Source organism: Megalopta genalis, chromosome 5 (genome assembly GCF_051020955.1).
Source record: "Megalopta genalis isolate 19385.01 chromosome 5, iyMegGena1_principal, whole genome shotgun sequence".
In the NCBI taxonomy this organism is placed as follows: domain Eukaryota; kingdom Metazoa; phylum Arthropoda; class Insecta; order Hymenoptera; family Halictidae; genus Megalopta; species Megalopta genalis.
The window spans coordinates 22,920,303-23,208,660 of NC_135017.1; the positions used below are offsets into that span (position 1 = coordinate 22,920,303).

General features: G+C 47.9%; 1 protein-coding gene across 3 annotated transcripts; it reads right to left on the reverse strand.

Moving 5' to 3' along the window:
* Window positions 1-233: 233 nt before the first annotated feature.
* Window positions 234-213,108, reverse strand: Ubx (ultrabithorax). Of its 3 annotated transcripts, none has more exons than XM_076521689.1 (4): window positions 211,072-213,108; window positions 138,950-138,991; window positions 44,848-45,256; window positions 234-309 (listed from the first exon to the last, which is right to left on the reverse strand). In XM_076521689.1, the coding sequence occupies exons 1-3, from the start codon at window positions 211,745-211,747 to the stop codon at window positions 44,940-44,942; spliced, it is 1,035 nt and encodes a 344-aa protein (XP_076377804.1). In that variant the 5' UTR covers window positions 211,748-213,108; the 3' UTR covers window positions 234-309; window positions 44,848-44,939. The 3 variants fall into 3 exon arrangements, with proteins under 3 accessions (XP_076377804.1, XP_076377803.1, XP_076377805.1); XM_076521688.1 differs by lacking the exon at window positions 234-309 and adding an exon at window positions 15,876-18,338; XM_076521690.1 differs by lacking the exons at window positions 234-309; window positions 138,950-138,991 and adding an exon at window positions 15,876-18,338 and having other exon boundaries at window positions 211,072-213,107.
* Between the last annotated feature and the right edge of the window lie 75,250 nt (window positions 213,109-288,358).

Genomic DNA, 288,358 nt, shown 5'->3' on the forward strand with positions numbered 1-288,358 from the left:
AATTAGGTATGTGGAACATTCAAATAATGCCTCTGTTTAGCTGAACATTTTCCGCTGTCTCCAAAGTACCAAAACGTATTGTAGAGCAAACGTCAGAGACGATCGTCGACGAGAAAAATCGATGGTTATCAAAAATTGTCTCGCCGTGAAAAAAAAGCCTCCGCCGATCACGCACCGCGCGGAATAGATTAATCGAATAAATCGAGATGTTGGTTCAGCTCACCTATGTTTCGCCGATCGCTTGGGGGTTTAGCGCTTGGTGGAGCCGGGTGAAAAACGGGCCCGAGCATAGTATCCTCCGGCGCCATTCTGCAAATATGGTGGATAAGTTAGGCGGGCGAGCGGTTAGCCCGAAAAAAAAAACGCCGACTGACACAGCCATCTCGCTTCGTTTCTCTCCTTTTCGGCTCGTTCGTCATCTCCGTCCGCGTGTTCGGTGCACGTGCAACACGCGCAAGAAACGCTTTGCGACACTGCGTCCCGCAAAAAATAAAAAAACGCGACGTCGCCGAGCCGAAAAACTGTTTCGCGTCTGTTCGGAGACTCGCGGCCAAAACTCTTGCCTTCCGATCGAGCCCGCGGCGTTCGCGCTGCGCCTAGTAATTAAAAATCAATGATTCAGAGCCGGCATCAATTTTTCAGCGATCCCTTGAACCATTCCTGCGCTCCGTTCAGCCGAAACTTTTGTAATACCTCACTGCAGTCTCTTCTTGCGATTTAATGCATGTTAAAATGATCTATGCAGCTCACGGGGCAAGAGAAGACGGGAAAGATGTTTCATAGTTTTTGGATGCTCTTTCCAAGGTTCCTCTTATTGTTCGGGCTCGAAGTTTCAGGATCGATGTTGGGAAATTTTTAATTGTCACTTGGTACGTTTGTATATTGAATGTATGCAGAATAAACAATCCTGGTGTGACCAAGTCGATTAATTTTAATAAGAATCAATTTTAAAAAAATCATCAAAATGCCTCGTTGAGAGTAGGGTTCTCAATTTCGCTGACACTTATGCTAACGACATTGACTTCTTCATTAATGATTTTAATAAATTTAAGGATCAACTACATACTGTGTTATCAAAAGTTGTGTCGTTTACTTTTAGTATGCTTTGTACATTCTAATCATATTGTTTTCGTTTTTAATATTATTCTACTATTATTACTATCATTAGTAGTATTGCGTTAAATTTTATAGAAAAATTAATAATACAACCAGTTAATTTATGCTGCATAAATAAATTGAATTAAATATTGTTAACAAAGAACGATTTTATCAAGCAACACATTACCTATTTTTGTGAACAAAACGACTACTCCAATCGACGAAGAAATTAAATACATTCCATGAACACTGTGCACGAGTCAGGAATTGAAGAAACCACGACTCGAGGCTCGGATCGAGAGCGTAGGTTATTTTTTCACACCGTGAAAAACGCCACAATTCGCACTGGGAAGACCAAGAGACAGATATACCGGAACGGAAGAAGATATCGAGGACTAGGAGACGAGCGAGACGAATCGATGAATGCGATCGTTAGCGCGATAAACATAGTTGCGGGCTCGCGACGTACTGACGTCAGCCCCGAAAAATCCGCAGTTAAAAATGGCCGTGGGGTGGGAATGCCTCTACATAGGGAAAACTTGCTCCGACCTATTCCCTCGCCGCTCCGAACAAAGTGCGATTCACCATAGGACAACAGCTGTTCCGAGCAGCTATTGCTCCGAAGACGAGGGGACGAAACGACGCGGACCGTTTCCCCTCCGATGCCCCGTCTCAACGGCGAAACACGGCCCTCCCGATGTTTGTCGTCGGAACGGAAAAGATATTTCCAGTCGAATTTTCCCGGTGACGACTGGCGACGACGTACCGGCGACGACGTCGGCAAGTTTCCCGCATCGAGCGAAATATTTCCCTCGGCTAATGACAGGATTCGTTCACGGTTTCACGCCGCTGAGTGCCATTTTGTGTTCGACCGTGGCCGCCATGCTGGCTGTGCCGATGCAGCTGCATTTTCTGGCTCTCGGTCGCCGAAGGGAATATTTTTAAAATTACGCGATGCTCATCGTTGTTTATGCGCGCGATCGATCGGAAACACGTGGACACGGAGACACGGAAGAATGGTTATTCCATCATCTTGCTGTCGCATCTCGGCAACATAAACTCGATCATTTCTTTCGAATTCTGGGTCACACGGGATTCGTGTGATCCATCTTAACACCTTGACGTATCATTTTCTTCGCTGTTACTGCGACTAGAAATTTTGCGTTTGCAATAATTTCTTTAGAAGGGAATGAAAATTGATGCTTATCGTGTGCCTAAATTTACTTGAATGCTTAAATATCGATAACGAGAGATATTAGAATTTTATTCCAATTGTAACACTAAATTCAAGGAGTACAAAAAAATAGCTGTTTTATACTAGTTTATAAAAGTAACAATGAGAGATTTATTTTGATTTTTAACAAGTGTTATTGTTATATTTGCTACAAGTAACATATAGATTGAATAAATAACTCATAAATGTATCTCTACGATATGAATGATAAATTACGTAAATTAAAAAATTAGTGACTCGTCATTTTGACGGGTTCCGTAAATCTAGTGTTAAAGAACAGAATAACATCTATATTATTTTAGACTACTAGAAATTTTCATGGCGAGTCGGGCTCGTCAAAGTACGGCAAAGGGTTAACCAGCCTGCACCATCTAACAATATTAGGTTACCGAAATATTTTATCTTACAAATCGGATGAAAGGCAACAACCTATTCTACCAAAATAGGCTACAATGATAGTGACTTCATACGCCATCGTACCAGCAGTCCAAAGGTTAATAGGTTGCTGCCATAAAAAAATAAATAGCTAAATAAACAGCAAGATTTTAATGTATCTGTAGAAAAAAGCGTTTTTAAAATCCTGTCGAACGACGCGATCAACCGACTCCGAATTTCGTCTAGAATTGCGGGTGCTTCAGAACCGTCGAAGTTGCCGCGAGAAAATCCAAAATCAATTTCGACGGCGTGGCTTGCGGATTTCCAGGCAATACAATCGAACGTCCGCGCGGGCGTAGGTGGTCTGGGGTGGTTGGCTCGCAAATAAAGAAAATGAGCCCGCGAAAGAGGGTGGCAACGGGCTAGGTATCAAAGATACACAAGGAGCGGGCGAGCGTCGGTCCTCGTACCGGAACTTCCTTCCTTCCGGCGGCTGATCGACGAGCCAAGTTTTCTCGTCTCTCGGATTTGGGTCGGGATCCACCTCCCCTTTCTTCCCCGCCCTTTACCCTTCGGCCCTCCGCGCCGGTCCCTTCCGGCCCGCGTTTCTTCGTCCTGATTTTCGAGTCTCTCGGTCGCGGAGACCACGGTAATTTCGAGGCAAGTTTTTCTCCCCACTTCTCCCCGACGTATCATTCGGAACCTCATGAAAGTTTGATGACGAAAGCAGAAGTTAAGAAGCGGTAGGAAGCCGGCCCCCGGCATTCGGAGGTGTACCGGTGCCACGTTTCCGTAGGACGAAAAAGAAGCTGGACTTCTGCACGAAGAAATCTTCTCCGTTCGGGAACTCCGTATAACTTATCAGCCCGGCAAGAAACAGGGATTTCGTATTCCCGTATAAAGCTCGCGGTTTACCGTTTCCCCCTCCCCCTTTGCCGAGTCTCTCGCCGGCAGTCCTCTCTAAATGTAATTTGAAGCTGCACTTACAAATGATTCATCGCCGGGCATTTGCATCGCGTTTAAGCACGACTTAGATGGTCGGAAACCGAACGAAACCGGCCGCGTTTCGATTTCTTGCTTCCGTCCTTCCGCGAATCACCAACGGAGACGGTTTCTACTAAATCGATCGCCGTCATTTTTGGTAAGACCGATCAATCTTTCGTTGGCCGGCTACGCCGGACTCTCTTACGTCAATTTAACGCGTTAACTGCCCCGTTACCCTTATACGGGACGCTGCGACAAGCAGCACGATTGATATTAATGGCCGCTTCGTTACGGAATTTAGTAAAAACGATGAATTATCGGCGTGGACACAGCGAATTATTAAAATCGGAATCGCGTAGCAGGGATTCTTCGATGCGATCGTTCGCAGCTGCACCGTGCCGCTGTTCGATTTCGCGTTTGTGCGCCGGGCGCGATACTGCGAATGCAACTTCAGTGCATTTTTTGCCATAGAAATTAAGAGCATTTAATACTCAAAGATCTTTTTTCTAAATAATACAGTAAATTCTCCACAATTCTCCTTCAGCTTGTAGACGAAAATGGATAATTTGGGAAGAGGGGATACGATTATTCGAGCCTCGTGGCTCGTTTCTACAGTTTCCAGTTGCCAACAATTGTAAAAATAAAGTGCAAAACTCGAACAATCGTATCTCCTCTTCCCAAATTGTCCTCCTTTTTGTTTACAAGTTGAAGAAAAATTAGGGAGAATTTATTGCAGTTCCACAAGACACGATGAAGAAGTTCTACCATTAAAACATTGTCCACAGACGAGATGAAAATTAAAAAATGAACATATTTTTCTTGTTATCGTTGTCGTTGTAAACACGTCTGCCCAGCCGTGAAAATAAATAGATTAAAATAATATCGGTAAAAGGAGACGACAAAGCTATCGTAAAATCTCGGAGCGAACCGACCCGGTTCAGTTTGAACATCCAGCGGCAATTTACTAAAGAATCACGTTCCTCATGCTCAGCTTCTCGGTTCCCGGAGTGATCCAGGTGTTGGTGGGCAGGTCTCGCGGCGAATGCGGCGATGTTCCCGGCCTCGTATATCCCTTACCGACGCGACTTGGATCGGGGAAGTCGGCATAAAGAATCCGTGGCGCGATACGTCGTCGCTTTTCGGGGTGCGCGTTAAATCATTTTCCGTGACAGTTTCGTGGTCGCCGGGGTTCCAGGAACGCGTTCGGGGGCGAAGGTCGGCGCGTCTCGGTCGGGCCTCGGACGGTCGGACGGTGTTTGGGCGTCGGTGTCGTATCTGTTGGCGGCCATCAGCATTTTCCAACTTGTCTCACGAATTCCCTACCGCGTGCTCCCTGACGTAAGTAACAACATATATAAAAGTAAGTGACTCGGGTCTCTCGCGAGGCGGTGATGCAGGGTCCTCCTATCTGCGGAGTCTATCGGGCAGTAAACAGCGAGCGGCAGATAAGGCGGGAGATATATTATAGACACGGTGGCCGTCGTACACGACGGAACGGAACGGAACGGAACGGGACGGGACGGGACGAGGACGAGGACGAGGACGAGGACGAGGACCGGTGAGCGGAGAATCGGAGCTAGCAGCGAGAGCTAGAGAGAGCTTGAGAGCTCTAGGAGCCGCGACCTAGCGCCGGGCTAGCAGCTTCTATACGTAGTTCTGCGCCCTATATATCTCGGCTCTCTCTCCCTCTCTCTCTTTTTCTCTCTTCTCTCCCGCTTCTACCCGTCCGTTCTTTCTTTCTTTCTTTTCGCCCGTTTTTTGTCGGGCTTCGCCCCGGGGTAAAAACGCCAACGGCGTCTGAATAGTCGCGCGGAGGACGGAAGTCAGTTTGCAAGCCAAGCATGGGGCGGCGGCGCCGAGCTACCCCTTATTTTCCTCCTTCTTCGTGCGGCAGAGCGCGAGTAGCTGCGCCCCAGCTCGATCTCTCGCCCACCCTTCGCCTCTTCCTTCTTCCTTCGACCGAGCAACCCCTTCTTTCCTTTTTTTCCCGGCTTTTCCTCTGTCCTGCTCGCCCGCAGCCCCCGGCCAAGGTAGCGTTTCTTTCTCTCCGCACCGCCGCTGCCGCCGCCGCCACCGCCGACGCCGCGCCACGCCGCTGCTCGAAGTCGCCTCCTCTCGATGCTCGAATGCTCGACGCTACAATACATCACGTACACGTTGTTGCCGGGTTCACCTTTTTTCCTCCTTTTGCTCGCCCCCGCTTCGCTCTCCGCCGCGCTTCCCTCCTTCCGGCCCGCGCACCCTTCCGTCCCCCCGGCGCGCCCTCTCGTTCGCTCGACCAATATCGCTTCCTCTTCGTCTCGTCTCGTCCCTTCCATCGTTCTTCCCGCGGCGCGTTGTATTCGCGGCGCGTTCATCCCTTCGGACGCGGAGCGGAAACGCGCGAGCAGCCGACGCCGGAAAATTTCTTCTGCCGCCGATTTTTGGCCGCCTGCCTGCTTGCCTCGCGGATAAGTCTACTCGCTTCTGGATTATGCTGCTTCGGGGGCAGAGAAAAAATTTGTCGAGCGATAGAGAGAGAGTGAGAGGAAGAGAGAAAGAGAGAGGGGCAAGGGCGTGCTGGAGCCGCGGAATCGAATTTCGTCACGGGGCCGGCCGCAGCCAGCGTGGAAATTATTTAACGCCCAGCGAGCGCGGAAAAGGGTTGCCGGCCTTTATTCCGGCGTTAGCTCGGAACGAGTTATTATTCCGTTGTCAGATACCGTACCAACCCTTCGTCGATCTGCATAACCATCGCGCGTAGGGTTACGAACGTTCAGCCCTTTTCCACCGCTCGAAACCACTCAATAGAGGCGCGACCATCAGCCAACCGCAAAAGCGATTACAAATTAACGTGCCGCTTCTTCGGGTTTATTACGAACGAGCATGGCGGTCGTTTCTACGCCACTCAACCACCCTCCCCCCCCGTTCCCCGCCCCTCTGCCACCTCGTCCTCCTCTTTCCCGTCGTCCTATCCTCTGCTCTTCGCGTAGCCTTTTACGCCCTCGATCTCCCCCGGGGCCGACTACAATTATCGTGCCTTTTGTTTCGCAATCGCCGCGGCTTCTCTTTTTCCCTGTCCCGGGGGCGAGTGAAATTCCGCTTATTTTTCAACCTGCTCCCCTGTGTCGAGTTTGCCGAGAGATTGGCTGCGACCGAGGCTCCGTGCCCCGTCTCATCTGCCATTTTCGTCCCGTGAATCATGCGCCGCGAGTGTCCGCTGAATGGGAACGAGCTCTTAATCATCGGCCGCCCTGATTGCCTCTGGCCTCATTGATACCAGCGCCGCTCGCTCATTGGCTTCTTGTCCCGCGACTTTGAACCACCGCTATTCGGTTGCCGTATTTTCATCCATTGTATGTACATAGCTTCGCGATTTAACCCTTAACCGAATTATGGCACCGTTAGTATACGTTAATGTAATTATTTAGAAATTTATGCGATCCTCTGCTAACTCGTCAAGCTTGCAATGGAAATATGCAATGTTTAGTGAAACAATAACTGGCATTAATTAACAATAGTTGGCAGTTTGGTAGAGAGTTAAAAGATTTGAAATCTGATTCGTCCGTGATACTTTCTGTTGCAGTCCGAAGAACGCCTTTTGGAAATTATTTCCACGGCAGCGTTTCGTCGAACAATTTCGCGAGAAAGCGAATTGGTCGCCGGAAATCGGATTCCGAACATCGAGGAGCCTTTCTGCGTGGGCGTCGATGCCCGCAGAAGCATCGCGGCGGAGGTTCGAGGAAGAAGCCGGAAAAAAAGCGAGCGCAAACCGAGAAATAAGCCGGCAAAAAGCTACCACCCGGGTTCCTCTAGATTTACGATGCCCTTCATTGGTTCCACGCAACACTGGAAATAGAGCGATGGACCCCGGGGCCCCCATTTCGCCTTTATTTCCCGGGGACAATGGGGTACCGTTTTTTTCCTGGCCAGCAAGATAAAGCAGCTAACGCGTGACGGGCCGATCGGCGACGTTTCCGCAAACATCCTCGACCGACGCGTCCCGTTAGGTCCCGGATTGTTATAGTTTCGGAAACACTGTGCGCGCCTCCGTTTTTCTGACCTCGGTTTTTAAGGCGGCCCGAGCTAGATTATTCGGCTTTCGGCACGGTGGAGGGTCGAGTCAGGTAAAATACACCTCATTGCCGCGACGGTTGTTTCGCAGGTAAACTGGAATTTTTCGGAGGTCTCGACTTGTGTCGCCTTGCGGATCAACGGGGACTAATTTATACAGACTCTATGAAAGAACGTATTCTGGGTCGGCAGGTTTTAAAAAAATTGTCTGCAGATAGTTCATCATTCCAGAAAAGTTAGCGGCATTTTAAATGTAAATTTATAACATTTTTTTTTATTATAACTTTCATATCGAATGGACCATAAAATTGATTTTTTTTCCAGATGAAAGGGAATTCTTTGGCTTGCTGAATTTACGAGCATTGGTTGCCCGGGCAATGCGTCAAGAGATCGGTATCGATAAGCGAGAGGACGTTTTGAATTTTTTGATACAAATACGCAAACAAAGGAATGCATGAATTCATGCGGTTCCCTCGCGGCGCGAACGTCGAAGCTTACAAGCGTTCCCTCGAAGAAAAGCCGTGGCCATTCAAAATTCAAGGTTCCCGGTGAACAAGCCCAATCGCCCCAATGAATCTCGGCGAGATAAAAACAGAGCCATACTCGACAAAATACAAGACAGCTCGAGGTCAGCTTTTACTGCCAGGTAAATCGCGGAGTTGCTCTATTTTCTCTTTGTTAAGGCCGGAGGTCCCGCCGGCGGTTCTGAAGGACCGTTTTACAATCTTCCAAACACCGTGGCCGTGACTCTCTTTGGAAATAATTTCAACGTCTGAAGCAACGACGACACGATGCCATCTGCGATCACTTCTGCAGGCTCAATAAAAAAAATAATAATAAAAATTTCTTAACGCTAGAAGTACCGAGCCTCGAACACGACTAACGTATATTGTTTTATAACAGTGGCAAGACATTGGATTTATTTGACACTAGATTTACGAATCCCGTCAAAATCCCGGCGGGTCATCAATTTTTTAATTTACGATTATTCGTATCGTAAAGATACATTCATGAGTTATTATATAGATCAGAATAAATGTCTTATTGTTTCTTTAATAAACGAATATAAAACAGCTGTTTCCTTGTGCTCCGTAAATCTAGTGTTAAACTTCGTACGATTTCTATTATAACAAATGCTCGAATAAAGAAGTTCGTATTTTCTCGCAGGAGCATTTCTATAACATAATTTTATATATAATTTTATAATATAATTGCAAAAGAAAAGATTAGAAACCAGTCATTTTTGTTCACCTTGTTTGCTGGTTCTAGCGTAGAACTCGTGTCCAGTAATGAACGACGACTAGATCGCATTTATTTCGGTCGCAGAAATGTAATGCTGCAACGACACGTCTTGTACACCGTTCAAATGATCTAATTAAGGAAGGGGGTGAGTTTTCCGTCGAAGGAATCGCCACGAACAAGAATATCCGGGCGATCCTTCGGTGCAATCGTTTCGATCAGATCCCAGAAGAAGATCGTAAGCTAAGTAGTTAAAGCCACCCCCTTGTTGGCCGCTCGTGCCGCGTCCGAGGAACAATACATCTCGCGGGTTCCGCCGGCCGATAACTTAATTCATAATTGAGTTCTGGCGGTGTAACGGACACACTGCGGCCAATATAATGTCTAATAATTCTAATAATTCGCCGGGTTGGATGCGAAGCCAGAGGTTCAGGGTTGTACGGGGTTGGTGTACGAGTCGTAGGGTGAGAACGTTTCCTGGAGCCGTGCCCGGCCTGTAGAGTGGGACGTGGAACCAACCAAGATGAGACGGGTGAAAGAGGAGAAACGTTCGAGCCGGAGCAGGAGGAGGAACCGAGAGCCGGAGTAGGTGGAGGGTTGGGAAGAGAGAACGAAGGGAAAGGAAGAGACGGATGCGGAGGGAAGCGGAGGAGGAGCGAAGAGAAGAGAAGAGAAGAGAAGAGAAGAAGGAATAGGTCGAGCGAGGGTATGGGACGAGGAAATGGAGGGAAGGCCAATTAGAGGGCGGGAAGATTTATCTGCGGACGACGGGTGTGCGGATAGTAAGGGGTAGGTCGGTCTCCTCTGCCTAGCCCGCTTGTATTATTCCTTAGTTGGACAACCCCGTCCAAGACAACGACGTGGTCCAGCTGCTATTGACTACATCGGTTTCCATCCGGATTAATAGGCGCTAATTTTTCAGACGACCGCGCTCTGACCCCCACGGGAAATTGGACTGACCGTGGGGGGTGGAAAACGCCATGGCCTTTTAATAAGCCCCGCCGCACTCGCGCTTCCGCTCCAATGACAATTTTCTGTGGACAACCTGGGAACTAGTTGCGATTCTTCTTTTGGCTTGTATCGTCGCTTCGGCGCGTTACTTTAGGTCCCCGTTATTTAGATTTTATAAAAATGACAAGACTGAATTTATTTTTGTTTATTCTTTCAGACCGTTCACATTTGACCGGCTTGGCAGGTTTAGTGTGAATAAATCCTCTCTAATGTTAATGTTTCTTTTTTATATTATCTTTTCAGACTCTGTTATTTATATTTCTATAAAATAAAATACTTGTACGATACACATTGAATATTGTAGATCCGGTAAGAATTCGTTTAGTCTAATTTTTGGAAATTGTGTGCCAAAGTGTCGATATTGTTTTGATTTTCTTTCATCTTCATATGAATACGTCATATATAGACTGAAGATTTTTATAGAGTGCGTCGCGTATAACTCTTTATAGGGGCCCAATAAAAATGCGACTTTGAGGATCGTCCGAACGATATATCAAAACACGACACGCCGAATAATAAAAACGCGAACGACCGGATAAATCGCCGATAATTGTTGCTGCGGCGCGAAGTTTGCGTCGATGTCCATAAGCAGAGTGAAATCAGCGAGGCGTTGTGTGCCGCGCTGGAAATTGAAGGCCGGCCCGCAAAAATAACGAGGTCCCCGCGGAAGAAAGCTTTCGAGAGGAGTCGAGAGTTTCTCGGCCGTTAACTAACCGGCCGTGGCGGCCATTCTTCATCCTCGATTTTATTCCAGGGAGCGGGGGACGCGGAACGGGAATATTTCGTGGAAGGGTGCCGTCGCCGCGGGGCTTAAATTATTTTAATAAGAAGCCCTGACATCTTAACTGGCCGGATGGCCAGATCAAAGCGTCTGCCAGGTGATGTCAGTTTCTTTCACTATTTACATGGAAAACTGCGGGGCAAGGGGGCAGGAGGGCGAAGGCGTGAACGAGCGAGAAACCGCGTTATCTTGGAACGGTACTCGGAAACCGTGGACCGTGCGTCAGTCGCGACATTTTTATAGTCAGCGGCACGGAATTAGAGGACCCGTTAAAAATACACGCGCGACACGGGGGACAAACGCTCTGCCGATCGCTCCGCCGAAACGCGGAAAAGAACGGCGACAAGTGTCAACGAACGCAATTACGCGTTTCGTCGACCGGAAATTGGGACAAGAAGAACAGTCCGAGACGAGGCGCTCGAATAATGAGGCTCTCTCGTGGGGTTGGTAGCCTCGGGACGACGCCGTACCCTCAAGAAACGTGTCGACAACATGCTCGTACATTTCCCGTTCCAGGAACCGGGAGGAGGGGAAAATCGAGCGTGGGTGGAACGACCGAGAAGCCTATGGCGTACAAATCATGCCGGGTAAACAATGAACTACATACATTCTTCGGAATCGTTCGTTAGCGGGATCAAGATTTCGCAGATGTACATTCGGGGGCGATATTAATCGCTGGGGGCCCCGAGCTATACACCTTTTGCAATTGGGGTAACTGCGATTTGCAACTATGCTCCAGCAAAAGAACGATTCGTCAGATTATTCGATCCAACTGGAGAGAATTCTGCGAGCAGACAGCATTCTTAAAATGTTCTATAAAAGATATTAATTTTTCAAGATCAAGCCGGGGAAGAAGTAGAAGAGATACTGAAGGTACTAGGATAGAGACTTGCAGAAGAATCAGCTCTAGAGCATCTTCAAGATCTACATTATTCTTCAGACGTTCAGTAAAGAAGCGTTGCACTGAAAATTGAAGCTGGACAGATCAAAGGAAGACAATCAAATCGATACAATATGCGTAAAAAAACGATGAAGAAATCGACGATAGAAAATCCTGAAGAACCACAGCATCCTTTTAACACCGAGCAAAAGTCCATTATCCTGAAAATTGAAGCTAAACAGAGCAAAGAAAGACAACCCCCTGCATCGATGCAACCATAACAGTAATCGGATATCGGACTAGAAGACAGTGATCCTCAGCTACGAGTAAAAGAACGACGAAGAAATCGACGGTGTAAGATCCAGACGACCCACAGGATCCTTTAGGCACCCAGTAAGAGCTCGCGATCACCAAAAATCAAGCTAGACAGCCTAGGAAAGGCAGCTGGCTCGGAATGAGGAACGCGGGACTAAAAATGGCCGAATCAGTGCAGTTTCTACAGATGTACCGAAGCGAAGCGAGAGTTAGGTGCAACGGACACTTATTCGTGGAGCGTGGTGCACGGTTGTTAGCTCGCCGTGTAATATCCGCGGCGGCAGCAGGGGCAACAACAGCAGCAACAACGGCGAGAGGTCGTATCCCTGCGCGTCTCGGCGGGTCTCGGCGACCGACCGGCCCGGCCCGCAGTTCGTTTCCGTGTTGTTACATAATACACGCTGCGGTGCGGTTACGCGGATGAGGGATGAGGTGCTGCGTTGCCTAATAACCCCCCTTCCGCAACGATCCCCCCGCGCCGCCGCCGGCCCGGCAGCAACCTATTCTCACACCCTTTCGCCTCGCCTCGCTCCGACCCGCTCGGCTCCGCAACGCCGAGGAAGACACGCGCGCAACACGCACACGAAACCAGCCGGGGCAAGAACACGCGGGTGTACGCCGTCGGAATACGGTCCGCGTTGCGGGAAAGGGGATGGAAATCCGCTCCGGTGTGCGAGGAGGACGCGCTCTTCTGCGCTTCAGACCGCCGGGCTACGGAGAACGGAGCGCGAAGTAATTATATGAGGGCGGAGCACGCTACCTAGGACTCTCGTCGGCAACGTCTACACCTTGCACATCCGTATCGCCGGGCCCGGAACGTGAGAATCCCGCCTCGGGAGCTTCCTTCAACGGCAGGCTTCTTCCACCCCCGCGGCGTTTGTTCTACGAGCGCGGGAACCTCTTCGAGCCTGTCCGATTTCGCACGGATTTGACTCGAGCTGATTTCACCAGCTCGGAACAGCCGTCGTTTCCAGCCATTCGCCTAGATCTGGCCTAAGAAAATCGTTCACTTCTAGGTGCAAGCTACATCTTTGCGCACGTAAGAAAAATCGGCAATTATCCGAAGAAAGAATTCGGGAACGAAAGAATACGCTTAGGGTGTTCGCCCCCCTAGGATCATCGGGCCTCGCAGCAGGACCGGAATGGTATTAGCGGATGAATACAATGTCGGCAGGGGTGTACAGGCGCCGTTTCTAGCGATGACTTCGCCGAAACTACCCCCGAAGTTGCCGAGGTCGCCGGTTGCTCGAGGCTCCTTCGCAACTACCCGCTGGCCAGCTGTTGTCTCGAACTTTGCCGCAGTTGCCGAGATATTTTCGGGAAATGTCTTTCCGGAATTATTCATGATATCCTCGGGAGCGGTCGCTATCAATCGAGGCAGGCTGGAAGGCTCCCGGCGAGATAGGAAGAAGACGACGACGCCGACGACGACGAAGAAGACGAAGAAGCGAACGGACGGAGAGAGAGAGAGAGAGAGTGAAGCAGGGGAAGAGAGATGGTATATATTGAAGCGTGTAGCGGGGGAAGTTACCGGGATTCAATTACCGCAACGTTTGCGAGGCACGCTATTCCCACACCCCCGTGGGTCCCGCCCCTTCGGGTTCTACCCGGCCGCCACCTTTCCATTTCTTCAAGAACGAACAGGTGCTCTCGCGTCTGCTGTAAATTGCACCCCTGTAATCCGAAGTAAAGCGGTCGTTTTATCCGCGCCAGCCCGGGATGGATGCCCGCTACGTCTTTCGGTAATGGGTCGCGCTTACGCAGACGGGGGCTTTCCATCTTTGATGGAAATCTCGAGGGTTCCCGCTGCCACGGGGATCGCCTTCTCCGTCGCGAAACTCGGGAACGATCGCCGCCACGTGTGGATTAGCCTTGATGTGTTTCTTCGGCTTAGCCGGCCCGGCGACTCTTCCTGTTTCACCGGAAACCGCTTCCGGGGATCTCGCCGGGTCAAGCGTGAACGATACTGAAACGCTGGGGAAGAACCTGCTCTTTCCTGGTCAAGGTCAGTTCCCGCAGGTTGCGTCGGCCGCGGGTCGAGATGAAATACTCTAGGCTATAGAAACGTTTCTTGCTTTTGAACGGTTTTATTTCGGCGGATTGTTCCTAGTTTAGTTAACATCGAGAATAAGAATTATGCGAATTCACCTTCACTCTGATCTCAGAAAGCCTGAATTAAAACTGCTTGCAGCGCGGTAAAAGATAAGAAGACGGGAGCGTGGAAATAAAAAAAGACTAAATCACTGAGTAACAAAGAATCGTTTATTGATCTCGTGCTATATTTTCCGAGACGATAATTTTCGGTCGATAATTTTGTACGAAGATCCTTCGGCTGCACAGCGTTCGAAAAAAACGGGCGTCGCGAAGTAAAAGGATTAAAAGGGCGAATCTGGACGGATGTGGAAGGACGGAGAAGGGATCCGGGGGGTGAAGACGGGCGGGGGTGTCCGGTAAAGAGGACAAGCTGCGTGAGGTCACTGGCAAAGTAGAAGCCGAGCGGATCGGCGGACGGCGTTTCGTTCGGGTTCGAACCAAGGTACATAATTCATCGAGCGTGCACCATTGTCGGGAGCTTCATTAATACAAATGGCGTCTGGTGAATTCTGGCCCGACCACACCCCGCGCCGTGCACGATAGTAACAAGAGCGCGGGGGTGTGTAAGGCCGGCGGCGAGCGAGCAAGCTAGCAAGCTGCGCCGGCATCATCCCTTCGGTATAGGCGAGCCGGCCACCCCCCGCACGACGACGACGTCGTCGTCGGCGGCGGCGTCGGCGTCGAGACGCGCGAGACATATTTTTCCAGTCCTTGTCGACTTTCATGAGGGCGTCTTTCCGCAATAACATATTAATATCCCGGAGCATCGCGAGACTTATGGCAGCCGGGTTCGCGGAGGAACCTCGACCCTGGATCAACGCAGCGCCCGTTAAGGCGGATCCGCACCACCGGGACACACGAAGGACGCCTAACGCGCGGCTTAACCGTCGTAAAGCAACCGTTGCACGTCCACCCGCCCCCGGGCAACGGGGTTATCGGCCAGGAATTGACAACGATGCCGCCGCGAAATATCTTCCCCTCGTTTTACCAACTACCCTTAAGTCCGACCGAACCGGATTTATCGCCGCGAGCCGGCCTCCACCCGCCGAGATCTTACGTAACCGAACGCTCGTTGCGTAATCGAATGACGGAGCCGCGAGCGTAACGCCGGCGGAATTCGCTGATGAAAATAGGACGCGAGAGATTGAATAATGCTAAACGCGAGCTGCGCCGCTTCTATTCGAATCGTTCACAAACAGATCCAATTGTTTCTTTGTGGCGTCGCGCGGCGTTCGTCTATTTTCGAACGAGAAACCGTAAGATACTCCCTGCCCTGGAATCACCTTCGATGATTAATTTATAATCGGTCGCGGAAAAATCGGAACGTTCTATTTTCCAGCAGGCGTATCAATTTGTTGCACGATCAAAGAGAAAGAAAACGTTTCGTAACATCCAGCGATAGAAAATGGGTGAAGGGTCGAAGCAAGGACTGCAAGGTCCGGCCAACGAAGGAGTTCGAAAGCACTGTGGATTCTCGAATTTTCGGGGGATCGGCTTGCAACCCTTTCCGCTCGATCAGCCCGGAAAGTCGGTCTATAAATCGGGTGTGGCGACTGTGCATGTTTTGCATTCAATCTACTGGTGCGAGTTCGAAAAGTAAGCCGAGCGAAAAGCTGCTGGTTTTCTCGCGTGAACAATCATAGCAGCTTGCATACGGTTTGGTAGGAGGAATTATCACGGGAAGCACGGATTCGCCGGAAGCGTGGAAGGGGTGGTTGATGGTGGCCGGTGGTGGTGGTGGTGGTGGTGGTTCACAGATGGATTGGCTACGGCCAGGGCCGGCGGGCAAAAAAAGCGAAAAACACGAGTAATCAAGGTTTACATATCGCATTTATTTTGTTCCTTTTTTTTCTTAGTAATCGTATAATCAAGGTAATATTACAATTCAGCGTTCAGAACAGCAACCGCCCCTAAGAGTCTGTATATCAGTTACAACGTTCACGCACGATATAGGCAGCAGGTGCGGCCCTGGTCGCTCTCTCTCTCTCTCTCTCTCTCTCTTCCTCTCTCCCTCTCTGTGTTACTCTTTCTCTCTCGGGTTACATACAATCAGGATTCAGATTGGTAAACAATTAATACTCTAATATGTTACAAAAGAGGATTGCTGCTTTGTGTCGATTCTTGTCGCCGCGTCCGATAACGTTTACAGAGATATTGCTACGCTACAGACGCTCCATCCCCTTGTTAGAGGGTGCCTAACCGCTCGCCTAAAAGGAGTCCATCGTCGAACAACGCGTTTTACGGCGCGACGGAGAGCGTCTACTTTCATCCCTCACTCGTGTCTTTTTGTCCACATTCTCTCCCTCTCTTTCACGCGGAATGATTCTCTCTCTCACACACACTCTCTCACTCTCACATATGCTGGCTCGTATCACCGAGATCCACAAAATAAATAATTATTAACATTACATTCCTCTTAGAAATACTGCGTTTAACTGTTTACTCTTGCGTGTCTCTTAGCGGCTATTCGTATACATTCATTAACTAGAATAGTTGTTTACTGCTTAGGATAGCGCCACACACAATCTCGTGTCTGGGTAGGCGTCTAGGTACTAGGTAGGTACGTACAATGTAATTAATGTTGCTTGTAATAGAGAGTCTCTATCGCTCGTTTCGTCACTCGCTTCACCGAGAACACCAACGACGAGTCAATGGGAAGTTCGAACGAACCGCTTGTGTGTGTGTCTGTGTATGTGTGTGTGGGAACAAGTGAAAGAAGATGATGATGAAGAAGAAATAGAAGAATAAGAAGAATGAGAAGAAGAATGAGAAGAAAAAGGCAATGACGACGATAAGAGTACGATGAATCGAAGATCAGAATCTTCTTCCGTTACCTTTTGCCTTTCCGACGGTTCTACACAAAGAAAAGCTACTCCGACCCGAGAGTACGTCGCGCGCATAAACGATTTCTATATAATATTTAACAAAATCATCGAACATCAACATATATATTTTGTACCGATCGAAAGACACACGTTCGCATCGTCCGCCGTCGAAACGAAAGGTTCGGAGGAAAGCAGACGAATTTACAAAATCAAAGGGGGTAAAGAGCCGACGATGGAAACGTGTTCTCGTGTCGTTCCGCAGGCGATTAAAAAAAAATTAACAAAAACATATAACATCAACAGCAGTCGTACACGATCATCGAGAAGCGACAAAACGGAAGTGCGCGCTGATCGAACGGGACAGGGGTGGGGCGGGGAGGGTCGCGTTTCTTCACTTCTTTTTCTTTTTTTTTTATCCATTTTTCCGCCTCGTTCCTTTCATTTTTGTACATCGATCCGTGAGAAAAGAAAGAACAAATTCATCATCGGGATAAACGCGCGGATCGCTGGATCGTCGAGTTCGATTCTCTCGCCTCCCCCCCTACCCCTAAATCACGCCCCTGTGCCCGTTCCGCGCGCCGCGTAGACGCTCGCGGACGCTTCTCCGCTTCCTACGCGTTAACTTACTAATGTGTACCTCTCTCTCCTTAGGCCTTCCGATTTTTACGTATTTTAGGTTTCCTCGAGAATGAGCTGCGCGCACCCTACCGCACCGTACCGCCGCGAAACAACGAAACGGGGTGGGAACAACGAAGCGAAAGGGGGAGCGTCGAGGGTAGTCCGAGCATGTCTCCCTTCGATTTCTGTTTCCACGTTTCTTTTCACGGTCCCGACTTTCTTACTCTCTCTCTCTCTCTCTCTCTCTCTCTCTCTCTCTCTCTCTCTCTCTCTCTCTCTTGTCTCAGTTTTCTGCTGTTCTGTTCATTCTCTCTCTCTCTCTCTCTCGCTCTCATTCTTTCCGTCTATACATCCGGACGATCTTCCGCAATTCGAAACTCGCCAGAGATCGGTATAAGTGTGGAACTACTCCGATAACTCACCCCCTCTATCTACACACTACTGCGCCAAAGCAGGAACTACAGATAGAGAGACCACTAACTGAGGGCGAGGGGGTGGACAGTGGGTGCGGATGGAGGACTACGACAATACTAGGCTTGTACGGACGTCAGTGTGCACTTGGATACTGATTGGTCTGCGGGCATATTGGTCAAAGTGAGCTACAGGAGGTTCCTGGGGAGATGCGGGGGTGGTTGGTGATGCTAGTGGTGGTGGTGTGATGGTAGTGGTGGTGGTGGTGGTGGTGGTTGGCGCGGGGGAGCGGTAGGCGGGTTCGTCACTCACCGGGTGCAGCTTCCGATTCGCCGCAACCGATAAATTGACGATCGACAGATACGCACATCGACCATCTATTTGGCATTACAGAGACAGTGGATGCAGCCTGCCACTCACCTGAAACAGAAATCAGAAACGCATCGGTTAAGTGACGCGGTGTCTCATTGCCCCCGGGGTCAGGTTTGGAAATGCGTCAACGATGCACATTCTTGCATCGAGTGAACTTTAACCACTACAGAACCAACTGAACGTTTAATTCGTGTACGCATGGGTGCAGGTGTACCATTGTAAACAACGACGGTGCGAAAATCACAGGGCAACAATATCGTCCGAATCTCGATCAGATTCATTGCCTCGAAGTGCAACGTTTCAGCCAATCTCATTGCACCTCGAGTCCCGTTAGGATGCAGGGCCAAGAAATGGAGCAGACGGCGTCTACGTGAGAGCAGCTAATCTGCTCATCCATCAGCGTAGAATTCCTGAACGTCTACTGTGTCACTCTGACACATTTTCAGCATTTCTAAGCTGGGACATGGTCCACAGAATCTCTCTCTCTCTCTCTCTCTCCCTCTCTCTGTTCCAAATTTCGATAGGTAAACCGGTCTCTCTCGGTGGATTTTTCAACTAAATAAAAAGAGCGCCTTTCCAGCCCGAAGTTGGAACGGGGTGGCGAATCGTCGAGCTGGGTGCAGCCAGGTCGTTTCAAGGTTCGACTCGACGGGGGTTACGTTCATATGTTGAACGTGTCGAGGACACGACGGGTCGGGTCGTCCGGCGCTGGTTCAGCTCCTTTTGTAATGGGATGAATGCACGTGGTGCCTTGTCCAGCCACACGCACGTTGAGCCCCGGCTTTCCTGGTGTCTGTATCTCGGGGATATCGATAGCCCGCGTTAAGAGCGAAAGGGGTTGGTCGGGAGGAGAGGTCTTAGGGCGGAATGGCAGGACATCGAGCCAGCGCATTGCCAATCCGCTGCCAGTTCCGTTCTTGCCTTCTTCCCGTCGTTTGTCTTCCTTTTTATAACCGTTTCGTGCCTTCTGCCACCCTCGTCGCCCTCCCACCTCCCCCCTTTTACCACCTTTTGATGCCCCGAGATACCGTCGATGATACCGGCTTTTCCACGACTATCGCTGTTCCTTACAGTTTCCGATCGCTCCGATGCCGGAATCGCGAGGAAAGTGAGATCTTTCGTAACTACGAATGGAGGCAACTGTTTTAGATCTCCGCCAATGATGTTACTCCGATTTATCGGACGCTTCTGGATCGTTCGATTAGCCCGAGATTTCGATGCATTCACAATTCGTTCAGTTTCATCGACGTTTGCAACAGCATCGCTTCTTAGAGATTAACGGGCCTAGTTTGGAGAAAGAAAGGAGAAGTATGGCGTCGGGTCTAGACAACACGACGACCATCCCCATAACGGACCCTCTCTACCATTCTTGCGTCTAGATAAGCAAGATCCGAAGAAATCGCTTAAGGGGAGGTTCCAGTCTAGAGGTATAAAAAAGTCGATCTTTTCATCGGTTCGCACTTTCTGTGGTGATTCAGAAATACGGTAATTTCTGCCTAATTCGCGATCAGTTTGCGCACAAAAATGAACAGTTTGGGGGAGAGGAGATACGATGGTTCGAGTCTTGCGGCTCATTTTTATAGTTTTGTCAACGATTATAAAAATTAAGTGCAAGATGAATTGTCAAATAATAAGAATCTTCTGTGAGCGTATACGTTCAATTTCACGTGTATCGAATAAAAACAATTATACTAATTCGAAAGACTATAAGCCAGAAACAAGTGACTCGAGTTTGGAGTTACAACAGTCTCTAGTGCAAAGGGTTAAGTCTGCTCTTAAGGGACATTTTGTATACATGCAAGAAAAATCGCTGTAATTATGATTTTTTGAGGTATAGTAAATTCTCTCTAATTTTCCTACAGCTTGTAAACAAAAATGAACAGTTTGGGGAGAGGAGACATTATTATATTATTCGAGCCTTGTGTCTCGTTTTTATTGTTATTGACAATCGATGACTGTACAAACTTGCAGCAAATTGTCCATTATTGTACGCAATCTGAGCGCGAATTAGGGAGAAATTACTGCACGCAGCTGAAAAAATTTTCAAATTCTAATCAAAATTCTATTCGAGTAAACGTCCCACCATTCGAAGAGAATTCTTCTGCCGCCTCAATTAGATGAAATAAAAAATTATATAATTGTTCGTACGCTGAAAAGACCCGCGATAAATTGTCGAGAACCGCAGATTCTCATCTTATCGTCGCTCCTTAATCAAACGATCCCGGGCCTCGTGCGTTCTCGAAGCGAGAAGGTTAAAGGTCGCCTTTGAAGTTTCAGCGGACGAAGTCGCGGTGATTCGGCGCGGTTCCGAAGTTGTGTTTCTTCAGCGCGATATCCCCGGCATTATCGTTCCTGTTTATCTTTATATTCCCGCGCGATTCCTCCCCGTTTCCCGGCGCGATCTGTCATTTCTCGAGCGTCGCTCGCGATCGCAGTCGCCGGGCCGCGGGGATGAATCACGGATGCCCACGGAAGCAGAAGCGTTGCTCTTTATTTCTGCGCCGAGATTTCGAAAAAGTTGTTTGCCCTGGCTGCCGTCGGCCGTCGTGACAAAGGCGGATAAAGAAACGGAAAGGTAGCGGAGAGAGGATGTTCCCCCGGGTCTTGGCAAGGTCGGCACATTTTACAGCCGCAAACTCGCGCCAACTGTTCAATCTACCCCTCTTATACGACCCGGTTGCTCCTTCTTCTTCTTCCTCTTCCTCTTCTTCTTCTTTCTCTACTTCACCGCCGCTGGTCTACGAATATCCCTCCGAACTTATTCGTCTTCGACGAGGGCTCCCGTTTATTCCCTTTATTCCCATCGACTGATTTTTTCGCAGTTCAACGTAATCCCGTCGAAATTGATTTTTACCTTTTTACTGCGCCGAATTTACTCGGCCTGAACGTCTTCACCGGGGCGAGGGCGAAGCCATTCCGCGGGCAAATGTATGTCGACGTTGCCGAACGATTTCTCCTCTCTTTAAACACCGCTTAAAATGTAGTGAGAATTTTTTATTGAAATGTACATTGACTTGAATTCAATATTTTTGTCCGAAGCGTCATAAAAGAAATAGAGAGAATCGTTGCAGCAGCGATTTATATGAACCGCGGAAACAATTCGAACCCGGTATCCGCGACAACGAATACGAGAATAGCCTCTGAATTTCGAAGCGGATCTCCAAATTCCTGAGAAGATCCGCACACTCATTATCGATCCATCACGGAATGAGTATTAATTTTTACCGTGAGACATCGAGCCAGGGTACGAGGCTGAAGAGGGATTACGGGAACGTCGGATGAAGACGTCGTCATCGGGCGGCACGAAGAAATCCCCGGAATTTATTCAAGGAGCTACGGAACCACCCTCGTAGCTGTTAGGTTTGTTTGTACCGCGGTCGTATATCATTTTTGGCGTAGTTTGCTTTTCGGCCTAGAGTCACTTCGCCTTCTAGCCTCTACGGCGGAGCTGCGCGCAACGAGCAGGCACCGAGGAGTTTAATGTACGTACACGAGCGTTGCTTCTTCGCGCATTTATCAGGATTTCCGAAGGAAGCCGGACTTTTTAAGCCGCAATAAATTTCCCTTCCGCGTGCCTTTACGTCGAGAGTCTAATGTTGCTTAAAGCTCGCAAAAACCGGGAGCACAAATCTCGATGCGACGCCCGGCAAAACAGCCTTATCCGTCACTCCGGGATCAAGGCTGGCACGGATAGCTATGACCCGCCTGGAAATTCTTCGACGATCCTATCGAAATTTATTTTCGTCTAAACAGTGCAATTTAGAGGAGGCCCGGGCGATTCACTTCCTCAGCGTTTCAGGTAAGCGTTTCAGGTAACGTGGGTTTTTTTTACTCCAATAGGATCCCGATTCCCTGCGTTTTGAGGATTTTCCCGCGTGAAAAAGATCTGAGCAGGTAATTGCGCCTAAAAAGGTTAGTCGAAGTTGGAATCGGTCAACAGAAAGTTACTAACAGAAAGTTAGTTGTTTAATTCATTAACGCTTAGAGCTCCGTTGGCTCAGGTACGCAAGCATCGCTCGTTCGTACAGTATCGCTCATTAATTATTGATGGAGGCGTGAGTAATTAATTCATACATTCTCTATAAAACTCTACAGCACAATAAAAATAAGAGAGCATCGTCGCATTTGCAATATCGAAAATTTTTAGTCGAGTAATTCGTAGAAGATTTTCATCGGCATAGATCAGGAGTTTCTACATCAATTTATATAATATAATATATTATTATTATTATTATATAATTATATTATTTATACAATATAATCAGGATAGGTGCAAAAAAGGAGTGCGATATGTGTGTTCTAAAAGGAAAGAAATGAGTGGCACGCGTGTGACACTTGCTCAAGTAGAGAATGCACATGGGGGATGTTTCCAAAGATATCGCATCATGGTGAATTATAAAATTAAAAATGTATGTTTCATTTGCAAAAGAAAAATGCATACTTATAAAATAAATAAAATCAAAAACATTCGCAAGCACGTGTTATACCTTGTGATACAAAAACGCGCGAAGCGCTAAGGGTTAATATCTAGAGCACGTTAAGTGTCGGCAATCAACCCCAAAAATTCCTACGAAATCGAAATAGTTAAATCACTGAAACAGAAACTAAAAACTGAAAAGTTATCGCAGTAGATGATACTTTAACTCTTTCTCATTCTAAACATCCTAGCAGAATTCTTTCTGTCCGAACATATTACGCTAACAATGAATTTTTAAAACCAGTGCAAAATTAGTGCCAAGAAAAAGTGATCCATACGTGTCACTACACTCGACGCGTTAATAATCGTTTCGTACGACGAATGCAGAATCTTACTAGTCTTGAAAACGAGGTCGAAATCAAGCTCGCGAGAATTGAATTGCACAAGGATTGCCGAGCGGGGTTGGTAAGTGTCGAAGAAATCGTATCGAGCGAGTCGAGAAAAAATAACCAAACGTAATGCTACGCGAGAGAGAGCCGGGTGGCGGGTAACAAAGAGAGAGAAAGAGAGAAAGGGGGGCGAGAGAAAGAGAGAGAAAAGAGAGGGTGAGAAAGATGGAGCACGAGAGGAAGAGGAAAGGGGATGGGGTTGAGCACGGAGCGGTTATTATCTATCGCTCTCGTTACCACAGGTTGCTCGTAAACCGGCCGCATCAAGAGGGTGGGGCGTTCGGGTTGGAGAGCAGAAGCATAGGTAGGTAGATACCGGTACTCATATCGTTGTCGTCGTACCGTACCCTCGTGCCACCACCGCACCGGTAAACCCCACTCTCGCGCTATTTTCATCGGTTACCCCTGCAGGATATCGCGGGCTGTGCGAATGGACGGCCGCGTCGAGGGGGCACTTGAAAAATCTCGACCCACGAGTGCCTTTCCTTCCGTCGATTCTCCATCCCAATTCCTTGCGCACCGCTCTCTTCCGCGGACCTCTCCTCCACGATTTCTCGAGGCGTTCCTTCCTCGTTTCCTACATTTTTTTAATTATCTGCTGGCTGGTGTACTTATTACCTCGGAAAGCTGTTTGGAAATGCGAACGTTAACCCGTCCCTCTTTTTTCTAGCTTCGATGCTACGTATCTGACATTTGTCATAACAAAGGAATTATTTTAAAATATTCATATATCCTTCAAAATATTTATATCCAAAGAACAAGAAGCTACTTTGATATTAATATCCGAGACATTTGTTTTACCTGCAGTGGCTGCATTTCATATGATTTATTGTATTCTATGCGAGTGGAAATGAGCCTAATGACCCGTACAATATTTACAATTTGAATAGTTTTCGAGATGTGAACAGATCTGATAATGACAACATTATTTTGCAACTCCTTCCGATTCGAGATCGAGGCTACTTCCAAAAAATCAGCAATCTTGAAACGATTAATCCTTCTTGGACCACAATTTGATTCGTCACGAATTCAAAAATTTATTCGAATTCATTCATCCCCTAAAAGAAGGCGCCAATCCGGCGGTAGATTTTAACATTAAACCCGTCGCGATTAAAACGACCGGTATTTTTTATTTTACAATTCTACAATCTTTAGAGAATACTTGAATAAATTATTAGGTCAGTAAGTGCGAAATGCATAGATTTTATAATAAAATTATAGACTGAATCACGCATTTCATACTTGCCGATCTAATACATTATTGGAGGAAGTTTTATAAAAACTTTACAAAAACCGCGTAAATTGGATGTTCTCGCTTTTACGAGAACCATTTATTGTTTTTATTACCATCGCTGTCGATAGGTTTAACGTTAAAGGGGAGAGTCTCGTTCCGCACCCCCCGGAATTCGCCGCGGATGGTCGCTACTTAGCAAAACCACCCCGAAAACAGGTGGGCCGCGGGCATGCTGAAAAATTGAAAAAACGCATCGAAGGATGATAAACGACGAGGGGGATCATTCCTCACGGGCTGAGGCCACGCGATGCTAGCGGGCTAGCGGGTTCGCGGCCGCAGCCCCCGCATATCGGCGTGGAACTATAATTTCAATGCGTTCGCAGTCCATAAACGCGCGGGGAACACAATGATGATCGATATTTCAAGTTCCGAGACCGCGAGGAGGCGGAGGCGAGAGAAACAGAGAGAAAGAGGAAAGCAACAAACGAACCGGCCGCGGCTCTCGGCTCTCGGCTCGGCTTGGCGCAGCGTGTCGGCTCGGGTTCGTTCTTCTGCGGGGGTGTGTGGGACGGGGACACGGCGTTCGAAAGAGAGAGAGAGAGGAAGTTCGCAGAAGCATCGGATTGAGATCGAGTCGCTGGTTTTTTATCAGGGCGACGTTGCACGAGCGCGAATTGCGCGTAACCCCCGCGGGGCAACAGCACGCCCGTCGCGACAGGGGGCAGCACCAACACCGTACACCGGACCCGATACTCTCAGCGCGGTGTGTAGTTGCTGCGAGCAGCCGCTGCACCAGGAACTCATAAATCTCCGGGGATATAGATGGCTCTAGTGTCGCGTGAGGTTGCAAGCTACCCCATGCAGGGTGCCGTGGAACGCCCTCCCGCCCCTACTCTATCCCCCGGTACACCCAACCCACCGTTCTCTCTCTCTCTCGCTCTCTCTCTCTCTCTCTCTCCCTCGCCCTTCGCTTCTCCCTGCGTCTCCCTCTCTCTTGTCCCTGTCTAGTCCCGGCATCCCCATCCCCCGGAACACCCTCTTCCTCGCTCCCTATGGGGTTCGGCTCCATCGGTCTTCCTCCGTTCTCCCGAACGCGTCGAATTACCGGAATCCCACCTTCCGAACCGAAGGTGGTCCCTCCTAGCTCGAGGACGACGCGATATTTCACCAGGACCTGCAGTCTCGCTCGATACACGCAATCGTCATCTCGGAATCTTCGTTCTTATCGGGCTGACCGAGCTGCGACACGGCACAAGTCGGTGGGAAAACGGGCTGCGGACGAGACGTTGGGCTCACCTTCGAGCGGAATCATTTTTGCGGACGCGCCGCCACAGATAAGTAGGGCGATCGCAAGCGCTCGTTTTTTACGAATATGCGGTCCATTCTTCGCAATTTTTCTTCAGCTTGTGAACAACAATGGAGAATTTGGGAAGAGGAGATGCGATTGCTTGTTTACAAGCTGAAGGAAAATTGGGGAGAATTTACTGATAAATATTACTGGCAAACCGTAGTCAATTTGTCAACTGCGAATAATCGTACCTTATCCGGCAAAATAATTTTCTATACAATGATAAGCCATAAGTTATCAATATTTGTTTACAAGCTGAAGGAAAATTGGGAAGAATTTACTGTATAAATATTACTGGCAAACTATAGTCAACTTGTCAACTGCGAAAAATCCTATTTTATGCGAAGCACGCGTTATACATTTGTTTATCCGGCAAAATAATTTTCTACACAATAATAAATCGTAATTTATCAATATTCACAAGCTGAAGGAAAATTAGGCAGAATTCACTGTACATATGTATCCTAGAACGTCCAGGGCAGGTTGTTCGAGATCGTATTTGAAAGGATCCAGAAACACGTTTCCCAAAAACCTTCAGAAACGCATAAAACAATCAGCAATCGGTTATCCTGCGCACTCGTTCCACCGCATCCACATCGCGCTCAAGCTCCCGACGCTGCGGGTGCATCGAGTCCCGATCTTCCCGGCGATATTTCACGCGTACCATCGTAGAATCTCCGGGACCGTAGAAAATCACCTTACAAAATCTCCATAGAAACGTCTAAAAACCTTCTCAGAAAACCGGCTGCACGGAAGAACGACCGATCGGAGGACTTCCTCGGAGGACAGCACCGCGGCAGCCTCCCACGCGCGATTCTGAGGGTACCCGAAGCGTATGTCGCCAGGATCACGGCCATCAATCGTTGGAGCAGCGGGCTCGAACGCAGTTCCGTGTCTCGTATAATTGAATCGTTGGTGTCGGGCCGTTGGTACAGGTAGAGACCTGGAAAACCATCATATTCGGTGCCGCGGTGACGAGGGGGCCCCGTCAGGGGCCGAGCAGGAAATAAAGAGGGCCCCGGCGGCCACGGTGTGTCTCCCTTTCTTCCGCAACACCCCCTCCCCCCGGCAACTCGGTGATCTCTGGCGTGCCCCCGCAGTGTTTACACCGCCGACACCGGCAACATTTCCAGGCGTTTCTCCCCCGGCGAAATATTACCGTATCGCCTCGTGCCGGAGAGTGATATCGCCGGGTAATATATCGTTTCGGTATGTTTTATAGCGACGCGCACTCGCCCTCATAGTGGGTGTACCTGGCAGCGCGGATATCTTGGGCCGGGTGCGACGGGATATATCGGGGAGTTTCCTTAAGCCGAACGGGAAACGGGGGCCCTCGACAATGCTGTTTGAACACCGTGTAACTGGGACCGGAACTCTTCAGGGCTGGGCACTGGGGTGGAAAACGATTCGGGACGCGGGGGTTCGTCCGGAGACGTTCTAGGGGATGCTTGGGATGTCGGAGATAAGCGCGATCGCGAAAGAATCGTCCATTGACTTTGCTTGACTTTGGCTTATTTCGGCTTTCGTTGATGAACAGGGGATTATGAAGACCTTCGGCGACGTAGCTGTCGAAAGTACAGTAAATTCTACCTGATTTTCTTGATGGAACAAAAATGGACAATTTGGGAAGAGGATTATTCGATTATTCGAGCCTTGCGCCTATTTTTTATCATTGTTGATGCGACTACAGAAACGAATAATCGCATATTCTCCTTGCAAATTATCCATTTTTGTTTAGAAAAGCTGAAGGAAGTTAGATAGAATTTACTGTAATTGTTAGACTGCGGATTTTCGTGCAAATTCTTATTTTCGTGCGTCATTTTACAAAACTTGGAATCGAAGAGAAATTTCCTTCGTCAATTAGAAGATTACTTATCGCAATAAATAAATAAAAACGCTATCAGATCGTATTAATTTACGCGCTTTCTTGCATTACGAAATATTGCCAAAGCCATAAATGCCTTGCACCTCTTTTCTATAATTGTTGACACAACTATAGAAACGAATAATCGCACCTTCTCCTCCCAAATTGTCTATTCTTGTTTAGAAAAGCTGCAGAAAAATTAGGAAGAATTTACTGTAATTACTAGACTGCGGATTTTCATGCAAATTCTAATTTCCTTGCGTCACTTTACAAAACCTGGAATCGAAGAAAAATTTCCTTCCTTATTTATCGCAATAAATATTGCCCAAACCATAAACGCGCAAAGATTCGCAGTCTAATAATCACAGATTGAGGAACGATGAAATTTCTGAAGAATCCTTCATTGATTTTAGACGATGAAGAAGATTGCAGGCAACAGTATGAACCGTTTAAACATGGCTTCGCGGAGAGGTCTCGGGAGTAACAGACATGGAAGGTTTCCGACGATCGATCTAGACAGATCGTTGACGATCGATGACGATCGAGATTCCAAACAGGAGTGGTCGAAGGTGGACCGTGGATCGGCGTTGCCCGATCAAAGAGGCGACGGGTGACGCGGATATTAAAACGTCAGAGGTAGGTGTGAATCGAGCAGGTTGCATCGCTCGAGCACGGCTGAAATTTTAAGCGGATGAGTACGGATATCTCGGCGGTCGCAGACTCCAGGATGTGCCGGGGAGAAATGCGGGAATACCTATAAGCCAACAGCGAGAAAGAGCGCCCTGCCGAGCCAGAACTGCATGTTGGTACGGCTTCGGTGTAGGAGTAAAACGAGTACATAGGTCCGAGGAGGAGGACCGAGCGATGGAGGAGACGCGAAGGAAGAGAAAGAGGGAAAGACGGGCAGAGAGTGAGAAAGGGGTGAGGGGTAAGGGGGTCCAGGGGCCAGAAAGCCAGAAACCAAGCGAGCCAGCCAGCCAGCAAGCCAGCCAGCAAGCCAGCCAGCCAGCCAGCCAGACCAGCCAGCCAACCGAGCCAGAGAAAGGAGAGAGGACGACGCCGATGATGAATCACCCGCCAGGAGTGAGCAGGAGTAAAGGAGAGAGGAAAGCAATAAGAGGGCGAGCTACGCAAAAAAGGCTCGACGCTGGAACGCGCTAGAGCGAGTCGCTAACTGACTTATCTACACATCGGAGTATCAAGCTCTCTCGCTCTTCCTTCTCCCGACCCTGCCTCTCACTCTCTCCTTCTCTCTCTCTCTCTCTCTCTCTCTCTCTCTCTCTCTCTCTCTCGCGTTCAGCGCCGCTCGGGTGTAATGGACTGTTCAGAGTATTTCGGTTGCGCGAGTTTAACAAGCTATACGGAAACTAGGGTCAATCGAGAAATTGCACGGCTTTGTAATCAGTGCCCGCAGGGATGGCCTGCGCTGAAAAAGAGATCCGAGGAGTCTACGAATCGGGGCCTCTTCGATTTGAACCGTTGAGAGGTTGCAAAAAGATTAGGATACTAATCTAAATATTAGGTACTGTTCAATTTTCGCGTTGTTGAAGGGTTTGGATACAGTATTTAACCAGTTAGGTGTGTTTGACGAGTATACTCGTCGTGGAGAAGTGGCGGTATTTTGTGTCGTGGCGAGTACACTCGTCGCGCGTAAAAAGTGGTGACCATTGGCTATTTAAATTGTAATTTATGTGAGGAGAAAAACATATTCTGAAATTTCAAGATGTTTAGAATATTTTGAGGCCAGGCCAGAGTAAAACAAATTAAAAAATATGAATAATTCACGATATTGGTATTCGACGTGCAAAGTGGCATCGTGTATCGTTCCTTGCTCTGTTGAATATCACTCTACAGCAGCAATTTGAATTTTTAACACTTAAGAGTATTTGATTTTTCCTGCATTTTTCGTTAATTATGTATATAGTATATGTTAACGATAAATGAACAAGTAGATATCAATAATAGAATTGTTAATTTTATCAAGTAAAATCGTCTTTTCGATCCAATATTTTAGCAGCGACACTTACTCTGTGATTGACGAGTATACTCGTCGTCGCTATATACTCTGAAGAGAAGGCATCACAGCTAGCTGGTTAATTTTCTCAGGAAAATATTCTTAGTACCAAAACATCCGCAAAAGGTTTAAACAGAACAGTACATAATATTGCAGAATAGAAAATCTTTCTTTGGAGAATAAAATAACCTGCCAATTTTCTCCTTTCACAGTAACAACCAATCAGAGCCACAATTCATAATAAACCAATTAAAAATGCCATCAATTTTCTCTAACAGCGAAATTCTAAACGCTGGAGAATCTCTGATGTACGTATCTGTGAAAGAAGTCGCAGGGATTAAAAATTGTGTTGACCGCGAACGATCGCCGCAACAACTTCGCCCCGAAGAAGAAGTGGGAGCGCGACGAAAGGAAAATCTGAAGTAAGAAGAACGTGGCAAAAAGTTTTCGCACTCGATAATAACCCTCGCAATCTAGAGCGTCCGTACATGCGAAACAGAGTCATCATCAGACAAATCCGCGGCGGAACGCGCGGTCGGCAGAGCCGGAGGAAGGATCGAGGGAGGAGCATGAGTAATCGGTATCGAGCAAGCTGAATCCATCCCGTGGGCGCGGGCGTGCTCGAGCGAGTGCTCGAGCGAGCGCGAGCGTAGGAAATCCGTGGGGTCCTTGTCGCCGAGGAAATTGGGTTCGTCTCGCGGTGGGACGAGGAAGCGAACGAAGAAGTTCCAGTATCATCAAAGACCGCGTGGATCGGCGTCGCTGTGGACGTGCGCACACCGATACGGTTTATATAGAAGTTGCGTTCGCTCGGTCACGGGTAATGGTTTTACGAGCGTCAAGGGTGATATAAAGAAAATGAAAAACACGCCGGCGTAGCTGGCAGCATGCTCGGGAATATAACTATGTTGTTGGCTGCGCGTCCGTCCCCCTTTTCCGTCTCCGGTTCCTTCTTAAGTTTTCTACGGGCTGCGGGAGCCGAGGAACCGTCCACCCCCGAATTCCGACCACCCTCCCTCCCACCCAACCCCGTGCGATTCAACTCCCCGCGGAGTGCGTCGCAATTAGTTCTCATATTTCGCCACCGCTCATACCCGCTGAACTTTTAACGCTCTTTTAAGGGCGCGCCCTAGCACCGCGAGAATATGATTTACACGGCGAAGAGGCGCGAACTTTCGACCCGAAACTTTTATTCCGTTGTCCGTTTCTCGTCGGAAACGTATAATTTCGCGGAACGCGGGCCCGATGTTGCCGGAATCCCGCCGGTGGGTGCACCCGCCGGCCGCCGTTCAACCCCTCCCACCGTGATTTACGAAGACGCGCAACTTTCCGCGGCATTAGAATAACGAGGGGGGCGCGAGCGGGGACCAATCAACACGCCCCCGTTTCTTCTGAACCTCCGACCACCTCGGCCGAATGGCTCATGCCGACGGTGACTGTGCCCGTCGAGTGTATGGCCCATTGTCTCTCCACCCCACCCCCAACCCCCAAACGCCTCGCCAATTGCCGTGTTATGAAGTCCCGTCCCCTCTTCGCCGTTTCAACGCTGTCGGAGGGGGAAGATGGATCCTGCTGATCGTGGGGCAACCCCTTCGGTTCGCGCGTTTCGCGTACTCCGGCCGGACAAGATAATTAGAAGTCTCCTCGGTTCACACCGGGAGCTTCCAGCTGGCTCTGAACCGCGGCAGAATTACCGCCAACCCTTTCAGCACTGTTTCAGAGTCGCAAGCGCCATTGATTCGGGGATTTTTCCGAACGCCCGACGCTTTGAATCCACCGCAACGAGAAAGAGAGCTCGCGCCGCATAAAAATGCCAAAAGTGCGTTCCATGGTTTTCGAGAGTTTCAACGGGACGTGCGAGTGCATCTTTCAGGTGGCCGGGCGTCCCGCGGAGTGTATCGCAATTAGGCGGCGTGTACCACCCTCCCGGTCGCACACAATTTCCAAGTTCTTTGCTCTTTGTGCGGGGCTCACGGACGCAAGAAAGTTTCCGGGAACTTTACCAAGAGTCTAGAAAGGTTATTTCAATATTGTAATGTGTGAGGACGAGCACGGAGCCCGGCACAACCGGGGGGGAAGCTGATGCACTGGAGGGTCCCGGAGCCGCACAATGAACGCATTACACCGAGAATCTTCGCGAGACGCTTTAACGTCAACTGTAACTCATTATTGATCGCGCGTCTGCGCCGCCGATAAAATTCCACGGACTTTCGCGACTTTTCCCCAACTTCGACGACTGGTAAATGGGCACGACGAGGTTGTCCCCGTGGTTCGGGATATATTTTTGCAGATGCGATCGATGCTGCGACGAATTCCGTGTTTACGGACCTTCGATTATTGTACTTGGAAAGCAAACAAAAATCACGACGATAATTCTTTGCGTTGTGTTTAGTTGATCGAAGTTTAGATGTTCGAACTGCGGATTGCGGCGAATTTTCCCTAATTGACTCTGAGCTTGGACACAGAAATGGACAATTTGGGAAGAGGAGATACGATTATTCGAGCCTTGCGGCTCGTTTTTATAGTTAAAATACAAAAAAAAATGCAAAAAATATAAGCAACAGTTGAAAGAAATGAACTTCTGCTCGATATACAGTAAATTCTCCGTAATTGTCGCCCAGATTGTGCACAAAAATGGACAATTTGAGAAGAAAAGGGCTCCTTTTTATAGTCACCGATTGTCAGCAACTATAAAAACGAGCAGCAAGACTCGATTGACCGTTCCTCCTCTTGCCAAATTGTCCATTTTTGCCTACAAGATGAGCGTCAATCAGCGAAAATTGACTTTATTATGTTGGAAATTGTTTCAGCAAGAGATTGCTGCCTGATCTGAACGTCCACAATTCGGGCCGAGGAACGAAAATCACGTTGAAAGAAATTTTGGAGAACGAGGAAGAATCGGCTGTGGATGATCGAGCGCAATTAACGAGGCGATGAGCGCAGATTGAAACCAAGATCGAGGCGAGAACGACGGAATTGACGGAAGTCGGTCGGGCAGCGGCCACGTTAATCTGGTCCCGCGATAAAGTAAAGTGAACAATGATAAATTCCGCGCGGGATATTTATCACGCGGCCGCGCGGTCAAGGAACGTTTAGCTCGTACCACTTTATTTCAACGCGATCTTGCTCCCGGGTGGTCTGTATAAATAAAGCCGGCGTCCAAAACTGGAAACGAGCGAGATGGTGTCGGGCTTGGAATCAACCGTCGTGCCCGCTCTCTCTCTCTCTCTCTTTCTCTCTATTTCTCTCCCTCTCTCTCGTTCTCCCTTTCCCCTTCGCCCGATGCCGATATCCGTTTTAACGCGGCCGGTTCACTTTTTAATTAGCGGCCGGTGCAGCGCCGCGTTATCGGCCCGGCAATTATTCGCCGGCGGACAGGATATGAGCGGCACCGGGGGATTGATGGACATCGCGGCGCGGTCATTCTTGCCGCGTTAAACGAACCGTGTAATCGCGCACACGAGACACGTACCAGAAAACCGGCGAGCCAGTACTTTTTCTGTCCGCCGGCACGAAGAAGGCGTAAAACTGCTCGTGAAACGTTCGTCCCGGCGCTTAACCACGCGACAAGTCGTGAATCGCGAGTCCGTCCTGCTCGATTCCCGACGATCCTCCGCACAGGCATCCCAGCCTGTTCCCCAATCCTATTAACATTTATAATCGTCGTTGCGTCCGCGTTGCATTCGCGATTACGCGATTTTCGCTCGCACCGAGCGGGCATTCGGCTCGGGCATTTTCGATCGGGCGTTCGACGAAGCTTCGACAAATGTTACGAAGCCGCGCGAACGAAAAGAATGACGAAGCATCGTCGGCACTGTGCGAAGGTGTGACGCACAGTCGAGGGCCCTCCCACCTGCCATAAGCCGCAGAGATCGGACAGCCAATTACGTCGGCAACTAGGAAGGTGTTAATGGCGATCGAGAGCCCCGTCCCGACGCGCCGATTAAAAGAATCGCCGCGATCCTCGGCTGTGAAAAATTAAGCGGTTACGTAAGATAATTTGGCAACGCCGCAGCGGCCAGCCATCAGGCTGCAGGTCGTCCGTGTGTGTATCGTGTGTGTTAGAAATATCCAGCCAGACGCGGAGCGTATATGCCATCCTCTCTCTCTCTCTCTCTCTCTCTCTCTCTCTCTCTCTCTCTCTCTCTCTCTCTCTCTCTGTGGCTAGCCAAGACCCGAAAACCGAGTAAAAAAAAGCCCCGTGGAAACCTTAGGTTTTGTGTTGCGAGAGGTTCTCTAGTCAAGAGGCTGCGCCTCCTGTCCCGTTCTACGACCCACACCGTCCTAACTCGAAATCCAAACCGTGGCAGCGGGCCGGGGGAGGGCGAGGGGACGATACCGAGAGAAAGATAGCAAGACGAGGAGGAAGAGGACGACGACCAAGAAGAAGAAGAAGAAGAAGAAGAAGACGAAGAAGAGAGAGGCTTGGGGGAAAGAGGACGGCGAAGGTGAGCGAGAGAGCAAAGAAAGGATCGAGATGGCGTTACGATTCTCCGTTTCTCTTCTTTTTCATCCGCCGTCTCTGCCGCTCTTTCCTCTCCGTTGACTTCGGAGCCCGGGGATTCTGGGAGTTTTTAGAGTGCGGCCCCCTCATTGTTGTGTAAATGCGGACCAATGGCGCCGGCAGACGGGGCGCTGTTCACGTTTTAAATGCTAATACCCGGCTGTACAAAACCGGGTTTTGCGAAATTCGCGGCTTCCTTCGCGGCCTTCCGCCGGATCAGCGCCGCGGTTATTAAGCTATCAAAGCCCCGCGAAAAAGCTTTTGTTTATGCCTGTTTGCCGAGGCCGGCCGCGCCAGGAAACCCGCTGCTGCCGGTCGGTCGGCCGCGTAGCAGCAGCGGCAGCAGCAGCACCGCTATGGAAACTACAATATGATCCGACCTTTTGTATTTAAATCGCGATCATTTGGTTGATAAGCGCCGAACACTTAATCCGCGCGGCCGGACGGGGAGAGGGGCCTCTTCGGGCGCCGGCGAACGTCTCGGTAATTGCGTTAGACGAATTCGGAAAGGCTCCGTAGATTTTTCTGAGCTCGCCGGCTCGCGCGCAGCCGCTTTCGAAACCGGAATTTTAATAAGGGATTACGCAAGGTTGCGTTTAACTGCTGGTTCTTTGTTAAGTCGTCCCTAATCCTCGAGCGACCAACGCTGGGACCATCCTGGCTGGTGTACAGGGTCTCTAAGTTGCACTAGCAAAAGCAATGGAGTTGTAAGAAGCGAGTGTTAATAAATAAAGAAATCATCGAGCACTACCGCACGCTGTAAAATTGTAATACGAAACCCCCGTTCCCCGGTCTTTCTTGCGTTGGATCCCGCGCGCTCGGGTTCGCTTCGACTCCGAAGCAAACTGATTCAACAACGTGGACATTGTTCCGAAATTACGGTAGGTAATGAAATGTTTGGCGAGCCGCTCTGTCGGAGGCGCGACGCGTTAAGAGATCGTCGATGCGGGTCGTGGGACCGGCAACGAAAAACTAGAATTCTTCGAAGCGGGGAGATGGGATCACGACGGCGAGGACATTTCTCAAAATCCAATTATTCGTCCGTCCGGCGAGCGAGATAAATTTACTCCGCGTGTTGGATTTATACGGAAATCATCAAGATCGGCCGATACGAGGCTCCCGGTCGTTCGCGGGCAGAATTTACGACAGAAAGTAAGCGGGCACGAAATGAAAGCGAAGATAATAAGCGGAGGAGTGAGTAGGAGAGGGAAGAAGAAAGAAAGAGAGAGAGAGAGAGAGAGAGAGAGAGAGAGAGAGAGAGAAGCGGAGCCGAGGAGATCGTTCCACAGGCCCAAGGCTACGATGATTCCTCGTGGCGAGATAAGGGGGCCGAGAGTGGGCCTCGATAAATGAAGTATGGCATTAAGACGTAGAACGAAGTACAAGGGCGCGATCTGCCGGACGATCCCGTAACTCGTAAGTCTCCCCACCATGGACGAGAACCCCGTGGCATGGGGGGTATCTCCATAACCTCATGGAACAGGGGGAAGCCCCCTGCACAGCCGGCCCAACGGCCGGCGTGCAGGCGGATGTCCCGGACGAGCCGGATCGCACGGGCGTAGACTTTACGAGAGTTCAAGTGGTATCAGCTAATAATGACGGTCGTAAACGTCGCGATAGAATCAACAACGAAGAATTATTGCCAGCCAGTTACGTGGCAGCGAAAGGCGTAAAATGGTAATGAACCGTAATCAAAACAAATCATAAAACAGCGGACACCGACGTGCTCCACGCCTCTGCCGTGGGAGACACGAGGTGCCCTGCTTCCAACAGGGATTCTACGCACCTGCTGCACATTAACAGTCCTCGGGACGCAATCCTCGTCGTCTTTTTTTGGCCTATCCTGATCTGCAAAGGGGAGGGAGGAGGGGGATCGTCTCGTCGATTGGGACTGCTAGGTTCCTTCGGGGTTGCGAATGACCATGGTCCGTTTTTTGAAAGAAGAGACACGTCAGACGCGTTCGCCTTGCGATATTTGTTTCGAGCAATCACTTGAGACTAAACTAGGAGGCTCTGTGTATGAATCGTCGTAGGCCACCTTAAGGTCTGGCATGTACAAAGACATCCCAAGTTCACCGAAGTGATTTAAACGTTGTGACAGTCCCGGCTCTATTCCGAAAGCCGAATCATTGCTACCAGCCAGGGGTCTTCAAGGGTCGGGAAAAGCTACTTATCCATTGTCAAAGGGGATCGGTGATTAGGTCCGGCAATTTGTACCGATGACGCGGAAAGGGTTTACAGGTGGCGTAACGGATAGGGTGCGATTAGGCCGCGCGGAATCGTTGCGGACAGCGGGACAATGGCACCCCGGACAGCAGGTGGCGGCGTTGAAATTTTTCTAGGACGTCTGCGCGAGAGGTAGGTCAGGGTCTGATTGCAGGAAGGAAGCAGTTAGGCCCGGTTAAAGTCGTTAAGCCAAGTTTACGAGGTGTTACCGGGAGCGTAACCTGTAAATCTCGAAGGCGGCGTCGGAGAGAGCGCGCGCGTGCCGGTGGCCGCCCTTGGAAAGACCGCGGAAGGGGTAATGGATATAACTGGGGTGTAAGAACCGAGGTAAGACTGCTCGAGCGCTATAAACGCTTTTATGGATCGTAAAATGTCTTCCTTTACAGCCAATAAAGATCCCCGGGCTGCCGGTTGACGAGCAACCGAACGGTCGGCTTTTATGCGCCGAGGAAACACGGAGAAACTGAAAGGGATTTAGGGCGGGTACGGAGGAGGAGGAGGAGGGGGGGATGAGGATTGTACGTCAATCTGTCGGAATCAGGGTTTACTGGGCAATAAAATCACGCGCCGTTTTATTTGGGTTCAGCGAGACCGCCTAAATAACGCGGCATCGTTTCGTATAATCGCGAGAAGAGAAGGAAAACGCGACCGTAGAGACGGCTCGAGATATTCCCTCCTGTACGGGCGCTGTGTGGTCGGAACGGCTGGGATTCCCCTGGGCTAGGACGGGGGAGCCCGACGTTGAGAACCAGAAACAGCACTGTAAGTTACTGTACGACCGCGTCGATAAAAACAAACCATAAAACGCATTACCGGCAATCATTGGACTACCGTGGAATGGCGTTAAGCACGGTAAGTAGGAGCGGCTCTAAATTACGTCTCGTACCGATTGAGGCGTCGGTAAGGCAGAACAGCTACCTTGTCGACCGGCGACGCGTTGATCCGTGCTGCCATCTGCGACGGAAACGGGCAATTAACAAAAAAATAGTGCCGCGGAGTACTACACGAACCCGAAGCATTTCAGCGTCTGTTCCCGGTTTTCCAGGCATTTTCCGGGCATTTACGATCGTTCTCAGCGATCGAACAGAGATCGCGTGATTTTATTTTCCGGAAAAATTGACGCGGAGCCATGGACGACGGTGAAAAGTGACGAGCCAATGCGACGAAATTGTCGTCGCCGGGCGTACCCGCCTTAACCACGCCCTCGAGAGCTAGGGGTGAGGCGGCCATAATTAAGCCAGATGTCGTTAGAGCCACTAGATGGCATCGCTATACCGTTAACGGGATAGCTGGTCGTATAAAGTCGCTCGTACTACTTGCCGACCCGCTCGCCCTCTTCGTACCAGCGCTGGCTGGTTCCCACTTTTCTCTATGAATCATTCATAACCAATTCCATCGTTAACGCGGACATACCGGGTCCCAGAAATAAAACGTCGAAAACTACCGCGGGAGAGTTCGATGATTCCTGCGTCGACGGCGATTATTTTGTCCGGGCAAAATCGCAGAAAGCATTGCACAAAGAAAACCGCAGACGCGTTTCGGCGGTCCGTTCGGAAACACGATATCGGGACCGACAGAGATAGAGAGAGGGGGAGCGAGAGAGAGGGAGGGGAGGATGCCTTTAAATATTTCTAGCTTTCAGACTCGGCGGGGCGATTTATCGCAGCTATATACGGGCAAACTTTCCTATATAAAAGTAGATCGCCGAAATTCCTCTAAATTGCCTTTTCTTGTTCACTGTCAAAATTTATCTTGGCGTATATCGGCGAGAGCGGGCCGTGCCGAGCCGAGTCGTGGCGGGCCGGGCCGGGCCGGGACACGCCGCGAGAGAGCTCGGTGTTGTCCCGTTCTTTATTTAGTCGAGGAAAAAAGGTGACGTATGGAAGCAAACCCGGCTAGAGGTCCGTCAAATTCTTCGGCCGTGACTCCTCCGCCGCACGATAGCGCGGGGCCTTTCTTAATTGGACGCTGTCCCCCGCGCGCGGAACGACAAAAACGTCGGGCCCCGGGGGCCGCCGACAATGAAATGTAAATTCGGGACGCAAATTCGAGGGAACGCCGCGCCGCCGCGCGCCGCGGAGAGCGAACGGGACGTGGAATAGAGCGAAAAAAACGGGGAAGGGAAATATATGTATATATCTCATTATATTATCAGGCCATGGTTGCGTGGTCGCGAATTTAATGCGGCCCGCTATCAATGCGCGATTTAATGAGCGCGCGAAACAATGCAACAGAAACACGGTCGCGAGCGCGGGCGGACGCGGGCCCGCGCACACCGCCGCTTCTAACAAATAACGTCATAAATATGTAATTAATATGGTAATATAACTCAAATCGGAATTTATCGTCGCGCTAATCGATTTCCCGTCCCGATACCGACGTTACTTCCACCGCCGACCGCTACTATTCGAGCGTGACGCGATTATAGTTTCTGGCAGTGTTCCATGCACCGGCTAACGATCTACTTTGCGCCGTGAAAAACGTCCCTCGCCGATGAGGAACGCGGACACCCCTCCCCGCGCCCCGGGAAGAAAGAATACAGCCGACGAAATAAACGCCGGAGGAAAGGAGAAACTGATTGTTTCCGGCCGGCGAACAAACAATTTCTTGTAATCAAAATTCTAAAGACTATCTTGTCCCCTCTCTTTTTCTCTTTCTCTTTCTTTCCCTCTTTCCCTCTCTCTTTCGATGTAATATCGTTCTGCCAACCGGTCGTGATCAGTGGAGGAAATAATAATAGTTGCATTCCTTCAATTTATGCATGATATTCAGACTTATAAAAGAGTCGCTGCGTTGCAGAGCAACCCTGAACAATTGTTTTCGCCGGGGAATCGTGAAATCGGCAATTATCCTTAGCCGCGTCGTCAATTTTATCATTCTGTCTCGCATCTTTTCGAAATCGTTGCCTCATCGAATTCAAATACAATTTGCAACGAGAGAGGGTGTTCGAGGGAGAGCTTGTTAGACGACAATTTTGCAAAAATAGTCCGGCCTAAATCGGTGACCATTTCCGAACCCGAGAAATATTTTACGTCGTGCATCCCCGTGCGCCTTAAAATCACAGCTTTCTCTAACCGTAGTCCAATTTGGAAAATAGAAAGGGATTGCAGGGGGCCAATTTTGCGCCGGCAACTGCCCTAAACGAGCGTCCATTCCTACCGCCATTTCCACGAATAACACTGCTGCTGCGTGACAGAATCCATAATGCGTCCAGCAATTCGGCGTTATCATAGTTATTCGCGTATGTAAAATTTCACGTGGCAGTCACGAATAAAGTCGAACAATACGGGGGCTGAAAATGGACTCGAAAATGGCTCCTTCGGGCTCGGGGATATAAACGGCCGGGTACTGCGACAACCGGAGGAACGAGTGCATCGATTAAACATCACACCCAGTATCGTCGAATCGGCGCCCGGGCAGCCTACAATTACGATGCAGTTCGCGGGGTTAATTGGCGAATTCCTCTGGCCGATGAGATACTGCCGGCCAAGAGAAACTTTATAAAGTTTTCCGTTTATCTCGCGGACCCGTCGAACGGATATGATTTGGTAGGACCGGGAATTATCGCCGGAATTTCTCGTCCCGCGGGCGTTAATCGCTCCGCAGACTGATAATGAGATTTCGAACGAGGTCATCGAGCCCGCCGCCGCCGCCGCCGCCTTTCGCGAAATCACGAGGCCCGGCTCCTTCGCCGAAGCCCCGCGATCATTCTTTCCAGCTAGCAAAGGGGATCATAAAATTTAGAGAATATGGTAAACGTTAAATGCGTTGACACCGGGGCTGGAATCGTGTCTGAGAGCCATCGCATTAAAAACTAAGTGGCCATTTTGTCCGGCGCGTCGCGAGTGTTCCGCACATCGCATTATTAGACTGCGAATTTTGCTTTAATAGCGGATGCAACTGGTAGAGGCTAATTGAATAAAAATGTTAAGCGAGCTAAAATAAGTTTCCATTGAATTCACAAGTAAATCAATTAAAATGCCGGATTTGCATAAATATTCACGGTCTACTAATCGGGAGCCGCGCGATCCACGTCAAAACTCCTCGCCGGGACTGAATACATAATATAATAGGATTTCGAAATTCGCGGAAAGGATGATCCGTGCGTCGAAGACAATAACCGGTAGTTTCTCTAAAGAAAGTTCTGCTCAATCGTTACGCACTCGATTAATTAGGATGGAGGACGCGACGCGAAGTCGAAACGAAAGTTAGATGCCTCCGGGACTGGACTGAACACATTTTCTACGGAATCTTCTCTTCTTTCGCCGAAACGTCGAACCAGTCGTAAAAGGGGGGTAGTACCCGGGGGTTGGAAGATTTCGGTGAAAGCGCAGAAAATCCGAAGACCTTTTTTTTACTGCCGATATTGCCATCCGGTGCATGCAATCCGAAGGGTCGTTCGTTTCCCGAGAATGAATGGTCGCACCCAGCACCAAAATACAAATTATACCGGCGGATCTCCGGCGCGGACACCGCCGCCACGTTTTCTACGGGCGTGTCTCCCCCTTTTTCGTTTTCCTCGTTTTCTTTTTTTTACCTGACTAGGAAACTTTCTATTTTCTTTTTTAGCCGTTTTCACTTTTCCCTTTGGCCTTTTTTCACCGCGCGCGCGACACTGAAAAGCGGCGAAAGTTTCGGATATTCTGGGAATTCCTGCGACTCGCTCCGACCGCGATCGTTCCAAGGGTTCTTCCCGATAGAAAATACCGAACCGCCCTGTTCTTTCGATGCTCGACGTTTCCAGAATCTACACTGAATTTTTAGCATCGGAATTCCGGCTGGAAACGACGGAAAAAGTTCTGGCGATTCACTGAACGGTAGATTTTAGAACCTGAGAATTGCAAAGAAAATTCGCTTCGCTTCTTGATCTTACGTATTAGATCTTAAAAAGTCTAATTCGATTCTTTTGTTTCGCTTTCTGAAAGTCTGTGCTTTCGAAAATATTTCTGCCAAACGATGTTGTTGGATTCGAGAAATTGATGAAGTTTAGATACGTTTATCTCGAAATTGTATTTTTGATTCGGTTGCTATGATATCTCAAGATCTACTCGACCGATTTCATTCATATCAGGTGTGTACCTTCAGTGTAAATATAATGCTATGATCGAAACCACAATGAAGTCAAGATCGTTATTTTTTTCTATTTTTCTAGCTTGCTAAAATTAAGAAGATCGACAAAAATCGATATTGCAACTTCAAAATGCTGCCATGATTTCAAAAATGAATTCTTTTCTCCCCTCATGGTTTCTAAAACAGCCAAACGCATCCTAATTAAGGATCTTTCTCGCTCTTATGTTTCAGACAAATAGAACGAACGGTATCATAGCACAAATTCAACCATAAGTTTATCTATCTCATACACGACTACTTACGAGGCTTCGTACTGCCACCAATCTCGACTATCCCTCGTTATAAAAATTTGCAAACATCGTTGAAAGACTAACAAATACATGTAAAAAAACGCCGACGCGAAAGTTGCGTAGTTCTTTCATAGAAAAAAAAAGAAATAACAAAAATACGCGTTCCAGAATATCGCCGTAATAGCGACACGGGGCATTGAACGAGCTCGAAAAAGAGAAGCGCGTCTAAATTGGAGCGGAAGTTCTCTTGCAGCATTTTCTTCTCGCCGTGAGTTTCCTTTTACGCGAGAAATTTTCTGTTGATGCGAGCGAGCGAAGAGCCCGGCCACTTCCGAAAATGCAGGGGTCGATGAAGAGAGCCGCGAGAAATCGAGGAAATTGCGGATCCGCTTCGTTAACGGCCGCGGTATCCGCGGTAAAGCTGCGAGGAAAAGAAGAAACAGGAAAATCACGATGGAGCAACATTTCACGGGGCGAGGCGCGGGAGGGGGGGAGGGGGCGGCAGCCCCTTGAGATGCAGAAGGTTCAGGCAGGCGCGAGTTAAATGCACGCAAACAGAATAACTTAGGGAATTATGAAGGCACGCTCGCAGGTGGTTTATCCTCATTAAGTGTGCCGGCTAAACTTAATTTTAAAGGCCGGAACGGCTAAAAGCCAGCCGCCCACATTCGTAATACTCTTTAGCCAACATTTTCTTCAGGTTCCCCGTAACTTCCTCCGATGATATATCAAGGCGTAATGCGCGTTTCTCGCCAGCCACGCCGCGGAACACTGTTCTAGACGCCCTGGGAAAATCCATTACCATCGGGGCCGGTTCAACCCTTTCGAATTTAGGTTACGAAGGGTGGGTCCTCCGGCTTGTGCTTGAGACTCGCCAGATTGCAGCCGGCGACGAAACTGGAACAGGCCGACTCGTATTTTCAACGGGAAGACACGCTTTTTGAACCTTTGACAACTACCTTTTGTGCAAGTAAGAAAAGAACTTTATCTGTTGGTGCTCTTGGGAGACGAGGAAGAAGTGTGCTTTTTCTCTTTTCTTTGCACCGGCGATCGCGAGACTCGAAGTTCGAGCAATCTATGACTGGAAAATCTGTCCCCTCGCAAAAATTCTGTCAACGCTAGAAAGAGTTTCGAACCTTTGACGACTAACTTCTATGCGAGTGACCTGCGAACTTTATCTGCATTGCTGGTGCTCTTGGGGGACGAGGAAGAAGCGCAATTTTCTTTGCTCCGGCGATCGCGAGACTCGAAGTTCGAGCAACCTTTGGCTGGAAAATCTGTCCTCTCGCAGAAAAATGCTGTCAACAATAGAACGAATAGCCGGCTAGAAAGTTCGAATAGAAAGTCGCGAACGACGGAAAGGTGCATAAACGTCTCGCAGTTGATGGGGTCGACATGCTCGGCATCGCGAACACTGGTTCGGCCAACTGGTCTTTAAAACGGCCACATGATCGTGTAGAATAATGCGCGATCTCGTGCTGTACAAAGTAGAAAAAGATGGTAACGACGTGTTCGTCAACCCTTCGGGATTCCACGCTGAGCCAGGCGTCTGCAAAAGGTTTCGACTGGTTGGTGGATGCCTGCTCCTCCATCGGTACGTCTCACTTCGAAGAAAGAGGAACGGAGCACGGCTCGCAAAGAAATTGAGATTCGCGCGGCGACACGAGAAACACGAATTAATCGGCCATTCCTAAGCCGCAGTGTCACTGGAAATGAAAAGTGGTCGCCGTATATCAGTCCGGCAAGAAGAAAACAATGGATTGCTCGGAGAGAGAGACATCGTTGCGTTGCTCGGCCCTCGAACATCGGCCTGACGAACACTTTTGTTCTAGGACGGAGAGTTTGTGTGCCGCGGAGGAAGAACAACTCACGACCGTACGAATTTGCATAAATTACCGGGAACTATGGGAAGACGGGGGCTCTGCAACCGCGAATTTTACCCACGGATAAAGGCCGACTGGTAGCAGTCCAGAGATGCGAAAAATGAAATACCAGACGACGAAGACAGAAATTTGCAAGGAGCTCGCACGGAGGTGGTGGTTTTCTCGAGGCGCGACGAGGGCCCGGGTTGGTCAGCGAATTAAGTGGGGGCACGTAATTTCCGCAACACCGACAAGCGACAGGTGGACAAGACGCGAGGAAATTACTGTAATGGAAAGACCCGGTAGAAATTGCCAGATTAGCAGGTTGTGGGGGCAACCTGGAGATGAGGTATTTCGAGCTGAGGATTTTTCCGTAAGAACGAACTTCTGTCAGGAACAAAATGGCTGTCGCGCGGATTTGGAATTGGACTATCCTTTTAAGATCTAATACGAAAGATCAAGAATTTTCGTTGCAGTTCTTAGGTTCCAAAATATAGCATTCAGTGAATCGCTAGGACCTTTCCGTCGTTTCCAGACGGAATTGCCTCGTTATGTTTCAATAAACAAACAAAGTACTCTGTAAAATCGACTGCAACTCTGTCCATTTATCGAATTTAGTATGAAGAAGGGTATCGTCCGAATAATTCTTTACTTGAATAAATTATTCGAACAGAGATACTAAACTTATTCGAATAACAATACGAATACTTGTTGACCGTCAATGACAATGTGTAATTGTCTCTACGCAATTGCACCCTGCACCCATAGAAAGATTATTTAATTATGCGCCTATGAACAATCTACCCAAGCGTAACAAACTTTTCGATGCAATATTTGACAAGAGGTTAATTTTAAAAAGGAATACCGAAGAAATAAAGTTGATAAACTATGAAAAAGAACGCTTTACATTCTATCGTTTTTATTCAGATCGATTACGTTCCGCACGAATTCCTGTACAAATAAATTTTTACTCGAGTGAATTCTTGTACAAATAAAGTCTTATTCGAGCAAAATCTTGTCCGAATAAATTTTTATCCGTATCAATTTCTATTCGATAACGTCGAATACAAATTCGATGCTTTCATCTCTTATCAGTTATCCGAATAAAATTGTGCCCCACTCTGACCACTGTCAATATATAGAATTTCGAATCGAGTCATCAGGAGGTCAATTTCGGAGGTAAAGCGTCGCCTTAAGCGAGGTAGAAAATACGATCTTTTCCGAAAATCCGTAGACTGCCCCCCAAAAAATTAGAGGGATCGTTGTCGAAGTCACTCACCTTTAATATAGCTGTGTACATTGCGGTGCTAGCAGAGGGTGGTGTGGATTGGTGGTGGGGTGGTCAGGGGGGCTCCGGTGCAGGGCGTACCCCTAGTTGGCCCCCTCCGGTCCCCCACCGGCCGCTTGCTGCTGATGCGCAGCCGCGGCCGCTGCTGCCGCTGCCTTCTGCGCCTGCGCCTGTTTCTCTTGCTCGTTCAGCTCCTTGATCGCCTGTATCTCCTTCTTCAGCTTCATCCGCCGATTCTGGAACCAGATCTTGATCTGCCGTTCCGTCAGGCAGAGCGAGTGTGCCATCTCGATCCGCCTCCGCCTGGTGAGGTAGTGGTTCGTGTGGAATTCCTTCTCGAGCTCGAGCGTCTGGTAGCGCGTGTAGGTCTGTCGGCCGCGCCTGCGCATTCCGTTCGCCCCTGCAACCAAACAAAACCAAACCAGACGGTCAAACGAGGCTCGATCGCGTGTCTTTTTCGGCCGAGACTGGCCCGAGGGCCTCCGGGGCCCACGAGTATCCCGTCCGCCGAAGAATAATAACGTTTACACGCGAGATACGCGACGCTACCAGCCCCCACCCTACCCTCGATTCGATGCCACAACTTCCGCGGTCTGCTCCCATACGCCATGCAAATTCATGCTGAATGATTGATCGATTGCTGGGCCATAGTCCCAACAGTCTACTTTGATCCACCGATCTTCGTATTAAATCCGAAGAGGGTGGATTCTGTGTCTGCCATGGTCCCAGATCCGCGACCATTTGTACACTTTTCTCTATTGCTTTGTTATGAATCAAATTCGATCTACAGGATGTCCCAAAAATGTCTCGCAATCCGGAAATGCAATCCTGAGGTCATTTGAAGTAACTTTTTCCTTAGCGAAAACGCAATCCATGGCTTCATTTACGAGTTATTAACGAAAAACGGTGACCAATGAGAGTAGACCAGCTGACGCGAGTAGGCCGCGCCAATCAGCGGAACTGGGCTCCGTGCGCTGGGCCGCCCCGCGTCAGCCAAGCTCGCCTCTCATTGGTCACTGTTTTTCGTTAATAACTCGCAAACAAAGCCGCAGATCGCATTTTCGCAGAGGAAAAAGTTGCTTCAAATGACCTCAGGAACTCCCCATTTCCGGATTACGAGACACTTTTGGGACAATCTGTATAAGCCGAGCAACTGGATGTAGGACTTAGCAGATCTTCCAAGCGTTAAGGGCAATGGAAACGAACGTCGAACGTGTATACACTAGACTTTCGAACCTCCAGGACTACCATCGGATTGCGTACACCTTCGAAGAACGGGGAATTCAATGGGAGAATCGAGAAAGCAAACGAAGAATCCAGGAAGGAGCCGGCTTGGATTTCGAGCAGCCTGTTCCTTATATATCCGAGTGGTCAGTGATCTCTTCGGGACGTTATCCAGATCCCGCGATCGGAGATCCCATTGAGCCGGGGCGAACAGCAAATAGAAGCGTTCACGGTACAAGGCAGCCGTAGTATCCGAGAGGTCTCCGAAATCCTGGTAACGTTCGCGATAACGCCGCACCGACGAGGCCGGGATGCACTTAGGTGGGCGTTCGATGGCGGAAAGAGGACGGCGAAAGGCGGAGGAAACAGAGAAGAGGCGCGTAAACGGTTTCAGATAGAGCCGGCGGTCGCCGGGAGAAAGTAAGAGAGTGTGTACGACACCGGGATAGGTACTGTCGAACAGCCACTTGGGTACAGTACCGGAATAAACCCGTCTGTGGGGGCGCAAGCTCACCTTATCGGCCGTTACTGCCTCGTAAAAACCCTCCCGTTTCACCTCTGCCAGCGGCGAGCGGCGGCAGTGGCGAGGGGCGAGAGGCGAAACCAACCCCTGCCCAAGGCCCGTGAACGGTCTCTCCGCCTTCCGCGCTCTCGGTCTCGCTCGCATACGGTTCATATCGAAGTGTATAAACGACGGTAATACGATTTCTGCCGCCCTGCGAGCCCTTTTGGTTTTTCCGCCGGCCCCCGACACGCTCCGACTCGTTCCGCGCTCCGAACAATTAATTTCGGTTAAACGCCACGCATCCCCCCTCCGGCCCCCGACCGACCGCCGACCATCTATCGCCGCTTATTACGCGATAAACCGAGAAATTAATTTCACTCGAAGGGTTTAATTGTTATGAATAATTAATCCGAAACCCAGCGTCCCCGGTTACCCTCGAGATAAGTGACGGGGATGATATTGAAATCCAATTGTTTCGCGGCTTGCGTTCTCCACGTTTTTCGAATCGAGCACCATCTTTCGCGTGTCGTTGTAACTGGACCGCGAGAGACTTTATGTAAAATAAAAATCAATCGTTAGAAACATACGATGCAAATAAATTTTATTCTTTCAATAATAATTGCAATCAGAAAATATCATATTTCTTAAATTCATTTGATCTTTGCGCGGTTCGAAATTTGGCTCACTAATTTTTGTCATAAATGCATAAAATCCGCAGTTTAGTAATAACATCTTTGTTATAACTTTTGCTATCGAGATTTTTATTTTAGATAGGCATCGTCGAAAGAAGACGCTTCGTGTCCACGATCTAAATCTTGTTCGCATTACGAGTCTATTGTATCGAGAAAACTACCCTTTGTTCTCCGAGAAAGGAAATCTTCTCTAGAAAATTTTCAAAGGTGTCCCTGCGATTTACAGCTTGCGCAAAGTCGTCCCTATTTCCTCGGATCCTCGAAGTCCTGCCTCTATCAAAGAGAGAACTTTCGATCCAATTGTTCAAACTGATTCCACTGGCAGATCCACGTGGTTCAAACGTTGCAATCGCCGCTAGATTTTTGCCGGTTCGATGGCGAGTCCTGTTCGGCGCGTAGAAATTTCCCGGGGGGTAGTTTGAAGCGGAATTACAAGCCGAAACAGGGTCGCAGAGAGCAGGCCGGGCAGCCTTCGGTATCTCGCGGCTTGTCGTACACACTTTCACGGTCGTGCAGGGATCGGAATCGCAATAAACGCGTCATATTTACAATCGTATCCGCGCCGATCTATTATCGAGAGCGCGACAGAGGCTGTTCGGGCCGAGGGCGCGCGCGCGCGCGCTCTCGCGCTCGCGTGCACGCGGACTGGACCATTTCCAGGTGGCCATTACACAATATCGCGCGGACGAGCAACAACACGGCGAGCCGGAGTTCATATCGGCGTCATGTATATTATCGCAATGTAATCAAGTGGCTCGGGCATCCGAACGCCACCCCTTTGCGCCTCTTCTCTAGTGCCCGCTCTCTCTCTCTCTCTCTCCCATCTCCTCCCTTCCACGCCCTCCACCGTTGCACAACATCCCCATGATTTTCATTTCAGGTTGTCATGCAGGCTCGCGAGGGCGCGCGAGAGCCGCCGCGCCGCCGCAAAGTTATGGTGCACCGTTTATAAGGGTTATTTGTCACGCGGACCCCGTCGCCCGGCGTGTCTCCTTCTTGCGAACACCACCCCCGCCGGAATTATATCAGCGCGTAGCATCCCCTTGGCTCGCCTCCTCGCGGCGGGAAGAGACGCGGGAGAAGCGCGGGGGCTGCGCGCCGATAGACTCGAACTTATAAATAAAACCGGGGCTTCAGCCAATTAAGCCGGCCTCGTAAGTCTCCGTCGAGCAGAAAATAAGACAGCCGCGACCCCCTCGGCCTCCTCCCACGCTCCGCGCTCTCTCGCTGCAGAATACCAGCCCCGCTCGTTTCTTTAACTTTCGATCAACTGTTTCTCTATCTCTCCTCCGTCTTCATTCGAGCCTCCCCGTGATGGATGCGCGTTCCCCGATAACGGGGGAACTTCGTCGGTTCGATTTAAACTCGAAGCGTCGCCTTTTCCTTTTTCGGTACACGAGAGATCACCTTTCTGTATTTTCACGGATCCCCGTGCTCACAATGGGCACGGATGTACGGGCAACAATTGAATCAACAATTTATTTCTGTGCTAAATGAAATACTGGTGGAAATACCTCATTGATTTTTACAAATGTATAAGCAGTATTTAAAATATATATTTTACAGTACGAATCTGAAATATTTCATCGAAATAAATATTTTCTTTATCGCGCGTGAAATAAACGCTCGAAATATTATTTCCATGAAACTTCACATTTGTCATATGTATTATTTAAATTATGAACATTGTTCAAAGCGATACTTTCTCAAATATTTTTTTCATCCAGATCCGGACGAAACGTTGCGTTTCAAATATATTTTTGCCGGCTAGCTTGATTAAACGGCTGATTTATATGGCGTCCACCCTTCGATAATTTGCAAAGCTGCGAAGGGCGTTGTTTAAGGCGATCAAATGTTCGTTTCGCAAGCTTCCTCTTCGCTTCGAAATCGAAGAGCCGATGGAGGAAACGATTCGCGAAATCAGCGAGCGCCCGACCAAATCAATATTTTGTGGGTTAGCGGAGCCACCCCGCCGGGTGAACGAGCATCGCCGGGCGAACTTGGCTCGCGATTGTCACGCTGTGTTCTCGGGGGTAAGAAATTAGTTGGAACAGGGGATGGAAAAGGAAGACGAACGATCGGGCGGATCGCATCGAATTCTCCGGCTCCGCCGGCGGATCTTTTCCCATCCGTCGTTTCATCCCTCGCAGGAGTCGGTCAGCCATCGCGAAGACCCTCATCCCCAGGTTTACGCACGCCCCGTGGGAGATCCTGAGCGAAACGAAGTTTAGGGGGAGAGGACTGCGGAGGCCGCCACGCTCCCGGAAAAGTAAGAAGAGGCGTGCGTGGCTGTTTAACCAAGGGGGTGGATAAATTTTATGCTGAGACCGTGAAACGTGTTTCATCCGGGGAACGAGGAGGAAGATCTCTCGCTTTGGATGGTAGACGAAGCCGGGACGAGGGGAGACAGGGATTGGAACCTGGCGGAGAGAAACGCGCGGCAGAGAAAGGAGGAGATCAAGGGAGAAGGGCGCGCTTAGACTGAAAATATTTCGGTCGTAATTCACCGGTTTCTTGAAAAAGAAAAAAACGAAAAGAATAAAAGCGTTCCTCCTCGTATATCGTCAGAAATTCTCACTCCCTGGGTGGCACCTTCGCTCGACTCGTTCGCTGTTCGACTGGAAGGGAGCCTGGGGCTGTCTTTCGCGAAAATGAGCTGAGTTTTTCACCCTCTAACGAGACCGTTTCAAAATTTTTACTGCGACCAGTTCGTTCGGTGCATTAACCCTTCGCTGCGGACACGGAGTCCGTCGGACTCTACTGTAAATGTTATTGCTCATTGTTTCTGCCATAAGTGGATCTAGAAGTTATTGCTTCGAGCACCTATCCCTCTTCCTATCACTCCCGACATGCGAGATACATACTATATTTCATTTCTATATAAAAATTAATATTGTATTCATTTTGTGAATAATATATTCATAAGGGTTAATGAAATAAAGAAATCGTATACGATTCAGGTAACGCAAGCTCGATGAACTGGCAATGAGAGAACTTGTTATTAGATTACAATGCTAAAAATTCTTTGATTCGTAAAGAATATTGCTACAGAGTAATTTTTTCTGAAATTTCGACTGACGATCTTAAATTTTTGAGAGGCCGTTAAAGGTAGCTAAGGCTCCGGAAGAGGGCTCCAGATTTGTGCAAGGCTCGCTCGCTCGCTCGCGCGTAAAACTACAGCGCCAGCGTCTGCGATACGATAAACGTGAATTGCAATCGTTGGAACGGTTTTTCTCCCGGCATTTTCGATTGGCCCGGCGCGGATTGCGGTTCTCTGGTAGTACAAAGTGCGAGTAGATTAAATCGCGAGGCCGAACGAGCGTGGCAGGAGTCGCGGGTTTAACCGGATCCGCGCACGGCTCGTTTAGGACGCTCGTAGACGGCGGGGATCCTCTCGAATGGAAGGAACTGCCGAGGTTCGACGTAGCGGACCATAAACAGAGGGCGGAAAAGGGGAGAGAGAGACTTTGGTTGTTGCCAACTCTAATAAGAACAACCAATACGTTGATTGCTGCCGGGGATTTGCCGATATAACTCGGCGCGCCGGCGGTTCGCAAAACACGATGCCAAAGCCTCCCCTTTCGGCCACCCCCGCCGGCTCCAAACCCCCTTTTACCATTGCGAAAGAGATAGATAGATGAGGAGAGAGACAAAGAGAAAGAGAAAGAGAGAGAGAGAGAGATCGCGGGTGAGCACGCCAAAACCGGATCATACGCGCGGGGGCCAATCAAATCAAAGTAAGTGAATTGCTCGGAAACATGAAGGACCTTCGTCGAAACTCCCGGGCGGTAGGCTTCCGGCGCAACAACCCCTGCGGCGAGCAAGGGCACACCACCAGTCGAAGAGGGGTTTCAGCTTCGAAGACGGTTACTGATGGCCGCATCAATCCGGAACCCCGGCGTTTCTTGTTACGTTGATTCAACCGCCCCGGGGTCAATTTAAACGCGGCCAATTTAGGTACCGTCTTCGCGTATACAACTCTCACCCCCGCGGACCAGCCCGTGATGCAATACCAATTACCGTGTTTGCCCCGGCTGTTTCTGAATCACGCTGATCTATCGACGGGAACGGGACGGATGGTCCCTGCGAAGAGATACGGCGGAAGCCTCGATACGTACTGGAGCGGTATGCTAATTTGATGGCGGGTCGAACCCGAAAAGTTCCCCTCGTTCGTTATTGGCTCGGTCGTGTTCCGCCTAGCGCCCGCGATTACAACAATTTCTTTCGCTCGCACCTTCTTTTGCAGTCGGGCACTGTACTCTCTTCAAATAGTTATTAGGTGTAGCTGTGCTTAAGGGAATATAATTCTGCTAAATCAAGCACCCCTCTAGTAATTACTATGGCTATTACGTGGACAGATAGAAAACGAGAAACACTCAATCGCATAATCTATACGCTACTTCCGCGGATTTTATGCATTTACTGCAAAATTGAGGAGTTACAATTTGAAGATTAAATTTGAAGATTAAAGGAATTTTAAAATGTCAATATCTATGATTTTTTTATCCATTCAGATTCGCAGTCTAATTATCAGGTACGAATATAGCAGTAGTTTTATGTGTATTGGACGAACCATTGTGACCAACTCACATAAGTCACTCTTAAAATACAACGGGAGAAGGGTTCTCTTCTAAGAGAAATTCCCTCGCATCATGGTAAAACACAGTAGGGTCGCACAGACTCACTTAATCACCGACTCCGATCAAATCAGTGTCGCAACGTTTCAATTTCATTCATTCTTCCTCAAACTAAGCGATTGAACAGCGTCTCCGGCTACGCACAATTTGAATCGAGAAAAGTATGCATGGTGCGAAAGGGATGAAACGTCCACCGACCTATCGTTAGGCAACAACTCTCGCGCAGCGTTCGAAGACGGAGCGTTTTCCGGAGCGTATCTAAAATCGATGAGCCACGACACACTGCCAGGAAGAAATAGCTCTCCGTGAACAAGGAATTCCAGAACACGGCTAATCCGTCAGGCGAGATTACCACCCGGCGCCTTATCCCCCGACGTCCAAACACGCCCCCCCACCTTCTGCTTATTTAATTTACCAGCGGCTGTATCTTTTCCAGCTCGGTGTACTCCGTCGAGGAATTCTCGAGCGGAAGGAGAGCAGAAGTTGGCCGCATAAATCGCGGACGCAATTAGAGGACCTTTCGGTGTCCGGCGCCGAAACGGGGGAGGGCTGAGAGAGAGAAAGAAAGGGAGAGCGAGAGAGAGAGAGAGCGAGAGAAAGAGGGAAGGCCTCGCGTTACAGAGCCGCGAGGGGCCGTCCAGCTTCTGTTCACGTGTCGTAAGTTGTTCGGGCTTCCGGTGTCCCTCCGAAAACGCGGAACGTTCACGGCCGGTCCGCGGCGAACTCTGTTTGCGAGGCACGGCGGCGGTCCCGGAGACACTTGGTATGAGAAACGCGTAGCTACGCAGCAAGATCGTAGCTCAACGGCGGGGCACCACCCTCCTCCAGCCCTGGCAAGGTAGGTAATCCTCTCGGGGGCGTGAGTTACTGCCTGGCGTCCCTCGCCGTGCCCTGTCCCACCATCTTCTTCTTCGTCCTCCGCGCCCCTCTCCCCACCTTTCTTTCTTCCCTCACCCACAGAAATAGGCGGTCGGCGTCTTCGTCTTTCTCGTCACCCGGGTCGAATTCGACCCCTCCCATCGTTCTCACCGCTCTCTTTTCCACCGGCTTTGGGGGGTTGAGAACGTTCGGAGAAAGTTCGAGCCGCTGCGACGCCGGAAGGAACAAGAGAAGCCATGGAGAAAGAGCAGAAGAGAGAGAAAGAGAGAGAGCAGCAGTGGCGTACGCGACGCGCGACACAGCTGGAGAGCATTAGTCAACTGTAATTAATAAGTTATGTAGAACCGAGGCTAACGAACAGCGGCCGCGACGTGCCGGCGTTGTTATCTCTGTTGCGGGGGAGGGCGCCGCTCTCAGGGTGTGACGACGGAAGCCTCGACGACCATAAATACCAGCGCGGTAAACCCTTGTAACGTGAATAAACTGGGGCTGCTGCTGCTGCGCCGGCAAATAAGGAACAGCCGCTGCACACTCGTCCCAGCCTATCGTTCGCATGATTTGCTAATGCTTTTTCAACTGGCTCAGAGCGTTTCGAGGATTTGCTTACGCCGGGGACGACGGAGACCGTCTGGGGTGAATTCGGAAGAAGAGAGGGTCAATTAACACCTTGTTTCAGGATTTCTTTCGTAGCTGCGATGATTTGGATTTTATCGTCGTTGATAACCTTCTAAGGAAAATAATAAGTCCGATGCCATACCGGAGAGTAGGAGAATAATTCTGCTGTACTCGCATTAGCGACAATCTGCTTGGATTTCTTAAAAATATCAAATCATCTTTCACTCTAGGACGCTCAAGTTATTGGAAGGTTTGCTCTCAAGGGACTATTTTGTATTCATATATATATATAAGAAAAACTTTTATTTTCTACGGAAAATAACGAGTCTGATGCCATACTAGAAGGTAGGAGAATAATTCTGCTGGACTCGCATTAGCGACAATCTGCTTGGATTTCTTAAAAATATCAAATCATCTTTCACTCTAGGACGCTCAAGTTATTGGAAGGTCTGCTCTTAAGGGACTATTTTGTATTCATGCAAGAAAAATTGCTGTAATTATGATCTTTCGAGGTGCAGTAAATTCTTCCGAATTTTCTTTCGGCTTGTAAACAAAAATGAATGAATTTGAGGAGATACGATTATTCGAGCCTCGCAACTCGTTTTTATAATTGTTGGCAATCGACACATCTATTTTTGTTTACAAGCTGAAGGAAAATTAGGGGGAATTTACTGTATAGTTATTTATGCAATACCATTCAACGATACGAAACTAAAATATATCCCTGCAAAACTGAAATATAAAATATTTATTAACAAGAAAAACGTTGTTAGAAGGAAAATATACGTTCAAAATTCCGTGGACACTTTTTTATCCTCCCTTGAACATGCTGGGGTTAATACTCGAGGACCAGACGAAAATCTTGGTGCGAACGAACCGCAGATGTTGCGCATTCACAAAAAAGGAAAAGAAAACAGTGAACACGTGGAATACAAAACTTCAAAGACTTCTGTTCTCTACAATTGATTTCGAGGGTAATTTAGCGTAACAGATTTGCAGTTCGAGTACAAGAGAGTTAACAAGAGAGGGCTCCCCGAACAGACGACGGCACACAGTGTTCACGGATAACCTCTCGAGAAGGTTGAATCGAGAGACTGATTGGGAACAAAGTTCCGAGGCTATTTCTTGGCTCGCGCCGCACGAGTGTTCGCCGGACAATCGCGGTGGTTCGAAAGTTTTAACTGGCTGATAAATCGCAAAAATAAGAGGTCCGTGTTGATTTAGTTAATAGTAGCCTAATAACGTTTGAAGTTTGAAACTGCCCCGAACTTCGTGGTTCGTGGAACTTATCTTTTCCCACCGCTGTCACGATCGCTTTCTGATTGTGGGCCGATTGTAGTCTGATTATAGACCCGGCCGACGAGATTTTTTTATTGCGAGCGGGTTGCTCGCGGGTTCGTTAATCGACGCGTATATACAGCGGTACAAATGTAAAACGAAGGGGATCATATAATGCGAGATGTCGGCCGATAAGTGCCGCCGCGATTTTTTCATTCGGGAAGGCTTGATCGATGCCGGCAACGTGGCGAAATTAATTGATATGCTTTCTGACGACGGAGCATTAAAGAACAATCGTCGCTATCAACGCTCTTTAGCTATTCATGTCATCACGCAAGCAGGACCCGGCGATTGCTCAAGCATTCAGCGCCACGTCCCACAACACGCGATTAGTATAATTGCGAATTGTATGCAGTTATAGCAATTATCGATGCGCGAAGTACGGCACGGTGTTTATCTGCCTTACGACTGCGCGTAAGATTTTTATCGATGCCACGGTAAACAAACTCACGATCGACCCCCGGTCGACGATCTTTCCATTTAAAACAGCGAAACCAAATTCGGACCCGTGGCAACGATACAATCCAGAGACCGCGAATAATAAATCGCCGGTGCTGAGGTCTGCGAAGACGAGCAACCCTGCGAGCATCCTCGGTCGAGCAATTAACCCCTTTCCAGGTCCCGGCAAGCCTGCAACCCAAAGTTCCCGAGCGAGCATCCAATCGCCGGCGCGGAACGGCACGAACAAAAAGCATCACGGAACTCCGCCGAATTCCAATCGAAAGGCAAAACCTGGGGCCCCGACGTCGACATCGGATAAATCTGCGGGTCGAACAACAGGAAGCGGAGCTGGCCGCGAGCAGAAGAGCGATGGGGCTCGCGTGGCGGGCCCTCGAAGAGGAAAGCTCCGAGCGGGTTAGGGACACGGAACCGACAGCCGGAGCGGATAAACGGCCGCGAATCAACGAGATATCGAACGTGATCGGTTGGGGCCGGCCGCCGGTCTAGCCTCGCACGGCTCCCACGGCTTCTAAGGGGATCGTTATTCCGCGCGGAAGGCTCCTGCGACGCCGTTCTGTGTACGTTCTTCTTGGCCTATCGAGGTAAACTCGTCGTTACGCGGCGCAATCGCGATCAGCCGGAGCGGCGCGGATGCGAAACCGAGGGCCGCGCGAGAGAGAGAGAGAGAGACGGAGAGAGAGAGAGAGAGAGAGAGAGAGAAGTTACGCGACGCGGACAAGAATGTCGCCGGCAGCCAGCAGGATATACCATAAGAAGAACGAATGGAGCATTCGAGAATAAGATATCGGCTTTACGTGCAGCCACTTTTGAATAAGCGTGGCTGCCGTTCCACGCCGTTCCGCGGCGAGCCGAGCCGCGCCGAGCCGAGGCGAGGCGAGGCGGACCCGCAGCAGCATGCTATGCCAGCCGCGGGCAAGGTGGCGACTTTGCTCCCACGCGCGAAACGCCGCCATACACGGAATAAAGGAGATCTAGGTGGACCTTTCGCACAGCGAAACTATCGCGGGCTCCTCTCTTCGCGGGGTTTCGCACGAAACCACGTCGTTCGGATCCCGCATCGTGATTTTCGTTGGCCCTTCTTGCCGTTTCCGACTTCTACGCTTGACGGTCTTCGAGCTTGCTGATCTATGTGCGAGATTGTCTGAGTCTAGTTTAACCCTTCGAGGACGAACGTTGGCGTAGAGGAAACATCAGGGTGGTATATCTATTTTCAGAAGTTGCAAACATGTAATTTGATCGTGTGCGTAACGAAGGATCAGGATGCACAGTGCGTTGTTCCGAGTATTTGAATCTTGGATACATAATCTAGCTTTTCGAGGAAGATGTTCTTCATACTTTAAACTTCAAAATATGATCAAGTTGATCTCTACATTCGTTCTCGTCCTTCTTAAGCAAAAATCCTGCAGCCAAATCTGATTCTTTTACGATAGATTGAAGATTCAACGATCCGATTGACAACGCCGAACGTTGATTGATTGATCGCTGACGGCACTGCAGACAATTGCAGAGAAACGCTTAGAAAAGAACGTTTAAATGTTTATTATTTATATTATGTTTATATTATGTTCATTATTTAAATTTAAAGAACAAAAAACAGCAATTAACTTTGTCATACGTCGTCGATGTTAGACTCTTCCGAATTTCATTGCACTGTTGGGTTTATTTTGCTCGTTTGAGAATAAGTAAATAAATCAAATAAAAATGAAATCTTCGTACACAAAGCGTTAAGTGACAAAAAGAAACTCTTTCAACAATGCCCTGACAGCTTTATAGTTGATCTATACGCTTTGGCAGTCATGACAATTCGTCAGAGGCTGTCTTGCTCGTGGAACGCGATCGCTAGATCGTCGATTTCGAAGTCCTGCAACTTTGTGCAAACGAATCGTACAATATTCTTCCTGTGCTCGTTATAAAGGGCGAAGTCTGTACTTCCAGATTCTTGAACTCATTCTTCGCGAAAGCTCTATACGAGCTGTACAAACAATTGAGAATCTATGCTGTCCATTGGAAATTTGACAGACTTGTACGGTTCTGTGTAGTTTAGAGTGAACGAACAGTTATAGATCGCCATCGGGAGCCGTCAAGGAAACTGTCGAATGCTAGGTCGATCGAAGGGCGGCGAACTGCTCGCCGACTGTCCCAGCGATTAAGCTGGTTGCGGTCCCAGCGTAATATGGTATTCCAGCGTCCATCGGGTCTCTCGGTATCTGCAACCGCATCGACATAATAACTCGTTGGAAACGATGGGCGTGTGCATCGCGTCCGTTATGGATCGCCGACGGAAAACGAGAGCGACCAGGCCGCCATGTTTTTGCATACTTCGGCAAATTACGCTGCACGCGATATAATACTCGCCACCCCTTTATAATTTCCGAGGGTTATTTCGTCGGCGGTTCTGTCTTCTCCTTTTTGCTCGCGACGCTCTGGCACTGGCGTTCCTTCGTCGAAAACGATCTCTACCGAGAGTCCTCTTCTCCCTTCCTTCTCCCCCCTTTCTCTCTCTCTCTCCCTCTCTCTCTTTTCTTTTTGATCGGCTGTTCCTCCAGGGGAGAGGGTGCATCGGAGGAGCCAGTTTCGGTCGAACATGTTTTTCTCTGCCCCCCATCGACCGATCGCGGCGCGGCGGTCGTCTGCGACCGGTAATAGCCCGGCCACCGATTAGCCCCGACCGCGAAATTAGTAGTCCGACTGAATACGCCGGGAATGTTGACGAAATCGCGCGAAGGCCGACCGTAACTCACGTCCTCGTGCATCAATCACCGTGCCGGGGATAACTATTCCGTGGTACGGTATTCGCGACGAGGGGGGCAAGGGCGGTCGAACCGCGCTCATTTAAATGTACAGCATTATTTGCTGTGGCGCGTTGAATGATATCCCGAAAGGTCGTGGCACGCGAGGAGGAAACGCGCGGAGAACGCTCGCCGGATCGCATTCCCGGCTAGCGTTTTAACGTGAAAACCGACGCGGCGTCTCGGATCGCTGTTCGGGATTTCGATCTATCGACAAACAGCCCACCCCCAAACATTTACGCGGTTCAATCACGAAAATCGTTCGATCTCGTTTCAGCAGGTTCTTCGATTGAATGAGAGAGTTCTTAGCAGTTAATTCGATCGCATTTCGAATTGAGTCGCATCAAAAATATTAGTGCATCAAAAATATTAAAAATTGGTGGTAGAAATGTTCCATTTAAGTTCTAATTTTGTGACAGTCGCGTGTAATTGTTAACTATTAATATTGAAACTGATAAAAGAATTAACTTTGGTCTCAACGAAGAGGTTCTAATCGAATCAATCGTGAAGGATTCGAACGGATCTAGCCGCGGCTGCCATAAATGCTCGAAAATGTCCGCCCGTCCGAAGGTTAACACTAGATTTACGGAACCCGTCAAAATGGCGGGTCGCTAATTTTTTAATTTACGATTATTCGTATCGTAAAAATACATTTACGAGCAATTTATATGTTACTAGCGGCAAAGGTTACAATAACGCTTGTCAAAAATCGGAATAAATGTCTTATCGTTACCTTTATAAGCTAATATAAAACAAAACTGTTTCTCGTACTCCGAAAAATTGAATCCGTTAATAAAACCAAACGCCACAAAGCACGGTGCTGAAAGTAATCGAATGGGAAGAGCGTGCGCGAATACTTTTCCTAGCGAGAGCGCACGTCACACGTTTAGCACCGTCTGAGAAATCGTGGACTCGGTGCAATCGCATCAGGATACGGCGGATTTATCGGAGCCAAGGTCTCATATGTGCGAGCTAATACGTAGCGCCATGTGGAGATCCGGAAAGGCGCTGAATAGACCTTAGAGAGCAGGCCATTCCATTCCACGTTCCGGGACCCGGTCCCATAGGTCCGATATTAAAAATCTCCGGCAAGCTGTCGATCGGCGGAGGAAAGAGGCTGGCGGCGACACGATCGCGTGTACCGTCTAGAAATTTAATTAACGCGTACACACGCGAATGGAGGAGCGACGGTGCCGACCGGATAGGCTCCTGGACGCCGGCTCGGCTGTTGTCCAGGTACCGAGGGCGACAGCGTCTACCTGGTAGGCAGAAGCGAGAGACAAGGTGGCTCTTCCACAACGAGCCAGCTGCTGCTCGCGGTAACTGTAATAATTATGCAAAGACCGAACGCAACGGTGCACCGCGAGCGAGCGAGCGAGCGAGCAAGCGGAGCCGAAGGGACGAGGAAGGAGGACGTTCCAAGGAACGGAGCGCAAAAGGAGCAACGCGAGCCAAGATGGTGGAGGAGATGGCATGCAAAAGAGGCTTCGTAGGTAAGCGAACCGAGCCGGTTGTAAGGCGACACCTCGCGGCTCCATATATCTTTCTCTTTCTTTCTCCCCTGATCTCTCTTCTGCCGAGCAGTCGACGCCACGGTCTCCTCCTTCTCCTCTCCCTCTTTCCTCCTCCTCCTCCTCATCTTCTTCTTCTTCTTCTTGCTTTCTTGTTGCTCGCCTCTTCCGTCGAAGATTTCCACCACCTCCGACTCACTTTCGGACCGTTCCGTGTCGTGTCCTGGCCGAAAGAAAAACTCCGGCGTTTCCATCTATTACGACTTTCCGACACCCGCACGCCATTCGTCGCGCGCTGATTTCTTTGAAAAGTCGCCGGCGCCCGGGGAAGAGAGCCCCCTTTCGCTCCTCAGGTGGTCTCGCGAGGATGAGCAGCATTCGCGGGCACGCTGAAAGCTTTCCTAAGGATTTTTAATGGCGCCGGCTAGCGTCGCCGGTATTGTGCCAAAAGTGCGCACTTACCGCGATGGAGGTCTTCCTACTGACTCGCGACTTTGAAGTTCCCTGAAGTGCGCCGATGGGGGATAAATTTGGTCGCGCCAGAATCTGCATAGCCGAAGAAGCGACTCTTAGAAACGGGGACGATGCGAACAGAAGCTGTTTGCTTCCTTTTGGCCAGGGTTGCTTCCACGATTTATTTGAAAACTCGACGTTTATTTATTTATTTATATACTATATTATTTATATATATTATACTATTTATATATATTAAATTATTTATATATATTATATTTTTTATATCTATTATATTATTTTTATATGTTATGTCAATATTAATTATCGATATTAAAATATCGCGATTTTTAAAACGAAAAACAGGAGCATTTATAAATCTTTTTTAAATATTAGGGCAGTCACTGTCGATCGCTTTATGAACGAAGAAGACGTCAAACATTTCCCCCTATGCTCTAAAGCGTTGAGTAAACTTTGGAACATATTAATAATTATAGCAGGTAATAGACACAGCCTGTCTACTATGTAAAGAAACCGAACGCAAGAAAAGCTGTCGTGCTTTCTCCAACGAAACAATATGAAAATTGTAATACGTGTTCTCCAATAAGGCAACGATTTTCTAAAATTGACCTCGCCAGAGTACAAAGCAGTAATTTTAACGTGAACGGGTTCTAAAAAATAGTAACTTTTTGATTCTGGAAGATCGGCCTAGCAAGCAGCAATTTTCAACACAGATGGCTGTCGGGTAGACGAGGTCTGGAGCAGAATCGAAGCCGGACGAAGTAGCTAAGAACAAAAGCGGAGCCTCGAACCAGTTGGAAACATCGTCAGAGACATTTTCGTTCGAGAAAAAGAGTATAGCCAACGGCAGAAGCGAACGGCGAAGCGAAGGGTGAGCGGTCGAACTCACCCTGCGGAGTCATTGAATCGGCCAGTACATCATACACGGCGCAGCCGATGGGAACGAGCATCCAAAAACAAGAAAGAGCCGACTCGCGAGCTCTGGAGACGAGCGAGCTGGAACGAACGAAAAAAAAGAGCGGACGTCTCGGCGTTGGGGGACGAGGGGGGCTCTCGCCGGAGGAGGACGATTCAGGGAGGAAGGTGGCGGAGTTTGATACAGGTGGGTAACCCCGCGACACCCTCTAACGAAACGGATCGTCTGTCTTACTTACATCGGCTCGCATCTATAAACTCACGCGGTTGGTACACGCATACGAAGGCCAGCACGCGTGTATATCCCCCATTGGACGTGCAAGGGGGACGCGGTTACCAGCGGGCAACCGACCCACCAACCACCCATATATCTGCGTCCTAAAAGGAATTCCAGAATATATTTTACATATGCTTTATTGCCGCCTTATTTCCAACTCTATGGGCACAGACCTCGGCCACAGAGACCACGAGGAGTGGAGAGTGGAGAAAGAAAGAGAGACGCGCGCAGACGAAGACAGAAAAAGACAGAAAGAGAGAGAGAGAGAACAGGAAGAGAGAGACGAAGAAGAGAGAGGAGTGCACGCGCGTACACATGGTGCTCACAAAGGACGACGCGGCTTGCCACACGCTATGTTTTTCTCCGCGTTTTCGTGTGTCCGACGTTCGCCTGATTGCCCGTTCCCGAGGCTCGCCGGAAGAAGAAAAGTGCCCGGCGCGACGGGACCTTTTTTCAGCCGGGGAGCCTCGAACCGCCATTGCTCGTATATCTGTCCGATATAAGAGAGGAATTCAGCTGACGATTGTCCGAGGATGAAGGATCACGACCGGCGGACGCTTCGCTTGGCTTTCTTATTAATTCTTTGCCCCTATACGTGACGTCGCGTCGCGTCGCGTCGGCCGCGAATTATCGGTCGTGGACCTTCTTTTTGGATCGCTGCTCGAGTCCGTTCAACCCCGTGTAGCGGTGGGGACTCGCAGATGCGGCGGAATTCGTGTAGAGAAAATGATGGAATCGGTTTTGTCCGTTCGATCGTTAGGCGGCCGGCTTACAAATGATAATCGCGGAAGATGATGTATCGGTATTTAAAATTTGTTTAACGTTCCGAGCTACCCGAGAACCGAACGCGGACGCGTTCTCATGCTTTGAGACCTTGCGAGATTAAGATCGAGACAAGATAAAACTGCTGAATGAATTTGCATTAATGACGCGTACGCTTCGGCAACGCATGGCTCGCCGGCGGATCTGCATCCAAAAATTGAGGAATGGAGATCTCAGAGATCGGCGGCGCGGCGTGGCGCGGCGCGGAGCGGCCGTCGAATAAACAAGGCGCAGTGAAAGGATCGGGACAATGTCAAAATAATTCAAAATATCTCGGGGAGCAAGACGTAACCTTTGAAATGAGATATCACCCGCTAACGGTAGAAAAGCTATTGTTGCTCCGCGCGGGGAAAGCCGACTTTATCCATCGCTTGGCTGATAAATAATTCCCAATACATTTCTCTGGCGCTCACGAGGCAATGAAAAGCGTCGTTATATATCAAACGCGATACGTTCCACTATTTCACTGCGGAGCAGATTGCTATGCAGGCACGGCGTTCGCGCGTAACCGCGAGCGAGCGTGTCAGAAGAAGATCAACGGGGCCTGGCGGTTTGGAATATTTTTCGATCAAAGTTCACGGGACTGGCAGCATCGCCGATGCGGAACGTATTGCGTAAACCATTCCGCGAGGAACCTATAATTCCGAAAAGGTTACAACGCATCGATAAAGCTGCGGATTCGGGTGGCGGACGGGAGGGTGGGGACGGAGACCATGGGACCCCGGCCGCTATCTAGTACCTCGGTAGCGCGTCGCGTCGTAGACTTATAACAGGGTAGAGCTGGCAGAAATGTATAATGCATGCCCCTGCGCGACTGCATTCCGCAGTAATGACTTAACTTGTACCAGTTAACAAGTACGGGGCTAGATGATTCGATAATTTGCAAGCGGGGCCCGTGATTTGCCGTCCGCCGGGCCGCATCGGCGCGGCTTTCTTTTTCTCTAAGAAGCCCCCCCCCCCCGTCCTTCCGCCCCTGTGACCACCTTTCAACGCCAAATCGGCGAATGCAAATCGACGATAGCTCATCAATTATATCGGGCGGAGCGTTTCGCGCGCAGGATAAGTCGCTTAGCGCTCGTTATTTAACTGTCCCGAAAAGAGAAAGAGGGACGGAGAGACCGGGGGCCCCGGGGACCGGTGTGCCCGCGCGCGAATCAACTTCACCGATCTCTCGAAGTCGACCGGCCCCCTCCTCGACTTCTCGCCGCCTGGCCCCTTCACCCCGCCCCGATGAACTTCATTTAAACCGAGGAAGGGCTTCTGCGAAGAGCGGCCCGAAGAGACTTGGAGAAACCGGGCCACTTTATTTAGAAGATATCATCAGGACCGCTTTCGTGCGATTAATAATAGGGATGCCGGGCATGGAAATCGCGTTGCCGATTGCCGGGTTCTGTACTTCGGGCTAATGACTTAACTTCAGCCCGGCCCGCGGCCGGAAAACAGACATCGCGGCGCGGAGGATTCGTCGGAACCGGCAGCGTTCGGGTAATTTGCGAGGGAATACAGATTACGAAATCCTCTGAAAATCGGCTGGATCGGCGTGGCGGCGGGGCGACGGAGAGGGGAGCCGTGGGTCCTGCGAGTTCGACGGGCCCGACGGGGGGGCCCTGCTCCCACCAACGCGAGCTCGGCGGCGGCGAGCCGCGGCGGTGGGGAGAGCCGGTTTCGACGACCAAGACGCCATCACGCTTCGCGGCAAGAAACTATGATTACCGGGGGGGCCCGACCGGCTCCGGGCCCCGGAGCAGCGCACGCGCGCGCGTTCGAGCACGCTCGAAAATCGGCCTGCGACGCGGAGCCGCTCAATTACCCGAATCCATCTTCGAAACGGGCGAAACGCGCGCTGAAGTTTCGGGGCCCGTGGTTCACGGGCCCCGATAAACCCGAGCTTTTCGGGGCACGGTGGGAAGAAGGGGTGGAGCGAAGTAATGGCGCGAGAGCCGAGCGCGACGAGGCGCATAAACACGTTATGCAAAAATCCATCCGCCGAAGAACCCGGGGCCGTTGAATACATTAGGAACAACTTTTGTTTCCCGGCGAAATTTCGGCTCGAACCGCGGAAATTGCACGTTGCAGCCCTAGTGGGCCGGCGCTTCTTGGGTGCTCCGGATTGGTCGGCGCGCTGGGTGTCCATCTTAACGGACGGCGGCGTGATCGATAGCGATTATACCGGGTGATCGTAAAGAAACGGCTCCGTGGTCCCGATTACAGACGGCCCGAGAACACCGAGCCACCGCGATGCTAATTGCTTAACGCGCACCGTGCGGACACCTAAAAACAGGCTTCGCACGTGTAATAAATCTGTTTTTTACATGAATGTCCGCAACCCGGTATTACACTTTAGAATTATAGCGGCAAAACTTTGTAATCAGTAAACGATTTTGCAGAAAACTCGCGTCGCGTCGCGTGACCGACCGTCGAACCAAAGCTTTCGAAAAAAGCACGCGCGAACTTTCGACTTCCAACTTTTGTGGATTTATGAAATTATTTGGTGGCCACGAGAGTTTGTTGACTTAAGTTGTTCTATCTTCGGCTCGATCGTCGGGTTAAAGCGACCATAAATTTTCCTGTACACTGCACTTATTGTCGGAAGTTGAATTCAGTATTTTATTCAAAATCTTTTTTCTTCGCGACAACGCAAGGGTACTTGATTGCGATAGAGAATAGAAGTTGTGGTTGCAATGCATGCAGTCCAGAAACAAGCCACGTTTCGCACAAGAATATTACTTCGCCCGGTGATAAAACCGTAATTAGTTGCAATTAAAAAGAGGGTGTATAATTGCACCAATCGTCGTGCGAAACGGGTATATTTCTAATCGAACTTTTTACTATGTCGCGTTTAAATGACTGGGAGACTTTTATCTATTCTGTTCTAAACAGTGACAAAAATTAATTTCAGTCGCAATCTATAGCTTTTTTTGTAACTAAAACGTGTTTCTTTCGGAAATATTTAGTATTCCTTCGTTTTATATTCGCTTTTATTTAATTATTATGTAAATGTATCTTTAATGTACCCTCTGTATCGTAAACATATAAATATTGCTAATATAATAATAATAATAATAATAATAATAATAATAATAATAATAATAATAATAATAATACAATAATAATAATAATATAATAATATAAGTATTGCTTATCGCAAAGATTTCGTTTTTCTCCGTTTCTAACAAAAAGTGTTCCCACCCATATATATATATACATAAATGAAAAAAATAAGTTTGTTTAGCCATTTCTCCAAGCTTTTGCCAGCAAAGAATTTCAGCGGATTTTGGGCAGAAAATTGGTCGAGATTTCGAACATTTTCCCAGTTGAAGAATCGTGCCTTAGCACCTGGACAAAATCGAGACTCGCTTCCATCCCCGAAGAACCTGCAACTGCCATAAATAACGGACGAGGACCGGGGATCCGCAAAGAATAAAGAAATCGGTCCCATTATTCAGCGTGGCTGGGCGATCGTAGTTTTCGGTCCGTGCGTGGGCCGCGAACGGTAGTGGGTTCGGCTCGGGGGGACGGGGGTGGCTGCGAGCGGGGGCGTGATTATTCCGTCGCGCGAAAATAATAATGAACTCGCGTAAATCAGGAAAGTTCGGTGGAACTAGTTCTCCCAGGTTACTCCATTCACGACATCCGCGATATGCGGGAGCCGGCTGCCAAAAGTGTTCCTCGGCAACTTTTCTGGCTTCGTTTGAAAATCCCGTGGATCCGGTCCGCGGCGACACCGATTAGTCTCCGTCCTCTCTTTCTCTCTCTTTCTCATATTCTGTCTTTCTCCTTCCCTCTCTCCCTCTTTCTCTCTGCCGTGTCCTAGATCACCGTTTTCGCAGGATTTCCAGCGACGGAAGAACAATTGGTTTCTTTCGGCAGATGGAGCAGCGCGAGCGCGGGCGCGAGTTAGCAGCCCTCTCTCCCGTGGGCGAAGGCTTTTCAGGGATCGTCGGCGGGTTCAGCAACGGCGAAGGTGGAATGGAAGTAGGTAACCTTTCGGGATTTCGACGTGATATATTGCGGCGAGGCGATCTACAATCTGCCGGGCCGAGTGATATAGACGCCGGGGCGTAGGGATGTTCTATGCAAATCGGGAATCAGGAAGCAAAAGGAAGCCTTATGAAAATGGAATTTTTAACCTGGCCCCCAGGTGTAACCGTGGAAATAGTCAAAATACCGATTCCGAAGCTCGCGGGAGCTGCCGCGCGTTGTTGCCTTTTCATCCGGCTCCGCGCCGATATCTCGTTCCTTTTTGCCCGATGCCGAATGAATTAACGACGCCCTCGAATACCTGAACGCCTCCGAGCTACCTGCCCGGCGATCCTGGCGCACGCAAAAATCGGGATTGACTGATAGCGGAGGCTGCTAACAAACTTGCGGAACGGGGCTCTCTCTCCCGGCGACTCTTGTTTCCATTTTTCTCGAAGCCGGCGACGCCGACGACGGCCGACGCGCGTCTATAATTCACTCGCGGATTAAAATTACCATTTCATCCTCGGAGATAATTGCTTCCCCTAATGATTACAAGAGCAACGACGACGCGGTATGTTGTTTCGCCCAAGGTCGGGCCTCGGAGGAACCCGTCGGGAACCGATCAGCCGAGAAAATGATGGCTCGACAATATCCCAAAGGTGATTCCTGCGAATCGGCGATCGCGTTTGCTCGCGGTGCAACACGATTTTCGAGATTCCGTCGATTGCGGCTAGTCGTCGGTGGCCGGGGAACGTTTTATAGGCTGCAATTTCGAATTTATCCGGCGAACGGGGTACCTTCTACTGATCGGGAACGGACCCCAGGGGGCAGGGCTGTAGGTAATGTTCGGATTTCACGCGTAATGACCACAATGTGCGCGCACATCGTCGATCCGAGCCCGCGGGATTTCAGTCCGAGGGAAACACGCCGGCAATCTTCGGCTCCCTCTTCGCAGATGTAATACCGGAGCTGCCATAAGTCTGGCGAGCGCGCGAGCGCCCGCGTGTACCGTGCTAATCCAGTCGCAGTTTCTCTTGAGCACGAGCGTCCGCAGCCATTTTAAGATTATATGACACTTAGGATCACTCGGTTGCGCCGAGTATCTCACGCCACTTGAAAGGACGTCCACTGATTTCGGATTTATTTCTGGGAACGTTGAATCCCCGGCCAGAGAAACGCCGGCTCTAACTGTCCCGTTTCGAAACCGCAGCCTCTGTGCTACACCGCGACAATGACGGCGATACTCGCACGAACGGAACACAGGAATATTTATGGAACCGCAATGCGATTCACCGACACTCTCCTCTAGCTTGCTACATTTTGTTGCGGAACGAGCTCGGTACGTAGCCGAGAATTCGACGGGAACGGCGTCCGCTGAAATTGATAACACGCATCTTCTTCAAAGGAAATATGGCCGACGATTTTTGGCAAATAGGCGTCCGTGTAGAACCGATGAAATGCTGTTGCTTCGAATAATTCTACTAAACGATGGAAAAATGTTTGCTTTAGAGTACACGAATGTATGGCAGAAAAGTGCAAGACGCGCATCTTTTTCGATATACATTCGATATAACCAGACAACGGATTTTATGCAAATCTATAAAGATATATTATGCAGTTGTAGTATAATTTATTATAACATGAACATACGTGTACAGTAAATTCTTCCTAATTTTCCTTCAGCTTCTAAAAAAAAATGGACAATTTAGAAAGAGGAGATATGATTATTCGAGTTTTGCTCCTTGTTCTTATAATTGTTGGCAATCGAACTCGAATAATCGTATCTCCTCTTCCCAAATTCTCCATCGTTGTTTACAAGCTGAAGAAAAACTGGGGAAAATTTACTGTAACTCGAAACAGTAAAAATATCAGAGTCATTTAACGAAATTGTTACCTTTCTTCCAATATTTTAAAATTACTAGAAAGAAAGGGAAACACATTTTTGTGTAACCGCTGTTTGTCACAATCGCCGTAGACAAGTTTTATTTCGCACGAAAATCCGCGGTCTAGATGCGACAGTGCCCAAAAAATGAACATTTGCAACAGAGCGTTGTATCATTCTCGGTGTGGCAGAGAATAGTCGAAGAAACCCAGTAGCTGTGCACTGGAACGAACGAACAGGAACTGCAAGGCACTAATTGCAATCTGGTAGCAGCAACCGAGCTGTAAAGTGGTGTGATTCGCGACGGGGGTGGAAATCAAGCCCTATCGCCGGCCGATGTACCCGGAGGACCTTGGGGAAGGTACCCGATATCCGCGGCCGGGATCGAGCTCCCATTTTCGCAGCTCGGGTGGGGCGGTTGCTCCAAAGCCGGTCACTGCCGCATTGTCGGTATGATTTATGCTGATTAAGACTGTGGTAGCGGCCGCTATCGCCGACTTGTAAGTCATGGCCAGGTAGAGGGCGACTTGTGAGTTGCAAGGTGGCTGTGTGCTGCGAGCGCCGCGGCGACGGTGTGACAGTGTCGTGCGCGGTAATTTAGTGCGCACCAAGGTTTCTGCCGTAGAACGAGCACTTATACACCGTGTAGCTCGATCTCGCTCCCATCACCCTCCGGCGCCCTCCCCCTTTCGTCCCTTCGCCGCGACATCTTTCTGTCCCTTTCCGTCACCCGTTCCCCCTCGGTTCTCCGTCCCCTCGCGTCCCTCTCGGTCCCCTAGCCGCCCCGTCCTCCCGGCCCTACCCGCTTCTCTCGGGTTCGGATAGACGACGACCAACGCTATATCGTGCCGTGAACGCGGGCATAGGTAGAAGGTTAGTACCTATAGGTATAATATAGGGAGTGAAGCGAAGCCCTATTCAAAGCGGATGATTCAGTGGCCGCTGCTACGCCCGGATAAGATCTCGTGCCGCGCCGCCTCGTCCATCTTAACCGCGAGTCTCTGACCAACCTGTAACTACGTAACCATCCCAGTGGCCGATCCTTTCCAGCGATTTTCGAGAAATCGCACGGAACCGGCCGAACACGCCGATTTTTCCCTGTTCATCGCTCCGTCACGATTCCGATAGCGCCGGGGCAATCGAGCTACGGTGATCGGAGTCCCACGGGATTGAAGGTCCCCGTCTCGTCGTGACGTTCTCCAAAATGGTCCTCCGCTCTTCAACCCCTCCGCCGGCAATTTTGTTGCTGTTATCGGCTTCGGAAGGATTTGATTCTTGATCTTTTTGAAATTCTGGAATACTTAGCGGAATTCCTACTTCAATCCTTTTATCGGCGAACAACGATACAACAATTTCTCCCTGATTCGCCCTCGGATTGAGCACGAAAATGGACAATTTGGCAGAGAGGAGATACGATTATTCGAGCTATAGTTCATTTTTATGGATACTGATCATCAAGAACTATAAAAACGAGACATAAGGCTCGACTGATCGGATCTCCTCTTCCCAAATTGTCCACTTTTGTGCGCAATCTGAGTGCGAATTAGGGAAAAATTGTTGTACATCGTCGCTGACTGCATTTGAGACAACGTTGTCCGCTCGAAACTTTTCAATCAATTTCAGAAGAATTTGAATACCGGCTTGTTAGACGATTCTCCGGAAATCGAAGGATCGTCCACTCGGAAGTGAAGCGTGTTCGAAAAATTGGACGAATCGGCATCGCAGGGGACGCTCGGCGGCGCGGAGATCGGATCAAAGCACCGGCGGGGGATCGTCTAGAAAATCATTAATATTGATCAGCGAGATGATTGATATCTTCGTTAACACGTAACACGCGCCGTATTCAATTAACCGCTCGTAAGGTTCTCGCATGAGGCGATCATTTACGATTCAAAAGCTTTTTTCCTCCGTGCTGTATTCAATTAGCGATAACCCCGTCCCGATTTCTAACGGCCGCGGGCCTTCGCCGAGCCTATCAACGACTTGAACGTGATCTACACGGTCGCTAATTAATCGCTCCGGTGAGTAACCGACCGGGAAGGATCCGTCGCGGTGGTGGGGCCGTCGGGATGCGCAGAATTATCGTTTTTCCGCGTGGTGGTGCGCTCGGCCGCGAGCGAACGAGCGAGCGAGCGAGCAAGAGCGCGCGCGAAAACGTCGCTGCCACGGGAACGTCCGGGGATCGTTTGCATTTTTGCCAGGAAACATCGTAAATCCGATGCGTCGACTTAACGACGTCGGGACGCCGTGCCGAGTACACTATCGCGGAATATTTTTCTTCTGTTTCTCTGCTCTCTCCCTCTCTCTCCCCCTTCTGTTTCGCTTCCAAACGCCCACCCCCGGCTCGTTTCGTTTCGTTTCGGTCGTTGCTGGCGTGTTTCGTCACGAAGAAATTTCTAGAGAATCTATCTCTCCGCTCACGTAGAGAGAGGGGAGAGGAGTCTGAGGATCTCTCTCACGGCGCCTCTCTCTCTCTCTCTCTCTCTCGTCGCTGTTTTCGGCCCGGGACAAGAAGAGATCCGTACCCGTAATTGTAAACATTGGATTAATGCAAATGCGCGCTTAAAAGCTTAATTGCTTTGATAAAGTATGGCCGGTGCATTAAATTCAAATGCATGTAAATTAATTCAAATTTATGAGAAATAGGTGGACGCGGAGGAGCACTTACAGGAAAAGAGGGAAAATAAAAATTAGTCCCCGCGGGGCCGGCCCCCGCGACGAGACTCTTTTTTCATTCTATCCCTCACCTCCTCCCTTCGTCGTCCTTCTCCTCTTCGTCCTCGTCCACCCGTTCTGCCTCCTCAGTCTCCTCCACTTCATCTCTCTCTTTCTCTCTCTCTCTCTCTCTCTCTCTCTCTCTCGCCCTTCGACCGCGTTTGTCCCCCTCTGCGCCATTCCCTCTTTTTCACGAACGCGCCATGTTGCCAGCCAGATTGGCCGCTATGCAGGTTTCGCCGATAAATTCCGCCTTCGGCCTCTCTTCGTCCGATACACGTCGAATTTGAACGCGGCCGCGATCGTTACCGAGCTGATTAACGATGTCAAAAACAACCTGCTCCCGCGAGTTTTCTCGGAAACGCGCCGGTTTCGGGGAGGCCGCAGGCCCGCGAGCGATCGAAACCGGCAGAGGTGGGACAGAAAAATCGAGCGAGAGGAAATTGACGGGTTACCCCGACCGGTTCGCGCCTCCGACGCGGATCGCTCGCTCGAGCCGGACACTTTCGACGGCCTGGAAAGCGCCGATACTTCCGGTCGCGCCGTGCCGGTACCGTTTTTCCCGGGAATCGCGCGTTCTTCCACGTTTCTTCTGCCTTTCGCCGCAAACGCGCCGAACACCGTAAACCATTCGTCGCCGTGTTGCTCGGCTGCGCTGTCCGCATTCCGATTCGTTCTAAGCGCACACTAAAAAGACCCGCCTGCCCTCGGATACACGGGGTGTCGGAGGAAATGGCTGGACGAACTTCGGCAACTCTTCCACTCTGCGAGACACTTTTTGCACGCCGTGAAAATTTACTGGCTTCGCTACCGAGAATTTCGAACGCGAGCAAAAGTGGTGGTTTCCTCGGGCTCCGTGTACGCGCGCTTCTATCACATAATTCTCGACGGCAAAAATGGTACGCGTTCCCCCATGGACACGGGGCAAATAATTCAGGACGTTACAGAAACAACGGCTTCATAGATTATCGGAAGAAAAATCGCGGAGATCGTCGGACCTTCCGCCGTCTGTTCCGGAGAACCACCCTTAACCCGGCGTCGCGTCAGCGGATTTTATGACACTAACGAACGCTATAATAAGTATTTAATAATTCGATTATATTATTCACAACTTCTTAGAAATTATTCAAAACGGAAATAAATGTTTACCTGCTTTAAACAAAATGACAATAACATCAATGCACAGCGCGTAACCTTCGTATCTTTAAAACATTGTTGACGAATGTATTATTTGAATTAAAAATTTCCTAATAAAATTATTTTCTTAAATATTCTGTTAACGAATATTGTATTAGATATGTAATATGCCATCGCACACTAATTACGACGCATTTCTATAGCGCACTGACGCCGGGTTAAGAGGGTAAACGAAATCTTTCTACAGAACGAAATTAAATTTACGAGACAATGCACTGCATTGCACTCTCCGGTTCTCAAACGATTTTTTTTTTAAGGTCGTTAAATTATGGAACCACCTGTTCGGCAATGTGCATTGCGTTTCAATCGATGAGATTGTCTGTACACGCTCGGCACCCGAAAGAAACATAATCCAGCGGACGTTCGTGCGTGCAGAACATTCCTAGCGAGCTGCATAAGGATAAACCGTGCGCGCAATTAATTTTCTCACGCGTTCTCGAACGCGTGCTGGGCGAACGCTATTCGGCCGTTAAAGGGTTAATCATCCCCGGAGAAGCCACAAACGGCTCAGAGAACGGTCGCGCAGCAGCAGCTATCGCATTCTCTACGTCTACGACGTTCGAAGTTAATCGAGTTAATCCCCCCTCTCGCGAGAAACGCGTACGAACGCGGCGAAGAACGCATAAACAAGCATTGTTGGGTCTAAGCCCCCCTTTAAACGCCGCGAGAGAGAAAGAGAGAGAGAGAGTGAGAGAGAGAGAGATGGCGGGAAAGAGAGAATCGCTGGAAGAAAGACCGTCCTTTTGTACACGCGCGTAGAAACCAGTCGTATTTCAAACGCTTAAACACGCGACCGACGTTCCTGAACGGCTCGCCGCCGCTCCCTTCGAGACTTCGCGACAGGACCTCGACTATTCCGCTGTCTAGGAGCTTCGCAAACACCGCGGAAATCTCAATTATCGCGCCCCAATTACTGTCCGAATTTTTGCGAGATATTTTTTTGCAACTAAATGTGTCCAGAAACGGCGCAAACGTCGACGGACACACATCGAAGAACGATTTTATTCGCAGAAACTTTTTTACGCGTGTTAATTTACAACGATGAAATGTAAACTATTTATTTAGATCTTCTGCCACTTTTATGATAACGCATGTTTGCATTATGAAACTAATTCAATCATTTTCTGTGCAACAGTTCTTTCTATGAAAATGGCTCGAGTAGCTTCAGTATGAAAAACAAATCCATTTTCAGAATAATTCGCAAGCAACGATATCAAAGATTGTTGTACACAGACGACGAATTGATGTATAAAGGGAATGCTGCACCATTGAAGTTGAAATGATTTTTTTTAGACATATTTGTCACAATTTTCCGCCGTTAAATAACACAACTCTTATATCTAGACTGCGGTTCTTTGCGCAAAATAGAAAATTTTCCAGAACGATTGTACGAAACAGAAATGAGATAAAAATAAGTTCTTTCTTTTAATAATTTTGATAAGCTCAAAACACTGTGACAGTATTATCAAACTTTTCTTATGTTTTCATCATTTTTTATTTCAGCTATAATAAATTCTCCCCAACTGACTCTCAGCTTGGAGACAAAAATGGACAATTTGAGAATAGGAGATACGATTATGGCAGTCTTGCGACTCGTTTTTATAGTTGTCAGCAATCGGTAACTATAAAAACGAGCCGCAAGGTTCGAATAATCGTATCTTCTCATCACAAATTGTCCATTTTTGTTTAGAAGGTGAAAGAAAATTAGAAGGAATTTACTATAATTACTAGACCGCAATTATGTAAATTTCTATGAAAATTCTCATTTCCGTGCGTCATTTCACAAAACCTGGAATCAAAGAAAAATTTGCTTCGGCAATTAATAGATCACTTATCCTAATAAAGAAATAAATTTGCTGTATTAAAATTACTGAATTAAAATTAAATTTTACTAAATTCAAATTCAAATTCAAATTTACTGAATTTACTACGCATAAAATCCGCAATCTAGTTATTTCGGATTTATCGCGCGCAGAACAAGAATGAATTGGCGAATCGCGAAACGGTAGAAACATCATAGAAAAATTAGTGGAAGCAGTAACCAGTTCGGCTTGCGGTTGACCATAAAAATGTTCCACGATCTTCGGAGCCGAGCCGCAGCAGCGATGGGAGCGGTCCCGGCAATCGGTTGAATCGGCAGCGGCGCTTCTAGTCGCCGGAAGCGATCAGATAGCCGATCTCGTCGAAACGGTCGGAAAAGTCGTGGAAAAAGAAGGATCGGGATGATCGGGCAGTGTATTCGAACGCGATCAGGCTTATTGACCAGGCAGGCTGGCAGGCAGGCAGGCGGCGTCGTTGTTGGCGGGATAACGCGGCCGAGCGAGAAAGCCCCGGAAAAGCCAGTGACAATAGGAAAATCTTTCGCGCGGCGCGGCACTTCGGGCCGGCTGATAGATGTGCGCGTTCCATAACGGCGATAATGGTCGGTGGCCCATCAATTCCGGGCCGGGGCTTGATTAGATAGGCGCGTTTTATTGCCGCAAAAACTCAACTCTCTCTCGCCCCCGTCGAAAACCGAGCGACACCCGGGCCGGTGCTGCGTCCCACCCCCGGGGGCGGCCGGGCCACCCTTCGAACCACCCTTCGGCCACCCTCCGGCCGGCAGAGAGCGGGCAACCCCTCCGTGCCGCGCCGCCGACTTTATCGTAAATAAAATGGAATCGCGAAATACGAGTGCGAGGTGATATTTGCCGGTGCACGGCTGGCAAATACTCTCCGCGGGGGTCGTATAAACCACGCGGAAGTATTGTCCTGTCTATGAGCCCCGGTGGTCGATTGACGGTCAAGTGGTCCGCAGCCGCGGAAAAACGTTTGATACCGCGACATCCTCCCCCGCGCGCCGAAAGAAATCGGCTCGGCTCTCCGCGGTTCGATTCGCCGCGTCGCGCCGCGCCGCGCCGCGGCCAAGTTTGTATAAACAGATATAAATCGGGGTCTCCGGAGCCGCGAATGGAAATCTATATTTTCCCCGGGCGGGCCCGCGCGCCGCGCCCGCGTGACAACTATTCCTGCGAATATAATACGCGATAAATAAATTGGAACGTCCGGTGATATTGAACGGGGATGAAACGCGCTATAGGTGGTGACGGCCTGGAAAGTAGAACCGCGCGAAGTTTTTTTCCCTGTTGCCCGGTGGCCATTGTTTACGGCAACCGTAACTTCTCGCGGGAGGATTTTTCTTAAGGCTTCGGTCAGCTCGCTCGCATCGATTCCGAAAGACAATCGAACAGGAGACAGCGGCTGAAACATGGACGTCGGTGTTATTGCGTCCCTTCGGAGGGTGGGAAGAGTAATTAGAAAATTCAATGAGGCGCCTGCGAACGACCACCCCTGGGCACATTAAATTTCTGCTACCCCGAACTTAGCGAGACGTGCTTTTTTTTGTTTCTTTTTTTTTATCGTCGGGGACGAGAGAGTCTTTGGAAATAAAACGTTCGTGTTCCGACAGATAAAATCACCCCGAGGACGGTCCAACGTTTTCAGATTAGAATAAAATTCACTCTGCCCTCTCGGTTACATGACGACTTATTTTACCCTTGCGTTCGGGGTCGCGGATGGGAAAGGGATGTCCAAAATGGTGACGGGAACAGTGTATGGCTCCGCCGCATTTTTGGGGGGTGTCTGCGGGATGCCTGGAGCAATTAGGAACGATTTTTGTTGATGGTGAATACAACAGAAACTTTGTGACCACACTTGAAGTATTATTATTCATCTTTACAGTTCTTTGAGATATTAGTTTTCTGTTTAAATAGAAATAATAAGCAACCACTGTCTAGATTTTACAATGACTTTAACACTAAACCTACCGAGCACCGAAGATGAGTAGTGCAAGATGTATTATCTTATAAAAATAAGAGTTATTCTATAAAAGTTATCTTATAAAAAAAGGCTATATTTATTTAGACGTCTCGCTATTTTTATGATAATGTATGCTATCGTTAATAAATTTATACAATTGTTTTCTGTGTAATTGTATTTATAATTGGAACATTTTTCAAAGAAAAAAAGGACGGATTTTTCTGCAAAATAAAAATTATTCCATCAATTGTAAGAAATAGTAGCTAATTAGAAGTTTCGTTTTTACCCTCGGCGATCACAATAAATCGAGTGAATGCATCGACATTCTCAAATTCCATTAATCTTGTTACTATCCCATATTTCTTCGACTCACATTTGTCAAAAATGCGTAAAATCCACGGTCGAACGACCGAAAAAGTTCGAACGAAGGAAAAAAAGAATTTTAAAGGTTAAAAGTTGTAGGATCGGAAAGGATTTTGACAGCACAGTCATCAAGTTAAAATCGAACGCCGGAATTTCAGTCCGAATAAATAAATTAGTATGACCAGATGGCGGCTTCGCAGCGAACGTGTTAATGAGATGCCGCGGGACGGCGAATCGGCCGTCGACGCGGCTAATAACAGGCGCGGTGTTTGATTTCATTAACGTTCTCTACTAAGATCGGCTTAATTCGCGCTGGTGCCGGGGCCGTCAATAAAATCGCCGGTATCTCAATGCATTAAGATTACGCGTGAAAGGCGGTACTCGTTGAAGCGTTCCGGATAAGCTGCAATAGCTCGGTCGCTCGCTCGTTTGCGCGCGCGGATGCGCCGGCTCGTGCCATTCGCGATCGCTCGCGCAATTTGTAAAACCGAGCAATTTGCCATGAAACGGTTTATCTGCGCGGCTCGAAGATGAATCGATTCGAACGCGCCGGCACGCGAGCTCCGATCACTCGCTTTTCTTCAAAGGGCCCCATTAACGTCCGACGAGCCGGCTCTGTCTGCGTAAACTGCCGTCGAAACCGCCGGCGAATGCATAATCAAATTTGATCGAGGACCGGTTGAAATTCGAAAATATTCGCACGATCGAAGACAGCGGATTCGGCTCTTCGCGGTTGCACAAGTTGTTACGCGGATAATTTATAGCAGATATTCGAGTGGAAAGTGTTGCGTTGGGTATATTTATCGTCGAGTTCGCTGCACCGAATTGTTTATTTATTCCTGAAAGAAATTCGTGAATTTTGGATTCAATAACCATACGGATGATAGAGTTCTATTTTCTGCCAAGCCAGTTTAAATTAATAGATGCTCGTGTTAGGTCTAATAGAAGGATCTCTTGGATTGCCGTAATCTGCAATAATTATCGGCACTTCCGTTTGAAAGCCATTTCAGAGGCACCCAAAGGCCTTCAAAGACCGCCATTATGAAATGATCGGCATAAATTCAACATAAAGCTCGATGTTGCCTTGGGAACGGAGGACGTGCAAAAATAGTGACGACCAGCGTCGCTTTAAAAAAAAGCAGCGCAACGTCGGGAGGGCACGTTAAGAGGACGGCAGAAAACGATATAAAACAATTTCAAATATACTTAGAACGCATCAAGCAACCGTTCACCTGTACTTTTCACTCTCTCAGGCCGGAGCCAATTCACCGAATCTCCGCACCGACACAGAATCCCGCCGAATAGCCTCTAATAGCACTGTTCGTTCCAATTACGTCGTCTTTCCTGCGGTGCACTCCTCTCGATCGATTACAAAGATAACGCTTGTTCGAAGGCGAACTTCATCGGGCCGCATGAGCCGCCATGTTGCAACATGGTAGACAGCGGCCGCGAAGAGAGGCCGAGAGAAAAAACATCGACGCCGAGAAGTTCAAGTAAAAAAAAAGAAAAAAAAGAAGAACCCAGCGAAACAGGTATATAATGCACCGAAGCGATCTGGACAAAAAAAAATGGCAAAACGGAAAGTATAAACGCTGTTACGCGCATCTCGCGCGTTTACCGGCTTATCTACAATTTTCTAGGGGTGGTAGGGGTTGGGGCCAGATCCGCCAAGGACGATCGGTGCATTTATAGATTGATAATAGCAACATGCACGTGCTACTAGCGCATAAAGGTCGACGCGCAGGTAGTCATTAGGCCGCCCCACGCCCAATACATTAAGTCGTTATGAAGATATCTTTAGCCGTTTCTCGCCGACAGTGGGCTCTCTAAACACGTTCGGGGCTCACCGGAATAATAGCCGGTACAGGTACGTTATCTCCGGAGCAAACAAGGCGTTCTCGGTCTCGTTCCTTTTTCCATGCACCCTCGGGCCGGATCGCCCAGGATCGTCGACCGATCGTCGCGATCGTTATGTCGTCGCGTCTGCCGACTTCGTTGCACTCGGTACCCCGTTTACCTCAGCCGAAACAAAATCAGCATCCGTCGCTCGAGTGCAGTGTTGCCGGTTCTTCGGACTTTTCCGTAGCTTGAAGGATTTTTCAAAGCGGATACACGAAATTCTACGGCGGGCTTTTGAGTTCGTCAACGCTGCTCGAGATTTTCAGTTCCCTCTAATACGAGGACTAGGGTATAGTGTAGCCGGTTACTGTGGAGTGGCCAATTGCTGTGCCCTCGGTTCGTTGTCGGGCGTGATTAACTTTATATTTATCGAACAAGATATATTACAGTTTTTTCTAATTAAAAAGTAAACAAAATGAAAGAATAATAAAATTTGCAGCGGGCGTCAGATGATTTTTCAATGCAAGAAGTACGAAAAAATGCAGAGAAACATCTTCGAAGAAAGTTATCCTGCATTTCTTTCATATTTCTTCACGAGGGATCGCCTGGTGTCGCTCGTACGTATCTTTCGGGGTCACCCTATATAAATACGACGTGGACACATTTATGAAAAATACCCTCAGGTTGTGCCGAGGTGATGAAACATGGCGAACGGCTAAGTTTTTGCGGAAGTGGCCTCTATTCAGGCCTCGGGGACCGGGGCTCCTGTTTTTCAAAAAATCTCTGGTAAACACGGTAATAATTCGGCGTACACGGCGGCAACGCCGAGAGGAAGGAAGGAAGCTAATAAAGAAAAAGTTGTTTAACGCTGATTCCGGGCGTTACTCTCCATTTTCCGAAGCGGTGTCCCGGCTGCCGGTGCCCCACCCTTCCCGGCAGCGACGACCAGTTTTATATCAGCAATATCGTCGCGAAATCCCCCGGTAAGACGTGAGCGAGCAGCCCCTTCTCATAGCAATTACTCCCAACCCATCGAGGGCCGAGTGCCCGTGTGCCGACCCACACCATTGCGCCGTTCTGCTCGCCTCCCGATCCCCCTGCTCCCCCCGTTTTCATCCTGCTCCACGGCTCGCCCTTCCCCCCCTTTCGCCGCTCCCGTCTTCGGGAATACCCAAGCACGCGTACTGCCTAACTAAAAGTCCTTCTCGCAAATTGCCGGTTATTACCGACGTTACGTTTATCGATGCAAGTGGTTGCGTTTACCTCGGACCCGCCATTTCTCCACCCTCTCGTTCCCTCGACCAGTCCGCTGGTCCCCGAAGATTACCCCGTCGACCGAGCCCCCTCCCCGGAGACTTTCGACATACCTTTCATTCGGCCTCTTTTTACCTGGCTGCCCTCCCCCTGCCTCCGCAACCCTCGCCCTTGCCCTCCACCGCCGTCGAAAGTCGTCCCGTCCGACAGCCCTTCGAGGCACGCTTTCGTCCGCAAATCCGCGCGCACTCGCGGATTCATCACCGAACACGGGTAGCCTATTAAATCGACCGCTGGAACGGAATCGTGGCTCGTTTCCGTCGAATTATGAGCCCCGACGATCCTGCGGTATCGTAATATAACCTGGGAGATAGCTGGAATCGGTGGGTGTTAGATGGATCTGGCGAGGAAACGCAGGTCGACGGGGGTGGAAGAGACCTTGTTCGGTAGTTCTAGAGGACACTTCGAGGGATTTTAGTGGGGGGGATTCTCGCTTGTGAATTTTTCAGGCTTTAATCTTGCCGGTTTCTGGGGGATTTAAGGCCGGTGGGTACTAGGCTGCAGGAAAGATGATCCAAGAAGCGTGGTTTTACTTCGGAGACCTTCGAGAACGAAGTTTTAGAGATATTGTTCTCTCTTCGTGGTATCGCTTATGGTTAGCAAAATTGTCTGAACCGTTTACTAATCGTCGGAAATCGCTACGGGCACTATCACGATTTTTTACTGTTATGAACCCTTGTGTCAGTCTGCACTCATGGCTGTTATAGAAGAACTTGGCAGAATGATATGCTCTAATTCTATTTCTATTTCTTCCTTACCCACCTCATCTTCTTCCTTGCCTTTAATTTCTTCTAATTTTCTATTCTATCATATTTCTTTACATCATCCTTCTTTTCGTTTTGTAACTTATTTTATTGCGTTATATTTATGAACTTCTGACTCACTTATTATCATTATTCTTGTCCCATCTACGTTCTTCAAACCTTTTTATAATTGTACTCGTGCGATTTGCTTTTATGTCGCTTATGATACATATGATCATCCTCTATATGTATACGTAAATAAATTATTACTATTACTATTGTTATATTGAACTGTAGAATCTGAAAGATTGAACAGACTCAGTGAGAATTAAACCCTCCATTTGATTCAAGGAAACTTCACTAATTAGCAATGGTCGAAGAACTTTGGGACGCTATTCTCCGAAGCGATCATCCCTCACAACCCGAACGACAATATTCCCAGAATGACGCGTTTCCCTTGTCCCAGCAGACCGTCAAAGAATACCCAATTTCTGGACCACCATTTTGTATCACGATGCAGAAGGTGTCTTTATTCGCGCGACCAGATGTCCCAGCTAGAACAATATCGCGCCTAAGAGTCACACCTAAGCGACAGGGGCGTGAATGTGATTCGCCACCGGTGACAACGAAATACAGGGAAAGTGATAGCTGGAATCTTATTTCACTGCAGGTACGTGACTCGCGAGGGGAGGCTCGTTAGACGAGAGGAAAACTTATGAAAAGACGGGGCACGTTCGTGGCTCGTCGTTCAATTCTTCCCCCGATGCGGTGAAAATGATAATTTCGCCTGTGTGGCAGTGTTAGAATAATTTCTCGTCTTTTGTCCCTGTTTTTGAGATTGCTGGACGTGCTCAAGTTCACAGAATTATTATTAATATTAGTATTAATATTGTCTAGAGCACAGTTTCTATATTATATATAAACGTTTCCCCAGAATTTTTATCAATTAAATATAATACAAGACAATTGTTAAAATTGAACTTTTATAGGATTGAAACGTTAATGGTAAAGTTAATTTGAAACAGAAAAAGAAATTACAGATAAATTCAAGCCGTAACATTTATTTTGTACGTACGTTCACTCGAATCTCACAGAATTCTATTCCGACTTAAAAGAACGAAGTAGCAAATTACACTTATCAGATCGTTATTAAAAATCTCCATAACGAGCCAAAATCTTTCAAAGTACAACAAAGATTTAAGCAGCATTGTGCGATAATAAAAACATTAAGAACAACGCTGGTGCTGTCTACAATATATTAAGAATACAACTATACCAAGAAGAATACCAACGACAATATCATCGAGATAAATGAACAGAAAGCATGATCGTTAAATCATTAACTAACGAAAGCAAAATTCGCATACGCCACAGTGGTTTCCAAAACGTCCGCTTTTCCCGGATTTCTCTAAGATTTCTCTATGACGCGAAAAATCGCGAACCAGCCGCAAATTGTTACCGCGATAAGAGTTTACTATGGTCGTCGTCGAATAGTTGCGCGTCCTCCCGGATGCTGGGGGACAGAGCGAAAGAGCTTATGGTGTAGCATGGCTGGGATCCTGTATGTCGCGAAGAAATGAAATTGGCCGGTTCCCGGACCCGGCACGGTCTTATTTCCCCCGGTTCCCGATGCAAAAAATATGATCGGAGCCTGTCGACGCTCCCATGGGTATGTCTCGGGCGCGGGACCGATCAGGAGGATCGACGTTTAGACTGGGCGGAAGAGAAGAAGACGACGAAGAGAGAGAGAGAGAGAATCTGCAAGAAAGAGAAAAAGAGAGGGAGAGAAAGAGAGAGGCAGAGAGACCGAAGAAGCCGGGAGGAAGAGACCGTGAAGAGATAAAGGGAGGAGGAAGAGGGATTGGTGAGCCACGGGCAAGATGAGAACGCGAGGGAGCAGCCGACCGGCAACAAGAAAGAGGGATGGAAGATCGGAGGCAGAGGTAAAGGATCTAGAGACGGCCAGGGAGGATCGAGAGCGAGCGAGCGAGAGAGCGAGAGAGAGAGAAAGAGAGACGAGGGCCAGGTAGAGGAGGGCAAGAACACGGCGAGGAGGGACGAGGAGGGGCCAGGGTGAAAGAGTGAAGCGTGTACGAAGAAGAAATGGGTGGAAGGCCAACCGAGGGGATCAAGAGCGGAGGGGGATATCAAGAGCGGACCTCCCAAGTTGCGGTGAGATGGCGGATCATCATCATCGTCGCATCACCCGTGAGCCGAATATCACCGGTGCTTCGTTATTAAGCGCACGGTGTACCAGCTCTCGCATGCAACGCGTTAAAAAATTACCTCGAGTACCGAAAATGTCTGCTCGCGCGCGGGCCCCGACAGACTTTTTCAGACGTAATTTGCCGAACCGGCTACCTTTTGCACGTTTTCTCGCGGCCGATCGGTCCCGGGAGCTCATCGTCCCCGGCATCCCGAGCGGTATCTCGCGGCGATCGTATAATTAGCTGGCAAAACGAAGATCCCGACGCCGTTGGATCGCCGATCGCGGACATCGCTGCGGACAAGCCGCGTTTGGCGATGTCGCGTCGCACGGTAGTCGAAATGGCCGGCAAAAATCCGGCACGATGGAAATTAATCGCCGTGGCGAGTCGCGGAATTATTAGCGTACGCAAGATGAAAATTAATTAGCGAATCAGCTGCAGAATTATTGGCTTACGCTGATCGGACACGCTCGTCTCATCATGTAATTTGAGAGATATTCTTTCATAATACGCTTGTCGTTTGAAGTACGATAGAATCGTGACGAAAAATCGTAGACCAACTTTTTATGGCTCATTGCAAAGGGGAGGCTTTCCTCTGTAAAGGCGCGTTCAAACGAATATACGATAAAAATTGTTCAAACTAATAGAAACGCTTAAATCTGCAAGTGTTTTAATAAACTCCGAGTCTTTCGTTTTATCACAATGACTAAATTCCGGATATAATGCATTTATGACACAGGTTAGAAGATGCAATTTAGAACAGTGGAAGAGTTGAAATGATTGCAAAATATCAACACACTAGTTTCAACCAATTCAAATTACGAAAAAGAAAAGGATGGAAAGTTTATATGGCTGCGATTTAATATTCTTTTGCATAAAGATTCGCGGTCTGATAATGACTGAAATCATTATTTTCGAGAAACTTAGCTCGAATATCGCGACTGTAGAGACTCCATTCTTCGGAACGAGCACAGGCAGAGATCGTTTTACGATACTTCTGCACGAAGTTACAAGACTTCGAAGATGAACAATATTTTCAAGCACACTTCGGCGAACCTTTAATTTTCTACTATCAATTCCGCGGCTGGTGCACCCTTGCGTTCATTTGCATGTTTAAAAGTACGCTGTAAAAATGGTAAATGCACGTTCGAGTGCATACACACTGCGCTACCAAAACGAATCTTCAGAGACGAAGGCAAGAAAGTAGCCTTGATGCGAAGATGGAGGCAGCAGCTAATAACAGAGCTATTAGCAAGTAAATCGGTCTATAAAATGTAATTAGCTCCGAAAAATTCACCGATTCCGAGCAACGCGGAGAGGAGCCTAGCGTTTCCTTTTTGCGATGCCGGGTGGCCGCGCCCATTTTGTCGCGCGGTTTCTGCGCCGGGCTAGAAATGCGACGACGACAGCTGACAAATTCCCGATGGGAAATTGCCGGGATCACCGGCAATTTCGCTGGCATGATCGGCCGTGAAAGAAGGCAACGGGAACGCGTGGCGGGCGCAGTTTATAGAGCATATCCCTTCGGTTCTGCGGTCTAGATCGCTTTATCGAATTATGTATTCACCGGCCGCAAATTTACAAACTTGCTCCCCCTAAAAAGGGATCATCGGTTCCCCAAAGAACCGCCTGCGGTTCAACAAAGTATCGCCTAATGATCGCCGACGATCCTGTATAACCGCGAGACGATCCGACTGGCCGGGAGCCAGCCGGGAGGCGAAAAAGCAGATCGTCGGTGGACAGAGCTGTCCTAGGAGCTGGTTACCGCCAGCAGAAGAAAGCCGGGAAGAAGTAACCGGCGAAATCGTTCGGAATACCGCGTCTAATAAAGCGATGGCTAAGTAATTCCCGCAGGGTTCGCGAGAGGAACGAGCTCTGAAGGCGAGCGAGCGAGCGAGCAGCGATATTGGGCCAACAGATATTAATTTCGGGGATGTACGAGACATTTAAAGGCCGGGGGAGAGCCTGATCCCCAGGCGTGTAAGGGGAAGATAAGGCACCGTGTACCCGGCCCTGTAATCAATGGCTGGCAAACGAAGTTATAACACGGATGACAAACAAACGCCGCTGGGGGGTGCGTCGCCACCGTAATGCAACTTGCTGAAGAGGGCTAATTCGATCCTCCGCAATCGGTACGCGACGATAGCACCGCTCCGGGGCCCTAGATCTTGAAATGTCGGCTTGAAAATTGTCTGGAAATTGTCAGGACCTAGAGACCTTCTGATAACAGTCCACCAAATAAGGGCAAAGTTAGATCGTTCGACGCCATTTTTCAGCACGATCTGAGAGATACCTGTGTCGTTCACTTGCACCTGAAAGTAAACGCGACCAAATAAAATGGTGACGTACTTATTATTGAAATACCTACGAAAAGACTTCCTATTAAAATTCTTACGAAAAGATCTACGATAAAATCGTGTCGTACAATTTTTACACATATTACTATCAGAACCACAACCAGTCGCGACATTTTTTAGGAAATACTGTATGTATTTGTATCACGTATGTCGTATTCATCCTGTTCATATAGAGTCAGTTTGACGTCAAGTGACCGTTATTTCGACATCAAATCACTATCATTGATACCAAGTGAATTTAACGTCAGGTTACCAGTAGCGATATTAAAACAGTGATCACCAGTCGAAGGTTTATAATTTCGACACAGAAAGCGAGGGTAGTGTTCTCCACATATTCCTGGGAACAGTTCGACGTAGCCGCAACCGCGGAAAGACTGCAGTCTAAAAATAAGCCAGTCAATTCGCAGCGCAGTTCCATTTACATTCAACAGTCTGCGAAATTGAGCAACCGCGTCCGTCGATTCGCGAGAAGCAATCTCGCGTAACAAGTGAAAAACGCGTGGCCGTTTCGAATCACGAACGAATCAAATTTTCGGACGGCGGCGAAGGGAACGAGAGAGAACGAGGAAGATCGATAGAGGTAGAGAGGGAGATAGAGAGAGAGAGACAGAGAGAGAGAGGGCCGGGGTAGATCCGTCAGACGGCGAGTGGCACAAAAGGACCATTGTGCATCATTCGGGCCGGGACCCGAATCGCGGCCGAAATAAACGGGCGAAGGGAAAAAGCGGGAAAAGATAAATGTGAAACGCGCCTGCTGCATATGCCGGGGCTAGTGCATAGAGAGTGCAGCGCGCGCGAGCTGCGATGGCCAACGTGTCGATGCTTTACGAGTTTTTCGAGTAAATTGGCAAATTGTAAGCCGGTGGGGAAGTAATCAGGGGAATTGTTACGGATGTGGGAGGTTGTTACCGGACCGCCGGTACACGAGTAACCTGATATTCGACCATTCGTTTCTCGACTGCTCGCCGCCGCTCTCTCGCCCTTTTTGTAACGGTAACACGGCCGTCCTAGGGGTGGGACCATTATGGACGTCCAGCCCGAATCCCCCATGGAACCTGTTTTTCCAATGGAGTCGGCCGCCGTCCGACATCTGCTGCTCGTTTTCAGGAGGAAATCTTCCGCGACGCGGCGTCTCGCTTTCACCGAATCGGACATCAAGCTAGTTGGAAGACATCATTCTCCTTTTCCCCGGACGCCGTTAATTGCCGGCCCTGAACCGTGCCATAAATTATCATCGATAATTAGCCGCCGTATAAATTCGATTAACGCGGGGCTTCCTTATGCGGCCGCGTTCATTTTCCCTCGTAAACCATACGGTTTTTGCCCGGACCCGACCGTCGCGTGTTCAACATTGTCCGACCGGTCCACGGAGTGGAATCCACAAACGGAATTTATTAACGCTAATTAACGTGATTGATGGATTTACTCGAAACGTGTCGAATATATTCTGTATCGGCGCAGGACGGCGAAAATGGGCGATAATTGATAAGTCGCGGCGATGGGGACAAAGATTGCTTCTGACACGTTTGCATCAACTTTTATTCATTCCGATGAAGGGAGAGCTCTCAAGGACCTCCGCAGTTTAGACCGTTTTAGCTTTATATTTAAAGATAATTGTTTTCAGGAAAATAGAAGACTGATATGTCCTACGAACACAATAAAATATTTCTACCTATTGTGAGATCGCGAGCACTACTGAGATTACATAGTAGCCGAAAGCAACAATTGTGTCATAGTTATGAATACAAATATTACGCATGGGGTAGCAATCTACTCCGTTTAGGTTCTTCAGGGTTAAGTTAATTTTCCTTAATGATGGTCTTCAGAAAATCATCAACGGAGATAGAAATTTATCAAATCTTTTAGGAAGATCAATTGCAAGTTCACCTTGCGCTTTTCTTTTCATACTCTGTTTCGATTCTTACCCTAAGCGTTCAAAGCTAACCACGCAGATCGTCCAACAAAAGCGTGGAACAGCAACAATTCTTATAAAAATTACCACCGTGTCGAGGCAAAAATGCGGTTTATCGCGAATGCGACGCCCGACGACGAGAAATAATCGACGAGTTATGCAACGAGCATATTTCGCCGGGGCATTTCGCGAGCGTTCGTGGACTCTGAGGCGAGCTTGGCCGCGTAGACGCGCAAGAGGCGAGCTGAAAAAGAGCGTCAGGCCGGATGAAAATATCGAGAGCACGACTGGTCCGGCGGAGTCGAGCCGTTCAATTTTGCATTCGATTTGATTTTTTCCCGGGGGGTTTGCGCGCGCTGGGCCCGAGCTGAAGCGGAGCGGCGCGACGCGAGCTCGAGCGTGCACACACAGAGAGAAAAAGAGAGAGAGAGAGAGAGAGAGAGAGAGAGCCGAAGCGACGCGAGGTCCGATTCGTTATGTACGCGTTCCGGCGTATAAAACCGGTACGATACCAATACCCCGTTCCCGTGCACCTTATGAATAAGCAATAGGCAGTTTCATTGTGGTCTCATCTTTTATTCTTAAATGTTATTCCTGTCGTGACCGACCATTCTATTCCCCCAAGTGTTATCCGAAAGTCGAATCGCGTCTGCCCTTCCGGCACATCGAGATATACACGCCAGTCAATATTAATGTCTTTATTAGCGATCGTGGATCTCCTCTACGGGGCCGCGCAGCCACCGAGAGACCCCGGGAGCGTGGGAGGATGTAACCGACGACCCCGGCGCAGTGGTCCACGGTCTATGGAATCTATAGAATCGCCGGCACGACAGAGTAAACACCGGAAAAGCAAAAGTGGAACCGGAGAAACTCGGCGAGGGTCGCGCGAATTCTCCCAGAGAACCTCGACGAACGTTCGCGCGAACGGCAAACTACACTTTTATACTTCGACGACGAACTTCGGGGGCCACTTCTCTCCCCCATCTTCTTCCTCTTCTTCTTATTCTTATTCTACTACTACTACTACTACTACTTCTTCTTCTTCTTCTTCTTCTTCTTCTTCTTCCGTCCTTCGACTTTGCGCTCGCGCGTACGTGCAACTTCCATCCGGCAATATCTCCTACACCCGTAACCCGGCTTGAATAGTTCCGTAACTTTTCAGACGCGCATAAAACGGATCGTTCTCTGCAAAAAGGAATTCGCTAAAATACGCGATCGCGGGGTGGATTGCGCCCCCTTCGGCGAGCAGCTTGCCCGAGACGCTATTCTTTCGACCTTAAATACCCTGTCGGAAACGTACGGCCGAGATTTCGTATTATAAGGGTGTTCGCAAATTCGGCGCGATCTCGCGTGCCCGCCGAAATAAATGTCGTTGCGCCGTTTTGCTCGGGAGCATGGAAAATGATACATTTTCACTTTGCATTCGGGGGATTTCGTGGTAACGGTGACGTAGAAGATTCTAGGTCGTTCGAATTCTATTATTGAGTACTCGTTCATGGACTGTGAATGTTCGTGCATCTCCGGAAAATGCTACTGGATAGAGTTCAATGAGATAAGACTGTTAACGAAGTCGAACATGGGTTGAATATATTCCATTGAAATAATAATCTAAAAAGGAATTATTACAGTATACGTTGCTGAAGATTATTTGATGGTTTATGATTAAAACTGTCATTGTTATTTGAAAATTGATTCATAAATCTTTAGCAGCGAATGATACGTTCTTTAACGCCTCGACTGTCGTATGAACAGTCTAAAAAAATTTCACAACACTAAAGTATCTTATTTAATCAAACCAAACTTGGCAAAGTTAAGTTGTACGACATCGATTAAATTTTCCATATTTTTACATGCGTTAAATAGCGGTTTGAAGATCTAAAAAAAATTTACAAAAGCAAATTAAAAAAAACCTTTAGAAACAAATTATTTTTCGAAGTAAGAAGCTTGTATCCATAGAGCCATATGTACGAAGGTGGAATGGTTCATTAACGATGCCTAAGCGAAGAACAAAATTCATGCCGTTTCCTTCGTAGAATCAGAAAAATTTAGATCAATAAAATGTCGACTCCCAACGTTGCACGAGCAATCGTTGAAGGTGACAAAGTGTCCTAATCCCTTAATTCGTACGCGAAGGAGTTAAATAACTCGACAGGCTTAGCAAATCCAGCCGGAAGATCGCGAATAAATTAAGAAGCCATTAAAACGAACGAGTTGGACGAGCATAGAAAAGGGAGCCCCCGTTCGAATACGGTGCATATCGGAAGAAAGTCGCGGATGCGGGCGGAAGCGTCGCCGGTTAGGCAGCGACAGGGAGGAGGTCGCCTTGTATAAATACGCAAACGTTTCACGTATGATCATATTGTGCCCATTAACATGGCGAAAAGTTGCTCTCAGCCCGGGGAAAGCAAGGGAGCAGCAACCACGAAGCCTTTAAGCCGCGGTACGGGAAGTTTCCCCACTGATCCTCAGTGCGAGGTGAGTTTAAGCCCAGGGATTCCGGAGTTACTGCCATCATGGCACACCATGCACCACCGCCCATAGATATAAGTATAGCCGCCTCTAGCGTACCACCGTCGACTGTACTCGTAGCCGGTGTCTGCCATCCTATTTCGACCGGGCTCGCTCGCTCTCTGGCTCTTTGTTCCGCCGTCGGAGCCCACCCCCTGCTTTCAACCCCCTCCCCGTAGGCGGCTTCATCCCTCCTCTCTCGCCACGATCCCTCTGTGTACCCTCTTTCTCTCTCTCTCTCTCTGCCTCGCTCCCACCTATCTTTTCCTTCTGCCTCTCTTTCTCTCGCTCTCTCTCTCTCTCTCTCTCTCTACCTCTCTCTCTCTCGCTATCGTCCTTTCACTCTTGGCGTGCCGTCTCTCTCTGGCTCGCTCTCTTCGTTGAGTCGTGCAACCGCGATCTAGTGCATCCCTATCGCAACAACGATCGTTCTCCGGGACTACGGTAGCTGATATTTATGGCGTTGCCGGCGATGGCGATGTTGAAGTAGTTAAATCGCTGATAATAAATGCGAATCCGCGGGAACGGCCGCCGGAATGACATCCAATCTAAAGCCCTACCGTGCGATCCTACACGGCCGGACAATGTTTGAGGTTTCAATTCCCTCGACGAAAATATGCGACCGGTTCACCGACCGACCGACCGTCCCGGCCGAACGTCTCGCGAACAATCCTTCGGGCACGGAACTTTTCGCAACCGGAAAACCGGTGGCCCGACTCGGCCAGCAAGCTGGCGAGAACTTCACAACCCAGTCTCTCTTTCTCTGTCCCCCTTTCTGTCTCTTTTTAGACTAGAGAAACATTCTCTATCGCAACCCGATCTCGCAGTTACACCCTCGTCTACGCTGTAATCTAGATGTTCGACGCCGATTCAACCGATCGAAAATTTGCTGAAGAGCTAAGAAAGCTAGACGATGTTATATCGCTGAATTATGAATCGCTCGTTCAACACACTCGTACCTACAGGGCTCGATATGATTCGAGTTAGCCCGGCGACGGAAGTCGGGACCGAGCTCGCCATTATCGCGGTCAAACAGGGTCACTCCAATTACACGAAGCGTCGTTAGGGTTTTACAACCCGATACAATGGCGTTGTTGCTGGATGCGGCGGGGTTTTCGACCTCCAGACCCTTCGGTCGATAGAACCGTGCTCTGTATCGGCGCGGGCAAGATTAAAAGACCCTCGGCGAGCAAGTTTCGCTTGGCCCCGGCGAAAACTTCCGGCTATCTTGCCGCCCCTAAAGTCGATTTCGAGCGCCAGAACTTCCCGTTATCTCCGCTTAATTGAATGATCCCTGCTCCTCAATTTTTACCGCCGAATGCCTATTGAAAGGCTCTCTTCGGAAATGCGTTCTCGAGTTTCCATTTATCCTCTAGTCGCAGTGTTTCGTAAAACAGAGTTAGGCGAAATTATGTTCGGACGAGGGATAAGAGATGAAAGACTGAGGAGTTCCGAGTCATTTTACAATCTCTATTCGAATAACTTTTTCTAGTAAAGAATTACGCAAATAACGTGTTCGAACAAAGAGTTATGCAAATATTTTATTATAAATAAGGAATTATTCGAAAAGAATAATTTATGACGATGAATGAACAATCGATATTCGAATAAAATATTCGACTGAAAATAATACCCAATTCTGTTCGAAATTATCTAGAGAAATAAATGTTTTTCCGTTTTGGACTCCAGGAATATGATCTGCGAGTTTACAGAAATATTATTTGGATGCGATCTTTCGACATTAAACGAAATCGTCCGACTCTAAAAACATCAAATCTTCACACTAACCCTACGGAACACCAAAAGCGTTTTATTTCGACCTTTCGCAATTTTTATTGCGATATAAACTTGTGCAAAGTAATTCGATCAAATTGTTTCTTAAGATAGATGTCGGCAAAGAATTAGAATAAAAAACTCAGTGATCGAAATGCTTGAATAAGACGCGGAGAACGCGTGTTTTCAGAATCCCCGAAAATCGCAGAAGCCCCCAAATCAACGGAATTACGGCGGACACAATGGCGGAGCGCGCATTAACAATAAACAACATAAATAATCATATCGTATATCGCTGGCGATACCCCGGAAACGAGTAAATTACCGATTGAATGGGGTCTAGAAATAAATTGGATGCACAACTAAATGGCACAGAGCTATAAACCAGCGTTGCCGACTAAATCTGACGATTAACACTCGATGCGATACAAAATGGCGCTGCCGGACACGTACCGCGGCAATGTTTCTTCCCGAGATCGATCCGGTTCGATCGGATACGGTGGTCGAATAGGAAGGAGCTGCACGAAACGAACAGATCCTACCGGAGCGAACAGCAACAACGATCCTCCGTGGAACACGCGCGGCGGAGGAGAAGGTCGGACCGTCGTGCGATTAAACGCGAGGAACCGGCCTCGCGAAATTTCGCCGTAACACAACATGATAATCGGGGGCTACGTGTAGCGGCGGCCACGGGGCGAGAATTTATCGGCGATGGAACACGGAAACGGCGATCGATTAAGGAATCGAGGCGCGTTCGTTCGCGGGGAACGCATGCGCCCCTATTAACGTTGCCCCGAAACGCGGCCGTCTACAAAACGGCCGAGCAAATGGCAAATAATCTGATTACATTTGCATAAAACCGTGCGGCAAATACAGTGTTGATACGTGAGCGCCGGCGAGCTTGGAAACGCGAGGAAAAAGCTCCGCGAGACCGGCAGAGTGAGAGGGAGGGCTGGAAGAAAAAAAAGGATAATTCAAACGAGGGCCGTTGGGGCGTCTGGTGAGAAGAGAGCGATACGGCGACGGAAAGGGGTGGCCGGGACGAGGGAGTTGCTTCGAGGCAACAAAAAGTGAATGAAAAGAGACGAGAGCGAGAGCGAAGAAGAGAAAAAGAGAGAGAGAGAGAGAGAAAGTGAGAAGGAGGAAGGGCGGGGAGAGCCGAGAGAGGAGAGACGGCGTCGCGACGCCCGGGCTCAAACAGCCCCCGGTGCTTCCCTCCCCCCCGTTCTCTCATTCTTCTCCCGGTGAAGAAGAAACGGTCGAAAGGGGGGTGGGCCGACGTGTTACGGGGATGCAACGAATTTTCAGTGGCGGCAGCTTCTTAAGCTTCATGCAAGGCAAATCAACCCTCCCGGCCGGAAAGCGACGCGCTATTCCCGGATTGCGCCGGCGGACCCTTTTACTTATATTTAAATTCGAAGATGGAAAAGGTCGCGCGCGAGAACGAGAACGGGAACTAGAACGAGAACCAGAACGAGTACATGGAAACGGGAAACAGGGACAAATGAAGAGAATGCGACGGGAAGAGACGGACAGCGGCGTCGAGGCCCGCTCCAAACAACCAAAATGGCCGGCTAATCCAAATGGAATCAGGATACACTTAAACGAATTGCACGCTCCGAATAAATCATTGGAAACTGCGGGATTGATTTGCATATCCGGCGAGGCATTACGCCACCGTCAGCCCTGTTCTCTGCGGTAACGGTGAGGGCGAGCCCGCGAGGAAAGGGGGTCTAAAGTCAGACAAGAGCATTCTCGAGATTGGCTATATATTTCAGGGGAACCCGAAACCCGCTGGCCGCGTTTCGCCCGAGCGCCGTGTACGCTCGGTGAAACACCGACTGTTTAGAAACCGATATCGAGCGGCCAGCTGGAGAACGTTCGAGAGATTCGATCCCGCGATATCCGAGCGAGAACTCCGCAGCCAGCATTTTTCTCGGTCCAGCGTTTTTATTCTTTTTTCGCAGCCGATTGTAAAACGGCGCGAGGGCTAAACTATCCTCGGAACGTCCAACGGTGCCGTTATTTTTGTATTTCGTACAATCGTGGATAATGCATCAAACTTCGGCTCCGTAAATCATTTTCTTAGGGTTGGTTAACCCCTCGCGTTTACTTCGACGAGTCTGACTCGTGACAGGCATTTCTAATAGCTTGTCAAAATATTTGATAAAAATTCTGCTCTCTTGTCATAGATATTTAAACATTCCGACAAATCTCAGCACACGATAAATGCGAATTGTAAGAAATTGTTGCGGTCGGAAAAGTTCTAATCATTGCAACTGCGAAGATAACAGTAAGGGGTTAGATGTCAAAAGATTTACTAGTAGATAGGCCCACGATTAGAACGCGAATGTTATGCATTTATAACAAAACTGAGCGAGTCGAATGCAAAACAGCGAAAACGTTTAGAAATTCAGAAAACACTGTTTCATCATTTCTATCTCAGAAAAAATATTGCTTACAGACAAAATGATTGCGTATGCATCCGCTAAGGATTGAAAAGTCCATGTTTTCCTAATCTGTATGCCGGTACTTCTCGCCTAATTGGCAGTGTTCTCGCGTTGTCCGGCGAGGTAAAATGTAAAAACATTTTAGAAACTGCGAGCCGCGTCGTCGGACGTTGACAGAAAACAGACCGTGAAAGTTCAGGCGTGAATGAAACCACGATTGATGCGGATAAGTGTAGCCATTAGGTCGGGAAAAATGCATCAATTAAGCGGGAGCCGGTCTATTTAGAGCGAAATCCAGCTGGAGAACGAAGTCGATGAAGCCGGCGGGACGCGAGAGCAGGGAAGCCTAGGAGAGCAACGCTAGACAAGAAATTTATGCGGTGGAATCGCGTCGCCGGCCTAATTATGTTAATCGCCGTCGAATTTCCGGCAGGTGGATTTATCCCGGTCGAGCTTTGCTCCCGGTACACGCGAGAAACATTGGCCCGGGGCGGTAATTAGAGCGAAATCAAATTGCGGCGGGGAAAGGTTAAGAGAGAGAGACGGGAATCCTCTTGGGCGATGGCGTGATATGTGGACCAATAAACTGACGTCGAGTCTAATGGTCCGAGTGGCCGGAAGATCGATGCCGCTATTGGATTACCTGCGTCCGCGGGTGCGCACCGCTGGAAGAGACACGATCTTGGAAGAATCGGCTGCGAAATCCAAAATCTACGGACACGTACTTCCGTCGTCGACGATCGAGATCGATGCAAAAATCCTCCGAGATCAATCGAAGAAGGAAATCATCACAGAGGCGGCGAAGAACCAAGAATATTAAAGAAAACTGAAGGGAAGGCTAAAATACGAGGATCGGAGGACACGGAGGTCTACTTTGCGCTGATTTGCGTCATGAAAGGATGTCCAATATTTTGAATAATCCCCTTGAACCAACTACTTTGCTGTGTGTGTTAATACTCTTCAGGAACCTTATAGACGGCTCAGAAGCTAATCAAAAATCTATATTGATTTATCGACCTGAAGATTCTACGACAAAGACGCGTTTTCTCTGTGTAACTGATTTTCAAAGAGTCGTGGACTTGGGCAGATTGGCTTCTGATTTATCTGTACTTAAATATTGCCAAGAAATATTTCATTCTAATCTTTGTCAAACTTTCAAACTTTCTAACGAACGAGAAATAGTAGAAATTCCAGAAAGTACTTACAGCTGGCACCGATAAATAAAGCTGAGTGAAGAGTATCCCCCAATGACGTCCCATGCTCGCAGACTAATTTTCCACGGAAGAATTCACTATCGCTGCCGGCGCGGGCTAAGAAACGACTGCAATGCGATCAGTTCGGAGGGACGAGGCACCTGACAGGAGGGGGATGATCCAAGGAACCCCTAGGCCTGCGACGGGACACGCGTCCATCGTGGAAGACGCCGGGGCTTAAACGGAAGCGTACTCGCATTGGCCCGCTCTCTCTCCCCCCATAAATAGGATCCTTTTGTTACGAGTCTTTTTTTGTCCGACCGTTTCACGAATTCTCGTGCCGGGTTGGCGCGGTGCGGCGCGGCGAGGCGAGGCGAGGCGAGGCGAGAAACGCGTATCGAAAATACGGGTGAAAGTTGCGAAACAATGCAAGGAACGTCGGCCGCTGTAAGGAGAAAGAACGGTGGCAGGATGGGGCAAAAAACTATGCGGAACAAAGGAGAAAGCTAGTCATAGAGTCCGCCGGACCGGGGAAAAATATGGTGTCAAGAGGTCCCGGCGAACCTTGACGACCCGGCCAGGTATTTTCCGTGCTTTCGTGGAATGCCTTTGAGCGAATGAAGCTGTTATCGAGTTCCGAATTGCCGTTGGGAGCCGTTAGGGTGTTGTCGACTATCTTAGAATCAAATTAATGGTCACCTGGCTGAGCGGAGTCGAAATTATCTACATTGTTACTTCAAAGTAACGTGCAGTGGCACACAAGTCTTGTTCCGCTCGGCAAAAGTGGAGCGGTTATCGCGATCGCTTTACGATCCCCGCGTTTCGAACGTATCATCGATGTATCTGCATGTAACGCTTTTGTTATTTGGCGCGAAGGTGACTAACTTGAAACGAAAGAAACGTCTGAGGTTATAGACGTTCGAACCGAACTATGACAATGGCAACGATACGACTCGTGGAATCAGCGAAGCGACATGCCGTTCGATGAAGTGAATCCTACATCTCGGGAACCCCGCCGAAACAGCAAGATGCAAATATGACAATTAATGGCGATAAAACGAATGTAATGTGCGCGAAAGTAAAATGTAAGAAACGCTAGAAACCACAAGAACTATTATTGAAGTAATTGTTGAGATACTTTCAATTTAGTGTCTCTAATGTGAAAATGTAATGCAAAACTACGTGTAACCCAACAAATGTCATCCCACAAGTGGTCGCTAATTGCTATTAAGCAGATGCGACATTAATCAAAATAAATTGAAAAAGAAATTTACTATTTCTGTCTCCTACTAACTTTCCCTGTCTCTCTTATTTTCATAATAATTCTTACATCCCTTCATACAATAGATTGTTCAATACGTTCGTCCCAAATCTTTTACACGAATTCAGTGAAAAAGATTCTATGAAACGCGAAACGAACGTTCCGAACAGCCTAATACTAAGCTTAAAAACATTGTATTCTAATACAGTTCTATATAACACGATCGCGATTAGAGCAAGTTTCTCTGAACACCGTAGAAGGATTAAACGTCTACGGAACGGCGACAGCCTCCGAACAATTAGCAAACCGATTCGAGAATTTTCGATCGGCGAATGGGGATGGTGGGCGGGGGGTGCGAGACGCGAATTCCGAGGATTAACAGGCGACTTATTAAAACCATGCGTCTTCTGAAACCCGAGTCTTCTTGGGACTGGTCAGGGTGACGGTCGCGGGATGCGCAGTGCATCACAGAAGCCCGAGGGTCATTCACGAGCGAGCGGAAAGCAGCCCTCTGGCCTCGGGATTTCATTATATCGCAGGAGTCGCGTCGCGGCGCCATTATTCACGCGCCTCCGGTTGCGTGGGCCCACGCCGAGGAGCGGAGCAGAGAGAAGCGGAGTGAAGCGGAGAGGAGAGGAGCGGCGCGCCGCGCAAGAGCTACTGTCAGCCGTGCTGAATTATAAGGGCGTTGGGACGCGGAGCTGTTAATGGTCGTTAATCGCGACCGTTCTGGGCAAGTCCGCGACGCCACCAGACGACATCGAGACGTGAGTCACGATCGTCTTTCCCTAACCGAACGCGCTATTACAACTACGGTACAACTCCGATCCTCGATCGGAATCAAAAATTATCTCACGCAATCGCGCCTCTTCGATTTTCGCTTTATTTACGAGCTTAAGCAAATATTGTTCACTTAGGATACGCTAGCGTTGCGCGATCTTGTCGTCGATGCAGATATATGTATGTCTCCCTAATTCGCGTTCAGATTGTCTACCAAAAATGGACAATTTGCGAAGAGGAGATACGATTAATTCGAGTCTCGAGGCTGGTTTTTATAATTGTTGACAATCGATAACTATAAAAACGAGTTGCAAGGCTCGAATAATGGTATCTCCTCTTCCCAAATTGTCCATTTTTGTGGACAATTAGGGAGACATTACTGTATTCGACTACATGAAAGGTCTCGGCATCAGTTTTCAAGATCTGTTTCTCGCAGATTAGAAACCGTTATGTTTAGACGCGAATATTATCTTTATATATTATGATATTATAGAATATTATCTTTAATATATCTTTATATATTATCCTTGGAAAACGCAAGAATGATAGCCGACTATTTTTAGACAAAATAATTAATAGCGTTGTCGAATGTTCACCCTTACACGGTTTAACCAATCTCAACAGCCGTCTTGGCCCTTCAATTAAACGTCCTCTATCTAACACGTTCGCTACCAGCGTCAGTAGCGTACATAGATCTTATCATTATACGCTAAAAACCCGAAGGCTCGAATTTAACGCGGATTTCACCGCAAATTCGATGATCCCTGGCAACGACTCAGGCGATCGAGGGTTCTCCATGCTCGCGTCGCCCCGGGTGCAAGGTCACGCGATTAAAGTAACGACGGGAATATAATTCGAGCGTGAGCAGGGCCGGCTCCGACTGCGTCATCGTCCGGTATCGGCGGTTAATCCCGTGGCGCGGGAAACAATCATTCCGATAATGCGCAGTCAACATCGCCGGCCGATCATTTACAGCGCGTATTTCGTAATTTACGTGGAGCTGGGCCCTGATTGCACGCCTTCCTGTAATTACATGCAGATTATAATAATACATTGCAGCGCCGACGAGACTCGTGGGTTTCCCTTTGGTCCCTTTTTCTCCCTACCGTTCGGGTTGCGCGCGAGCCCGCCGTTGGATCGGCGAAGACCCGGCGACCGGTCGGCGACGTATCGCGGGACTCGAGGCAACTTGGCGGGGCCGATTTCTGGCCGAACCGTTTATTTATAGAATTACGGGGCCGCGCCGATCGCAATCGTACAAACGCGCCGGTTTTGCAGCTTATCGCGCGAGGAACGTGCTCGTTATTTGTATTGAGCTGGACTCGGGGGCGCGCGCGCGCGCGCGCGATCGCTCCGGCGAGTGGGGACCGCCGCGCCGGTCGCCGTCTTGCGGGTCCCTGCGGGCCCCTGGCGGCGGGTACGCGGCGTTTGACGAGCTCGGGCAAATAAATAATCGGCCGGCGGTAGCAGCGGGATCAGCAACAGCAACCAGAAGCAACGGCAGCGGGCAGTAACGGCAGGAGCAGCCGGATCCCTCTGAAACAGCCGGACGGACGTTCCTTCTGAACGAAACCCAATTAAGAAATGTTTTGTCCGGCTAGCGGGTAGGTAGAAGAGGGTGAACCGGTGGGCAAGAAGAAGACGAAGAGGACGAGGAGGAGAGTCGAACGAGAGAGGCCGGCAGGCCAGGATTCGAATAAGAGCACGAGGAGGCCGGGAACGAGGCCAGAGAGGAGAACGATCGAATATCGCAGCGTGAGTCCGAGGGGGATCGAATGCTCGATCAGGGATCGAAGGTAGATATACTCTCTCGGGAGGGAATATAAGCGAAAGGGGTCCACAGAGAGGTCTCCGGTCTCTCGCTTAGGCGGTAGAAACGGCAGCTGTTTGAGTCGAGCAAATTAGTAGCCGGCACGTGATTGGTCTGTTACCGCCCCGTCTACATTGCAATAACCACCGGAGCCACGCCGCAATACTTCCGAGTGTGGAGGCCCAGAGCCAAAAGGCTCTCTCGCGGGATATCGAGGTACGGAGGAACCCTTCTTTCTCTCTGCGTGCCTGGCAACGTACGTGCGTGCTGCATATGCGTGCGTGAGTCTGTTCGTTTATTCGTTCGTTCGTTCGTCGGTTCGTTCGTTCGTTCATTCGTTCGTTCCTTCGTCCGAGCTCTACACACTCGGGTTCTCTCGCCTTTTTCTCTTTCTTTTCCGTTTATCTGCTTCTCTATCCGTCCCACCTCCTACCATCCTACCCCAACCCCTTTCGGAACCGTACGTCCGTCTCTTTCGTCCGTGTTCTCTACCCCTCGGCCGCCTCGGAACCCTTTTCCGCGCGCCGCACGCCGCGCCGTGCCGCGCCGAGCCGAGCCGAGTCGGCTCGCAATTTACTCGCGATATCTTTATGCCGGAATTTACGAGCCGATAATCATCGGAGGGATGTTCCGGCATTTTTCGGCCAAATTATTATTATTTATATTGCCGATACCCCGCGGACAGAGATCGAACGGACGGAGCATTAATTAACTTAGGGAACGCGGTGATCCCGGGCCACGGGAAAATGTCTTTATTAGGGCCGCGGTGTCGATCGAACGCGCGCGCGCAACCGAGATCGGGGTCCGAATGGACGAAGGATCCACCGTGACTCCGACCCTCGGATCTTTAGATCGTAGCGTTGTTAATTCGCGCTGTTGATCCTTTGGAATCGATGCTCTGTGATTGTCGAGATTATTCTCAAATATTATCGAACAGATTTTCTTCGAATGCTGTGCGTTTTCCTTCGGTTTGTTTGCAGGAAATATTCTCGTGCGCGAATGGAAATTATTTTTACCTACGCAATGTCGAGTTTGTGTGAGTCGCATGAAGAAGATGTAATCGGTGATGGTGGCTTAGGAAAACACAGTGCTAATGATCACATTGATGAGGTCGGAAAATGTCTGTTACCTTTTAACCTGTTGGCTGTTGCAATCTCTTTGAAAAGTGTGCTATAATTATTAATTGTACTATAATATTTGTACTATAATATATATAATTGCATATAATTATACTATACTATTATACTACTACACTATTATACTATACTATTATTTTGCTCAAATACAACACTTTTACAAAATATGAAATTTAATAAATAACATCAAAGTATATATACTTCTTAACCAATATAAATTCTGTATAATTTTTTAATAATTTCCGATATTCCTCGTTACACTAAAGGGTCTACAACTCGTACATCTAAATCAATTCTAAATTCTAAAGCATTTTTGCCGAGTATACTCGTCGTGGAAAAATTGCGACCCTTTTTGTTGCGACTAGTATACTCATCAAAACCAGCTAACTGGTTAAAGAACCATTCTACTCTCTACTTCCTTTCTCACAGTAAAAAGCTCGTTAGAACTGTATCGTGCGAAGACACAATAAGTCACCCCTGTGCTCTCAGAATTATTAGATTCACGCTTCGCATTGAACACGGTAGATCGGATCGTGTAAAAACACGATAGTTCCCTCTGTCTCCAAATCTCGACTTTCAATTCAAAGAATGGAGAAAAGGAAGAAGAAGAACTAAATGGAGATAAGTGAATGGAGGCACGGTACGCGTCGGAAGCAACGAGATGAAGACCGAGTAAAGACATCAGCTATAAGATGCAAAGAGATGTTTGAGCAGGCAATGCTCTTCACTTCGGAGAACATTATAAAGGCCCCTTGACTCGGTAACAACTGCTTTCTGGACACACTGCAGTATATGTAATCCGAGAGGGCGGTGATCACTATAACCCTGCATCATCTCTGACTGGAATTGCAATCGTACTGGGATCCGCGTGTGATTGCAGTGCTCGCAATGATTGCATCCTTTGATTCAACCTTCGACGCCGAGAAGCTTAGCTGTTAATGGTGTCTTTCGATGTATCGTTTGGAATCTGGGAGTAATCGAAGCACCACTGTTCTGTGGAATATACTTTTTTTCACGAGATTCTTCCACGGAAAGTAGCAGAACTGTCTTATCTACTAATTTGCCACTTTTCCAGAATATTTGAAAATATTCGAAGCGTCAGACGCCTTTTATTTTTTAAGCAAAGCTACAATATTCTACATATTTCTATTTGTAATAATTTGTAAATAATTCCACTTTCACCTGTTTAAGAATGACTATTAATTTAAAGCTTGATTTTTTGTACGATCTGAGACGATACTACAATTTAACCGAGGAAGGCACCATAGAATTCCCTAAAACGGAGTACAAACTTTGGACCCGGCCAATAAAAGGCCGAGGATCGGCGAAAGTCGGCACGGAAACCGGAGATCGATAACGGAACCGGCGGCCGGCCCGAACCGACTACGGTGCCTCATTAGGGGCCAGTATCTCGCGGCCAATTATGAAAAGTAGATATCCAGAGGCTCGCGGAGTCGCCGGAATGTCTCGCGTCGCCAAGCTATCATCGCCGGTTGGCCTAATACAGCTCGTGTGCGTGGCTTCGGTAAATTGCAAGCAGACGAAACGAGAGCCCCTCGACCATCGCGTTCGCAATGAAATCTCACGGAGACGTGTTACGCGGATCTGTCGCGGCTCTCTTCATTTCACCGCGAACAGCTCGATCGTTGTCTCTTTTCTTCTTCGAGCGGCTCTCTCTCTCTCTCGCGTACGTGTTCGTTGCTCCCCCTGGTGCCTCCCGATGCCCACTCGAAGGCCACCTCCGGCACCAGCGAGCATCGTGCCCGTTATCCCTTCGGCTGGGTTCGCGCGATGCTTCCCGGAATTGAGGGAAAATAAAACTCAGGAGAAGAATACGGCACACGTTGGAAAAAGAGGGACGGAGGCGGAAAGACCGAGCGTTGCTGGAGGAGGACAGGGTTGCGCGAAGGGATGGGGATGGGGGATGGAGGAGAGGGGCGTCACGGAACTCATGCAACGTGAGCGGGCCTAAGGCACGACCGCTGTTGCAGTTGCTGCTGTTGCAGTTGCTGCTGCTGCTGCTGTTGCCGCTGCTACCACGGTGCCGGCGCTGGCTTCACCGAGTCCACTTCTCTCTCCGTCTCTCTCCTTCTCCCACCATCTATCGCCTTTTATCTCTCTCTCTCTCTCTCTCTCTCTCTCTCGCTTTTTCTCTCAGGCTCTCGAGAGCGGTATCTACCTATCTTGATGCGATACAAGCAGCCACCTTCTATGCGATATAATCCCATTGCCGATGGGATCCGACGTGTTGCGCTGCTCGACGAAACCGTGCTAAGATAGAGGGGGTCGTAAATCCTCACTAGCTACCGTCGTGCTGACTCCAACGAGCTAAGTTCCCTTGCGCCTTATAAAGCTTACCCAACCCCCTCACCGACCCGAACGGCTACCGATCCGGCCATTCGCCGCGACGTTTCTTCCATCGGGATACATGAGGAACGACGCTCGGACGCCTCGTTTCGTTCACCTAGGCGCGTGTCATTAAAATCGCAGCCGCGTTTTATCACCCGCTTCCGCAGAATGCCCTTCCCGCGAGTTCGATCGGCGGTCACAGTCCGGAGACGCCGGGGAACTTGACCCGAAGGTCCTTCCAGACTCGGCTACCTCCTATTCTTCATCCAAAAGTTTACGAAACGAAAGGAACCTCTCGGCGAAGTTCACGAAGCCTTCTGGATCGCTTCAGCAGGCTCCGTAGAAGTCTATTTAATCTCTAGACTGCCGCCATGATGCCACGCGGAGTCACTGATATTACTTGTTATTATTTATTGGAGAATAGTTCGCTTTCGATTTAACCCGATTTGTGAGACAAAATATTTAGCGGGAAATATTATTGTATTTTTATTGATGGCGTAGCCTACGCCATCTACTAGCATATTAGCTTTCTTAAATATTTTTTCGTACAAATCGAGTCAGCGGAAAGAGGAGAATTCCCCAAAATACGGTAGAATATCGTTGACCCCATATGGGTTCGTGCAGACAGTCTGAAGGTTAAGGGACTGGATTCTCATCCCTTATCGAGCAGATCATCACCTTCCGAGTCGATTGTAATAGGACTAATAGAGCAATTATTCGACTCGTTCATCCTTGGCGACGCCTTCCCCCCACTCGATCCCCCCAAATCGAAGGTGTAGTTCGCAACCTGAGGTAGTCGGAAGGAACGCCTCTAAGACGTTCCCGATCTTCGAAAAGGGTAGATTGGAGGTTCTACTTACTCGTACCGCCTCAACGTTCGTTTCTTTACCACAATCATCCGATGCGACGCTCGTCTCTTACCTGAAACAAGCCAAGAAAATTCATCCATTAGCAACGCGCGTCATATCGGCCGGGGTTTTACAATTGCGCAATGCTTTTGGCAGTGGATGATGCACCGGCGATCAGCAGCTTCCACGCGATTCGGCCGGCGGGAAATTTATGATCGCCGGTGCACCAGCGGGTGGGTAACGATTACTGAAGCGCTGCGCTCGGCTGGACGCCGGATCGCGGCGCGTCGCGTCGCAGAGGCGCGGAGAGCAAACTGCGAGGAGGAGAACCACCGCGCGGGTCTCCTCTGTGTCTTCATCCTCTCGTCCCGCCGTTCCCGACGATCGTTAAAGTTAATGCGACGTGTACCGAAGTAGGGCAGATTACCGGGGCCGATCGCACGTACGCTCATTACGCGTTCCGATGCGCATAGCTTCATCGCGGACGGCGGCGGCGACGGCTTCGTGAGCCTGTCCCCCCGTGGTCGTTAACGATGAAAACGCGGGACGAAAGTCGAAACGAAGCGATCCCGATTAAATCAACCGGTGGCGAGGCGGTTCCGTGCGGGAATACGCGCGCGCCATTTGCGGCGCGCCGGCTCCGACGGTTTTGCCACGGCATTCGGGAATTTCGCGGAACACGCCGAGCCGGCTGGGAAACGCGGCGAGCCGAGGATTCGAGAAAAAGATGTACGGCCGCTCGGCGAGACGACACATAGAAGCTGCTAGGAAGACTGATAGGCCGGGGGCCCTTTCATTACCGCCTCGCGAAACCGCGGATAAGTTACCCTTTTCTTCTATCTCCGAGAACGCGAGACGAACGGCGTCGTTAAGAGCTGTCCTCGGTGTTCGTGGTTATTGAGACTCGATTTGATCGATTATCTGCGAGCGTGAGCGTGAAGGGGGAACCGTTTTTAGGTGAATAGAATTAGGATTAGTAGGTGCATAGAATTTCGTATGAGCAACGTCTAATAGAACGAACAGAAATCTCGACGCAGATATTGCCGCTTCCATTAGAATGCAATTAATACAGTGTGCAATAATTGTATAAAACTAACAATGATTAATAAAATTGTACATGTTAATAATATTGTACACAATTTATACGCAACTGCGTCGATCGTTCAGAGTTCGGTGAAATTCCGACTGAAAGAAAAACAATTCCGTTCCGACAGATGTGATTTATTTAATTTAAGTTTGAGGTGTCGTTGTAAATTTGTATGCAAGCAACGTCGACATTTAATATTTGGAATAATCGTGAAATATCGATAACGTCAACCCTTTGGCCCAATATTTCTTTTATGATGGTTAAGACGTCTGCAACATTTATCATTTTCTCTTAGAAATATTTCAAGACACAATCGCGAAAGAATGTCTCGGTTTAAGGGAAATTGATAAGACGAGCACTTAGTAGATTCTTTCCAAGAAGTAGCGTGTATAACGCGTATAGGAACGGCGAGATTACGTAGACCAGGCGTCGGCAACCTTTCTTGGCCGCGGATCAAAAATCAAGCAAACTGCAACTATTAAGAAGACGTTTCGTGTCAGCGGTATTTTCATTTCGCAACAATCTCTTGGCGAGCAGTCAGATAAATTTTATTCAGAAAATAACTGCAATATGGGTTACCCGACGACCAAGCGGGTGCCAACACCTGACGTAGACGATGACATCGTATGCTTAAGAACGTGCAACACAAAGGAATCTCTGCTACATCGGCTGACAAAAAGCCATCAGAAGTTGGACGACATCGATCCGCGCGGTCTTTCGGGGTGCGTTCGTGTAAGATCGCGACATGCACACGCTGAGAACATCGGCCGAAAATCAGGGAAGCTTGTCGCGTCGAACAAGATCGTTCGCGAGAACCGCGCGAGGCGATCTTTTTCGCCGACTCGTTGCGCAGGAATTCTGACAGGAATCCTCCGGCGACGTATTGCACGCAATTACCGGTCCGCCGGCCAATCCGGGAGTTTTTCTCGGCTGGAGTCCGCGCTGGAGGGCCTTAACGAGGAATACGGAGAAGGACGAGCTGTCGAAACTGGCCGGCACAATTTCAGAGGCGACCGTCTCGGTTTGATCGACGTTCCGTCCCGCGTATCGGTCCGAATTCGACGGCCCCGGGATGAACGGGGGGCGACGCGCAAGGAGTCGCGCAAAAGTAGTTGCGCGCCTGGCCAAGTCCTCGTGGAACGAAGAAAGAAACGAAAAGGAAGAAAGTCGCGGTAAAAAGGGGGGAAGAAGGGCCGGTCGGGGCGGAGGGTTTCGGAAACGCGGTATTCGGGAGCCCGGGTCTGGAAAAAGTGGTAGGTTGGGCCCGGCGCGGTCGAGCCGGGTCGCCATTTCTGCCGGCGTCACATCACGTAGCGGGCCCCGAATGGCGGGGCCTCTCTTGCCGAGATATAACGAGAACCGTCGCGGTCGCCGTCTCGGCGTGCCGGCGAGAAAAAGTTGGACGATGCCTCTGGTCGCGTACACCGTCGCACCATCCACGCTACCTGCTCGTTCGAAGTCGAGCCGAGGAGGAAGAAGAAGAGGAAGAAGACGAAGAAGAAGAAGACTACGACGACGACGGCGGCGACGACGACGACGACGGCGACGACGAAGTCGAAGAAGAAGAGGTCGAGAAGAGCGACGTCTCGGCGCGAGAGAAAAAGAGAGAGGGAGGACGAGAGCGAACGGAAGAGCAAGAACGGAACGGAACGGAACGGAGCGGAAAGAAACGGAACGGAGGAGGGCAAGGGCCCTCGTTCTTTCAGCCAGCCACTTTCGTTCCTGGCCGCATTCAGCGAAGGGGAGGCCTCGAGGCAGGGGCTAATGGGACGCAATTAAACGATTGGTATCAAAGAGCACCGCCGGTCGCGCTCGCGGGAATGTCGCGAACTAGATGGCGACGCTGCCAAGCAGCAGCCGGGGACCCACGGTTGATTCGCCGTGCTCGGGGGACGAGTCTAGAAAAATCTCGGCCACGTCCAATTCCATCTCATTAGTGGAGGGAAACGGGCAGCAGCTGATGCTTGTCTCTCTTGCGGTCTTAGCGCAAGAAGAAGAAGCGTTCGGAAGCCATGTATGGAACCGGTCTCCCTCTGTCTCCCTATCTCTATACACCCGTATATACTACGCCGTGGAATATACCGGGTGTCGCCCACGTACCTCGTATCTCTTCTCACGCTTCGGGACAGCCGCGAGAGAGGATCTGACGTTCCTCCGCGAGCCGGACACCGCTCTCTTAAGGCCCCGTGGACGACGCAGGCTCGACCGGCCGCGAACTTCGAGATTCGAGGGATAACGCGACCCTTCTGCCGGGCCCGCCAACACCGTGGGACAACGGCGATTTTAATTAATCTTCGCTGCTCGCTGACCGCGGTAATTGCTCATCGACGATGCGGCCGCTTAGCGTACCCCATGGGGCGATCGTTTCACCCTTGGATAGAGACGCTATGCGTTGCGCGTGATCCTCTCGAGCTGGCGAGGTTTGCGAGCTTATCGCTATTACCGTCAAGCTTTGCGCTTCTTCCTTCGATCGCAGCCAGTAGATCTCGTCTACGCGAGGCTCTTGGTCGAAACTCGGTTGTAGACAGCTCGCGCGTAATTGTCTTCTTCGGGCGGCCGGATAAAAAGCGCGGAGGTATTAGGCATTGTTTAGAGGACAGCAGATAAGCGATCAGGTGACGGCGACCGGCCGGGACACCCCGTATATGTGGACAGCGTTTATATTCCGTATGTGCATACATTCTACACGTATATATGTATATATACCGTAGCCCATACCTGCATGCAGCATGCACATGCATGCGCCGCAAAACAAAGCGAGCTCGTTAGGAGGTGCATTGCAACGACTGCACTCTTTGCTCTCTCCGGGTACATCCTGCTGCTGCCGGCCTGGCCTGGCCTGGCCTGGTCCGAGCCCGAGCTTCGGAGGAGCTCCGGAGGACCTCGGGGGCTCTCCGGGCTGCGAGCGCTTGCTTGCTTGCTCGCTCGCTCGTTCGCTCGTTGCGGCCTCTCCTCTCTTCGCCCGTTTCTCGCCCAGTACGAACAAACTCATACTCGGAACACGCTTTGGCTTTGTTCGTGGGTTCGGTACCAGTTGCCGAGGAAAGGGGTAATTGCCTCCGAGTCTCCCGGCAATGTTCGAGAGATCCCTTTGGTAAACCGTGGAATTGCGTATCGTTCCGTGAGATCGATCGTGTAAACTGCACGGCAGTCAGCGAGCCCGGCCTCTGATATACGGCTGCTCGGGGCAGCGCAGTCCACCTAGGATTTCAGAGATAAGACAGCTACTAGTTTCGCGCGCGCGCGCGCGCGAGCACTCTAGCCACGCCGAGGAGCAAAAAGGCGGCGTGCTGCTACCTCGCGTGGCGAAGCCTTTTATCTAGTTTAATTAGCTTCTTCCCCGGAAGGAACGGTTCTGCGATCAAAGAGCGAACGCGCAGGACGCGCTTCTAGAGCAGGATCGAGCAGCGATTGCTATTGAGGTCCGAAGCGAATCGCGGTAAAGAAGAGACTAAGCCCTATAGAAATACGCTATGATTATTCGGGTCTTCGAGGAGAGTTTGCTAAAATGTTTTAACGCGTCGAGAAGATAATCTTCGTTCGCGGCTGATCCAGAGGGTCCCTCGAGGATCCGAGGATTTTGAGACGTCGGATCGCGTGGGAGGCGAGCCGGCAGGGCTCGCACGGCATCCCGAGCTCGGGATCGGGAGACCGGTAGCCTTAAGGTCGAGATAAAAGCCGATCGGTGAAATATCGCCTTATTAATGCCAACCGCTTCATTAACGTCAAGCGTTAACACGTGCACGGCTGGTCAGGAGGCAATCCGTATCCGGAGTGAAATTATTTCGCAGTTCCCTCGCGCGTACATCAAGAAACGCGGGGTTCTCGATCGGGGCCCGACCGGGGTCCGGTCGTGGCCGGCCGGCCGGGCCGGTCCGTCGAACGACCGCTTTGGTTGTCGATAAAGAGCGGATCCTTCATAAGCGCGGCAAACCGCATAACTCTCGAGCGGCAGACAAGCAGAATAAGAGGAAATATGGGAGGTGATCGGCCTCTCCTCCGAGGTGGAGTCATGCGAGCGCGCGGCCGTGTAGACCCTGGGCTGCAGCCGAGAAAGACGGAGGGAAAAAAGATCGCGTGAGCGGAAAAGAGAGAAGAGCACACCGGGGCGAGGAGAAACGGACCGAAAGGGGGAGCGAGAGAGGGGCACATACCCGGAGAGACGAGAAGAGAGAGCGTGAGAGAGAGCGAGAGAGCGGGCGAGCGAGCGAGAGAGAGAAAGAGAGAGAGAGAGAGAGAGGGCTCTGAGCGAGCGCCAACCGGGCCGACATAGCTCTCTCGACTCTCCAGGACGAGTTTATGCGATTTTTACACTCGATCTGATTTTTTGGCGGCGCGCCTCGCTCTCGCGAGACAGATATATGTCCCACGGCCATACAAGAGCCGCGCGTATAAAGACATCGAAGCGAAAGCCAACGAGAATTCCTCATCCCATCCTCGGCTGCTCACCCTCTCCCCCCTCCACCCTTCATCCCGGGGCCGACCACTCCTCTCCTCTCCTCGCGAGCCGCGGTACCCCATCATCCTCTTTGCCACCATACTTGGTATACCCCTCTTTCCTTCCCGGCCCGGTCCTCCCTTCTCCCCCCCAACTTGGCCGGGCCGCTACTTCCCTCCCTCCCTCTCCCTCTCACTCTCTCTCTCGCCTCCGGGCCCACCCGTTCCCGGGCCCAAGAACGGGAACAAGAATACGAAGAGTCGAAGGGCCTCGCCCATAACCGGTTCACTCTCTCTCGTCATCGCGCTCTACCTCTACTCCGCCTCGGACTAACCGGCAACCGACTAACTCACCTACCTGATCCACATAGATACGTAACCACGATCAACCGAGACCCAATAAACTCTCGCTGAATCGCATGACCGTTGCGCGACATACATCCGCGACGATCCCGCGGTTTCTGATTACCCCGGCGAAAGAGACCCGATCCGAGCCTTCGTTTAACCCCTTCCGGTGCTGCGTCGAATCGAACACAGCCTACTCGGTCTACCGATTCAAATTGCATCCGTCAATACGATTACGTGCTATACGAGAACAATCGTAGGGATCTCTTAACCGGTCTAAGTAGGTTAGCGAAGTTGCTGCTGGAAATACGATTGAATTATGTCGTCGCTATAGACACTCGAGTAGCAACGAGTCAATAAGGGCGAATACAAGATGGCCTCCGTTGTATCGAAGCTAAATACGTTCACAGAGAGCCTCCTCTGCCCCCTCTAGCAAGAACTTGGGCAGCCGTATTATCCTCGTTCTTTCCACGCAAAAACGTCCGCGCTTTTCGTAAAAATGTCGATTCGGTCGAAGATCTCGCCCCTCGTTATCGGCCTAGCGCGTTCGCAGATGGAAAGAGCTGATTCGCGCGGCGGGACGAGTAATTTCCACGTAGCCGGGCCGGGAAAAAGCGGTTTGACCGGGAGGACATCGGTCATCCGGCGTGCAGGGAGGGTCCAATTTGCGGTCCGGATCGGCCGTGCGCCGGGCGACTCGAGCGTTGTCTTGGCTTCTCGACGAAAAAGAGGTTCCTCCTCGAGCGGTCGTAGCTCGCGTGCTCGCGTGTCTCTCGCATCGAGCGCTTCGCGACGGGAACGAAAGGGGGTTCCTCTCTCTCTCTCTCGTCGATTCGTCGTCGCGGGAAGATAGGGAGGGGGAGCGAAGAAAAAGAAATTTCACCGATGGGTGGAGGCGAACGCGAAGGAAGGTGGAGGTGGCGGTGGAGGAGGATGAGGATCGGGATGAGGACGAGGATGCGGATGAGGGGTGCACGGGCTAGCGAGCGCAGCGCGGGTATGCAGGCGAGTACTCACGCATACGGGCCCGGTCTCTCGGCCGCTTACTCGCGCGTACATAAGCAACGACAGGTAAGAGTGCAAAAGCGAGACCAAAGAGTTAAAAGAAGAAACGCTCGGAACAGCGTCCACTCATCACGCGGCGTGTAGCCGGCCTTTACATAAGCGACCATGCCGCCTGGCGGCGAGAGCGAACGAACGCTTTTACAACTCAATGCAGAGAGCCCTCCTGAAGGCCCCTCGAGGCTATCTTACTCTCTCGCTCTCTCTTTCTCTCCGTCTTGCTCTCCTCTCCTCGCGTCTCTTCTCCTCCCTTCATCCCCTCGGCCTGCTCGCGTCGCGTGTTTCTCTCCCTTAGGAGGACCAGTTGTAGCAGCGTATGTACGCGCGTAGACCTCCTCTCGCTATCCTCTCTTCCTCGTCTCCCCCTGTTTCTCTCTCTCTCTCTCTCTCTCTCTCTCTCTCTCTCTCTCTCTCTGTTTCGGTCCCTCTTTGTCTCTCCTCCTTCAAAAGACACTGTTCACGCATTTATATTCCCGCGGGGAGAGCGGCTTATTCGCGTCAGACACGTTCGACGCCAGGAGACGAAGCACCGGGACCCAAGATACAGCCCAGCCGCGTCCTCGGAATCGTGTCGAGGACGACGCACCAGCAGCCGCCATTTTTCTTTCGCGTCTTGAGGTATAGGTGCTACCTCGAAAACCTGGAATCGGTCGGACGACTTCCTGATCCACGGGAATATTTCCTCGACGTTCCTATCCGCTTCAACGTTCCCTTGGACGCGTGATAAACCTTTCTGAACTCTGCTTATACGTGGAAAGCTTTCAGTACCCGCAGGAAATCAGGTTGTAACATATCTATGTTACGTTAGGCACGTATCTACGTGCAGTTGCGAGAACGCGAGCGAAGGTATACCCGAAGAATCTGCCATTGAGCGAGCTAAAAAGGAAATTAGGATCGAAAGTGCCACTCAGCGCGTCCTCAAACCCCTAACGAAGCTAGCTAGAGCGCTAAACGTCCATTGCACCGGCCGGAGATCTCTACGAATATTGTCGACATAACTCGGAAAGCTTTCGAATCTCTAATGGCTCGCAGCGTGCAGGGAAAATATTCCGAAACACTCTCGCGTGACCGTTCCTCGGCGATCCGATCCGGTCGGCCATCACGATGTAACGAGGGGCTCGGTGTTTCTCGGCGGCCGGAGATCCATTTTCAGAAACCGGAAGTGCCCTTTGCGGTGCAACAAGCCCCCGCGTAACAATGCGCCGCGGCGACTGGCCGGTTTTCGCGGGAATCGAGACTAATTAACGCGATTAATAATTAATACGCCGGGGCTCACGGCCACCGGGCATCGTGTACGCACGAAAAAACGCTTCGATGGGCGGTTCCCCGAGCCGAAGGAGGGCGCAACGGGTGGAAGGAGAACCGGAGAAGAAGAAGAAGAAAGAGTTAATTATCGCGTCGGTATGATTTCGCCGCGAACACGATAATTAACCGCGCCTCTTCTCCCCCGTCCGCCCCGTCTCCTCCCACCTGGAACCCACCCTTTCCACGTCGGTTTCGTGCGACGCCGGGATATGCAGGTCGCTCAGATAGCCGATATTAAAAGCGGTTAATGGCGGCACTAGGTGTAACACAGCCATAATATCGCTGATACGTCGATGCGTGTTCAAGCTTTAACGAAGCACGAAAAGCGGCGACACGTCGGGTCAAGTAGACGATGTCTTTTACGCGGCTGATTATCGCACCAGCTGCTAAAGCCTCGTTTGCTCCTGGCTACCGGCGACCTTGCCTATCCGCCTCGCTCGGCTGCTTCCGATGATCGACTCTCGACCCGCCTTCTCCTTTCTTTTTGTTTCGTTCAACGCGTCCGACGCCCGACATGCGCTTCATGCGCGGATAATTGTTTCCCTGCGATCGCTCCTCCGCTATCCGAATGCCAATCGCGCTCGAACCTCGGCCAGATGGTTCCCTGGAAGCGTAACCGGCAGGAGGCTGCTGTCCGCCCGACGAGATTTATATCGCCGCGGAGACGCGTACGCGTTTTCCACGTCGAGCAGACGTTTCCGGACCGGTTCAATTTGCGGCGCCGCTGGACGGCCGCAAAGAAATCGATATTTCCGACGACGTTATCCGGCCATCTCGGATAGTCCTCTAAATTGATTCGGAGGCCTCGAGACCCCGAGTCGCAGCAGCCCGTATAGACCTTATCTCTTCACCCGGCGTCCCCCGGTTTTCTCTTATCCATTACGCGGCCCCCAATCCCCTCGACGAGCATCCGAAGACCTCTCGAAACGCTCGTCCGCCAGAAGCCTCCGTGCCACCGGCGATATACATACACGCGCGCGCAGACTCGATGCCAGACGAAAAGAAGCGAAAAAGTCGCGAGCCGCAACGGCTAAACGCCCCCGCCCCGCTCCGCTCCGCTTTCTCAGTTGCGTTACGGCCATCGATCATGGAATTACGGTTGAATTAATGGCCGCGCCGACGGAGCCGGGAACAAGCGACAACCAGACACACCAACGATGGACTCTCGACCCAGGATTCGGACGTTCATCGAGTTCCCGACCCCGACGAGCGACGTGCCGCTCGCGAACCCACGGAATTTCAATGAGGATCGCGGGATTGGAAACTGCTCGGAGTCGGCGCGCCGCCGCGCCCTTGTTAGGCCGGCGATACTACGCTAATGATTCACCGATGTCCGCCTCTCGGGGGCCTGGGTCGTGAAAGCTGTTGTTGGACACTGTGCTGATTCGCCTGGTGACCCGGTCAACCGAATTTCGAAGTAGGTTGCATCGTTGAGCAGGTCCTGGACTATATGCTCCGCAGCTCTCTATTCCAGTCAGCTTCGATGCCCGCACGAAGCTTTTCCGTGTGCGGCTCCCGGCTTTTTGCTAAGCTCCGGGTGCTAATAGGACCAGATAGCCTTAGGCGGGCATCTTGCGATGCTGGAAGCGTAGGCAAGTAACAAGTAGCAATTTTGCAGAGAAAAAGCTGGCCAACTGGTCAAGGAACTCGGAAATCGGCATTTCCGATGCTAATAGGACGAGATAGGCGCGGATAGCGACTGTTTACAGTCGCGGGAAGCGTAATAAATCCCGGCCAGTTGCTTTCAATTAGTCCTGAAAGTGCTTCGGCCCTTCGAACGTAACCGGCAAGATTCTATCATAGTCTTTTCGCTGGATGGTAGCCTCGGGCCGACCACATTGTGCCACTTTGCCAATAGACAAGCCACTTCAAGCAGGGATAATCGAGCGTCTGCGGTCCACGCTCGGGGGAAAAAACGCGATGAAGTACGGCGGTGGGTTCTTACGAGGGTAATTCGAGCCGGTCGTTACTATTTCTTGCGGGGAGGAGCGGTTTGCCAGGTAGCCGGAAGATGTGTATTAGGTTTCCACGTAGCCGGGAGAAACGCACGCGCGCGAAGCAAGCGGTTTTCGCACGCGAGCGAGAAAAATGCGATACGGAATATAGATAAGTCCGTTAAGTGGACATCGGGCTTCCGTTTATTAGCGGGACAATGATCGTTACCGGTGGCTCTTAATTGATTCGACTACGGACAGTTATTTTAATGCGGCGAAGATTATGGGAACGTGTACCGGGCCAGCGATCGTTCCGGACGATCGCTTTATTTGCGAGCGACGGCTAATTAAGCGGGCGAAACCGGGGCCCCGAGGAAGTCGCATTAAAACCAGCCGCCGCGCGCGCTCATGCTCGCGCGCGTCAAAGCAATCCGACGAAGTCGGTCAGGCGTAAAAGCGAATGCGCGATCATCGTGTACACCGCGATTACTTTGCTTTACGAGGTTTTACGTGGCAGTTAATTATTTATCGGAGCGGCGTACATGTCGCCGGCCGATAAGCTCGTACATTATCGCCGCGGAATTCGCAATATCTCGCGTTCTCGATCATTTTTTCGCCCACACACGCGGAGGCCAGATTAGCAGCGCGGCCACGCTAATTTACAAACGGGCCTCGTCACCCTACCCCTCCGATGAGAATATTCCCTCGTAATTATCGCGCGCGGCCTCTTCTTCTTCTCCTCTGTCCCGGTCTTCGTTTTTTTTTTCCTTTATTTTTCGCTTCTCTCTCAATCTACCGCCGGATCGGCCGTAATGAAAGCGGCCGTCGTTATCTTCGCTCAACGAGATGGTAATAATACATCCGAACGATGAATGGGAGTATCGGAAACGTCGACCTTCCCGCGGCAACTTAATCAGTGTCCGACGGCGGCCATTAGCCGGCGCTTTAGGTTACCCTAACTCCGTAATAAATGGGAATTCGTTTTCGAAACAAATTTTCTGCGCGGTTCCGAATGTTTGCAATCGCTGTTTCCGTTTTATGTTGGAGACGCGGCAGAGGCACGGAAATGCAAACCGTGCGATACATGGCACCTGATCATTGCAGGAAATTCGTCTAACTTTTTTATCAGAGATTCGAAGCGTTACGTTTCGTGAGGCGCGATCTTTTATCTGAGGTTGGTTGACAAAGTTCGCAACGAAGTGGTGTATCAATCAATTAAAGTATTAATTATACGTTGGGAGTAATTCTTTTGTTGGCTGATCTACAAGCAAGATAAAAAGAAGCACGACTGACAAAAATTGAGCAGAATGTGACGAAAATCTATACAATGTTTAAAATTGATCAATTTTCCTACGCGGTTCGTTGACAAGATTTGAAACAATGTGGCAAACCGATCAATTAAAGTATTGATTATATATTGAGAAGTAATTCTTTTGTTGGCTGATCTATAAGCAAGTTAAAAATAAGAAGAAAGACGAACAAAAATTGAGCAGCATGTGACTCAAACTTGTACGAAGTTTAAAATTGATTAATTTCCCTACGCGGTTCGTCGACAAGATTTAAAACAATGTGTTAAATTATACAAAATATTAATTGTACGTTGAGAGATAATTCTTTCGTTCTCTGATCTATAATAAGTACCATAAAAAGAAGACTTAAAAAAATGTTGAGCAGCATGGAAAAAGTGTAACTAAAACCTAGTCGAAGTTCAAGATTGAACAATTCGCGTGTTTAATTAAAAGACGATAATTCGAATTAAGAAACTCGCCAATTAATGTACGGGTTCCTCCTATTAGTTTGTCGGTGGATTCGTGGGTAGGAGCATTTCGTACGGGAGGGTTCGGTGGGTCCACGAAAGAGAGAAGATGGCGATTGACCAATTAAAGGAACGTCCCCATAAAATCCGCGGCACGCTCGGCGAGAAGGTCGGTAAACGCCGGCAATTACCTTGATAAATATTGCGCGGTCGGATCTTTGCACCCGATGTGCTCTCCGCGGGTTATTTAAAAAGGACCGTGCCGGCAGCCTTGGGATATGAAATGTTGAAATTACTCTGGTCGAAAGGCGGTTTCGTAACGCTGCGCCGCGATTATCCAATACAGGCTTGCTTAATGGGTGCCCGGGGAATTATACGAGCCCCGGTAAAAATGTCATCGGCGAATAACGCGAACGGACAAACGGTTCGATTATGATTAGCTTTTTGCCTTAAGTGCATCGTTCCGAGTCACGCGACTCGTCTAATGATTACGAGCGGCCGGAGAAAGGGGATGAGACGCGGAGAGAAGCGACGAACGAGAGAGACCGAGAAGAGAGAGAAAGAGAGAGAGAGAGAGAAGAGAAAGAGAGAAAGAGAGAGACGGAGATAGTAAGCGCATCGGAATCTTACTCGGGTGCAACACCGGTTTCCGCCGGAGATAAATTATCGGGCGACCATTTTTCGAGAGATTCCTTGGTCGCGATCATTAACCGTAGTGTCGCAATTATCGTTCGCATTTGCCTTTAACGGCGAAAACGAGATCGAATCGGTCCGCGCATTTTAATTTGCTCGGCTTTTTTTAATGAGAGGAGCCCCGGGCCCGAATGGCGACGACACGATGCTCGACCGTTAATTGGCGGCATTGACGAGGGAATTTTTTGTCAGTTTCCCTGCCCCGCCGGCCCCCACGTTTATCGAACGCTCGCCCGTCGAACGGACGCGCACAGCCCGTTAATGGATGCGCGTTTAACGCGTGAAATCTGAATATCCAAATAAAACGGCGGCCGTAATTACGTTTCGGGGATTCAGGAAGCACGGCAACGGCCATTTGCGATTTAAATAATAATTTACGCGGGCAAGTCGCGAGACGGCGATTTACGGGACGGAGGAATAATAGAACAGCTCGCGGCCGTTGAAGAGCCGTGTACGACGGAACGCGAACGAAATACGACGGCGTTTTGCGCGGCCGGCGCGCACCGATACCGAAACAAGCCGTCATCACCCCCCAGGTTAAACGGAAGAGCAACGACGCGACGTTTTCTGCTAATGAACACAGGAAAACGTAAACTGACCGGGGTGTCATAATAAGTAGGCACCCGGGCGCAAGGTGCACGTGCGCAGGATGTGCTCAACTGGTTGGTCAAAGCTGCCACGCACACGGACTTCGCGGCACGCCGTTTCGAAAAAACGAAGTCGGCGACGCGCTGCTTAAGCCGCAAATGAAGTCAAGTGTCTGGCATTAAATTTACATTTCACCTGATCCTTGCACCCTCTTCTCTACCGTAACTCTCTGCACGGGTTCAACGGGATAGGTACTTTGTAATTTCTCTGAAGTAGGTATAACGACCGCAAAAAGATGGCCCGACGATTACCGGCGACGCGTTGGATATTCGAAGCATTATCTGCTCCGATACGAACGAACAAAGTGGAATCAGCCGTTCATTTCAAGCCTTCGCAAGCTTATCGTGTGTCCCGGCTTAATAAAGTGGCTGAATAATTACGGACACATTGTCGTGCCGACGAAATTTAATGTTTTTCGGCGCGGCCGAAGATGACTGGCGATTACGGGTCCTCCGTTTTTTATTCATCGCGCCGCGCTCCCCGATCTACCGGCGAAGATCGCGGCAAAAATTTCGACGGCGCAGTTTAGAAACGATGAAGCAATTACTTTCTCGCATCGTTCGCGCTTCAAGGATACAACGTCGGAATGTCTTCCCGTTCCGTCGTGTTCTTCGCGCAGAAAAATATCAAAGCGTCTCTTAACAACGGATATTAAGTACGCGACCAGTTCGCGCTGCCTTTTAAAAACAATTACACCGCATTTAGCAAGACATCGCGCGAAATTTCGTACGAAATACGCACAACTGAGCAGGCAGATGTGTCCGGTAATTGCCAAGAGAAGTATCCGTACATGGAATAATTGATCACAGGCCCATCATTTACAGTTCAAAACGGCAACAAAGACATTCGCCGAGCCCTTGCCACGTTCACCGTTAAAAAACGCGCGAACAGTAACGAACCGGGGTGATTGCACAAAAGATATCGAAGCGCCTGGAATTACCAACGCAAAGTATCTCTTCGTGTAAACGAGATTTTCCGAAGAAAAGCAAGGAAATATGAACATTCGACGAGACAGACGAATACCACCATGGAAAAATCAACGCACTCGGAACACAGCACACCCCCCCCCCCCCACCAACAACAACATCACAAGAACAACGAACCGAAACGATCCATCGAGAATGTCCTATCAAGCTGTTGAATAAAAAAAAAAAAATAAAAAAAGGAGGCTAGAGTCAACCAAGGGAAATAATCTCTGAAGAGCGTGGCTCCGAGGCGGATCATGCGCACGAAGAGCCTCGAGCCTGTGTAAACAGAGCCACGACGGCAAGTAGCGAGCATCCATCGGCAAGTTGTCTAGAGTCGGAATCTTCGAGAAAACACACTCTTGGGGGTCCCTCGAAAGGGGCTGTTCGTCGTCGAGCCGGCAGAGCTTTGACCAACGGTTCAGAAGCAGCGCCTATACGTACGGAAGCGTCGCAACGGGGAGCACACGTGTGGGTGAGTGTCCTAAGATGGCTCCGTGCAGGGATGCGGTCACCGGGCGTTTTCGAGCGTTTTTCGATCGTGAAAGGGCCGGGGCCCGGTTGCGTTCTGGCTTACGTACCACTGTCGGCGTCCAATCCGCGGTGTCATCGCGCGGCGCCGCGCGGAAAACGCTCGGCGGGCCCCGCGGCGAACGCAAGGGAGACGACGCGGGCCGCACCGAAAAATCCTGGTCGTCGGAAAGCGAACCGCGGCGGCACGACGGCCATGTTGATCTCCGGTTGGATCGGATTGGTCGGCGGCCCTTTGAAACGCGCACGATCGACGCGCCACGCCGCGCTGCGCTCTTCCATCGACCGGTTTTCTCGCTGGCAACGAAGGCAACCGCGTGCTTCGGCCCCGGCACACCATGGGACTCCCATGGTATTCCCGGCTCTCTCTCCGTCGCCTTCTTCCTCCTCTGGTCGCCATGTTGGCCGCGGGCTGCGAGAGCTGTGCGCAGGTCGGAGACGACGCCGTCCAGGCGATATCTCTCGCCGAGGATACACCCACGGTCGCGTTCGTTTCGACTATTTTCCATTTTCTACACGCCGATCGCGATCCACGCGATCCATCCCGACGATCGACACGGGTCCGAGTGCGCGCGAGAACAGTGGTCGCGGACCGGGAAACACCACGTGCACCGAGAAACCTTCGCGTTTTCTACCTCTAGGTACGTTCCTCCTGATATCATGCTAGCGCGTGCGCGTTCGTGTGAATGTGTGGGATGGAAAGCTCGAAAGCAACGATGTGAGAGAACGTGTGCATGTGCGCCGGCAATGTGACCAGAGGCTGCCCGGATTTAATACGTCCGACCCGTATTTATCGGAGTAATAATTAGTATATGGCGGTGAGAGGTAGCTGGAATTATGCGATCCAGGTAGCCCAGGGATCGGGCCCGGATAGTTCCTTCGTTTCTGCGGATCCCTCGGTACTGTTACACCTGGAGGTGTAGTTATTGTCAGGCAGACAGTCCCACGGAATCGGGGTTAATTATTGTTTTCTCCGGAGACTTTGCTTTGCCGAGTTTTAGGGCAGCTGCGATCAGGGACCTGGGCTCGGACGTGACTAGGATGCTCCAATTGGGGGCTTGTTAGGGCTTAGGCTCGTTCTGGAACGATCATCGCGTAGGATCGACCTTGCCATTGTCGAGAAACGAGGGTGAACGTTGCTGGAATTATTAGAATTAGATTTTTGTGCGGAGAACAAACACCGGTCGAGAATACGCATGTATTTTGACTTTTGACGATTTCGACGAGTTTGGATTAATGTATCTGTATCGTTAACCCCCCTTTGTATCATTATCTTCGTAACTAGAAGATACGGTAATGTCTCTCTAATTGACGCTCAGATTGTCCACTAAAATGGATAATTTTGGAAGAGGAGATACGATTTTTCGAGTCTTGTGGCTCGTTTTTTATGGTTATCGATTGTCGACAACTATAAAAACGAGCCGCAAGGCTCGAATAATAATTTTTGTTCGCGATTTGTGCGCGAACTAGGGAGAAATTACTGTATACAGCAATGTCTCCCTAATTTACGCTCAGATTCTGCACAAAAATAGACAATTTTGGCAGAGGAGATACGATTTTTCGAGTCTTGTGGCTCGTTTTTTATGATTATCGATTGTCAACAACTATAAAAACGAGCCGCAAGGCTCGAATAATAATTTTTGTGCGCGATTTGTGCGCGAACTAGGGAGAAATTACTGTATACAGCAATGTCTCCCTAATTTACGCTCAGATTCTGCACAAAAATAGACAATTTTGGCAGAGGAGATACGATTTTTCGAGTCTTGTGGCTCGTTTTTTATGATTATCGATTGTCAACAACTATAAAAACGAGCCGCAAGGCTCGAATAATAATTTTTGTGCGCGATTTGTGCGCGAACTAGGGAGAAATTACTGTATACAGCAATGTCTCCCTAATTTACGCTCAGATTCTGCACAAAAATAGACAATTTTGGCAGAGGAGATACGATTTTTCGAGTCTTGTGGCTCGTTTTTTATGGTTACCGATTGTCAACAACTATAAATCTCCTCTTTCCAAATTGACCATTTTTGTGCAGAATATGAGCGTCGATTAGGGAGACATTACTGTACTTCGTGTTTCCATTTTTCTTCTTTTCGATTGTAATAATTCCTTGAAAGAGGAAGGAAACATACATTTGCTCGAATGCGCTACAACAACGAGGCAGATTCGTAATCGAGATTTCATAGGCGGTCCACTGAATATGAATTCTACTCGTTTCTTTTGAATCGAAAGAAAATTCGATTCCTTTGTTAACATCATATAGAAATGAAAGTAAATAATTGCACACGATAATTGTCTCGTTCTATTACGGAAATTATTAAGTACGAAGAAATGCTAATTAACGTAGTTGCGAAAGAAATCGTAGTGCAAATCCAACGTAAAAGAACGGAACAACTTTCAGACATAACTATGGTTATGGTTATTACTAGAAATCCCATCGCGTGTCAAGACTCCGTCGAAGGGGTTAGTAAACCTTCGATAGGTTTCATTGTTGCGGATTTTTAGATGCAGTTGCGTCGAACCAACATCGAACGTACGAGAGCAGGACAAAGATGATCGGGCCGGGTCGTGTCGGCGGCCATAATGGCATCGAAAGAGTATAACCGTAAATAGTGGATGCTCGTTTCAGTTCTGGTCGAGCGGAGCGTGTCGGGAAACATCTCGACCGCTCCGGAATTATGCGGTTTCCCGTGTTATAAGACGTTTCACCGCGGGCCCGGTGGACGCGCGAGCGTTTTCAATGTATGCGAGCGATATGCGAGCGCATGTCGGCGGCTGCGCGGCAAACCGTAAACGTTTATGAAGTGTTTAGAAAAAGTTTGATAAACGCGGCGGTTCGAGCCGGCGCGGCAGAGGAAAAAGCACTGCAACGAGAAGGTGGTAACGGCCGCGCGGAACGCGAGCGATCCGCGATAAATGTTCGGTGCCGGTTCGCGTACGCCGGTAATAATCGCCCGGTGAAATTTCGATGATTCGAATGTAACGGCCGGAACTTACTACGAAATATCGCCACTCTGGAAATGAGTCGAAAACACTTTGAAAATGGCGTGCTCAAAGAGAGGGAGGGGGAGAGAGAGAGATAGAAAGAGAGTAATCCGGCGTTAATGTCGACATAGTTTTTGCGAGTTCCGTAAATCTGCACGTGTTGAGAGCAACATTGCAAACGCGCGGCGGCGACAGCCGGCCCTGGAATCATAAATAAATCGCGCGGAAACGATACTGCCAAGCGGACTCTCTCTCTCTCTCTCTCTCTCTCTCTCTCTCTCTCTCTCTCTCTCTCTCTCTCTATCTCCGCTCTAGAAGAAAAAGCAACCCGGGGCCCCCGAGAGCACCGCCACATGTTGAAAATAAGTCATCATCTAGAAACAACTTTTTTCCGGCCCGGCGAAACCCGAAATAATATAACGCCTCCGCCTTTATATAGCCGTGACTTGAAACTACGAACGAAAAAAAAGAAAAGCAACAAGGAGTGGGGGGGGGGAGGGAAAAAAACGGAAGAAAGAGGCGAGCATAAATCGTTCGAAGTTGCTTAATAACTCGTATCAGAAGTTCGCGAAACGAAACTTTCGCAATTACCCTCGCGCTTTTACGAAAACGGGCAAAAATTACTTCCGCCGGGCCGATATAACTCTCAATGAGTTCCCGACCGAAATAAGGATCGCCTGTATTTCCTCGCTACCGATTCGTCTCGCTTTCTCCTCGACAGTCGAGAGCTTCCTACCCCCCGAGATATTCAGGCCAATCTGGTTCCCTTCCCAACTACACGTTGCTGCACGTTACTTCGCGAAGACCACGTTTCCACGGTCGTCTACCTTGCGCTACATGATTACTTTATACCTCAATCCGAGCACCTCCGGGAATGATTCCACTTGCGAAATTCCGCGAAGCTGCGTGCCGAAGCGCTAATCGGAGCGTTTAGCATCGAGACGCTCCGCATCGATCCGTGCGGCCCGCGATAACAACGAAGTTTCCATCGGCAAACGTATTCCGAGAACCTGTCTCGCGGGATCACCATCGAAGATCCATCCTCTCTTTCTACCCTGCATCGATCTACACACGCTGGATCGCTAATCAAGACTCTTACAGTCCAATGGACTGACTCCGCGACGAAGCCTCCATCAGCGAACACATTCCGAGAAGACGGGAACGCGAATCGCCTTCGAGAAACCTTTTTTCTTATTTCGTTTAATTTAGCAACGCTTCTCTCAGCTAGGATGGAACATGTTGTTTCGTAGAAAATGTTCCATTTCAAAGTTAAGTGGCACGATGGGTCGTTAGAAAGAGGTTTCGTAATTTGAGCGATAGGGGTTGGTAGTGAAACGTCTTCGACGTGGATACTTAACTTCTTCCGCGAATTAGTCTCTTCGTATAAAGATCCGTGCACAGCGAATTTTAAACTTTTGCACTACGATCACTTCGACAACTGCGTTGATTAACACCTTTTTGTCGTTAACCCCTTGCCGCGTCGTTTTCTTCGCGGTTACAGTGATTAGAGCTTTTACGATCGTGATCATTTATTACAAGGAGAACAAAATTTATATTGAGTAACATTCGTACTTGGTAGATTATGTATGTTATCTTCGTCGAATCTGCAGTCGAATTCGTTGTTATAGTGCAAGGGGTAGGTCTGAGTTAGGATGATTAGCAGCGTTTTATCCTTAAAAATTTCCCTAAAGAACGAGACAATTTTCGTTTCCTGTATGTCTTTATATACTTTTATTTCTACCGTTTTGTAACAGAAGAATTAAATTCTGTTTCGATCTAGAAAAAATTAGTGTAACACTCATACCTACTAAATTATTTTATTTTATTTCGTTTAATTAATTTTACACCGGGACAATCTCCTTTAGTACAAGAGCAAATAAAATTTATACAAAAAGAAGAATTATCGCTTATAAAGATTACTGAAGTGATCATAATGAAGTGTTTTTAGACATCTTAGGGACTGTTCAGCTATATCTGCTCTTACGTGAACATGATTAACATGATAAATCGTTCTATTTATATAACTTTGAGATCCATATCTTATGCAATGTTTTAGAGAATAGTAAAAACAGAATAGCGATTCCTCAAATGTTATGTTGACGAACACAAAGAGAACGCTTGAATAATTACTTCGAATTTTTATTAGAAATCTCCATCAAGAGACGACCTCATTGTTACAGTACAAAACGTTAATTGCTTTCATTTTTAACGAAACCACTTTCCCATCGAACAAATCGCGACGTTAACGAATTCCTTCGTTCTATCGAACGCGTGTCTGCAAAAGGGGTGCGTTCCAAGAAGGAAATCTCGAAGATCCTTTCCTTCTCGAACCGGTCAAGGAGCTCGTCCGTTGATTACGCGACGGTCCCCGATGACGAAGGGCCGCCGAAGGAATCCTCGGAAGTCGGTGGCAGCGTCTTCGGGGTCTGCGGTGCGGCCGAAACCCGGCGGATAGCTTCGCGGCTCGGCTAATTTACGCGAAGTCGAGCAATAAACATCGCGTCTCTCGCTAGAGAATACTGGCGCGGCGTAGCCTCGCGCAAACGAACGAGCCGGGGAGGGCCGAGCGAGAGGGAAAAGCGACAAAGTGCGTTCGTGTGTACGAACGAGAAGCATACGCACGTAGGGCGCAACAGTAGCCGTAGCGCCGGTTAATTAGGGTTTAAGTTTATGAGGTGCAGGCGCGCACGCCCCACCCCCCGCCACCCCAGCTATCCCCACCCCCAACCCCTCTACTGTTCTCCTCTCTGTCTCTCTCGCTCTTTGCAGCTCGTCGCCGTCTCTCTCTCTCTCTTTCTCTCTCACTCTGTTTCTCTTTGTTTCTCGCTGTTTCACTCTCCCCCACCGATCTCTTCCTCTCTACAACCCCCACAGACCCATCCCCCGGCGCGCGATTCACCAAACCACCACCAGCGCCGGCAACATCGTCCTTTGCATTCTACGCGCATACATATGCTTACACGGGAGGGATTAATATGTGCGTGTGCACACGAGGATATCAAACTTCACACGCGAGAGCAATAACAAATGTTGGACGTTCACAGCTTCACAGGTTTATCGCCGTTACCGCCGATTTACGCGCGGCCGGTCTAAAAAAACGAAAAGTGAGAGGGAGAGAGAGAGAGAGAGAGCGAGAGACGACGAGAGAGGGAAAGAGGATCGGAATAACGGCTCTGCACCGAAAGGACCGGGTGATTACCGTCGCCTAAATGAAAAACCCGATACATTATGGGCTTTTCACAGGGCAGGCCTTCGCTATCTCATATTTGCTGGTGAGCCGCCGATCGATCAGGGATTTCCGAAGACGCTGATCGACGGAAGATTAAAGCCCCGGGAATTCGAATCTACCGTGTCTGCGGCAAGCCGGTTTTTAATTGGATTGCATCTTCGAGAGCCGTAATTCGTTCGTTCATTGATGAATTCGCTCAATGTTCTTCCGATGAATTCTGGATTCAACAGCGTCGTGTCTATGGCAATTCGGAAACGAGGAGTCACGGAACGCGTACGAACACGTGTCATAAGTAGATCGAAGATCTTTATGCAAAATAGAACATTTTTCTGTTCCAGAAAACGTGGGTCTGTGATAACTATCTGTGTGATAATCTTCTGTGATAACTAGACTGCGGATCTTTATGCTAAACAAAACTTTTCCAAAACGATCGTGAGGAAAAAAGAATTAAATAAATAAAAAATTGTTTCTTTCAATCATTTTAATATTCACTGTATTATTAAATTCGTTTTACCTTTTCACGATTTTATATTTTAGCTAGAAACTAAATCCGCAGTCCAGCGATAACATTAACAAGTATTGTGTCAACATTTTTCAATTCTTTCAATCTTTCTGCTGTTTCGAGTGCCGTCAAAACGTCGTTCATCCCACAAATGCACAAAATCTAGTCCAGCTACAGCTATAAAACAATCAATTCGTCCCGAAACAGGATAAGTTTCGCTTCGAACCGTTTTCAAAACAAGCCGCGTATCGGCTCGATGCTGCGCGCAGCTTTTTCAACGGCTTCATGAAAATCTGATGAGAGGAACAATTGTTCCCTCGATGAAAAAAATTCCTCACGGTACAGGCAACGTGCAGGGTCGTTCGCTCGCGCCCTGGAAAGCCACGATCGCGCAGCGCCGCGCGCAAATGCATAAAGAACCCGACAGCTGCAGTTTCATTCTCGAGAAGGAACGATTTAAAGTTCGAGGTTACGATCGACGGCATTACGGAGAGTTTTTCCACGGCGGAACAACTTCTTCATGGAATCCTTTCTCTGCAACACGAACCTCTCCATTAAGTGCCGATCTAAAATTGCTTTACCGATCTTGTTGCGCGGCCGAACAAAAATCTGCTAACACGGAATGATTAATAGAATCGGTTCCGCTCAGCAACACCCGCTAGAGGCTGCGAATCGGAAACGCCTGGAACCTCGTCTGGTAATTTAAAAGGTTCGATAAAGATACATCGGTCTAGAACGATGTCGAATCGTTCCCGGGGAAGAAAGGGGCAGGGACGGGAGGCGGCGGTGTACCGTTGAATACGCTTGAGCGTAGGTAGCCAATAGATTTTGTTTCCAAGAGAGTGTGTGTGTTCCTCCTGGTTCTTTTTCTTGGGCTTTTCTTGGCCTGTTTCGTGGCCGCATCCATCGTCTAGCGACAGATCCATTAGAGGTCGTTGATAGCCGCGGACGTGCTTTCAAATAATAGCGGTTCGGGAGAGGAAGAAAGAAAACGCCGCGGCGTGAGATCCACGGCTCCGTCCCGTCTCCGCGTTTTCCTGTTATTTCCCCGGGATCCCAGTTTCTGCGTTCCATAACTCGGCGCGTCCGTTCGTTGCTCCATTGTTCAACCGCTGATGATAATTCTCCGGCGCTATTTTACGCGCTGTTTTGCCGGGCCGAGCACGTTGTTACGGTCGCGAGACCGGGAACGATGTGCAAAAGCCTTCGCGCGCAAGAAACACGGCCACGCTATCGGGCCGAGTTATGCCCGTGGAACTGATGATTACGCAATCTAATCTCCTCTCGCGATCCTGCATCGACGTCGATTCCAACCACCGCGAGCGATCGATCCTTAATTAATTCACCGATCGAATTGCAGCGTGCGTAATTCCGTATTTTTCGGCGATTACGGAGGCTTTCTTTTTTCTTTCGAAAAGGTGCGGCAGACGTTAATTTTTGCGTCCTACGAGCGCGCCTTGTGACAATCAAATTACCATAATACATATCTGGAGCACCGCGGCATCGACTGCTACATACGTATATGTGTAAAAACGCTCGTGCGATCGTATCGTAGGACTCCGAGCAGAATGGCCGCCGCGCGACGCGAGGCGTTTTTTCAATATTTCATTGATATCATCTCGCTACGTCACTGGTTGCTTGAGATATCACAGCCATGACGTTCATAACCGCATGAAAGTTAATTACGTTTTCTTGTAGCTGTAATCGGCATGGATCTCCGGTCGGCGTGGAACTGAGTAACTCAGGACGCGTTTCAGATACGGGCAGGCTCGCGCCGGTTTTATTAAAAAAGAACACATTTGCGGCGCAGCCTCGTAATTAATAACCTCGTTAACCGTTGAAGTGCTCTTCTTGCGAGGTATATTAATTGCAAGCTGCGAGAAGGCTGCGGCGCGATCGGGAAATTTTGAAACACTTTGTAACGACTCGAACGACGGACGAGAAAGAGAGGTCCGGACGCTTTTTTACTGGTGTTGTTATTAATTTGTTACGAGTCACGCCCTTTGGAGATGCGATATAGATAAGTGGTAAGAGAGACATGCCAAGAGGAATATAGTTACGAAGATTGTTAATTCGTTATGGCATAATTATCTTAGAAACATACTGCGGAGGAATAAGGGGGGAGGGGCGCACAGAACTAATTAAACTTTTGTCTCGTGAAACGATCGTATCGATTCAAGAATTATTTCTCCAGCGATGAAGAAGATTTAATTTTGTTTTTGATTTTCGTGAATTAGATCCATTTATAAATAGCGTTAAAAACAGCAAACTTGGTACTCAATTTTTAGTATCGCATACTAAATAAATCGAAATCGTTCCGCATCTATAAAATTCATGAATATTACAGATGCAAATTCTACAATACTTCTTATCCTCTCTATTGTTACGGTATGAAGTAAGTTGTTCCGATTTCGCGCGATTTTTATAGACATTCCTGCATTAATCAACGTGTTAAAATTTCTGCTCTTCTATCATCGACATTGCGATAATAAAACAGCGCTTTACAAACAACGAATAAAAATTTTCTTTCGCTTTTAGATATTCATCAGTGACATACAGACTGCGAATTTTTCTGCAAAATAAAAATGTTCTGCAACTATCGTAAAACCCAAGAGCCAATTAGCAATATTTACTATTCTCTAACAATTTTATCAGAACGAAAGTAATATATCTAATTCTTATAACCTCCCTATTTTTTCAAATTACATCCACTCATTTTTATCATAAACGCATAAAATCGGCGATCTACTGACACATAAGTGCTAATCAACGCGGCTGCGAAAGAGATCGTAGCGCAAAGGGTTAAACGAAATTTTCTCCGCAAGCTGGCTTCATGATGCCTATCGAACTGGATCAGCCGATCGATAATGCAACGTAGCCGACGACTCGGTATTCCGCAGTGTCTGGAAGAGGGCCCAGCCGGACAGGTCCCGCAGATAAATCACAGCCGATCGTCCACGGAAAAATGAAGTCCTCGAAAGGGGATCGCGTGTCGCGTCGCGAGTCGGCCCGGCCGTTCTATTTATCCGGAGAGCGGTGTGTCCCGTGCAGTAGGTGTCGTCAACAGCTCATAAAATCGGATCGGGGCCCTGGATGCGGGCGCCATCAATCTCGGTTCAGGTCTGGAAAAGGGGATTCGTCGTGCTCGCGTGCTACGGGCTAACGATATCAGCCGGAAATCTCCTGTCGCAGGTTGGTCTCGCGCGAAACGTTGCATCGCGTGTTGCCATGCTACTGCAGTCGGACAAAAACCAACCAGAGATAAGGCCGCCTCTTGGAAGAAGGGTTGAAACGGGTCGGGTGGCAGAGGCAGAAGTGGGGCTGGGCAGAGGGAGAGAGAGAGAAAGAGAGAAGGGTGGGGGCAGAGCCACGTTTGCCGCGTGATACGGCCGGGGTTTCGAATGCACCGGTGCAAACGAGTCCACCACTCGACGAAACTCCGGGCGTGTTCCCTCTTTCGTGATCTCCCGCGATATTCTTCGGGGCCGAGCGCTTCCACGTTGCACACGTTTATGCTGATCCGAGGCGCACCACGGCCCTGGCCAGGCCGGGACCGGGCAGCGCGCAAAAACTCGCGTGGGAATGCAAAAATGCAGTTCTTCGTTCTGCCCTTTCCACGGCGACCGCCTCTCCTCAAGACAGCCCCACCCCCCTTCCCCCCATCGTTGTTACATCAGATAATACGACTCGCGCCGAAAAACGCGGAATCGTTAACGAGTTCAAGTGCGTGTGCTCGGCCGCCGGAATTAATTGGCTGGCCGGCCCTTTCTTGAACCGGGGTCTAATTTTTATCGACGGGACCAGATAAATTTCGCTGCCCTCCGATACCCGCACGGCTTCGTCCGAGTGTTTTCAATTGTAAGGGAGATTTTAATTTCGGAGCTATGCAGCGTGTGTAGTCGACGCGCTGCTAATTCATTGGCTCGGCGGAGCCCCCCCTTTTCTCGATCCTATATAACACCGCGACGGTAAGGAGAAACGCCGCGTGTCACGATTCCGAAAAATGCGAGAAAGGCTGCAAAAATTAAGCGACCTGTAGAATGTAGGATTTACGTAGTTGTCGGAACAGTCGCAAGAACAAAGTCGACGCTAAAAAATTGAATAAACAAAGGACACTGTTACCACGACATAATTAGCGATCAGAATTTGAAGCGATAACATCTCGAAAGTGAAAACCTGTGACGATCGGGTTCTTCGTTGCAACCGTAGAATTTTTGGTCCAATTTTTCGCCGACGAGACGAATACGACTTCGATTTAGAAACGGTGTCGTAGGATTTGATAATTGTGTCGCAACCGATAGGAGGCGAGAGGGTCTAGCTCTGGCACACTTAGCATTTCAACAGCGTTCCATATCTGCGAGCCCGCGGTTGCGAAACGATGGATCGTGAAGTGTCACGATTTTTTCTTTTTTTTCGAAGCGGCGTCCACACGAACTTCCGCGAGCGAAACGCTTCGAGAAAGTTCAAACAACAAGTCGAGGATAGCATACACGAAGTTTCGAGTAAACGACTTTTGGAAAAGAACGCCGGTAACCCGGGCATCGCCGGGCCCGCGCGCGGGCAATAAAAGTTCGCGCGGATGAATCATGGTGAAGGCCGCAGTGAATATTTCACGTTTCGATCCCGGCGCTCGTAAAATATGTAGACGTCATTTGCGAGGCGATGAAGCGTTGCTCGATTCGCCTCGGAACGATTAAAAACTGAATAAAGAAGGAAAGAGAGAACGAGGATTTTCATCGCGGCCCCGATATCTTTGCTCGAACGAACACCGCGGGCTCGCGGCGCCGCGTGACTTCACTTATTATTACGTATCTGGCCGGGGGTGTGGGCGAAGGGTGCAGAGAGACAAACAGAGAAAGAGAGAGAGCGAGCGAGAGAGAGAGAGGCTATGTATGTGCAGGACGAGAGGGGGTGGTACATAATATATATCTAACTGCGCGGGCGCCGCGTAATTAAATCATGCCGACGGTTTTGCAATTAAACTCGATTATTTGCTCGTCGCTGGCCGCCCCCGCACCGGCCTCGATTTAACTCTTTCCGAGCCCCACGGCTCCTCGCCCACCCTTCGACACCCTTCGCTAGCGCACCCATTCGTCCGGTGCAATATCCTTCTACTTGATTCCGCCGGGATAGTCTCCGCCGTTCATTTCGAACCGCATTCCTCTCCCGGCCGTTTTAATTGGTGACGAAATTCAATTAGGACTCGGCACAGAAATACCAAGACAACGAGCCTTCTCATTGTTTACCCCGGTGTCGCAAACCGCCGTCTCTTCCTTCCCCCTTCCCCGATTGCGAAACAGCCGCTATTCCAATCGGAGCCTCCTCTTATTCATTTCGTTGTTAAACGTCTTACTCGTTTCTCTGTTAAGTTCCTGTTAAATTTATTAATCGAACTTCTTCGCCTTCCTTTGATATTTATTCATTTACGCGAAGAAATCCCTTCGGATAGCAAACAAAAGAGTACAAATTAAGAAGACGATACATCCGATGCTTAAAACATGCGTCGCGATAGAAAAAAAAGATCCAACTGTTTGCAGCAGATGTTAAACATTTCCAGAAATTCCTGTTTAAGCTGCTATTGTTGTCGTATAATGCGATGTAATTCTTTTGTTTTAAAATTGCATGGATGTTCCAGATGAGATAGAATGAAAACGGCGTAATAAAATAGCGGACAAGATATGGATTGACGACTTCAAACGTAAATAAGAGATCGAGTCACGGTGTTCTTAAAAAATCGTGATTAAGATAAAGCCAAGCACACGGTAGGACGAAGTGATAATCGTGTCGAGCAAAGAAGACACAAAACGTTCTTTTACTCAAAAAGAGTTTTCCGAACGAACCGGAGGATGGGAATAATTTTGCGACTATATTCTCTAACGCTTTAGCAAAAATCTCCTGAAAGGTAATGTTACGTGGGATCTTTTAAAACATTCCGGACGGAATATTTGGGCGACCAGGTCCGCAGGAAAAATCTCGGGAATTAAGTCGCCGGCCGGCTGCGAATTAGCATTGTGGAAGAAGGTTAAGGTGCAGCAGGTAGTTCCGGTCCTTTTGCCAGGTTTACGCGATGCGGTTGTTACGGGCAATAAAACGGCATCACCGTGACCATGTTTAAATGACTGTGTACGCGAAAGAAACTGCAAGAGACCGTTTTCATAGTTTTCCGCGCGTACGCGGCGGTGAGCATCGGCTCGTCACCGATGCCGCACGCCGAGAAAGGAACTAATGTACGAACAACTCGGGGGCCCTGTGAGAGAGGTGGTGAGGTAGGCAGCGACACGCGCGAAGATTAGTCGGCCTGATAAAAATAGGGGAAAACAGACGGGGAAGATTCACGATGGGAATCGAACGATTCGGAGATGGAGAAGAAGGTGTTTTGAAATTAAGGCGGTAAAATATTCGGATGCTATCTGAACGCCGAAATGAGGTTTTTATCTCGAAGACGTGCTGCTTTTCTGACCGGACACGGCTGTTCGAAATTTAGAAAGCTGACCGGTAAAAAGATCCTATCCGAAATAGGAGAAAAACTGAGTGTGAGAGAGAGTGAGAGAGAGACAGAAAGAGAGGGGGTGGACCATCGTGTGGGAAGCGACCCAAACTTTCACCGGCCGAAAAGCAGCGTTTTTTCCTCTCCGAAAATAACAAAGTACCCGGCGTTGGTGTCCATTAGATGGCGGGGGAGGTTGCGACTTTCCCCGGTGAAAGTCGGCTCCTCGAATTTTTACAGCCACCCCTGGCCAGTGTACACCGGTCAAAGGTGCGCAGTTTTCGTGGCAATAAAAAAACAGTCAGAATTCCTTTTGTCGCAGGCATAAAACATCGTTTGTCGGCGCAGGAAAAGCGAAAACAACCGTTAAAGTGAAATCGTGCTACCCTCCGAGAAAATGTCTCGATTTCTTTGGAAACGACTTCGCTATTTTTAACGTCCGTCTGCTAAAAGACCAGCGCAAGCTCGCGATTACCTCCGGACGAAGATAGCCGCGATTACCGGCGGCTATTAAACCGTGAAGAGCAAAAACGATTTATTGGCTAAAATCAATGAAATTACGCTTCTCTAAGTGCACGCCGTTATTCGGTAGATGGTAATAAATCTGTAATCGTTTTATCGGTGTGCCCGGTTTCAACGAGGGACGACGGCGGTCGTTAATGCAGCGGCAATCATCGGTTCCGTCACGATCGATTTAACGGCGCGCGAAAAAATGACAGATCGCTTCCAACGATGTTTCAGGAAGCGCCGATTCTATCTCGCGGATCGCGGATCATTAAGGATCTCGTTGCGTCGGGTTTAAATGCGTCCCTCTCTCTCTCTCTCTCTCTGCCTCGCGCGCGCGCGCTCTTGCCGGGTTTTGTTCGGAGAGCAAACACAGGTTTGTGTCTCGCTTCGCGGCGCGTAATAGGGAGAGCAAAACGGAGGATGCGACAATATCCGGCGCGCCGGCGTCCGACAACTGATAACGCCAAGGGATGTTTATGTGTGCGTTCATAATATGTTTCGAGTTATGCGCAACCCTTTGGAAGCATCGAAGTTGCCTGCGCTGCGTACCGCCGCGAATTAGTGGCCCGCAATATTGCTAAGACGCACGTTCCTCGATTTGCGACAAACACATTTGCTCGCCTATTATCAAATGCGTTTGTCATCGACTAAATATATTGCCGCGTTCTTCTCTGTATGCAACAATTTTTTCGATTTCGTCAGGGTAAAGGTGCCTAATGTGAGACCTATTTATCGTTATAATTCCTATAATTTTTATAACTTCTATAATTTTATAATTTTTTATCACTTTCGCTTTAAAATGCTTTTATTAAAACGACATGCTGGTTTAAAAACTAAAATACGTATTCTATTAAAATCTACTGGAAAATACAGGAAAAAATACCACTTTTTTTAACGAAGGAGAAACTAACAGTATGCCAATTCACAAATTTGAATGAGTTCCTAATATGAGATCCAGTTTGGCTTTTTCGAGAAATTTATATTATCTGTCACAAAATATTATTTATGAAAATAATTGTACACCTACTATTTCTAAGATATTCGTGAAACACTCGAACGAGCAGACGAAACGACGAAAGACTTCTAGAGACTAAGACTTCTTCGAAGACGAATCTTCTGGGAATGCCTCGGCATAAATAGTAAATGATTTAATAATTCCTGAATCTCCGAAACTCGTACAAAATAAATATTTCCCGCAACGCAATCGCGAAATAACCGAATGCATTTTATAGAAGTGGACGTTTGCCAATCCGGCAGTTCAGCAACGCAAGAAATGCAGTCGTCGGACACTGGCAGGGACAAAACGCGCGTACATCGTACCTATTGAAAAATGCAGGAGAGAAAGGGCACTACTGCCAAGATAAGGAAATCGAGCGAAGGGGGCGGGAGGGAGCACGGGGGGGGGAAACGTGTATTGAAATTAGCTGGAGCGTTCGCCGGGCGATAATTCGCGGCAAATTTTATCGATGCCGAACGAATAAACCTACAAAAAGGGAAGTGCTTTCCCCGGCAGCTGAATGGCTTTCGTATCTATATGTAAATAAAGTAGAGAACGAGAAAGAGGGACGGAGACGGATAAATAGAGGAACAGTGGAATAAGAGGGAAAGGTGCAGGCCCGGGAGTGGGAGAAAAGAAGAGGCGCGGCCATTTCTCTCCATGGAGCTGGTGTAATTTACGCGGGGACTGAAGATAGCGAAGGGACTTAATTCACGTTCCGCCGGCGAAAAAATAGGAGAGTACCACTACCACGAGACGCAACCAGCTCATTCGCTGCTCTTAATTCTCGTTACAACGGGAACGCCGCCCTTATCCGCGGCCAATTACCTAAGCTTATTAACTATTCCGGATAAACCGTCTCCTCACGAAAAATACGAAAACCCGTAGCGGGGACAGTGTTCGCTCGATCCCGGACACTGAATAAAACTGTCCCGACGACGTTTTCTCCTCGGTATAGTTGCGCGAAGATGGTCTATGGCCCTCTTATCTGTTCTTCGACAGCAATTCACTCTTCACTCGTGAAAATAAAAAACTTGGATTAACATTGAACGTCGATGAAAATTGTGTTCCATTCATAATTTATCACTGAACGTGCCAAGCACTAGATTGCTTCATAGAGAAGATTAAATTTATTCGAACGTTTCATCATTTTTATCCGCGTAATTTCCATAATTTTAATCTAAAACATGCGAAACCGGTAATTTTGATTCTTATGTAGGTTTAGTTAACTTTTTGGTCCACGATATCGTAACAGACTCGTTGCAAAGGGGTATTCTCGATTTTTAAACATTTTCTTGTACAGAAATACGTTTCAAGCTGTATTACAGCAGTTCATAAGAGAAACAATAAGCAATTTATTCTGATTTTTGCCGAGCGTTATTGTAACATTTGCCGCAAATGAAGCAAAAAATTAGTGACCCGACATTTTGTCGGAATCCGTAAATCCGGCGTTGAATTAAGAAAATTACGGAAGTTTGTCTTTCTAGAAAGTATGTTTTTTTTCAAAACAGCGACCATTGCGTTCGCGAAGAAATCAGCGATTTTGCAGTATCCAGAAGCAGATAACGGGGGGATTCGTGGCGGGAGAAACACGGGGTTGGGTTAAGCCGGAGAATCGGACGGCGAAGGGGGTGAGGTTGAGGGGCGGTTGACACCAGTGACATTCCGCGAGCGATTATTCCGGAGCCGGGAAAGAATTACACGCGCGTGTCGAGCGGAGTTCGAGTTTGCCCGTCTCGCGGGGCCATAATACACCTCCGTCGGGTAAAATAATAGTTCAGCCTGGATGCCACACCCAGTATTGTGTGTACACTCGTACTTGGACCTCCCCGCGTCGCCTTATCCGCTCCCTTTGGCATTTTACGTAGGTATACTATCGATGATATACACGCTCTATCGAGGACACGCGCGACACCATGGTCCGCTGCAAGTGTACGAGGCGGTCCTCTCTACAGGGTGCTTCATAATTCGGGAAACGTTAACCTCGGGGAGCGTTGAATTTCGTTAGATTTCGTTTGGGGTTGATACATTATTCGAACATCGTGAAATATTATCTTATGCGTTACCGTGTCTTTATTTTTTTATGGATAAACTGTTTATATAAATAAATTCATATTTTAGAAATGCTGGAGTATGTTGAAAATACCCGAGCAATATTTATCTGACTAGAAAAAAAACTAGAAATCGTGCTATTAAACCTTTGCAAACGAGGATTTCTAAACTACCTAAAACATTTTCCTTGGTAAATTAGGTTATGTATGGACGACTGTAATAATGGGAAAAATTAAAATAATACATCTTGATGAATCGTTACGTAGATTATCGAATTACGTGCTTTCTACTTTTGGAACAAGCAGTCCTGTTACCGAATTTAACCCTTATAATGTCGGACAACGATATATCGTTGTTGGCCACACTTGAGAAAATGTTGTCTTCCTAATATTATTTTTTAAGTTTTATTCTTCCTGTTTCGCTTTCCCAATTATCAGGTACTACCAAATGTTTAAAACTACATCAGATACACGCGACTCTTTTGGTCGGCACTAAGAGTAACAATAAATCAATTAACATAATAGCCCACCATCAACTCCAAGCATCACGGAACAAGTCTGAAGAAAAATGCCACTAAAATATCGCCGGGAATAAAAGGATCTCGCGGCAGATGCTGAAGACTCGCGTTATGAAGCAACCTGTGCGAACGTGCAAAGACAAACACGTAGACACAAAGGACCCTCTCGGCTGTGTCTCGAAGATATCGCGATACGAGCGCCGAGAGAAAGAGAGACTGGCGCCCGACCCCGAGGACGATAGACGAAGAGGGGGCGAAAAAGAGAGGGACGGCGGTAGACGGGGGTTGGTTTGGAAGAAAGGTGGGGTCGTGGAAGAACGAAAGGGGGTTGTACGGGGATGATGGCGGTGGTTCTTCGTTCGTTCACGTCCGCCTCGTCCCTGCAGACGTCCCGGCCGCTGATCTACGATTCCCTCGCGCATAGCGGCTCGCATAACTCTCGTCTTATACCTCTCGGTGAGATCTGGACGATGATATTGCTTATCCCGCGTGTTCGAAGCGCCCGAAAATCCACCAGCCCCGTTCCGCCCCCCTCCTGAGAAACAATAGGAGCGACCGGGGGTTGTAGCAGCGGGGGGAGAGAGAAAGATTGCTCTCGCGCCTTCTGGGGTGGCAAATCCGTCCGCTCATTCCGCTCGGCATGAAATATCCGCGGGAATTTCAAACAGGATCGCATTCCCGTCAATTTATAGTTAATAAATATCCGGGAGGGGGTGTAGCCACGCTGTCGAGGGTGCATAAAGTCCGCGGTAGCTGTTTATCCCGGGACACGCCTTCGATCCTCGAAAAAAAGTCAATAACGGGTAATGGAATGTATGGAGAGATAAAGCGCGCGTTCGAGGAGAGCTTTCGCTCGGAGATTCTTCCACTGTCCATTGTTATTCATCGCGTCATAAACGGGAAGAGGCTGCGTGTAGCGTGTACACTGTATAGGTTTGTTCCGCGAGACGTTGTAAATAAGCCCGGCGGCACGCTGGCAACGATAACGTTCGCCCGCGAGAACGGGGCTTAATATAAATGTAAAAAGAGCGCCGATACGATCGCTGCCGTGATTAACAGGACCATCATGGCGGAGTAGCCGTAAAGAATAACGGAAAAGCCCGAAACGCGTAAATTCCATTACGACCCTCCGGTGCAGTCTGAAGCATCGTATTACTAAACAACGTTGTCTCTGGCCGGAAGCTCCGAAAAGAATAGAATAAGAGGAACAGGGAGGGAGAGAGAGAGCCGCCGGGCGAGAGAGAAAGAGAGAGAGAAGAGTCTCGCGGAGGAGATGTGGAACGGGGAAAGGGGAGGAGACCGTCCGCCCCTTTCCTTGCGCGGGGTTTCAGCTCGTGCAAGCGGTTAACGCAGCCATTTCACGCCTCGGGAAGCATCCAGTTTCCTCATCCAAATTCTAACCGAATTCACGGAAACCTCTACACAGACAAGGCACGAGGATTTCTATTTAGCGGAGACCGGAAGATGGCGTAGACAATTGGGAGAGAGATCGGGCCGAATTTCACTAGCTGCCGCGAATTAATCCGACCCGGTCTTACAACCCTTGAGGACCCTTCGAATCTTGTTACCGGAGGTGGGCGCGCGCTTCTTTTCCTCTTGCCAATGAGCGATTCTTATAGGGTGGAATAATTTCGTCGGTGTTCCACGACGTTTCTGACTCGTTTGGCAATATTCTGGCGCCCCGTTCGGCGCGCGTTTCACTCCCGATGAGAAATATGTTTCGAAAGCAGAGACAGCGTCTCCGGAAATGTCTGAGAAAAATATATTTCGAACTTAAAAACAGAAAGAACGTTTGAGAACAGTATGCGCAGTCGAGTCTTGTTTGTATGATCGATTTAAGCAGGGTAGATTAATCATAGGTCAATCGTGCACGAATAAAATCGTCTTCATGGAAGCAGAACTTGAGATTGTTCTCAAGAAAAAAGTATAAAAAGCCGCCTATGAATCCGCCACACAGGGTGGCGTCTTAATTTATTTAATGGTACTATTTATTATTTAACGGTCTTATAAATAAAAATCGACTATAAATACATCCCTAAGGGTTGAAAATTAAACCTAAAGGAGTTATAGTTGAACAACTAAGACGAAGTAATGAATAATATGGTCACAAACGAAGACAAAGTCGAAAAAATGTCTGAGGGTCGAAAAACAACCCCGAGGTCAAAGAGTACGCAAGAATCAACCCTTCTGGAATCTCGTAGTCGGGCGATAAAAATGAATGAACTAATAATCCGGGTACAGAACGCAACAATAAATGAACAACGATCGTTAGGCACGATTACTTTCAATAAAGTTGTGTTTCTTCCGGAAGACTTAGCATCCCCTAATAATATCTGTCGAATGAAAAAGCATCTGCTGACAAAGAGTCGACCCGGGTCCGGATAAGCCATAGAAGCTTCGATCATGCGGCCCATCGAGTCGAGCAACCCTCGAGATCATGCTCGTCATCCCTCAGCCCTTTAATCCTTGGACGTGGCAACCGATCGAAGCCGTTCCTCGAAGCGGTGATTCGGTATCGAATTAACCGGGTAATTAACGGGATCGATAGTCCGTCCCTCTCTCTCTCTCTCCCACGCTCTCTCTCTCTTTCTCTCACTCTCCCGCTGTATCTCTCTGGGAGCTCGCGAATCATTTCAGCGTGTGTGTACAAGGGGAACAAGCGGAACGAAATCCCTGGACGGGGGCCGGGCAATCGGGGGAATACAGGACCCGTGGAATCGAGGCTCTGATATCGGCGCTACATCTATCCCACGGAGAATTTCCATATAGGATTCGACTTATGGCGGATGGTGGATGCGCGAAACTGTCGCGGCGCTATCGAATTTTTCTCGGGTCGGGCGGGGGTGGTCGTTCTGCCAGTTTCCCTCGTAAATCCGCGGCGGTGGCGCTCGCGATCGGCCGCCTTTCCGCGTTTTTCGTATCCCCCGGATGGCCTAAAGTGAGTATCGATCAGAAAGTCTGAGGGAATTACGGTCCATGAGCGATTCTCCATTGCCTATACCAAGTGGTTATATCTGCCATACGTCGTGTGCCATAGGAAAGGGGGCGGCAACCGCAGCAGCACGACTGTCCTTCCTCCCTCACCCTCCGACGCCCTACCCGGCTACCCCAATTTCACCCCCGAGAGCCAATATTTATTGATCACCCTCGAAGGCATCGTTCTGTATTCTCTCTGTTTCTCCCTCTTTCCCTTTCTCTCATTCTCTCTCTCTTTCTCTCTCGATCGCTCGCTCGCTCGCTCTCGCTCTGTCCCGCTCTTGGCTCCTCCGTTGGCCTTCCCTCCGACCTCTCTCCCCCTGCGTCGCTCCCAAACCAAACGGGATCCCGCTACACGTTCTCTCGCGGTGAACCTGCCTCGTCTTCCCTTTTTTCTCTCGTTTCTCGAGAAAAAGAGAAACATACGGCGTGTTCCTCCCGTCGCGTCGTCAAGAGACGCTCGCAGCTGTTCTTCGCGATCCTTCTCTCCTTCCCTCCTTCTCTCTGTCGCTCTCCCCCCGTCTCTCTCTGTCTCTCTTCTTTTCTCTCTATGGATCGTCTTGCGAGGGAAAGAGTTCCTCGTGCGGGAGAAAGAGGGCCGGGGGCTCGATGGGGGGAGGAACCTTCGGAGCGGGAGACTCCGACGATGAAAATTCACCCCACGACTCTTTATTCTTGGAAGCTCGCCTCCCGTGTCGCCGGAGAATGCCGCAGGACCAAACCGAATTCGAGGAAACTCGAGGGGTACCCCCGCAGCATCTGCGCGCGGGTACGCCTCGCCCCGTATAAATCTACCTCTGACACGCACGATCCGAATTCGGCACGAAACTTCGGAATTCTGTTCGAACACCCCTCGGGCCTCGCTGTCGACCAACGGCAAGGGCTTCATCGACTCGAGGCCTCGGTGTCGATCCAACGCCACGATGATTTCAATCGGCTTTCGTTACAGGGTTCAATTAACGCGCCCGCTGACCCCTCCAGCCCCGCCGCTTCGGGCCGGCGAAACGAATTCGGAAATCCTGGCCCCGGCAATCTCTACCAAAAAAATGCGACCGCGATAGAGGAATGTTAGTTGATCCGCGAACAATTTTAGGGACGGCGTCGTCGATGCTATAAATGAATTTTTAATCGAATATCGCAGTCGATACCGAAGTTATTCCATTGCGGGCATCGCATTCGAAACGAATTACACGAAATTAGTCACCGGCCGTGATTGTAAACTGAATTGGTCCCCGGTTCGCACGCGCAAATGCAACGCGAGAGTGTTTCAGTTGCAACGAATGATTAAATAAATGGCTGACCGCCGCGATCGGTAAAATATTCGACGCGGTGAAATACTTTCTGAAACGCAGAAAAAAAATGTGCATTTATCAAGCGTTCTATTGTTCAGCAAACCCTGCCACCGTTTCCTCGATATCCCCAGCGAGAAGTCAGCGAACGCGCCGGGTAACCGTTGACGCCATCGTGCCGGTGGCCGGGCGTTGGAGAGCTCGAGTTTACGAAGCGTTCTTAAACAAGTTTTAAGAAAGCACAACTCACCTTGCAACCATGTCCAATGCGGCTTAGCAATATCTTCCTTACCTGCAACAGAAAAAAGGAAAGTCCGCTATGAACTTTTGCTCTGTGTACCACGGGGTGAGTGCGCGCGAGGCAGGAACGCGGACCGCCGGGAACAAATCGAATAAATCAGTCGAGAATCGACGTCGGGGTGGGGTGGGTGTGCTACGGGGCTGCAGATAGGGGGTGCAGAAGAGCACGCGGGCGCGTACATATAATAAGAGGCGTCAGCTTTTGAATTATTCGTCGAAAAACTGATCACCGAGTGCGCGAAACACCGTAAATCCTCGAACTGTTTAAGCAGCCCCCCCTCCTCTCCGCGGACCACCCCCCGGCTCTGCCGTATAATGCCGGCCGGGGAGGATCGATCGATCCCCGGAACATTTTAAAACCGAACGAATGAGAGTTACTCGTGCCCGTGCCGTCATAAATGAAGCCACAAATCGTACTTAGCCATTCGACGGGCCGGCGATATTTCGCGAACGGGCAATACAATTTTCTATCGGATAGTTCAATTTCTAGATCGAGGATTCATATTTAAAAATATCCCCGGCGAACGGACGGGATTCGCACAATTAACGACGTCACTGCCCGCCCCTTCGCGGGGGGGGGGAGAGAGACCCGTCCAGCCCGACCGCCCCCCGTCGGATTCTCACTCCGCCCCCTCCCCTCGGCCCCTTGTTTTTCATTTCGATGGCAATTCCGTGCCCGTGATGAAACGTCGATCGATGAGCTACTGAATGCGTTTTCCGCGCTGCACCGACGCACCGGCGAACGCCACGGATTGTGTTCGTTAATATTCTATTAGACATCGACAAATGCGCGCCCGTGTTTCAACGAGGCGCGGCGTTTAATCTCCTTTCCCTCATTATGCATTCGATCTCTCGCCAAGCGAGAATGACGGTACACGGGCGGGATCCGAGCGACTGACAGACGAACGCGCTTCGTCGACGTTCTCGCCGATTTCTATCTTTCTCTCTGTTTCGATTCGGTCGCTTCTTCGTATTCTCTTCGGTAATAATTTATAATCATATTTATTCATGCGTGCGGGTGAAAAACCCTTACGTTGCGAAAGGAGATTTTGCATAGCCGTCACACGAGTAGAATAAAAATAAATATGAATAACGAAAAAATATAAATAATGAAATTAATGTATTATAATATATATTATATTATATATATATAATATAATATATATATAATATAATAAATATAATATAATAAATATAATATAATATATATATATAATAAATATAATATAATATATATATAATATAATAAATATATATTATATAAAATATATAATACATAATGAATATAATAAATATAAATATTGAAACAATACAAGAACTAAGAAAGAGAAACTAAGAAATAGTGAAGTATACATATACAGGTCTCCAGTTTCTTCCACAGTCATCCGGTTCTTTCCACGCATGATAAACTTGTTCGCAACTGAATACTGATACACGCTGATGCACTCTTTATACAAGTTTTGCCTTCTCTCATTACAATAAAATATATGTATAGCGTACAAAGTGTACTACTTATTCTCGTGCACGTTGCATCGACACGAAGCAACCGCGTATAAAAAAAAAATGATCTGAAACCATTTTCACGAGATTTATATCTTCTTCGAAAGAAGACGGAGCATCGAAGAGACTGAGCGATGCCGTCGACGGTTCCGTTTACCATAAATTAGCGTGCAGGAATTTGCAGTCGCGCGAAGGTCCGCAGTCCAGTAATAATTATGAAATAGGTTCCCCTGAAATTGAAGTTTACCTTCGCCCATTTCCGGGCCCCGGTGCCGGGCTGCGCGATGACACTTGCCGTTCCCATCTTTATGGTGGTCGGCAATAACCGGCAGAAATCATTGCGGCTCCGCACACACAGTGTCTCCGAGCGGCTATAAACTCGAATTCCCAGCCCAAAAACGGAGCCAATCTTGTGCCATTATTTGAGCAATAGCGCAGCCGGCTATGAAAGGGCTAACATATGCTAACGAGAGACAGAGAGAGAGAGAGAGAGAGATGGGGGAGGGGCGAGAGAGAAATAAGAGGCCGTATAAGCGTATGTGGCTCGTACCAATTCCCTAGTCGCGTGACGTCCGACATTTCTGGCTTTCGGGCTACGAGATCTCGCAGTTAATGCCGCGCATTAAAGATTGCGGATAACGGAGGAATTAAAACGTCGTCTGTGTCCGAGCGGTGGCCACACAGTCCCGGTGGAAACGTTTCTTACGCCGGACAATTACCGGGGGCAGCGGGCTCCGTTAAACGGACCCGGTCTAATCCGGTGCTTCATCTTCGGCCCTCGGTGTCTATTTAGCTTGTCACTCGCTCGCGCTATGAATAGTTAATCGTCGACCACGGCTTATCGATCGGTTGACCAACCGCGACCGTTGATCAACAGCGGTAAACGATCCTCTCTCCGGTTTACCCCGATAGGTAGCCGGTCACGATGCCGGCAACGAGGCGAGGGTTTCAGGCATTCGATCGACGAATTGTCAGGACTCACGGAACGCCGATAAATTAGCGTCCATAAAATCGCGACAAACGGCCGAGCAGCAGACGAAGGGAAACCGGTCGGGATTAAGGCGAGTGTCCGGGTGGGAGAAGGGAGCGGGGGATCGTTGGATCGCGAGACCGCGGAGAGACAATCGGGACACACGTCCTCGACGGTGCTCGCGGCACGCGATAACGATTGATCGATCGGGCCGGGGGTGGCCCGCCTAATTTGCCCGGGACATGGTTAATGCACGCGATCATCAGCGAAAAGGATTAACCAAATTGCTCGAAATGGGAAATTTCAATTGTCGAACGACTCGCCGGGCAGAACCGGGCAATTATGCTTGCCGCGCCGCGACGCGACGGGACGCGCGGTGCGCGACGCGTCGCGCCGCTCTCGGCTTTCGGCCCGACTCGTCGCAATAACAGAATAGCGTAATCAATTGGCGAGCCTCGGGCCGGCTCGGCTCGAATTACAGCGCTACGGTTACATCAATCATTAACTCGTTTATCGTGTAACCGGACTAGTTAGTCACGATCGTAAAGCAACCCTATTGAAAGTATAATGTTGCTGGCCTGGGAGTTGGGTAGCCAACAGCGAGCCAGAAAGCGAGCAAGAGAGAAAGCGAGCGAAAGAGAGAGAAAGAGAGAGAGAGAGAGGGATGGACAAGACAGCGCGGAGAGAGAGAAAGAGGGGCGTTTACAAGCGTCGAGAGGTACGAAGGTATTGGCCCGAGCAATCTAGCATCTAGGAACAACTTCTTTCCGGGCTGGCCGCACGCTCTGTCATCCATATTCCAGTTATTTGCGCACGTGCACCGCTCTATGGCCGCTATTTATGCGTCTCCGCGGGGACGGCGAGTGAGCTCGGGAGATCGCGCGGGCGCAGGCGCGACGGCGAGCGTGATCCCGAGCGTGATCGCGAGCGGCCGAACGCGCGATGGTTACCTACTTAAGTCAGATACTATCGGCAGAGGAGGCAATTCGATTGCGTGTACCGAAGCATGGTGCAGCGCTGATATAGAACTACTAAACAGGTCGTAGATCAGCTCGGTTAGTTATAACCGCTGCCACCGCTGCTGGCCGTGCCCTGTCCCCACATCCCCCCCGAACAACCCCCGACCGACTCCCTGGCAACCCCTGCCCCCCGGGCTGGACGCTGAACCAATTCCCACCGGTGTTCTGGATCATTTGGCGGCCCGCGGCCGTGAGATGCGCGCATGCACCGGCCAACGACGCGCCGCTATCTCGATCCCGTAACTCTGCGTAATTCGATCGGGTCTAGGATTTTTAGAAAAACCGTGCCTCTGCCGAGCTTTTCGAGAACGGAGAAGCTGCGATGCGTTTATTACGTGCAATCGCGTTCACGGTCCAATTGCTCGATGATCGATCGCTTTGCTAATGCTCGTCGACAGGTCGCACAGCTCCGATTATCTCGAGCCTTGATCGACGGACTTTTTAATTGCGGCAGCCAATGGGCTGGATCATTTGCAGCGTAAATTATCCGTGCGAACGTGTTCTCCGAGGAAATCGAAGATGAACGAACTACAGGTTGTCGCAAAAGTGGAGCGCACAAAATTCGCTTAAGCTTGTCGATTTTTATATCTTGTCGCTTCATAACGCGTAATTCGTCGGCTAGCTTGTTAACGTAGAATCGACGCGGTTAGACTGCGTTAATTGAATTAACGCAGGTGTTTTCTCGTAAATCTCTGTTGGAATTAAAAATCGTCCTTGGACCGCGCGGACGGCCGCATAAATCAGGATCGAAATCTCATATTCGCTCGGATGGAAGGTCGCCAACCGATCAGTCCCGCTCGTTCTTCTTTCGTCTGCCTCGAGGACCGATGAATTGATAATTCAAAGGGGCGGGTGGTGGCCGGCGTGGGCGCGTGGGTGGCCCGGCGATGGATTATTGGTTCGCGGCGACGGTGAACGCCGTGAAAATCTGCAGACTCGGTTGACTTACGACACATTGCCGGTGACTGGTTATTAGATTATTGGTCGTATCGACAGCTCGTGCGTTGCCTGCCGATACAGGCTCGGTGGAGAAGGTGGCCGGTCGGCGGGAGGGTGTGTGTGTGCGGCAGCGGGGCGAGAGAGTCGAGGGTGGTTAGCCAGGGGGGACGGTGATGGTGTCGCTGGTTGTGGGTCGCGCCACGGACCACGCACGCAAATATAGACGGGTCCGTGGTGTACGGGAGCGGAACGGGGATGCCGGAGAGAGAAACGGGGATGGTAGAGAGAAACGGGTGTATGGGCGAGAGAGGGTCGGGAGAGGGGGATCGGCGGAGCGGCAGAGGCGGTGGGACAAAATGGGGAGACCGTGATAACGATAACGTACGATCGGCATTAGCTGGCGGCTTGCTGCGGCTGATGGATGCGCTAATTATCAGCAAGCAGGAGTTACAGTGTTTCGCGTACCCGTCCGTACCCGCGCGATGACTATGCGTTTCCGATAGAGACCATCGTGAAAAAAGAGATTACGAGCGGCGCGGGATGGCAGCGAGCACGTCGGGGCCGACGAAAAAACCGGCGAGAAAAATAGGAGAGACAGAGAGCGAGTGAGAGTGAGGGGGGGGGGGGAGCTGCGAAATTCGGAATCGAACCATTTTCGATGGCCGCGTTCCGAAATTCGAGCGAACCCATTTGCGAGCGGGCCGATGTTTCCGCGCGCATGCATTCCGCCGGCAAATCCCGAGGCCCGATGAAACCTTATTGCATAATTTCGGGGATCCGACCGCGGTTTTATCCCCCGGAAAACGAGCCGGTGGAAAAACGGCCGGTGGCAGGGCTGAAAAACGGTGAGAATTTCGCGGATCGAATAATCGTCGGGCCGAGTAATGTCGGGCGAGACCGAACGAAATTCTGTTCCAGCTGCTGGCCGGCCCCTGGATCACTCCGGGCAAAACCAACCCGAGTAATCTTCGTTTCCCTTACGTTCAATTGGGAAGGCCGGCACCGTAGCTCCTAGCCCATCCACGGCGCGCACACACCCATACGTATCCCGGGAACCGCAAGCTGCGGTCTAAGCCCTAGATGCATCTACGTAGCATAATCTACGATAGCGGGCAGCGCGTATACACCACGATCGGTCGAGATCCGGTGCCCCGTAATGAACATGGCGCTTGTTTATTTAATGGGAAATTCGGTGGCGCCATAAAGCTCGAAGAAGGGGGTGAAACCTATTAAATTTATGTTTTCGGTTTACCCGCTCTGACGGATCGCAATGCCCGCACGCGTCGACCTCTCTAGCCACCCCCTCATCCCCCCCGCGCCCGTCGTGGTTCAACCACCCCCGCCGCCCGCCCACCGGCACCGCCATTTCCATCGGCTGCCGCTCGTTTCGCCCCGCTCGCCTATCCGCCAATCTCTATCTTCCTCCGGAACGCTACTGTTCATTGTCGTTCTCCCTTCGGTCCTCTCTGCCGCTCGATCTCTCTCTCTAACCCCATCCCACTCTCCCCCCGTTCCCAAACGATCCACGGCTCGGTGTGTTTGTGTTTACCCTATTGGTAGTCCAGTGTAATCCAAACGGAGATATATATTCCCGGTGCCTAGGGGGTTCGGGCAGGGTTCCGTGAACCACGTTGCGGCGCCCATCGTGACGGACAGCGCCGCGTCAGCGCGTAAAGCATCATCGCGTTTCTGCGGCTTGCGACCGCTCCGCCGTACGTTTCGCTGGTCACAATGGGCCAAGGATCTAAAATTGCGCCGATGGACACGCACGGCCAATATCGACGATCTGCCGGAAGCTTCGCACCACGGCCGATTGTTTTACGAGCGCCGAACCGAAGATACAAAAAGTTACACACTCTCGCGGATTCGTCTCGGCGACGCCGCGATTTCGCGGGAGAGGGTTTTAGGGGACGACGGTTTCACTGGCCGATCTCGGCGAAAGACGAAGTAATTTAGGCGATCTGTTACGAGAGACGAGGAATCGGACCGGTGACCTTAATTTCTTGTCACGCACCATTTACACCGTACATCTGCTTCAGGTCTGCGCGGAACACTGCCCTCGATCTTTATCGCTGCAACTGGTAATTGATCGATCAACTTTCGCGACAGATCTTCCAGAGTCCGCGAAAAAGTCGGCTCGCCGAGCCGATTAAAATCTCGTCGCGTTTCTTTTTAATGCGACGACGACGGGACGGCGATACGTCGTTCAAGCCTCGCGACGATTTCGCTTCAATTTCGTGGGAGAAACGCGGCGCAGGCTTAATTCGTGGCCTCGATGAATATTTCTCAGCGCGGTCTCCGAAGTGGAATCGTTGGAACCCGAATTGTACAACGCGGAATCGTTATCAGTTTTACGCGGAAGTTTGTCGGGGAGGTAAGGGACTCCAAGGGAATAATTCAAGAAGTGATTTAAAATTCGCTGCCGGGTCCAATGTCGATGAATCATCGGATACGAGGAGGCAACTTTTCCCCGGCCGTAGGAAAAACGAAAAAGGAAAATCGCCCGAAGTTTCGAAACCGTTATCGCGACGTTCTGCGACAGTGGGGATATATCTCCGTTTCGGGAAAGTTTCTCTTTCAACCGCCCGGGGAGCCTAACCACCCCCGGGAACCACCCTCGAAGAATCTGGTGCAGGAAAAACGACCATCCTGCAACTTTATCCCTTTTGAATCCCTCTAATTACCAAATTTTCCTCGCCCTTAATTTAGTGTTATAATTGCTTCCTACCCCTTGCAAGGGGTTGCTCTCGCTGGTGCTTCAGCTCTCCCGTGATACCGCCACCCTCGGCCGCCATTCCTTATATCCGATCCCTTCCCTGGAATATCCTTACATACCTAACCCTCCTTCTTACTCTCCCCCGATCTTTCTCTCTCTCTTTCTCTCTCTTTCTTTGTGTCTGCCAGCAGCCCTCCGTCTTTTATCACGGTGTTTCCAAATAGGCCAATAAATTTGTACTCGATGCGCATTTAAATGACTCGAGAACGCCATCGATTCCGATCCTCGTTACCGGTCACGATAATTGGGCATCAACGAACGATTCCTCAGCTTACGAGCCGCCCCTGATACGACGGCCGCGACGTCTCACCTAAAAACTTAGGTTCAATTAAAATTTATTACGACTGCGCCTTAAGAATGGGGGTGGCTCGGTGTTATATGAATGGAGGAGCTTTTTGTGCATCGGGGGTAGGTAGCTCGGCGGGCCGTAAATCTCTCTGCGAAAATATCCCGAGGAGAAGTCGTTAACCAGAAATTATAATTGAAATATTTTTAACCCTTTGCACACGCCAGTGGCGACTCCGAGGCACCGCTAAAAATTGCTGCACCGCGTTTCAAAATTACTTTGGCATTATCAAGTTTGCCTCCATTGCAAAAATTGTGAAAAGCTTAAATATTGTTGCGTTAGCTTCGAGTGCAAAGGGTTAAGCACAGAATTATTATTTTTCGAGCGAATAACAATGTCACGAAGATCTGCAAATGTGTAGTGGTGTGCCTAGACTTTATTAAAAATTTGTAAATTTGTAATTTGTACGCGAAGACATCGAATGGCTAGGGTTATTGGGAACGCTTTCGATCGGCGAATTTTCTAATTATAATTTCCGGCGTAGGTCATCGGCGAACACTCGCGAGAGGAACACGCGAACTGACGTTGCACGTGCAACGCGTGCCAGTCTGTTTGCCACGCAGTCACGTCTGCGACCGTTTATGTTTGCGCGATAGAGCGCCGCGTGTACGGTGCAGAACGTAAACCCGAATGGATTTTTGTGTCACCGAATACGCTGCAATAATAAAGCGATAATTCCTCTCTGTCGCAAAGGGGATACGATCCTCGGCATCTATTTTCGCGACCGGGACTATATTTAGACACTTATTTGCCCGTACTTTTCCACCTATCCGCCCGAGTTACGGCTCTACCGAGCAGCTGAATGAATTTAATACAAAGTACCTGGTTACAGAAATTCAATGCTGCACGCAGTGAATTCGAATTTTTTAAAGAGTCGCCGCTCTACATGCCGGTAGACACAGGAGTACCTTTCTATTTAATCCTTAACTGATACACTTATTCAAACCAATGTTTGTAGCTTATTGCCATAATATTTCTTGCATCATTATTGACATAAAAGTGGTAATGAAACAATTAAAATCAATCGTTCTTCCTTTGTCGAACAATAATGAAAGGGTCCTGTTCGATTGAATAGAAGCAAGTGTATTAAAAACGTTCCCTTTTTACTATTTTTCTTACAATTATATTTATATTATGTTTATATTATATTATAATAATATTAATATTTTTATATTATATTAATATTATATTTATATTATATCATAACAATATTAATATTTTTATATTATATTAATATTATATTTATATTATATCATAACAATATTAATATTTTTATATTATATTATAACAGTATTAATATTATATTTATATTATATTATAGCAATATTAATATTTTTATATTATATTATAATAGTATTAATATTATATTTATATTATATTATAATATAATATAGAGCCTATACAATAGGTCTCACAAACCGGCAATACTAGTTAAGGATTAAAATTAGTGGGTTGTTGCTCGATTCTTTTCGGCAAAAGTTATTTGATAATTAAAATCGAATAACAATACAAATGACGTATAAGATGTAATAAACTTGATTCAGAATTATATATTAACTTAGATTAGATCAGAGTAAGCCTCGTAGAAGAATAAATCGTTACGCAAGAAGGGGTGATACGGGGGAGGGTTGACAGACGTTTGGAAATATAAACCGCGAGGTCGAAATTAAATGAATATAATAAGTGATTCAGAGTCGTTGGGAAAAAAGCGTCTGGAGGCGAGACACCGGGGCCATTTGCGATTCAGACGTTCCAAGGGGGTAGTCCCATCCAGGCTCGCCTAATAGCCGAACATGGCGGCGGCCGTAACTCGCAAGTTTTCCTGCTCGCAGCGCGAGGCTGACACACAAAGGAGACAATAAGTCCGGCGAACGGGGAACGCGTGAGACATAAAAGGCTCCGACGTCGTTGAGTGCGTTCGCCGAGTCAATATAATTTTGGCACGGCACTCGGATGTCGGCGAACGTCTCCGTGCGCGCATTCGCTCGCATCCGGGGGCCGTATACGTCTGGAGATACGACCGGGAGGAACGGGGTTCGACGTAATAACGCGCCGATCTGTCGCGTTATGCGCAGGCTAGAATCGTTCCAGTATATAAAACTCGGTTTACTTTCGGTTACATGGGGGAGGTCCGGGTGCTCGAAACTCGGCGCATATCGCGAAACAGTCGTTGGACGCCCCCTTGGCCCCGACGAATCGGCCATTTTCTTTCGCCCGGCGCGATATATGTATCGAGCAGCGGCCGAATGTGTCTGCGGCCTAACTTCCAGCTTAGGCAAAAATGCGTCCGGGGGGGGCACGCGGGTCGTAGTCAATTCTCTCTCGTAACGATCGCGAGATAGCCAGCCTGTCCCGCGGTGAAATGGCGCACAAATAAGCGCCAGATAAATCACCGTCGCCGAAGAAAAAGTCGCGGCCACGCCGGAAGATATTCCGCCATTGTGTTCCGCCTGGAAACGAACGGTGTGTTGTCGGTCCGCTTTCTACGCGGAATCCCTGCCGGCATTGTGCACTATGGCTGGCCTAACGCAGGACACCGTGCAATCGCCGCGAACGCGTCGATTCGATCGCGATTCGATGAAAAACGGAGACATTTCCGGCACCCGTCCGATCCGGGACGCTGAAGCGAATTCAGGGGGAAGGGGGATCGCCGCGGAACACCGTTTTCCCCCTTTTCTTGCTGTTACATGCAATTTATCTGCGGGCATCGACGTCTTCCAATTCGATCGATACGATTCGTGAGAATTAAAGGGAATGCGTGAAGCATTTGTTTGTCGAACGGTCGAGGAGAGGGCTGTGCAACAAATAATGCGGCGCATACACGATCTTCTGGCTAGGTGAGCCGTTCCGTGAACTTCCAACACAAACAACGGACTGTGGTCGGCACAGTACACGAACCGTAACAGCATTATCGATAAAACTCAACCTGAACCATTGACTCCCAAGTACTTCGGCGATGTAGCCAGCTGAAACAACTTCATTGCTCGCATGGAACCGTCTGAACGGGTCCGAAGGTAACAAAAGCCGGCCATTGTTCGCTCGTTGCGGAACCATCATCGAAAACTTCCACGGTCAACGAATTATTTTCGAAGTTTCGCGAAGCCTGAGAGCGTCCCGCGGACGAACACCGACGACGACGCCATGAATGCGCTCGTCGTCGCGGCGCATGAATAGAGAGGGCTCCAATCATCGAGCCGCTAACGACCCCGCGAACGATACCGGAGAGCTTTTTGCTGTGCAAACTGCCGGCAAACTTGTTTGGTGGCGACGGAACCGACCGGCAAAGATTGGCTGGTTCTCGCGGGACGAAAGAAGCCGCTCGCAATAGCGTCCCGGCTGAAAAACAGGACTAGCAAGAAAAAGCTTCGCGACAGCGGCAAGTTTCCCCGCGGCGATGTTTTATTCCCGGGTGCCGCGAGTGCTGAGAGTTAAGGCTCTCGTATCCACCGCCACCGGCGAAGATATACCCAAGTAAGTGGCGGGCGTTAGACTCCGCGGTAGGAGTGTATAAAGGACCCTGCTCAGTCACCGCAAACTCTCCTATTCCCATCCCCTTTCCTCTATCTTCCTGCACCGCCGACGCCGCCGCCGCCGCCTGCCTACCGCATACCGGCTAGGAAAGGGTTCGTAAAAGTTGGGGACGCCCGGGATATTTACGCGTCACCGTAAACTGTACGCGCCTTCTTACTTACCCTAGGATACACTGCCACCTCCGGCTACGTTAGATACAACCCCCGCCATTCGGCAACGCCACCCCGAGATTATTATCCCGCTATCAAATGGCTACCCCCGCTGCTATTCTTGTCGCGTCCCGGCAAACTTACGCGAGAACCCGACCAAATCGAAATGTCGACGATCCTTTCGGATTTGCCGATCGACGGGACCACCCCCGATTTTTAAATATCTCGGGATTTTACTGCACCCTGGATTGGATAACGCTCGACAGACAGCTCTTTACGAGGGAAACGGCGCGACGAAGTGAGTTCGACGCCGAGGTTAACGAACGCGCCATTTTGACAGGTTTCGAATTTGTTAATTTAGGATGATCGAAATTATTAACCCTTTCCACTCGAAGCTATTTTAACAGTAAATCTAAAATAATTTTTCTGACTTAGAGTAAATCCATTTTATATGACAAAGTGCATTTTATGCATACGAAATTGAGACTCCCGATTTATAGAACAGTTATGCTTTTAATAATATTTATAATCTAAACTTCGATGATATAAAAGTGATATTAGAACGTGCTACAATAATTTCAGTGGTGCCTCAGACTCACCATTCGGGTGCAAAGGGTTAAGATAGACATTTTCTGGGGAATTTAGTCGATAAACTTGTTTCTTTCGACGCTTTCTATGATTAAAATTGCTGAAAATCTGAATACGGTAAATTCTCTCTAATTGACGCTCGGATTGTGCACAAAAATGGAGAATTCGGGAAGAAGGGATACGATTGTTCGAGTCTTGCTGCTTCTTTTTATAGTTATCGATTGTCAACGACTATAAAAACGAGCCGCTCGAACAATCGTAACTGCTCTTCCCAAATTGTCCATTTTTGTGCCCGACCTGAACGTCATTTATGGACGATTTATGCTTGTTATTTTTATGAGGCGGGTCCTAATCTAGAAAAATCTGCGACCTTGCGAGCACTTTTATGTTTTCGGGACTAGAGCGAGTGGACCGGACACCATAAAAACAGCTGAAGAATTTAGGAATTTTATTTTCGGGTCGAAGGTCCACGCGAGGTTCCAAAACGGCAGCGAATCCACTTTCGCAGCAACTCGAACGAGTCGATTTGTTTTTCGGGCCCCTTTGATCCAGCCATGGTGCGCGAATTAACCGTGCAATGACAACATCTAATGAGACTGCCCGCAGTGATCGTTAAAGATCCCGATCGAGCAGCGAGAGACAAACAGGCGGTGTCGAAAGAAAAGAGTACTGTCGAACCGGATTCGAGGCAGCCCGCCTCTTTCCTCCGTCGACCAGCGTGTTCTGACCTAACCTAATTGAGTTATCTAGGCCGTCGACGAATTCCTACTGCCGGAGCCTAATATTCGAAAATGGCAGTTCGCCTATAATGGTACGCTCTGGTTTTCTACCTGTCCGCGCGAGCTCTGAGGCTATTCCCTCGCGGTCGATTTCCAGCGAAACCAAAAAGAGCCTAACATTTCCGAGAAATGTCACGGGACAGCTCGAAAACGATCGCGACACACGAGATGCCCGGTGGAGGAGGAGGAGGAGGAGGAAGAAAAATGGGACGCTAAGGATCGGAACACACTATCGCGCCGTTCCCGATCCGGTCTCGATGCGGTCTCAGTTCAGTCAAATATTCTTTGATTAACACATTGAACGCGGCGTCACCCCCTGGGGGTGACAATGGACTTTTCGTTTTGGCGATGACAGTCCTCTTGGACTGACAGTGTACTTTTTTTGGGCGGCGTCAGTTTTCAGAAACTGACAGCGAACTTATCGTTTAACTCTTTGGGACACAGGATTTCAGAAAATGAAATAGAAAAAAATAATATGCACAGAAATTTCATTGCGTTTTAAATTAAACAGAATCGGTATATTTTTATTGACAAAGGGATCGCGTAATATAAAAACATAAAAAAATAATAATTCAATTCAATTTGTTGTTACAGAGTGGGACTCAAATAGTCCCACCGTGCCACGTGGGCTCATGAATGCGCATGCAGCTATTGCAATATTTCGAGGTGGGTCTAAAAATGTCCCACCGTGCCCCGAAGAGTTAAACGGCATCGGCGCATAGGACCGGCAGTATCAAGGTTAAAAAAAATAATGCCAGTCTGCCGCCTCAATGGAAAAGCCAGCAAAACCAGCTCCGCGCTTAACAGGTTAATCCTTATAATTTTATAATTTATAAAAATAAAAAACTAATAATTATTCTGATTTATAATATTTTCATTTTATATGACAAAGTGCATTTTATGCATGTGAAATTGAGTCTTGCGACTCTTACACAACGTTTACAGTTTCAACAATCTTTGAAAATCTAAACTTTGTAAATGTAATAATGATCTTAGAACGTGATGTAACAAACTTCAGTGGTGCCTCAGAGTCACCGCTCGAGTGCAAAGGGTTAAATGCAACGTAGTTCGAACAGGTCGGTGCGCAACCTTTCGTGCTGGATCGTTGTACCACTCGAGTTCCATGACTTTCTATCTATTCGTCATCCGCGGCGAGTTCCACGCGCGACACGTGTGTTTATTAACACCTTTACCCTTGCTATCCCAAAGCTAGGAAATTTATTGGTATATTTTTGAATCGGCCTGTATTTAACCAGCGTCTGCTGAATTTCATCGGCGTATTCGACGCGGGCTCGGGCCCGCGGGACGTATTTATAGGACGGTGTTTTGTCTATTTTCTACGTGATTCACACCCGCGTGCACGCGCACAGGCGCACCCGCGTACACGCGTACATCCGAACCTGTACGAGCCACCTACGCTCGACCGTGCACCGTTGCTTATTCCGAATGCGACAGCGCCATTCTGCCGATCCGTATTTTTAACCCCCTGCCACCGGAAGGATCTTCCGAAAGTTAGCCGCGTCCCGGATATTTATGTATCGTAAATTCCAGCCGCGTTCTTGCCCTTCCCGCACCGCCGCCAAGACACCGGGGCCCCGTTTCCTCTCAAGGATTACAACCCGGGAGAAGCACACCCCTTTTACTTCGGAACGACAGGGGTGTCCTCCGTAATTATCCTACCGAAACGGTCACATTGTTTCGCGTGCCGGCGCGAGTAAATTAAGCGGAACTGCGTTTGACGTCCGACCGAAAAAATACGTCCACCTTAATTGTTCAATTCCGCCGGCGATTTGTCTTCGCCGGGCTAAACTGTTTCGCGATTGTCTTCTTGCCTGGGGGTGGTTCCCTCTCGAGGTTTATGCGGTCCGTTCGAAAAAGCCAGTCGGTGTAAGTCCACGTTTCTTTGGAAATGAGTTACGCGGTGCGAACGCTTCTTTAACGTAGGATCTTCCAGTCGATAAATCAATACGGTCGCGCGATTTCTTAATAAATAAACAATAGGGAGGAGCACTTATATTGACTACGAAATGACTAAATAAAATCGTTCAGTGGGAATTGTATTTTTTAAAAAGACATTGACGCTTTTCTTTCGTCCTGGATCTTTCGGTCGATAAATCAATGCAGTCGATTTCCTAATAAATAAACAATAGAGAGGAGCACTTACATTGACTACGGAATGGCTGAATAAAATTGATCAGAGAGAATTGTATTTTCTAAAAAAATATTAACATTATTCTTTCGTTTCGGATCTTTCGGTAGTTAAATCAATACAGTCGATTTCTTAATAAATAAACAATAGGTAGCAGCACTTATATCGACTGCGGAAACGACAAAACAAAATCGTTCAGAGGGAATTGTATTTTCCAAAAAGACATCGACCTTTTTCTTTCGTTTCTCTTCTGGTTAAGGTCATTTTCGATGCCATCTTCTAATAAAAATTCTGCTCCGCATCGTTAGCGGCGTTGTTATTTTCTTCGACGCTAATTTCCAAAGCCCTTATTTATCCAAATTTTAATCCGTTCAGTGCTGATCAATGTTATGTCTAAAGTAACCTAGGTTCGAAAACTCATCCGAAGAGTGAAACGACGCTCGGCGTATCCTCGTCTCGAGAAAGAATTGAAAATACGATTCGACGTTCGCTCAGAGGATCCGAACAGCGGCAATACCGGCGAATGCATTCGAATTGACAGAGAAAGATCTGCGGGAGCTATCTCGGCAATTCCAGACCGGCCGGTCGTCGTTTTGTTCCCCGTTCGGTCCGATGGAATTTCGAGCAGTCGCGTCACGGTAGAAAGAGAGCAACAGCTGGGCTGTGCGATACGTATCGAAAGTTCCGGGAATATCGAACGGCGATCTTAAAAATAAAGCCACGCTATTTCCGATAGTGTCGCGCGTTGAGCAGATTGTGTTTCGATCAAACGACAGCTCTGCAGAGTGCAGGACACGACGCGGCAGTTTCCTGGCCGCGCCGAATTTAGGAAGCCGATGCTGCTGTTGCTGATGCTGCTGCTGCTGTTTCGCGTCTCCTCTCTGTCTACCCGAGAGTCCGTTCGTCAGCGTCCTCTTAAAAATACACGGACGCGCGCACACACGTCCGAGAGTCTATCGCATGGCGGACCGTTCTTTCGGCCTGGGAAACGTGAAGCTCGTTCGTTCGGTTCGTTCGTTCGTTGGTTCGTTCGTTCGTTCGTGCATCTAGAGGGAGGGTTTAATTCCCTTGAAGCATTGTCCACGTTAGCTACCATTACACTCGCATGGCCGTGCAATTAGCAATGTAAATGCCGGTTAGTTAGTTAGCGTGTTCGTAAAGCAAACGAAGGTGGGCACTGGGACTAGATAACGGACCTCCCAGGCGAGTGATCATCTCAATTAACCTTTGATAACGATACGGCGATCAATTGCTTTTTGCATACCGATCATTCTTGCTGTTTTTCCGCCCGCCGTTACTCCGCCACGTCTTTCGTATCGTTCCGAGATCTGTTTCGTCCTTAACTTAACGATTTCTCCGTCTTAGAATACCTAATGAGCCGCAGTTGGTTTTCATTTGCCGCGCGTCGATGAAACCGAGAAACTTTCACGAATTTCTAGCGAACGATTTCAACCGGCTGTGTTGTCATTGTTTAATGAGAAGAGCGCGGTGGCCAGAGGAAGAAGCTTGAAGAATATCTTGAAGAAAAATTGCTGGATCGAACGATCCTAATCGTCGAAGTCCAAGATTGTACAAGAAACGTCCACTTTCTGAGTATCAAGCTTCTTCCTATGGTGCTCGTAAAAATTAATGGTGTTCGAGTCGCATAGAGCCGACTGAGAAATACGCGGATATCTTTGAAAACTGCACAGTGATAGAATGTTTTTAACCCATTGACTGTCACGCAAATTAAGCGCGTCTTGCCCTGGGTGGCACGGTTTTATCTTAAAGAAAACATGAAGTTTTACAAAATATAATAATATTAAGTTACTGATATAATATTGCAATGGCATTTACAGTATTTTTATTGAAAAATCTCTGCAAAAATTCTCTACACTATATATACATTTTTCATTCATCCTTTCTAATAGTTCCTAACTCAAATAGCCATTTGTAGCCAATCTAAACTTGCAGCACCCACTACGAGATATCTCGTAGCTGGCAGTTTTGGTACAGACGCTTACTACGAGATATCTCGTAGTTGGCAGTCAATGGGTTAAGCGTATTGTTTGTAGGGATGTAATAATTACTGTGGAAATACAAGTGAACATTTGTTTGCAGAATTCGCAAAGTGTTTGCAATTTGTGACTCTAACAGGGCGATAAGAACCAAGGTTAACAGATTTTGTTATACTTTCTGTCGTTTTTCTGTCCGCGTATCGTCGACGAGGCAAACGGAGTAGAACCACCCAGTCGTTCCCAAATTCCCCACTTATGAATGAAGAGTATACCTCGAAAAGTGTATCGGAGCGCCGCCGTCGTCGAGGATAGCGTCCCCAGCGTCCTGTAACGAGCATGGCCGGTAATCGTCGCGGTGAGCCCGATGACGACCGTTGAACCTTACTAATGGAACGCTCGCGCGATAGTCGATCACCACCACTTAACATGTACGGGTATAAATCCCGTGTCGAGGCGAGTCGAAGCGGAACAAGCCACCTAACGAAGCGCCGTGTCGATTCTTCGCGTGGCAAGGCGCGACTACCTCTCCTCTCTCACCTCTCGAATTCCAACGGTTCGGTTCGGTTCCGTACGCGGTACATTTTGATCATCCTACCGGCGGACGGATATCATCTTTTTCAGGGGGCCCCGTGAACACGGCCGTAGAAGAAGCCATGCTGGCCCCGTCGGTTATGGCCGCAAGGGTGTTTCCCACGGGCGAAGGACCTGCCCCTTGTCCCGAATTTCGCTGCCACTCACCGGGACGGGACCCGTCTCGCACGGCGACCATAATGGCCCCGAACCCCTACTTTCTTCTAGCCGATGCATCTGCCGCCTTGCATACTTCTACGAGACCCTGGCTTCGCAGCATGGTCGTTCGTAGATATTCGTAGGGGTGGAAAGAGGGGGGGGGGGCGTAAAGAACTGGTTTTAAAACTCAGCTTTCAAAATCCCCAGTCGCCGGCTCCTCGCGTGCCGAATCTTTTGTGTCCGGTGGCTGTTTCGGAAAAATTCGTAGAAAGTTACGACGTTTTTGAACAATAACGGGGGAGCCTTAACCCTGCCGAGAGTTCGAAGCGGAACGCGGCGATCTAAACGAGTCCGTTGAACAAAAATCGGGACGCGTCTGTTCGGCTCGGCTTCTGCTTTTTTTTGTTTTTTGTTCTTTTTTTTCATTAATATTTCTCCTGGATTTACGGCCGGCCGCGATAGTTAGATACGAACCGAAATGATTAATCTTCCTTATCCGTACGAATTTGCTTTATTTGACGAAGTTATTTACATACAACGGGTTGTAAATAATCTGCATACATTTGTTCGCGAACTGTTACGTTTTGTCAACGTGGCGTCAATATTTCAAAGTCCCGTTGCGAAATCCACAGGGCCGTACTTCGGTCGAACGTAACCGGGCTCTGCTCTATCGATTTTTCGAAGTCATCCGAAAACGAAGCTTCGGACAACAAAAAAGTGTCGCGGGCCGGCGTGCACGGGGGCTGGTTGAATAATGATTGCATTTTTTTTATTTACGGCCACGAATTCGTCAGTGGACAACAGCGGCCCGATAAGATCGACGCGGGCGAAGTTCTGCACGGAACAAGAGAGAGAGAGAGAGAGAGAGAGAGAGAGAGAGAGAGAGAGAGAGAGAGAGAGAGAGAGAGAGAGAGAGAGCCCGAACAAGAGAATAACAAGAGAATGGACATGCAGGCAGCGTTGACTTCAATAAAATTCTATTCGAAAGTGCAAAACCCATTCGAATATTCCGCGCGATTAAGCACATCGCGCGACAAAAAAGCGTTTAAATCGCGGAACATTTTGCGAACGAAACGTTCCGTTAGTAAATAGTTGTTAAAGGACGCCCGGACAATTTTATTTCTGTTTCCGAATAAACAATCGCCGGGCGGGGATGGGAGGGGGGAGAAAAAAAGGTGAGCGCGGAGTAATTTTATCTCGCGCGAAATGAGCGTCAAACGGGTCGTATAACGTTCTGGCGAATTCCCGCGCGTTTCGCATCGAGCCCATTAAATCTTCCGGGCGGGACGGCCCGCAAAAATGAAAATTAAGCGATCCCCGATTGTTTGCACGGTCCTCGCAGCCATCGCGTGCGTCGCGACCTTTCGTTTCTTTTCGCTCTTTGTTCTCGCGTCCTGGCTGCCGCGCGGAAGGGAGCTGCGTTACCGACCCGGTGAACCAGGCGGATTCGGTTTCGGGAAGGCTCGGAACGATGGCGCTCCCATCTTTATGCCACACCCGAGACACTTAGGGGACGTTCCGGGAGACCTTTACGGCTGACAACCGGCGGCCACGTGCCGTTGATTTCCCGGGCTCTCGGTCGCAGCATGGCTCGTTTACCCAATTCCGGGCGAACCGGAAGCGACCCGATAACATCTAAAACGACGCCGAACCTGTACTTTAACGAGCACGTTTCTGCGATGTCGTTGACGGCCCCTGTCACTCTGAAGGATTTGGTCACCAACCGGAGACAATGCCGCTGCTCGCGCAACGTGCATCCACTTTGCATCGCATTCCTCGTTTCTTCGCCGGAGAATGCGGCAAACGTCTCGACAATTTCGGTCCTCGCTTGCTTCGTCATTTTTTCAAATTACCTGCCACAGTACTTTTCGGGTTCTCGTTCCGGAACCGTTACGTGTAATACTTCGCGTGAGAACAGTTGTTGAACAGTCTGGCAAAGTACATAATTCAGAGGCCTAAACATTTTCGAGGCTCGCGTCCGATTTCTAACAGACCGTTCAATCCTGTTCATTAGCTAAAGCGTTATTATCCGCGATCCAGCCGGTATAAAATAATGCGCGCATCGTTACAACAAAGTGTGCAGCGCGCGCGGTGCGCGCATGAAGGAGCGCATCAATTAAGAGAAACTAAATCTGTAATTTAAGTAGACACAGTTACAAGCTAAAAAGGCCTGTTCTAAAAAGCCGCGAGCATATTAAACGGGCCGCTAATGAAACACAGCCCCGTAATTTCGCGAACAAACGCGGCGCGTTAAGGAACTTGTAAAAAAAGAATGAGCCGGTCGAATCACCCGAAACCCTTTAAAAGTCGTTTACGGCGAAGGTTGCCGGGGTCTTAAGCGAACCTGTTTTCCTGGCGAGCCGCGGAGGCCCGTGGCAGCCTTTAAGGTTCCAGAAATCACGAGTCGACGAGGGGAGAATAAGATCGAGAGATCTTCGGGACAGTGAACGGCCTTTGCTCTTCCGGCGGAACGATCGTCACGGCGAGCCCGTTCTCCTGTTTAAGGACGGGAGGAGTAGCGAAAGATTCGCCGGGAATGTCTTCCGGTCGTTGATTACGGCCCGGTTGACAGGGTCCCGTAACAAACGTTGTTACGGGGCATTTCGGAGCCGGCGCGAGTGGCTGCCGATAACAAACTGCTGGTCCCGGTGTGGCGGCAACGGCCCACCACCTTGCGACGAAATTAGGCTGTCCGTAAAATGTAATATTATTTTTAGTTGGCTGCCCTTCCCTGTTCACCGGCGGCAGTAACCATAACTTTCGGCGGGCCCGCGTGCCGTGACGCCGGCTATCCCGGTCGGCCGGTGCCGGTGCCGCGCCGGTTCCTCTCGCACGCATACCGTACCCGCTTCGTACCCGAACACTAATTCTCTCCTCTATCCACCCACATTCACGCTCGCCCCCTCGCCCCGCTTCGGAGCCCGCCGCCCCTTCATCAATTCCTTTTTCGGACGACGCTCTCTCTTTCTCACTCTTTCTCTCCCTCTCCCTTTCTCTCTCTTTCTCTCGCTCTCTCCTTCTCCTTCCGAATCCTCTTCCTAAAGTCCTCCGATCCTCCTCTCGGTAAACCACCGGCCTCCTCTCCGGCCGTACGCGTCCTTCAAGGCTGAATCGAATATCTAGCAGACTATTCAGCATCGACGAGATCCAAGGTCCTCGCCCCCGATCCTGACCACACTCAAGTTTAACTACCGGTTCGAGTAATACCCGCTCTGTCGATTTCATTTCCTCCCCACCTTCATTCCGGCTCGGCCAACGTCGTCTATGATCGGCCGAGACGATCTCGTGCGTCTTGCGTTTGTGCTCGACCGGCACGGGAATCGATTGCGCTCGGCTTAGACCCGAGGGTCGCGTGTGTCTAATTGCGTTAACCCGGCGATTCTTGCCGGCGCGCGGCGACGCGATACTTTCAGTGCCTATTCGACCGTTTTCCTGACGGCGCCGATGCCACGCGTTCACTTCGGGTAATTGACGAGGGCGGCGCGAACGTTGCAACGCAAAGGCTTCGCGTCGAGATTCGCGAACAGCGGGAACACTGATTCTTCGGGCGTTCTTGAACCCTCGGCTGGCCATTTTCGTTAAATGTCTCATGTATTCGGAAATTCTACGGTCCAAGTGACAGGAGTTGAGTGAGAGAACAAGGTTTTTTTTCAAGGATCTTGATAAGTTGAGTATAGTGTAGCAATGTTCTGTAATCATATTCTTTATTTCCTTTTTATCTCGTTTATCTAAACACATTAGAAACGTTTGTATATTTTTGTTCATTGTGTGAATATTCTTTACATGTTTAGTTACAAATTGTTATTAATAAGTCGCTTATTAATGTTAACATGATAGACGAATGTTATTTTATATTATATGTCTGAATAGTGTACAGAAAATTCTTCTTAATTGGAGCTCAGATTGTGCACAAAAATGGATAATTTGGGAAGAGAAGATACGATTTTTATGGTTACAGTAATGTCTCTCTAATTGACGCTCAGATTGTCCAAAAAAATGGACAATTTGGGAAGAGAAGGTACGATTATTAGAGTCTTGTATTCGTAACTATAAAAACAAACTGCAAGGCTCGAATAATCGTATCTCCTCTTCCCAAATCGTCCATTTTTGTGGACAATTAGGGAGACATTACTGTATTCGACTACTTGAAAGGTCTCGGCATCAGTTTTCAAGATCTGTTTCTCGCAGATTAGAAACCGTTATGTTTAGACGCGAATATTATCTTTATATATTATGATATCATAGAATATTATCTTTAATATATCTTTATATATTATCCTTGGAAAACGCAAGAATGATACTACCAGTTACTCCAAAAACTTCATTGTACGCACAATTTTGCAAACTACGAACACACATGCACGAAAAGACACCAACTATCTTCGTACCTCACTGTTGTTAACAACCAACACTTCCTGAACGCTACAATTAAATTAGCAAACGACAATGTCTGCTCGAAACATCAAAGTGCATACGTCCATCCCGATCGAAAAGTAACAAGCTACCACTCCCAGGCCATTCTAGGGGCAATGAATTCGCGAACAGCGCCATATCCAAAATTCCCTAGGCTATATCGAGGTTCGGCATAAACATAACGTGGCTGGGCATAACGCGAATGAAATGAGCGGAGCACACTCGAGGAAACAAAACGGGGAAGGGGCCGTTGATGTAGCACAGCTTGAACCTGCCAGGGGTCGGCGATCCCCTCTAGTCCTTGACCTTCCGCCGGTTTCACGGAATATAAAGCTCGCGAATCATTTCAGCGGCCTCCTCTTCTCCCGGCGTTTTCTGTCACGCAATTAACGTACGCGGTCGCGGCCGGTCCCTTCGGAGCCGAGCTACGATAAATCGCGGCCGGGCTCGCGGGCTCCGGGGAGATTTAAAAACATTCGCGCCCCCGTTAGAGAACGCTTGTTTCGCGACAAGGCCGATACGCTCCAGACTATCGCGCCGGAAGCCCGTTGATCGCCATCAATTATCGCGCTGTTGATTTTTACTGCCGTCGAAAGCGGCTCGAGAACCGGCGAGCACCTCGACGACGTAATCCTGCGTGGAAACGATAATGATAACGCAGTACGTAGGTGAAGTGGAGGCTTCGATGCTTGGTCCCGATGAAAATTCGAAGGAAATTGCTCGGAATTATACAGGGTGTCCCAAAAATGTCTCACAATCCGAAAGTAGGGGAATCCTGAGGTCATTTGAAGCAACTTTTTCCTTAGCGAAAATGCAATCCGCGGCTTCGTTTACGAGTTATTAACGAAAAACAGTGACCAATCAGAGGTGAGATCGTTTGGCGCGAAACGGCGGAGCCAATGAGCGGAACTGGGCTCCGTGCACTCGTTGGCTGGGCCGTCGCGCGCCAGCCGAGCTCGCCTCTTATTGGTCAGTGTTTTCCGTTAGTAACTCGTAAACGAAGCCACGGAGAAAATTTTCGCAAAGGAAAAAGTTGCTTCAAATGACCTCAGGAATCTCCCATTTCCAGATTACGAGACATTTTCGGGACACTCTGTATATATACAATAATTACTGGACCGTGTATTTTAATAACAATGGACGCAGCATGCGTTACGTCTTCTTAGCGCTACGATCTCAACTGGCACAGTGATTGACGCTCGATCGAAGGATCTAGAACGCAGGTCAACTGTATAATAAGTAACCATTGCTTATTAGCATAATTACCAGACCGCGGATGTTTGTGCAAAATAAAAATTGTTCGTCTCGATTTTAAGAAACAGACGATGAAAATAAATTCTTTATTCTTCCTTTAATAATCTTAATCAGTAGAAAGATAGTACGCGTCGATATTCTTAAATTCATTTAACCTTTTCACAGTTTGTAATTTGACATACTAATTTCTGTCATAATTCGCGGTCTAGTAATTAAACAAAAATGTCGCGCGACATCGGTGCCTATATTACACGAAATAAGCACCGTCAACTCGTTCTGGAATTTCAAGGTGCTAAAGACTTTTAATATCAGGGTGCAGCACCAAGGTTGATCCGCTTCGAATCGGGCGCACATTGCAGTTTTTAGGCTCCTCGTGGCATCGAGCATTACGAGTAGCATCGCGTGGATTAAATTGGACCGTGGTTGCAGGTGGAGTTTGATTACAAGGTGCGTAAATATCAATGTTTTATTTCTGGTGCGCCAGCGTCGCCGCTCTTAACGATTAACATTCTAGTTAACAATTTCAGGCCGCCTACTTCTCACAATGTATTCAATTTTAAGCCGATCAAATGATACGGTACGGCGCACACTGATTACACCACTCGTTTTCGTCGTGTTTCGCGAACGGCTCGCGCAGTTCGAAAAATTCCAGCCGCCATTTCAACGCGATCTTATCCCGCACTTACAGCGAAAACATTCAATCGGTCGCTCAGTCGAGGGTATAATCAAAGCATTCTTCCCATACATCGTCTTCCTCCGAGTTATCCGCGATTTGCATACAACGTAGCGTACCAGCGAACGATCTGTCTCGTTGAATCGAACGTCTACACGACGATCGATCGATCGCGCAATTTATCCTCCCGATTCGTTGAGCAAACAGATCGGTTACGATTTCCGAAAAATCTGCCGCGGGACAAAATACAATTTCCGATACCACTCGCGAACCGTCCACGAAGGAGAATCCAGAAATTAATATAACCAGGGTTCCCCGCGTTTCCGTGCATCATTTAACGACAACTTTCTAAAGCAAAGGTGTCCGCCCACAGATAAAAATAAATGCTCAGAGGCGACCGATTCCAATATTCCTACGACATCGAACCGCTCGGCGGCCATTCGACGGAAAATGTTCCATAAAACGAGCAGATAGGTGCCTGGAAAACCAGAATTCGTTCCCTCTCTCTCTCTCTCATACACGCACACGTATACTGTGTTGCTCTCTCTCTCTCTTTCTGCCGCTCGCCAGCTCGCTCGTTCTGGCCGCGACAATTAAAGTGATTTACGTAACGGAGACATTTTTCAGTTGCTCGTAAAAGTTTACACCTGTATCGGGATTCAAACGGCGGGAGTTGGGTATCGGAGCCATTAATCCCGGGATCGATTAACGGCGTTTCGTCGGGAATCGACGCCCGTTGACCCGAGGGTAAACAACGGACGCGCGCATCGCGACCGTTCGACGACGTTGTTGGTAATAACTTGCCATTACCGACAACGGATCGCCGACACCAAGAAAAAGAAGACAAGGCAGCCCCGCACACGTGTACCCCGGTTCTGTACCTGGAATCACTTCTCGCCGCTCGCCGGCCTCGTCGCGGACAGACGCCGCGCGCTCAGAAACCTTCCTGGCAAAAGGGGGCAAAGCACGAGCTTGGCGACGGGGGCGGGCAGGGGGCACCATGGGGGAGTGTGGTACGCGTCGAAGGCGGCCCTATGGACGGCTCGCAAATCATTCGGATGCATCATACCGCAATTACACGGCGAGAGTTCATTTAAATGCGATAAATAATACGCCACTCATTGTATCGTGCCATCTGGCGAGTAGGCTTGCTCCTCCGTGTGCTCGGCTGCCCCGCAGACTACCTGCGACTCTCCTCGGGCCATTTGCAACACGGTTTCAACACTGTTTTATCGAAATCGTTCGGTTCCCTACCGTTACGGTTTCCACGCGTTGCAAGTCTATTGAGTTGCCCTAAATCAAATGGCATGCGGGCATATCGTAAAAGACGCCATTTTCAGGCATATCGCATGTTAATAAATGTCGTAATTCGAGCGACTTCGTCTGCAATTAACACTATGCCGTCCGCAGATCTTAGATATGATTCTTTTGTTTGACGCGGGCATAATAGCTTGGAAATTTTAGATTTTTAAAAAAATTTCGAAGATGGCGGTGACATAAATTCCTAAAATTAAGATATGTCATCCAAGAATTTTCGTACTTAATTCTTAGTTGAATAAGCACAATGCTATGGTTTATTATATTTAGTATAGTTTGCTGCTTTTTAACACCCAAGAAATATAGTTCAAACGTTATTTCAGTTTTTTAAAATGGCACCAGCGTGGTGCCACCGGACGGCATAGTGTTAATTGATAATCCATCAATCTATTGAAGGATTTTCATCCGTATTTAAATAGATAAATAAATCTCACGAGCATTTGTATCGATGCAGCAACACAGTGATTTCTCTCCAATTTTCCTTCAGCTGGTGAACAAAAATGGACAATTCGGGAGCAGGAGATACGATTATTCGAGCCTCGCGGCTCATTTCTGTAATTGCCGATTGTGAACAATTATAAAAAGGCTCGAATAATCATATCTTCTCTCTCCAAATTGTCCATTTTCCTTTACAAGCTTGAGGAAAATCGAGTAGAATTTACTGTATTAGTCACTCGAACGCGAACTAAGCTTCGCTCGAGTAATTTAACCATAATCCGAACGAGTTGTCTATTCTCGAGTGGAAGACGAAAATGTTGGAAGAATTCGCAGCGGTGCAAAGATGAAACGGAATAGAAAAATGGTTGGAAATGGCATCGATCGATTCGGTGGAGGATTGATTCCTCAGGAGCGAGGCAGACGGAGGCATAGGCTGTCTTCGCGTGGAACGAAAACGCCGGGGTCACGTGACAGAACCGGAACACGTGTGCATGCATACGTATGTATGCACATGTATATATGCACATATATAGGCGGCCCGTAGGTACGGTAGGTAGGCAGTAACCCAGCGACACGCGATCGCCGCCCGAGCCCTTAGGGCATAAATTATTGCGATTTCTTTCGAGTAACCCTTGTTTATAAGGGTGCGTCGGCCGATCGACCGGCCGATATGTCGTGACATCAAAGGGCCTGCCACGCTTCTCTGTCCGCCAGTTGAACCGGATCTCTCGGACCACGGACGAAGACCTGTCCGTGCGCCTCTCGTTGCCAGTTTCACGTTTATATCGTGCCAGGTTCCAGGAATGTGCAAATTCCTGGTCTCGAATTATCCTGATGGCGTACGACGCCGGAGAGGACGAAGGAAGGGCGGGGGGAACGATGGGCGGAAGGCGACGGGACGAGGAGGACCGTGGAACGGAGACGACGCGACGACGCGATACGGCGAACGGTTTGCGCGCGCGGTTGGCCGAACTGCAACTTCGAAATATTTCACCGGGCGACGGACGTTTTCTTTTTTGATGGGACGCCGGGGCCGTGCCCTTGGATTTATGGGCACATTAAGCCAGTCGAGATTTAGAACGATAAATACGGGGGACAAACTATCGTCGTAACGCACGATCCGCCTAGTACGCGCTCTCCTCTCCCGTGCCTACCCTTAACCCATTGTTCGATTCTTGTTTCCGTTCACCTTTCGACTTCTTCCTGTTTCGTGCTTCAGCCTCGGCTCTCCCGGTCCTTCTCTCCCTATACACGCCCTTCTTTCTCTCCATGTTACACTCGTTTTGTAATTTCGCTGCCCTCGGACTCGTTCGGCCGCCGCGCGTAAATATTTTGAAGCGGCCCGCTTCTTTCGTCGCCGTTCGTCGCTCGGCTACATTGTGTTCCAGCCTGTACGCTGTTTCTCTTATTAACACTTCGATACCTTGCAACCCGAGCCTGGCTTCCGCCAATAAAGATCGTGGACGTCTTCCTTCGGCTCGGCTATTCCTATACATTTTTCGCCAGTTCTTTTCAATAACTTTTCAGTCATGTAATCCTTTATGCTGAATAATTTAATTTAGTTTAATTTAATTCGATTTAATTCAATTTAATACAATTTAATACAATTTAATTCAATTTAATTCGATTTAATTCAACTGCATTCAATTTAATTCACGTGAATACAATTTAGTTTTTTTTGTTTAATTTATTTCGATTTCATTGAGTTTAATTTACGTTAATTCAATTTAATTTAGTTTAATTTATTTATTGTGTAAACGGTGTGGACCCTTTGTTACACAAAGTTAATATAATAATAGCAGGTACACGAGTACGAGTGTATAATAACAATAACGAGAATAATAACGATAGTAATCACAATAACATTAATGACAGTAAAACAAGAATGAAGAATGCTTGCGTGCAATAGTGTCGATCAGTTAACGAATAGGATAGGTTTACGAACGCATCGGATGAGTTCAAACAATCGACGCGCATCCGAAACGAACACCGTCCTCCTCGTGCATCGTTTAGGGCACTTTCTCCCCAACTGACAATCCACACGCATCGTGGCATACGCCAGGTATCCACCCCTTCCATTGTACATATATTTATTGCAATAAATACAGGTAGTTTTTTAGACACGAACACCTCGATACTTTGGCACACCGACGCGACAGATGAGAATAACATCAAATTGGAGCAGAATCGAAATGTTTTTACCCACGATGCGATCTCCGCGCGACATTGCAAATCGTTCCTGTTTCAAATGTGCCTCGAATGTTAATCGAAGGCATCGATCATGCCAGGCGGGCAGGTTTTTCGTGGAACACGATCGACACCGAGATACCGGTCGGAAACGTCCGATAATTAGCGTATTCTCGCGATCGACACGATAATAAATATTCCAGTCACGTGACCTGTCTCATCATGCCAGAAGTAGGAGAAGAAGAAGAGGAAAAAGAGGAACTAACCTCCCTCGGTATGGCTGCTGAGTAAACATTAAGATGTTAATGGGATGCCCGCAAAAAGCGCCTTTTTTGGTATGTATCGGTGCAAGAAGCGGCGAGGGTGAATTACGGGGGGAAGGGGGAACAAGCCTGCGGCGCATCAATCAAGATAACGGAGCACGAGAGAGAGAGAGAGAGAGAGAGAGAGAGAGAGAGAGAGAGAAAAGGTTTCCGCGCATTGCGTGCTTGTTTATCCTTATCGTTGACACGTTTCGATACGCAGGACGAACCTGCGATTCTGCGATTTATCCGCAATATTTCACGGATATAATTGCCCTTATCGTGGCGGCAAGCTGCTCGTAACAGCACGAAAGACTTGTAACAAATCGGGAAGGACTCGGCATACACGATCGTTGGCATACAAAAGCGAATTTTATTGTAATTTCTCGCCGTGGTACAAGCAAACTGATTACCGGCTTCCTATTCGCCCTTTCGAGGAATTATACTTCTGCATGAGCACGCCGTATCTCGCCGTGCACGTTTACCTCTATAAGATCGTTCTGTTCCACTTCGAGTCGTTTACGATTCCTGATATTACAAAAAAGTTTCCACGAGAAATTCGAGCATTTATTCCAATAGAAATTTAGATAAATCCAATCTTGCCACTGTTATAAAACAACATACATCAGCCACGTTTTCTTTTTTTAAATCCACCGCACCCTTTACGATCAATGCAACCCTGTAAATAGATTCGTTAAAAATGCAAACTTCTACAGCAACAACGTTGTTTTTTCTGCGATTCTCAAATCTTCCGGCGCGATCTACGCTGTGCAACGAAATTGTTAATTTGTTTCATGCTTTGTAATTTAAATGGTAATTAGCCCGTTTAATTAACGAGCAATAATAATTTCTGAAAGGAACAAGATGCAATCGATGCAGTTTATCTTTCCGAGCGAACAAGTTCTATGCCTGAAATTTATTATCATTCGCAAGGGAGGAAACCAACTTCACTTGGGAATAAAATTCTGTTGTCTTGTCATCAACTTTTTACCGCTTAACTGTTGCAATATTTTTCGACGATTGTTTCATATCTCGATTTTATCGCCAACGTTTATTCATTTACTCGACACAAAATTTTACCGTTTCTTCGTGACGAGTACAGTGATGTCTCCCTTACTGGCGCTCAGATTGTCCACTAAAATGGATAATTTGGGAACAGGAGATACGATTATTCGAGCCTTGCGGCTCGTTTTCACAATTGTAGACAATTTATAACTATAAAAATAAACCGCAAGGCTCGAATAATCGCATCTCCTCTTCCCAAATTGTCCATTTTTTGTGCGCAATCTGGTCGTCAATTAGAGAGACATTACTGTATATTCGTCGAAAAACAGCTAACACGTCGACTGCCGCGAGGGATCGAGCGAAAGAAGAAAGTCTGAGAACAGTCTGAAGCGCAACAGAGAGAGAGAGCAGACATTTACAGCGGAGGGATTGCATAGACGAGCGTGTGTATGTGTAGCAATTTAATTGAGCGACGCGCCTTAATTGAGATTCCCCGATGCGACTAGTGGCGTGCACGGTGGTCCCTCGTGGCGCCGAAGAATGTCGCGCATTAATATCGGCCGGCATTTCCGATTCCGCGGCCCTTCCGGCTCGTCAGATCGATCGGGTCCTCGATTTAATATCGCCGGAAGCCCGGGGTCCGCGGCACCGGATAGATGACATCTTTACATCAACCAAATAAGCCCTAAATTACGCCGGCATTGGAATAATTCCAACTCTTCTGGAAAACGTCCAAGCCCACGCGAAGCTTACCCCACAGGGCCATTCTCGTTAGCAGTTTAAGATCCAAAATAAGAGGTGCAACGTTTTTTTTAACCGAAAGAACAGGAGCAAAAAAAAGGAACGCCGCGGTACATTACGGCCGGCAGAGTCTACGGGCCGCGGCCGTTGCACGAGGAACAATATAAACCGCCTTATCTCGGCAATGGAGGAGATCAGCAACGAGGATCGCCGGGGCGAGGTTGCAGGATTTTTCAGGGTAGAAAACCTGCGTGTTGCGGGAATCGGTTACGCGACAAGTACGAAAGAAGCTTTTTACTCGACCGTCACTCGACGCGGCGTTAAGATAAAGGGGAAGCGGTTTCCGGAAATGCGAAAGAAGCCTTCCGTCTTCTTTAAAGAGGAAGAGAAACGCTCGAAGAGCCGGATCCCCGCTTGTATCGTCTCATCGTGGACCTGCAGAGAGTTGCAGCATGCAGGGTTGCAGAAGATTAAGGAATGGAAACCCCGGGGCAAACGCCGAACGTTCCATGAATCACCGAGCGTGTCCGACGACGTAGCAGAGTTGCCCAGCCTAGCTTCCGCTGCGCATATTGCACGGACAGCGCAACTATTCGGAAAAATCGCATGCTAAACAGCCGCATCCTATTCAGCCTTCGTCGAAGACCCGGCTCTCTAGGCTCGCATGGAATTACAAAGTGTACGTTCGAATATTATAAAGCTGGTTTAGAAGATCCGCGCGGGGTCTAAATCATCCGGAGACGTGGAAGAGTTTGTAAGAGACGTTTCAAAAAAAAGTGCACAGAGCTCCGGGGACTGTCGGAGTTGGTTAACCTGGACGGGAAAGATAGTTGGCCTATTTTGAAGGGACTTACAGGGACCTTGGAAACTTGGAAGAGGATGAAACACTTTCTTAACCCTTTCGCGTCATTTGACGGACGGTGCCATAGCATTTTCTGACAGACTAATTTTTATTTATATAGTATTTCTACTAATTTTTATCTTATACAGTATTTCTTATTATTTATATGCCCGAGTATGAAGCATTCAACTTCCCAGATGACGGATACAAAAGAAATCAGAACAAAGAAAAGTTGTACTGAAGCAAGGATTATAATACCAGCACGTATAACTGGATATAATAAAAAGAAATGGATGGCGACAATATGAATGATAATCAAGACCACTTACTTGCAAGGTTTCCAATTATGCGAAAATGTCTAAAAGGACATTTTACTATATGTTAATCGTTTTATACAAGAAAAATTAAATTTCTTCGAACATAAAACAATTAACGAATTTATTCTTTCACATGCGCAATTTAAAACGAAATTCAATCGGCTGCATGGACGCTGGAATTGCGAATTTCGGAATGATGTGAAAGGGTTAAGAGTTTCCAGTGAAGCTCGATCAGCTTCGAATGCACCAGAATATTGCTGCGGCTCGAAAGAATGCGCGGAGTTTAAAATCGAAAGCGGAAGAGGAGGCTGGCGAGGAGGCCACGAGAAGACGATCCAGCCCGCGTGGGTCGTGTAGGCTGCTAGGATCGGGAGAAAGGACCCAAAACACCTAAGCGGCCGATGAAAGACGAATGGCAGCCGCGTTGAAGGCCCATGGGTGCCGCGCTAGCCGTGCTCTGTTCAGGGTGGTCCGGCAACTTTCCGCCGCAGGAATGTAACAACGTAACAGAAATCGTCCCCCTGGTCTAACCTCTTTCCTTTTGCTTTTGCGCGCGCGCGGGCTGTCTCGCTCTCTCATTTCGCTGCCGCCGTTTTCTTCTCATTGTTATTATTATCGATATTATTTTTGGACGGCGCTGCAGCCCGGTCAGTCTTGCGGGGTCCGTTCGAAAGGTGGAGTCGCCCGATACCGGATAGCGGAGCCGAAAGGAGGGCGACTGCGGGCCCAGGATGGGGGCCCGGGAGATGGCGTACGAGAGGAGAGAAAGAGAGAGAGAGGAAGAGAGGAAGAGTGAGGAAGGGAGAGGGGGCGATACGTGTGCGTGTATCGCCATGCATCATCCTTCGTTCGTTCGTTCGAGAAAGCAAAGGCCACCGCGGGGTGCGTTACCTTAGCTGCTTTGCCTATGGGCGCCTAAGAACGCCGGAGAGCTCTCCACGAGACTATCCGAATACTTTTCGAGAGTCCGCCGAGCAATTTGTACGAACCAGAGATGCCAGAGGATCGGCTGGAATAATTTTTTCGGAAAACGACTGCGTTGTTTCGGAGCGTCGGTTCGGGCGCCTTTTCGTCGGAAAACATAATATCGCGAAGTCACGCGAGTGCCTCGACGGGAATATGTTCAACACCGTCATCGCATTTCCGTCGACCGACGGAATCGAGAGCACCGGAGCACTCGTACTTCGTCTGGCCAGCCTCGGAAGTAACGTGGTTCCCTGTCAAACGATCCGCGTCCCGTGCAAAACGGAGCCGCGCGATCATTCTTTCGGACGAATGCGAGCTTGTCACGGGATCGCTGGCCGCGGAATGGAAAAACGTGTCGGGAAGAAGGATACGCTCCGGCATCGGTATAAACTTTTCTAATACCGCCGGGCTACACCGACGCAAGGTTGTTGCAATAAATAGCCCGGTTGTCCCTCCTCTCCCGTCGTCGCAGGCTCGCGAAAGACAACACGCTCGCAAACGCGGGACGTGCTCGTGCATCGCTGATGCGGCGATCGAAATAGTGGAGGCAATTAGGAATTCGAACGAAGGGAACGTGCCCGATGTGTCAATTAGAATGACAACGACCGGCTCGCCGTAGTCCTGGCACTGTAATTTTGCGGTCAGTTATGCCGGGAAGGATTAGAAAGCCGGGCGGTAGGGAGACCGGCGGTTTCGACATGTCCGTTACCCAACAATTAACTCCGAATCCTGTCGTTTAGATGCATTCGCGGTAAATGCAAATTTCCTAATGTGAAAATTGGCCGGCTCTCGCGGTGCCGATTGCTCCTCGTAACCTAATCAATCGCCGGAGGAGCCCTTGTTTCTACCTGATACGCGCGTGCTTGCGCAATCCGCCCGACGATTAATACAATTTCCTCGGGAAGACAAGCGGTCGGCATCGCCGCCGACTGATTTTCACGCACTCGTTGCCGATGCAAATTTTGTCAGATAGAAACCGGCAAGGTTTGATGGAGGTCGCTTTCTTAACTTAATCTGCTAAATTCCTGCCTCGACCATTAGCCAATGCGATCAATTTAGAAAGCCGGGGAAATACGAACGAATGTACTCTTCAAGGTTTTTCCTCGCGGCGAACGCGTTGCTAATTCTTTGCGAATGAATTTTCCACGCGGCCGAATCAATTTCATGCCGTAGAAATCAGCGAGTTTGACGGAGGTTGCTCAACCCGATCGACTGTTAACTGTTATTTCCGATCTGCGGGGCCGCTGCTATTTATTCGTCTGCGATGATAATACGATTGTAATAATTAATTTTGTATTTAATTTTATACTTACCACTCTTCTGTCGATAATAACGCAATAAACATTAGCAGTCTGCTTAGTAGTTAACACCAAACGTATCGTGCCGGTTAAAAATGACCGGTTCCACATTTCTTCTTTTAAAATTGTTGAAATTATAAGACGTCTTTGGTAGAAAATGATCGAACAAATTCCTTAATTCAAACATACGTTATAACAAAAGTAGCAAGGCGTCCAAACGAATTCAGTGTCGTCATTTTTATAAGGCAACGCAGAAACGATTTCTTAATAAAGTGGCGTACGGCAGAGTTGCAAAATGCGTTCGGACGTGTACGAGAAAATTGCAAAAACGAGTGCGTGCGTCCAGAGGATCGGAGGACGCGATTGGAGAGCACGTCGACGCGCAGCCGGCCGTCCATAGACGGTATGGCATCGGCCGGCTGAAAATGAATTCAATTAAGAGTACAAAGAACATCGTCAGAAGCGGCGGCAATAAATCCCGTCGAGCTTAAGAAGGGCTCGATAGGAGAAGGCAGGCCCGATGCCGATCCTCGATCCTCGATCCCCGGCAACGTTTTACACGAGTTCCTTCCGGCTGCGCGCGGCGGTCACACACCATCGTGTTCCAGGTTATCGAAACCGTGCGAGCCTATACTTGGAATACAGGAATATAATGCCAGGGCCGACTATAGGGGGTTTGCGAGCTCGCAGCGTGGTACCATCGGAGCACGGGTAATGAGACGGCCCCCGACCAAGAGGAGTTGATATGCCCGCGCGCTGCTGCTCACTATAGTCGTCCCTCCTTTTACCATAGATCGAGAGAGAAACGGAGAGAAACGCGGAGAAAGAGCGTAAGAGAGCATAAGAGAGAACCAGAGAGAGGGAGAGAGAGAGAGAGAGAGAGAGAGAGAGAGAGAGAGAGAGAAAGAGAGAGTCCGTTGCTGCTGCCCTATACGTCGACCGCCTAACAAACCCGGCCGGTCGAGCCGCGATGCTCTCGCTTATCGATGCCCGCAACCAGGGACTCTCTTAAGGGTCTCTGTAATTGCGCCTCCGCCAACAGCCGAGAAATTATGCAATTGCATGGAAACTGTTCCGCGATATTTACTGGCCGGCGAAATTACGCGCGAATCCCGGCTACTTTAGACCCGGGATGCTGGCCAGCCTGGACTTTGTTCGGACAGTTTCCTCCGCTAAACGCTTTGACGCCTGCTTCTGCACTTCTTCCTGTGTTAGGTGTCTATTGGGCTAACAAATAATACGATGTGCGATACTTTTCATTGTGATTCTATCTTAAAGATAAGAGTGACGCACGTTTTTGCTGTACGACTGGAAGATCCACGGTGACGAGACAAAGCGAATGTTGTCATGCATCTACGGATTCTGTCGGTTCTAATATAAATAGCCGAGATAGGGAGCCAATAAAAAGCTACTAAAATGATCTTAAGAATGCAAGGAAGTAATATCATTTTTGTAATTTCTATCGGACAAATCCAACAGTATATTTTGTATATAGTAATGAATTTGTATAGCTCTAGTACACGTCAAGAGTTAATCAGAAAATAGTAACTTGGTTTCTTTGAGAACTTGATCAAGTATCAATTTTTTAATGCAGAAACTCTGTGACTCGATTTGCACCTCGGTTGATAAAAAATAAGAACACTGCATATATTACTTACATAAAGGTAAAGTCAGAAACTACAATTTGCAAGGAACAGAAATTAGAAGAAATGTATTTAAAACACACTATAAAATAGCGCATTCGAAACACACTGTAAACACCTATATTTTACTAATTAGCGATACACGAAACATCAATTGACGGATAAGAAATTGAGCAAACATAATAACGATCAATACACGTTCTCAAATCGTGATCTGTAGCTCAAAGTAGCAATTTGCTGCCGATGGTTTCCAGTAATTGAATCCTTGGGGCAATGTTTATGCGATTGCTGGCGTAGCTCTCGAACCGAACTTGAACCGGAGCTTTCTTAAATCAGACTACTCGAGATTTATACGCGCAGAAAACGCAAGAACGTGTTCCAGTAAACTTTTTTAATTAGATCTGCATAGATACGGATCCAGCGGCGCGTCATGCGATTATTTACGCGGCGAACAAAGTTGCAACCGCTCTCGATCTTAATCGGTGGCATTTGTTCAAACAAATAGTCCCGCTCTGTTCACGGAGTAAAGCATTTTCGGTGAAATCTTACGCTCCCGGCGACGATTACTATTCAAATTTAACAAGCATGAAATTAATGCGGCGCGTATAGCACGAAATACTGTTCCCTCGATATTAACATACGTTCGTGAAACATTCAGACCATGTATAACGCGCGTGTAATTCAATTTTCTTCTCTGCTAACGATTAAGTAACGCCGGCAGGCGCAGGCGCGGAAGTTAATACGCACGACGACGACCAGTTTATTCGGCATAATGAGCGTTTTTCTTCGAGCGTTTTTTTCTTCTGCAAAATTACGAAAATTGCCCGAATTCTTAGGTCCTTACAGCAGGACCTATAAACAATTTATTTTAGCGGTCATAGTGTGGAATATTCTTTTCGTAATTAATCCATAATTTGTTCAGGCAGTTTAACCCTTAACTACACCTATCGAAACGTAGGTAACCATTATCAGCGATCTCACAGACCGCTAATATTTTTTTTTACATTATTATCATCGTAAGAGCGTTAAATGAAAAATCAAAAGTAATTGTTTTTAATTTGCACATCAATGATAAAGCAAGTGCATTAAAATCGTTACTTTCTTCTTAATTTTTCCTAGAATTGTATTACGTTGATATTATTATTATTATATTAATGATTAAGCACTCGATGTTGATACATGTAGTAAAACAGCTAGATTATTTAATTTAATTAATTTAATTTAATTAATTTAATTTAATTTACGGAACTCTGAAAGAGCAGCTGTTTTATATTTATAAAAGTAACAATAAGACTTAAAAATTTATTCCGATTTTCAACGTTGTAATATTTGCCGTAAATAACACGTATATTGAATAAACGACTCATAAATATTTCACGATGTGAATAATCGTGAATGAAAAAATTCGACCCTTCGTTTCGTAAACCTAGCGTTAATAACTGTGAAGTCGCGTTCACTCGATTATTATAAAAAATTGAGGCCACCGAATCGATCACGTCGCGGACAGCGAGTACCCTCGAATTTCGATTGAATTGCAGGTTCGGGTAAGTATTCTTTGGCAGCGCGGCCGTGGCAAGTCACAGGCGGACAGTTGAAGGGATTAAAAAACTGCGGGAAGAACCTGTTATGCGTTGGTACATCGAACCGATCGCAGCCCCGGCAAAAAGGCTCGCAGAACCGTCTCGCGTCGCTCGCGAAAACCAAGAGGCGTCGACGGTATGCAAAAATTGTCGGGGAAGCACCGTTGGACCGTTAGCGTTGGAGGCGCTAATTCGTCTGCCCATCGCCCGGTGAAATTCAACCGAACAACATTCCCCGCTTGTAAATCACGCAACCGCCGCGCGTCCGGGGCTTTCCGTGACCGAGCGGCGTATTTTCTCGAAACTCGCATTTTTTTACACGGCCGTTAGCGAATTTTCATAAATTATCCCGGGCGATAACGCGGCTCTCTCTTTCTTTCTTTATTTCTCTCCCGTCCCGCTCTAGCCGAATGGAGGCGGGAATTAACGCAACCGAGCTAACGGAAATCAAAATCTCGCTAACGAACGTCAAGAAGAAGGCTGGGGAGGTCCGAGGGGGTGGAGCGTAACGCGATATTGTTCGCGCACGCCTCGACTTCATAAATATTCGATCATCGGCAGCAGATTCCCCTTGCCCGCCCAAAAAGTTGCCCGCCACTCGAAATGTCATACGATTTTTATGGAAACCAATACTCGAGGTTACTGAATTTGAATGCGTTACTGAGAATATCTTTGTGCAAAATAAAAATTTGCATCGTCTGTTGTATCAAACAGAAATAACGTGACAATGTATTTCTTCATTTTACGATGTCAAAGCAGTGAAAGTAACGCTGCAGTATTTTAAAATTCTTCGTTTGTCTTCACTGGTCAGTGTTTCGTTTATCCATTTTTGCTATAAATGAATAAAATCCGCGGTCTGCTCATAACATATATTTTAATGGTAAAATGTTTTAAGGGTAGTGAACTATATCATATGACCAATTGCTATGCCTTTGCTTTGTTTTTGAGCACAATTAACTTTATATTTATCGAGTAATTTCGAATCTTTTTGTTCTTTTATTTCGTTAATTTTTTAAGAACGAAATTTAATGTCTTATTCGCGATGCCACCCCATAGTAATTAGCCCCACTACCCTAAAAATGGTTTCTTCAGGGGTCAACATTATCTTGGAATATCAAATGTGTTACCATTAAGATGTTACACGACGCGACTTACAAAAATACTTTCTCCCTAATTCGCGCTCAGATTGCACACAAAAATTGACAATTTGACAATAGGTAGCTACGATATAAAAACGTGCGGCAAGGCTCGAATAATCGTATCTCCTCTTTCCAAATTGTCCACTTTTGTGCGCAATCCGAACGCGAATTAGCGAGAAATTACTGTATTCGGAAAAATAGCCGCTCCCTTTCGATCACAGCGATCTACGAAGCCCGTCTTCGATAATTTCACTCTCGCCGCGAGGGAATCGCAGAGATACCGCGATCATTAAACAGTTCGATTGAATGAAATTAATCGGTAATCGTCGGATCGATCGACGAAGCCGATCGGTGGCTCGGAATCGTCGAGCGTGACCTCGCGCGTGAGACGTGGTCTGGGGCTGGTGCAGTGGGTCTCATGCCGATATTGCGATCGATCACGAAAGGTCCTCGAACGGACAAGGGGTGGAACAGAAAAGAAATTGATGCCGCTGTCTCCCGCGATGCTCGAGGAGGGTTCCTCTGCGTATGGATCGCCAGCTGGATCGCGAGGGAAACCGCACTTCTCTGTGATCTATTTTGTTGCTCGCCACCGAAATTGCTCCGAGTAAGTTCTGATGGACGATGACGATCTTCGGCCATTCGGATTGCACGCGACCAAGGTGGGGGGGAGATCCGAAAAACCGCAGACCGTGTATCCGATCTCGCCGCAGAATTCGTTGTTAACGTAACGGCTTAACAGGGCCTCGTCAGCCGTCGTTGAATCTCGAATCTCCGGCGATTTTATAGTCGAAGTAAGACCGACTCGAGTAATAACGATCGCCGCGGTTTGTGTTCGATCGGCTACTTATATTTCGGCGGAACGGCGCAGCGAGTCGCTTTCCGAAGATCGTGTAGAGAGATAATCGAGAAATGAAAAGCGGAACAGCTGTATCGGCTGCGTTCTGCGCGTCCGGCATACGGCGTTTAGCCGTGAAATATAAATTACACGATTTAAAGATCTGTCGCGGTACGAGGCGAATCGATTCGCTCATTACAGGTGAGATTCACTGGGCTCCGGTGTTTAATGATATGTTCCGCCGTGAATTATGCCCGACAGATATTGAGGCTATTAAAATATACAGGTCATTCATGCTCCGGCGAGCTGCTCTTTTTACGGTAACGTGGTGTTGGTCCTCGTTCCTGCGACGCGGTCTGCGCACCGATTCGCGCAATTTCATAAATTTCATTTCGACTTATCGCCCGACAGAAGGCACCCGTTCTACGCGTTCTACGATCTTGTATACATCACCTCCAGCACGACGAACATCTAGCAACCCCTTTTACAACCCTTAATCACTTTATCCTCCCGAATGTGGTGCTCTCATTCCACCCTATCGTACAAGTAGATTGCCGATCTTACGCGAAATAAAACTGTCACCGCCGATACCAGAACATAGGAGACAAGTGCAACCTCCTCTTTGAAGCAATTTCAATAATTTCGAATTGACGCATCAACATTCTTAATTTCTTTGAATTTATTCACTATTTTTTGTTTCACCTGTCCTTTTTTTGCTATAAAGGCATCCGCTGTTTAGCTCTAAATCGTCTAAAGCTATTTCATTCGACCAGTTTACATCCGCACGCAGTTCACTCCATCCTAAATATTCACAGAATAAATGTTCCAATTCTGCAGCCCTAATTCGACGGGAGACAGCGACGTTCGAACGTCTTGGCGTCGTCGACATCGTTCGTGCGTTCGGCCCAGGTAAATCCGCCGGTTAAAGGGTGAGCATTCGTAAATAAAAGAGCGACAGGCTAATAAAGTCCGCATCGATTTTAACGAATTTAAGGGGTGGCCTCGCGCAGTCCATAGAACCGTAACAGCTACACACAGCCATTTATCCAGCCCTCTGGCCCGGCTTGCGCGCGCTGGGAGCAAGGTCACCTAAATCTCGCCGAGCGAAGTTGCGCACTCAATATTGTGACCGAAGGTGTAACGTATCGCGTTTTGCTGCCCTCCTTCGTCCCCTTTGCTCTCGATCTTTCCGCCCCTCCTCTCGCGAGAGGCCGTCTCCCGTTTTCGTCCGTTGCTGTGTTGTCTGCCGTTTTCGTCTCTGGTTTCAAGGTGGCGACGAGGCGCGGCGCATCCCGATCGAGCCGCGTCCAAGGCGTTGATTTGATGCACGTTTTAGATAGGCGAGGAGGCACCCAGACGCCAAGATAACGAGCTGCTAATGTTAAGCTTGAAACTTACGCGCCGGAGAGTATTGAAACTTCTTCTTTGTTTTTTCCTCCCCCTCCTCCCCCGCCGCCGCCACCTTCTCTCTCTCGGCGAGGTGTGTGCCGCGCCTCGAAGCGGCGGGCCTCCGTTCTCTGATTTTCCTTTTTCTTCCTTTTTCCGAACTAATTATCAGCAGTTTGCGCGCTTCCGTGTCTCGTTACATCTTATCGCGGCCGCGCAAACTCGCCCGCGCCCCGCCCCCGCCGCCTCCGCTCCGTTTCGTTTCGTTTCGCCGTGATCCTCGTAACATTTTATTTCTCAAAGCACCGTGGAAATTGAATACACCGTCATCACCGTAACGAAATCCTGGCAGCTTCTCCGCGCCGGCCTTATGAATGTTTTATGAATTTCATTACAGCCGATCGACGGATTTTCTTTGTCGGTTCGCCAACGGCTGGACGCGGACGTTGCTGGAACCCGTGCACGATCGTTCCTACGTGGACTGTTAATGGGCGTAACGAGGACCGTAGGACCGGTAGCTTAAACCCCACCTCCGCCCGATGCCCTCCTAGTGGTTCTGGTTCGATCCTCCCGAGCTTAGATCAGACCAACTCGCGTACTTTTTTCTCTCGCAGCTTCTGGCTTTTTGATTAACTGATTGCTCCGATAAGACCGCCTAGAAATTGATTCCCGTTGCATTGTTGGCCAGCGAACCGTGGCCTTGTAGATATTCTCTGGCTCGGATCTACTGACTGAACCTTCTACGGGATATTCTTCGATCATCGTTTACCAAGAAGAAGATACTTGTTGATTAAAAGATCGTAGGATAGCGATGTAATGGACTGCGGTTTTTATGCGTTTATGATCGAAATTGATCGATCAAATGGAAAACAGCAAACGCGTCGAAAAGATTTGAAAAAATATCATTGTATTACCGTGAACTCGTTATAGAATGATTAAGAAAAGAAAGAAATGTTTGCGTAGTTTCTACATCTTGTAATTAATGAAATGCATAAAAATCGCATAAAAATTCGCAGTCCGATGATACAAAGTTGCCTGAAAATCTATATTGAATCAAGGTTTGTCACTTCTTGACTGTGAAATATGAAAAATTATGAAAAATTATCTACCTAAGATTCATATTCCTCCTGAAATGTCTTTTTATCATCCTTCCCCAATGACAAAAAATCGTCTAACTAACGGATGGCCGGATTGCGATAAGATCGCTCTTCGAAATTGGTCTTGACATGACCTCGAAGAAATTCCGAATCTGAAGAGAAGAGAGCCTGCTGCTTCCCAAAGTCTCGTTTTGCCATTTTTCAGTATAAAATCTGCAACTAGAGCGACAGATAAAAATAGACTCGCGTCAGCCCAATATTTAACGACTTGGAACTATCCTCGGCTTCGCGAGAACTGATGCCAGGCCTTGGGAGCTTCGAATCTCTGATTAGGAGCTGATATGCGACATCGTAAAATACAAGGCGCACTGCGATTGCTCCAGAATCGCATATACTTGACTGTCGATCAATACTGACAGATGCATTCCCGTTTCTCCGGGCTCTTTGCATTACCCGCGGACGTGTCTAGCATTCGTGTAACTGCTGCAAGCCTGAATGAAAAACAGGAATTCCAAGAATGTAACTCCGAACGATTGAAGAACGAGCTGCTGACGCATTTTCGATACAAAATGTACAAGATTAAATTGTCCTCGAATTAATTAACTGTTAACTACCATGGCCAATCTGTGAAACTGCTATTAACTACTTATTCATCTCGGTGATAACATAATTCTAGGAAAAATTGTAAAAAAGGAGAACGAAACCTGTTTGATACACTTGATACACTCTATCGACCTCCTATAACCATTTTCATCGTTGATATGCAAAACTAATATTGATTATGTAAGTTGTAACAGGCGCGGCGTTAAGGGTTAACGCGCGCTCTTCTCGCGAAACAACCAATCAAAGAGATTCGTACTTTCTCCGTCCGATTTTGATGGTACGTTCGCAACGACCATTTCTGTACCCGCTGCTTGGACCGTAATTTTAAATCAGCGAAGTCGGACTGCGTTTCCGATTCAGCAAACCGGTGAAAACGTTTACGTGCCGCCCTAGCCCGAAGTTCCGAGGTGCAGCTCCTTCTAATTCGGCGGCGCACCGTTTTCAGGATGCAAAAATCGCTTCCGGCAGCGCGTCGAGACAACTCGTCCATCAGCGGGGCGAGGGACGGGAGGGGGTTAAGTACATGTGCGCGTAGTCGGTCGGTTATTTTGCAGATTTAGTGGGCACACAAGGGTCGGCGCGTGCTGATAATGCCGCCTCGGCCCTCGGCCAGCCCTCGAGTCCGCAGAGGGAAGGGGCGGCAGCCCTCCCGGGGAAGTGATTTTTCCAAATTCCGCGGCAAATTAGTCCCCTAACCTGGGTCGCAGTTAATACTTCGACGACCCCTCTAGCGCTACAACATAATCTCGATCGGAAAACGAGCCCCGCGTATCGGCTACACGAATCTCCTTGTATACGCTAGACGGCGTCTACCCGAACCGCGCATCCTTTCTTTTCGATAATTAGTATATTTAATCGAGCCAGCGGACTGTGAGAACACCGGCCGTGAAACGCTCGCGATACGTCGCCGTTTCCACCGAGCTCCCTTCTTTTCCCGATCGCCGGGCCCGCGGTTTTTATTTTCGCGCAAAAATGTTGTACGTAAACCGCACTTGCGCGGAGCGCCACGCAGCCGAGTTCGCGCGGAGGTACAATTATGCAAAAATCGAGCGTATTCCGTCAGATTGAGGGGTTGGTTTAACCACACCTGCGCGCGGAGCCAGACATACGATTAAATCCATGGGCATGGGTAATGAGATGCGTGTTCGACTTTAAGTGGTGGAACAACGAGCGAGGAACCTCCCGACAACCGGTCTCTCTTCTCCTACTAGAGGCCGAAAGCGCGCGCGATCCGCTTCGCGGATCCTCTTCTTCCTTCGCAACATCACCGGGGAAAAACGACGCGGGAACGAAGCCGGCCATCGACCGTCACACGAAAATTTCGTCCGCATTAGAGGCCCTGGCTCGCGCCGTTAATGGCCTGTTATTTCCGGTTAACGCTAAGTAGCCCGCCGGCGATTTACGAGCGACGACGCTTCTTTAAAACACGCCCCGGATAGACTTTTAACCCCCGCGTGACGGCCTCGTTACCCCGCTGGAGCTGTCTCGTCGTTGTTCTTTATTCATTTCCCCGGTATATAGTCCTTTTACGTCGGTGAGTTACGCCTAAGTCACACATGTCAACCGCATATGGTTGACGGAATTATTTGCTCAAATTTGATAATTAATTTGTACGTTAATCTGTTACGTCTTCCTAATTTTCTAAGAATCTGTAAAATTTGTAAAAAGAAAAATCTGTAAAAAGTACGTTGAAAATGTAATTGATGACATAGAATTTAACCTTTGAATTTTAATTTGATTAAATAAAATCAATTCGACGAATTTGATCGTAACGTTTGATCACTGAATTTAACGATACACCATTTTATTATTTTAAGTTTAACGATACGCCATTTTATTATTTCAAGTTTAACGACACGCCAAAAACGTCGATATTCGGGTGAAGTTTGTTTGCACATTTACAATCTCCTATTATAATATTAATATCAAGAATCAACTACTCTGTTCCATGAGCGATTCATTTTATTCATATAACTACTTATTTAATTAATGGAACCGTTTGACTATTATCTTGTACACAAAATATTGCAGAATGCATAATGCAGAATGCAAAAATTGCAAAATGCATCGAAAAACCAGAGGAATGAAGCCTTAATCCGATCCGTAGTGAACTTTATCGTCGAGGAGGTCGGATAACGGAGATTTTAAAGAACCAGGAAAACGATCACAATCGACTGCGGTATTGATCCGAGTAATTTTGATCTTTCGATCACTCGTTGCTTGTTCGACCCACGAATAAACCCAGAGAAATTCGAAGGTCGTGAGTAGTTGAAAATTAACGATGGACACTGACGAAAAAAGAAGAGCAGCACGGTCTTTCGGATAGCGTTGCGGTCGACGTCTGCGGTTGGGGAGCCGGGGTCCTCAGGCCCCCATGGGCCCTATGAGCCAACGGAGAAAGGGTCGCGCGATCCCAGTGGTGGGGGAACGCCAGTGATGGACGGACTCCACGCCACGGGATGGCTCGACCGCGCCAATAACTTCCCGAGACCGAAAATGGCATTCGGGGCCCGTTCCTTCTTCCGCTCGGTAATAACGTCGTTTTGATATTCCAAATATTTCCGCACTCTCGAAACTGTCTCGAAGAGAATTCTTCTGGCCGACTAAATATAGACTTCGCTTTTATTGTCAGTTCGGTCCAAGATCTGCTTTCCTCTAGCCATTAGGAAATTGACACTTTATTTACCGGAAGCCAATTAATAATTAAATAAATAGGCTTCTCAATGACTAACGTTGTCTAAGAGAAGCAATTTTAAACAGTAATTTCAAAAGAACTCGTCAACAATGTTTTTAAATTGTTATATTATTTACGTTGTACATAATAATTTCGACAGAAATTCCGAATTATTTATCTTCGATTCTAAAAAAATTTATTGAGAAGCTAAAGGATTAATATAATAAAGGGTTAATATTCAACCTTGCGTTAGAAATTTATCCATCATACAAAATGTTACGCGTCATCCCAAACACCGTTTCGTTCCATCATAATCGACAATTGATTAATTAAATATCAACGATCCTTTGAAGAATTCACAAAGAATATAAAGGAGGATTGCCACTCCCCAAAAGAATAGGTTAGACCTCGTCCCAACAGCTCGGCATGGCGGAGCGTCCATGAGATGGGAAGTCAAAGGTCTGCGCTTGGATTCCCATGGCTGAACTTTGCACTCCGGTCGAAGCTAGAACGTGACCGTCCTACATCCGCGGTAATTAGTGCAGCCGGTACGAACAAACATTGCGGAAAAAATTGATGAATTTATCGGGACCGATGTTCCGTCGACGAGGTCCGTTGCTGCAGGAGACAACAGGGTTCCCCGCGGTCTCTCGCGGCGACCTTGCCCGCAACTCTCTTTCTCTCTCTCTCTCGCTCTCTCAATGATATAACTCCAATAATTTGTCCCGTCAAAAGAAGAAAGGAGGTATATAATGGGGATCGTGACCCGATGTAACGCGATACGTAGCTGGTTGCTACGTCCGCTGTATTCCCGTGTATCCTCGCGCCGCGCCGTGAGGCCACATTAGATGCACGTCCACGCGTTTCGCAACCTTGCGTCTTTCGATTGTTAATCCTCTAAACGGTCTTCCTGTCGCCGCCGCGAAAAATCGCTTGCTCAACGTACGAGCCCGCCGTGGGCAGAACAATGATCCCGTTTTGCTTCTGTTTGAACGCTGTCGCTCACCGCGGAGGACTGTTTCGGCGCTAGACTGCGTACGTGGAAAAATTCATTATTCAGAGAGACTCGGCGGATGAATAAAAGATAAGAACTCGGTCCTTCGAGGATGAATAAACGCTTGATCGCGAGGATTATGGCCCTTGCGCTACCATTTGTTATATTTCGTGTCTGGAATTGACGTACAGTGATATCTCCATGTAGACGTATTTGTTTAAAATATGACACCCCACGAGCAGGAAATAATTATATTTTAATTCCTGCGACTCCATCGAAGGTTCCACTGAGATTTAAATGAATTGACGGGCTGTAAAACAGTACAGTCATAGGCAGGGCTAATTTCGGACCGTCGGAAAAATGAAAAAGTTGCGGTTCAAAGTTGTTACACTTGGTTCGAGCCGATGTCGTCGCACGACAAGACATCGGCCACCGCTCCGGGCCAATAAAAGAGCAAATAGAAGGTGGCTTTATTAGCATACGATTGGCACCGTCCATCTTAATGCCCCTCGGGACCTGCGGGGCCCCCTTTCCCGTTCCGCGCAGCTTTGTCCCCCGTGCGCGTATCTTCCAGCAATGTTTATGCCCGTGTTCCGCCGATGTATAGGCTGTAAACGCGCACGCGCCTTCCTTCGACCGAAATCGGGGGTAGTCTCCTGCCGATCTCACTTTCTTCCGCACGAATTTACCGGATCGTCACCGAGCGATCATCGCGAAGTGGAGCGAGGAGTGTGAGAAATTATTAGCCCAACCGTCCTCGCTCGAATCCTTCTTCTTACTACCAGCGGCAGGAACGATGGAATCTTGATGAAATGGCGGAAGCGTTAGCTTCCTTTCCTTAGGCAGAAGAATGCAGTCATGCTAGCTTCAATTACCTCGGAGATTAAAATCAGAAGAAGCGACGAGGAATAAAAATTGCAATAGCTATCTGCAACGATCAACTGCGATTTTAGAATAGCGTAATGCTAAAATTCCGAAGGCTGCTCGCAGGTTCCTTGAACTTTTAACTGAAGCGCCGATAAAATTCATCATAACGTAAAAGTACCAATTACGAAGCGCCGCCCAATTGTGACCCATTTTGAGAACAGTAACAACAGAAGAAAAAAAGCGAACGAAAGTGGACATAAAAATTCTATCTATATTCTTGAACATTGTTCTTTAGTAAATTCTACAGATGATAATCTTACAGCCCATGAAAAGCGTTCGGTAATAAGTACTTTCAGTAAACGTCGAGGAAGAGTTGAAGTCTTCCAGCTCGGAAGGAGTGTCGAAAGTTCCGCAGTTGGAACGTCTTCCACTGCGAACGGCTGAAAGTTGGCGGATCCGTGAAGGATGCGAGTGTAAAGTCAAACAAAGGGTATCTCGATGAATGGAATTTGTTTCCGACAGAACTAATAACTTCAAAAAATACGCAGGACACGCGAAGCTCGCGCAGACCCTCTATAATTACGGAACGCGTTATGGTAATGGTTCGGCCGTCGATCGGAATCACAGCAGACGAAGAAAGAGGGAAAACAAGTAATTAGTTCCATCACAGACATCCCCAGCCGGCGCGCACCGAATCTTCGAGCAGGCTGCAACGATGTTGCAACGAAAAAAAGACAGCGAAAATGTTGCAGGACGCCGGTCGGAGCCGAACGCCGCGCCGGCGACGAGAGGGTTCGGCAAATTGCCGGCGCATAGTTCCGCATCGCGGGACTCCATCATCGAGAGGCCAGAGTTTCCAGAGGAATTCCCGTGGCGTAAAAATCGAAAATACCGGCGTTTTCACGGAAACTGATTAGTCATGGGCGAAAAACGGCGCTCGGTCCCGGCTCGAAACCGTGCGAGCCTCGTCGGAAACGTACCCGGTGGAAAGCCGAACGCCACCGATCGGAACGTATTATTATTGCTCGGGCAGTTCATCGTAATGATCGTCATTATTGTCATCGAGAGTGTTGCTAGGACGTTCCTTTACGGTAACAAGTTTAGCTGAGCCTCCGACCGAGACGGGATCTCGCCTGATCTCGCCGAGAGAGCAGACGTTGCCCCGGGCCGCGTCATCATTATTCAATAATCGCGCGCTGCTCTTCGATTTTAACCGGTCCCCGGGTATTGTCGGGTTTCTCCGAGCGCAAAATTTCATTCACCGCACGGTCCCGCGAAAATATATCCGCACAAGTTCGGGCAAACTCGGTTTCGCGCAGTAAAAATCGAAACGTCGAATTACTAGGCCCACGCAGCTTTGTCGATTTGATTGTAGACTTTCAGCTAGAAAAATTATTTACAAGGTAGATTAATGATAGATTTTAACTTCGCCAAATTTAAGGGTACACTTCGATGAAACTTGTTTCATTTAAATTAATTGTACGAAGATTAATTTAACCCTTTTAGTGTCGAACAACGATGTAACTTTTTTCACCGCACTCGAGAAAACGTCGTTTTCTTAATATTTCTGCAAACGTGTGCAATACAATTGCAGTAACATATACACTTGCAACAGCTAACTGATTAAGTACCGATTTATAGTCTCACCGTTGGCAAAATAAATTGTCCAGCCATAATTCCGTTAACACAAGGAACTCGCAAAAATTGAGACCAGCACGAATTTCTAGGATTTAGCGACCGCGGTTCCTACGCCACTCTAAGTCGCATTAGGAGAGCTTCGACCATGGCCCAAGGTTTGCCCAGCCCTTAAAGGAACCGGGTGGGTGTGGGCAGTCTCTGGCAGTGTCCTTGACTGGCTAGTTGATCTTGCGCCGGCTATACCGTGGAAAGTTTAACCGTCTTAGCGTCGTAAAGCAGCGTCGAGTCAAAATGGAGAACGGTCCCGGCTCGAGGAAGCCCGTGTTTGCGTACCCGTGGCTCTGCGAGCACGAATTCCCGGCTATCCGAGAGTTACGTCGATTCTGAGCCGTTCGAGAGACAATCGTGCTGATCACCGGAAGCTGATAAATCTGGGGAACGTCTGCGTGCGAAGACATCGCGGAATCAACGATTAAAATGTGAACAAGAAGCTGGAGGAATCCGCGACGAATTAATTATATAGCAAAGGGCCTAATCGCATACGATGAGTGGATTTTTCGTGGCGAGGTGTCGCGGGAACGAGACGCGTTGGAAGAAGAGTTATTAGAGGCGCGTCGCCAGATAAACATCGATAAGCCGAGAAACTTTTTACAAAATTCTCTGCACCTGTAGATACGATCATCGCGCGCGAGCATTATCATAATGGAAACGTTATTAGTGCCAAAGATCGACGCCGACGATACGCTGGCGAACTTAATACTTCATTATTTTAATTACAACGAGCTCCCGTCACGAATCAATTCGACTTCTCCCGATTCTGTCGGGATCTTTCATTATTTTCGCGGGGATCATCGGACGCGGTTCGATCAGTCTGTGAATTATGGCTGCGCCACGGCCGAGTGGCGTGTGTAGGTGGGGTTTCTTTATCTTTCTTTCGTTGCATCACACCTCCAGGAAGAGCCGCCGATGCTAATTCACCCTCTCTTCCGCTCTGCATTCTTCATTAACTGTACTCCTCGCCCTCCCGTTTCTTGTTGTAATTTCCATAGTCTCGTGCGAATATAATGCATTAAGATAATTATAATCGACTATTAATTTAGGGCTACTTAGCTCGAGATCCGGCCGATTGCGACGGATCGCCGCGCACGCTACCTCTGAGACCGTTCCGAGGAGATAATTGTTAATGAAACTGGACAGTTATGGCTCCTTTCTTCCTAACAGTGATTAATCTCGGCTCATAAAGCGGTGATTAACAGGCCGGTATCCCACTCTCGGTGTAAATCGCTGTTTGCTCACTGGACGTCGAAGACATTGTACCGGGGGATGACGGTGACCTTGCAGCCGACCACACAAAATGGCCGAACACCTCGACGTTGCACCGAGTCATTGCATTATCAACAGACACACTTTCTTCGTCGACCTGCCCGTCCACTAATCCCCATCGAAATCTATGCGGTCGCAAGATCATAGTTCTCTTTTTCTGTACTATTACCACGGAGAACAATGTTCTACTCGGCGCCAGTTTCTCGAAATTTGCATAAACATCCGCAACACAGCGATTACGTATCAGACCGGGCAACATTATACTTAAAGCAGTTACCGCCATTAAATCATCTTTATATATGATGTTGCATAAATAAGTTCTCGTTACTCCGATAAAATCTGGAAACAGGAAAATGGCCGTATGTAACTCAATTTCGAGAACAATGGACCCCGGTTTGTCTAGCTGTGCTGCACAAAGCTGCATTTCCGACGACGCTGTAAAAACACGGCATTCTATTATACCAAATACGAGATAGTATTTAGGAACGTTGAAAGGCTAGATTGCATTACGAACATTGCACACCTCAATTAAAATGTCTAACAATTGTATCAACAGCGCGTTACGTCGAACATAATAATTTATCAAATTTAGATAGTAGCAATGATTTTGTGACTTTAGGCGTTGTGTTTCTGTATTCTGTCTTTTTCTGTTGCGGCGAGTTTCTTTCGTTACCCTTTCTCACCGAAACTTTTACTTGTCTGCTCGATAGTTATTTTTAGATTGCGGACTCTATGCAATTATGATATAAATGAGTAGATCTTTAAAACTCTGAAAGGTCTAATGACTTTCTCTTTGAAAATGAATTTCTAAAACATGTGAAAGGTTCCATGAATTTTCGAACATCGACGAATTATTTAAAACTTGTTCAGATTATTAAAAAAAGAATGACATTTCTACTTGTCTTCCATTTCTTACAATTAACTTAAACAATCTTTATTTTATAAAATAAAATTTCTATTCTAGTTTCGTAGCACAGAAGGCTCGATTCGATGCGATATTGAAAATAAACCATCGCATAAAAAAATGAAAGATAGTAGAACGATCGAGAAAAAATTGGATTGATGAAAAATACGAGTGAAACGAAGTCTACTTCGCGGACGTATGTCGCGAAGATCGGCAGACCAACGATTGCATAAATTACGGCGGCCGTAAAACGTTGTCCGACGAATTCCAGCATCCCGTTTTCGGTGCACGCTCGAGCGGGGAAACCGGGAATTCGAAAAATAGTGAATTCCCGGGCGTTTTTTACGCGGACTCTAGAAGATCCTTACGAGCTGCCGCGATCCACGCTATTCCTCCTCCTACGATGAAGAAGAGCCACTGTCGGCAGTTTGTCCTGTCTTCCGCCACGCACTCTTTATTACCCAGTTCTCGGCGGCCTCTCTCGCGCGCGGCCAGCACCCGCGCGATCCTCTACTACAAGTTCAACACATTTAGGGGGGTTATCGTATTATGTCGAGTCACGAACTCGTTATAGCACGGCAAGACGGATCGGCGCTATAAAACCACTTGGTTTCAGTTTAACCAAAGGGTGCGCGATATAACTGGTTTACATTTCGCCGCCTTTACCGTGCTCTTCTATACACCGTTTCGCCCCACGATGTTGCACGCCGAAATTTTTTACAGAAATCGAGACTCTCCTCTCTCTCTCTCTCTCTCTCTCTTTGGTTCTCTATTCTCTCGACAGATACGATCGCCACTGCCGCGGGTCCACGAAGTCAGAGGGTATCGAGGCCTCGGCTGAAGTTGCAGAAGATAGAGACTGCGAAAACTTCGTGCCTCGGGATTTACGAGCGCTGACGTTACGGTAAAGGAAAATCTGATGCTGCTTCGGCCGAGAAGAAATCCGAGCTCTGGCTCATCGGCAGCGGATCGATGACTGTATTATGCATTGAGAAATGCATCGGAGATAGACTTGTTCCGACAATTTCATTTCAAGTGTACGAACAGTTCGGAAGATCGGCGGAAGCGATGGCGCGAAACTAGAGCGAGATTAATGGCTCTCTGAAAATTAGAAACAAGTTGTTGAATGCTGATCTTGTTTTCGATGTTGTAACGGGACGAAGCCTTTGTTCTACAAAGATAAAATAGAATGTGAAAATAGATCGTTAATTGTAAGAAACGTGAATCTGATAAAAATGTCTTCCCTCTTGTAGTCATTTCAATAAGTTCCACATAATGTTAAGTTGTCGCTCAAGACGTCTAATGTCTTCACAATTTCGTATTTGGCCTAGTCGTTCTTGTTAAAGATATATAAAATCAGCAGTATAGCAATCATCGTCGAAATGGTAACAGATAGAACTCACTGCTAGAAAAAGACAGGACACAGAAATACGAAGCCTAAAGTTACAAAATCATTGCAATATTCCAATGTTCCTGAGCCTTTAAATGTATTTGTCTTTTAACTTAATATTTAATTAAATTTATTTGAACTAGATATGCCGGTTGCCATTTAATTATTTCTCTTGGAGCATCTACTCTTCCATAGACCCAAATGCCTATGAATTCAAGTTTCTCAAAGTCGCGAGAAAATATTGCAATGTCAAAAATACAAGATCTGAAGTGGAAGAGGACCTTGAAGAACAAAAAAAGCCGAGTGGGTAATCGTTCAAAGTAAGCAGATTACATGTTTCGGCAAAATATTTCGGCTCTATAATCAGCCGATGAAGCGAACAAGAGAACAAGCGAATTTCTCTCTCTCTCTCTCTCTCTCTCTCTCTCTCTCTCTCTCTCTCTCTCGCTGTGCTTCAGTCGCGGGTTTGAAGGAAGCAAAGTAACAAAGTCGCCAGCCATTAGCATACCGAGGACTGAAGAACTGACGGTCGGACATTATGCATCGAGAATCGAATGCAATATTGAATGAAGCAAACCCGAAGCGGATTGAAAGCGACGGGGCAATTTCGCGGGACCAGCCAACCAGCGGCATCCCTCTCGAAACCGGCATTTTCGTTTCACGCAAATTTCAGAGTTTCGCGGCTAAATTGCTGGCCTGTCGGCCGGCGAGCAGATCGCGACGAAGGCGGCGCGGCATTGCGCCGCGAGGAGGAACGCGCCTGGATGCTAACCAGTTGATCCACGTGCTCGTTATCAAGGTAACGATATCAACGTCGGCGACGTCGACCCGCCGAGAGGAAGATGCACGCGCGCCTATCGCGTCACGAACGCGTGCGCAACAGAAAAATCCCGAACGTGGGAGAACCAGCGAACGTGTAATTCCGCGGACGGCTGAGGAACGAGTGGACTGGCGTGCATTCATTACCGATAAGAGTTTCAGCGGAACGTTGAGAAATATACTGCCGCCTCGAAAACCATTCGAACAATAAAATTTCTGTTCTCGCGAAATTCTCGTTATAATTTTCTAACAGGGTATGGTCTATAGTGGAGCCGATTGTGACCTGACCAATTGCTGTGCAAATTTCTTCATTCTTTTATTTCGTTCATTTTTTAATAAAAAATATTAATATATGTCTTATTCGATGAATATAAAGTCAATTGCGACCGAAATCAAACCAAAGATACAGCAATTGGACAGCTCACAGCAATCTTTGGTTTGTTTTCAGCTGTAATTAACTTTATATTTCTCGAATAAGGTGTACTAAATCTTTTACCTAGTTTATTTTTGGTTTAAAAAATTTTATATGTCTTATTCGACGATTATAGAGTCAATAATGCCCGAAAATCATCCAAAAATTGGTCGCACGACAGCAAACGCATCCAATGCCCTAATACGATTATAAATCTGACTGCTTCCCAGCGTTCGTTTCTTGGACGATACAGGCAGAGGGAGATCGAAGATGCGATTTTCCAACAAATTACATGAAATTGAAACCAAGGACAAAATCTTCGCCACGAGTGATCTTATCGTAGGCTCGAAGACCGAAGCTTTCTCTTTATAACGAGACTAATAAAACACTTCTGTACGAAATTGTTTTATGAAACAGAGCCGTGGAGCCGGTCTCGATCGTGCAGGAATTTCAGAATTCGTCTCAGTGCTCGCCACTATCTAGAGCCGATCAGCAAGAAGAAGAAAACGAGCCGCGATGGTACAGTTTAAGCGTGTCTGCCGGAAGATTACGGAGCCGATTTCCGCGGGCATGTTCAAGAAACCGCACACGATTCCGCGCGTGGATAGAGCCCAGCACAGCAGCCGGCGGAGATCGGAAATAAAAATTCAGTAGCCAGCAACAACGAATCCGGCGGCATCTACGGCGATAACGATCCGGCGTCGATCGCGAGAGCAACGATCCACGAAGGCGGCGGTTTGATCGTCGTCCGACGGGAAACGTGTCCGCGGGTCGGCCGTGGATCTCCGAAGCGTTGCGCGCGCGCGTGTAATCGCGCAACAAGGAGGAGACCGGGACGCAATTACTGAAATTGAACGAGAGGCTGGATGCTGATGCGAGGTTAATCAATAAGTGGCGACTCGTTGAGGGAATGTCACGATCCGTCAGAGGGGATTTCGTAATTCAGCTCTCCGGGCGGCGATGGTTTTCCCTTTTTCAGAAAATTCTTACTCCGAGAAGGAGCAGGAGGAGGACGACGCCGCCTTTCGAAGCCAATGCGCGGCGCACTGAGCGACAGATAAGCGCCGATCGGGTTCTAGAGAAAGAGTTGTTTCGGAACAGGACCCACCCAGCCGGTTTCGTAAGCCCTCGTACATGAGAACCACGAGAGAGCCACGAGCGTCAAACGGCGAACAGATCGCGCCGATTATCTTCAGGTTCGCGAGCGCTTCCGGTACATGCTCGAGGTACGCGCATGTGACCAACGGCACACGCTTCCGACTGCACTCCGTCAGGATGCCGACGTAAATCCTCCGGTGGGCGGGGCGTGGACGCGTTTGCGTTCATGCCGACCAAGAATAGCCGTGCAAAGTGTATCGGAGCCACCGAGCCCTGATATCAACAAGACCCTCTTCTCACGAACTTGGGGGGCAGTAGGCACACGGACCATCCTGGTCTGACCAAAAATCGTGTCCCTGTTCTCACGATGCAGTTGTAGTCTTCACGTTAGGGTACACCAGGCTCCTTTGTCAGAGGATGCAGCGGCACTCGCACTCACTACTTCGACGATCGACGTGTCCGTTGAGGAACCGTTTCGGAAAATCTCGAGATCGAGTAACAAAATGTTCACACTAGCTGGACCAACCGATAGATCCCCAAAATTATGCCAATGATAACTACGAATATGATCAAAATCGTGGACCCTTCGAATGCACTTCACCAAATCAAAATTGTCCCAATTGCTCCTGACAATTTGCAGACGCCATAGACCGGTATATATAGATCCTCGTTGCAGAAAGAAATCCACGTCTACCAAGAGCTCGAATATCCCCGAAGGCAGCCAAACTGTCGTAGACGAGTATAACGAATCCAGAGTCGCTCGAACGGGGCGAGATCGAGCGGAATGTATGCACCGAATTTGTCAGCGTAATAAAAATCGACGAGCAGAGATCTAACCCGAGATAAATCAGGATTTACGGTGGCGACGCGTGATCGTGGCGAGGAAGCGGCCGGAGCAGACGAGATATCGACGACGGATTCAGCTCGACTGGCCGACACCGGCCTCGCCGAAACCCGGAAGACCAGACCGTGGGCCCCGGAGTTTCGGTGGCCGCTCGAAAGAAGGTAAAAGTAACAGTTATGTTCATTGTCGCGCCGCCCCGACGGACGTTTTATGACTGTTCGCCCCGTAAAAAAAGGAATAACGGTACTCGCTACCTCGCCGCGCTTTACGGTCCGCTATACAAGTCCTGTTTATTGGTTTCGGTAACGCCGAAGCGTATCAGCGAGCCTAACCGAGGGCTTAGCACCCGGAGCCTCGGACTACGGCAAAAGTGTCCCGGCGTATTCGACGACGGACGTGACTACGCGACCATTCGCCAGTTTTATTGCCGACCGAGGCAAATTACGACGGCGTCCCCCGACCACTGTCTATTTCGTATTATACCTGTGCCCTAGTGTCCTTTTTTTCGGCGTTTTATCCCGCCCTCCTTTTGCCCCGAAGTCGCCCGACAGGCCCCGGAGTCGCCTCGAAATGTTTTAAATTTTCGTTAGGACTTTATGGCGCCTGTAAACGCGTGCTCTAGAAAATATTGGCTTCGTTTTACGATACGAGTAAACCCAAGGTGCCCCGACGAACCAAATAAACAGCGACTGTTATTTATTCGAGCAATTTAACTTTGGCAATGATCTGGGGTTTTTTGAAATCATCAACAATCGGTTCATCGGCTTTGCTTTCTCGTCGACACGAGTTCAACGACGTCGAGTTTTATTGACAGCTTATGCATTCACCGATACTGTGAAAACATCGACGAATTGTTTAATCAATACTCATTCTGCTGACCTAAGCTAAGTCAACTTAAGCCAACCTAAATCAAGCTCAACCAACCTCAACCAACCTCAGCCAACTCCAGCCAAACTAACCCAAATCAACTCGATCTAAGATGTCGATGAACTCGTGTCGACGAAAACATAGCCGGTGAAGTAACTGTCGATGATTTTAAAATAACCCCGCTGATCTTGCCCACAATTGCTCCAAACGTTTTTGCGGCCAAACGCATTAACGGTACCCATTATATATGGGTCGAATCGATATTTCAATTCGGCGGAGGTGCATTGGCCAGTCCGAAAGTAGGTCGAACTTAGGGTAATAGAGGCGCGTGAACTGTAAATTAAGCAGACATTTTTCGGTTGCTTTCAACGAGGGTTACACGGCCGTAAAATCGTCGACCCTCTGTCGCATCATTCCGGGTGCGACTCTACTCGCATTAATGCCACATTAACCCCATCGCACTGACCTTCCCTCCGACTCTCGTACGGGCATCATATTTCTCGCACCGTGCGGAGCTTCGTTTTTAAGGTGAATGTCATTTCATGAGGTCGATGCATTATTATCATGAACACGATAAGGGCCATAATATAGAGCTTCAGACACATTTACAAAACGAGCTTCTATAATAGCTGTCTTGTTACCTCTTCAAAGTAAATTAACGACATTATGGCTGCCGTATGGATGGCAGAATTATTTGCTCAGATTTAAAAATAAATTTTGTACGCTGATCTATTATATATTCATAAATGTAAACCGTGTCAGACGACTTAATTTCTTAATTTTAATTTCGTCGAATCAAATCCTTTATTTCATACAATTTTTGTGGTATGGCAGTTAAAGTATTAACAGGTACGATTTTTCAAATGCACATGCTTAGCTACTTTCTATGATCACTATCCATAGACAGCGATAATATTTTCTAACGTTGAACGAGAATATTAAGATCAATAAACAAATACTCAGTTCCAGGAGATTAATTCTATTTACGTAACTATTTATTTAATTAATGCAGCTGTTTGATCGTTATCTTATTACGTACTATATCGAAAAACCAGACGTATAAATCCTTAAACGATTAATTTGAATAAATCCTCGAGACGGTTGACGTGACAGTGAAAGTATTAAAATACGCCTCTTTCGGCACTCCGTAGAACTGGCGTTAACAACGGTAACACTTTCGCGCGGAGAGATTTCGTATTTGGGTAAGAATTTTCGTAAATTTAGTGGTTTCCTTGCTCGCGTTCCGGCTTGTCGATTATGAAACCGCCTGTACGATTAATCACGGAGGAGCCGAGCGAACCAGTCTCGAAGTTGACCGGCTCGCCGTGAACGTTCGTCTACGGAAACGAGATTTCCTCGGCAGCGTGGTTCGATCTGTATTATAAAAGTAAATACGTCGGTAAGGTCGGCGCTCGTAGTGCGCCCCGGTATAAAGCTCGCGGTGCGCAATATATAATATGCGGTCAGACGCGAGACTACTTTTAACCGCGGCCATAAATCAACCGACCGACTGCGTGTGCATTCCTAGAGAAAACCTGCCCCGTGTAGAAAAATAGCCGCGGCCACGGCCGCACTCGAGATCTCGCCGCTTCTAATGAACGCTCTTCACGGCTGCTCTCTCGGTTCGCAAAACGAGAAACACACCGTCGATTATATTCCCGACTTCCGTCAACGTCTTCGACTACACGATCCCGAGTGCTCCGGCTGACGAGAGCCAACGAGTGGAACGTGAAAGAGAAACCCACTCTTCTGTACCGATTCAGACCAGGAACGACCATTATGGAGATATTTTGGAAAGCCGACCTCAGGATGTTCCGGGAAAAATCGCCGACTGAGTTGGCTGCTTCGTGGAAAAAATAACTCTGGGAAAATTTCCCTAACGGGGCTAATGAGTGGTTCGAACGAAACTGCTCCGCTTGCAGTCGCGGGTAATGGGAGACTGTACGACTAGTCACTCGAGACGTTCGTCGATATCTCGGACAGTTTCTTGCACGTGAAACTATGGGAGAGATTCATATTTTCCTTTCTGAATCCCGTCGCACTCTCTACGATCGTTTCCATCGTTTAAATCACATAATTATGAACTGTGACGATATGAATGAACTGTATCCTATTAATTTGCCACTTTTCAAGTAAATTTGGACACACAAGAAATATCAATATCTTTTTCTTCGAAGAAATTATTACAACAGAAAAGCATTGTAACTACGAAAAAAAATGGCACAACAAGGTTTCAATAATGGCTCACTTCCGTACATTGTAAGAATCGTTTCTGGTCACTCTAATCGAGAACGAATGTACTTCGTAGCGAGTCCCGAACGAGTCCTGAATTTCCGAAAAAAAAATCGCGCGAACAGGTAACAATCCAGCAAGATGGAACGTTTTATTAGAAACCGTAGTGGTGTAAGGGGGCCCTGAAAACGACTTCGAGGGTCTCTCGGACGACCCGAGCCTTGGGCTACAGTCCAATTAACCCATATATATCCCCCCCTCGCGGAGCAAAATGAAATCGAGCTGGTTTGATCGATTCTTTCTGCGATTCGCGTCGCGAGTAACATCTCGATACGGACTTGTACAATCAGACCCTCTCCGACCCGAACAATCGATATCGCCGAACGAACAGGGTAGCTAGATTCCAGACGTCCCGCGATACTCGATCAAGTCCACCAATTTGATAGGATCTTGCTACGAAATATTTGAGATTCCGCGGTAATTAATGGTTACCGGAACGAGCGGCCGGAAAAATAGAAACATGGCGACAGGAAAGAAAACGGAGAAGGGGGTCAAGCGATACGGTGGCCAGATAGAGCAGGCGTGGAAAAAATCGGGCTTGCCGGGAGCGACGGTTGTCACGGTGGCCGTAAATTTCCGGAGCTAATGGTGCACAACAAACGCTTGTCCGTAGCTGGTCTCGTAATGTCCGTTCACGCCGGCCTAATATCGTTGCCGGCGTTTAATAAATACGTCGCGCGGGTAATACGTCATAACTTTTCCACGCGTCGCGATCTCGTGCACGCGCGCGACACCGGGAGAGAGAGTGCGAGAGAGAAAAAGAGAGAGAGAGAGAAATCGAAAAAGAAAGAGAGAGAGAGAGAGAGCGAGGCGAGCAGCACCTAGTCTGAGCGGACGAGTGTATTAAACGCGCGGCGGGCACGCACGTACCGCGATGTATCACGTTGATATTCGTCGAACGGTTACCGCGTAATGTCACTGAGTTATATGGTTCTTAACCGAGACTCTTAATCGCTGGATAATGTTGTCGATTCCTTTCTCTCTCCTTCTCTCCAACCTCCTGCCGTTCCCTCCCGATGCCGTGCCGTGGGTGCACGCACTGCCAGTACACGCATACCGATAAAACGAACGCGTAGTCGCGCGCGCGCACGTGACGAATGCGTAATTCCGCCACGGACGAATGATCGTCGTACGTTTTTAGTGGCACAAAAAGGACGCCAAGATTAGAACCCGCTACCCTCCCTCCCTCCCCCCTACCCGCCCCGTTGTCCGGCGCCATACAAGCCGCGTGGAAATTATTCAGCGAGCCTGCGAGTGCAATGTCGATGCCGTTGCATGACTCACGCATCTGGAATTCGATGGCGCTTCCAGAAAATTAATTACATCTTGCCGACTTGCCGGTCGATTTCGCCAACTTCTCTCTGGCCCACTTGCTGCTACCTTCGCGTCGGGCCTTTGCCCCGACCAGTCCCCTTCTTGCATACCCAGTGTCTAACTTTGAGAGATCCGACAGCGTTTAGCGGGAGATCCGATCGATTAGAATTTGGGACTCCTGCGTACGCTGCGAGGGATCTAAACGACTTGTTTGGCTTGTCGGCCACCCCTATGCAACACCTCCGTTCGGAAGGGTAGCAGCCCCCGGGTCGCAAGAACCGTCCTTGTTAATCCTAGGAGAGCTAACTTCGAGGATCAAAGTGTTCAAATTGCTGCATACAAGCGGCACGTCTGTTGATGCAGTCGAACAGAGAGGATCACGGTGTTTCGGGGTCTATTGTCCAGGGTGGTCTAACAAGTCCAAGTGGAGGAACCCGATGTAACCGTAGTGTACATCAGGAATTTTAACTTTTCTCTGCATTGTCCGAGGCTTTGTCTCGAAGAGAATGCGGCGGCCCGCAGCAACGAGACCCGCTCTTTTCCTCCGCCGGCTACCGGGGACCGCTGGACGTTCCGGCAACGCTTCCGCGGACATTCATCGCGGATGATGAACGGGAAACGAGACGTCGAGCGGCTCTCTCTCTATTAACGCTCGAACAACGCGCGATTAATATGGCCGGCGGGTAATAACGGTCCGCGTGTACGCGGGCCCGCGCCGGCCCCGCTCTCGAGACGGCGGCTTCAGCCGGGCCCCTTAAAAGTCCCGGATAGAATCGTACATCATCGACGCGTACGACGGGAAAGAGGCGGTGAAATTAAGAAATTTCCGTTCCGCCGTGCAAGATCGAACCTAGCCGCTTAAGCTCTATCGTTGCCGAGAGAGCTCCGCGGAGGTGAGCGCTACAACGACGATCGGCCGATTATTTTAAAAGGTCAAGAGGTTCCTGGTGGATGAGTTATGCCCGTCGTCCTTTCCCACCCGCGTCGGCGGTCAATAGCCACGAAATAAATGGGTACGCAAAACGTTTCGATTCAGTTCTCGCATGAAACGCGGCCCCGGGTGACTTATGCGAGCGAGCGAGCAACCTCGCCGCGTGAAATCGACCAAACGAACGGAAAAAGGCGCCGCGCGATCCGTCGATGGGAAAATATAAATATTAATCAGGTTCGATTCCTGTTAGAAGAACCAGTAATTTACTCGCTGAAAGACTCGTTGAAATGAAAAAGAAACAAGTTGATCGACATAATCGCGATCGTTCGCTTATCTGCGTTCCTATCGAGATCGGTCGAAGAACATGACCCCGTTCGATGATCCTAAATGTTCCGCGTGTTACGATTTACTAGGAGGAAGTGAAAACTTCAGCATCGAGTGACTAATAACCATAACCTGTTTAACACGTTTGCGCTATCGGCACTGGCTTCGCTGCTTATCTTCATTGTAACAATTGCTCTCCATCCGACCTACCTCCTTTATGAATCATTGTTACAATTTCGTAAAGGAAAGTTGCACTCCTCTTGAACATTGTGCTACAGTGCTAATTGAAACTAAATTAAACGTACACAAAGCTAATTAATTCTCCCACCTGGTCGTGATCATCTTGATCTTACTGTTATTACTATTATTATTCTTATTGCTGTTATTATTACATTGCTTCTCCCATTGCTATTATCATTCGATCTGCGTTCATTGTTGTCATGTTATTATTACTTTTCTGCCCTTCTATTTTTGTCACTCCGTCGACGCATTAAACATTATTACCATTATTTTGCTGAACCTTATTCTGTCGAGCGAACAGAATAAATATAATAATAATGTTGCGAATCACTCCGTTTCTCTCGCGTCGCGGCATTTTACATATATATTTACAATAAAGAATATAAACTATAATACAACTCAATACGATTATATTTCAGATCTATCAATTTGAAATGTTGCTCGACCGATCTCGACTCCCCGATTGTCCATTGGTAACACTCTTCTGTGGCAACCCCTATCTTCTATTATTTTTTAAGGAGTTGTTCACAACAGGGCAGTTTCACATCACAGCGACTTGATTTGGCCGAGTCGCCGTAACAATAATAACGTTATTATATCAGGTGTTTAATGTTTATTATATTTCATATCAGGTATCGCGGAACGCAATTTACAACAATCGTTCCAATTTCCCCACGAGTTTACCGACATTCGCGAGTTCTTCTCGAATAATAGACATTTCGGTGGTCTGCGATTGGAGGAGGTGTAGGGGTGCCGGCGCGGATTATCGAAATGACGGCCGGTGGAGCCCGATGGTGAGGATCAGAGTGTGAGTCGTCTGACTCAACAGCCTCGGCAACGGCCTTGTAAGCAGCTCGGTAGTAAGATTCGTGGTGTGCAAGAGCATCGTCGCCGGTTTTTCACCGTTCAGCGGTTATGGCAGAGCGCCGTTACGATCGTATGTTCCTCGGCGTTATTGCATCTGCCCCGCCCCTTCCGCGGGCACCATATTATACGTACATTCGCTGGCGAACGGTCGTAATAATCTCGCCGGCAGATAAACAAATAAACGAGCGGTTCGACGAGAGCGAGAGAGCCCCCGTGCCACGCGTTCGGTCGCTCTATCATGTCCCTGGCCTCTGTCTCCGTCGGTTTCAACGCCGAGATAAAGTGTATCGGTGTCATTGGCAATTAGCCGGCCGCTCGATATTCATAACTTTTTTACCGGGCTGATGCGAGCCTGACCGGAATGAAGAAGAAAGCGGTCACAGAGAGGCGGTAGCAACGGTAGAGAGCATTGTGGCAGTCGGGTCGCAGTCCGGGGTGGCAGGTGCTGTTCGTAATGGCCGGCCCCCGTCCAGCCAGACAGACTCGGACACACAGAGCCAGTGTGCCGTGGGCAGGTTCGCCGACGCGACGCGACGCGAGGCGACGGGACGCGTGGAGAAGCGACGCCGTGCCGAAAGAGAGAAGCAGAAAAAGACCAGGGAGAAGAAAACGGTGTGTTGCGAACGTGAGTTACGAACGTCCGTGTCTATTTGCAGTGGCCAACAACGCCGGCTGATTACATCGTCGCGTATTAATTGAATACGGGGCAGATGGCGCCAGAACGCGGCAAAGAACTACTCTCTCTTCTGATCGAGGAGGAGGAGGAGAAGGAGCAGGAGGATGATGATGATGCGAAGAAGCGGATCGGAGGCCTCTCCGTCTCTCTTCTATCCAGGGTCTGGTTGATGGAAACGGTGCGATACGGCCGCGTCGGCGATCATCGATTTCAACGAGTTCCACGTAGACGGCGAGGCATCGCGTCGAATCCCTAAGTAACGCCGCGATGGAAGATCGATGGAACGAAGAAACGTTTAGCCAGCCGATGGAAATTGTTGGTTTTATCGTGGGAGCTGACGAGCCCGGGGACGCGTCTCCTGATGAATGTTTAATGGCCGGCTAATTAAACAGCGAACCCTTTCTTCATCGATTCCCTTCGACTCGATCAATCCTCGCTGCCCTCCAACCATTTTCATTCGATCTTCCTGTTTTTGTTTCAACGACGAGGCTGTACGTCTTCCAGGTACATCTTCATCCCGCGAGCCGCTCTTCCTAGAAAGGGAGAGAGAGAGAGAGAGAGAGAGAGAGAGAGAGAGAGAGAGAAAGAGAGAGAGAGAGTGAGAGTATTCCGCAAAAACGTGAGCAGGAACACTTTTCGATTCAATTATTTTGCCTTGTATCCCGTCGATGCTCGCGGGCACGGGCGTACGTATCCTTTGTCTGCCGGTGTACTCGTTCCGATCGTCGGGCATCTAAACACGTTCTTCGTGCCTACGAAGCGCGGCCGGCTCCAAAGTATGCATTATCTCAGCCCGGAGCACCGATGAAAAGGCAGTGTCCAGAGTCCGCACAAAAACCCGGAGCCCGCGAAAGCTGTGCTCGAAATCTTCCGGAGAACGTCCGCTCCTTCGCAGTGCTCTCTCCTCGGGGGGGAGGAGGATCCGTCCGTTTCTCTCTCGACGAACGTGGAAGACTCGTCTCTCGGTCGCGTGCTCTCGCTGACAACCGATCGCGGTCGGGATCGGAAACAATCTCAGAAACAGCGGGGTAATTGATAAATTGCCGCTAACGACAATGGTACGCGGCGAGAGGATTAATCCTGGCCGCGAGGGCGATAACTCCTCCCGCATGAAATTTGCAAAACACCGAGATAGCGTACCGGCCCGTTGTCGGTGTGCAAAGGCGAGCCGGAGCCCCGGCGTACATGCGAACAGCTCGTCCATCAAATTGAGAACCCTGGTAGGCAGGCAGCCGGTACGCTGCCGGCTGAACGTGCGATCAGCGCCTATACTTTGCTCGCTCGCTCGCTAGCTAGCTCGGCTAGCAGCGCGCGTTACGCGCCGCTCACGTTTCGCAGGCTTCTTTTTCCTCTTTACAGCTCGTAGGCACGAATAAACCATCGCTATTGTTCGCAGGAACGACAACCGCTGCCGCCGCCGCCGCCGCTCGATAGAGACAAGAGAGACCACCGTCACTCACCGAAACGCTTCGCCTCTGCCTACCACTGAGATACACGTGTCCTCCTCGCGATGCTAGCACGAGATACCCGGGCTGCATCGACGCGCTAATATCGCCTCGTTCATCTTGTAATCGTTCGTTCGGCTTCGAGCTCCGTCGAGCTCCCTGTGTCCCGAACTCTTCCGTCGGGTTCCCACGATTTATCGTTTACGGTCAGACTTTGAGAAGTTTCGACGTTTAATCGGGGACCATTCTGTTTCGTAGATTTATGCGCGCGGCGTAGAGAATTTAAATAAAAATTCATTACCCCGGGTCCACCGTCGTACATCATAATTATTTCATTCGGTCTGCGTCGGACGAGAGTCGCGAGCTGCTGTTACATACTTGCGGGATAATTGAGAACCTGCTGGCCGACGAAAGCTTCGTATTTAATCGGCTCGTTTGCTTTATCGCGGGCAAGTTTAAATAATGGCCCGACAGCTTGATCGCTTATCCCGAAGACCGTTCGATTTTTATGTTGCCGGAATTCCCTCCCCGCCGATGGCTCTTCTGTAAATTTGTAATCGCTCCTTCCTGGTCCATTTCAGCTTAATCGTTGGCAATTCGATGCTTGTCGCCGATTATTCAATTCGATTTCGTTGATATCGTCGCGCACCTGTTGGGACGGTTCCATAAAATTTAACCGTGTAATTGGCACACTTGCTATCCCGTGTAATGGAGTATAAATCGGAACGTAGCTTCCGGTAGTGACGCTCCTCTATTTTTCGCGCCAATTTCGAGAACGACGGACAATCTTCCCAGTGGATAGCCGAGATAGCCAGCATTTTCATGTGTTACGGTAAGTGATCGAAGTAATGCTCGCTGGTAACCAGCCCGTAGATCGTATCAAATTCGAGAGACGCAATTATTTTGCACATGTAAAACGGCCGGTTAACACTGGCTCTCGGCCGTTTGCCAATCGCGTGAAATAATATTACGCGTGTTTACGGGTGCCGGGGCCCCGGAGAGTTGTCGGCAGAAAAACGTGAGACAGGATGTAAGTGATTCCGCCGATCAGAAATTACACTTTCATGGCGGCGGATCACCGTCGGCCGTGATAAGCACCTTTAAGAATCCTCGCGTAATAATGCTCCTCGGCGTAGAAATAAAATCGCCGGACGATATATGTATATGTTGGTTTCACGATCAAATTATGCGGCGCGGCTCCATGCAAATTGCCATTGACTCGACATAATTGGATCAATGTTCACAATTAATTTTAACAGCTCCGCTGTTTTCTCCTTCTGTGACGCCACAGCCTCGTTTTTACAACAATGCCACCCGGCCGCGCTTCATGGGCGTACATTCGAAATCAATCGACGACGTATTGCGAGCGCCGGCCTGTCGTAACAGGATCGTCGACAGGTCGGGACTTCGTACCAATTTGCATTTAATGCTCTTTTTGTCGAGAAGTGACGAAACCGAATCCCATTCTTCGAACGCTTCCTGCGTAATTGGATGGTAAAGAATTTAAATCATACAAATCCCAATGAATAGATCATCATCTCGCGAAAATTGTTCGGCCATTCATGTCATTACCTTTTTTTTTCTAGACCAACCCTCGTGACCTGGAAAGGTCGCCGAAGAAGGATGCGACACTACCATCGTCGACAAAAATTGTCCACAACACTGCCAGAAACAAATTACTCTCGCAAAAAGCAGGTAAAGATCGACGATTTACGCGATCGAGCCAGGACATTCGCGAGAAGAAGGAACCGCGAAGGGGGTAGAGGGGCCGGCGGGGCAGATGACGGAAGCGGATTCGGCGCGGATTTGATGGATCGAAGGCCGCGGAGGCTTCGGTCGGATCGGACGCGAAGGCGAAGAAGGGCCACGTAACTCCGAGAGGCCCGAATGTTTTTCGAGCGAGCAGTAGGCAGGAGCGGCGGGCGTGGAGAAGGGAAAAGGGCGTAGTAAGTCATACGGAGAGGCTCGTACGTCATCCTCCATCCGGGCCAACGGAGCAACACATGGAAAGGGTCTGCGGAGCGCCTCCATGCACGATGAACGCACCTACCAAGTTGGGTCGCCTCTTTAGGTCGCGGCTGGCGTGTGTCTGTGCCCGAACACAGTGCCACGGGCTCGTCGGTTGGCTCGCACACCTTCTTGTCCGGGCAGAGGCCGAGCCACTTGGTCACGGACGTGCAACACGCACGCCTATGTTCGACGCGAGTCTCCGGCACGATCCGATCTTTTCAATTTTCCGATTGTAAATTAGCGGCTTAAATGGTTCGTGAAAACGTCCCCGGTGCAACGGCGAGTCCAACGACGAACGGGGGCCGGAAACGTGGGCCCCGGAGGGGGGCACGGCATCAAGATGGAAAGTGCACTCGGCCATGTTCGTCAGCCATTGAGGTACTACACGGAGAGAGTCCGGCGCACACCTTGCGACGCGACGCGTTTAGTCGTCGCAGCGCAGCGGCGCGTGATCGATAAACAGCTTTTTCTCGGTTTTCTTGCAGAGTCGGAGGGAAAACGATGAACGATGGGGGCGAGGCGAAAACGAGGCGAGGAGGTGGCGTAACTCACTGGGGACAATCCCGGGCAAACAGTTGCCGGTAATTAGAAGCTCGCGTGAAACGGATCCGTAAAAAAAAAAGGAAAAAAACAAGCAGCGCCGTCGAGGCCCATAAATGATTTGTACAATGAACTCGCGCCCCGGTGTGTTCCCTGTGTTCCAGAGACGACTGGTACCGCACACGAAGAGGCGGGACGCGGGGAAGGAACGATCCTTGGTCGATACACACAGGAGATACGTGCTCTGTATTACCGACGAGCCCTCGGCAAGCCGGGAGACGATAGCGGCGAGCGTCGAGGCACATAACAGGGAGGGGTAAACGAGCCGAGCCACGATTTCGTCGTCGTAAACGTCAACGTTACGGTTACAGCGTTGTTCCTGGCTGGTTTATATTGAACGAGGTTGCTCCCCGAGGTACGTAACACCTACTGGCAACCGTCGTATCGTCGAGTAGCACCATACTCGAGGCTCCCAGAGCTCTGCGAGCCGAGCGAGAGAGAAAGAGAGATGCAGAGTGCCCGGAAAGAGAGCGAGAGAGAGAGAGAAAGAGAGAGACCAGGAGGGAGAGACCACGTGGCTTTTACGCGGGAACCTCGCCGGCTTCGCCACCGAGAGAGTTCAAGGTTTGTTAGCTCTATCCTTTCGTACCCAACGCCGGGGATAGACCAGCCGGCCAATAAAGATCGTTCGTAACGATGCGATATCGACAAGCGTAAATCAAAAAAGGAGCACGACAACCACGCGCGCCTCGGTCGTTAACATTCCGACACGTACTTCGCATTTTTCTAATCAATTTGGGGAGCTACGCGCGGGGAAAGTGTCGATCGTCCCGTGGCCTTGAATTATTGATTCATCGACTCCCGCCGCTATAGCGCAATTTTTCCCGCCGCCACCTTGCGCGGCTTTATGCAGATTAAATTCTGTTTATCGCCGGCCTGCATCCAGCGAATTAATTTTCTGATAATTTTTCCGGAGAAGTTCCGCTCGCTCTGGAACTAGTTCTGTCACGGTGCCCGGTTCAACGAACGTGTCGCTGCACTCATTATCCCGACCACTGTCACGCGACGTTTATGCGAACTCGTGGCAAAGACTCGGACGGCCATCGAAATAGAAGATAACGTATGCGGGCGTAACGCGTTGCTCGATCGCGATCTTTTTGCGAAATAACGGTACGTATTAGCGACGCCAGGTTGCAGATCTTGGGGGGGATATTCAATAATCCTTCATCACATGTGTGATTTTCGACGTTCGCAAGCAAAGATTTGTTGCGAACATTCGCTTGTCCCTTATCTCGATACTCCGACAGGTGCAGGATTGATTAAAAGTTGCTCCAAAGCTTGCAAATGACACAGTTTCGCCGATGATTGCTTCCCGACTAGTAAAATGTTCAAGTTTTACTGAAATTTTGATTTCGTAAAATGTTGCTCCTAAAGAATCACTCTCCAATTAGAAATTATTTCATTGCTCCGAGAACATTGAGCTGGTTTCATAACTTTCGCTGGAAGATCTTGTCTAATCGAATAAATTAGTCGATTCTTGCGACCGCAGAGCAATAGTAGAACTATGAACAGCATTTCAGGCAGTGTCACAAATTTCGAAGCAGATCGAACTCGATAGATACCTGACGTTCTGCGACATCGAGTTTTTTTCGTGGGGTCAACGATGCGGGATAACGCGGAACAAGAATTAGCATCCTAAGGAAAGCCTCGGGGAAACGAGGCAGTTTCGCAGGAATAAATGAACCACGGGGTGGCGTAGATAGTATTCGAAACCTCCGTCTTCACGCCCTCTAATTACCCCATAGACTGGCGGCAGACCCTTCAATGAGGGGCCATAAATTTCCCGGCCGCGTTTGAAAACAGCCTCCGAAAGTGATACTGGCGGGACAGAGAAAAGGCTTTTGTGCTGCGGGGCCGTGCGTCTCGGGAATTGCCGCAGCTAGTACCACCACGGAAACGCGCGCGCGGGTTCGATAAAAAACTTTTAACTAACAGGGCCGATCAATCATCCGTGGAACGATCGCGCGCGGCGATCGCGAGCAACGATCGGCCGGCAACAAGCGCTCGTCGATGTTATCGAAATAAATGTTGTCTGCCCGAATAAAATCTCTCTGGTATCTGAGCGCGATTCATTAGGGCGAACGATAGCGCGGCCATTATGCTACTTCGTTACCGCGACATTAACGGGGCGAGACGTTTACATCTGAAAACGGTGGCGATACCGACGCGTCCGCGGCCGGGCATTAAATCAGAAACGGTGAACTTCAATCGGCGCGTTTCTCCCTTTGATGTTTATCAACGGGAATGATACAAATGCATTCAGCGTAATCAGGTTCCTTCGGCGACCCGACTCCCGCGCACGCGCGCTCTCTCGCCCCGGTTAATGTGTCCCGAGATCGTGTTCCTGTAACGCCGATCCGCCAATAAAACCGAGTTAATGATACCGTGTCTATCGGCCGTTGATTTGTGCGCGATTTGGGCGGCGTAATCGGCTACCGCGATCACTTATTGCACGCTCAGGACAGACGTTTACGCAAATACCGTTGCAGCATTCGTAAATCATGCCGCCGCGGACACACAGCATCGCGTGCCGTCGCGCTCGGTAACAGCGTTTATCGCATTCTTAGCGACAACTAGAAAAACCGGCATACCGATGAACGCGACCGACGATTACGCTAACAATCGCATTGAAATAAATTACGCGAATTCATTAACCCTCTTGTTGCCGGACAGATTTTCGAGTTGCTCGATTTTCAGCTCTCTACACTCTAATTTCTTTTAGCTCGGAACCATGCAACGTGACCGAGGCGTGAATACATAATACCTAACGCGAAACGGTACTATAAAATATTACGCTACATTTCAGTGAATATGTAGATAATAATTTTATAATTACTTCGGTTAATATGCTCCGAGTTAGAAACTCTATCGCAGTTGGCAACGAATGCAAGATTTTAACGGTAAACGTACCGTGACGATAAAAAAAGACGAACATCGCGTTGTTTCTTTTACAACGGTTGAAGTTATAAAGATTCTTTCGTAGGAGATGATTCGATAAATTTGCTAATTCAAGCATACATTATAATAGAAATGTCGAGGTGTCTAAACAAGATCAGTCCCGTCATTCTTTCAGGGCAACATACGTCGATTGCGTTTAGTGCTCGCTAGAGATTTAATGTTAACAAACGACTACAGCGATCGGGTTAAAAGGCGAGTTTCGTGAAGACAGAAGATTGAAACGGAGCAGCTTATTAGATCTGCAAATTATAAGGAGAGATCTTGCTGCTACAATCGTTGCCGCTCGCGATAAAAAAGCTGGCGAGGCATCGATCGGAATTATTGGACGCGAAAGAAGCGCGATCCACCGAAGCGCGAGAACGATGAACTTTTTCTCCCATGGCCAGGCGTCGTAAATCGTTGTTTATCATCTGCTCCGAGCTCGTGTTTTTACGCGGGACACGACGCGCCAGCGACACTGTCTCGACGGATTGGTTTCTCCGCGTGCAGTGACGATAAAGCCGAATTATTTATTATAGCGAACGCGCATGCCGGCAGACACGTTGATGGCTCTATATTTACCCGCAGACTTGGATCTACGATGAAATAATCCATAATCCTGTATCAATAAATTTTCGTTCGCGCGTGTATCGCGCGCTTGTACTGCCAGCAAAAGCAAGCTTGCTGGAAGAGAGCACTTGCCGAGAGAAATGAGTCACCGACTTTCGATCCGCGAAGCGCATAGAACCTGTTCGGCGAGCAACCAAAGCCGATCAATTGGCTATTCCCGGTTCCCGACGCGGTTCCCTCCTACAATCTCGGCATTCCGTTGCATCGCGGACAAGGCCCGCGGATTCATAATCGGGCCCCGATTATATCTTCCGTTTCCGTCGCGAGAAAACCCGCACTTTCCCCGGCGATTGCCTCACACGCGCCTCTGCGATTCATTGACTGGGAATCTGTTTCAGACTGCTGAATGGGAGAGGAGGACGCCGATTCAGAGCCGTGCTCGTTTCGCGAAAGAGATAAAGATAGAGAACGAGGGGGAGAGAGAGAGAGCAGCGTTTAAACAAGAGGACCACGCCTACCGAATATTAAAAATTCTCCGGCACCCTCCACGGGACTCCGAGAGCTCGCAGAAGGTTCGTTCAATAAAATCCCGTTTCTTCTCTCGGAATAAGCACGCGCGCCTACGTCACGAGGGCTCATAAAATAATCCCTACACCTTTTGTATGCATAAAGAGAGAGGCTCTCGCGTGGTCCAGCCGGAAGAAAAAAAATAGGCGGACCTTAAACCGGACCGCAGGGCGCGAGGAGGAGGCTAGAGAAAGAGGAGACCGAGGAGAAGCGAAGCGGGTCAAGAGGGAAAAAAAGGACCATGAGAGAGAGAGAGAGAGAGAGAGAGAGAGAGAGAGAAGGAGAGTAAGAGAGAGAGAGAGAGACGCAACTAAGACGAACAGTTGAGACTTGAGACCCAGCTGAGAGTCGGCGGAGAAGAGGCAGAGCCCGAGAGAGAGAGAGAGAGGCCTCGGTGATTATATATCTGGCTACGACCGAGCGAGAGGCTGCTAGGCCACCTCTAGAGGGACAAAGACACCGATAGAAACAGCTGACTACCGGAATTCGGGGTTCCGGAGGGGTGAGTACGACGAGGAAGGCACTTGAACCCCAATTGGACGAGGGCTTCCCCATTATACTCGACGTACCCAACGATTTTACACGCACTTGACTCCATTCTACCTATCCACCAGACGTAACTTTATCGCGCTCTGCGCGACCGATTTTCCACGATCTGACGCTTCCTACCTATATGGGAAAGCCACGCATGCTCCGGCACACACACATACACAAAAAAAAGGAAAGAAAAAATGATCCATCGGATCTGCTCGTTTGTTAATAGAGCATTCTGATCTCCATGTTCAGCTGCGTACGAGAACAGGCAATGCCGTATGAATACGTAATTAACGATCGGTCCTCAATTATTATCCCCGCTCCGTAAACGTTCGCGGACGTCTAACCTTTTAACCGAGACCGACCAGATAACCTCCGAGCATACTCATTTGCTTTAGATCTTACAACATATTCCACCGTGGCCGTGCTGTAATTTCGACGTAACTCGAAATGAATTTGTGCGACTATCGCGAACGAGTTTCAGAGAACTCTTTCATCTTTTCCATCGTTGAACAAATCGTTCTCGTTTGTTATGCTTTCGTGGACATTGGTGATTGTAAAAACAGCCTGGTTCGGAGATCGTAGATCGGATCGAACGGTGAAAAGTATGTCCACACGTCTCGGAATTTCCAGCATTCGAAAATAGACGATCTTTCTCCAGAGGAGACCGCGGGCGGGTATTAATGATAACTCGGGGCGTCACTTTGCGCGTTGCTTTCACGCGGGTGGATTAGTTATTGCCAACCCCCGGCAGCAGCGAGGCGGTTCGACAAGCAGTGCATTCATTCGCGCAGAAGGCAGCGGAATATTTTTAGTCGGGCGAAGACTATAAATCCGTTATCTCGGGTTCGCTTCGTGACGGATACGTCGTATTTCAATCGACGCACAAATAGAGCCCCGGGCTGGGAAAAATCCTGTACGAGCGTGATCGGGGTAACGCGACAACGTCAACCTTACATACGACGATTGTATACGATTGTAACCGTGTCTTCCATTTTTCAGAGCCGGACCAACGCAACGAAGGGAATGATTTGTTTCGATCGGGGGAGGCTCGTTGTCGGTGCTCGATCTTTTCTGGCAGCGACGTTTTTGCTCGGAAAATAGCGGACTTGATCGGGAAACGCGTGGGCAAGGTGCAACGACGCCGATCGTGTATTTCACGTTAATCAAGCCGGTGACCGTGAAACTGGGAACACGATTTCGCCGGGTCGGTCCGGACCGGGCCGGGCCGGGTAAGCTCTCTCCCGATGCACCACGCCTTTCCCGACCACGTGGCCTTACGCTACGGCTACGGCTACGGTGTATGCTCGCTCCCCTAAGCTCTCCTGTCGCTTCTATATTTCATCACGGCTGTTATGATAATCGTCCGCGCGACAGAGAGCCACGGCCGAGCGAGATAGAACGATCTTATGAATGTAAACTCACCTGCTATAGCCATCCAGGGGTAGAAGGTATGGCTGCCGGTGGGTTGCTGATGTAGTTGCGTGGCAACCGGTTGGCTCGCGGACGAGTTCAAACTGCAGGTGTTCCAGGACGACGTGAGGGACCTCGAGGAACTGTTGTTACCGGGACTCGATGCCGGGTCGCCGCCGACCAGGCCACCGTAGCTCCCAACTCTCGTGCCCTCCGGGGTACACGCGGAAGGGCGCACCACCGAGTTGCTCTGACTATTGGCACCGGAGGTCGCCGACTGCCAGACGTCCTTGACGGCCGCGGCTGCCATCGCGGCCGCGTAGCCGTTCTGATGGGCAGCCGCCTGGTCCTGCTGTTTGCAATCCTTGGTCGCCGTGGTCGAGTAAGAAGACGTGGTGTGACCGGTGGCCTCCGGGGTCGTCGAGTACAATTTGCAGGCCGTCGCGACGCTCGCGTCGTACGGCGAGTCCTGAGGTGGCCTCGTGTTGGTACCACCGCCAGGATGTATGCCCAGCGAGGACGAGGTGTGATGATGATGCTGCGTGGACGCGTACGGTGACATCCCCAGGCCAAGGGGGAAGCTCCGGTAGGCCGCGGCGGTGGCTGGATCGTGGTGTTGACTCGCGGCCCCCGTTTGATGATGGTGGCTCCCGTAGAAGCCACCCGTCTGCTCGAAATATGAGTTCATTATCCCGGGTATCTTGAATCACTTGCACTGAAACACCGGCACTCGAGAACAACCAAAGGGGCTTTTTGTCAGGCTGAAGCAACCAGCCCCGCTGTCCGTTGCTTCCGGGGGGCTTTTAAATTGCGTCGAGCACACACGCGGCTAGTCGAACGATACTAGTCCGTGGCTCGAGGATCCCTAAATCGGATGAAGTCCGTTCACCGATCGGTTCGTGTCCGATTCGTTGCTGATTCTGGTTGGTTCGCGCCAAAAAGGCGAGACGTTGGGAACGCGCCGGGCTGTGTACCGATGGCACGCTGTTTCACGCGGACAGGTGACGGCGTCAACGAGGGACGAGCAAACGGGCATTAAACCGCTTTTAAGTGGTCATAAAAGTCATCGGTAGGTAGGTCGGTAGATAGGTCGGTAGGTAGAGGCGGCGTCGGCGGCTGTGCACCCACAGTGTCAATGTCAGTAGGCCGTAGGATTGTAATTCAGAATGGGACTCATGGCAGCGGCGGGGGCTGACTTTTATGGGTTTGTTATGGATACGGCCACCGGCGAGAGAATCGTGAACCGGCGTGAGCCTCCGGCCTGTGTCTAGGTGGTGGAAAACAGGCGATGATCGTTAAACTGTTACGACGCAATAAACCGGGGTAATAAGACGGGCTATAAAACTGCCTGTGTGGGTCTCTCTACCGCGTGCGCGCCCGTCGACGGTTCGGTCGGCCGGCACGCGACGATCTCTCCCTCGCGAGCGAGCACCTCTCTCTTTCTCTCTCTCTCTCTGTATCCTCTCTCGAAATGCGTGTAAAATGCGTGCGATGATTTCGGATCGGTCAAGGCCCGGGGCCCTATGGTATATCGGTAAAGAGACGGTCGATCGTTTTTGTCAATTGGGGGGCCAAAAGCAACCGCTGACTCTGTCCGCACTGCACACTAGCACTAGTCGAAATGTGACTTCGCTGATGACTGTGGAGAGGTTCGGTACGAGGCGACGTACGAAGGGGATCGTAACGAACCACGGTATGCCAGTGCGGTGGTCCACGGCACACTACCGCTTTTCTCGCGCCCCGTGTACCGCCACTCTGTACCGTCCTCTGTCTCTTGCCCGCTCGTTCGCCTAGTTTCCTCTCTCTCCTTCACCATCGGCCTCTCTCGCTTCCACCATCGAACAGTCCTCTCTCTCCTTCTCTCTCGGCCACCACACAGCCCCCGTTTCTCTCCTCGTGTCTCGCTCTCACCACGACTATATCGCTCCCTCTCTTCGTTCTCTCGACCGCTCCTTCTCGCTCACGCGCGCACACTCTTCCACGATGTACTGCGTTCCAACGAGAAGCGCGCACCGCTGCTTTTCCTCCTTGTCTTTCGTGGCAACGTCCCCCTCTCCGACGCGATAACCGACTTCTCTCGCTTGCTCCGTTGTCGCTCGCCTCCCCCTCCCCCGCACACAACGCCCCCTCCACGCTTGCTCTCTCACCCTCTCGTTCCATCTCGCTCCACCTCTCGCCGGCGCGGCGTGTCGCGCTGCTCTTCTCTCTTCTCCTTTGCTAACCCGAGCAATCCTTCTCTTTCTTTCCCTCGATTACGGAGCGACCCCTGTCGAGGGCTCGGGCAACTCCGCGACATGCCGCGAGATTAAATTTCGTGCTGGTTTCGTGAAACACCGTGCTGTGCCGATATCTTGGACAGGGCCGTGTAGCGAAAATGCGGCGGAAAGGCGGACGAGAAGAAAATTCGAGAGGGCAAAGGCGGCGGAAAGCGAAGAAACGGCGAAAAAGACGATACGGAGGGAAAGGAGTAAGACATAGAATTACGGTAGCCAAGAGGGAGAGGTACGAGGCCGCGGCGTTCGCGCGCGCGGCGGGAGGGGAGAAGAAAACAGGGTGCCAAGGGAGGAGGTTATGCTTAAGGACCAATCAGAATTGAATTCGTCACGAGTGCCGCGCCGGCACAGCACGAAAATTCCTACGCCATGTGAAAGTAGTTCCAAGTTGGAACGACGCCCATGACCGGCTAGGCGCCGCCCCGCGCTGCCCCCACCAGAGCGGAATCGCGCGAGCAGCCGCGGATACAGACACGTCGGTCGTCGTGCGGTAGAGCGAAAGCTGCACGCCACACGCGCGTCACGCAACGTTTCCTCTCTCCTCTCCTCTCTTCTCTTCTCTCCTCTCCTCTCCTCTCCACTTTCTGCTTCTCTCCACATTATTCCGGTCCGTTCGTGGGGATACGTGCACCGCCACCTCTGAGTTTCGCGGCGAACTAACGCTGCCAGATCCATTCAGACGTTCAAACGACCAACATCAACGAGGCACCTTGCGATTATTGTTATTGGCGAAAGCGGTCTCGTCTGATTCCTGCCTCGCGCCAGCTTGATCGACAAGCGGACCGAACGGGGGACCAAGGCGGGGAGAACGTGGTTGTTTCGCTCGTGCGCGCGTTTCTGATCGGCCGCGCGCCGAATGGATTTCATCCGATATGATGACTTCTCTCGATTCAGGTTCTGAACCGGTCCGATGTCGTGAAGCGTGTCCGGCGGAGAGCTGTTCGATGACGACGCGATTGCGAGGCACCAGCGACAGGAATGTTATCATAAACGTCCTTTACGAGATACTTGGGCGTTTTACGAACCAATTAGACCACGGCCGTACAATTAAAACGCCGTAAAAGTGGGCCTCTCTCTCGTGAGAGGCGAGCCCCGGCGTGCGAGCGCCGTGGCGCGCGCCGCACCAGTATCGGGAATGTTTATTGGGATGTAAATGTCGCTGGATTATCGCCCCCGCGGTTCGCACCTCGTAAATTATTCCGTAACGAGCCAAGTAATGCCCATCATAAGCTGCTCTCAGGGGCCGGCACCGGACTATTTGCTCGTTCACTTTCGCCATTATGAATGTTTAGGATATAACCCACCTACTTCGAGCAAACCTCGAAAAAAGGGGTTTATAAACACCACCGGGCGTCTCACCGTGCGGCGCCGTTTATGACCAATTATTCAAGAACCGTGCACTGGTGTGTGCTCTGGCTGAAACACATCATTTGTCACTTTTTTATTGCTCCTCGGGATATCACTCTTTGTTCGCGATCGTTCTCCTGAACTACTTTGTTCTTGTTTCGGGACACCGTATACGTGAACTTGCGACGTGCGCAAACGTAAATCTTGGCTGTGCGATTTTTTTTGCAAGATTTATTGCAACGCGATACGTTCGTTTTTACGTACGAAGTCGCGAGACATTCTACCGGATCTTTTATTTTGCCTTCATTAACTTTTTGTGTCTTCCACGTGCAATTGAATGCAATCCGTGAAATTCATCTTCCACGGTGTATCCATCATCGTAGATTGATTACTTCGATCGATCATTGGCGTCAAGTCAATTGTCAAAGGGTCACGCGTTGATAGAGTCCTTGATGAAGAGACTTGACGCCGTTTTCGCTTTTGTGGGACTCCGACAGGTGGCACAGCCCGTTTGCTTGAAAATCATGACGGCAATAAACTCCGGTTTTATGACCACTTGAACAGAATCGTAAAAGTCAGGGCCTTTAAGCTTATAGCATGGTAGGACGCGTGTCGAATATGGTGGGGGCGTGAAGAGAACCACCATAACGCGAAAGAGGGGGGGAAAGGGTGTCCGGGGCTGTGTGGGTAGCCAAAATGGGCCTAAATGCCCCTTTTAAAACGCCATTGAAGATAACCAGGCATCCACTAAAAGGGGTTTATTTAATGACCGCGGTTGTTCTCACAGAACCGGACGCTGTGGCTACTGACGACAGTCACCTGATGGCTTCATGATTATTACAAGTTTTTTCTTCGCTGTTGTTACATTCTCTCTGCAGTCACCTGCGCCGGGAATCGTCTCCTTTGTAGACGAGGATAAGAAGCAGGAACCAGTTGGTTGCTAGGCCGCTAATAATTTTTTCGAATTTTCTCACGGAACAGTGGCCCTTTCGCGAGATACGATATCAACGACAAATTCGACATTATCCTAGGTATCGTTTGATCTCGAATGGATGATGGACGTCCTTCGCGTGAACTTCGAATAAAACCAAAATGAGGTGATCAGGTATTCGAAGATGGAGGAAGGTATTAGAGGGCGTAGCTATAGCAACGAGAAGATGGACACGAAAGCAAAGGGGCCGTTGCACCCGACACGAGCAAATCTGCACTCTTGCTAAACCAGCATCCATTCTTCATCGCTCCGGTGGCTTCGGTTCTTCTGGTCTCCTCCAGCATGGTTCAACGCACTGCTCGGACTCTCATTTTGGTTGGTCTTTCTTCCCTCCTCCAACCCCACACTGTGGTGCCCCCCTCGCTGCTCTCGCAACCTTCTCTTTTGCTTTCTTATACCTCGTGCTCCTCCCCGCCGCTCTCCCCTGGGACGCCGGGGATGAATATTCGATCATGAACGAGCGTCAGAATTTCAGATAAGCGCGATTCTCGTCGTCGTTATTCGCGCGGATCGAAACTCTGGGGGATCAACCTGTGATATAGAGCCACTCGCGGCGGTGGATGATAATGGCGTACCGGGCGATCTATTCTTGCAGTGTAAATAGTCCGTTTCGCAATTATTCGATCCTCCATTGTCCGCGAAACAATCATTTCCATTGTACTGGTAGAAATTTTCCTCCATGGTTCACAGATATCCATTTATTCCAAATATTTTTTCGTGAAATATTACATCGTTCTATTAAAAATTGAATATCATCTCCATAGGATTTTTCGCGTTCGTTGCGAAGGTAAAAAAGTATCCACTATCGGTGTAGGTTTTAAAGTGTTTAATTCCTTTCTAGATAAAAAGCATTTTTCGTCCAAAATTCACGTGTCATATACAATATTTTTTAAACAATAACAGCTTCTTGTATTGTGCAGAGGATAACGGAGAGCATATAATAAAATTTCGCTTTATCGTCCTTAGTAAAAAAAAATAGTAAACGCTGTTGCGTTGCGCACATTTTTAACAATGTCGATTATTGCAAAAGTGCAGCAAATTCTATGCATATTGATCTGCGGTACATCAGGAGGAAAAGCGAGATCCTTTGCTCGGCCTGCAAAGGACGCGGAAGATGTCCTGTTTGCCATCTGGCGGTTTCCTGCGGTATTACCTGGCTGCGAAATATCTATCGCAGCTCTCTGCAGTTCTCGCAGCCGATATCCTGATGAAAAATCCTCTTCGGCCCTTTCGCACAGGGTATGGAAGCATTTATCTATCTGCGATTTCTGTCACGAGTATAATTTCTACGAGGCATTCACACTTTCGATCCGCAGAGATCAAGAAGAAATTAAACATCCAGCTTCGACAGTCTTCTTGCAAAGCTGCACTCGTAAATTGTGAGGTAAAACGCTAATATTCGAACAGCTAAACGGACTAATATGGACGGGCAATTTGGCAGTATTTGGTTAGCTAATCTTAACGAGAATTTTGCACGACATGTACCCTGCTCGGGAAATACGGAAACACGGACAGACGGATCAAAAGCAACGTCGAGGAATCGTGCAAAAATGTACGTACTACAAGAAGTTTCAAACAGCCAAAGTCAGTGCCTACGAACAGGTAATTGGCGAGCAATTTCTTTAAACATAAGTTGAACACTCGTTAAACTTGATGGCGTCCTACCTTACCGATTGGGGAAACCTGTCCGGCGACACACGAAATATTAAGGAGCGTTCACACGGCCGAACTTGCCAGCTGCAAGTTCGCTTCACGGCTGCTCGAAAAATTTTCGAAATTGCCTGCTCTGGAAACCGTCTATTAACCGCAGCGCTCGAATCGGAAATATCGCTCGGCGCGCACGAATAAATCGACGAAAGATAATTGGACGAGCCCAGCTGCTCGGTTAAATACGATCCTCGCTTTAAATATTAATAACATCCTCCGCGGCGTTAAATCAGCGACCTGGCCGCAGAGGTGCCATTGTCGACTTAACAAGTCCTATCATAACGTCGATAAAACCTGCAGCGATTTGCATAATTTCAGGAGCAATCGGCATGTCCCGCTATGAAATATTAATCTGTAGTTTTCCTTCGGCGCGCAACCGGACCGGGATGGTAAAAGGAAGATCGACGGGAATTAATAAAATTAGAGTACAACTGGAATAATTGTCGAAGAGAGTGTTTCTAGGTACTTAGCTGGCGGAACACGGAGAAGTTGGACGAGCGGAGATACAAACGCGGAAAGATACGATTCATTAGCGTGTTATCAAGATAGCAACGAGTAGTAAGTAATACGTAATGATAGGATACAGAACTGCCGTGGGTAATGAAGAAAGTGTGCCCGCGACGACAAAGGGGATAATAATGGCTGGTTAGAAGTAGCCGTGCGCAGGCCGAATGAATGAGTGGCAGCTTACATGTAAACAAACAAGTATCAATGCGTCCAAATTGAAACATAAAACGAAATGAATGAGCCCATAAATACTTAGACCTAATGGTAGGGTGCGGGTAAGCTATTGCTCGAAGATCGTTACTTATGCGCGCGTTGTACGAGAACCAGCCCGATACCTTTGGTAATACTGATGCGGTTTCACTTTAAGCGGCAATTTTAATCCAAATCCTAAGACCGTTACTTTTATCATTCTCGACGTAATGCCGTGAATATTGAATATCGGCTATTCTAGGCCGCGACATTGTCGCAAACTATGTATATATTGCATTACGTAGGAGAAGCGAATCTGTTCGCGATACCGAAGTGTACTGAAACTTAGCATTCTCCGCTACAACATTCTTCTATTTACAATTGTGTAATACAATCGACAGTTCAATCCGAAACGCACGATGATCCGGAAAAATATTGTAAGATTATGATTAATATTTTAATCATTGTATTCTACTACGACTACGCTTATTGATCGCTGAATCTTTTGTCAGTGGAGTGCTTTAATGTACTCGCAGCAAATGGCGATCCATTGGTGTAATGCTCGCACAATAGGGCCCAATTGGCCTGTGAATAAGAATCGATCCTCAATTGTGAGGCTTCGCTTTTCCAGATGTTCATCTATCTGTTCACGTATACGTTTATTAAACAAATAAACAATTAAGCAAATAAGCAAATAGAGAAATTAATATTTATACGAAAAAAATCAATACAAAAATGATTTATAACACCAACGCAACATATATTAATGAAATGAAATTTAAACATTCATATCTTTTTGTATTTACTGATACATCAAAGTGTTACAACGACTATAAGAACAATAGCCATAGTACATATTGTTGCGAATCACTCCGTTTCTCTCGCGTCGCGGCATTTTATTTACAATAAAGAATATAAACTATAATACAACTCAATACGATTATATTTCAGATCTTTCAATTTGAAATGTTGCTCGTTCGAGAGTCCGATCTCGACTCCCCGATTGTTAGTTGGTAACACTTTTCCGTGGCAATCCCAATATTCTATTATTTTTTAAGGAGTTGTTCACAACAGTTTCACACAGTTTCACATTACAGTGACTTGATTTGGACAATCGTCGTAACAATATTTATATAAAAAATTTTGAATATACTCGATATTCTCGAGAACAAGAAACTTCCGAGGTCCCGCAACTCCTCTGCTAGTTTTTCTTCGAAAACAGAGTTTATTACTTACCTTGCACTGCATTGTAAACCTCTTTTAACACTAAACCTACCGACATTTCATGTATACCTAATCCTACCATGAGCGGTCAAATGACCGCTTCAAAAAAACATATGTATCTTAATATAGAAAGAGATTTTAGCCAATTGGATAGTAAACAAAATATTTTTCCGGTGCTACAATAAAAACCCGCTCCCCGCTTTTCTATTTAGAAAGTTTTATTTACCTTTATGCATTTTCAGCATTATGCGTTATGCATTTTCGTCCGTATCGTTGTCAAATAAGTCACAATTATTTTCTGCTGTATCATTATCAATATCGGAAACTTCTTGGACATCTTCCGAACAATTATTTTGTTTAATAAATTGATATTTAACATTGGGGATGAATATGCAAATGATACAGTAAAAGCTAAAATATAAAAATATAAATCAAACGGGGCAAAAATATTGAGACCAGAAATAAAAAAAAAACAATTGTAAATCATACCACAAAATATTTTTGGCTCTGTTGACTTTGTCGAAACTATCACTTATGCCACGTAATAATTTCTATTATACACTGTGAAATTTTGATGCTCTCTGTTCGGAACGCAAGACCGTACTGTCGTACAAAGAACGCTATGCATTTGTTCCAATCGCGCGTTTGTCTACAATGTAGATCCACAATTACATTGTAGACTCGTAAAACAATTTCAGGAGTGCGCTTTCCGAAGAATATGAATTTTTAAAATGATCAAATGACCGTTCGTGGTAGACTAGACATGCTCTAAATTTTTTTCGGAAAATAAACAATGAAGAAAGTTGTGGATATTGAAACATAGATTGTATGTATATTATAGGAAAAGTCAAAAGAAATTCTAAATGGTAGGCATGGTAGGTTTAGTGTTAAATTCATGCCATGATAGCTACAGCTTGATCTGAATAGAATATTGTAAGTGAATTGAATTTCAAACTTACATTTTCTGTGCGCACCCTCAACATAGTCGAGATCGTTTTATGTCCTAGATCCCCGAACTCCAACTCACCTCATGTCGCATTAATTCCTCAGCTTCAAGTATCGTTCATCTCGAGGCAGCAACTCTGCAACCTGAAACAAAGGAAAGCCGAGTAAAACAGACCGCCTCTCACGGATCGCAAATCATATCGGAAGAATTTATAAATGAAAACGAGTGAAGGCATTTATACTTTGTATAAATGCGAGTACTGAACATTTGCGAGCCGGGCCCGGCATAAAATCGCGCCGGGTTAATGAACAATTGAGTATCAGTTTACAATGATTTTCTGTTTCAGGGGTACACTGACGGTCTTTGTGCCCGGGCCCTTAATAACATTAAGATTCCAAGAGGGAGGCCTGTCTGACTTAACCCAGACCGAGCATCGCCATATTCGCTGGTTTCGTTGCGACGGACTTTGACTCCTCTGTCGCTCTCAATTAATTCCTTCGGCTTTTTCTGATCCGTGAAAAAAAAATCCCTAAGAACCACACCGAAAGTGATAGCGGCTGAACGACAGTATTGATATTGGTCGATTGGTTTTTGTTTTCATTGCGACCGCAGTTTTTGCCAGCGATCGTCATAGCGCCACAGTTGATAATTCAACTTGGCTACCTAACTGGTCAATGACCTAATGGGTTCACCTAATCATTGACCAAAGAACTAGAAGTTACGTAATTGTAATTTTTTGAGGCGTATATTGCCGGTCCAAAATAGTTTCGAGATAGATAAGATACAGAAGACAGTAGGACAGCGGATTTTTATGCAAAATACAAATTGTCTGCACTTATTAAAAGATCCAGGAGTTGCATAGACATTTATTTCTTTCCTTAATCACTTCAACGAGTTGAAATAAACGTAACAGTATTTTTAAATTCTTTAAATGAATTTACAGTTTCGAATTTATTCTACTTATTTTTGTTATGAATGTATAAAATCTGCAGTTTACTAATTTAATACGGAAACATAGAAAAAATTGATGAACAACTCCTGTAGAATGTAATTTTAACTATTGCTATACATTTGACAATATAATCTAACATCTTTTTTGAGTCTATTATTGAAGAGAAAATAATTATATTTCTTAGTAACTATGAAATAACGTTTGTATTGAATTTATTTGTTGTCCGGTCAGAATGGAAAGCAAACATGCAAAATGAATGCATCAATATGGCATGGAAATGGCACAATTTTTTCCAACATTATGTATAAATATTCTTTAGCTCGTGTTAATTCAGTAGAAATATTAGCTCACTCTTATAAATATTGAGCTTTTGCAGTAAATACGCAGAGCATAGCATTCGCCTTCGTCGTAGAAAATGAATACTAAAGTAACTGTTACGAGCTCGCCACAAAATAAATCATAAAGCGAAGAGTTGAGTTAATAAACAGGACCGAAGAGGAATGGCGACACAACGGTTATAAAATAACAGATAGCTCGTTATTTTCTTGTCTTTTCGAAACTTTAAATCCTGTAAATGATCAAATATATTTGAATGATTGTGTTCGTTAGACTATCATCGCAATAACTTAGAAGAAAACTCTGAGTTATCATGCCACCAATCTTCCTGTTCAAAAATTCTACTAAAAATCCATTTAGAACTATTATGCTATCTTGTCGTTAACAAATACTATTGAAGTACGTTAATGATTTTATTTGAAATAATAATCTCTAAAGAAATGATAATTCTAGTATCCTTAAGAAAATTCAGTGGTTCATTTATAAAATTGCTATCACTACTCAACAATCCTTGTAAACATCTACAATGTTAAAATAAACAAAGCCAGAAATAGTATCTTATTTCCGCAGACTACGGATCTCCGAGGATCGCATAGCTCTTAAAGTCTACTAAATAAATATCCCGGCTTAGTTGACCTGAGTAAGAAGAAGAGGAAGAAGAAGACACCTACGATCCTTCTTCGGCCGCATTTAGGCATGTAACAGCACGAAGTCGAAGAGGACACGCTCGTGTCTCCGAGCCAAAACAAAAAGCGAAAAAGGGTTCGGTAGAAACTTCGAGAAGTCGTTGAAGCACGACTCGTTGGAAATAGAATCGGTTAGAACCCGATGAACTAACCCGCTTCCAACGAGACGTTCCGAAAAGGAAGGCTTCGGTGTCGCAAGATAATTTAACGCGTCCCGCTACACCTATGCCCCATATAACGAGAGGGAAACTTGGACAGGCCGCGCGAAACTTACAATCAGCGAAGTCTATCGGCCGAGATTATGGGAGTTAAGTGTTACGTAACGAAAGACATCGACCGTATGTATTAATACCGCTCGCGCGCGCGTCGTTGAACCGTTGAGGATCGTGCCAGCAATAACAATAATGCATTTCTCCGTGGCTTAGGCTGCGCTATATAGGCGAGCGCACGACACGGATTTGCAATTCAAACGTCTATGAGCATAATACGTATAAATCGGGGAGGTACTTGGGACACCCGGTATCTACGGACGGACAGACGGACTGTGAAAAGGCAATAGGGATCTCTGAAAAGTCAAGACACAGAGAAAGAAAAGACGAGAGGAGAGATCGAGGGGTATAGAAGTTGATAGTAAGGGTGAATTGGCATGTTCAATCGATTGAAAGAATCACAGGGATGTTACTTTATTTTATATGATATTTTAGTTTGATCCCTTGTGCCTTGAAGCATGTCCCTTTTAGGTTCTATTGCTATCAAATTCTATAAACGGTTCAAGGATACTTCAAACTATGATAAATCTGTATAAAAAGTTTAAATTTAAATAGTACTTGACAATGTTTCAATGGTAATTCAAACTTTAGAGAAACCTCAGGACATAGAGGATCAGAAAAGGCAATTTCTGATCAGGCATCTAGAATCAGATTTTACTAAAAAAAACATTTATTTCTTATGTGTGAATTGGATAATCATTGTGTGAGCTATGTTAGATCTTGTATTGATAGAATTATATAATCTAATGCAGGCAAAATGATTGACTAAAGTCACCACGCTATATTGATTTGGGTATATTTTAGAAAACAAAGAAAGCAAATTGTAAATGAAAATATATTTGAGAAGCTGAAAGCAATAAATTGCATTTGTTAAAGATTATGAGCCACTGCGTACCTATTCTGACGAAGAAGTATATTTATTGCTTGTCGCTGTTCATTCCAAGAGTTATGGTTATGTGATTTGTTACATAATGTTAACAAAACGGTAATGAGGCTTCATAAAATGCAATTAGTCCCTATAAATTCTACCATTTCCTCTTGTTATGTACATAACACTTAGTTGTTTGCTTCGTTTGTTTTATACATGATCATTAACCACTATAAAACCTACAATTACATGTAATTATTATGCTCACTGTCTTCTCTGTCTTATTTTGTGATGAAGAAGATTTAGCAAGCTACCCATTTCATTTCAATTGATGCTTATCAGTTGGCGTAGTCAAATAAAATATATGCCATCAAGAAATAATATTTAAATCATTCTTACTTTTATGTTACATTGGATAATATTATCAATTAAGAGATAAATATATTCATACGCGTTTGAGATTATGCAGAACTGCATAATTTTTCATACGCTTTATCTTATCAACTCTGATTCTTTATATCAAGGCATAATTACATTTATTAAAGCAACATACTAATGTAATTTCTTTCTTTGTTTAACTGATAGTAGAAATAATGCATATTTAACAGGGATTTCCTTCTCATTTGTAATTACATTTTAATTAGTTCTTAAATTCTCAGCAAGTTACAAGATTACAATGATTACTACAGCATTTATCAGATTGAATCATAACTAATTCCCGTTTTCTGAGCAACAACACTGTAAATTTGGTATATTACCTTCTTTTACCCGCACAATAAAATACTTTTGCCTTCCCTTCATTTAAAATGGCTACCTGATCGTTAGACAAAACCTATCTTTATCCTTTTCTAACTTCCAGATTCTATACAGACGTATTATAACCTAATTATACCGTGAAAAGAACGGGGCAACGGATACAAAGCATTATCTGCAGCTCAATTATTCTAATTCATGGACATTGGATAGCATTAAGAACATTTTCCAACTAAAATCGAAATATTCTTTGCTTTTCGTCATTTCATCATGGCTACCCAACGGTTACGGTAATTCTTCTCTACATTTTTCCAACTTTCGAATCATATAAAGACATGCCGTATCAAAATTTTATAACACAAAGATCAGGCCAACAATTAGAAACAATATTTGTACTTCCATTATCCCGATTCAATCAAATTATTCAATATTAATGATATTTTAACGGAGATCAATTACCTGATGCTGCACGCCGTCCGGTGTCCGGACGGAAAGACCAGTGCTACCACACGTCGAGAAAAATATGAATTAAGCACCTATTGAAATGTCATCTAAATCTCGACGGGCCAATCAGATGCAAGCGAGGTAGATTGGTAGCCGTGAAGGTTTGAAAGGAGGTTCGCGTTCCCGGCGCAATAAAATGTGCTGTTCAAAACGTAAGTAAGAAACGTTCTTCACGTATTCTATACAAAGTATTTATTAGAAGGTATCCACGTTCGTATAGTCTGCAGAGAATCGTTTAACTGTCACAGCACGTCGCTCAGTTTATGGTTGGAGGTCGACTAATCTCGTCGATCATCCATTATGGTCGAACGGCGGGTAATAAATTCAAGTCGGAGGGAAAATGACCGTTCGGAAGACAATAACCGTGGCTGAAGGAAATGGCAGCGTACGCAGTCAGCGGCTTCGAGGCACAAAGGTAAGAAAAGGGGGCAAAAGATGAGAAGTGTCTTTATTAGACACCGACCCGTGCCGAATTTGAGCGAGTGTCTTTCTTTCGAATGATCGTCTCGGCTCCACCATCATGATCGTTTTCATGGTGGTCGGTTAGAACGGGGCGAGGACTGGATTTAAGGTCGTTCTAGGAAGGGGACGTGTTTGAAAGAAAAGGGGAGGACTCCGGGGTCTTTGTGGCCGAGATGCCTTCACTGACAACTCCGCCTTTAAAATAACTCCGGATCGGCTTCGTTAACTCGGTTAAGAGGAACGATTCCCGCACAAAAACTAACTGATGGCGTTACCTATCCGGTCACCATTGTTTAAAATACGCTCCGGATGTTTTGCGGTTAAATATTTGCTAATACTCTTCGAGATATATTCAAAAATTAACAATAAATAAATAGGCTTTCGTATAGGAATTAATTATTTGAATATTTCCTTTAGTTAGCTATTATGAATGATAATCAAAATAGAGTCGCGGATGACCTTTTTTCTTTCAAAATGGTCTCCATTATTTGGAGCACTCTTGAGAACTATTGCGATTAAATATTTGTTAATATTCTGGAGTAAATATTGAAAAAAATAACGTTGAACATAGCTACTTTTCGCTTGTAATTAATTATGTGAATATTTCTTTTAAAAATAATTATAAAAATATGTTAGAGACGCGGGTGACTCTCCTTTTCTTTCAAAATTGCATCAAGAGACTCTGTTAACGATTAGTTATTACTTCTCGTAGTCTCTCATTTTGCTCTGTCCCAACGAATCTATTTATAATATGTATATAATATTTGTTACCGAGTTAAAAGAAAGCTGACGAGATTAACGCGGCAACAGATGCAAAGAGAAAGCGTATTTTAAAACAAGAGCGAATTTACGGGCGCAGATATACATCATAAGTAGCGGTGAAAATAATAAGAGCGCTTGCAGGGATAAACTACATGCATTTTTCGATATTTATCGCCGGTATAATGCATAAATACGACGGATGCCCCGGTAAATGTAAATTTACTGGCTTATTTTAACACATATAACCCGTGACTAGCTTTTATGTACTCCGGTTACGATCTTTCAGATCAAATAACGCGGTGATACAAAATTAAAAAAGTTCCCCATTCAAGTTAAAGTCAAAGGAAAATATTCACTGGCAGGTTCTCGACAAATCAGGAGAAAGTAGAATCGGTAACAAAGAAAGGGGGTGTGACCAGCAGGTCTGTACAGAAAATACCTGCCACCCCTCAACTCCGCCCCGAAATAGTTCTGGTCTTTCTTGTCCGGCATTCCTTTCGTCACCATCAAGGTCAAGGTTGCCTTAGAAAAATTTAATACGTCGAGACGTCCGAAAAAACTCGGCATTCCTCTCTCTCTCTCGCAGACTTTTGCCGGCGAACTCTAGTAATATATATCGAACTCGCCGGAAGATCGAATCATCTCACTACACGTAGATTACTATACGTATACATCCGAAAAACGTGGACCATAACTTCCCCAGAAATCGATACACCGTATGACATTCGATCCTTAATTGAATTGTGCTGTAGTTGCGCCACTAAACGGTTATTTATTGCACCTTCTTGTTCGAGAAACCGGGGCCACGGTGAAAATAAGAAGCAGGAACGAGCTTATCAAAATATTTACAGTTTAACTGCGAGATAGCCTCCGCTCATGAATTAACCATGCCATTGTGCAATGCTCGAATGGCGTTCGTAACGCATGTATTAAGCTAAACGAATCAAATAAGATGATAAGGACCGAAACGTGGACCGACGGCTCCGAAATTCCTAAACGGAGAAATCACCCGCCTACCCTTTCTAGAACGTAATCGCTTTCCTGCAGTCGACAGGTGTATGATCTTTGTACCCAAAACACACGGTGGGTTCGATTCTTATTCATTTATTTCGCGACGCTGCTGTATTTCTATATTTTATCCTGTTTTGCTTCGTGTAGAATCAACCCTTTGCACTCAAAACGTGTAGAAAACTTTATAAAAGAGAAAAGGTAGGATTGCGTACACTTACATACTTAGTTCTGTTAGACTTAATATTTTAGTCGTTGATTAAGCACCTACATAGACACGAATGTATATGAACGAACTAAATATTACTAAAATATTTGGAACACAGAAGAATTGAACTAATATTTCCCATGGTAAATTTTAACTCTCTAATTTCGGTTTCATTAATTAAATGACTTTGATAGTGCAGGCACCTGACGTGTTAGTCATTAAACAGAAAGCAGGCACACAATGAATTCTGTCCCCCAAGAAATGACTAGAAACGAACAAGTACATACCAATTACTGTAGCCGTGACGATGGCAATGAACCAACAACATCCATAGTGGATTTCGCTCGGAATCTCCATCGCGAACGTGACTCGATATCACGAGGCAAGGGGTTAACAATAGCGGCATCGGCGGCTAATTAAAAGGAGCGCCGATGCAAAAAAATCTGTGTCGCGGCGGAAGATTTAAAGAGGGCGGGGGCGGGGGAGAGGGGGGGATGAAACAGAGATAGAGAGAGGAAAGAGAGGGTGCGCAAGTCAACCGGGCGAGACTGTACGGAGGCCGGAGAAGTGGGTGATGAATAATGGATGGTACGACGTGGCTATCTCGTGCCCAGTATAGCCTGTAGGACTTTGCCGTAATGGTCCGTAAATTGCTGAACCGTAGGGATAATGAAATCGCCGCGGTTGGCTCTGTAAACGCTTCGTTATTACGCGTTTCTGTATCCCTGTGATCGCGCGGCCAGGAGTTATCCGTTGCCCCGATATTTCTTGCGATTAGCGGCGCAGCAGCGCCACCGCCAACGTCGGGGCGCGCGCGGTGGGTCTGCTTGCAGGTTGCACTTTTTAATCTAGAAGCCTTTCCCGCGCCGTTTTGGCATAATAATAAGGAAGATAACAGGCCTCGCCGTTCAAGCGGTGCAATCTGAAACATTTAGGGAATCTTCTTATCCATTACCCGGAGCGCTCGAAGGCTCGCGTTTATCGCGAGTCCTATCCCTTCGAGGAAGACGGATCATCTACGAGCGAGACTCGATCCTCGGCGCGAAAAGCTTTACAAGGTTGTACACGGAGACGGCCGTATTTCAGGCCGTCGTGCACACCGTTTTTTACCGGTTACGAGCTGCAACTGAAGTCGCCGGGAATTACGGCCGGCCTTATCTCGCGTAATTTATTCGATTCGAGCCTTCCGCCCTTTAAATCCAACCGGGCCGAGCGGGAAATTATTTTTAAAGCCGGCCACGGCGACGTTCGAGAGAAGCGTCTCGAATCGAGAAGACGCGCGTCGTCTCTGACCCCGATCGCGGGGCCAAAGCCTCGAGATAGTACCGTGCAATCATGCCTCTGATGGGTTTAAGTAAGTGCAAGCAGGTAGAGAAGCCGAGCAAAGGTAAATAGGCGTGCCGCAATGTTTGGACAGAACTACCAGCAGGTGGCACGCCCACCTAATTTCCCTAATCTGCCATGCAAATCGGCGACATTACGACTCCTCTTTACGCTGGTCACTGGAAATTTCATAACAGGTAAAGCTCCCAGCGGGACAGCCTCCCGAGAACATTTCCGTCGATCCAATAAAAGGGAAGCCCGGAGTCATTGTGCGGCCGTCCGGGCCCTGTCGATACCTAATCATTTCACTTTTCCGAAGAATTTACAACGGCCGAGTACCTGAATGCTAATGCGTGCTGGCTTCCCGAGGTACATATTCACGGAATAACCGCATCCTGCGAAAGTGAAACGGGAGAACCGGACCAGGGAGACGCGAAAAGAGCATCGCGACTCTGACCACGATGTTCCCGCAATTATTTCACATAGATCTACCTCTTTAATGACTCGCCGTGATGTGCGCGTTAATGGCGTTACACGGCGATCACCCTAGGCGCTAACAAGACGTGAATGACGCCGGAGCGTTTTAGATTAGCCGGATAGCCTGCAACGTGGTAAACGAACTTCCGGTGCGTGTGTGCGAGCAGACGCGTTGCACGTGAAAAATACTGGATCTACGATAGCGTCGGGGAACACTTTACGGGATCGATAGTTCCTCCGGGAACGTGGTTGAATGGAACAACTGGAGCGTTTTTCGCTGTTCCACGACTCATTCAGTCCGAGAATTATTAATTAGTATCCGTGACACTCGTACGATCTTTCGTGTGTACATCGTTGATGGATCACCGCTTCCGGAGATAAGATAGCCGAAATAAATTGGAGTCTGTCGGATACAAACGAGGAAAGTCGGAGTCGAACAGCGAGCGCCGCAACGATAACGCGTTTTATCGCGTCTTATTATTTATTCGAAACGCGGATGCGGCGAATCCGGCCGCGCGGAATGACGCAACGCGGTGTTCCTGATGAAAAATACCGAAGGAAATTCAAAGCGTTGTTCAGAAGAGGCTTGCGCGCGCGCGCGCGCGCGCACTGATGCATATCGCGGGACCATCCGGTTTAGACTTTGTAATATTACAGACGACTTCTACGGTTAACTGTACACGCGATCATAGAAACAATAGAGGCGAGATAGGATCGGCGAAACAGAAGTGTGGTCGTGGATTATCGGGGTAGGCCCGATGGGCAATGGCTCCTAGATATCCGCCGCGTAGGCTCTCGGGACAGGGTCGTGCCGTCCAGGGTACGCCGCGTACACGAGAGTGGCGACGTGGGCTGCTGGAGCTTTTCATCAAGTGGGTTCATCGGGGCCAAGAAGGGCCTCAGGAATGCGCTTGATCTAAAGAAGTGCCGAGAGAGACCGTCGGATCCAACCGAAACGGCCACGGAAAGAGAGGGTCGACGGCTGGCTGCGCGGACAAACGGCAAAAACACGATGCCTAATACTATCTTCCTTCCTCCTGCCTCGACTTCCTGCTACTCAAGCCTCGAGAAATCCTATACCGGCTTCTTCTAGCCTCCTACATTCTTCACCGATAGGACTTATTACTTTCCGAAGACTCCTTTCGCGGCTACGCTGTCCCAGACCTTGGCAAAGGGTTGCTCCGTTGGCGAGCGAAACAACTGGTTTGGAACACTTTCATCAAACGGTGTTTCGTTATAAGCTGTGATCAACTTTAAGAATAAAATATTGCATTAATTCGTTCGTGCTATAAAATTCGCATCAATCGAAGCCGAAGATGTCTGAACAATTTTCGAAGGGTTCCTCTAGCGGCAACATTGTTTCAGGTCGCACAAAGGGGCTAGTTAATTGACTGCCAGCATGTGGCAAGCGAAAGGAATGGAATAGAACACTTCTGTGATCCAGTATTTCATTGTTAGCTGCGGTCAGCTGTGGAAGCCTTTTCTAACCATAATTTTAGTAGACATGGCAACCGCCAACTGTTCCTACCAGCTCGCAGGCACGGATTCCGTGTTGGAAATTCGGTTTGAATTTTATGGTCGGCGGGAAAATCGCAGCAACCTTTTCCGGCACCTAATAGAACGCAGAGATTCCATGCGATTCAATGCTATACCACGGCTCCCCCCGCGTTCCTTCGACAGCGGGGTTGGAAATGTAACTGGCAGCGACTCGCGAGAGATATCAATCTATCCGGCGATACGTAAATCGGTAGTCGGTGCTCGCGCGGCAGTGAAACGTTCAGCGGGTAGGAGCGGAAGATAAAAAACCGTGTGAAATTCACGCGGGCGAGATATACGGCTATCGTAAAATCGGTAACTTTATCGGAATTTCGCCGATGAGTTTATCTGAGATCGGGGAATATTTACTAGGCTTACTTTCTGCTACTTGTAAGCAAACACGACCGGTGGCTGGCGCAAGGGGAAAACATTTATCTGATATATAACACGTTTATAAGTTCCGCGGAGACGAGAGGCAGCGGCATGAAACTCAAGCTGAAGTACCGGGGCTTGATAGGCAATGAAGTGTAAGTGGATATGTTTCGTGGTCTGCTAAAACGCGATGATATCGTGGGGGCCCCCTTCCACGGGGGGGGGGGGGCGGTGAAAATAAATGGATAAATCAACAAACGTAATCCGGCTTAATGCCGCGATTATTTGCTGCCGCGGCTTCGCCAAAAAAGAAAGGCCGCGCGCGCGCGCGCGCACGCGATTTATTTTTAAAAACCGCGTCCGCCCTCTCGCTATAAGGATAAAGGAACGGTTTAAAAATACAATCGACGAAACGGCCCGACCGGACGTCGTTCGATCCGGCTCCGGCGAATAAATCCGCCCTGGTAATCCTAATAAATACATTTCCGCCATTGTTCCACCCGCGACAGCGGCGGTTACGGTGTAATCAACGACAGGGTAAAGTTACATTACAAAATGTTAACGGCCGCGACACTCGAAGTCGATGCGGAGGGTGTCGAGGGACGTCTAAAAGTACGGTCCATATAAAAACGGCGGACTCCGAGAGGAAAAAACACGTGTAACGGTGGAGCCTTTATTTCACAGCCGTTATTTTTAGCGTTGTCGTTCTTTCCGACGTTACATTGTTTCTGCATTCGTTCTTGCCACCCCTCCGAAATTCGCTGCAAAGAATATTAGCGAACCGAGCTTCAAGAATAGAAAACGACCGAGCCACGGTCGACCGTTCCAGAGTCATGCACAAATTATACCAATTCGCGAACAGCCTCGCTGTGAACAGCTTCCGGTCTTGACCGGAAGCGGCCCAGGGAAAAGGGCGAAAAATATGATGAAAAGTACCTGAAGAGTGGCGTCGGCCACTGTCGGCAAGCGCGGGCAGAGTGCATCGCGCGATGGTTGCTAAGGTTGCAACACTGACTACCGTGGTGCATCGCGAGGCCAGCTGACACACCAAGATGGCTGCCCGTGGCAAGGGCGTGGTCGCCGCGGCCTGAGCTACGCGCTTCTGTCGCGCCTTAACGAAAACCTTTTTCAAACGAAACTCGCGGACAAGAATGGAATTCACTCCCGAGAAAAATCCACCGAGTTACGGCTTGCACTTGCACTAAGGGCACCCGTTAGCTCTCACCCACGTTGCAGTTGCACGCGACGCGAACGCCGCCCGAGCACGGCAGCCATCTTAGGATTCTCCTACCACCGTTCGCGCACGGTCCATCTGTCCCTGGCAGCCTCCACCACGTCCTTTCCTCTGCCAGCGAACCGTTGCTGCCTTTCTCTTCCACCTATCCTTAGTTTAGCCTATCCTCAGACCGCCTCTTCGACTTTCGGCTAGAGAATCTCGGTTAGAGCCGCATCCGCAACCGCCACCGCCGCGCGATTTAGAAAATCTTCCGCGAGACGGAGGCCAGACCACCGAGCCGACCCGCCGACGGTTCTAACGATCGATATTCTTCCGTTTTACACTCTATCCGCTATTCACAGCCTACCGGCTCCCAGGATTCAACGCTGCACGACTATTCCTCCGCGAACCGCAAAAAACTTTATTACCTGCAGTTTCCAGAGATCAAACTTACAATGCAACCACGATTATTTTCTATCGGACACCTCTCTCCCTGCGGCAATCGGGTTTTATGACCATCGCAGACGATCGGTGCATCCTGTCTTCTGGGCTCTTTCGTCCTTTTGTAACTGTTCCGTGGCCAGATTCGCGGAAAGTTAGGGTATATTGCACTGGACGGCCAATTTCAGTGGTAAAAATCCACTACAGTTAGCCACGGCAGTTGTTCTCGTTGGCTGCGATAGTAGAACAATGTTCCATGATGAATTTAGAACAGTTTAGACTGCTGTAAACCTTTATATTTGGAAGAGTTTTCAGCTACATTATTTGCTAAAGATTCCCTTTGCAAAGATTGCGTAGGCATTTTTAGGGGGAATTAAGACTGCGGGGGAGGATTGGAAGAGCCACTTAAACGAGGAGGGAACTATAGCCTCGTTCCAAATGGACATTCGGTCTTTGTATGGAGACTAACATTCAAAAGCTGATCGTGAGAATGAACTCCGAAATTCCTAAACCACCGAACTTCTAACTGTCCGTTAGAACCCATCTCGAGCTTCTACTTGGCGGTCGATGTAAGCTCGTCAGGCGAAACTTTTGTACCCGGTCGAACGAAATACATGCGTTATTTCTACCACACGGAGATTCGAAATTTCGCCCCTCGGCGCGCATCTTTCTCCGAAACCCGCCCTTGCCGGCGTTCCCCTCCGTAGCGTCCCCTATCGTCGGCAGACGCGTTGCGCAGCGTACCGTCACCGTCACGATACATTTCCGTGCGTGTCTTTTCAGGGAAAATCGACGACAACGACGCCGACGACAAACGGAAGAGGGCAGGATGACGAGAGGATTTCGAAAGACGTCGAGCCGCTCCGGCCAGGAGTCGCCGGGACGCTAGAGCGTCTCGCAGCCGGGAAAAGAGGGCGGGGGGCGCGGAGGAAGACGAGGAAGAAGTTTAAAAATATTTGGGGTAAGTGTAGACGAAACAGTATGCGATTGTATGTACCCGTTTCTGGTCGGCGGTGTGCGAGAACGCGAGAACCCGGCTCTCTCGGTTCTTGCTCGAGGCAGGCGCTCCGACCGGCGCGGCGCGGCGCGGCTCGGTGGGAGACGAAATGGAGGGAGTCGGCAGCCATCTTGACCAGGTGCAGTGTCTCTGTTGCACTGCCGCCATCCCCGAATAGCTCCGTCGCGGTCCGCGCTTGCGCGTTCACCCGGCGTCGCTGAATTTCTTCTTCTTCTTCTTCCACCCTTTGACACGTGCCGCCGCCCGATTCCCGGAGGACCGAGAGACACTTATAGATTCGAATTCGAAGCGTGGTTTTAATCTCTCCGGCCCCGAGGAACTTGTTGTTTTCTCCTCGGCGCCCGTATTCTCTCGCCGTGCGGCTCATTTTTAACGGGGGCATCCACGTTTCCGAGCACGCCGAGCGACGCTTCCGTTCGGATAGGGCACGCGAATCGTCGCGGATTTTATAAATTCCGGACCGGGTAATTGCCGCGCCGACCATCAATTCCCCTCGGCTATTACATACAACGTTTTCAATATGGCGGGCTACATTTTGTAAATTCATTAATCGGCGGTCGCGCGCGCGCAGCAGCAGCAACAGCAGCCGCGCCGCGCACCGCTCGAAAAACTTGGCCGATTAATCGGTTCGCTTTCACCTATACGCATCCGGCCAATATCTCGGATGTATACGTTCGATAACGCGGCATTTATTATGCGAAACGATCGGTATCGCGGAGGGCATTAATTTATTCCATCGCGGCCGCCATGATTGTAAATTGAATACGTGACGTATCGTTCGCGAGCCGCGACTAATTTGATGCGTATTTCGAGCAATTAATAAACGATACCGAGGAATTATAGTTCTGGCAGAGCGACGGTTCTGCTGCCGGTATCGTCCGTTTATCGCGGCGTTTCGAAAATTTTATTCGCCGAAGACAGCTTTTTACGGGGCCCACGGCCGTTTTTCGGTATCTCCTCTGGGGTAGAGCGCGCGCGGTCCCTGGATGATTTGCCCGTATCGCGGCTCGTTTTCATGAATCTTTCACTCCGATATTTGCCATCAGCGTTGCAATAAACATTTCTATTTATCATCCGCGGCCGCGCAGCATTGCTCGATCCACGATTTGCAAACTGCCTCGGATTGCACACCCGGGCTTCTGCCCAAATCGAATCCGTGGCTGGGCGTGCACCGCGAAACCAGTCCCGTATCACGGTGCATCGGCGCGTTCTGATAAGAATCGAGGCTCCCGCCCCTTTTGACCCTCGCGTAAGGATCGAATTAAAAATGATAATCATCGGCAGGGGGGTAGGGGGTCCGGGTCCATTGTTTTTTGTTCTTGTGCCCGTCGGCCAATTGAAAGCCCCGATCGTATTCGTGCCTCGTAAATTTCTCCCGCGATCTCCCGTAAAAGGTTCATGCGAAAAATCGCGGAATAACAACCGCAGATTTTCACGCTGCCACCCCCGCGACTATGTTTACGGTAATAATCGAAACGGAGCCGGCGTCTTCGGGGTTCGCGCCGATGAAGTTATAATCGTTACTGCATTCTGAGGGAAGCCGTGTTCCCGGGCCGCCAGAAATATTACACTTTTTCCCGGCGCGTCTCCGCCATTAGCCCCGAACGCGTTCGCTCAGACTTACTGCATATTGATCCCATCAATCCCGGCTCCCTGCACTCGCCCTTCTGTCTTTCGTTTTCGCGCGCGTGCACCGTGCCGTAAATCGAACGAGTTCTCGGCCACGCATTTCGCTCGATACAAAATCGGACCGGCGACAAAAAAAAAATCTAATCGTCGCCGGACGATGTCTTCTGCCCCATATATGGGTCATGGTTACACTCCGGACAGAAATTAACGAGTCGCGCGCATATTCAGAGGAACGAGAACTGTGATAAAATTAACCAGCTACGTCAATTTCTTTCGCGATTCTATTGATTTATGCGAGTATATATGGGGACTATTATTAGGATGAATATGCATGCTGCGTAAACTGTGTATTTTTATGCGTATAGACATTTTCAGACACTATTTCATGAAAATCGATATACGGCGACTCGCGAACATATTGTAAAAGTAATTAACTGAAAGTTATTTCTTCGGATAGAGTGTTTATTATACTTTCGAAATGTTTGTAATATGTTTAACAGATCTTAATAGTAACTACATGATATTATGAATTGATAATGAGTCTACTTGACGAGTGGGAAAAAACAAGCCTACAATATCTTGAATAAATTGTATCAAATATGCCAAGACTACTGAAAGTACATCAAATATTAATTATACGATACTGTCTGAAAATTCTTGAAACTCAAGACAAAAATTGTAACATCATTTAATTTATAATATTATACTATTAAATTCTGTTAAGTTAAACATATTATACATGTGTCTAAAGTACAACAAACATCCTATCGGAAGAAATGAGTCTGAGTTAATTTCCTTCGCAATTACCAAAGACACAAGTCATTAAAGTGAAGTGTTTCTGATTGTCCGAATATTTTCACGAGGCACAATAAATAACAAATTTCTTGCGGTAGGTATCTGTAGCTGACCAGACTGCATCTTTCTACGCAATCACGATAGTCTAAGATTTATCACGCGAAAATGTTGAATGCAGTTTAACTAGATTTTCATTCTGTTACGCAATCCTTGCAAGAAAATCGGCTATCGACGGAGGACTGTCCAAAAGAAGGATTTTCAGGCTTTCTCAACATCGAGTCTCGGTGTCTAGACAAATTTGACAGTGGCTCATGACAAACGGGAGCCCAATTGTCAGTATCGCGCCAGTTGCCCCAAAGCATTCCATAGGAAAAAGCACGTTTATCGACGCCATTACGTACCCACGTCGAAATTTACGATTTCGAGCGATTGCTAGGAAAAATAGCCAGGTCATGCTTCACGACGCTGATAATCTATTGTTGCTATCGTACTAAATATTCATCATCCGTTTTCCTTTCGTGAACTATGCCGAGCGCGGTTACAGTTGTCGGTACAATGTTCGTTCTCTGGCCGAGCCATAAACATTGCTGCAGCGCCGGTAACACGGTAGTGCAGTATGATAATTTTTATTCGATCGCTGGGCTATTGTTCGCGCGGATAAAAATCGCGTGTCTTGCGCGTTTCACCGTGGACGGGCATTGCCAATGCCCGACTCTGATTTGCAATCCGGCGGAATGAATCAACGCTAACTATCCGCCGGCAATTATTCGCGACTGAAGACCGGCGTCTATTTCTGCGACCGTTAATGGCCCGCTTGCTCTGACCACTTAGTGCCCCTTAAACTTTCGTTAATGTGCAAAAGTCTCGACGATTTTCCCGGTACGATTTTTACTCAGTCAGGCGACGGAAAATACTGAATAATATTTTCTTGTCGCACTGTGTTCTATATTCGATTAACCGTGTAATGGTATTCAGCTGTTACAAATTATCGAACGTTGCAGCAAGGTTTTAAACGTGTACAAAAAATTTATTGAAATACTTCTAAGTATATTGGATGATTCAGTTCAAATTGAATATTGAAACATTCTTTTTGAATGATATGAGAAATGTGTCGAATACGCTTTGAACGAACGTGATAATTTATTCAACATTTTTTAGAGCGTGCTGCGTGAAGTAGAGACGTTTGTTTCACTTGTTTCGCAGCATTATATTTTATTGTAATGAACTACAAAACTGTTTTACACTCGAGAGCAGAAACCTGAATGGTCTTTTGATTTTTGTTAAGCGAGATATATTTTGGGAACATAGCTTAACTGATTTAGAAAAGAAATGGAATACTAAATACAATTGTCTGAGCAACGTTTCTCGCATTAAAAAACAAGAAGATCTCTTGGTTTTCTTTTCGAATGAAATACGGTGTATAATTTAATGCGATAAAATAAATAGCTGCAAAAAAACAGCTTAAAGAATCTTTACATTTACAATTATCTTGCGATACAGCGATGAAAACAAGTATGCAGAAATTTCAACTAACTTCAAGTTTCAACTTAAAATCGTAAGATACGTTCCCGTAAGAGATTGTAACGTTGAAGTTCCTAAACATCGCTTCCGGAGCGTGCGATGAAAAATAGAGCAGAGAACTTTTGCTGGCCGGCGTAATTTATTTGTAATCGATCGGAATGGCGGCCAATAAGACACGCGAGCGTTTTCATCTGGTCCCACGGTGGCCGGAGCGCGCCTTAGGCCGGATTAAATATACAAACAGGCCGGAGTGCGCGGAGAGCTTTTTCCGCCATTAAAATTAATCGCGAGACCGTCGGCGGGGGCGTGAAGCGGCGGGACCGCGGTGGGCCTGGAAGTGTGAAATTTTAAGAATAATCCGTAACGCGGTAACGAGGGGAACGAGCAATCTGGTTGCACTTTTATGCGCCGTTTGGCACACGAGACGCACGTCGCACCTATAAAACGCATAAAACGTCAGGTATAAATGGCCGGGGCCGCGCGCGTTCTCTTTCGACCGAACCTTTTAAAACGCGCGCGCGCGCGCGAGACCGAGCGGGCTCTCTGCTCGCCTCGCATACTCTCGCTCGCATGCTCGCGCCTCCATCTCGACACGGCCGGATTCAGTAAAAGTTGCCTTTTGTTTGATAGCCAACTAAATCGGCCCGGCAAACCCCTAATGCGTCATTACTGTCGGGTTTTACGGCTGCCTCGTATCATTTCACTTAAGTATATTGATATGGCAACGAGTTCTTGACCTGCCTCAACGCCAACGAGTCCTGCCGTGCTGCTCTCTCGCCGTGTACGAACACGTTGGTCCACGGGCCCTCTGTCTCCCGTGCATTTTTCGGCGGTCGATTACAAGCGGGATCGCGGCACGGTAGAAAGCGACATGCAATATTGGGCCCGCGCTAATGAGCGCTCGAAAAGTTCACCGAAGATTGCCCCCGCGGGACCGTTTCGCCGCGAGTAACATTTTATCGGCCGTCGACGAGAGTGTTCGCAATCTAGCGAGTCCCGGCGTTGCGCGACTCGCGGCGGATCATTTGATTGCAGTGTATCATCAGCGCGCGTTTACGAGCCACGTTCGAATGCTCCGGCACCGCAATTATCCGGCGGCCGTGGGACACTTTTTACGGAAGTGGACGATCGGGGCAAGGCGTCGTTCAGTCGATGACCATGTCTCGCTGATAATAACACGCTATCGCCGCGCTGCGCCGCCTCTCCATGAACAAACTGTCCTTCTTCGAGAATATTCCAAAACACGCTCGGCTATCGGAGCGGAAAACCAAGCTTTAACCGGGGCAATCTTCGACGAGATTGCCGGGCCGGAAGGAACGGACTTATTCCATTTGTAGAGTAATCGATAACCGGACCCCACTGTGTAATTTTCGAGCGATTATTTGTTTGAAGAAAATCGGAGCACGTAAATGAATTAAATTTTATTCGTCCGTCGATTCCTTCAGCTTTATGGAAACTGATCACGTAGTACACTCCCGAACAAGATGGCGACCGAGCACCGCAAACACTGCTCACCGTTCACCGTTTTAGCTCCATTATTCTTGCAAGAAAAAGAGATGCGGTTGATAAGAAGATAACGCGAAACTCACTATATTCCGTGGTTCCATCCAGCGAGATGTTGTTTCACTTGCCGTCACTGCTCCTCGTTACCGACGAATCACACTCGAACAAACCGGAAACGATATAAAATCGATAGAGAAATTGATTTGATAGCGACGCGACGGTCAACTTCTCTGGAGGAGCAAACGCGACGCGATGATGTTAGAGGCGCGTTGGCCAGAACCGAACTAACTCTTGTTCTCTTAACCCCACGGTTTCTGCTCATCGTCAAACGGACGTTGTCCTTGACTGCCGAGGCGAGCCAGAAAAAATGTCTAGCTTCTTCAATAAGGGAGCCGTGGAAAAAAAGCAGAAACCCCAAAATGGGCAATTGTAGGGTTTACGAGCCCAAGCCGAGCATAAACGGTTAGTCTCACAGTCGCAGGCCGGATCCGACGGGACGGCATGACCACTTCCGACGGATTGGTCTTCTTCTAGACTGTTACCTGTTATCCGGCTGTGTGACCCTTTACGACTGTCCTTGTCGTAAACCGATCTTTCGTCACTGGCGTTGCTCCTTTTTTACCAAAAAACGTGTCAGTCCTTTCCCCGCCGAAAAATCGGTCGATGTTTACTGTTCCCCTTTACGTTGAACGGATTATTTTCATTTTGCCACTTCTGTTTTACTGTACTCGCGATAAAAGATTCAGATGTTTCTTTCGAATGTAAATCTTCGTGCTCCGCATTGATGTTGATAGAGGCGAAGAAAAATTCACCTGCTATATTTTAAGAATTCTTTTAAGTGCTGAGCGAAGTAAGTAAATCGCTAGCTTTCCTGAATGTGAAGGATAAAACGTTTTGTAAAATCATAAACATTGCAGCCTACAAATAAGATCCTCAAAGTAATAAATTGTAACGCACAGTTGAATTCGCTTAGGGGTAAGTTTTGGCGAACAAATTCGATTTAAGAAGAATTTGATACAGAACAATTATTAATTTCGTTTTTCTTTAACTTTGTTTCTTACTTTTTGATCATTATAGCCATGTGATCGCTTTTATACCTCCTGTGTTACAAAGGGTCGTCCCTTATACGTATACACAAATAAATAAATAAATAATAATGATTAGAAGCATTACGTATACAGTCAAAGCGACGAATACTTTTAGAACGGTGCAACAAGAAACTTATAACACATTTTATAGTTCAAGGGGGTCCCATTCCGACGGGTCCCGAAGATCTTCGTTTCATCCAATAAGTCCGGGAATAAAGCCATAAAGTTATTAATTAGGGTTGAAAAATCCGCCGCAACAGTTCCGTTGAATAGCAAGCAATCTGATCGTAAATCTGCCGCGATAAAAGTTACGGGTAACATTTTTACGAGGAAACGAGTAGTATCGGTATTATAACGCGAGCGGGGCGCTCCAGCCGGGGAGAAGAAGCGGTTAGGTCGTTACACCCCGAAGAAACAACGAGTTCGGTTGTTGAAGCCGGAATTTCGAGGGTTTACGAGGTCAAGCGAATCGTGAAGCGTCTGATTCTGAACGAGTCGAAGCGCAACGACCTTGCAGGTTCGCCTTTTTACCAGCCACCCCCGCCGCCCCCGTCGGGCCCGACGCCGGCTATGACCCTTTATGGGTATTCCAGCCATAAACACCCTCTCTGTCACCCCGTTAAATGCTTTTTTAGCCAAAGCGGCCGTTTTTTAACAACCCTTGAGAGACCTCGGACCCGTCTACCCTCTGCCTTTCCTTTTCTCAGCCGGTGTCGACCGTCGCGGAGAGAAAAAAGCCGCACTATTGCAGGAAACGCGGCGCTCCGGCTATTCTTTTCCGAGGTTTTTACGAGCAGCCTTGAAATTCCACGCAATTTCGTAACTGCCTTCCTGGCTGCTGGGTTACGAACCGTTTTTTAAGGCCTTTTTGTGGCCTCGTCGAACGTCACGAACCCGCCGAGAGGAAGAGAGACGACACGACGTCGTGGAAAAAACGAGATGGCTAGGTGGACAAGCTAGGAGTGTAAAACACGAAGGACCCTTGCTAGTCCTTGAACGGCCAGAAGAATATCCGGCTGTTTAAGGAAATCGCGTTGACCGTGACAGTGATTCTAGGTAATTGTCGGGGGGAAGTCAGGTAAAAAAAGAGTGATTTTAAAAAACTCCGCACGGAACGGTGCCAACTTCTCGCCCGGGCTTCTAGAGTTTGCTTCCGAACGCTGACGGGGTTGGTCGATCGACGGCCGTTCTCATTTCTTTCCGTATCGTACGCCTCGATCCGCAAATTAACGGCACTTCGGCTATTAATTCCAGTCTCGGTGCAGCCCGGCCCGATTGACCGTCCGCTTAGGTAAGACAGTATAGTTATTTACGATATCGATCCGCGAGAAACTTCTTGTATCGACACCTGTACACTGCCGGCCATAACTATCCGAACACTTGTTGGAATCCGGCCAATCGGTTTTTATCTTCGCCGCGATGCGAACTTATCGCTGAAGAAACGTTATTGTTTCACATTAGAAATCCTATTATTACTTTAAATGTTAAATGGCTGCTCCGATTTCGCTGGCTTCTTCCGTAACCCTTTTTCTATCCAGAACGATCACTTTCGTTCGACGAGCTTTTTGCATCGTTGGATCGACGATTTTTATGCGCATACAATTTATTCTAAATTACGAAGTACACAAAATGAATTGCGTATTGTCCGACTGCGTTTCTATTCCATTCTCAATACGCCTAATTGCATCGTTAAATAAGCTTCCGAGTAATTTTAATCGGAAAGAAAAATTGCTCTTTCATTTTGTTTCTTGTCAAACGATTCCAAAATGAAATAAATAATGTTTTGAAAAATTCGTCTAAATGAAAGTCACAGCACCGAAAGACGGCTCCGTGAAATTACCTGTTTTCGTTGGGGGTTGATCGCAGTCGACACTGTATTTATGGCGGGCAGTGTACCTGCGCAAGGTAATTAGCCCCAGGTGGATGGACGGTCTTTCTTCCCGCGTCCAAGGAAATTCTCGATGTGTCTCACGATCGCTTTTTCTTGTTGCCTGCCGTTTCAAATCGCCTTGAACCCTGACGTCTCATCGGATTGAGACATCTACGCGCGCGCACCACCGTGCGAGATCATGCGAGGACTCGCGGACGTGAGGGGAATTATCGGCGGCTAGAGCGACCCGTTGCATAAAAGTTTAAATAAGGCAATGATCGCTCGAGATTACCGGCGACTGCCCAGCGGGACGCAGATGGTTTCTTTCGAACGAGCAGCTCCTGTTTCATTGCGCAATTTCGCCGACTGCACCGCGAACAAAGAGCCTCGCTGCACACGAGTTTTCTTCTGCAACCCGATATTCGCAGAAGAACCGCCTCCGTTTATTGAAAACTGGTTGTTCGACCCGTTACCGCTGACTTTTACGCGGCTCGTTCCTCTCGGCGACACGTGTGTGCGGTAGCGCTTCGGTGCTTGCACGGGGATTCGCTCGGGACTGCGTACGAGTGCGTGCGATTAACGAGGCCGCCAATCAGCGGCGCGAGACCTGCTAATATAAGCCCTTGTTATCTTTTATTATATTCGCTTTAGGGCCTTTGTTGTGGAATCGGCGTGCCTCGCGTTCGTTCGGTAACACGTTCCGGACGCGTTAGGTTGACCTTAGGTGAGAACAATGAACTAACGAGCGCAGTAAATTGTGTTCCGTTAACGCTTAATTGATACGAAATGGTTCCTCGAGTATTCTTTTGTTGCAAAAACTGTATTTTACGTTAATCGAGATTTTATTGGTCGTTTAAAAAGATTAATCAGCTGCTAGAGCGTCGGCGACGGTTCTGCGACTTCTTTCGTCAGCGCCAAAAAATCACGAGCCGAACATGCCGGGTGAATAAATTATCACGGGCGACACGCAATCCACAGGCTGTTATGCAAAACCATCAAAATCCACTTACCTATTATGGTATCGCGTGCGTTAAAAAATTTGAGAATTTCTAAATTGCCTTTTGCCGGATATCGGCATCAATTTTTTCGACACGCTTCGAATTTCAAAACTCGTTCTCAAAAACAAGCGGTTCTTTCGTGAATTGCAAGCACTCGAATAATGCTCCACATACCGCGATGCAGAATTTTCTGGATATATATATACATATTTGATTCGGCGGAATTGTTGCTCGAACAGAGAGGACGGTACGAAAACTGAATTATTATTATCGCGGTATAAATTTTCAGCGGAACAACAAGAAAATTACTTTAAATTCTGCAGCAACCTTGATATTTCATACTTGACACCCGTTGCCGTGATAATACGGCCGGTCGAAACAAATGGACACATCCACTTCCGATGCAAATGCGCCGAAACGAAAATCCGAGCTTCTTCTCCCCCCCCCCCCACGCTCTGCACTTTATATATTTTAGTGGCAAGTAGCTGTAAGCGATCATTCCCATCACACAGGAACACAACGTTCGAGTTACCGTGCGACTATCGGAGAGCTCTGCCGTTTACACAGAGCCCTAGCTAACTCACTTTTTCTTCTCGTCACTCTGCAACGTCCGCTAATGCATTCCCGGGCCGCGCGACCGCCGCCGATAAATAATTCACCGCAATGCTACAGAATTATAACATAACCGCGCCGGGCCGCGGTGCAAATAGCAATCATTTTCGCCCGGTTACCAGAGCAACCGAATGTTCGACAGAGTTACATGTTGCCGCGCGAATTACCGCGGCTTGTTGCCGAATATCACTCATAGGGAATGGTCCGGCGGGTCTGAAACTTTCATACGGCCAATCTAAACGCGACTGGGACAGTCGATCTAAACCCAGACCCGACGTTGTTACACGCCGGCTAGAAATACCCTGCCGCGCTGCCTAAGTGGCAAAAGTGAAAAAGAACGACGATTTTCCGGCTGGATCTTGCGCGTAAACTTTGTCGGCTTATCGCTAGACGGGAAATTAGGACATTTACATGGGACGTTTAGTCAAACCTTTATGGTGAGAGAGTACGTAGATAGAATATAAAAAGTGCAAAAAGATTAATGGACATACAGCGGGACGTTAATTCCATGCAAACAGCTCAATCTAAGACAACAAATACACGATTTACTTTGTAAATCGATAAAGATTTAGCGTGACATTGTAATAAGCATTCGAAGTTCTACCGTAAATATAGAAACAGGTTTCTAATAGGCTCCTGGTTTTTGCAATCTATGCAGATTGATGCATTCGATGGTAAAACTCTACTGTCAGCAATGCACACAATTTTCGAATCAAATTGGCTCGTACACGTGCACAAGGAAAATGGCCATTAACGCTTTGACTGACGCGTCACCCATATATGAATGACGGCATTATTTGCTCAAAATAGAAAATTAGAAAACTTTGCAAACTTTACGATTATTGCAATTATACAGGATACATTTAACCTTTCGCAGTCGGAGTTATTCTAACACGAGATCCAAAATCGTTTCTCTGACCTATATTATTTCCATTTTACACAATCTGGGGCATTTTATAAATATGAAATTGAATTTTGTGACCCATGCAACAGTTTTAAACATAAACAAATTTGACAACGTTCAAATTATTTTGAAAAGTGATACAACAATTTTTAATGGTGCTGTAGAGTCGACTGCAAGGGTAAAATTTGTTTCACCGGACATATATTATATAAACTCGAAATAAATGAATGCTTTCACGTGGCGATACATCTAATGTTGAATATATTACTTTAATTTATGAAATTGTTCCCGCCATTGGCGCGGCGATAAAACTATTGAAAGCGGCGGTCTGTTTCAAGCAAATGTCACGGTCAATTTGTCGCGAATGATTCGAGGTTTGACTTTCGCCCCCCTGGCGTGTGCACGATCCAACAAAAATCGCGCCATTATCCGGAGTCGGATTTAGGTGGAAAATAGTGTCCTTGTCGGTTCGGAAAGAGTTTGGACGACGGCTTAGCGGGTCGCGCCGCGGTGAATCGTGGTCCGGCGGCGTTGCACATTTATCCATGGAAATAGGAAGCATTGCTCCTGCGCGAATGGGTAAATAGGTATCGATAGATGCATAAAGCCGGTGGCAGAGAGGCCGCGGCCATTCGCATTGTGCCCGTCGGCAGGGTGGAGCTTTCCACGGATACACGCGGTGCGAGGAACACCGACCGGCTCCGGGAACGATGGAACGAGAGAGGAGCGCGGACGTGGGAGGGGGGGAGAGAGAACGGGAGAGATAGAGAGACCGAGAGAGAGAGGCTGCGAGAGAATCGAGCCAGAGGGGCTGAGACGGGGGATCGAGAGGGAATAGCGCGCGGCGCGGCGGTCCATAACATGCGGTAGTAACTAACCGGATTCCGGTGGGCTATGCGCGGCAGCACCATCGCCCCATACGGCGTAGAATATGGGGAATCTATGGGCTCATATCCACGACCCAAACTGTACACTAGCCAAATGGACGCGGCAATAACGGCCCGTTAACGCTAATTCGCGGAATTCTGATTGACGATGGCCGCAGGGAGCGGGTGTGCCCCTCAATTTCCGTCTCTCCGCACTCTCCCGCGCCGGGCTCTCTCCTCTCTCAACCTCTCCTCACTTTCGAGATGCTATACGGCCGTGATCAGTGGCGCCGGACACATTTTTATGGGTATCTAGCCACCCTCTAACCAGCTCTTCTCGAGATCCTCTAAATTGCACGATTATTTGGAACCTGTATCGTCTCTCTCTTCTTCTCTCTCTCTCTCTCTCTCTCTCTCTCTCTTCCCCTCTATTTTTCGATCTTGCAACGATTTCTTTTCCTTTCGAAGAGACTAGAGCGTCCCGAGGCTGATTTTCGATGACTTCGGTAACTTTTGACGCCGAAGGTACTAAACGCGGCCCCATTGATCCCCGCACCTTCGACGCCATTGCGTCCTATGTCCCCTATTCCTCTTCCTCCCGCCAGTACATGCACTTGCTCTCCGGCTGCTTTACACCACGAATCCCAAATGCGAACCCAAACACCGGGACTCAGCCCTAAAATCCCGGCGAGCTCAAGCGGCATACATTAAGTCCGTTCTCGCGGTGAGACAATGTTTCGTTTTTTCGAGCTTCAAAGGCGGGACGCCTTTTTGCAGAAAGCACCTGTGTCTGCCTGGAAAAAGTTCGCCGGATATACCTCCGGGCTCGTAATCTTTTTAATCTCCTCAAGGATAACGGCACACATGCGCTCTTTTAAGTTCGGCTCAATCGTGATACATGCGCGCTACGTTTTTCTCATCCCCTGGTCTGCGTTCTTCCGTTCTCTCGGCCAGACTGGAATCTAGAGTCATCCCGATTTATTCCTGGCTTCTGAAAGCCAGGATTTTATTGGCGATGCCTCGATCAGCCCCGATATTTATTTATTCCGCTTCGATTTTCTTAGCGAACGTTAACCCGGTTAGCTGTTTTCTGTGCAGTCGTCGAAAACAGCTAACTCGTTAGGAAGGATACGATATACTTTATTATTATATTATTATTATTATTTTATTTATTAGTTTATTATTGTATTATATATAATATATAAATATATATTATTAGATATATTCTTTATTAAATTATATATCTTATAACAGCGTTGTATTTAACCCTTAACCGCGGTCAAACAAGTCATCGTTAATATACGTTAATGCAATTGTTTCAGAATTCATGTAATCCTCTATTAATTCATCAGGTTTGAAATGTTTCAACGTAAATTTACTTGCATATATTAATTTGAAAACATGCAATATTTACTGAAACGATAACCGGCTGTAATTGGTAGTCCGCTTCAGTGTTAAACAAAATATGAAGAAAGTCGAACACGCGTAAAGTATAATTACGGTAACTTAAACAATGTTCAATTCCTGCGAAAATGATCTGAACCCAATTAGGATTAAACGGGGCCATATCTCATTAGAAGTATGATTTTCCCATAGAAATAAATTTCATGGTCTCTCGCGTTTCTCAAATCGTGCCAGATACATTTCTTCTCGACAATGTTCGACTAATAAATTCCCGTGCAACAACCGAGCTTTCCGAAAAATCATTGTTTACTATGGTCGGCAGAGTTTCCTTGACGCGAACACCAAGACCCAACATTGTGGACGATTTATCGAAGCATAATCCAGTCAAACGACTTTTATTTTCCTCTTCCTCATCCCTAATTGGCCGGGCCGACGGTTATGTTCATCGTTATAACCGCAGAAACTGGCAATCGGCACGTGATTATTTTTACCGGGGGCCTCGTCGAATTGTTTTTAATTTGGACTGGTCCAGTGGCTGCCGTGTCGAACACGGTCGTCGGGACGGACGTTTTCGTCGCTCGATTGACAAAGTCGCCGGCTCCGACTATCCCGGCGACGACGACGACAACGATGGTTTCTTCGTTTTTCGCGAAACCGCCCGTCTTTTTTCTCGCGCGATCGCCGATGAGATCACCGTTTTAATTGCATTCCTGAACGAAACCTATCGTAACAAACATTGCGTGCGCTCGAACCTTCCAATTAAAGCCGACCGTTTGCCGCATTTCACCGTTTATTTATAGACACGCGGTTAGCACGCACGCTTTTGCCCGCTGGATGCTCACCCTCGTAAATGTGTCGACGTATCGCAAAATGCATAGTCGCCAGAATTTGCTAAGAGCGTGAAATTACGTGCCGCGGCAGATCTCATCGGCCGTAACTTCTCCGATCATTTCCGTAGCGACAGTTCCGCCTAAAATTAATACAAAGAGGCCGTTAACTCAGTGTCAATTAAAACGGGAATATACTGCGCGACGATCCAGGGAAACCCGGTGGCCCGAGGAGGGGGCTCGGAGACGGAGCGAGGGTGCATCTACAGGGTGGCCTCCAATTAATTGTATAAATAGAGCGTGAGAAATTGTCCGGTGACCTGCGGCACACAGGTAAGCCTTTGAGCCCGGCTGAAAAATTCTCAACGAATAAGGGGACAGGCTGAATGAGCCTAAAAGAAAGAAAAATCGATGGGGGACCAGTTGGACCAGTTCGCCATTTTGAACCACCGTCGGGGATACGCCACTGTAAAGCGGTTTTTAGGCCTGGCAGCGCGGACACCGTTATCGTTAACGCGCCAGATTAGTTTCTGTATTTCAATTAAATACAAATTGTTAGCGGAATACAGACGTTCGGTTTTGAATAAGGCCCCGGCTCGTATAAAAAACGTCGACTCGATTAGCCTTGGTTTTATGGGATTTTCATGGGTCTCGTCAGCCGAAAAAGTCACCGGCCAAGCACCACGAATTTGTCCACGTGCGTCTCATTGCCAGTAGTTTTGGGATTGCCAGTGGCTGCGGATTAGGACAACCATATGGGCGGCAGGTACGACCGCCCCTATACTCGGAATATTGCTGGATAAGAGACTGGACCCAATTAAACCGCTAATAACAAGCGTTGTCCGACCAACTTGTTCGCCCTTCCTCCACCCCCGCAAACATGAATTTACACGTGGATAGCCGCGGTAGTTTCCACTATTCCGGGATATTTTAATGTGCCCCCACGGTCTCGAAGTTCCCTGTTCTTGTTCTTTTATGGCTAGAATTGTTTCCGCGCTGACGGAGCTCTTAGAAACATTGCTCGCTCCGTCATGTTAATCGCAATTAACGGTCTTGTAAAATTATATGTTTCCTTCGTGTCGGAACAAAGACATTTTTCAATTTGCAAATGACAACCATCGACTGCCGTATTTTTAAATATACAATTCTTGAGATGGACAATAATGCAGGAACCATGATCTTAAAAATCATTTGATACGTTGTATATATTTTTAAATGGTAACGATCGATTGTTGTAATTTTAAATATAAAATTTTAGACATAGACAAAATAATCTACGAATTATAAACTTACAAATTATTTGGGACACTGAAAATATTTTTAAAAAACAAACTGGTCTTGGTTACTGGCGCTGTTGTGATAATTCACTGTTAGGAAAGAAAAATGCATCAATAATAATATTTTAAGAAAACTGGTACTTTAATCCCTTGCACTATGATTTCTTCTATATGTTGTTATATTCATTAGCAGTTCTTTGTGCTTAATAATTTTACAAAACAATGTTCGCGTATACGTTTACTATGATAACGCAAGAATCGAAAAGAATAACATTCGTAATAGTACACAAGTGTCAGACATTTTTCTTGCTGCATAATCATTTTTGTCGGCAGCTCTCTCTCTCCGCAGCACTTTTTTCTCACACAATCGAAGGCCCATAATCGACGAGTGCAGTGGCCGAGCAAATGCAATCGGCTGACTCATTTGGAGGCCTGTCGATCGTTGCAATTGCATCGACGTGAGAACCGTGTCAAACGTGACGGCACTGTTAATCCGAACGGCCCTTTGATTCGTGAGAAAAGCGTCGTTTCGTACACGCTCGTCGCGTGTAAATCGCCGCATAATCAGGTGTGCACGGTCGGATCTGTTGTCCGCGCACTTGACATTCCTCAAGGTAATACCGGTGCTCCGTGGGTGGCCGGGGCCTGGCCACCATCGATATTAGGCGGTGATAGCCGGCAGAATTAATTGGGTTTATCGAGGGACGTCGCGATGTCTCGGCGGTAATGGTTCCGCGCGCGGCTAGAATTCACAAGCTGTCGGGAAAAATCATTCGAGCCGGACAACTATAACTCTCGGGTGCCTCGACGCGGCGATAATCGCGTCGCCTTTCCTCCGAGCACAGTTTTATCTATGCAAATGGGCTCAGCTGTCGTTCGAGCGGAGCCTGTTCGATTTCATCGGAGTGCACCAGGACGAGCCGTCTCTTAATTGAGACGGTATCAGGGATTTGACGCGCGGTCATCGTAATAATCGCGGCAAAATAGCGCATTCGCTACCGTGCCGGCAATTACAAGCTTGTTAATTACGGCGTTACGCGCGGCGAGCTGTTCGCGAGGACTTACGGACACTCGGATGCCGATGACTCATTAACGCGATGTCTCGTCCTCGTTACCGTCGAACCATGGCATCTCGCATCGGTTTCCGCGTTTTACGGACTACCGTGCGCGCGACTAGCTCGTGAACGTCAACTCGACCAGCCTCTCCACACGGTCCCTCGACCCATAGTATTCCTATGGCACCACCATCTTCGTCCGTGGGTAACTCTCTTTCGCTTTATAGAGGCATTCGGATCCCTCGTTGCGCGGCTAGCGAAAACTTTCGTGCCGCATTTGTAAATCTACCGCCTACGTGTCGTGCGGCTAACTTCCGACTGCTGTAATCGTTACTCAGCCGGGGCCAGCTTTGAGCAGAATTATTCGCAGATAGACATCGCCGGTATTTACGGGAAATTTTATCGGGATAGGAAGAGCTTGGTACTTTGAAGCCACGGGACGCGCGTATAAATACGTCGTGTTTTCGCGGTGTGGATACGCGACGCGTATTTTGATGGGACCTGATTTATGCCTGGGCAAAGACGATTCCGGGGAATATTTGGCACGTGGATACGCCGACGTATTTTATTGGGTTAACCGTTTAGTTTTGTGTTGACTATCGCTTCAACGGAATCGCTGCTAATTCTATGGAAATTTTTGTCGAAAAAGGTGCGAACAATTCGGCTCGGGATGCACAGTTTCCGAAGCGAAAAATTATCGGCACACTCAATAGATTGGATTATTTATCAGTTGCTCGGCAGGCTGATATCGGGTCACTTTTAACCCGTGTCACGGCCCCATTATATGTATATGCCTCCAGACCTAGCTCACCCGACGCAAAATATTAGGTTGCCGCGTAAGTTCTCTGTCTGCATCTTCCACAAGTTCGAAGTTCGAAACCGGTTTACGCGTACTTCGAACTATGCATTTTCCGTCGTTACTTATGATTGGACTGCAGCTCTCCTTATTTATGGTACCCGCAAATTTGTAAAATGCCGGCGAACGTGAATATTGACGAACGTTAATAGGATTTTTATTTCATTTTCACCCCGACGAGCTCTTCCAATCGACGCTGGTTATTTATCCCTCCTTCGTAGTCCAAAACGACATGCAAACATAGGAATCTGCATGAAAGACAGCGGGGTAAAAATTGCTGGTGCCAACTTCGGTGAACCTAGTGCAAGGAGGATGAATTCCTGTTGGCATTAAGAATTATTTTCTCACGTAAATAAATTTTTCTAGACAGCCTCTCCCAGTTCTCGATACGTTTTCCAAAGTGAACTGCTTTCTTAGAGACGTTTAGCTACGAGATATGTCAGTGATACGGGAATGTTTTTAATAAATTATTATTAAACTTGATCTCAATTTAATTTGTCGCATATCTGGATGGTTGATTAGTGCTCTCGTTGTCAATTTATATTAAATTTAATGAGAATTGCTGAGTTAATTTTAAGCAGTCTTTTGTGTTTCGTCGTATAGACTTCGAGGGGTGGTTTCACCCCCCAAATGTGAAAATGGACCAATATGAAAAGACACGCGTCAATTATTTTTTGATCTTCTACAACGTATCTGAGATCGAAAGAAAGGATCGGACATCTAAAAACATTTCCTTATGAGAACATGCACCAGCGTCGTTTTAAAGACGCGCCCCCAAAGTTGTGTTCACGCCTCGAAAAATCAATTTGGCGATCGGAGATGCATCCCTCCAGTTATCTCTCGATCCGGCAGCTCGTTCGAATGCAGGAAAAAGCGCGACAGAGCCCGGTTCCGAGAAAGCCGTCTACAAAGCGATTCGGTCGCTCTTTCGTAGCTCCGAACGGTCTCCGGAGAGCACTTCCCTAGCGTCACGTAAGACGCCGGTGGAATCAGATCGTGGACACACACGGACGCGCGAGGATGCACGAAGACACGTGGAAGCATCGGGAGGGCAGAGATTCTCCATGAAGATGAAAGGGAGAAAATCGGCGGCGCGCGGTGCACGTGTGCAGGTTAACGGAGCGAGCAGAGAGCGAGGAAAGATCGAGCTTCGTAGCTCCGTGTGTCTGCGCTACGCTGGCCGAATGCATTAATCACCGGGTCCGGCGATGCATGAGCATGCATTGCGCTCGCTTTCGCCTCCCCGTGGCTTTCTTCGGGGCCAGGCCGGCCGGTATAGAGTACGTAGTCACGCATCGTTCGAAAATACAAGGCTCGAAGCGGCTTTGCGGCGTGTCCGCGACCTGGAAATCCGCGGATCTACCGCGTCATCCGCGTTCATTCGGTGGTATGATTAATATTCATGCGGTCGCCGGTCGGCTGACTTCCGCGGACATATAAATGGCCGTTAAAAATCGTTAACGTCCGGCGAGCGTCCGCGCGCGCGTCCCCGAACAGGGGTTGAAGACGGCTCTGCCGCGATTCTGCCGTGATTCCGCTGCGATTCCGCGCGTGCAACGCCGCGACGTAACGCACCGTTGAAAGGCCGTATCTCAAAGAGATTCCAGGCCCGGCGCACAGTAAACTCGGTTATCATAGCCCGGCGCGCGCATTATCCGCGAAATCTAATTGCTGATACTACGTGAAACAACGCGCGGTGTCTTAGGTTAATGTGACGCGGCCCTCTGATATGGTACCCAGCAACGAATGCACGCGGGGGCCTCCGGAATGAATAATTCAAGCCACCATGGCGGCCGCGAAAGCAGCAACCAGCAACCAGCCCCGTCCGCAAGAGGCTGTTTCGCGCGCGAGCTCTCCGCGAGAGAGAAACCTCGGGCATTCCTGCACGCATTCGCCCCGCTCGCGATTGTAAATCCCGACACCGGCGGGGTTATGGTGGATGTTATGCGCCAATGAGCAGAGAGGATGAAATACAAGGCCTTGCTTTATTGCGTTTGCTTTGTCGCTAGCCGTTCGTCTCGCCGATTCGTTTCTCTTATTGTCCCGTTCGTTGCCGCTGCCCTCCCTCCCTCCGCAGCTCCTTTAATGTACACAGACCTTCCGAGATTGCCTGCGGATTCTGCCCTGGCTCCTTTGTTTTCGATCGCTCCCGCAGCCGGAGTCCCGATTCACGGACTTTCCGAGTCGCTAAAGTACCCTGGCCAACGTTGCCTCCGAAAGCTTTCCTCCGAATCGTTCGGCTAATTAAGGGGAGGCTACGGTCTAGAAGGCTAAAAAGATGGTAATTTTTAGGACTTTTTTCATAGCAAAAAATTCAGGGTTTTCGATATTTTATTACGTATTTTTTAGCGGACGAAAATGTATACAATTTATATAAGGGTTGAATAGGGGTAAACTTCTTTTTGAACGATCGGACGTTTAGCTCCTCGACTGTAAATCCGAAACCAAAAAATCAAATCATGATATTTCCGAGGCAGTGAATCTGTAAAAGTATAAGAAATCCTTTTTGAAATTATTTTCTGGCATTTCAAAGTCAAACAACACTTTCATGATCAATTTTGATAATCAATAAATATGAAGAAACTTGGGATATTAAGGGTTTACTGCCCATGCAGAAGTATATGTATTCTTTAATTTAAAAAGAATTCATCTGAACTGATGAATTAGTTTTCGAGATATTTCTCCCACCACTTCGAAAAAATGTATGTCGAAAAAGTTTGAAGTTTTACGTGTTGGAAAGAACCCATGCGACGCCTGCCACTTAAAAACCTATAACTTCGATAATTTTTAGAATCTTGAAATTTCCTTCTAACTACATATCGTTGAAGCGTTATAGAACCGGAAGCTCCCCTAAATGCTTGCACAAGCGCTTCGCGAGGCACTGACAGCGTTAGAGGGAATCTAGTCATGAGCTCCGCAGACGAAAAAATCAGCACTGTTGGTACTCTAAACAAGCCCTCTCGATCGTCTTGTTGCAGCACAGTTTCCCACGGATGCATCCAGCCAGAAAATTGCCGCGGAGAGTTCGGGAAGTCGTTTATCCACTTAGCAGAGTTCGACTTCTCCGAAGAGCGTCTTCCACGGGGCAGCATTTTGCATCGACGATCTAATCGCGTGAAAGGTCAGTTATTTCCCCAATTCGCAGTTATCATTCCCAGGCTGTCTAAAGGTTGCGGTAACCGTCGTTAGAGTCGCGGGAGACACAGAATCCCGCGGGACAGGGCCGAAAGTAAATCGATAAACCGGCACGAAACCGGCCGCGCGCCCCGAGCCGTCCGATAAATCATCGAAACTCCATCATCACTCGATAAAGATCGTAACTCTTGGGCCGGTGCATCGATCTCTTCGGGCGCGCGCGTCCACCTTATCGGTATCGTGTCCCGGGGGAGGCAAACCCCGCGCCGATTCAATAATTCGATAAAATTCCACGGGATCGTTGGCGCTCGGTCGCTCGCGCCGCGCCGTATTTTATGGTAATTATTATAACTTTATTTTCTTTCGATCGTTTTGCCGGAGTCGTTCAATAAAACCGACGGGGATTTAATGGCAGAAACGCGTCCGTCCGTTTCTTCGCGGGTCGATTTAAATTGTAAATGAAACGGCGATCAATTTGCCGGGGCCCCGGCCGGGCCCCGCTGCAAAAAGGTGCTCGCGACCTGGCTGCCGCGGGTGAGAGAGGGGGGGAGGGAGGGGCGACGACACGGAGGACACGCGAAATTACTTTGAAATCGGAAAACCGCTCGTCGCCAGGGGGATGCAGAGGGGAGGGCGAAAAAAACGTCTCTATCTTTAGCCGGCGGGGGAGGGGCGTCCGAAGATGGATACACTGGGCAAGTACCAACAACCCCGAGGCGTCTCTGCGCCGCTGATAAATAATCGATTCGCGATGGCCGTCCTCGAGAATAAATCTAGCGAGGCAGGCTCATCCGTCTGGGACACACCGGCCACACGAAAACGTATGGAGGCGTTCGGGTGTATAGCCGACGACGACGACGACGACGACGACGACGACGCCGGCGACGACGACGACGAAGACGACGAAGAGGAGCGAGGTGGATGCTTGTCGCTGTTTACGGTGGTTCGTTATACACTGACGAGGTGTACGAGGTTATACGAGGTGGTAGATATGCGCCACAGTATCTAAGAGGGGCAGTAGCGATCGTAATTCTCGGCGGGCTTCGTCGGTGTGTTCCTTTGCGCCATTCTCGAACTCGAATAAGCCAGCCAGGCCAGCCAGCCTGCCCGGTTCGCAGGCTGTACGAGTGTGCGTCGGTTGGTCGGTCGGTTGGTTCGTTGGTTGGCCGGTTGGTGCTCGTGTCCGCGTTGGTCGAAGGTAAGCCCGGATCATATTCTTAACGAGAGTGTTTTACGATCAGAAGACCCTTTATCTACGGCGGTGTTGTTCGCGTTATCCAAGACCAAACCGAAAGGGAGTTAGCGTGAAAAGGGGGAGGGTGGAGAGGGGGCGGCGAGGGATGCGGCGGACAGGGCGGGAAAAAGGGGGGAACCCGAGAGAACCCGAAGTGCCAGGAAGGTGGCCGTGATGTATCTCGCACTTAGCCCTGCCACGCCACGCCACGCCACGCCGTGCCACGCCACGGCGAGCCGAAGCCACGCCATAGTTGGCCGGCTTTTTTATGCGTTGTCACGATATCACGCGTGTACCTATGGCGTGTATGTCGATCGTCCGCCGTTGTCCGTCCGCGATCTCGCTCGTTTGTAATTGTCGCCGTTCGGTGTATGTTGCACGGGAACGACGCGCGACGACGGCCACGGCCGATAGCAATGGCTGAAGTAGAGGCTCGAAGCTTGTTTGACAATGGCCCTCGAGGAGAAATAGGCTGCGCGATAGCGGCCAGAAAGAGCACGGCTCCCCGGGCCCAGTCGGAAGGAACAGATCCAATAGCATCCCTCTTATCAGCGCCGACAAGGCCCTCGAATAATATTTCCACGTCTTTTCGACGTCGTCGCGGGGGATCATTGAATAGCTTGTACCTAAGGCCGTCTTTTTTCTCCTATTTCGACGGAGAAGATCGGATTGAGTAGCCAGCCGGACTTTATTTTAATCTGATCGCATCGATCTCCCGCTTCGCGGCTGCAACCCCTTTAACGCCGTTGACGTATTTACATACGCCGCTTCTACAGACCGCGCGCGCGTCCACCGAGAATAATAGTCCGCTGAAAATTTATAAGAACCGGGGACCATTATTCCGCCCTTCAGCCTGAGACGATCCCGATCGATCACTTCGATTCCTCTCCGGCTCCGCCATCTGCGCGGTCTTGCCCTTTCGGATGCGTTCGATCTAGTTCGTGCAACCCCACTCGGAGAACTCTTCTCCCCGTCTTCCTTGAGAAACGGGAATTCTAATTTTCTGGAAGTCGGTTCGCATCGTCAGCTGTTCGTATTAGTTCCGATAAAACAATCCACCTTGTAACTATCTCGCTTCTGCAATTTTTCATCACTGCATGAAAGCAGTAGCAGTCTAATTGCATTGTAAGTTTTATCTCTGTTGCATCAGTTGATGGTACATCGCAGGGTTGCAATCGTGGAACATCCACAGATTCTCCTAAAATTAATACATCACCACTCGAATGGATCTAGGTGTAAAACAGTGACAAGGGTGACAAGCAACATCATCGTCTTCGATCGGATCATGCGGTCGAGTTTTTATCAAGATCTCGTTCGATCCTCTTTTACTACAAGGATGTAGTAAATTACCTCGAACGCCGAGGTAGTCGTTACCGCGATGATTAGAGCGATTTATAGTTTAGCAAAAAGTCACCTGATTAATGATCGACGATCGTAACTCGTTAGTTGTTATTAATTATTATAAATTAATTATAATAGCTTACGAGTTGCAAGCCTTCGGCATTGATCAGATTACTTGTTGCTAAATTATTAATAAATTAGCCACGATAACTAAGGTTGTAAGCCTTGATCATTAATTAGATTGAAGGACAGTCGTCTCCGAAACCGTATCCTCGGAGCGGCGAGTAAATAAAACACTGGCGTATCAGATTTTTGAGGTAGCAACCCGGAAAAGACCACCGCTGATTACCGCAGGGCGTCGTTGCTAATCGTTCAGCGATCAGCAGATGTTCGACAAACAGAACCGCGGCGATCGCGGGCCGATTCGAATTAATACGTCGTTCCGGGATACGCGTTTCGAGTGGATCGGAGAGTTTCGCGTTATCTTTATGCGCGGCGAAAGCTTTCATCAACCCTCGCGGGCCACGGCGGAACAGCTCGGGCCACTTATTCAAATGAGACGTTCGCTCGGAGCACGATACGATAAAGAGATAATTCAGTACACGTACGAGCGCATCGTTATTGCAATTATACGTAAATGAGACGATTACGTGATCGGCCATACAAAAGACGATCGGCGAACGCGCGTCGGAGATCGGGTCGCGGCCGCGGCCGCGGCGTCCGTCGCGACGTCGTCGGCCGAAGGAGGCTTCGTTTTCTTCGGTATTCACCTAACCGAGCTACGCGGCCCTTATATACGACGCGAGACGTGTTTTTTTTTCCGCGGCCGTTAGCGTTCTTTTTCATAAATACATCCCGCGAGCTTTCGCGAAACCGTCGGACCCCCCTCTCCCATAATTTAGACCAGATACGCTTCGTCGTGCTCTTCCTCTTTCTCCGTTCTTGTTGTTCCTCTTCTTCTTCTACCTCTGCCTCTCTGCCTCCTCTCCGCTCCCATCGGAGCACAGCGAGAGAAGTCTAGAAGAGATTTGAATTTCTCCTCCTTTCACGGGGGTAGCTCGCTCGGAGATCATTCACCCTGTACACGTGCACGCGGATAAGATCCCATGAATACGTACCTAACGTTGGCTAATTTGCATACGCGAGAGAAACCTATCGGTGTACACGCGTTCTGCTTATGTACAGGGTGTCTCGACGGGGACTTAACGCGGTCTCACGCCGTGAATTAGGATGGCGGACGGTCGATTCGTCTCCCGGCCACTGGCCAAGATTTACTTTGAGCCCCGGGTGTCCGTGCGAGCCCTCGAAACACGGGACAAACTGTCGAAGTGCCGAGGATTTTATTTCCTCGGTTCTATACGCCATTCGGAAACGATTTTTTTCGACGGAAATTTATTTTAATTCAACACATGGTACAGCGGAACCTCGTTTATCCGAACACTTCGGGGAACAAGGCAGTTCGTATAACCAGGGTGCCAATGTTTACGACTGGTAACGCGAGAAAACAGATACAGTTACCATTTTACCGTTCGCGATCTAACAACATCAATTGAAATATAAAACGGTTTACATTATTTTTAATATTATTATTAAGAGGCAATTATTTTGTTCGTTCCTTAAAAATTATATTTTTATGTTACTAAGAATTCATTGTTTTGTTAATTATTCTGTTTTGAAATTTAGTTACCTACTTATGTATAAATATACGCGTTCCTATAACCGAGTACAGTAAATTCTTCTTAACTTTGCTTCAGCTTGTAAACGAAAATGGACAAGACGAGGAGATACGATTATTCGAGCCTTGTACCTCGTTTTTATAATTATTGACGATCGGCAATTGTAACAATGAGCCACGAGGTTCGAATAATCGAATCTCCTCTTTCCAAATTGTCCATTTTTGTTTAAAAAAACAGAAGAAAAATTAATAAGAATTTAATGTATATGTTCAGCAGCAATCCGGATAATAAAGGTTCAATTATGAATTCGTATATCCGAGATGGATCATTAATTCGTTCGTACAAACAAGGTGCGAATACTATACTATCAATTTCGGACAAAATAAAAATTGCTTCCAGGATCATATTCTGCTACACATTTCCCCAGAGACACCCATAGAGTCTCAATTTGATCATCCGTAAATCGAAGAAGTTCCTGCGAACATCCATTCTTCCAAAAACGTTTCAAACAATCGAATCTTGAAGAATTTCTTTAGCTACAGCTACGCAGCACGCATATTTTCGGTTTTCAAAAATGCACGAAAATCACGAATGCACAAAATTCTACAGTCGAGTTATTAACGTGGCGTGGAACGACTCTTTCGAAGTTCAACGCGACCGTACGAAATTTCGGCACTCTGGGATGTTCCGCGAAGAAACGAAACTTTGGAGCGCACTGTAGCAGAGCCTGTGCATACATGTGCAGCCCCGTCTACGTATAAGTGTACGTAGCCCGAGAGTGGCCTACGTGCAAGCGGTGGACCGACAGGACATCGCTCATGGCGCTCCCTCCGTCCTAAAGCGCTATGTTACAGGGGGTTGGGGGCACTTACTTCGTTCTCGTACTCTTGTACCTTCGTTATCCACTCCCCATTTATCCTTCACGTGATCCCCGTGTACGTGTACCAACGTACACCTTCTTCTTCTTCTTCTGTGGTAATCGGAGAACTGTGAGGCACCATTACGACGGGGCCCCGGTGAAAAGGCGAGTCGAACACTGCGAAACGGCGCATACCTCTTTCGCGGCGAAAGCGGACGCCGGTACGGTTTCACTTTTTATGAAAATTTTACTAGCCGGACCTGTTGAACACCACCTGCATCTTTAATCTCGTCTTTAGCGCTCTTCGACTTTTACGGGTCCCTAAAATTAGGTACGACCGTCCGAATCCTCGATTCGCAAACTTTTGCGCCGATCGTTCGTGGTCCAAGGTGAAAACTTCTTCGAGTGTATTTTCTTCCCAGCTTGTGACCGCGACGATCTTCCTTTTCACTTTGCTCGTCAAGTTTATTCTTCGTCGTTTTTAACATACTTTCTGATCTGTTGCAATGTTCTCGGCAAAATTATACTCGACGGAAAAGACGTCCATCATTTTGTTGCAATTTTTCTGGCGACGAAAGGTGAAATAATATAATTATACCGTGAGGGATGAAATTAGACTGCAGATCTTTATACAAAATATCGATTGCCTTCATCGAATGCAACAGATAGAGAAGCCAGATATAAAATTCTTTCTTCCTTGAACAATTTCTGTGAGCTGTAAACAATGTATAGACTCTGGATTTTTATGCAAAATAAGAATGTTCGAAGTCACTTATATAAAATTGAAATTAGATAAGTATATATTCTGTCATTTAGTTACTTGAATAAATCGAAAATAGTGCAACAATGTCCTTAAATTCGTCTGTTAATTTCACAGTTCTGTATTCACCTGTTCATTTTTATTATAAATAATGCAGTATAATCATATAGTATAACCATGCTTATAAACTTGAAATCTTTATACCGTTTTAAATTGTAACTACCCTCGTTAGTCACAAATACATCAAATTACCTGCATGAATTGTAAAGAAATGCAGACAAACATACCGCAAACTTACTCTCGTCGCTTGTCTCCAAAACATTGTTAAGGTCATAAAAACCGATAGGTCGATCCAAGAACGCATCTTCCAGCCGGACATGCCAGAGCCATAATCGAGTATGACGTTTTCGGCTACCGTACGGGGTTGTAAATGTAGGGTAGCCAGGATGTCCTTTTTCCACGGACACATGTTCGGGGAAGGCAGCGACCCGTTGGCCAGCCAGAAGAGCGGTCGTTGCGATCATCCGACCCCGGCTCCGCAGAGAGTATACTTTTACAGTAGGATCGGAACACAACGGTAGCGAAAACCACGGATCCCCGGTTATTTTCTAATGCCATGTACCGCCGTCTGGTTTACGACGCTATAAACTGACGTCACAATACCAGGAGCCGCCTTGCGCGATGGGTCGGATGCGCTACTAACGCAAACGCCGCCACTTCAGATAATGGATTCATATGGCCCATAAAATTAAAGGATACGACAAATTTACCGCCATATTTCAGCCGGCAAGGAGATTTCAGACTTAGCGCGTGCCTACCTTGAAAACGATAGGTTTCATCCACCCCTTCCACTATCTCCTGGTGGCTGAAGCTTCGCCGTGAACGCTTGTCGATACCCAGAGTGAATTGCTTTGGCAGTCGGTAGTTCGTTGCAGGGATTCACTTCTGTTTCATTGGGGAATTCGTTCGATGCTATTCACGTTTTGGGAACACGTGTTTACGTATTTTTGCGGTAGCAGCTTTTAAATTTGAGAGTTGTTCTTATTGCACGTTTAACACTTTGCAACTCGGATGTGTCGCCGACATGGCGACACTAAATCGTTATCTTTTCTTCGTACTGTAAATCTTTTATTTATTAGTCAATATATTATTTCACAGCAGTATTTTTTTCAACTTTTTCGTTTTGGTATATTATATATGATTATTATACTGATAGATCTAGCAGAAATATCTCCCTAGTGCAAAGGGTTACTTCTAGTGGTTTACTTCATACTTATTTTAATAACATGTTAAGCATGAATACTATTCCGTCCTTTTAAGTCAGAATTAATTTCTATCCTATCGTCAACAATATTTAATCATTCAAGTAAATGTAGACAGAAGATAAATGTAAGTTTTATCTTTGCTTCTAAGAAATTAATACAAACAATCGTGACAGTTCTAATCATTGCAACTAGGAGAGGCTAGAAATCAATTAAGAATGAACATAGATGAAGCTAATTCATCGCTATATAACCTTCATTGCGAAAGATGTATATTATATTATTATTTTATATTATATTATTTAACCTTACACATAAAGAACCTTAAGGTACAGAAACAACAGACTTATTAAATCGCAGAACGTATAAAAAAGGAATCACGTTGACACAAGACGGTCACCTTAGCGCAAGAAATAAAGTTCAACTTCCTTTCGACGAGAAACCATTAAACACGTGTCACGGACGAACAGAGGCACGTGAAACAAATTTTTCCGATTCGCCTAATAGACAACACGGTAAATTCGACGCGCCGCCCCCCGGAATTAATAAAGCGGGCTTGGTGGGGGGATGAATTTTGCCGGCGCCGCTATGCCAAAGACATCCGGCACATCGTAGTCAGGTGCAACGCATAAAGTATCGCGGCAATTTTGCGTACCGCGATTCGAATAGCGTTACTGCTGCCACCGGGTTTGATCTACGACGATAATAAGACGTCGGCTGTGAGGATTAGAACAGAACTGCCTTGTGCCTTATTAAGACTTAAATTGGAGGAAGAGAATAGCGCGGCGGTGGAGCGGTAAACGCGGCTCGCGTGTGAGAGAAAAGGAGGAGAGGAGCAGAGAGAGAGAGAGAGAGAGAGAGAGAGAGAGAGAGAGAGGGAGAGAGAGAGAGAGAAAGAGCGCCGGTTCGCGCCGGCAGGGATGGTGGTGCATCCAGGCATTATGGCCGCCGCTCCTTGAGTTTGGAGGGTCCGGGATGAACGGCTGGCAAAGATAAGGAAGGCCGTGGAGGGGGTTGCTGGAGGTTGGGGGATTTGGGGGTCGAGGACATCCATCTTCTGCCCCTCGCCCCACCCTGACACGTCCCTCCCTATCTCCCATGCTCTGGCCCGTTGCATCCTACAGGGTTCACCGTACCGGCATACATCTCCTGCCGAGGGGAAACCCCTCTTCGTCTTGTCCTTTGCTTAAGTTAACTTTACACTCGCTCCCTCTCCCTTCGTTCCTTTTTCCTTCGGGGCTTCCTTCTCCGTTCCCCGTGTGTTCACCGACACCGAGAAACCCTCTGTCCGTGCCCGTACGATCGCGCTCGCGAGCACGCTCTTTCTTCGGAGCAACGCCAGAAACCGAGCCGAGCGGAGCCGAGCGGAGCCGAGACCACGAAACGAGCCGAAGAAAACACAAACTTAATCCTACGCGTGATTCATCTCGGCCGCCATAGATCTGGATTATCTCCCGTCATCTGCATATTTACGAGGATCTGCTTTGTCCTGATTGTGCGTGGCCCCACGCGCTCCTGCGACAGCGTAGGAAGCGACGACGCAGATAAACCTATCCGCCGACTTCTTCGCCCGCGTTTTCCACCGTTTCGAAATTCGACTCACTCGACGATCAAAGAGATCTGCAGCTCTCCGGGCAGGCTTCGAACTGGCTTTGTACCTACGCCTCGACGGTTAGGCTACTCCGTGAGTCATTGAAACGTCGCTGATAAGCTCTGGTATTTTTTTAGAGAGCTACTCCGAATTTCCTTCTTGCTGGGGTCCTAGGTTCTTCTTTGCTGCACGTTCATTCAAATGTACAGGACGTTTCAGGAATGTCTGTCGACACTTGAGGAGCTGTAGCTACACACTAATTCGTGTAAAACATGTTTAAGAAAACAAGAAGATGTTTTAAAGTGTTCGACAGGTGCCCCAATGCACGCAACTTTGTGCTTTACTGCTTGTATCTAATGTTCAAGAAAGCATAAAAAATGGATTCGAGAGTATTTCAGCAACACCTGATATTTTTCAGCGTGTGCAAAATTCTATATTGAAGCGTGTAGGAGCGTTTACTGAAGCGTGTTCATTTCGAACGTTTTCCTTAGCCATTTATAACCGAAAAAGGAATGTACGTAGGACACTTGTATTTCTGAAACACCCTGTATAGATGAGAGCATTATCTGAATTGTTTCACGCTATGCTCTCGTTAAACTATGTAGCGGAAATAGAAAAATCAGTTTCGGAGCAAGTTCTACGTCCGGCCAGCCCGTAGAATTCTTCTTGCACACGGACGTCTTCCGGACCCATTTGAAGTTTCTAATTTTGCTGTATACTCGGCAACGTAATTTATCGTCGGATAGATAGACGCTTCTTCAGCTCGTTCGCTGCGACGCTCGGAGGTCTTCAAATTTTTCGGAGTCTTTTGTACCTACGTGATCCGGCGAGGTCCTAAACTTCCGGAACGATCGCCTGTTCCCCAGAGTGGCGCAGAACAAAGGGGCCCGAATAGTCAGCCATTTTCTCTAACCTCGTAATTCCGACGGCGAGCGTGGTCGTACTTCGCGCGAGGTCGCTTCAATTTCCGCCATCAGCGTTGAATAACGCGTCGTTAAGCGTGCTCCATACATCCGCGGCTTAAACGTCGCATAAATAATTGTCGCGTAAAGTGAACGCGCAGGTTTAGCTCTCACTTCGGGTCCGGGCGACAATGAGTTGATAAGGATAACGCATGCCGGCAATAACAACCGGCCCACAATGTAAATGATCGGGTCGCCAAACGTCAACCGCAATTTGACGTATCAGCCCTAATCATCTCTTTATTCACGGTCCGCGGGATCGATTCGCAGTTCTTTCAGAAACGGATCCATAATTCAGCGCGCCCTTTATCCGCCGCGTCGGATTCATTTAACGCTCGAGAGGCTAACCCGCTGTTACGGAAGAATTGGCGAGAAGCGCGGATTATTAAATCGCGAGCCCTTTCGCCGCGTTTCTGGGCGAGCCGAAACCTAAACGGAGGCCGGTCCCTCGGAAAGTTATTCGCCGCGGGTACAATGTATCATTTGCCGGCGCGAAAAAGACGCTAAATAACACGGTATCGGCGCCGGGTCGTGTTACGCGTTGCGGCTGTTCCTCGTGCTCCCCACAGGAACACGGGGCTGCTTCCCCGACATCGTTGGAAATTACACGAAAAATCTGTGCATAGCCTGTTCCTGTAACTTAATAACACGACCGACACCGCGACGCGCGCAGTGGGCACCGGTCGAGGAAAAAATAATTGCGTTCTTCCTCTTTTTTCCCCACCGGTCCCCACCTCGTCTCGGGTAGCAGTCGTCGTTGCGTGTCGAAAGATAAACGGCGCGATTGAAAATCAAACTGCCCTCCCCCGTCCCTCGCGCCTCTTCTCTGCTCCTCGTCTCCTCGTTCCTCCTTTCTCGCCGGGCCGTCGACTTCCATCGCTGCCGCGATGATGGTCTTTGATTAATTCGCGATCAGTCTCGCCGTGTTATTCGCCGATCGACGATCAGCGATCTGCAAATTGCCTACTCATCGCGTAATAACGACGACGTGCTCGACGCTAACCGCGCCGGAGAGCCTTCCTCTTCCTCGCGCTCCGCTCGTCCCAGCGCCGCTCCTCGCCAATTTGCCTCTCGGCTGCGCTCCACGCACTCGCCATCCTCGATTTGCTTTTCTGCCCCTTTTTTCGCGGACACCGTTCATTTCCTTCGTCGACAAAGTATATTGGAAACCTCGCTCCGTTTCGACGCTTTATAATCGCTGCGCCGGCTTAGGCGCTGCTCACAACGCTCTTGCGATTTTAGGGACGGCGCTTCTGGTAGGCGGTTCTCCCTTTGAATTCCGTCTCGTACCATTTACGATAGAAAAGGGCTTCTGCGAGGTAGACCCGGGGTTTTGTTCATATCCCTCGGGAACTGTTGATATTTCATTCGATTTGAAAGACAGCCGTTCTTTGAAATTATAAAACTATTTGTGCGGTGTTTTTTGTACGCGATATCAGTTTACGCGGATTTACTGGGCCAGTAAATCCTTGTCAAGTTCTTGAATTAGCCAATAAAATTTGACGGTGCCATTATAGGCATTGATGGAAACGTTGAAGGAGCCGTAAAATTCCGATAAAATTTAAAAATTCTGCGGGAAGCACACCCTACATTGTAACATAGATTCTCATCACCGGGTCAAAACTACCCGCATTCGAAATATTAGAAACCATTAAAGCTTTAGAATATTTTCTTTTCACCGTATTATTTTGATATTTAAAGTACAGAGTTTCAAATGCAAACAAAATTTAAAATATATCTTAAAATCTGTATTAAACCTCTCTCATAAATCATAGTAGAAACTCGAACAATGTTATCAATTTTATTTGGTTGCTTCTGTGAGAAATTTTACCCAGCAGCGCCTTCCGCCGAGTTAACGAAATGTTGCAGCGAATATCGTCGAATTAACGGAAACTTCCCGAAAGAAAATATCGAGAAGAAATGCTCCGAAAAAACGTACATTAACAATGAAGTCGAACCTCCGAATATTTGATCTACGCTGAAAACTGGGCTTCTGCTCCAAGCTGATCGGTCCAGTCCCAATCATTTCCTCGAGAAATCTCGCGTCGAGGAAACCCATTCGATTCCATGCATCCCGACGACTTCTGTCGGGTCAGTGTCACCTGGGGACTCGAAAGGTGGCATCGCAGAGGCGCGAGAGGTCCTCTCGGAGCGGGGCCGGAGCGATTCGGTTCGGCAAGATGGAGCTGTAATTCGTAATCCGATCGAAGATAGGCGAAGTTTAAATGGCACGCTCGCCGGCGTCTTGAAATTCAGAAACGACGTGGAAGAAATTCTCCTCTGTACGCCGAGCGTGCGGCCAGGAGGAAATTCTTACGTAAAGGCTGGCCACAACTTACGGATACAACAATGCTTGACCCGCTCGCGATAAAGAAAAGGGCCCCGGCCTGGCCGGCTGGTTGGATGGCTTGCTCGGATGGCTTGGATGGCTGGTCCGGTCAAGTTTTTCTCGGCAGCCGGAGATCTATTCTTTATGGAGATTACGTGATAGAGATACGATCGGAGCGTATCTCCTCCGCGATGCTCCGATGTTACCGAGAAGTGGTTGATTTAGGTCGGCCGAAGTTACGGTTCCTTTCTCGGCCCCTGCCGAATGTGGCACGAACCCCGGGACGGTATTGAATGCAGCCAGCAGCGGCGTTACGTAACGCTTTATGGTACGAGCACCGGCGAAATGATGCGCGGAATCTCGCTTTTCGATCTTTCCACGGTAAATAATACACCGACGGCCCTTCGCGGCTCGTCCCGCGGCTTAATTGAAAATTTATCGGCGCCCCCGTTCGATTGCTTCATCCGCACGGTAGCTTATGGCCACCATAATAGACGTTTCCGCTGATTAGCCTGCTCGATATTCCCCGCCAACTCCGGGTATTCGCATCTTTTGACTCGGTCTTCGGATTCGATGCAAACGAGGGAATGACGAGAATTGCTCTAATTTCCCTCGAAAAACGAGATCGCACGAATCAATTACAAGAAAAATGTTTAATGCATGCTTTTCTTGCGACGAACGAGGACGAAGCTGACGCAAACGATGAACAAGTTAAACAATCCACGGAATTTTCCGAGAAGCCAGGAAAACAAAAGCGGTTTTTGCACATTATCATGTGACGAGAAGAGGTTCGAAAGGGTCTCATAAATCTGAAAGTCTATTTGACACGTTTAAGTAAGATTTATTGGTACCGATTTCGAAAATCGAGTTATTTGTTGCAGAGGAAAAAACATAAAAGAATTATGAAAGAAAATCGTGCGTTATTTTTCGGGGATGGTTTCCTCGATATCCGGCGAAAAGGTCAGTTCGCATAGATCCAAGCCACAGCGTCCACAAAACCGTGAAAACGTTTCAGCGTTTGCCTCGGACGATTTTTTTGCCCGCGATAAAAGTTTGCGCGGAAATGGAAAAATAAAAATGGAAAGTTCGCGTTCCGTATCCTTGGGGGCGCGAGCATTATGTCGGCTCATTCATCAAACGGTGTTGTTATTTTCCAGTTGGTTTTCTACCTGCAATGGACGCAGTTTAGTCAACATTCGGAAGCCATACCATTTTATCACGGCCATTCAAACCCCATTGGCCGTGCAGTAGAGATACCGCACATATCTATATACATGTCTAGTCTCCATTCTACATACATACTGGGTGAGCCCGGCAAAACGTTTCCCGATGCTCGGAACGAAGAAATAAACTTGTGGAAAAAGTGGACGGGCTCGTTCGATCGCTACGAAAATGAATCTGAATCGTGCTTAATCACGAGAAATTTCGCTCCTCGATTGCGTCGTCCTTTAAACAGAAGCGGTCGCGAGACTTCTGTTCGAAATTAAATCGCGCAGTCGATCGAAACGGTAAAAACAGGAAAGATATTGGCCGGCCATCAGAATTCCCGGGTCTCTCGTTCTCCTTTATTTAAAACGTTACCATCGCGGATTCTGGCTGCAATTTAATTAATTCTTCGAAACAACGAAATTAAAATAATTCATTCGATGTCGCACGACGTATTCCGCATAAATCGCGCAAGAACGAGCACGGTTAAAAATTTTTAGACGCACTCGCGAGCGTTTAACGCAGAAAATGTAGTTTCCGAGAAGGCGGCGAATTTATCGTCTCCCCGACGAAAATGCGTATAATTAACGGCCGCAAATCAGTACGCTAGTCGAGCGCGCGGTAAACTGTTTCGGGATTAACATTATACGCCAGACGAAGAAGCTTCCGTTGCGTTTCGATCGCACGAAGATAAGGAACACCTGTTTCGATATCGATAACAAAATTACATACATACCACCTTATTATAACACCATGTCGGTGATATTATCTTCTTTATGCGCCTTTGTACGGTGAAAGCTTGATTCCACAGTGGTTGTTGGAAATCGATTACGCGCAGCCGTAAATTCTGATCAACTGCGTCATATCAAACGTAATAAATTCGGCATACCTCGTCTTTAGCAATTCGCTTTTTTCGCCCGTTTCACTCCGCCTTTTGTTTTTGCCTCGACCGCCGCTCTTTCGTTTCATTATTTTCATATTCGGCGCGCGTCTGTACCCTTCGAGTTCGGTCCACCTGTGGTCGCCGGATTCCAAATTCCAAGTTTCGCATAATTCGAACAGTTTCGTATTGTTCGAATGCATTCTGGATTATTAATCGTTCTCGGGAACGTGTGGACAATTCGAAGCAAATATCCGTTTCCATGGAAGAGGACAGAAGAATTTGGGGTCATTTCGGCCGGATGATCGCTCGATTAGCGGAGGGGGCTGTTCCTTGTGACGTCAGCGTCATGGTGATTGGAGGTAAACGGTGAACACACTATTGCACAGGGGTTGAAAACAGCTATGATGTCGGTTTCGGTTTATGAAATAGTTATGAAGAACGAAATGTTCTCATAACTATTATAAGGTATATCGGTTTCGGTTTCGGTTCATCAGAGCCGTTATTATACTGTTATTTTTCGGTTCTGCGTTTCGGTTGACATAACCTAGACATAAGCTTGTCATAACCTTGAGATAGCTTTGACTGAAACTTGACATAAACCTTCACATAGTTTTGACTGAAACTTGACATAAACCTTCACATAGCTTTGACTGAAACTTGACATAAACCTTCACATAGCTTTGACTGAAACTTGACATAAACCTTCACATAGCTTTGACTGAAACTTGACATAAACCTTCACATAGCTTTGACTGAAAATTGACATAAACCTTGACCCGACGTTGTCATAACCCCCAACGTAACTCAACATCACCCAACATAACCCCCAACGTAACCCAATATAACCCAATACTTGCGTCCCGTAAAAACAATAACAGCGACGTGACAACACCTAAGTACTGAAAGCTGGTTGTAGCCCAGGATTACTTCTTGGATGATTGCCTCGCCCTACATCTGCTTCTCTTCACCGCCATTTTGTTTCCCCGTGAACCGTTTTTGCCTTGTCTCGTGCACAAATATTATTTAAAAATTCTTGATTTACGGTGCACTAAAATCGATCCTCTGTATGGCTTTATTATTTACCATTATTTAAATAAAAAAGGAAAAACAATGTACGTATACATATTAGTAAAAAAGATTCTGTTTTGTCACTTCATAAAATACAGTACGTATTTGAAATGTAACGGAAACTTTAATGTTTCAATATTTATTTATCCGTTTGCAGACAAATTAAAAATTTCGCGGTGTCGCTGGCAATCCCCCAGTGTGTCGTTCTACGGATAAAATTAAAAAAAGTATCGACTCAAAAACTTCAAGTTCTAATTTACTCTAGCTACAAATAATTGTAACAGCGAAATCATTGACAGCGTTGCAATTAAAAAGAGACCGACAAAGAAATGACCGGGTTTACGCGTGACACGGTCTTCCAAGAAGAGAAATTAGCAAAATTGGCGCACAAGTGTCCATGAAAAGCGTCGGACGATAACTCAGACAGGTGCTCGAGGTCCAATTTATTTAAATCGTCCTCCGCGGACCCCTCATCTCTGCTGTAAGCCAAATATGGTGGCCAGTAACTCAAACGGCGAGCAATACAAAATCGCAAATAACTTCACAGCGACAATTAGTGCGCCACTTTTTCACGCTGTCGTCTTTTTTGCCGAGAGCAGTCGAAGCTGATTTGTCGAGATACAGTTATCAGCGCGCAGACTTTTACCGACATAAGCCGACGTTAGGGAGCCGAATTCGGCACCGCGGATCCAATCGGCAAGTATCATTTAACTGCGAAACGGGCCGATGTTACCGCGATAGTGGTATGAAATTCCATATTCGTGGAACGATATTCACCGCCGCGAAGGATTTTGCTGATCAGCAAAGTGTCCGCACGGTCGGCAGACGTCGAGGCCGTCATAACAATAGAACGTAACATCCCGAAGTAGCACTTTTCGTGATCAAATCCATATCTCACCGGGGCTCGCAAAACAACTGAATAGAAAATATCGAACCGGTCCCCGCGATTCGAATCGCGTTTTTTCTCGTCGTTTTCGCGGAGAATCCATCGCGGTGAACTGCTGCGTCCGCACCCGTCGGATAGCTCTCGGTGTCCTCGACGAATCGATACCGCCGATTCCGAGGGTGCAATACATCAAAGGAAACCATCCCGTCATCGTTGAACAAGGTTGAATAACTCTCATTTAATACAACGTCGATTTTCAATGGCTTTAACCGAAAGACACCGATGAGAAGTATGCTCTTTTTAGTCGAAGAATATTTTCGCCCTTTTGCGTGCTTTACGAATTAATTTACAGAAACCAAGATCAAATATCAAAATATTTGATGCATCTGGCAACCCTTTATGATCCGATTTGCTAGTTTTAATTTTTGGTAACGCCTACGTTCCGCGAATTTTTGATCCAATTAGGCAACGATTATCGATGACATTCAATTCACACACACATATTCAAATTACTGCTTCGTCGTGTACATAAATAAATAAAATATATAATTGGTTATATAATAAATATTACGCCATATTTAATCGCGTTTGAGCATATATCAGTCTTTTATTTTCCTTAAAACAATTATTTCTAAGTGTAAAATCTGCAGAGATATTTGCAGGATTCGAACGGGGTAGAAATGTATCTCACGAAGTCACTCACGCGAGTCTAAAGAGCGATGGTCCTCGAGGGTTAAGTTATTTCTTTCATCGAGTCGTGTCTCGACGAATAAAATATAAGAATGAAATTGTGAACGAAGAATAGCTTGGCATTATGAATTGAAAACAGTTCGGTAACGACGCGATAAAAAGTACAGTAATTTTATCGGGCTGCTTCGAAGCACCAAAAACCGAACGTCTGCTCGACATCACCGGCGCAACGGCGTTCATAGGAATCCGCCCTATTGATCTGTCGGTTCCCATTGAAGCACCCGAAAGAAGTTCCAATTGCGATGCAGAATTGCGGGCAATATCTCCGATCGCGGTCACGTCGCTGCCATTCGGTGTACATTAAATACTGGCCCGAGATAATGAGTACACCTGCCTGCATATCTTCATCTCGAATCCGGCGCAGCCATTCAATAGCGGTGCTATTAATCTGTGGTGTATCAAGATCTAGCATCGGGGACCTCTGGAACGTAAAACGTTGCGAATCCCGCCGGTGCCGGCCGACTTTCTCATTGTTGGAACGCCGAAACGCCGCTGATACGATTTAAACAATCCCCATGAATCAACTGTTCCGCGAACCGTATTACGAATCCGCTGGATTTCTAAGAAAATTCGCGATTATTTTACGTCTCGATTGCAACATCCGCCCACGCAATCCAGCTCTGCGTTCCGTCGAATCCCGCGTTTGGACACGTCGAACGATACCAGACGCACGATTCTGCAACCGTGTTTTCTCGTTTCGTGAAAAAGTTGTTAAGGATGCCGAGGGTCTAAGCGTGGTTGTATGAAGACGTCAACACGGCTGGTCTCTCTCTCCGCCAACAAACAATTCGATTACGTCTGTATCTGTCAGAATCTCTTTCTGTTCACTCGTTACATAACTAGCAGAATAATATTAGTAATATAGAAGCGGCTGATGGAGAAGCTTTAGCACCAGCCATGATGGTAATGGGCGCTCGCCGGGAGTAGGGTCGACCATTCAAGGCCGACCTGTTGGCCGCTCAGGGGGCCCAAAGTGGGACCCATCCGTGGAGGGAGTTCCGACCAGACCCCTTCCCCGCCTTTTTCCTCTGCGACCGCGGCTCCGGGGCAGCGGCCGTCCGCTCCGAGAACTCGTTCCTCGAAATTTTTATTAAAAATCCTTAGAGCCGTGGGAACAATCGTCTTTCAAACGGGAAACCGAATTTTCATCCGGACCGCGTAACTCGCGTTCATACGAAACGTTTAAATGCAAAATTAAATACCAATAAAGCACATTTTCCTAATTTTTTCATCGATAGTGCCTGTATTTGTGATAATCTTTCATTTATTATATTTTCTGAATCATAAACATTTATTATATATGCTTCACTATTTTTATTTACTTTTGGCATTGTATTATTGTGTATACATTTTTATTTTTGTTTTTATTGTATTTCTTCTTTTTGTATCTTTTTATTATCATTATTCACGATGTTACTCGTGCAAAAAAAGAATGCAGAATTTTTATCTGGACTTTCCGTGATAGTCCAACGACGCACAAAGTATTTTCCGCAATATCGTTTTTCCTAAAATCTTCTCGAATATTTACGCGAACATTAAAGAAACCATAATCGTGATAAGAATGTTCGCCGCTATAGAACGAAATGCCACGACGAATTATGGAAAGATTTAGAGCGTTTCTCGCGCAATCGGTCGTGCGGATGCGTCGCGAAAACCTTGTTTTCGCAGATTTGCAGAAACGATGGTTTGTGGGAAGCGAATAGGTGAAAAAGCGGTCCGCGCAATTAGAATTTTTAATCGGCCACCTCCGTCAGCCATTAACGTATACCGCATCCTGTTGCTTCGTCGTTAAGGCGTCGCGTTCTCGAACGGAAATTCAACGCGGGCATTTAACAGCGGGGAAATTAGTAATTTCGCGTTGTCTTCGAATCAAGGAAATCCTACGCCGATCTGCCGCCGCCTCCTCCGCCTCCTCCTCCTCCGGTACGCGACGTAAGAAACGCAATTTTGGCGAGGAAAGAGAGAGGGAGAGAGAGAGAGAGATAGTGAAATCGGGAGAGAGTAGGAGAGAGCCCGGTTGGCGCAGATGTTCCGCAGAATCTCGTTGCACGATCGTCCCGGGAGTACAACGACTGCGGTTTACGAAATAGTGCAGGATCATAAGGAGAATTAGGCGTCTGAAGTTGCAAGGCACGTAGCTTCGTAACGACGTCTCGAAAGGTTCGTGATTTTACCGACCCTACGAAAACGGTCTCTAAAAAGTATTGTCGGGACGAAAGAAACCTATTCCCCCTCTCCCGGCTTGCATTAATACCATCGGTCCAGCCGTTTCGACATTCCCGCTTTCTCCCTCGATACCTGTCCATCTATTCAATACCCCGGGCTTTTCTCGATTCCACCGATCGGTAGATCTATATTTGCGATACAATCCATTCTTCGCCGACTTCGAGCAACTCGAGGTGTAAATTGACGATTTATGGCACTCGTAATAGTCCGAAGCTGAAAGCATCAGGCATCGATAAAGATTGATGGTCGAAAGTCTTCAACCGATTCCCTAATTACCTCGACTCCTCGGAGAATCTTGTTACTTTAGGTGAGAGCTTTCGTAGCATCTAGATCCTTCGCGTTCATCGGCAATTAATTAGTAGACTTCGAATTTATTGTGCATTTATGCTAAAAATAGATAGGTGAAATCAACTGGAGAGTGAAGATGCAAGAACAATGTAAGAATATTGCTACATTATTTGCATTTTGTTTTTGAATTATTGAAAGAATCTTTGTCTCCTGTTTGTTTTGGCATCGATGAGGAAATTTTTTTACTTTGCATAAAGATGCGCAATCTACTAATTAGTTATTCGCGTGGCGCTTACATAACGGCATTTCTGTAATCGGTCTCGTAACGAAACTACTCTAAACTCTGTTCAAATATTTAGGCGCTAGAATTGGTAATTTTCAACAGCGACTGAAGTCCAATTAAAACACTTGCACCCGCGTTTTCGGAGTGAAACGGTGGGCAGCAATCTCGTCGAATAAAATGAACGCGGGTACAATAAAATCAATTAGGTTGCGTATATCGTCCCTTTACGTTCCGGAGGCTTGACTAAATGTTTTAATGAGCAGCCACGTTTAAAACGCGGTATTCCTCCCGCTAGTCCTACACGTCAGCCGAATAGCCAGCCAGCTCCGCCTGGCCAGCAAGTCCCGTTTAAACCAGAAAAATGTTTCATTTAAAACTTGCTCGAATCCCGGGAATCGGGCTCGCTAATCTAACTTTGTAATTGCGCGGAGTAGCACGCGGCGCAGCAAGCAGATAACGAAACCGAGGAATGTTGGCTGGGATCTGCCGCGTCTTGCCGCGTTTCCCGACTTTAATTAATTTTCCCGTATCGGGCTTCAAAGTGCTTCTAATATTGATCTTGCGGGTTGATCTTGCACGTTCGTTCGAGTTATTCCGTGGAATTCCTCAATTCTCCTCAAAGTTTGCGATGTATTAATTCCAGGGTAAAGAGAACCGGGGGAAGTCCCGATATTTATTCTGTAATTGTAGGGGAGGCTGGTGTAAATTGATATATTTTTCACTTTTTTATTTGTACGATTTTTATTTTAACTGATTACTTAACTCTGGAACTATCAAAACCAGTAAAAATGACTGAATTCTGATTTTTTTCTTTTAGAACTCTTGATACTACGAAAATGTTTTTGTCAGAATTATAATGAAAATCATAGGTAATTTGAATAAATCCGGTCTCGTCATTGTTATGAAACGATACTAATAAATTAAAATAATAATACTATTAAAATAAATAAATAAAAATAAATAAAACAAGTCATAATAAAAATAAGAAAATATTAAAATATGATTTTGGCCTGATCGATTTCTCTCGATTTATCTCGTGCATCAATTTCGCCCCATTCTTTGCATAGCATATGTGGAAAATTGCGACTTGCCTATTCGATATTTTCGAAAATGCGCCGAGTCGAGGCGGGAGGCGGGGAAACCGGCGGAGGATTTTTCGCGCACCTACTTCCAGGGGTGGTGCGGAGTTAATGGCGCGGAGCGGGGGCGGTAAATAATCCTGGGCGTCTGATGAGTTTAAAAAAAGCGGCGTCGGAGCTCTCGTTGGCCGTGGGACGGGCCACGGGGGATTTCCTTCCGGTATCCGCCGGCGATCGTTAATTCGGTACCGTGGGCCATCTTCTCCCGTTCGAGTTATCGGGAAGGGATGGAAACGCCTCGCTAGCGACAGTGTCGGCGAGCAAACCCGGTCCGCTCGGCTTCGAGGAAGAGGAGAGATGCGAGGAAAGCCATTTCGCCGACCGGAAGCCGGACGCCCTCCGGGGTCTCCCGTTTCTATCGACGAGCGACGACGTGCCACGTCAGCTAGGACCCGTCCACCCTTCTCTGGTTTTTCGTCAGACCGGGCGACTGTTCCGATATTTATTTTTACTGCCGGTCCTGTCAACGCTACCTCGACATATACAGGGGTGTCCTAGGTCGACGAAAGACTTGGACGATTGCCAGATGAATCCCGTACGAATAGATCCGCCGCGGCCCGTCTTCCGCCGAGCAATATTTCAGTCGCGGATCCCACCCCCGCGCGCTCCTACCAATAATATTGTCGCGATCGTGACGCGAGCCGCCGGATTTACCAAGAGATCGGCGATCTTTTTCGTCTGGGACAGGATCCTTCTTGCGAACGTTTCTTTGCTGGAATTTTTATGGGAAGCTGTGGATCGTGTCGGCGAGCTGGAAAACAGAGTTCCGAGTCGTTTCTTCGATGGCGACGACGCGCCTTGTTCTTCGATTTGATGTACGGCACTGTTTTTGTCGTGCGCGACCGTCGTTTTCTGTTTTTCTTTCGCGAACACGGTCGATTGGGCCGAGAAATTTGGATCTGTTGAACCGAAAGGTTTATAATAAGAACGCATATACGGGACGATTCTTCGTAATACAGGCGACGTAGATGCAAGGTATAATCCTAAAAGAGTTATAAGAATATAGAAGGAATAAGACTAATGATGATAAGTAGACCGTGGATATTTATGCAGAGCACAAATCTCTCCCATCAATTGCAAGAGATTGGAGCCGGACAATTTATTTTCTTTCCCATAATTTTAATTGATCGAAACAATATTCGGAAGTGAATTGGTATTTTTTAATTATTTCAACTCTTTCACAGTTTTAGATTACACCTTCTAACATTTGTCATAAAGGCGCGAAATCCACAGTCTAGCAATAAGTGAGCAAGAAGTAAGAAAGGCATTGATATAAATGCAATAAAACAAATCGTAAAACAAAAATAATAGCAACGGTGGAAATAAGGAAGATGTAAGAAAATATGGAAGAATAGAAGTTATGGAGAAAATGAAAGGAAGCAGAGATTTCGATAGAACAACAAAAAGTAATCGTGTTCCGCATTTGAAACAATCATTCCTCAGTTTTAATTGCAAGACACTCGTGTAATAGTCCAGCAACAGAAACAAATAGGCAATCGAATCGTGAAAGAATTGGCTACGAATGCCTACGTATTATCTCCCCGATTCGTTCATCCGTCGAAGATCGAAGTTATGAATAACTACTGCCTGCTCCATATTAATAGCCGCAGTTGTCGAAGAAGCATAGGGGAGCACGATCACGGTTCCGACAGTCGCTGCAGCCTCCAGGTGGTAATACCTTTCAGAAGGTGTGCAGCGTCCTCGATTTCACGGGTTGCTTCCCCCGGCAAAGGGGCCGCCGTTCGAATCGTCGAAACACAGCTGTTGCTTTCAATTAATTGAAAAAGCATACACATCCGTCGCCGGAGCGAGCCATCGGAGCAATTAATTACCGCGCGCGGGCAGCCGTTCGCCAGAAGTATTCGCCGGACGTCGCGGCGGTACGTTCGGGGAGATCGTGTCCGACCGAAGTGTAATCATGCGACAGGATAATTATAATTGGAACTGGAACGGAGGACTGGTCGGACGAGCACGGGTACGCCTGAAATTACAGTTTCCAGGATCGGCCGGGATGCAGATTACGGGTCGATGATGCATTTCTATATAAAGAAAATCCGATATAAGAGCAGCGAGCGTAATCGTATTTGAAATGGGCGTATCGGGGGAACGCGGGGCGGCGGGTTCGTCGCGTCGGTTCCCTGTTCTTAAGCCGGCGGTCGCACCGTTTACCGCAAAATTATAGTCCGGGGGGCAACATGGGCGCCGCGGGTTGATCCGACACGTTGATTAAAAATCGTGAACACGGGAACGCTGCCCTCGCCGGGGTTCGGGGCATTAAAAATCACTCGGGACCTTGCTAGGTCGCCTAAGGCTGAGGAAACGCAATCTAGGAACGAGAAAACGACCATTCCGAACGGTAAAAAGTTGCTTGCTAATTCTCTGAACGTGTACCACACTGTTGACCAGCGAAGGTTGCCAATTACATCGTTACAGACGTCGTGTGCTCCCTGCGTCGTTGCACGTCGACGAACCGTCTGTACAGCTTGATGGTAACATAGATACCGACTTTCGCGAATCGACGTGGTAAAGCGGGATGCAATAATCCCTAAACCATATTTAAAATTTAACCTGGTCAATTCAAAAATAGAACTGTCTATCTCTCCATCGTATCGATCGCCGCGTCGCTTCGACAACAAGAGAAAAATAAAGCCGCGAAGTGGACGAACGAAGAGACGTTTGGATTGACCGTTCCGAGTTCGTCGCGCGAGGATCCTCGATCGAGATGGATCATTTCCGAGGCGACGCGTGCGTCCGAACTTCCGTCGCGGATCCTTTGTCCGCGTCTCCTTTTGTAGCCTCGGACCCGGCCGAAGGGAAAGGGTCCTTTCCCAGGAGCGTCCGGCACGCGCAAACGTTTAACGAATCGATAAACCGGGAGTGATGTATCGAGTAGCGTTGGGTGTTGCATACGAAATCGTCGGATGAGACAAGAGGGAGGGTGAGGCGGGGGGCGTGTATCGGTAAAAATTTCGTTCCCAGGCTGGTGGTTCGCGGGAGGGTAGCCGCGGTGGGTGTAGAGGGTGGTATTTGCGCGGGCCAAATAACCCAAATAAAGAACAAACAGGGAGGGCGCAGGGTGAAAGGGAGAAAAGAGGGTGCCGGCGAAGGAGAAAGAAAAATAGAAAGGGACGAATGTGGCGGAGCGAGAGGAGCGGAGCGGAACGGAGAAGGGTCGAGGACAGAGAAAGGGAGATTTCGGAGGAAGAGGAGAGCGCGGAGCGACACAGAGGGTGGGTTTGGGGGGATGGGAGGAAATGGCGCGCGTTACGGAGAAATGGCGCGGAAACTGGGGATAGTGACGGGCAATGGGCGCCCGCCGACTCCTCTAACCGAACGAAAACTCGTAGCACACACCGAGGAGAGAGAGACCGTGGGAGGACAACCACTCCCCGGCTTTGCCGTGGCCTCTGCCAACGTACCGTGGAACGAGGACAAAAGAGAAAACGAACTAGAATACCTTACAAACGAGAATCGCGGAAGGGATAGATAGCCGGACGACGTGTACACCGAGACCCGAGAGAGGAGAGCAAAATGAAGGAGAAAGATCATCGCCGTCCGTTCCCTTTCCTGTCTCTCGCTGCCGCGCCGAGCCGCGTCGGGCCCACCCAAGCCACCCTTTCTTCTGGCCCCCTCTATGCCCCCCACTCCCTCAACGTTCTCTTTTTCTGTCGTGAATTGCGCGTAAAGATTGCTCGTACGATTGAACGGACTGAGTCAGGACCGTGGTCCGAGTCGCCACGGCCCTTGGAATCCCTGCAACCGAGCCCCGGTAAAGACCTCCTGCTCTTAATGGACTGCAAATAACGATCTCGAGTATTTCTGGACCGCGATCTGACCTTGAATCTAATACAGTCGCTGCTCGTTAGGGGATGGGCCACGGAGCCGGCCTCGGCTCTACCCAGATCGCTCGCTGAAGGAATGCGGGCATGATTAGTCAGCCAGCACGCCAGTCTTTGTTATCGTCCGACCAACGAGATCGAATAGGGGAACTAAACGGTAGCAACTGGGTTTCATTGGGCTTCCCGCCTCCGGTTCCGTGCAAGGTCCCACTGGAAACATCGTAGTTCTGCTCTACGTCCAGGTGTCACAAGTATTATTACTTCGAACTGCAAGAGGATCACTGTATCCCAAAAAAATTATTTTCACACTATGCTGTCACGCTTCTTATGCGAAACATACATTCTTATGTGTATGACGTACTGGATCGCTCATTGTCATAATCTGTTCAGTTTTCAAGCAACAGTCATTCAAAGTCTGGCAATACCATCGAAACCTAAAAATTTCAGAATATAATTTGAATTTTTTAGAATGTCGTTTCTTTTAGTAGAACTCGATATCTCACTTTCAGGTATATTGAATAAATTGTTAATTCCGTTCTCCTCACGACGATATCACTCTTTCAAAAAGAATGTGGGACGTTTTAACCCAGTGTGACAGCAGAGCTGTGATTTTAAATGACTTCATTAAAAGTATAAAGTTAGAATATAGGTAAAAATCTGAATTGACTTGAGTATCGCAAACTCTGCTGCAGCTACATATTCGAAGGGTTGCTCCCATTGTTAAAATTAATTATTATATATAATTCTATCGGTAGGTCGATACGTCTACATCTAAATACCGTAACGTACCAAAAAAAATAATACTTGAATCGATAAAATAGAGTACAGATAAACTTTTTTCTTGTTCTAATTCGGCTTCTCGTGTCTGCAGATCGAGCAAACAAAATTGATTTCCTGTCTTGCAAAATTTATGGAACTGCACAGTTTTGATCTACGACGGCAATTGCAGCTGTTCGTTCGATTTTTTGCGTAATTCTCTGTTCACCGTGCTACTAGAAAGTTTATGACATCGGGCTCTAGTCTGCGATCAGGAAGAGAACGGGCATCGGACAAGCTTTTTCGGCGCGATAAGTTTATAGAGCGGAAAAGTGACGGTGTGGATAATTTTAGAGGAAATCAGCGCTCGGGAATAGCTGCTCTAGAAGCTCTCGATGGCTGGTAACCGTGTCGGCATCTAGCGGTACGCGCCGAAACCTTTCGGACGTTAATTCGATCCAGCTCGAAAAACGGGCTGCCAGCGTGCGGATGAGCAATGGAAATCGGCGCCGAATCCAAATTATTTCCGAGGCCTGGCAATTATGCTTGATACTGGCTGATTTACGGGACACCGTGAACGCTTTTCGTGCCGATCCGCCGGCCGGAAATCATTCCCGTCGCGTCTCGCGTTCCCCCGTTCATTCCGCGCGCGGCAATTTATAAAATATAAATTGATCAATATTCCGCGGATCGTGTTTTAATGCTACGGCCTGCAATGGAAAGCCGACACGGTAACAAATTTCAAGAAAAAGATAGCCGCTCGCTGCTATTAATCCGCGCATCTACGAACTACATAGCCGTTTTCCTGTCGCTGTTCGCTGAATAATTATTGACTTCTCTTTGCGCTATGAAAGCAAATTTGCGATCCCGTTCTTGAAATAATTTACGGCTACTCTAAATCGTTCGAATCTTGAAAATAATTCATGCCGCAGTTCATCCCTTAAACAACTGTCGCGACCTCGTTGAAAAGAGTGCACTATAAATATTTGTCGCAAAAAGTAGATATACAGACACTTCATACAGATTTTACAAAATATTGATGTATATACATTTTTGACTCGTTCGTTTTATTTCGACTTGGCCTCCAAATATTCAAAACACCTTAATCTCTACGAATACACTTCAGTTTTTACTGTAATTGGAATTTACGCGGCAAATTTTAACGAGTATGCTCGTCGTGACACAAAATACAGCCTTCGACCCCTGGTTTTTTAGATACTTCAAAATTCGTCGCAAAAGTAAATACGTGTAACAAGTAGAAAAATTGTTTGATACGGAGCGTTCGAAGTTCATTCGAAGTCACGTCGTCGGTCAAGAAATTGTAAGCGTCTCCGATCATCGAAATATACATATTTGCGTATCGAAGAAAGCGTCGTCGATCAGACTATAATTATCGTCACGAGATCGCGTCTGTCGTTATCGGTTGCTGGCTGCCGTGCAGAAAATTTGCGGAACCGTTCGGACACCCGGTAGAAGGAGCGCATGAAGCAGCGCAGTATTTCGCAGGTTGTCGGACGAGCGATATTTCACGGGTTCGATTTTCGCGGGGAACGGTGGTCGCGCGAAAGGAGGCGCGTAATTAGCGTCCACGGTAGCGGGCAGCCGCCATTTTCGATGCCCGTCACGTAGCTTATTAGCAGGATATTTACGATCTGAATTTTTATTGCCGTTAAGGGCGATGACTCAAAATGATTATTATATCGGGGGAATGGCGGATACGTGGTGCGTGTATTATAGTCACGGGGCTGCGTGGCTAGTCTGGAAACCGGAGAGGCGTGTAGACGCGGCGAGAGAGGTGCCTCGGTAACGAGGCGCCACGAATGGCGATAGATTGAATTAAGATTGCGCGACAGCCTCTTGCAAGATCAGCCAATTATGAATTAATTACCCGGCCGTAGTAGCTCTATGGTTTTTAATATCCGATTATGTCTTAACAGCGCGTCGGCGAAACTTTTCACGCAGTCGCGGCCTCCTCTGGCTCGGCTCGTTCACGGTCTACGGGCTTCGTTATACAACAAATTAATTTAAGAGGATTTTACATTTTCCCTCCCCCCCCTATACTCGCTGGCCCTGCTCTTCGGGCAATTTTCACCTTTGCCGCAATTATCGTGACATTCCGTAATTGGATAAGTAACGAGCCCTCCCTCCCCCCCCCCTTTTTGGAGGTTGTCTCGCGACGGAATCAACCGTCGCCGGAGTCGCTGGAAAGTGAAACTCGTCGAAGCCTCGCTTCACCGACTTATTTCTCATAAGGCGACCATGCACGCGAGCATTATTCCGTTTAACGATAACTTCCATAGAGCGAATAAATTCGTTCGCCAACGACTCTAGGCCGTGCACTGTCTTTTATGCTGTCGTCGTCGTGCCGGCACGTCCTCCGCCCCTTTCCCGCTACCGTCGTTATCATCCGCGTACGTGTCCTACGCAGAAACGTCTGGCACGATAGTCCTGAAAGGTTTTCCTGGTGCTCGAGATTACACGGGGAAAGTAACAAGCTGTTCCCGAGGCTGTAATTACTTGTTAGCTTGAGACAATGGCCTTCGGAAAATTTATCCGCGCCGCTCTGCGGCTGACGTGTGCGCAATTCGGTTGCAAAACGTGTTTCGCAATCTTCTTTCCAATCTGTCTGCGCATTTTTAGTGACAGTGGGGAAAGTAACGAGCCTCGTCCGATCTCGTTACCTTTCTGCAGATGTCTGCTTTTTGGATAATTCTGTGGGTCGGAATCATAGTGGCGTAAGCGACGCGTGTATTGTTTACTTGTAAAATGCACTGTTAGAATGATTTAGAGTTAAGTTAAGTTCTAGTAAATTTATCATTTATTTCATTTGTCTGTTTAACATTTTGGCATGTGTAGATAACATTTTAAGGCACTATCATTTCAAAATTCTAATCCATTTAATTCTATGTCGATTCACGTGTGAGACATAAAAATATATTATTCGTGTTACTAAATGCCGCAGAAAATTTTGAGTTTTAGCATAGTATACTTAACTTGGCGGTAGACCTCACTGGGTAAAATTTGCCACTGAAATAATCAAGTAAAATTAAGAGGACTGTTGGAGTTTCTGTTATAAATTTTGAAAGAGGTTTGATAAAGCTTTTAAGATGTTTCCTAAATTTTGTCTGCATTTTAAAACATCGTATTTTAATATAAAAATATTACAGTTTTAAAAAGATATCATAAAGCCGTGGTTTTTTATATTTCGAATACGGGTACTTTTAACCGCATAGCGAAAAGCTGTGTTACAATATGGGGTGCGCCAGTTAAGACGAAAAAATAACACTGTGATCGTTAATTTACTGAATTCTTTTAATGATAAAGCCTTTCTAAAATGTCAGATTTTTATCAATGAATATAAACTTGTTTATTGCAAAATCTATATTCCATAGGATCAATAATTGACATCGTCAATGCCGCTAAAAATGACAAAACGTCCAAACGCCATCGTCTGTTTCGATTAAAAGATAATAATGGAGACGCGAACGAACAAAGGGACAGTTTGGCTACCTATTCCCGTACTTCTGACGGATTAATCCGGAGGAAATGGTTCGCAGGCCGGTAATTACTTCTCGGAAGAACTCGTTGCTATTACCAAATGCAGAGTTACGATCTCGCGGAGGGCAAGTAGTTGCCGGACAGGGAGCATAATGTTACACCTACGTCGGTGTACAGGATCTTGTAACACCCACGTGAACAGTACGTTATTCCAGAAGCATGCAGGCCGTTAAGCGGCGTCTATGCGTGTGCCAGGTCTTGTTGCGGCTGATCTAGAGCGGCCATTTTCCAGCGGGCCATCTTATTGCGCGAGGGGGGGCAAGCCCGAGTAATTATAAGGCAGCGACTATAATTGGCAGGTATTCTCTTCCCGACGCCCGTTCCTGCAATTGCAGTTGCTGGCACGCCGCGAGACCGAGAACACCACATCCTAGCGTCCGGCCGGTGAAACATGCATGGGAGCGCGATGAACTGGAAAACGTTTCAGGGCCTTTTAAACGCGCCCCTGCTGAATTGCGTGCACCAAAGTGCATACAATGTAGGCATCCGCTGCACACTCGGATTCCTGAGCAATCGCATGCATCGGATCCCTCGATCGGAAATAATCGCTGGAGCTTTTTATCCTCTTGCAACCATCGCCTGCGAGAGATCAGCGAAGAGATCCACCCGACGACTCTCTGTTCTTTCGAACGGTGTTCGTTGAAAGCGACGGTGTCGTGTAAGGCTTCGCAAATAAAATTAATCTAGGCAAAACGTTCGACGTAGCTAGACGGAAAACTTGACCGTAATTCGGAAAGAAAAATTATATGGTGTTGAAACCGTGCAGGATGCGTTATGTATGCAAGACTTCACAAATATAATTAACACTATATCTACTACATGCATTCTGCAATCATAAAGATTATAAACACGCTTTCATTGAAAATGACTGAATAAATTACATTATTGGAGCAGCAACTGTAATTAATTTATTCAAATTATAATAATCTAAATACATTGTATTTTTTTCTCACTTTTATGAGGCAAATTTAGCTTCTTGATAGGTTTAGTGTTAGATTAGTGTATATTAGATATTAGTGTTAGCGTATTGGTGTTAATTTAGATTCGACAAAACTGGAGAGGAAACTCGATTATAATTCGAGGAATCTGAAAAGAAAAATTGCATGAAGATAAAACATCAAACAAAAATAAAAATAAAAATGTTGGTTTTATAATTATAAATCTAATAATTATTCCATACCAATCATATGGTAGTGCGTGAATAGCAGTGGCTATAATACTTATTATAATAAATTTGTTTTTCCATAAATGAATATTATATCCATGAATGTAATTAGATATATTATTTCTTTTATCAATCTTAAAGTGTTATTCATGCACTGCCCTCTTTATTGCTATGGAAGAATTATAAGATTAATAATTATAGAACCAAAGTATCGGGTGACTTCATGAAAATTTCGGACACTGTATAATTTAATAACATACCACAGTCCTTTTCACAATCCAGATCGTTCGAAAGGTTCCACGTATCCTACAACTAAAAATTAATGACCAGAGGAAATCGGAATTAGACGTTCGACCGTCTCGGAGCAGGTTCGAGGGCGTGCAGGCGGAAAATGTGACGAAACGGCAGAGGCCGCGATTAGGGGACGCGGAAGAGCCGTAAATCAGTCTCGCAGTCTTTCTCGGGTTCCGCTCCAAGGTCTCGGTAAAAAAGCATCGCCTCGCAAGGTAGATCGAGAGACAGAGTTAACTTAAAGGGTCAGCCAGTCATTGTTCGTAAGCAGGAAGGTCAAAGGATCGAACAAAAGGGCTACGCTCTGCCCACGTAACGGCAATCCCGGGGCTGCATTGTTGTCACCGCTGCTAACCGTCCGAGGATTCGCGTCACTTTTTTACAGCAATTTAGGCGGACCGACATTGACTTCCCTGCGCCCGGCCGTTTTACGATAGGATTCCTACCAAGGCCGAAAAAAAGTGCCGAATGGACAAGGTCGACGGTGCCCCGTTCTCTCGGCACAAGATTCCGTAACGAAAAACAGGGAACGCTTTGACACGTTCCCGGCGAGCGAAACGGTGCCAGGTTGTTAGCGTGTTTCGACTTTTTGATGAGCGAACCCTTGCCGGTGGTCCAGCGGTGGCTGTCGATTAATCGAGAATCGAAGAGAAATTATTCGGCAAGAGTTTTATCTTGTCACGAGTTGAGAGAGAGAGAAGCTTGGGGAAAACGTGTGCGGCGATCTATGAATTGCATTCGTGGCTAAAAGAACGCCGACACGCTGTAAACGTGACAGTGTTTACGCGTTGAATTTGAATTTTGTAACGTGCAAATTTCACGACAACGTAAAAGCGATCGCAGGCTCTAAACAAGTTTTAAGGTCGTGACTCGAGCAACGATATGTTCCGGCGGCCATTTTTCCTCAGCAACCTACCATTATCCCGTTATTATAGGTGAAGGTTGTTCTGGGACCATGTATTTACAGACGTGATTGCCGAACATCCTGAAAGGGAACGCTTTCACACGCGTTCGCGAGAATTTGGACGAATTGGAGAACGAACTCCGCTATTTTAGATTTGCCCGTTACTAATCTATCCTCGGCAATCAATGAACGAGAAGAATTAATGCCGATGCTCTTACTGACCACGTTACCGTTTATAAATCGTATCCAAGGATAATTGAACAAATCGTGCTACAAGCTTTGGCACGGCTATTTTCAATAATTCCGCGGAATAAAGACGAAGAATCGGCTATCGTTTCAATCCACCATAAATCGCCGAGGTAGACGCGGTCCTGTCGATCCACGCTCGGATCAGACAGGATCGAGCCGAACTAGAGACAAGGGAGGGTGTTTTTCGCAGAAGTTCGCGCGGCTTACGTGCAGTTTCCGCCGACGCGGCTCTAAATTCCGCGGCGAGCCTTTAACTTTCGCTACACCCGTTACATGTACCTACACACCGATGAACCCGTATAGAAGGACGGTCATGGTAGGATGCCACGAGATGTATAGGCAATCTTGCAAATGAGAATCGTGAGTAACGGCGGACATTAGCGTCCCCCCGCGCCACCTCGCCGTCTCCCGGCCGGCTTCGAGAACGTACGTACACGTGGGTAAAAAGAGTATACGCGTTTTAGGTGCACGTATAAAGAGAACTTCTCGATAACGGGCCGCCGTTGATATTTTTTATACCGTCGCCCTCGATGGAGAGAGAGTGGTTTGCATATAAGAAGGGACGTTCTACATCTCGCAGCCTCGGCCGAACCAGCGCCGAGACTAATATGTCTGCCCTTGTTATCGCGAGGCTGGGCTCTTGTATTGTGCCGTTCCAGGACAAAAGGACACGGCCGGACGCGCCGCGTTTTACCGAGCCACCTTGTCCTTTCTCTTTTCGGACCGGCGACAGTGATTTAACATTTATCCTGTATTAGGAAAATCGTCTTTTTTATCGGCCGAGGATCGGGCTGATGTATTCCGATCGCCTCCGGCCCCTGTCCACCTCGGACTGATAAAGACGGTACAGTCCACTTGGAAAACTTGTTATTCACCATACGTGTCCCTTTTTTTAATTTTTTATTTATTATATTTCCTGTGCTGCACACTCTTGTTAGATCTGTTATATATTTATTATATACAGCGGCGTGCATAATTATTGACTGGAAGTAACTTTTACGTTGTTGCTGATGTCTAAACGAAAATTTAGCAACATATATTTGTATGTTTCTGTTTTATATTATCTCTAATGTAGAAATTTATAAGTATTGTGTTTTGTCAAGGTTTCGTTTAAATATCATTGGAAACGTAGAAGTTGTTTTGAATATAATTGACTATAATTATTCGCACCACATTCTATACCACACTATTTCTCACTTTTTCTATTGTAATTTTATATATATTTATTATTTTTTTTTACTTTTATTCTAATCCTGTGACAGCTATACAAAATTTCTTTTTACTTCTTCACTTTGTAATAAAGGATTTTTTATTGTATATTATTATTTTCTTCGTGCAAAACTTTGTCATCCGATCCTCTTCTCCATCTTTCAATGCATCGGCAATTTCTTGAACGAAGAAAAGAACTTTTAATGCCCCAGTTGACTCAGGTCTTCGAGAATCTATTTTTGGACTTCAGATTGTCTAAGAATTTTCTAAAATTATCCGTACGGCTCATAAAAACGATTTGCAAAAAGATCGGATGAAATTTTAGGTTCGACTCTCGCGAATGACGAAGATTGAATGGCCAGAGCTATAATTTCTGCAGAAGATGCGGATCGGTTCACAACAAATTTAATGAACTTTTTCCAGCAACGTTGAAGGATTGAAATTTCAAGAAAAGTGGTCGCCGAAACCAATTAGATGCTATCGCGCGCAGCGAAATGGATTAAATATCCAGTTTGAAAAGTTTTTTATCGGCCGGGAACATTAAGGAACAGAAAAAACTTAACAGACATCCGTTCAGGCAACAATTACGCCGACGTATACGTGATTTATTGCCGCTAAAAGCTATTTTGTAGCTAGTTCTTTTCTGATATGCTCTTGTACTACCTTTTTTCGGTTGTAAGGTGTTCCCAGACGATAAAATAGTTCAGCGTTATTACGCTTAACGACGTTAACGTCGCGTGGGACACCACAACACCGGCGGCGATAACAATTATTATTTCAGCGACGCGATAACGGAGGAATGTCAGCCGGTTATCGCAATCCACGCTATTAATGAATTTCTAGTATGCATAAATCATATGCGGAACCGGCTAATCTGTCTGCTGATAGCTCGAATAAAGTGTCTGTGTTCCTGTTGGCGCTTCGACGTTGTAAACTTTGACTGCGAAATCTCGGTGCAATGATCGATGGGAAAAGAGTGCGCGATAAGATTCTCGCTGAAATTGTGTCAGGCTGACTTCATCGTCCGAGATGGACTGTACAGTTTGCCTTAAAAGTGTCTCCTCCTTTTGCGAAACAGAGAAAGTTCATCGATTCCTCCAGACTTGAGGAACAGGCTGCTATGTCATAATTTTCTTCTCTTTTAATGTGCAATTTTTCGGTGGACATGCACAATAATAATTTGAAAGACAAAAACTGGAACACTCGAAACACGAAAATAATTTCATCAGTCATTTGTGATCCGATATCGTGTTCCAAAGGGTTGATACGACATTTTCGATTGTACTTCTAATCCTTATAAAATTGAACGAGTATTATACATAGAGACAGGGTCCAACTAATTATAAATGCAGAAAAGAATCACCTTAACGCAAGAGATGCGTGCATAACAAAAACATAAGCAAACGGCTATCAAAATTTCCACAAATCACGGAATTACTTTCGCAACCAAGTGTACCGCGGTGATCTCGCCAACCACCCCCCTCAGATTCTCAACAAAGTCACAGTTCTGATCGCGCGTCTGCGCTATCGCCAGCCCATTAATCATCCTGATTAATAGCCTTCTTCGAGACACAAAGCGTTCGCTTTTCTCGATGATCTCGCGAGCGAGTCGTTGCAATCAGCGCCATTTACTGGAGCCCGAAGGAATTTTGTCAACGAATCCCGTGAGCAGTGGAACCGTTCGAGGTTCTTGGAGGGTTTGTGCATTATTTATGAATCACGCGGCTAAGTAGGATGGCCAGATTTTAGCCGCGGCAACGGTGTGGAGCGTTTATCGCTTCGTATAGGATAGCGTAGGATAGGATAGGATAGGATAGGATAGGCGGTTTCCACGGTGGCACGCGGCTAGTGGCGCAACTTGCTTCTCAGC

Coding starts and splice junctions, on each gene's coding strand:
- Ubx (XM_076521689.1), bottom strand. CDS start 211,747: ATGAACTCATATTTCGAGCAGACGGGTGGCTTCTACGGGAGCCACCAT. Junction 138,992..211,071: donor CCCCTGGATGGCTATAGCAG/GTGAGTTTACAT, acceptor TTTCTGTTGCAG/GTAAGGAAGATATTGCTAAG. Junction 45,257..138,949: donor GCATTGGACATGGTTGCAAG/GTGAGTTGTGCT, acceptor GTTTGGTTGCAG/GGGCGAACGGAATGCGCAGG.